Source organism: Taudactylus pleione, unplaced genomic scaffold (genome assembly GCF_031769625.1).
Source record: "Taudactylus pleione unplaced genomic scaffold, aTauple2 ptg000774l, whole genome shotgun sequence".
In the NCBI taxonomy this organism is placed as follows: Eukaryota; Metazoa; Chordata; class Amphibia; order Anura; family Myobatrachidae; genus Taudactylus; species Taudactylus pleione.
The window spans coordinates 109,183-397,540 of NW_028285176.1; positions in this window are offsets into that span (position 1 = coordinate 109,183).

Consider the following 288,358-nt stretch of genomic DNA (forward strand, 5'->3'; position numbering starts at 1 on the left):
CAAAACAACCATGTTTGAAGGACTGCTGCATTATTTCGCATTCAGGCTTTAATATAATGGTACCTTTTATATATGTTTTTATAAGCAGTCTCCATAACTTTCTATGGGGACTGCATAAATGGCCTATTTACCTGATAGCTGGTAGCTAAAACCCATGACAAAGGTCCAGTGAAAAGTGTTGAAGACTGGAGAGTGGTACTGTGCAGACTTCATGATGCTCCTTCAGGGAGGCATCAAGTACTTGGCTGCCATTTGGTCTTCTGTGGCATGCACAACACCATCTTGTCACTGTGTTAGAACGCCACAGTGGAACACAGATGTGTTACACTTAGCTCAGTGAGACCTTGAGATATACTCCATTCCACATACTATTCACCACTTGTATCCTGCACTGCTACCAACATACAGTCACCGGCTGGTGGTCTCTATACTCCGCTCCAGGCTGAGTGTCTGTTACATGCATAACTGTGAGTACGGCTGTACATCCATATTACTGCTAAATAATCCAACCCACTGTTTAAGTACTGTGCTGCTTTCTGACTTAGGAGATCCGCTGGTATGTACTACATTATAACTCATATATAACACATATTTCAACAAAATGGAGCTTTTCAGCTGCACATTAGCGTCCAATAGCATTAGCAACCGAGAAGTGAAGCCTTTTACCGCTGCTCCAGGACAGCTTCCTTTGGATGTGCTGATCCAGAAAGCACAGATTGTCAAATAGCTCCATCCCCTATGCGGCTGAATGTGCAAGGCCTGAGACACCAACTTTTAGCGCCTGTGCATGCTGTAATACAGATTGGTGCATCCTTATTGGCCACCATTAGTCGCACCATTGAAAAACACAAGGCCTATGGCAGGTGCAGTTCATCCATCTGACCATGACCTCCTATGCCAGCAGCTGTGCATTTGTGAACACAGCCATTGCATTGACACACCCATGACACTCCCATAATACACCCCTGAGCAATGGCATAACTATAATGGGTGCAGTGTGTGCGGGGCACACGGGCCCCAGGGTCCAGGGGGGCCCCGCACCGCACACACTGCACCCATATTATTTTAGACTTACCTGTCCGTTGTCCCACGTCGGTGTCAGTGCTGCTCAGAACACCGAAAATGGCCGCCGCGCCCATTTTTTCCGGCGTTCTGCGCATGCGCAGTAGACTCCGGGCACACTCTAGAGTCTACTAAGGTTCCGGTGGCTGGCTAGCCATGTCAGTCAGCTGATGGCCACCGGGGAGAGAGGAGGGGGCCACGCACGGGGAGTGCAGACGCCCCTGCCCCTGAGCATACTATTTTTAGGGATAAATTTACTAAAGTGAGAGTTTTTAGAATTGGAGATGTTGCTCATAGCAACCAATCAGATTCTACTCTCACTTTAGTAAATATACCCCATATAGTGTGTCAAATATTCTTGAAGAATTATGGTTGCAGCAAAGGCTGTACTTGAAATACTATCACAGGTACAGTAGTTAGTTACTGCTACTGTCTTGTGTGGTTGGGTTGGCAAATAAATGCATATTTATCACTGTTCTCCAAGTATGGAGAAGATAGTATTGCTGCGCTGGTGTGTTTTAAAGCAGCTGAAATAAATATAATACTAAGTAGTTCAAGTGGGATTGAGCTCAATATGGAAGGATGTGAGCAGTCCGCTTGGTAGCGGTCTGCGATGTGCGGCAACAGCTATTCCTAATCTTAGCCTACTCGGGGCTGTGGTAACCTCCTCCTATTGCGGTGGCTGCCGGCGGTCTGTGGAAGCGTGTCTCGGATGAGTCGCCTCATGATGACGTCAGACGCCCGCCGATAGACGGTGCTCATGTCCCGCTAGCTCCAGCTAGTGCCCTCACGTCTGGCCCTGCTTCAGTCCAACGCATTTCACACCGCATGGGGTGCGTTGTCAAGGATGTCTGTTTGGCTTGTTTTAGCTCTTTAAATAGGGTAAAAATACTTTATTGAAAAAAACGGAAGTGCATTTCCGGAAATCGTCAGGAAAAAGCAGCAAGCACATGTTCCTGATATCTGAATTAAAATATATATACTTCAAAAGCGAAATTAAAAAAATAAGGCAAATTAAAAATAATTAAATATAGAAATTAAATCTAAAAAAATATATAAAAAAATATAAAAAGTGGATAAGATGATAAAAATATGATATATATATATATATATATATATATATATATATATATAAAAATAAATAAAATAAGGTGAATAAATATAATGTGTAAAAGAATAATGAAAGGATATAAGACTGGAAAGGATGTTCGTATTGGTATTTATAAACATGCTATGAGTTCTATATCAATATGTAGTCCTAGAGGTTCTAGGGTTTGCAGTTCTTAGATCCATTTTGTCTTTTTTCTTTTTAATGTGGATACTAAATCTTCCCCTCTCCAGTGAGGGGTTGATTTCTGGATGCCCATAAAAATTAGTCCTTTAGGGTTTTTGTTGTGTTTTTCTAGAAAGTGGGCTGACAGGCTGTGTGTTTTTAGGCCTTTTTTGATGTTGTATAAATGTTCGGCCACTCGTGTTTTTAACTTTCTTTTTGTCTGGCCCACATATATACATGGGCATTTCAATAAGTAAATAGCTCCTTCTGTAACACAGGATATGTGTTCCCTTATTGTATAGCTTTTGCCTGTTTGTTGGGATTGGAACGTTTGTAATGGTTTTTTGGTATGCTGCTTAGTGCCATGTGAACTGCCTTAGTTTGCTCCATGCCTGCTTTTTGCGGTTGCCAGCATGGATGCAGCTATGACAGTCTGCATCACCTGACAACTCCATACCCAATGGTAGCTGCTGCTGGTCAGGTGATGCTGTACACCAATGATCTGCTACTGCTGGGGATAAAGCCAGACTCCGGATCACAGGAAGTTGTCGCTATGAGTGCTTCTTTGCTGCTACCTCGTTCCAGGTTCTCCTGTGTCTTTTGTGGATTATTGCTGACATCCTTTGCAACAGTGTACTGGCCATCTTACCTGTGTGCCGGACGATTACCATCTTTCCCCGCAGCAGTGCAATTGTTACCTAGCCTGTGTGCAAGTTACCAGCTCCCTGTGCAACAGTGTACTGACCATCTTAGCTGTGTGCCGGACGATTGCCATCTCTCACTGCAGCAGTGCGATTGTTACCAAGCCTGTGTGCAATTTACTTACTCCCTCTCTGTAGCAGTGTACGGAACATCTTACCTGTGTGCAAGGTTTTCACCTCCTCGACGCAAGGGAACGTCCAAGAACCCTCCGGATTGCTATTTGGATCTGTCTCCAGCAATTGGCCTCAAAGGGTCCTCTTCTCCCTTCTGGCTGACACTTCTATTTAGAAGTGCGTTCTCCAGGGCCATTGTATATTCGACTCCATTTTCCACGGAGTCAGACACCTGTGCAAAGGATAGCGACCTGCCAGCTGGGTGCAGCAAAACCCATATCCCGATTGGTAGGGTCACTGGTGAACACCTCTTGGCTGGTTAGACTCTGCACCTTTGCACTGGTCTCGTCAATGTTTGACGTCCGTGGATGAGGAAGTCTTATATACAGGCCCCACGCCTATGATTCCTTCCACAACCCGGGACTCCCACTTTCACCCCCTCCACAGGGGAATCTCCCACCAAGACTGTGACAGTTTGCACAGGCCCAATGGAAGCAGCTGGGTCTCAGGCGGCGAGTGTGCTGCAGGACTTAACCACTCGCATGGACAATCAGGAGGTGGCCCAACACCAAATAGGCCGGTACCTGCAAGAGCTCTCGGAGCAGCTGATGAGTATTCAGGCATCCCTGGAAACCCTTCTTCCTTCTTCAGTGGTGGTAACTCCACCTAACCCTCCAGTTCCACCCATGGACTCCGGTGGTCTGAGGTCACGTCTTCAGCTAGCCACACCAGAACGCTTTGATGGAAACCCTTGACGGTGACGCGGGTTCATCAATCAGTGTGAAATACACTTAGAATGCTTGCCACAAAATTTTCTGACTCCTACATCTAAGGTAGCCTATATAATTTCATTGCTGTCAGGGACAGCCTTGGACTGGGTATCCCCTCTCTGGGAATGGGCAGACCCTATTGTTTTAAATTATGACTCATTAATTACCTCTTTTAAAAGGATCTTCGATGAGCCCGGTCGCACGGCCTCTGCTTCCGCAGATCTATTACGAGTCCGCCAAGGGACACGTACAGTTGGACAATACGTAGTCCAATTTTAGACTATTTCCTTGGAATTGAGGTGGAACGAGGAGGCACTGAAGGTGGCCTTCCTCCATGGTCTTTCTGAAATGATGAAAGATGAACTTGCCTCCCGTGATCTACCGGATTTCTTTGCGGAAGTAATATCTCTCTGTATCAAAATTGATCTAAGTCACCGGGAGTGTACCACTAGCAAAGGCCGGTGGGACCGCGCCCAAAGTTCTCCGTCTCAAACAGTGTACTCTACCCCTTCTCCTGGGACCAGTAGGGAAGAGTCTATGCAGGTCAATCGGTCACGTCTCTCCGTGGCAGAGCAGACTAGATAATTTCAGAATAAACTTTGCTTATACTGTGCTGCTTCGAACCATATCCTAAAGAACTGTCCTCTCCTTATAGGAAATGCAAGACCCTAACTGGTCTGGGTGCGTCCAGTTAGGGGTTTTGATTGAACCCACCCATACTTTAGATAGTTTTTTGCCCGTTACGCTTTCCTATAAAGAGAAGACTAAAGACCTAAAGGCCCTGGTGAATTCCGGAGCAGCAGGGAATTTCATTTCCAAAGCCTTGGCAGTATGCTTAGGAATTCCAGTAACACCCCTCGCGTCCAAATTGGATCCCGCAGGAGTAGACGGCAGCATAATCTTTGGTAACACAGTTTCCTACTCTACCCATGTTGTATCCCTGCAAGTGGGCTGCCTACATAAAGAAACATTGGAGTTCTTCGTCCTCTCCAGAAGTTCCTACGAAATGGTATTAGGCTTACCCTGGCTCAGGAAGCACAATCCCACTCTGGATTGGTTCACAATGCAAGTACTGACTTGGGGGCCAAAATGTAGCCATCCATGTCTCACCCATGTAATACCAGTACATACCCACTCTATCCATACTCCGCCTTCTCTAGCATCTCAACGTTCTAAAGAACATTTGGACTCCCACCTACCAGTAGTCTATCACGAGTTTGCAGATGTCTTTGACGAACAATTGGCAGACAAGCTACCACCCCATAGCCCATGGGATTGCAATATTGATTTACTACCGGGGAAGATGCCTCCCAGGTGTCGAGTTTATCCACTGTCTGTGCCTGAGTCTACCTCCATGGCCGAATATATCAAAGAGAACTTGGCAAAGGGGTTCATTATACCTTCCTCTTCGCCTGCTGGGGCGGGGTTTTTTTTTGTGGAGAAAAAAGACGGGGGGCTTCGACCTTGCATCGACTATAGGGGCCTCAACGCAATCACGGTGAAGAACCGGTACCCGTTACCCATTATTTCTGGACTGTTTGACATGGTACAAGGAGCCTGAGTCTTTTCCAAACTAGACCTACGTGGAGCATACAATTTGATCCGTATCAAATCCGGTGATGAATGGAAAACCGCGTTTAATACATGTGATGGACATTTTGAGTATCTCGTAATGCCATTTGGACTATGTAATGCTCCTGCAATTTTCCAAAGATATATCAATGAAATTTTCAGGGATGTGCCCTACAAATTTGCGGTAGTATATCTCGATGATATACTAATATTTTCCGAGAACCTGCAGTATCATCGACGTCATGTCAAGGAAGTTTTGACCCGTCTTCGAGAAAATTGCCTGTGTGGGAAGCTGTCTAAATGCCTCTTTGAGCAGGCATCTGTGCCATTCCTTGGACATATCATTTCAGGCAATTCTTTGTAAATAGACCCACAGAAATTGGAAGCCATTCGAGGTTGGCCCCTGCCAACTACTTTAAAGGCCATACAACATTTCTTAGGGTTTACAAACTATTACAGAAGGTTCATTCTGAATTTCTCCTCTGTTGTAGCTCCCATTACAGCTCTCATGAAGAAGGGTTCCAATCCGTCACGTTGGTCACCTGCGGCCATTGCAGCCTTTGAAAGATTAAAGTCTGCTTTTTGTAATGCTCCGTTCCTCCATCAACCTCATCTAGGGAAACCTTTTACTCTGGAGGTGGATGCATCTTCAGTGGAAGTGGGAGCGGTGCTCTCTCAGTTGGGGGATGATGGGAAGTCCCATCCTTGTGGATACTTTTCTAGGAAAATCTCTCCGGCTGAGAAAACTTACACTATTGGAGACCGAGAATTACTAGCCATGCGTTTGGCTCTAGAGGAATGGAGACATCTATTGGAGGGTGCAAAATTCCCATTTACCATCTTTATGGATCATAAAAATTTACTCTACCTCCAGACAGCACATTGCTTGAATGTCAGACAGGCACGCTGGTCTCTCTTTTTCGCATGCTTTAATTTCAAGTTGCAATTTCGACCTGGAACAAAAAGGCTGATGCTCTGTCCCGGTCTTGTTTAGTTCCTTTTGAAGAAGATCTGCCACAAGTTAAAACGGTGTTAAATCCTCTGGTCTTGGTCCCCACTTAACTATTGACTTCCCCACCAGGGAAAATTTTTGTGGATCTTCCTTTAAGGAAGAAATTATTGACTTGGGCTCATGCTTCCCTCTTTGCTGGACATGCTGGCATTCACAAGACACTAGTTTTTACAGCATTCCTATTGGTGGCCTTCTATGCGTGAGGATGTCTACAACTTTGTCATGGCATGTGCTAAGTGTGCGCAACATAAGTCTAGTCATAGGAAAATCATTGGCCCTCTTCGTCCATTATCTGTGCTAGATGTTCCTTGGACTCACATTTCTATGGATTTTATTTCTGAGCTACCATCATCTAAAGGTTGTAACACAATTTGGGTTGTGGTTGATCGCTTCTTGAAGATGGCCCATTTTATTCCGTTGACCGGACTTCCTTCAGCTCCACAACTAGCTACGGTCTTTATCCAACAGATCTTTAGACTCCATGGGTTACTGAAGGAGATAGTGTCCGATCATGGAGTATAGTTTATAGCTAGCTTCTGGAGAGCCCTTTGTACTTCCTGTGGGATCAAACTAAATTTTCTTCAGCCTGCCATCCGCAGGCTAATGGCCAGACGGAGAGGGTAAATCAGGAACTGGAAACTTTTATCAGGCTCCTCGCAGGATGATTGGGTTGACCTCTTGCCCTGGGCAGAGTTTGCTTATAACTTTCGGTATCACTCCTCTTCAAACTCTACACCATTCTTCACAGTATATGGCAGGCACCCTCGAGTGCTGGACTTCCCAGACCTTTCCATCATTGAGGTTCCAGCTGTTAATGAAATGATTAAGTCATTTTCAGAACAGTGGAAGGATGTCCATTGTTCCTTAAAACGAACCTCTCCGAATTATAAGAAGTTTGCCGATAGGAAATGTCTAACTGTTCCCCTTTTGAAAGTGGGGGACAGGTTATGGCTTTCCTCAAAAAATATACACTTAATGGTGCATACACACGGTCAGATTTTTCCTTCAGATATGAACGATAATGATTTAAAAATCATTCAGTCGTTCATATCTGAAGGAAAATCGTTCATATCTGACATGCCTGAACGATGGACGATCAGCGATGCGCGTTCCCGTTTGTCAGATAACGATATCTGACATCTGATGGGTTTGCAGTCAAACTTGGACGATTCCATTCATTTTAATGCAGTCAAAAATCGTTCAATCGTTCAAAATCGTTCAAATCGTTCAGTCGTTCAGTCGTTCATCTGACAAATCTGACAAGTCTGACAAATCTGACCGTGTGTATGCTCCATTAGAGTTCCAAGTATGAAACTGGCTCCCCGTTTCATCGGACCTTATCGCATCCTTAAGGTAATCAACCCTGTGGCTTACAAGCTAGAACCTCCTCCTCAACTCAGGATTTCCAATACCTTTCACGTATCCTTGTTATGCCCTTTGGTACTTAACCAGTTCCAGCAGTCTCGCCCTATAACTCCTCAGGTTCAAAGTCATCGGGGAGTTCAGATGGAGGTGGAAAGGATCCACGATTCTCTGCTTCAGGGCAATAATCTTCAGTACCTCATTGACTGGAGAGGGTACGGACCTGAAGAGCAAGCTTGGATTAAAGCAACTGACGTACATGCTCCTTTTCTGGTACGAGCCTTCCATAAGAAGTTTCCTGAGAAGCCTTGTGGGCATCCGGAGTCCACCCTGAAAGGGGGGTATTGTCAGGTTGCGGCCTAGGATCGGCCTTTGCTCACCTCTGTGCCGGCTTCCCCTGATATCCCATGTGGTCAGACGTCAGGTCCGGTGGAGAGTAACGCACAGAGTATTCTGCTTAGTGCCATGTGAACTGCCTTAGTTTGCTCCATGCCTGGTTTTTACGGTTGCCAGCATGGATGCAGCTATGACAGTCTGTATCACCTGACGACTCCATACCCAATGGTAGCTGCTGCTGGTCAGGTGATGCTGTACACCAATGATCTGCTACTGCTGGGGATAAAGCCAGACTCCAGATCACAGGAAGTTGCCTGTGCAACTTTGTCGCTATGAGTGCTTCTTTGCTGCTACCTCGTTCCAGGTTCTCCTGTGTCTTTTGTGGATTATTGCTGACATCCTTTGCAACAGTGTACTGACCATCTTACCTGTGTGCCGGACGATTACCATCTCTCCCTGCAGCAGTGCAATTGTTACCTAGCCTGTGTGCAAGTTACCAGCTCCCTGTGCAACAGTGTACTGACCATCTTACCTGTGTGCCGGACAATTGCCATCTCTCACTGCAGCAGTGCGATTGTTACCTAGCCTGTGTGCAATTTACTTACTCCCTCTCAGCAGCAGTGCATGGAACATCTTACCTGTGTGCAAGGTTTTCACCTCCTCGACGCAAGGGAACGTCCAAGAACCCTCCGGATTGCTATTTGGATCTGTCTCCAGCAATTGGCCTCAAAGGGTCCTCTTCTCCCTTCTGGCTGACACTTCTATTTAGAAGTGCGTTCTCCAGGGCCATTGTATATTCGACTCCATTTTCCACGGAGTCAGACACCTGTGCAAAGGATAGCGACCTGCCAGCTGGGTGCAGCAAAACCCATATCCCGATTGGTAGGGTCACTGGTGAACACCTCTTGGCTGGTTAGACTCTGCACCTTTGCACTGGTCTCGTCAATGTTTGACGTCCGTGGATGAGGAAGTCTTATATACAGGCCCCACGCCTATGATTCCTTCCACAACCCGGGACTCCCACTTTCACCCCCTCCACAGGGGAATCTCCCACCAAGACTGTGACAGTTTGCACAGGCCCAATGGAAGCAGCTGGGTCTCAGGCGGCGAGTGTGCTGCAGGACTTAACCACTCGCATGGACAATCAGGAGGTGGCCCAACACCAAATAGGCCGGTACCTGCAAGAGCTCTCGGAGCAGCTGATGAGTATTCAGGCATCCCTGGAAACCCTTCTTCCTTCTTCAGTGGTGGTAACTCCACCTAACCCTCCAGTTCCACCCATGGACTCCGGTGGTCTGAGGTCACGTCTTCAGCTAGCCACACCAGAACGCTTTGATGGAAACCCTTGACGGTGACGCGGGTTCATCAATCAGTGTGAAATACACTTAGAATGCTTGCCACAAAATTTTCTGACTCCTACATCTAAGGTAGCCTATATAATTTCATTGCTGTCAGGGACAGCCTTGGACTGGGTATCCCCTCTCTGGGAATGGGCAGACCCTATTGTTTTAAATTATGACTCATTAATTACCTCTTTTAAAAGGATCTTCGATGAGCCCGGTCGCACGGCCTCTGCTTCCGCAGATCTATTACGAGTCCGCCAAGGGACACGTACAGTTGGACAATACGTAGTCCAATTTTAGACTATTTCCTTGGAATTGAGGTGGAACGAGGAGGCACTGAAGGTGGCCTTCCTCCATGGTCTTTCTGAAATGATGAAAGATGAACTTGCCTCCCGTGATCTACCGGATTTCTTTGCGGAAGTAATATCTCTCTGTATCAAAATTGATCTAAGTCACCGGGAGTGTACCACTAGCAAAGGCCGGTGGGACCGCGCCCAAAGTTCTCCGTCTCAAACAGTGTACTCTACCCCTTCTCCTGGGACCAGTAGGGAAGAGTCTATGCAGGTCAATCGGTCACGTCTCTCCGTGGCAGAGCAGACTAGATAATTTCAGAATAAACTTTGCTTATACTGTGCTGCTTCGAACCATATCCTAAAGAACTGTCCTCTCCTTATAGGAAATGCAAGACCCTAACTGGTCTGGGTGCGTCCAGTTAGGGGTTTTGATTGAACCCACCCATACTTTAGATAGTTTTTTGCCCGTTACGCTTTCCTATAAAGAGAAGACTAAAGACCTAAAGGCCCTGGTGAATTCCGGAGCAGCAGGGAATTTCATTTCCAAAGCCTTGGCAGTATGCTTAGGAATTCCAGTAACACCCCTCGCGTCCAAATTGGATCCCGCAGGAGTAGACGGCAGCATAATCTTTGGTAACACAGTTTCCTACTCTACCCATGTTGTATCCCTGCAAGTGGGCTGCCTACATAAAGAAACATTGGAGTTCTTTGTCCTCTCCAGAAGTTCCTACGAAATGGTATTAGGCTTACCCTGGCTCAGGAAGCACAATCCCACTCTGGATTGGTTCACAATGCAAGTACTGACTTGGGGGCCAAAATGTAGCCATCCATGTCTCACCCATGTAATACCAGTACATACCCACTCTATCCATACTCCGCCTTCTCTAGCATCTCAACGTTCTAAAGAACATTTGGACTCCCACCTACCAGTAGTCTATCACGAGTTTGCAGATGTCTTTGACGAACAATTGGCAGACAAGCTACCACCCCATAGCCCATGGGATTGCAATATTGATTTACTACCGGGGAAGATGCCTCCCAGGTGTCGAGTTTATCCACTGTCTGTGCCTGAGTCTACCTCCATGGCCGAATATATCAAAGAGAACTTGGCAAAGGGGTTCATTATACCTTCCTCTTCGCCTGCTGGGGCGGGGTTTTTTTTTGTGGAGAAAAAAGACGGGGGGCTTCGACCTTGCATCGACTATAGGGGCCTCAACGCAATCACGGTGAAGAACCGGTACCCGTTACCCATTATTTCTGGACTGTTTGACATGGTACAAGGAGCCTGAGTCTTTTCCAAACTAGACCTACGTGGAGCATACAATTTGATCCGTATCAAATCCGGTGATGAATGGAAAACCGCGTTTAATACATGTGATGGACATTTTGAGTATCTCGTAATGCCATTTGGACTATGTAATGCTCCTGCAATTTTCCAAAGATATATCAATGAAATTTTCAGGGATGTGCCCTACAAATTTGCGGTAGTATATCTCGATGATATACTAATATTTTCCGAGAACCTGCAGTATCATCGACGTCATGTCAAGGAAGTTTTGACCCGTCTTCGAGAAAATTGCCTGTGTGGGAAGCTGTCTAAATGCCTCTTTGAGCAGGCATCTGTGCCATTCCTTGGACATATCATTTCAGGCAATTCTTTGTAAATAGACCCACAGAAATTGGAAGCCATTCGAGGTTGGCCCCTGCCAACTACTTTAAAGGCCATACAACATTTCTTAGGGTTTACAAACTATTACAGAAGGTTCATTCTGAATTTCTCCTCTGTTGTAGCTCCCATTACAGCTCTCATGAAGAAGGGTTCCAATCCGTCACGTTGGTCACCTGCGGCCATTGCAGCCTTTGAAAGATTAAAGTCTGCTTTTTGTAATGCTCCGTTCCTCCATCAACCTCATCTAGGGAAACCTTTTACTCTGGAGGTGGATGCATCTTCAGTGGAAGTGGGAGCGGTGCTCTCTCAGTTGGGGGATGATGGGAAGTCCCATCCTTGTGGATACTTTTCTAGGAAAATCTCTCCGGCTGAGAAAACTTACACTATTGGAGACCGAGAATTACTAGCCATGCGTTTGGCTCTAGAGGAATGGAGACATCTATTGGAGGGTGCAAAATTCCCATTTACCATCTTTATGGATCATAAAAATTTACTCTACCTCCAGACAGCACATTGCTTGAATGTCAGACAGGCACGCTGGTCTCTCTTTTTCGCATGCTTTAATTTCAAGTTGCAATTTCGACCTGGAACAAAAAGGCTGATGCTCTGTCCCGGTCTTGTTTAGTTCCTTTTGAAGAAGATCTGCCACAAGTTAAAACGGTGTTAAATCCTCTGGTCTTGGTCCCCACTTAACTATTGACTTCCCCACCAGGGAAAATTTTTGTGGATCTTCCTTTAAGGAAGAAATTATTGACTTGGGCTCATGCTTCCCTCTTTGCTGGACATGCTGGCATTCACAAGACACTAGTTTTTACAGCATTCCTATTGGTGGCCTTCTATGCGTGAGGATGTCTACAACTTTGTCATGGCATGTGCTAAGTGTGCGCAACATAAGTCTAGTCATAGGAAAATCATTGGCCCTCTTCGTCCATTATCTGTGCTAGATGTTCCTTGGACTCACATTTCTATGGATTTTATTTCTGAGCTACCATCATCTAAAGGTTGTAACACAATTTGGGTTGTGGTTGATCGCTTCTTGAAGATGGCCCATTTTATTCCGTTGACCGGACTTCCTTCAGCTCCACAACTAGCTACGGTCTTTATCCAACAGATCTTTAGACTCCATGGGTTACTGAAGGAGATAGTGTCCGATCATGGAGTATAGTTTATAGCTAGCTTCTGGAGAGCCCTTTGTACTTCCTGTGGGATCAAACTAAATTTTCTTCAGCCTGCCATCCGCAGGCTAATGGCCAGACGGAGAGGGTAAATCAGGAACTGGAAACTTTTATCAGGCTCCTCGCAGGATGATTGGGTTGACCTCTTGCCCTGGGCAGAGTTTGCTTATAACTTTCGGTATCACTCCTCTTCAAACTCTACACCATTCTTCACAGTATATGGCAGGCACCCTCGAGTGCTGGACTTCCCAGACCTTTCCATCATTGAGGTTCCAGCTGTTAATGAAATGATTAAGTCATTTTCAGAACAGTGGAAGGATGTCCATTGTTCCTTAAAACGAACCTCTCCGAATTATAAGAAGTTTGCCGATAGGAAATGTCTAACTGTTCCCCTTTTGAAAGTGGGGGACAGGTTATGGCTTTCCTCAAAAAATATACACTTAATGGTGCATACACACGGTCAGATTTTTCCTTCAGATATGAACGATAATGATTTAAAAATCATTCAGTCGTTCATATCTGAAGGAAAATCGTTCATATCTGACATGCCTGAACGATGGACGATCAGCGATGCGCGTTCCCGTTTGTCAGATAACGATATCTGACATCTGATGGGTTTGCAGTCAAACTTGGACGATTCCATTCATTTTAATGCAGTCAAAAATCGTTCAATCGTTCAAAATCGTTCAAATCGTTCAGTCGTTCAGTCGTTCATCTGACAAATCTGACAAGTCTGACAAATCTGACCGTGTGTATGCTCCATTAGAGTTCCAAGTATGAAACTGGCTCCCCGTTTCATCGGACCTTATCGCATCCTTAAGGTAATCAACCCTGTGGCTTACAAGCTAGAACCTCCTCCTCAACTCAGGATTTCCAATACCTTTCACGTATCCTTGTTATGCCCTTTGGTACTTAACCAGTTCCAGCAGTCTCGCCCTATAACTCCTCAGGTTCAAAGTCATCGGGGAGTTCAGATGGAGGTGGAAAGGATCCACGATTCTCTGCTTCAGGGCAATAATCTTCAGTACCTCATTGACTGGAGAGGGTACGGACCTGAAGAGCAAGCTTGGATTAAAGCAACTGACGTACATGCTCCTTTTCTGGTACGAGCCTTCCATAAGAAGTTTCCTGAGAAGCCTTGTGGGCATCCGGAGTCCACCCTGAAAGGGGGGTATTGTCAGGTTGCGGCCTAGGATCGGCCTTTGCTCACCTCTGTGCCGGCTTCCCCTGATATCCCATGTGGTCAGACGTCAGGTCCGGTGGAGAGTAACGCACAGAGTATTCTGCTTAGTGCCATGTGAACTGCCTTAGTTTGCTCCATGCCTGGTTTTTACGGTTGCCAGCATGGATGCAGCTATGACAGTCTGTATCACCTGACGACTCCATACCCAATGGTAGCTGCTGCTGGTCAGGTGATGCTGTACACCAATGATCTGCTACTGCTGGGGATAAAGCCAGACTCCAGATCACAGGAAGTTGCCTGTGCAACTTTGTCGCTATGAGTGCTTCTTTGCTGCTACCTCGTTCCAGGTTCTCCTGTGTCTTTTGTGGATTATTGCTGACATCCTTTGCAACAGTGTACTGACCATCTTACCTGTGTGCCGGACGATTACCATCTCTCCCTGCAGCAGTGCAATTGTTACCTAGCCTGTGTGCAAGTTACCAGCTCCCTGTGCAACAGTGTACTGACCATCTTACCTGTGTGCCGGACAATTGCCATCTCTCACTGCAGCAGTGCGATTGTTACCTAGCCTGTGTGCAATTTACTTACTCCCTCTCAGCAGCAGTGCATGGAACATCTTACCTGTGTGCTAGGTTTTCACCTCCTCGATGCAAGGGAGCGTTCCAAGAACCCTCCGGATTGCTATTTGGATCTGTCTCCAGCAATTGGCCTCAAAGGGTCCTCCTCTCCCTTCTGGCTGACACTTCTATTTAGAAGTGCATTCTCCAGGTCCATTGTATATTCGACTCCATTTTCCACGGAGTCAGACACCAGTGCAAAGGACTGCCAGCTGGGTGCAGCAAAACCCATATCCTGATTGGTAGGGGTCACTGGTGAACACCTCCCGGCTGGTTAGACTCCGCACCTTTGCACTGGTCTCGTCAGCATTTGATGTCCATGGATGAGGATGAGGAAGTCTTATATACAGGCCCCATGCCTACAATTCCTTCCACAACCTGGGACTCCCGCTTTCACCCCCTCTACAGGGGAATCTCCCGAGACTGTGACAGAATTTTTGCTTCATTTCTTCCCTTTGTTTGTGGAAGGTATGATCCTCCATGCAGTTCCTTCTGACCCTACAGAACTGCCCTCCTGGGATATTATTGAGCCATTGTTTGTGGTGGTTACTGTCATATGCCAGCATTGTATTTCCATTGACTTCCTTGATAGGTGTTCTTGATTGTAGACTGTTGTTTTTGACAATGTTCTTTCAACATTTCTTTACAGGTGAACTACAGGTCCCAGTGGGCCCTTAATGCCCCGCATGCTGGTACTTGTGGTTCTCCAAGTACCAGCATGTGGGGGAGGCTTGCTGGGATCTGCAGTTCTACTGGAAAGACAATGTTTTATTACTTCTATTTTTACGCATCACTCACACAATTAACCTACCACCCACCGCCCAGGGGTGGTGGGTATTGCCCCCAGCTATCAGCCTAGGCTGGAGTGCCCTGGGGGGGAGACACCTTTTTTTGAAGGGGTATCCAACTCCCCAGGAATCCCTGGCCTGGGCTGACTAGCAGTCAGGGTTGATGCTGTGGCTTGGGGGCCCGGTGATAGGGCTCCCCTGGCTGTGGAATCAGTCCCCCATTAGAAAGAGTATAGGGCTGGTTCTGTGATTTACAGGGAGACCCTACGCAAATTTTTCCCTGTAAATCCAGAACCAGCCCTGCTTCCCATAGCCCAGTGCTGGTTTTACTGAGTATAGGGAGACCCTACATCAGTTTTTCCCTGTACTTAGTCAACCAGACCTGGGTTTCAGCAGTCAGGGGCTGGTTCTGTTTGGGGGGGGGGACCTCACATTTTTTTTTTCAATTTTAACTATTTAGTCATTTTTCCAGGCATATACATGCAGGCATCTCACTGATTTCTGCATGTATCTGTGTGAGAACAAACTGCTCATGCTGAAAGTGAAAGCATGAAGCAGTTCTAACATGTTGGGGATTTGCAGTTCGTTTTGAAGTGTGATTTGCCATTCGATTTGGACATAAACATGCCAAATTGAACAGCAAATCACTGTTCTAAACTGACTCAAATCAAATTTGTTTTGCAAATTGCAAAACAAATCGAATAATAGTAAATGCAGTGAAAAAACAGTTTTCACTGCATCCGATTTGAGGTGAGTTGAGAAGAGCTAAATCAACCTTTAGTAAATTTACCCCCAAATCACTCTATACTGTCATCGAACATACAGCATGATGCGAAGCCACACTTCATTACCTATCCTCCCAGATGGACATACAAATGCCCAAATCAATTTCATCATGGAGAACATAGACTTCATCCTCCATCACAACTACATCTGGTACGATGGAAAATTGTTCCTACAAGAACGAGGGACAGCCATGGGAACTTCCTTTTCACCAAGCTACCTCTTCGTGGCTTGGTGGGAGGAAGAAAAATTTGGCCCAACAACCAATACTCAGAGAGGATTCTAAGTTGGAATCGCTACATTGATGACCTTTTCTTCATTTGGAATTGCCCAATTACGTAACCAGAAGAATTATTAGGATACATGAATAACAGCTCAATTTAGAATTCAACTCTACATACAGCTCAGAATGGTAATCTTCTAAGATTTAGAAATATATGTCAAAAACAACAGTCTACAATCAAGAACACATATCAAGGAAGTCAATGGAAATACAATGCTGGCATATAACAGTAACCACCACAAACAATGGCTCAATAATATCCTGGTAAGAAAGTTCCATAAGGTCAGAAGGAACTGCAAGGAGGATCATACTTTCCACAAACAAAGGGAAGAAATGAAGCAAAAATTTTCAAAAGGGATACAAAGAACCTTTCTTATAAAAACAAATTGAAAAGACATTAAATATGGAGAGAGCTGAACTAATCCATTACAAAATAAAAGAAGAAACAAAGACCCAATATAATGGACACTATAAGAAAACTGAAAAAATTCTAGACACACATTGGCATATATTACTTCTTGACAAGGATTTAAAGAACACATCCCACCGAAACCTATGATCATCTACAAAAAAGCAAAAAATCTGAAACAACACCTAACAAAAAGCTTCTTACCAATAACATTGCAGACATCAAAAGAACAAACAAAAGGTTTCCACTACTGCTATAACTGCCTCAGGTGCAAAAATCAAGAAACCAAAAAACCGACACAAACGTTCCAATCCCATCAAACAGGCAAAAGCTATACAATAAGGGAACACATATCCTGTGATACAATACGAGCTATTTACTTATTGAAATGCCCATGTATATACGTGGGCCAGACAAAAAGAAAGTTAAAAACACGAGTGGCCGAACATTTATACAACATCAAAAAAGGGCTAAAAACACACAGCCTGTCAGCCCACTTTCTAGAAAAACACAACAAAAACCCTAAATGACTAATTTTTATGTGCATCCAGAAATCAAACCCTCACTGGAGAGGGGAAGATTTAGTATCCACATTAAAAAGAAAAAAGACAAAATGGATCTAAGAACTGCAAACCCTACTACCTCTAGGACTAAACATTGATATAGAACTCAAAGCATTTTTATAAATACCAATACCAACATCCTTTAGAGTCTTATATCCTTTCTTTTATTCTTTTACACATATTTTATTTATTGACCATATTTTATTTATTTTAATATATACAGTATATATCTTATATTTTTATCATCTTATCCACTTTTTTATTTTTTTTTAATATTTTTTTATATTTGATTTCTATATTTAATTATTTTTTATTTCCCTTATTTTATTAATTTCACTTTTGAAGTATATATATTTGAATTCAGATATCAGGAGCATGTACTTGCCACTTTTTCCTGACGATTTCCGGAAATGCACTATCGTTTTTTTCAATAAAGTTTTTACCCTATTTAAAGAGCTAAAACAAGCCAAACAGACATCCTTGACAATGCACCCCATTTGGTGTGAAATACGTTGGTTTGAAGTGGGACCATACATGAGGGCACTAGCTGGAGCTAGTGGGACATGAGCACCATCTATCATCGGGCGTCTGACATCATCGGGAGGCGACTCATCTGAGACACGCTTCCACAGACCCCTGGCAGGATTATTATGTATCTTGAAATTGATTCCCTAATATATCAGGAATGCATATAAAAAAGACAAGTTTTCACTTTCCATCTGATGGTATTTATTCACTTTTTAACATGTAATACATTTTGTCAAACTAATTTTATATAAGAATGCATCTAAGGTCATTACAGTATGTCGACTCTTGTCAGGATGAATAATTTATTTATGACTGTATTAGCTGAAAGAAAAAAACAATAACCTTGAAATGAACTTAGGGTGTGAAATGAACGGGAAACTGACGAGTTCCTCTTTACCTTGGAATAAGTTCCATGTCGTGAAAGAATGCCAGAGCTTCTAATAAATAACTTGCAACATGTCTCAACTTCACTTTTTAAAAACCCTGTGAACAATGGAGGGAGCTGACACATGGCATTACCCATAGGAGTAATGAACGTGTGCATATTTGTTTTATGATAATTTACAGTAAAATCAGGTAATTGATGACCGCACATAAATGCAGTATCAGGAGGGTTACTTTGCTGCTTTGTGGTGCTAAGCAATTATTTACATGTTGATGGGCGGACCTGGCCTGACAAGGTTGGTTTCCTGCACTCGACATAAATTATAGAGTAGGATATTACAAAGACATTGAAGAGGTGGAGATGGGCCTGGCACATACTGGAAGGCATTTCCATTCAGATGGAACCAGTTGAGCCTTTTGTAGGCACACACATAAGATTATTACAATACCTTGGTGCTGACAGTAAACGGTACTTAGCCACTGCTTTATTCCCAGTAAGAATACTTTTACATACTATAGACATACTGTACGTTATAGTTTCAAACTGTTATGAGAATAGAATCAGAAGAGGAACCACTATTGCACTGGGGCACACCGCTATGAAGGGGCCCGCAGCCGGCTGCATTATCAGCTGGCCAGCCAGGTACTAATATGAGTCAGATTGACTCATTATAGTATGCCGGCTGGCTGCCGCGACGTGGACCCTAATGAAGAGGTTGGAGGAGATGGTCTTGCTGTTAGAAAATGAGGAAGGGGCCCCTCACATCTCCACATCTCACCCCCAGCGCCTCTTCTTGCAGTTGCCGCTGTGGATCTGAGGTCACACATTCTTGTGACGATCCCCGATGTGAAAAATAGTGAGAACAGGAAAAACCCTGTCTGCCTTCCAGTCAGCCCGCCCAGAACAGCCGAGCCAGTCCTGTGACGAGACTGCTCTTAGTAAATTATATATTTATATTTTTGTATGTGGACATACAGTATATATATAGATATAGAATATATCTATATAAATATATCTATAAAATATATCAATATATATATATATATATATATATATATATATATATGCAAGTAAAAGAACTGGCACTCCAGGTCGAAAAAGTAAAATACAATGTATCTCTGTATATAGATATATTGAAATACTGTATATATATATATATCTATCTAAATGTATATACAGTAGATGTATTTGTATTTCTATATATCTATGTTTCTCTTTCTGGGGCATATTTATCACAACCCGCATCTCAGATGCGGATGAGATGTGATAAATAAAGATAAAGTGACCAAATATTTATACAACATCAATAAAAGGGCTGAAAACATACAGTCTGTCAGACCATTTTCTAGAAAAACACAACAAAAACCCTAAAGGACTCATTTTTATGGGCATCCAGAAATCAAACGCTCACTGGAGAGGGGAAGATTTAGTACCCACAATGAAAAGAAAAGAGACAAAATGGATCTAAGAAGTGCAAACCCTAGAACCTCTAGGACTACACATTGATATTGAAATCAAAGCATTTTTATAAATACCAATACGAAAATCCTTTCCAGTCTTATATCCTTTCTTTTATTCTTTTACACATATTTTATTTATTTTAATATTTATATCTTATATTTCTATCATCTTATCCACTTTAAAAATTGTTTTAATATATTTTGTTATATTTAATTTCTATATTTAATTATTTTTAATTTCCCTTATTTTATTAATTTCACTTTTGAAGCATATATATTTTAGTTCAGATATCAGGAACATGTGCTTGCCACTTTTTCCTGACGATTTCTGGAAATGCTAGTGTTTTTGGGAGTGGCTTTGGTACTGGAGATGTCCTGTCTCCAAAAAAGGTTAATGTAGAAAAAGATATACTAGCGCTCACCTATATCTATGCAATAGAAAAGATATGTTAATATAGTAGTAAAAAAAATGAAGAACTGTGAGAAATATGATGTTATATTTAAAATGTATTTATTCACAGGTAGGCACAATGCTCCAGTGTGCTGTTAATATAGGAATCCCTGGCTGGGAGGTAAGGAGTGGCAGCGTGAGGCTGTGCACAAGTCTCTCTGCTGCTCCTATGTCACATGTGCGGCAAGGTCAGGTGTCGACGCGTTTCGGCCAATCAGGCCTTCCTCAAGAATCGGCTGAAACGCTGCCACTCCTTACCTCCCACCCAGGACCCAACACCCGGCTAATACACACTGCTGGGGAAACAAGACACAGAAGCATGAAGGTAGAGCTAACGGTCCGGCCGGACACACTGCGGTTCACAGAGACAGCACCGCATCGCTCGCTTACTCCAGCATCAAGGAACTAGAGAGCACACACAGGAACCGGAAGACGCCCACCGGTAAGCTCCATACGCGGGACGCTGCGGCAGCCTGCTGTATCTTAATAACACTGTCACTAGGGCATTTGCAGATGACAATATAGGGAGACGTATGTTCACACATACATACGGAAAGGCACCTTCCCACCAAGGTTTTCCTCACCTTCCCAACCACAGCTACAGGTGTGCATACGCACCGGTCTTTATATAAGACAGAGGGTAATGTATATATTTACGGGAAGGTAACCCCTTCAAAGGGCACACCTACCACCCAAATCTTCACTGACTGATTCCATGGATTCATTTATTGACTGATTATTTTTGAATGATCTTATTGGATACATTTAAAGACACGTAGTTGCTGCACCATAGGTGCCTTAGAGGAGACCTAGTAATTTTAAACTACAGATAGAGGCACCCTAAAGGAACCTCTAACATTTTAGCAACCAGCTCCCCTATTTAAAGAGCTAAAACAAGCTATGAAAATAGAATCAGAGGAGGAACCACCATTGCACTGGGGCACACCGCTATGAAGGGGCCCGCAGCCGGCTGCATTATCAGCTGGCCAGCCAGGTACTAATAATGAGTAAAATTGACTAATTGTAGTATGATGGCTGGCAACCGCTACGTGGACCCTAATGAAGAGGTTGGAGGAGATGGTCTGGCCATTAGAACATGAGGAAGGGGCCCCTCACATCTCCACATCTCACCCCCAGTGCCTCTTCTTGCAGTTGCTGCTGTGGATCTGAGGTCACACAATCTTGTGACCATCCCCGGTGTGAAAAATAGTGAGAAGAGGAAAAACCCTGTCTGCCTGCCAGCCAGCCCGCCCAGAACAGCCGAGCCAGTCCTGTGACCAGCCTGCTCTTAGTAACTTATATATTTATATTTTTGAGTGTGGACATATATATATAGAAATGTAATATATCTATATAAATATATCTATAAAATATATCAATATATCTATATGCAAGTAAAAGAACTGGCACTCCAGGGCCAAAAAGTAAAATACAATGTATCTATGTATATAGATATATCTAAATACTCTAGTCTATATAGATATATCTAAATGTATATACAGTAGATGTATTTGTATTTCTATATATCTATGTTTCTCTTTCTGCGGCATATTTATCATAATCCGCATCTCAGATGCGGATGGGATGTGATAAATTTGCCCAAATTCGCAATGTGATATTTGAATACATAGCAAAGATGTATCAAATACCACATGCAGGGACAGAGCTTGTGAGAAAGATCTGTGCCTGCAGATCCAGTCTCCACACTTCTCAAAGTATTCTGAAAAAATACCCTGAGACATACGCCCCTGTTTGATAACCCCCTAACCCATCCCACCCAGCTAGGCTTACACTAATCTCCGTTCAGTTGATCCGGTTAGCTTCTTAGTAATCCGGTTATCTGATCTCTGGGCTCCTGCTCTGTGACCTGTTTATCTAATATGTGCTGTAAACTGAGATGCCGGTTTACAGCACACATCAGATGACCGGGGTCATAGAGTAGGAGCCCAGAGACCAGCTGATCGGATCACAAAGGAGCTCACTGGATCACCGTTCACCAGTCCCTGGAGCAGGTAAGTGTTTTTTTTTCTATTTTAAACAGGTTTTTTTTGCACTGTGATCAGCTTATGGTCCATTTAGACACACAAGGCTGATCACAGATGCCAGCTCCCAACTCTGCTCTGCCTGACACAGCAGAACAGGTGGCGGTGGAAACAGGGGAAAGCACCAATAATGCCATCTCCAGGTGGCGTTATTATCACAAGTTTTTCCCCGTTATTTTTTTACAATTCAACTTTAGTAAATCTGAGCAGATCACATTTCCCATTACAATTATGTTACTTAAGAAATGTGATAATTACAAGCTTATCCTGCACTCGGTTTTACCCATATTGTACATGGTGCTAGCTACGTGGCAGTATTAATGTCATATATGTCTACAACACACAAAGACTTTTGCTATTGGGGCTAACAATAATATACTGCAAATCTGTGTGTATCTAACAAATAAAAGCATGGGGATTATATTCATAATTTGATCAAAACATACAGGATATGCTTGCAGCCCATCGTAAAGGAACCCCAAATCTCTGCAAGTCCTACACTAGCAAATATGCCCAATACACCATTACATTGCAGTTACATGCACTCACCTCTCAGATACAGACAGTACCATCTATACAAGGGTTGGCTTGAGAGCCACACCCGACTAGGCCTTTTATAGCCATGAGTGGAAGCAACCATGATAACACTAGGCAAAATGTTGGTACAAAATAGAATATAAATATGCCAGTGATCGGTTTTACCTATATTGTACATGGTACCAGATGCATGGCAGTATTAATGCCATATATATATATATATATATATATATACACAAAACAAAAAGACTTTGGCTTTAATGGTCAAGCCAGCCGGCCCTTTACTTATGACACAGGCGCACGCTTGGCACTACTTTGTTGATGCACGTGCGGCTACTGCGCACACAATTCACAATCACAGAAAATATATATTTTTTTGGTTTGGACTGGAGTGTACTTTGGGGGTTACAGCACCCTTTAACGGTCAAGCCAGCCGGCCCTTTACTTATGACACAGGCGCACGCTTGGCACTACTTTGTTGATGCACATGCGGCTACTGCGCACACAATTCACAAACACAGAAAATAATTTTTTTTTGGGTTTGGACTGGAGTGTACTTTGGGGGTTACAGCACCCTTTAATGGTCAAGCCAGCCGGCCCTTTACTTATGACACAGGCGCACGCTTGGCACTACTTTGTTGATGCACGTGCGGCTACTGCGCACACAATTCACAAACACAGAAAATAATTTTTTTTTTGGTTTGGACTGGAGTGTACTTTGGGGGTTACAGCACCCTTTAATGGTCAAGCCAGCCGGCCCTTTACTTATGACACAGGCGCACGCTTGGCACTACTTTGTTGATGCATGTGCGGCTACTGCGCACACAATTCACAAACACAGAAAATAATTTTTTTTTTGGTTTGGCCTGGAGTGTACTTTGGGGGTTACAGCACCCTTTAACGGTCAAGCCAGCCGGCCCTTTACTTATGACACAGGCGCACGCTTGGCACTACTTTGTTGATGCACGTGCGGCTACTGCGCACACAATTCACAAACACAGAAAATATATTATTTTTTTAGCACTTGGGGGGAGCACCCCTGATGGACAGAGCACCCCCTGGACAACACTACAGCACCCCTTTAGGACTGGGACACTGCACAGGACTTTGGAGTGGACACAGCCCCTATGGAGAACTGACTGCACAACACAGTCCAGCCAGCCCCTATGGACTTTGAAGTAGTGGACACAGCCCCTATTAACAACAGCAGCACAGCACAACACAGCCAGCCCCTATGGACTTTGAAGTAGTGGACAACAGCAGCACTACACTACACTACACTACACAGCCCAGCCAGCCCTAACTCCCACCCTCCCTCTTCACTGTCCACAGCCGAGTGAGAAAATGGCACCGACGCGGGTACCTTTTATAGGATCCAAAACCCGCGAGACTCGGAAAGTGGGATGATGACGTTTTGCCTCGATTTCAGATCCGAGTCAGGCGGGAAAAGTCGAGCCTGACTCGGATCGGACTCGGATCGGGGGCTCGGGTGGGTTCGGATTTCAGAAATCCGAACCCGCTCACCCCTAAAATATACCATCAGTATATAATGATAATATATATATATATATACATACACACACATATATGTACATATATATATATATATACACGTACATACAGATATATATATAAATATATATATATATATATACACAGTATATACATATGTACATAAATATATATACATATGCCCCCAGTCAGTGCCCAGTGGATGCCCGCTCCTCTCCCAGCTTGTACCTAATACCTAGAGTGAGAAGGGACCCTCGCCTTGGCTCCCACCTTCTTCCTTGATGTAGCTAATGCTGCTGTTGAAAATGCCGCCTGGTCCGGTCGCCGATTCTGGGCGCTGAGCAGCTATTATGGGTTATGGAGGCAGAGCCGTAAGTTGTCACTCACGTCTCTGCTCTGCAAAGGCCCATGGGACAAGTGGCCGTGGCTGGGCATGCCGTTAGACAGCCATCTTGTCTCCTCCTGTAGCCAGAATGAGCTTCTATGCAGAAGCTAATTTTGACCTGGCATGGACAGTCACCTGACCACTGCGCTGCCCGATCAGCAGTGGTGAGGGAGGGGCCAGTGACACACGATACGGGGGCAGCTGCAGGCGGGGGAGGGGGGCAGTGGCAGAGCCCTGGAATGCCCCCTAGACATTCCAGTTGCCCTAGGCATTAGCTTATAATGCCTATGCCTATGGCCAGCTCTGGGTGTATAGGCAATAGCAGATGCTGTATGCTCTTGCTTTTAAGGTAGTTTGAAATATCTTTGTTCACGTATTCTAAAAGATCCATTATCAGATCTTACTACTTTTACAGACCTGGTTGGATTGTCCCACGTTAACACAGGTCGAGTTCCATTTTTTAAGGTTTGTCCATGAAAAATCTTTTTCATAGTTTTGATCAAATGCAGTCATTCTGTATAAAAATGCAGTTCTTACAACTTTCTCTTACTACCATGGCTATTGAATATTTAGCCCTAATTCCGCTGAGGCTTTACTCACCATGTAGTATGGTTTGCCTTTTTGGCATGCTTTGGGCTGGTCACCTCTGAGTGTGTAGGTGGCAGTAAACTGTATGGAGAAGAACAACTTTAGTGCCCTCACCCAGACTGCAGAACCCAGCAGGAAACACCCAACCTCTCTGCACACACAAATTTATCCCTGAGATACCCCTCCCCCATCACCTGCTACAAAAAAAGATGTGGGGCTGGGGCTGCTATGCACCCCCAGCAGGTGGCTCCCCTAGACAGGTGCCTCACGTGCCTAGTAGGTGTTAATGTGCTAGGACAGAGCTTGCGAGAAAGCCATGTCCTGGTGAAGATTTAAACTGAAAACTTACGCTGTTACTCTACTTCCAGGTAAGGACATGGTGAGCTCAGTGGTATCACAAGGGGGATGCGAGGGTTGCATGCTGCACTGGGTGCAAGGGGCAGCAGGCTGTCTGGGGACACAGAAGGGGCAGCAGGCTGTCTGGGGACACAGAAGGGGGAGCAGGCTCTCTTGGGACACAGAAAGGGCAGCAGGCTGTCTTGCTGTCTTGGGACACAGAAGGGGGCAGGCTGGCTCTCTGGAAACACAGAAGGGGCAGGCTGGCTCTTTGGTGACACAGAAGGAGGCAGAATGGCTCTCTGGAAGTAGAGGGTGCTGGCTGGCTGGGGACACAGAAGGGGGTGATGGCTGGTCCAGTCCGTCAGATCGTCCTGCTCTCTTCTCTACTCAGAATGCAGGATGTGATGTCATAATTTCTGCAGTCTGGGAGGAGCACTGCAGTGTGAGTAGAGTACTGGACTGCTGGACTGGTAAGGGGGAGAGAGCTGCACACCTTGGTCCTGATTTATTCATTTTTTTTGGTTGAGGGGGGTGTCACCATGAGTTACAGCACTGGGTGACACCAACCCTAGTGGCGCCCCTGGACGAGCCTAATGCGCATGTGTGGCTGGTCATTATTTAGCAGCTCCCATATGAACTCCGATATCTGCCGCTGTCACTCCTTCATACATCTTGGACAGTGGCGGATCCTACCTAGGGGCTGCGAGGCTACAGCCCCCCCCCCCAGTAAAATCCACCACTTAAGTGAGCCAGTGCAGTCCGTGACTGCACTGACTTCACGGTGACTGGAGGTGGCTTTTCATTGGAAGCGCCACCTGCCAGGTCACGCTGAAGACAGGCAGGTGTCTCCTCCCCTGGGGCTGCCAGTCCAGGCTGCGATCAGCAGAGAGCGGCTTCCAGTGGAAGCTGCTGCTCTGCCTTTCGGGCAGCCCTACTGGGCTTCTCGGGGCTGCAAACAATGCAGCCCCAAGAGGCTGGTGTTAAGCATGTGCATGCGCGGCACCACCACCGCAGATTCATTGAGCAGGCGCCAGGACCCAAGCCATCAGCAGCGGCAGCACCCCTCAAGTTAGAGGGCAGGAGCCACTACTGATCTTGGTGATGCTATATTTTTGCAGGTATCCCCTGAAAACAGTTTTCCTGAAAAATCATTTAGATAAATAGACCCCCTAGTGTAATGTGTAACAAAATGAACAAAGAACAATAACAGTGTTATAGCATAGTTGTTTACTTTTATACCTAAACTACTGCTAGGTATGACACAGGTAATACTGTATTTAGCAGAGGCAGAAAGAGGTAGTGTAGAGAACCGATGATTGCAAACGGGTTGATATATTAATGTTATATTTAGCTAATTTACATGTATGTGGTCACTGACCTTTTATCTGCAGATAATCAGGTCTACTGTACCTAAGCGGTAGGATATTTTAATAAAACTGCAGCACTTATCTAAATTGCAATTACTGTACACAGTAGTCAGTAGGAGTGATTCATCGTACTGTCACTTGGTAATGAGGTAATTTAAACTATAATTCCTGGGGCCATGAAATGGAGCAGGGGCCTGAATGGTCATATTAATTCAGTATCAAGGTCACAAATCACTGTTTGTACAGCTCCTTTGGCATCTCATTACTTGTTCTATCACACATCACTAGGCTTTCTAAAAATGGAACAGAATACACATGTAGGCTTGAACATTTGCATTTGACAACAAACTACTTCTGTCCACATGTTTTGGAATGATGTGATAACAATTAGGTTTCGATCTCCTTGGGGGACGTAATGTTTTTTTTTCTTTTCCTGTCTGTCTATCTTAGCATCCTCTATTCAACTATCACATTACTTTTACAGATTCTCAATTACTATTTTTTTTAACGTTCATGGTTTTGATCACACTCACCTCTCTTTATATGTCGCCTTTTACATGTCCATTTATTGGCTTTGGTTACATTTTGTATTTTCTTTTAGTGAATTAGTGAATGTTGTGAATGAGATGGGCAAACATTTTTGAAAAATATATTTGAAATTAAATTTAGCACCAGTGAATCCCTGATGTGGGAACAGAGAGGGAATTGGTACGATTTACCGCCAGACCCATGCCTGGCGGTTCACATGCAGGATGAAAATCCTGATCATCACCAGGTAAGTATTCACTAACCTATTCTACCCCTTAACCCTTACCCTCCCTTAGGGGTGCCTAACCCTAACCTTCCCCATCCAGTGCCTATCCCTAATCCGCCCTCTAAGTGCCTAAACCTAACCCCCCCTTCCCCATGCCTAACCCTAACCTCCCCCTGGGGGTGCCTAATATATATAGGTCAGGCATATCAGCAGGGCCGACGAGAGCAGTGTCGGGCCCATGTGACAGGAGGTGTGGCCACGCCCCCTTAGAAAAAAGCTGAACCAATTTTTTTTTCAGCACGATGGGGAGGGGGACGCTGTGTGCCCCTCAGCCCGATGCACAGCCAATGCGGGGCGTGATCAGTGTGATCGCTCCCCCCATAGGCATAGGAGACTGCTCCAGCTGCTAATTTAGCAGCCATGAACAGTCTCCCAGTGCAGCCCAGCACACAGCAGCATGTGCTGAGCTGCTGTGACGTAAGAGGGAGAGGGAGCGGTGCTGGACCCGGACATGCACACTTTAACAAACCAATCGTTTCAGCGCCAGGGTCTGCCACACAACTGTGGCTGAAATGATTGGTTAGTTTGGGCCCCCACAAAACAAGCTGGCAATTAATCTGTCCCTGCACAAACTGGCTCTACGGAGGCAAGATGTCCTCATCCCCCTCATCCACCGAATCCTCACCCTCTTCAGTGTTGTGTACATCCTCATCTTGAGCACAGAAAAAAAGGGATTTGCCCCCCAGCTCTCTGTAGCAAAATCAAAAATACTTAAATCCTACATGATAATAGAGATTCAGAGGTATTAGTTACATACATTTGCAAATATATGAATAATCACCAGGCCAATCATCAAGGCTCCTCTATACTGGCGTCCCTAACATTAAGGGGTTCACGTCCGAGAAGCAAGGCACCCCAAAAAATTCTAGCCAAGGACCATCCCCAGGGCATCACAGGAAAAGGGGAAAAAAGGTGATAGTGAAGTGTAAAGAATAGATGTGTAAGGATAAATCAATAAGTGTTAATGAAATGTAAAAGAATTAAAATGACATCAATAATATACAAACAATAAGAGAAGTGATAAAAATATTCTATGTGAATTAAGTGGTGATGCCATGAGAAAGGTCCACAACCCCGGGGGCCCCACTCCCAAACGCTCACCCCGAAATAATTATTGCTACATAATAGTAGCACCCACTCTGGGTCATATAATTACAAATTGGTGTACTGCATGATAACAGCACATGTATGAGCTGAGAGCTAACTTACCTTGGAGGTACCCCAAAAAACCTCCACATGGTACTATAAGTATCAGCACCTCCTCCTAATGCTGACTCCCTTCATGCCTCTCCAAACTGCAAACAAAAAATATGGTAGTTGCTCAAGTCAGCTTAATGACATACCACAGGTGCTTGTAATTTTTGAGTGCACTTTGGGGGTTACACCACCCTTTAAGAGATGACCCAGCCGGCCCTTTACTTATGGGACAAAGGCGCACACTTGGCGCTGCTCCTTTGTTGATGCACGTGCAACCACAGTGCACACAATTCACAAACACAGAAAATAATTTTTTATTTTGTTTGGAGTGCACTTTGGGGGTTACAGCACCCTTTAACGATCAAGCTAGCCGGCCCTTGATTTATGACACAGGCGCATGCTTGGCACTACTTTGTTGATGCATGTGTGGCTACAGCGCACACAATTCACAAACACAGAAAAAATTATTTTTTTATTTGATTGGAGTGCACTTTGGGGGTTACATCACCCTTTAACAGACGAGCCAGATGGCCCTTTACTTATGACACAGGCTCACACTTGGTGCTTTTTTGTTGATGCATGTGCGGCTACTGCGCACATAGGGACTGATTCAGACCCACTCGCGAGCGCTGAGCGCTCATAAGCGGGTCGATGTTCGCCCAGTGTGCATGTGCATGACGGAGACGGCTCCGTCGTGCACATGCGCGAGACCCGTCTCGCTACAAAGGGGGCGTGCTGTTGATGGTGAGTGACAGCACGCCCCCTTTGGTGGGCGTGCCGGGGGTGTGGCTTCCCAAACGGAGGCGTTCCCATGTGAGCGCCTCCGTCTGGGGCTGGCCCCACTGACATCATGAGTGATGTCAGTGGGAGTGCTCTCTGCTCTGACAGAGCCGGAAGCACTCCAGGGCTTGCGGCAGACGAGACCCTACCACAAGGGTCTCGTCGCAGCCCCATGGTCGCGATGGTCTTGACCATCGCGACCATCTTTTTGGCCGCTCGCTATAGCTGTGGGTGGTCACCTACAGCTATGCGAGCGGCCAGGAGGCCGCTCTAAAAAAAGAGGGAGGGCACTGATTCAGAGTGAGCACTCTGAAAGAGCGTCCGGCTCTGAATCAGGCCCATAATTCACAAACACACAAAAAAAAATTTAAACTTTTTTTTGGAGTGCACTTTTAAATCTGTGCCTCCACTGAAGCCATTAATTTAATAACTGTCCACCAGGGGTGGCTTGATTGTACCCCTGATTGGATTGAAAGTACTCTCTAGGTAAGGGTTTAGGGTAAGTAAAGGGCAATCACACACTTTTAAAATGTAAAGTAAAAGGGGTAAAATTACTAAAGTGAGAGTTTTTAGAAATGGAGATGTTGCCCATAGCAACCAATCAGATTCTAGCTATTATCTTCTAGAAGGTGCTAGTTAAATGTTAAGTAGAATCTGATTGGTTGCTATGGGCAACATCTCCATTTCTAAAAACTCTCACTTTAGCAAATATACCCCTAAGAATGGTAATTTTATTATACTGGATTTCTACCACATCACAAGATCATGTAGGTGCAAGTTTATTATGTCAACATAGCCATTACATATACATATTTGCAATAAACCAATTTGTTGCAAGCAATAAACAGATACTATATGACAGTGATTCCCAACCTCGGTCCTCAAGGCACACTAACAGTCCTGGTTTTAGTGATATCCATGATTGTGCACAGATGGTTAACTCAAAATAACAGAGGTACTAATTAAGTCACTTGTGCTCTAGTATGGCTATCCCTAAAACCTGGACTGTTAGTGTGCCTTGAGGACCGTAGTTGGGAACACCTGCTGTATGATAATTGTCCCTAGTAATATTATTCCTCATCCCATGACACTACTCCCCCAATTAAGATTAGTCCTTAAATCCACTTATATTAAAACCCAATTCCAGTTACCAGTAATAAAGTTTGGGTTTTCCTCATTCTAAACCCTTCCTGTCTCTTCCCACCACCTTAATATAACTTGTCTCTATATAACATACTACTCATCATCATCACACCTGCACCACAAATTATCTGCTTTAACAGTTATTACCTTAGTCACTAAAGTTACTGGTAGCCATAAACCAATAATATTATAAACTAGGCCTATTGTACATTCTGTTAACCTTACAATGAACCAATTAGAGGTTGGTGCACATAGGTACTGCTGCAAATTCGGCTTTGGTTACCTTTCTACTATAGTCATTAGGGGAATTTGTTACCATTATTAATTAATTTTTAGCAGAGGTATACAAAAGTCACAAAATATATATGTAGACCCTTGAACCTTTAGTTATTTAAGATAGTTGAAAGGCTGGTTGCAGATTTGTGTTAGATAAGCAGATAAATGAGTGTGTAACTTAATGCATTCAGTCAATTGGTATATAATATTCACTGTACATTATCCTCTACATTGCAAGTCACTAATTCCATAATTGACTTGACTAATAGCCCCTATATAAACTATCCAAGTAGTCACGTTCACTACAGCAGCGTGGCTCCCATTAAGAATGTATTCTGATGGATATTTACTGTATAATGAACTATTCTCATGCTAATAAGTGTTTACATATTTTGTCCTATATACAGAGGTGTCACCAGGTCTGGTGACACCTGGTGCGCAATCTGACGATCCCTGTGTCCCAAAGGCATGCCTGTGCCCAAAAGGGGCGTGGCCTAAAATAAAGGCATAGCCTCACAGGGCATCCCAATGACTTCACTTCGGGGGCATCCCAGCATCGCCGGGCTGCCCCCGGAGACTGGGCTGTCTCCACTGTCAGCTCCTCTTCTATGATAGGAGCCAGGTGCTGCAGTGTGAGAATGTCACACTGCAGCTCCCGGCTCCTGTCACTGTAGAGGAGCCGGTATTTTGGTGTCACCCCTCCGAGGTACTGCCCGAACCCCCCAGACCCCTCTTATGACGCCACTGCCTATATAGTAAGGAGTTATATTAATGAAGTGCAGTGCGAGTTGTGCTGTTGTGCTGTTCTGCATTGCTGTCGGAGTTACAGACCTCTATCCATCTCATTCACTTCAGTACTGGGTCTCTAGATCCACCCCACTCTATGACACCATCCGACTAGCAGTGTCACTATGGTGTCACCTCAGGTTTTCGATCTGTGTCCTCCGCGGCATTCAATATCAGTTTCTCCAGTAAACACTGTGCCAAAGCTGACCCTCTGGACTTTGCAGCGCAGGTCCTTTCTATCATCTCCAGAGCAATCTAACTCTACCCTCTTTAGTGACAGCTAGCAGGGCAATTGGCACTGCTTACGACTGAGGAATTGCTAATTTCCAACAATGGTCCAAGAACTACGTACCAGTTACATGACCAGCATTGCTTCATCTTCAGATTATGCCATTTTATATACATTTTTTAATCTCAGTACAGCTTTACATAAGAGGGCTGATTGAAAAGTACTGAGAATAATTTTTTTATTCAGAATCAGATGACTCCACAGGATCTGAACATTTTTCTAATGTCCTTCACATTCAATACATTTTTAGCAACGTTTCCACAACGAATCAAAGACGTGCAGTAGTATGTTTTGTGACATCACTTTTAGGGGTCTATTTACTAAGCAGTGTTAGGAGACAGAGTGAAAATTATAAGAAAGTGATAAGGTGCCAGCCAATCAGCTCCCAACTGTCATTTTTCAAACACAGCCTGTGAGATGACATTTGGGAGCTGATTGGCTGGCATCTTATCACTTTCTTATCAGTTTTCACTCTGTCTCCTAACACTGCTTTGTAAATAGACCCCTTAGTGTTGCAGCTGTGGCATTTTACACTTCATCATCTGTTGAGAACTTTCTTCCGTGCAGTTGTTTTTTCAGGGTTGGGAATGGACAGAAATCACAGGGCGCTAAGTCCGTGCTATATGAATGTTGTTCCAGTGCTGTCCCATTAATTTCAGTCAGTGCTGCCAATGCAACAGCAGCAACATATGGTCGGGCATTGTCTTGGAGCAAAAAACACTGTTTCCTTAGAAAATGTGGCCTTTTACTCCTCATGGCTCCACGCAAATGGGTTTTCAGGACGTTTGCATATTAGTCACCATTAATTGTCTTACTACGGGGAACCCAGTGCTGTAGGATCATACAATGCACATCAAAGAACAGTAGAAGCATGACTCTACATGCCGAAGGAATCACACAGAATTTTTTGGACGGAGTTGGATTCCGGCTCATAATGACGAATTCACGATTTGTCACACGTCACAATCAATGTTTGGAAATCGGGTATCCTCTTCAACATTCGAGCGGTGTTCTTGCACAATTAAACTCACTGCTCTTCTGTGACATTTCTGGGTACCCAACTGGCACACACGCGATGCATTTTCAGTTCCTTTGTCACAATATGCTGTCCCATTGGAACTTGGAATGAGACGCCAAGTGAAGCAGAAAGTTCACGTAAAGTTAAGCTTCTGTCATTTTGCAATATCTCCGCAGCTTTGGCAATGTTGACATCTGTAACCGCGTTGGATGGACTCCCAGAATGCGCTTTGTCAGTCACTCGCATATTACCCTCTTTGAAGTGCTTCCACCACCTAAATACTGCAGCACGGCTACTTTTTTGCTTGTCGTAACATTTCATGAGATTCATTTTCGCTTTTTCCAAGTTTAACACAAAATTCAATCACACATTTCTGATGTAATCTCACAGACACGTCTTCCTCATCCACCATGACGAAACGTATGAAGATGTTCCTCTCGCTGTGAACAAACAAAGAAGTCTATGGCAGTCCAACCGCAGGTTCAGACGCATCGATGTATGAGCTTCACAATAACCAGCATAGCATTACCACGTCTACCTATGGGACAGAGAAACGGAGGCAGTCTCATTACTTTTCAATCAGCCCTCGTAATTATAACATTAAAACATAATATACAACATTATATATTATAACATAAAACCTATATTGAAAGGCATAGAGAGCCTCATTAGCACATGAATATCAATTATGGGGGGCATCCACTAGACGATTTTATCCCTGTCCAACCTCTTAACGATTTTCCCTTGAAGTTTCCCTTGAAATTTGATCTTCCACTCTGAACAATTTGCAAAAGATATGCAAAAGATTTGCAAACGATTTGCAAAAGATCTAACGATAAACTATGTTGTTTCAGTCTGTGATTGAGAGCTTTCAGCTATAGTGGGCAGATAGTGGTTCATCGTTTGATCGTTCAGCTTGAACGATGTGTAAACGATGTGTAAACGATTTGTAAGCAATCAAGTGAAATTGACCTGCATGTTCAGTCGATGGAGGAGACGATCAAACGACCAGCGGGAGCGCGCATCGTACATCGTTAGAAACAATTACTGCACGATTTGCAAACAATGTTCAAACGATGTTTGAACGATTATCGAACGATTTTATCATTATCGTTCAACTTTATCGTCTAGTGGATACCCCCCTTAAGTAAACATACATGAGACATTGGGTTTAGAGATTAAATTAATTAGTCTTTTATAGTTTGAGTGAAGGTACAGTAGTTGTGCAGTATATTTGGGTCAGGTCCTATCTAGTATTGGGTTAGTTGTATGTATATTGTTATTTATTTCACAGTTTTACTATAATTCCGAACCCATATTAGGTGCATTTATTATTTTTTTTCTAATAACTGTCCTGGTATGATTAATTATTGGTTAATGGAATCAGACTCACCAAGCATACACCTATAGGCTTTAGAGTATCCCTAATAGTACAGTGGTTAAGTTGACAATGCTGTAACTATTGTGCATTTTGGAATAAATCATGAGGCTTTCCCCACTTCATCTACACATATTTGAAAATCATTTTCTAGGTAGATCCCAAAGCTCACGGCCTCAATTTTCAAAATGATGGCTGTTTTGTTAAAAATAGTGCAACAATAGGAATGTTTATTTTCTGTTTTATTTCAAAATTTTGCCTTGTGCTATAATGACAGCTTTCAATTAAGGCTATAAAAAGCTTATTTGGGTGTGGCTCTCAGCCAGTCCCTGTATAGATGTGCCCCTCTGTATTTAGGAGGTGAGTACATTTAACTGCAATGTAATGGTGTGCTGGGCATATATGCTAGTGTAGGGACCTGCAGAGAAAGAGAGGTCCCTTGATGCTGGGCTGCAGGCTTAAATGCTTTGATCAAATCATGACAAAATCCCCTTGGTTTTATTTGCTGCACACACATAGATTTGCAGTATATTATTGTTAGCGCCGATAGTAAACGTTTTTCTGTTTAATAAGAATGTTACGACAAATAATAAACTGAATTGATTGAAAAACACTTTTTTGTAAAAAACATAATTTTTAAACACCTAAATATAACAAGTTATATACAAATTACTTAATGTTATCTTTTATAAGAGCTGTTAGAATGCAACAAATTAAACAGTTAATATTTAGTGCCATCAGGATCGTCATCATCACTATCAAGGCAGTAATGTCTAAATCCCCTTCACGGAGAGGACCCTGACGTCATCAGCCAGGAATATAACCTTGTGGCGAGCGCAGCGTGGCGAGCGCAGCGAACCCGCGAGGGGACAACTGATAGTTAGGTGGGGACAACTATCTTCTTTAGGTGGCCTTAATGGGCATGGAACTGCACTTCTGCCCTCACTCACGTCACTTCCAGGTCCCTAACATGAAGGGGAAATAAGCTCTACCCTATCAAGACCGGTGCTCAGATCTTTCAATTTCATTTTCACAGTCACTACATTTACAAAGCATTGTGCATTTTAGCAATGCCTTTTTACACTTACAATGGCTGGTACTCAGGGGCATATCTATAATGGGTGCAGAGTGTGTGGGGCCCACACCACCAGGGCCGGTGCTACCATTAGGCAACTTTAGGCAGCTGCCTAAGGGCGCCGGCTCCTGAGGGGCGCCATTCAGGTATCTGAGGTCGCCTGCCCAAAACTTCAAGAAGTTTCTGAAAGAGACATCCTTTTGCTACTTAGTACTGACAGCAGAGGCGGATTACAGTATATAGACAGTTGTTGCCTCCGTACTTTTCCCCTGCTCTTCTATTCATGTATAGCATGCCTAGTTGGTTCAGCATTGCAGGATGGTAGCTAGCATTGTCCTTCCTCTTCCCCTCGTTGAAAGCACACAGGTGACCTGAGGTATTTATATACATTTTTGGTATATTCAGCCCAAACTACAGTCAGGCACTTTCTGGGGCAGCTCACATATAATGTTGAATAGTATTATAACTAGGGGTGTGCACCGGCCACTTTTCGTGTTTGTGTTTTGGTTTTGGATCTGGATCTTTCTTCGTGTTTTGGATCTGGATTGGTTTTGCCAAAACCACCCTTCCGTGTTTTGGGTTCTGGGTTTTGGATCTGTATTTTTTTAAAAAAAAGCATAAAAACAGCTAAAATCACAGAATTTGTTGGTTTCTCTGCTCCTATGCTATTATTAACCTCAATAACCTTAATTTCCACTCATTTCCAGTCTATTCTGAACACCTCACACCTCACAATAGTGTTTTTATGTCCAAAAGGTTGCACCGAGGTAGCTGGATGACTATGCTAAGCGACACGAGTGGGCAGCACAAACACGTGACCCATCTAGGAGTGACACTGCAGTGGCAGACAGGATGGCAGTTAGAAAAACTAGGCCCCAAACTGTACATAATGCAAAGAAAAAAAAGAAGTGCAAGATGGAATTGTCCTTGGGCCCTCCCACCCACCCTTATGTTGTATAAACAGGACATGCACACTTTAACAAATCAATCATTTCAGCGCCAGGGTCTGCCACACAACTGTGGCTGAAATGATTGGTTCGTTTGGGCCCCCACAAAACAAGCTGGCAATTAATGTGTCCCTGCACAAACTGGCTCTACGGAGGCAAGATGTCATCCTCATCCTCCTCATCCACCGATTCCTCACCCTCTTCAGTGTGTACATCCTCATCCTCACAAAGTATTAACTCGTCCCCACTTGAATCCACCACCACAGGTCCCTCTGTACCTTCTGGAGGCTGGTCTCCCTGGAAGAGCTGATAATTCATTTTGATGAACATCATCTTCTCCACATTCTGTGGAAGCAACCTCCTACGCCTTTCGCTGACAAGGTTCCCGGCTGCACTAAACACTCTTTCGGAGTACACACTGGAGGGGGGGCAACTCAGGTAAAATAGAGCCAGCTTGTACAGGGGCCTCCAAATTGCCTCTTTTTCCTGCCAGTACAGGTATGGACTGTCAGACATGCCTACTTGGATGCTGTCTCCGATGTAATCCTCCACCATTCTGTCAATGGTGACAGTATCATATGCAGTGACAGTAGACATATCAGAAATTGTTGCCAGCTCCTTCAGTCCGGACCAGATGTCCAAACTTGGTCCTGCCTGCCCTGCATCACTGCCAGCGGGTTGCTTAGGATACCTAAGTTTTTTCCTGGCAGCCCCAGTTGCGGGAGAAAATGAAGAAGGAGCCGTTGACGTGTCACGTTCCGCTTCAGCTGACAGTGTGTTCACCAGCAGGTCTTTGCACCTCTGCAGGCTTGTGTCGGCCGGAAAGAGAGACACCACATAGGCTTTAAACCTAGGATCAAGCACGGTGGCCAAAATGTAGTGGTCTGATTTCAACAGATTGACCACCCTGGAATCCTGGCAAAGCGAATGAAGGGCTTCATCCACAAGTCCCACATGCCGAGCAGAATCGCTCCGTCTTAGCTCCTCCTTCACTTTCTCCAGCTGCTTCTGCAAAAGCCTGATGAGGGGAATGACCTGACTCAAGCTGGCTGTGTCTGAACTGACTTCACGTGTGGCAAGTTCGAAGGGCTGGAGAACCTTGCACAACACGGAAATCATTCTCCACTGCGCTTGAGTCAGGTGCATACCCCCTCCTTTGCCTATGTCATAGGTGGATGTATAGGCTTGTATGGCCTTTTGCTGCTCCTCCATCCTCTGAAGCATATAGAGGGTTGAGTTCCACCACGTCACAACCTCTTGCTTCAGGTGATGGCGGGGCAGGTTCAAGAGTGTTTGCTGGCGCTCCAGTCTTCGGCACGCAGTCGCTGAATGGCGAAAGTGGCCAGAAATTTTTCGGGCCACCCAAAGCGTCTCCTGCACGCCCCTGTCGCTTTTCAGAAAATTCTGCACCACCAAGTTTATTGTGTGAGCAAAACATGGGACGTGCTGGAATTTGCCCAGATGTAATGCCCGCACAATATTGGTGGCTTTGTCAGATATCACAAATCCCCAGGAGAGTCTAAGTGGGGTAAGCCACTGGGCGATGATTTCCCTCAGTTTCTCTAAGAGGTTGTCAGCGGTGTGCCTCTTACTGAAACCGGTGATACACAGCGTAGCCTGCCTTGTAACGAGCTGGCGTTTCTGAGATGCTGCTACTGGTGACGCTGCTGCTGTTGCTGCGTAAGGTGATACATCTACCCAGTGGGCTGTCACAGTCATATAGTCCTTAGTCTGCCCTGTTCCACTTGTCCACATGTCCGTGGTTAAGTGGACATTGTGTACAACGGCATTTTTCAGGACACTGAGGACACTTTTTCTAACGTTTCTGTACAGTCTCGGTATCGCCTGCCTAGTGAAGTGGAATCTAGACGGGATTTGGAACCGGGGACACACTACCTCCATCAATTGTCTAAATCCCACTGCACTAATGGCGGATAGCGGACGCATGTCTAACACCAACATAGCAGTCAAGGCCTCAGTTATACGTTTTGATTCAGGATGACTGCTGTCGTACTTCATCCTCCTCGCTAAGGACTGTTGGAGGGTCAATTGTTTAGTAAAAGTAGTGGTGTTCCTACTTCCTCTCTGGGATGATGAACGACTCCCAGCAGCAGCAACAGCAGCAGCGGCAGCAGTAGGCGTAGCAATGCAGGATCCTCCAGAGGAATCCCGGATAGGAGAGTCAGTCATGCCAGTGACATGGCCTGCAGGACTACTTCCGATCCAGACTAAGGAGGAAATTGACGAGGAGGGAGTTGACGGTGTGGTTTGCAGGCGCTTGGATACAACAGGACAACGGGATTTAGGTGTCCCTGGACTGCTTACGGTCTTAGCCAAAGTTTCTGAACTTGACAGTAACTTTTTATGAACGCGCTGCAGGTGCCGTATAAGGGAGGATGTTCCTAGGTGGTTGACGTCCCTACCCCTACTTATTTCACCTTTACATATGGTACATATGGCAAGACAGTTGTTGTCCGGATTTGGATAGAAATATTGCCAGACCAAAGAGGTGGAATGTTTGGTCTTCTGCCCAGGCATGACCGTGATGGGCTTTTTCATCCCACGGACAACAACTGTCTCCCACGGAGCCTGATTTAAACAAACCACATCACCATCAGAATCCTCCTCGCCAACTTCCTCCTCAGCGCCAGCTACACCAGTATCCTCATCCTGTTGTACTTCAACAGTGACATCTTCAATTTGCATATCAGCAAGTGGACTGTGGGTGCTCCTTTCAGCACTTGCAGGGGGCGTGCAAATGGTGGAAAGAGCCACCTCTTCCCGTCCAGTGCTGGGAAGGTCAGGCATTGCAACCACCACCACACTTGGACTCTCCTTGGGGATTTGTGATATCTTCTTAGAAAGCACAGTTCTTCGCTGTGCTTTTGCCAGCTTAACTCTTTTGATTTTTTTAGTGGGAGGAGGGCTTCCATCGTCATGTGAAGCTGAACCACTAGTCATGAACATACTAGGGATCGACCTTAGCCGTTCCTTGCCACTCCGTGTCGTAAATGGCATATTGGCAAGTTTACGTTTCTCTTCAGCTGATTTAAATGTCTTTTTCAAGGTCATTTTCCTGAACTTTGCCATTTGGGATTGTATATGCCCTCTACTATGACATTGGGCATCGGCCTTGGCAGACGACGTTGATGGCATGTTATCGTCTATGTCATGACTAGTGGCAGCAGCTTCAGCACTAGGAGGAAGTGGTTCTTGATCTTTCTCTATTTTATTTTTAAGTTTGGTCCTCCATTTATGTTATATCGATTTGATATATACGTGCGGCTAAACACAGAAAATAATTTTTTTTTTGGTTTGGACTGGAGTGTACTTTCGGGGGTTACAGCACCCTTAACGGTCAAGCCAGCCGGCCCTTTACTTATGACACAGGCGCACGCTTGGCACTACTTTGTTGAGGCACGTGCGGCTACTGCGCACACAATTCACAAACACAGAAAATAATTTTTTTTTTGGTTTGGACTGGAGTGTACTTTCGGGGTTACAGCACCCTTTAACGGTCAAGCCAGCCGGCCCTTTACTTATGACACAGGCGCACGCTTGGCACTACTTTGTTGATGCACGTGCGGCTACTGCGCACAGAATTCACAAACACAGAAAATAATTTTTTTTTTGGTTTGGACTGGAGTGTACTTTCAGGGGTTACAGCACCCTTAACGGTCAAGCCAGCTGGCCCTTTACTTATGACACAGGCGCACGCTTGGCACTACTTTGTTGATGCACGTGCGGCTACTGCGCACACAATTCACAAACACATAAAATAATTTTTTTTTTGGTTTGGACTGGAGTGTACTTTCGGGGGTTACAGCACCCTTTAACGGTCAAGCAGGCCGGCCCGTTACTTATGACACAGGCGCACGCTTGGCACTACTTTGTTGATGCACGTGCGGCTACTGCGCACACAATTCACAAACACAGAAAATAATTTTTTTTTTGGTTTGGACTGGAGTGTACTTTCGGGGGGTTACAGCACCCTTAACGGTCAAGCCAGCCGGCCGTTTACTTATGACACAGGCGCACGCTTGGCACTACTTTGTTGATGCACGTGCGGCTACTGCGCACACAATTCACAAACACAGAAAATAATTTTTTTTTGGTTTGGACTGGAGTGTACTTTCGGGGGTTACAGCACCCTTTAACGGTCAAGCCAGCCGGCCCTTTACTTATGACACAGGCGCACGCTTGGCACTACTTTGTTGATGCACGTGCGGCTACTGCGCACACAATTCACAAACACAGAAAATAATTTTTTTTTGGTTTGGACTGGAGTGTACTTTGGGGGTTACAGCACCCTTTAACGGTCAAGCCAGCCGGCCCTTTACTTATGACACAGGCGCACGCTTGGCACTACTTTGTTGATGCACGTGCGGCTACTGCGCACACAATTCACAAACAGAGAAAATAATTTTTTTTTGGTTTGGACTGGAGTGTACTTTCGGGGGTTACAGCACCCTTTAACGGTCAAGCCAGCCGGCCCTTTACTTATGACACAGGCGCACGCTTGGCACTACTTTGTTGATGCACGTGCGGCTACTGCGCACACAATTCACAAACACAGAAAATAATTTTTTTTTGGTTTGGACTGGAGTGTACTTTCAGGGGTTACAGCACCCTTTAACGGTCAAGCCAGCCGGCCCTTTACTTATGACACAGGCGCACGCTTGGCACTACTTTGTTGATGCACGTGCGGCTACTGCGCACACAATTCACAAACTCAGAAAATAATTTTTTTTTTGGTTTGGACTGGAGTGTACTTTCGGGGGTTACAGCACCCTTTAACGGTCAAGCCAGTGGGCCCTTTACTTATGACACAGGCGCACGCTTGGCACTACTTTGTTGATGCACGTGCGGCTACTGCGCACACAATTCACAAACACAGAAAATAATTTTTTTTTTGGTTTGGACTGGAGTGTACTTTCGGGGGTTACAGCACCCTTAACGGTCAAGCCAGCCGGCCCTTTACTTATGACACAGGCGCACGCTTGGCACTACTTTGTTGATGCACGTGCGGCTACTGCGCACACAATTCACAAACAGAAAATAATTTTTTTTTTGGTTTGGACTGGAGAGTACTTTCGGGGGTTACAGCACCCTTAACGGTCAAGCCAGCAGGCCCTTTACTTATGACACAGGCGCACGCTTGGCACTACTTTGTTGATGCACGTGCGGCTACTGCGCACACAATTCACAAACACAGAAAATAATTTTTTTTTTGGTTTGGACTGGAGTGTACTTTCGGGGGTTACAGCACCCTTTAACGGTCAAGCCAGCCGGCCCTTTACTTATGACACAGGCGCACGCTTGGCACTACTTTGTTGATGCACGTGCGGCTACTGCGCACACATTTCACAAACACAGAAAATAATTTTTTTTTTGGTTTGGACTGGAGTGTACTTTCGGGGGTTACAGCACCCTTAACGGTCAAGCCAGTCGGCCCTTTACTTATGACACAGGCGCACGCTTGGCACTACTTTGTTGATGCAAGTGCGTCTACTGCGCACACAATTCACAAACACAGAAAATAATTTTTTTTTGGTTTGGACTGGAGTGTACTTTCGGGGGTTACAGCACCCTTAACGGTCAAGCCAGCCGGCCCTTTACTTATGACACAGGCGCACGCTTGGCACTAATTTGTTGATGCACGTGCGGCTACTGCGCACACAATTCACAAACACAGAAAATAATTTTTTTTTTGGTTTGGACTGGAGTGTACTTTCGGGGGTTACAGCACCCTTTATCGGTCAAGCCAGCCGGCACTTTACTTATGACACAGGCATACGCTTGGCACTACTTTGTTGATGCATGTGCGGCTACTGCGCACACAATTCACAAACACAGAAAATAATTTTTTTTTGGGTTTGGACTGGAGTGTTCTTTCGGGGGTTACAGCACCCTTAACGGTCAAGCCAGCCGGCCCTTTACTTATGACACAGGCGCACGCTTGGCACTACTTTGTTGATGCACGTGCGGCTACTGCGCACACAATTCACAAACACAGAAAATAATTTTTTTTTTGGTTTGGACTGGAGTGTACTTTCGGGGGTTACAGCACCCTTAACGGTCAAGCCAGCCGGCCCTTTACTTATGACACAGGCGCACGCTTGGCACTACTTTGTTGATGCACGTGCGGCTACTGCGCACACAATTCACAAACACAGAAAATAATTTTTTTTTTGGTTTGGACTGGAGTGTACTTTCGGGGGTTACAGCACCCTTAACGGTCAAGCCAGCTGGCCCTTTACTTATGACACAGGCGCACGCTTGGCACTACTTTGTTGATGCACGTGCGGCTACTGCGCACACAATTCACAAACACAGAAAATAATTTTTTTTTTGGTTTGGACTGGAGTGTACTTTGGGGGTTACAGCACCCTTTAACGGTCAAGCCAGCCGGCCCTTTACTTATGACACAGGCGCACGCTTGGCACTACTTTGTTGATGCACGTGCGGCTACTGCGCACACAATTCACAAACAGAGAAAATAATTTTTTTTTGGTTTGGACTGGAGTGTACTTTCGGGGGTTACAGCACCCTTTAACGGTCAAGCCAGCCGGGCCTTTACTTATGACACAGGCGGACGCTTGGCACTACTTTGTTGATGCACGTGCGGCTACTGTGCACACAATTCACAAACACAGAAAATAATTTTTTTTTTGGTTTGGACTGGAGTGTACTTTCGGGGGTTACAGCACCCATAACGGTCAAGCCAGCCGGCCCTTTACTTATGACACAGGCGCACGCTTGGCACTACTTTGTTGATGCACGTGCGGCTACTGCGCACACAATTCACAAACACAGAAAATAATTTTTTTTTTGGTTTGGACTGGAGTGTACTTTCGGGGGTTACAGCACCCTTAACGGTCAAGCCAGCCGGCCCTTTACTTATGACACAGGCGCACGCTTGGCACTACTTTGTTGATGCACGTGCGGCTACTGCGCACACAATTCACAAACACAGAAAATAATTTTTTTTTTGGTTTGGACTGGAGTGTACTTTCGGGGGTTACAGCACCCTTTAACGGTCAAGCCAGCCGGCCCTTTACTTATGACACAGGCGCACGCTTGGCACTACTTTGTTGATGCACGTGCGGCTACTGCGCACACAATTCACAAACACAGAAAATAATTTTTTTTTGGGTTTGGACTGGAGTGTACTTTCGGGGGTTACAGCACCCTTAACGGTCAAGCCAGCCGGCCCTTTACTTATGACACAGGCGCACGCTTGGCACTACTTTGTTGATGCACGTGCGGCTACTGCGCACACAATTCACAAACACAGAAAATAATTTTTTTTTGGTAGGACTGGAGTGTACTTTGGGGGTTACAGCACCCTTTAACGGTCAAGCCAGCCGGCCCTTTACTTATGACACAGGCGCACGCTTGGCACTACTTTGTTGATGCACGTGCGGCTACTGCGCACACAATTCACAAACACAGAAAATAATTTTTTTTTTGGTTTGGACTGGAGTGTACTTTCGGGGGTTACAGCACCCTTAACGGTCAAGCCAGCCGGCCCTTTACTTATGACACAGGCGCACGCTTGGCACTACTTTGTTGATGCACGTGCGGCTACTGCGCACACAATTCACAAGCACAGAAAATAATTTTTTTTTTGGTTTGGACTGGAGTGTACTTTCGGGGGTTACAGCACCCTTAACGGTCAAGCCAGCAGGCCCTTTACTTATGACACAGGCGCACGCTTGGCACTACTTTGTTGATGCACGTGCGGCTACTGCGCACACAATTCACAAACACAGAAAAAATTTTTTTTTTGGTTTGGACTGGAGTGTACTTTGGGGGTTACAGCACCCTTTAACGGTCAAGCCAGCCGGCCCTTTACTTATGACACAGGCGCACGCTTGGCACTACTTTGTTGATGCACGTGCGGCTACTGCGCACACAATTCACAAACAGAGAAAATATTTTTTTTTTGGTTTGGACTGGAGTGTACTTTCGGGGGTTACAGCACCCTTTAACGGTCAAGCCAGCCGGCCCTTTACTTATGACACAGGCGCACGCTTGGCACTACTTTGTTGATGCACGTGCTGCTACTGCGCACACAATTCACAAACACAGAAAATAATTTTTTTTTGGTTTGGACTGGAGTGTACTTTCAGGGGTTACAGCACCCTTTAATGGTCAAGCCAGCCGGCCCTTTACTTATGACACAGGCGCACGCTTGGCACTACTTTGTTGATGCACGTGCGGCTACTGCGCACACAATTCACAAACTCAGAAAATAATTTTTTTTTTGGTTTGGACTGGAGTGTACTTTGGGGGTTACAGCACCCTTTAACGGTCAAGCCAGTGGGCCCTTTACTTATGACACAGGCGCACGCTTGGCACTACTTTGTTGATGCACGTGCGGCTACTGCGCACACAATTCACAAACACAGAAAATAATTTTTTTTTTGGTTTGGACTGGAGTGTACTTTCGGGGGTTACAGCACCCTTAACGGTCAAGCCAGCCGGCCCTTTACTTATGACACAGGCGCACGCTTGGCACTACTTTGTTGATGCACGTGCGGCTACTGCGCACACAATTCACAAACACAGAAAATAATTTTTTTTTTGGTTTGGACTGGAGAGTACTTTCGGGGGTTACAGCACCCTTAATGGTCAAGCCAGCAGGCCCTTTACTTATGACACAGGCGCACGCTTGGCACTACTTTGTTGATGCACGTGCGGCTACTGCGCACACAATTCACAAACACAGAAAATAATTTTTTTTTTGGTTTGGACTGGAGTGTACTTTCGGGGGTTACAGCACCCTTTAACGGTCAAGCCAGCCGGCCCTTTACTTATGACACAGGCGCACGCTTGGCACTACTTTGTTGATGCACGTGCGGCTACTGCGCACACAATTCACAAACACAGAAAATAATTTTTTTTTTGGTTTGGACTGGAGTGTACTTTCGGGGGTTACAGCACCCTTAACGGTCAAGCCAGTCGGCCCTTTACTTATGACACAGGCGCACGCTTGGCACTACTTTGTTGATGCAAGTGCGTCTACTGCGCACACAATTCACAAACACAGAAAATAATTTTTTTTTTGGTTTGGACTGGAGTGTACTTTGGGGGTTACAGCACCCTTTAACGGTCAAGCCAGCCGGGCCTTTACTTATGACACAGGCGCACGCTTGGCACTACTTTGTTGATGCACGTGCGGCTACTGTGCACACAATTCACAAACACAGAAAATAATTTTTTTTTTGGTTTGGACTGGAGTGTACTTTCGGGGGTTACAGCACCCATAACGGTCAAGCCAGCCGGCCCTTTACTTATGACACAGGCGCACGCTTGGCACTACTTTGTTGATGCACGTGCGGCTACTGCGCACACAATTCACAAACACAGAAAATAATTTTTTTTTTGGTTTGGACTGGAGTGTACTTTCGGGGGTTACAGCACCCTTAACGGTCAAGCCAGCCGGCCCTTTACTTATGACACAGGCGCACGCTTGGCACTACTTTGTTGATGCACGTGCGGCTACTGCGCACACAATTCACAAACACAGAAAATAATTTTTTTTTTGGTTTGGACTGGAGTGTACTTTCGGGGGTTACAGCACCCTTAACGGTCAAGCCAGCTGGCCCTTTACTTATGACACAGGCGCACGCTTGGCACTACTTTGTTGATGCACGTGCGGCTACTGCGCACACAATTCACAAACACAGAAAATAATTTTTTTTTTGGTTTGGACTGGAGTGTACTTTGGGGGTTACAGCACCCTTTAATGGTCAAGCCAGCCGGCCCTTTACTTATGACACAGGCGCACGCTTGGCACTACTTTGTTGATGCACGTGCGGCTACTGCGCACACAATTCACAAACAGAGAAAATAATTTTTTTTTGGTTTGGACTGGAGTGTACTTTCGGGGGTTACAGCACCCTTTAACGGTCAAGCCAGCCGGGCCTTTACTTATGACACAGGCGCATGCTTGGCACTACTTTGTTGATGCACGTGCGGCTACTGTGCACACAATTCACAAACACAGAAAATAATTTTTTTTTTGGTTTGGACTGGAGTGTACTTTTGGGGGTTACAGCACCCATAACGGTCAAGCCAGCCGGCCCTTTACTTATGACACAGGCGCACTCTTGGCACTACTTTGTTGATGCACGTGCGGCTACTGCGCACACAATTCACAAACACAGAAAATAATTTTTTTTTTGGTTTGGACTGCAGTGTACTTTCGGGGGTTACAGCACCCTTAACGGTCAAGCCAGCCGGCCCTTTACTTATGACACAGGCGCACGCTTGGCACTACTTTGTTGATGCACGTGCGGCTACTGCGCACACAATTCACAAACACAGAAAATAAATTTTTTTTTGGTTTGGACTGGAGTGTACTTTCGGGGGTTACAGCACCCTTTAACGGTCAAGCCAGCCGGCCCTTTACTTATGACACAGGCGCACGCTTGGCACTACTTTGTTGATGCACGTGCGGCTACTGCGCACACAATTCACAAACACAGAAAATAATTTTTTTTTTGGTTTGGACTGGAGTGTACTTTCGGGGGTTACAGCACCCTTAACGGTCAAGCCAGCCGGCCCTTTACTTATGACACAGGCACACGCTTGGCACTACTTTGTTGATGCACGTGCGGCTACTGCGCACACAATTCACAAACACAGAAAATAATTTTTTTTTGGTTGGACTGGAGTGTACTTTGGGGGTTACAGCACCCTTTAACGGTCAAGCCAGCCGGCCCTTTACTTATGACACAGGCGCACGCTTGGCACTACTTTGTTGATGCACGTGCGGCTACTGCGCACACAATTCACAAACACAGAAAATAATTTTTTTTTTGGTTTGGACTGGAGTGTACTTTCGGGGGTTACAGCACCCTTAACGGTCAAGCCAGCCGGCCCTTTACTTATGACACAGGCGCACGCTTGGCACTACTTTGTTGATGCACGTGCGGCTACTGCGCACACAATTCACAAGCACAGAAAATAATTTTTTTTTTGGTTTGGACTGGAGTGTACTTTCGGGGGTTACAGCACCCTTAACGGTCAAGCCAGCAGGCCCTTTACTTATGACACAGGCGCACGCTTGGCACTACTTTGTTGATGCACGTGCGGCTACTGCGCACACAATTCACAAACACAGAAAAAAATTTTTTTTTGGTTTGGACTGGAGTGTACTTTGGGGGTTACAGCACCCTTTAACGGTCAAGCCAGCCGGCCCTTTACTTATGACACAGGCGCACGCTTGGCACTACTTTGTTGATGCACGTGCGGCTACTGCGCACACAATTCACAAACAGAGAAAATATTTTTTTTTTGGTTTGGACTGGAGTGTACTTTCGGGGGTTACAGCACCCTTTAACGGTCAAGCCAGCCGGCCCTTTACTTATGACACAGGCGCACGCTTGGCACTACTTTGTTGATGCACGTGCGGCTACTGCGCACACAATTCACAAACACAGAAAATAATTTTTTTTTGGTTTGGACTGGAGTGTACTTTCAGGGGTTACAGCACCCTTTAACGGTCAAGCCAGCCGGCCCTTTACTTATGACACAGGCGCACGCTTGGCACTACTTTGTTGATGCACGTGCGGCTACTGCGCACACAATTCACAAACACAGAAAATAATTTTTTTTTGGTTTGGACTGGAGTGTACTTTCAGGGGTTACAGCACCCTTTAACGGTCAAGCCAGCCGGCCCTTTACTTATGACACAGGCGCACGCTTGGCACTACTTTGTTGATGCACGTGCGGCTACTGCGCACACAATTCACAAACTCAGAAAATAATTTTTTTTTTGGTTTGGACTGGAGTGTACTTTGGGGGTTACAGCACCCTTTAACGGTCAAGCCAGTGGGCCCTTTACTTATGACACAGGCGCACGCTTGGCACTACTTTGTTGATGCACGTGCGGCTACTGCGCACACAATTCACAAACACAGAAAATAATTTTTTTTTTGGTTTGGACTGGAGTGTACTTTCGGGGGTTACAGCACCCTTAACGGTCAAGCCAGCCGGCCCTTTACTTATGACACAGGCGCACGCTTGGCACTACTTTGTTGATGCACGTGCGGCTACTGCGCACACAATTCACAAACACAGAAAATAATTTTTTTTTTGGTTTGGACTGGAGAGTACTTTCGGGGGTTACAGCACCCTTAATGGTCAAGCCAGCAGGCCCTTTACTTATGACACAGGCGCACGCTTGGCATTACTTTGTTGATGCACGTGCGGCTACTGCGCACACATTTCACAAACACAGAAAATAATTTTTTTTTTGGTTTGGACTGGAGTGTACTTTCGGGGGTTACAGCACCCTTAACGGTCAAGCCAGTCGGCCCTTTACTTATGACACAGGCGCACGCTTGGCACTACTTTGTTGATGCAAGTGCGTCTACTGCGCACACAATTCACAAACACAGAAAATAATTTTTTTTTGGTTTGGACTGGAGTGTACTTTCGGGGGTTACAGCACCCTTAACGGTCAAGCCAGCTGGGCCTTTACTTATGACACAGGCGCACGCTTGGCACTACTTTGTTGATGCACGTGCGGCTACTGCGCACACAATTCACAAACACAGAAAATAATTTTTTTTTTGGTTTGGACTGGAGTGTACTTTGGGGGTTACAGCACCCTTTAACGGTCAAGCCAGCCGGCCCTTTACTTATGACACAGGCGCACGCTTGGCACTACTTTGTTGATGCACGTGCGGCTACTGCGCACACAATTCACAAACACAGAAAATAATTTTTTTTTGGTTTGGACTGGAGTGTACTTTCGGGGGTTACAGCACCCTTTAACGGTCAAGCCAGCCGGGCCTTTACTTATGACACAGGCGCACGCTTGGCACTACTTTGTTGATGCACGTGCGGCTACTGTGCACACAATTCACAAACACAGAAAATAATTTTTTTTTTGGTTTGGACTGGAGTGTACTTTCGGGGGTTACAGCACCCATAACGGTCAAGCCAGCCGGCCCTTTACTTATGACACAGGCGCACGCTTGGCACTACTTTGTTGATGCACGTGCGGCTACTGCGCACACAATTCACAAACACAGAAAATAATTTTTTTTTTGGTTTGGACTGGAGTGTACTTTCGGGGGTTACAGCACCCTTAACGGTCAAGCCAGCCGGCCCTTTACTTATGACACAGGCGCACGCTTGGCACTACTTTGTTGATGCACGTGCGGCTACTGCGCACACAATTCACAAACACAGAAAATAATTTTTTTTTTGGTTTGGACTGGAGTGTACTTTCAGGGGTTACAGCACCCTTTAACGGTCAAGCCAGCCGGCCCTTTACTTATGACACAGGCGCACGCTTGGCACTACTTTGTTGATGCACGTGCGGCTACTGCGCACACAATTCACAAACACAGAAAATAATTTTTTTTTTGGTTTGGACTGGAGTGTACTTTCGGGGGGTTACAGCACCCTTAACGGTCAAGCCAGCCGGCCCTTTACTTATGACACAGGCGCACGCTTGGCACTACTTTGTTGATGCACGTGCGGCTACTGCGCACACAATTCACAAACACAGAAAATAATTTTTTTTTGGTTTGGACTGGAGTGTACTTTTGGGGGTTACAGCACCCTTAATGGTCAAGCCAGCCGGCCCTTTACTTATGACACAGGCGCACGCTTGGCACTACTTTGTTGATGCACGTGCTGCTACTGCGCACACAATTCACAAACAGAAAATAATTTTTTTTTTGGTTTGGACTGGAGAGTACTTTCGGGGGTTACAGCACCCTTAACGGTCAAGCCAGCAGGCCCTTTACTTATGACACAGGCGCACGCTTGGCACTACTTTGTTGATGCACGTGCGGCTACTGCGCACACAATTCACAAACACAGAAAATAATTTTTTTTTTGGTTTGGACTGGAGTGTACTTTCGGGGGTTACAGCACCCTTTAACGGTCAAGCCAGCCGGCCCTTTACTTATGACACAGGCGCACGCTTGGCACTACTTTGTTGATGCACGTGCGGCTACTGCGCACACATTTCACAAACACAGAAAATAATTTTTTTTTTGGTTTGGACTGGAGTGTACTTTCGGGGGTTACAGCACCCTTAACGGTCAAGCCAGTCGGCCCTTTACTTATGACACAGGCGCACGCTTGGCACTACTTTGTTGATGCAAGTGCGTCTACTGCGCACACAATTCACAAACACAGAAAATAATTTTTTTTTGGTTTGGACTGGAGTGTACTTTCGGGGGTTACAGCACCCTTAACGGTCAAGCCAGCCGGCCCTTTACTTATGACACAGGCGCACGCTTGGCACTAATTTGTTGATGCACGTGCGGCTACTGCGCACACAATTCACAAACACAGAAAATAATTTTTTTTTTGGTTTGGACTGGAGTGTACTTTCGGGGGTTACAGCACCCTTTATCGGTCAAGCCAGCCGGCACTTTACTTATGACACAGGCGTACGCTTGGCACTACTTTGTTGATGCATGTGCGGCTACTGCGCACACAATTCACAAACACAGAAAATAATTTTTTTTTGGGTTTGGACTGGAGTGTTCTTTCGGGGGTTACAGCACCCTTAACGGTCAAGCCAGCCGGCCCTTTACTTATGACACAGGCGCACGCTTGGCACTACTTTGTTGATGCACGTGCGGCTACTGCGCACACAATTCACAAACACAGAAAATAATTTTTTTTTTGGTTTGGACTGGAGTGTACTTTCGGGGGTTACAGCACCCTTAACGGTCAAGCCAGCCGGCCCTTTACTTATGACACAGGCGCACGCTTGGCACTACTTTGTTGATGCACGTGCGGCTACTGCGCACACAATTCACAAACACAGAAAATAATTTTTTTTTTGGTTTGGACTGGAGTGTACTTTCGGGGGTTACAGCACCCTTAACGGTCAAGCCAGCTGGCCCTTTACTTATGACACAGGCGCACGCTTGGCACTACTTTGTTGATGCACGTGCGGCTACTGCGCACACAATTCACAAACACAGAAAATAATTTTTTTTTTGGTTTGGACTGGAGTGTACTTTGGGGGTTACAGCACCCTTTAACGGTCAAGCCAGCCGGCCCTTTACTTATGACACAGGCGCACGCTTGGCACTACTTTGTTGATGCACGTGCGGCTACTGCGCACACAATTCACAAACAGAGAAAATAAATTTTTTTTTGGTTTGGACTGGAGTGTACTTTCGGGGGTTACAGCACCCTTTAACGGTCAAGCCAGCCGGGCCTTTACTTATGACACAGGCGGACGCTTGGCACTACTTTGTTGATGCACGTGCGGCTACTGTGCACACAATTCACAAACACAGAAAATAATTTTTTTTTGGTTTGGACTGGAGTGTACTTTCGGGGGTTACAGCACCCTTAACGGTCAAGCCAGCTGGGCCTTTACTTATGACACAGGCGCACGCTTGGCACTACTTTGTTGATGCACGTGCGGCTACTGCGCACACAATTCACAAACACAGAAAATAATTTTTTTTTTGGTTTGGACTGGAGTGTACTTTGGGGGTTACAGCACCCTTTAACGGTCAAGCCAGCCGGCCCTTTACTTATGACACAGGCGCACGCTTGGCACTACTTTGTTGATGCACGTGCGGCTACTGCGCACACAATTCACAAACACAGAAAATAATTTTTTTTTGGTTTGGACTGGAGTGTACTTTCGGGGGTTACAGCACCCTTTAACGGTCAAGCCAGCCGGGCCTTTACTTATGACACAGGCGCACGCTTGGCACTACTTTGTTGATGCACGTGCGGCTACTGTGCACACAATTCACAAACACAGAAAATAATTTTTTTTTTGGTTTGGACTGGAGTGTACTTTCGGGGGTTACAGCACCCATAACGGTCAAGCCAGCCGGCCCTTTACTTATGACACAGGCGCACGCTTGGCACTACTTTGTTGATGCACGTGCGGCTACTGCGCACACAATTCACAAACACAGAAAATAATTTTTTTTTTGGTTTGGACTGGAGTGTACTTTCGGGGGTTACAGCACCCTTAACGGTCAAGCCAGCCGGCCCTTTACTTATGACACAGGCGCACGCTTGGCACTACTTTGTTGATGCACGTGCGGCTACTGCGCACACAATTCACAAACACAGAAAATAATTTTTTTTTTGGTTTGGACTGGAGTGTACTTTCAGGGGTTACAGCACCCTTTAACGGTCAAGCCAGCCGGCCCTTTACTTATGACACAGGCGCACGCTTGGCACTACTTTGTTGATGCACGTGCGGCTACTGCGCACACAATTCACAAACACAGAAAATAATTTTTTTTTTGGTTTGGACTGGAGTGTACTTTCGGGGGTTACAGCACCCTTAACGGTCAAGCCAGCCGGCCCTTTACTTATGACACAGGCGCACGCTTGGCACTACTTTGTTGATGCACGTGCGGCTACTGCGCACACAATTCACAAACACAGAAAATAATTTTTTTTTGGTTTGGACTGGAGTGTACTTTTGGGGGTTACAGCACCCTTAATGGTCAAGCCAGCCGGCCCTTTACTTATGACACAGGCGCACGCTTGGCACTACTTTGTTGATGCACGTGCTGCTACTGCGCACACAATTCACAAACAGAAAATAATTTTTTTTTTGGTTTGGACTGGAGAGTACTTTCGGGGGTTACAGCACCCTTAACGGTCAAGCCAGCAGGCCCTTTACTTATGACACAGGCGCACGCTTGGCACTACTTTGTTGATGCACGTGCGGCTACTGCGCACACAATTCACAAACACAGAAAATAATTTTTTTTTTGGTTTGGACTGGAGTGTACTTTCGGGGGTTACAGCACCCTTTAACGGTCAAGCCAGCCGGCCCTTTACTTATGACACAGGCGCACGCTTGGCACTACTTTGTTGATGCACGTGCGGCTACTGCGCACACATTTCACAAACACAGAAAATAATTTTTTTTTTGGTTTGGACTGGAGTGTACTTTCGGGGGTTACAGCACCCTTAACGGTCAAGCCAGTCGGCCCTTTACTTATGACACAGGCGCACGCTTGGCACTACTTTGTTGATGCAAGTGCGTCTACTGCGCACACAATTCACAAACACAGAAAATAATTTTTTTTTGGTTTGGACTGGAGTGTACTTTCGGGGGTTACAGCACCCTTAACGGTCAAGCCAGCCGGCCCTTTACTTATGACACAGGCGCACGCTTGGCACTAATTTGTTGATGCACGTGCGGCTACTGCGCACACAATTCACAAACACAGAAAATAATTTTTTTTTTGGTTTGGACTGGAGTGTACTTTCGGGGGTTACAGCACCCTTTATCGGTCAAGCCAGCCGGCACTTTACTTATGACACAGGCGTACGCTTGGCACTACTTTGTTGATGCATGTGCGGCTACTGCGCACACAATTCACAAACACAGAAAATAATTTTTTTTTGGGTTTGGACTGGAGTGTTCTTTCGGGGGTTACAGCACCCTTAACGGTCAAGCCAGCCGGCCCTTTACTTATGACACAGGCGCACGCTTGGCACTACTTTGTTGATGCACGTGCGGCTACTGCGCACACAATTCACAAACACAGAAAATAATTTTTTTTTTGGTTTGGACTGGAGTGTACTTTCGGGGGTTACAGCACCCTTAACGGTCAAGCCAGCCGGCCCTTTACTTATGACACAGGCGCACGCTTGGCACTACTTTGTTGATGCACGTGCGGCTACTGCGCACACAATTCACAAACACAGAAAATAATTTTTTTTTTGGTTTGGACTGGAGTGTACTTTCGGGGGTTACAGCACCCTTAACGGTCAAGCCAGCTGGCCCTTTACTTATGACACAGGCGCACGCTTGGCACTACTTTGTTGATGCACGTGCGGCTACTGCGCACACAATTCACAAACACAGAAAATAATTTTTTTTTTGGTTTGGACTGGAGTGTACTTTGGGGGTTACAGCACCCTTTAACGGTCAAGCCAGCCGGCCCTTTACTTATGACACAGGCGCACGCTTGGCACTACTTTGTTGATGCACGTGCGGCTACTGCGCACACAATTCACAAACAGAGAAAATAATTTTTTTTTGGTTTGGACTGGAGTGTACTTTCGGGGGTTACAGCACCCTTTAACGGTCAAGCCAGCCGGGCCTTTACTTATGACACAGGCGGACGCTTGGCACTACTTTGTTGATGCACGTGCGGCTACTGTGCACACAATTCACAAACACAGAAAATAATTTTTTTTTTGGTTTGGACTGGAGTGTACTTTCGGGGGTTACAGCACCCATAACGGTCAAGCCAGCCGGCCCTTTACTTATGACACAGGCGCACGCTTGGCACTACTTTGTTGATGCACGTGCGGCTACTGCGCACACAATTCACAAACACAGAAAATAATTTTTTTTTTGGTTTGGACTGGAGTGTACTTTCGGGGGTTACAGCACCCTTAACGGTCAAGCCAGCCGGCCCTTTACTTATGACACAGGCGCACGCTTGGCACTACTTTGTTGATGCACGTGCGGCTACTGCGCACACAATTCACAAACACAGAAAATAAATTTTTTTTTGGTTTGGACTGGAGTGTACTTTCGGGGGTTACAGCACCCTTTAACGGTCAAGCCAGCCGGCCCTTTACTTATGACACAGGCGCACGCTTGGCACTACTTTGTTGATGCACGTGCGGCTACTGCGCACACAATTCACAAACACAGAAAATAATTTTTTTTTTGGTTTGGACTGGAGTGTACTTTCGGGGGTTACAGCACCCTTAACGGTCAAGCCAGCCGGCCCTTTACTTATGACACAGGCGCACGCTTGGCACTACTTTGTTGATGCACGTGCGGCTACTGCGCACACAATTCACAAACACAGAAAATAATTTTTTTTTGGTAGGACTGGAGTGTACTTTGGGGGTTACAGCACCCTTTAACGGTCAAGCCAGCCGGCCCTTTACTTATGACACAGGCGCACGCTTGGCACTACTTTGTTGATGCACGTGCGGCTACTGCGCACACAATTCACAAACACAGAAAATAATTTTTTTTTTGGTTTGGACTGGAGTGTACTTTCGGGGGTTACAGCACCCTTAACGGTCAAGCCAGCCGGCCCTTTACTTATGACACAGGCGCACGCTTGGCACTACTTTGTTGATGCACGTGCGGCTACTGCGCACACAATTCACAAGCACAGAAAATAATTTTTTTTTTGGTTTGGACTGGAGTGTACTTTCGGGGGTTACAGCACCCTTAACGGTCAAGCCAGCAGGCCCTTTACTTATGACACAGGCGCACGCTTGGCACTACTTTGTTGATGCACGTGCGGCTACTGCGCACACAATTCACAAACACAGAAAAAAATTTTTTTTTGGTTTGGACTGGAGTGTACTTTGGGGGTTACAGCACCCTTTAACGGTCAAGCCAGCCGGCCCTTTACTTATGACACAGGCGCACGCTTGGCACTACTTTGTTGATGCACGTGCGGCTACTGCGCACACAATTCACAAACAGAGAAAATATTTTTTTTTTGGTTTGGACTGGAGTGTACTTTCGGGGGTTACAGCACCCTTTAACGGTCAAGCCAGCCGGCCCTTTACTTATGACACAGGCGCACGCTTGGCACTACTTTGTTGATGCACGTGCGGCTACTGCGCACACAATTCACAAACACAGAAAATATTTTTTTTTTGGTTTGGACTGGAGTGTACTTTCAGGGGTTACAGCACCCTTTAACGGTCAAGCCAGCCGGCCCTTTACTTATGACACAGGCGCACGCTTGGCACTACTTTGTTGATGCACGTGCGGCTACTGCGCACACAATTCACAAACTCAGAAAATAATTTTTTTTTTGGTTTGGACTGGAGTGTACTTTGGGGGTTACAGCACCCTTTAACGGTCAAGCCAGTGGGCCCTTTACTTATGACACAGGCGCACGCTTGGCACTACTTTGTTGATGCACGTGCGGCTACTGCGCACACAATTCACAAACACAGAAAATAATTTTTTTTTTGGTTTGGACTGGAGTGTACTTTCGGGGGTTACAGCACCCTTAACGGTCAAGCCAGCCGGCCCTTTACTTATGACACAGGCGCACGCTTGGCACTACTTTGTTGATGCACGTGCGGCTACTGCGCACACAATTCACAAACACAGAAAATAATTTTTTTTTTGGTTTGGACTGGAGAGTACTTTCGGGGGTTACAGCACCCTTAATGGTCAAGCCAGCAGGCCCTTTACTTATGACACAGGCGCACGCTTGGCACTACTTTGTTGATGCACGTGCGGCTACTGCGCACACAATTCACAAACACAGAAAATAATTTTTTTTTTGGTTTGGACTGGAGTGTACTTTCGGGGGTTACAGCACCCTTTAACGGTCAAGCCAGCCGGCCCTTTACTTATGACACAGGCGCACGCTTGGCACTACTTTGTTGATGCACGTGCGGCTACTGCGCACACATTTCACAAACACAGAAAATAATTATTTTTTTGGTTTGGACTGGAGTGTACTTTCGGGGGTTACAGCACCCTTAACGGTCAAGCCAGTCGGCCCTTTACTTATGACACAGGCGCACGCTTGGCACTACTTTGTTGATGCAAGTGCGTCTACTGCGCACACAATTCACAAACACAGAAAATAATTTTTTTTTGGTTTGGACTGGAGTGTACTTTCGGGGGTTACAGCACCCTTAACGGTCAAGCCAGCTGGGCCTTTACTTATGACACAGGCGCACGCTTGGCACTACTTTGTTGATGCACGTGCGGCTACTGCGCACACAATTCACAAACACAGAAAATAATTTTTTTTTTGGTTTGGACTGGAGTGTACTTTGGGGGTTACAGCACCCTTTAACGGTCAAGCCAGCCGGCCCTTTACTTATGACACAGGCGCACGCTTGGCACTACTTTGTTGATGCACGTGCGGCTACTGCGCACACAATTCACAAACAGAGAAAATAATTTTTTTTTGGTTTGGACTGGAGTGTACTTTCGGGGGTTACAGCACCCTTTAACGGTCAAGCCAGCCGGGCCTTTACTTATGACACAGGCGCACGCTTGGCACTACTTTGTTGATGCACGTGCGGCTACTGTGCACACAATTCACAAACACAGAAAATAATTTTTTTTTTGGTTTGGACTGGAGTGTACTTTCGGGGGTTACAGCACCCATAACGGTCAAGCCAGCCGGCCCTTTACTTATGACACAGGCGCACGCTTGGCACTACTTTGTTGATGCACGTGCGGCTACTGCGCACACAATTCACAAACACAGAAAATAATTTTTTTTTTGGTTTGGACTGGAGTGTACTTTCGGGGGTTACAGCACCCTTAACGGTCAAGCCAGCCGGCCCTTTACTTATGACACAGGCGCACGCTTGGCACTACTTTGTTGATGCACGTGCGGCTACTGCGCACACAATTCACAAACACAGAAAATAATTTTTTTTTTGGTTTGGACTGGAGTGTACTTTCGGGGGTTACAGCACCCTTAACGGTCAAGCCAGCTGGCCCTTTACTTATGACACAGGCGCACGCTTGGCACTACTTTGTTGATGCACGTGCGGCTACTGCGCACACAATTCACAAACACAGAAAATAATTTTTTTTTTGGTTTGGACTGGAGTGTACTTTGGGGGTTACAGCACCCTTTAACGGTCAAGCCAGCCGGCCCTTTACTTATGACACAGGCGCACGCTTGGCACTACTTTGTTGATGCACGTGCGGCTACTGCGCACACAATTCACAAACAGAGAAAATAATTTTTTTTTGGTTTGGACTGGAATGTACTTTCGGGGGTTACAGCACCCTTTAACGGTCAAGCCAGCCGGGCCTTTACTTATGACACAGGCGCACGCTTGGCACTACTTTGTTGATGCACGTGCGGCTACTGTGCACACAATTCACAAACACAGAAAATAATTTTTTTTTTGGTTTGGACTGGAGTGTACTTTTGGGGGTTACAGCACCCATAACGGTCAAGCCAGCCGGCCCTTTACTTATGACACAGGCGCACGCTTGGCACTACTTTGTTGATGCACGTGCGGCTACTGCGCACACAATTCACAAACACAGAAAATAATTTTTTTTTTGGTTTGGACTGCAGTGTACTTTCGGGGGTTACAGCACCCTTAACGGTCAAGCCAGCCGGCCCTTTACTTATGACACAGGCGCACGCTTGGCACTACTTTGTTGATGCACGTGCGGCTACTGCGCACACAATTCACAAACACAGAAAATAATTTTTTTTTTGGTTTGGACTGGAGTGTACTTTCGGGGGTTACAGCACCCTTAACGGTCAAGCCAGCCGGCCCTTTACTTATGACACAGGCACACGCTTGGCACTACTTTGTTGATGCACGTGCGGCTACTGCGCACACAATTCACAAACACAGAAAATAATTTTTTTTTGGTTGGACTGGAGTGTACTTTGGGGGTTACAGCACCCTTTAACGGTCAAGCCAGCCGGCCCTTTACTTATGACACAGGCGCACGCTTGGCACTACTTTGTTGATGCACGTGCGGCTACTGCGCACACAATTCACAAACACAGAAAATAATTTTTTTTTTGGTTTGGACTGGAGTGTACTTTCGGGGGTTACAGCACCCTTAACGGTCAAGCCAGCCGGCCCTTTACTTATGACACAGGCGCACGCTTGGCACTACTTTGTTGATGCACGTGCGGCTACTGCGCACACAATTCACAAGCACAGAAAATAATTTTTTTTTTGGTTTGGACTGGAGTGTACTTTCGGGGGTTACAGCACCCTTAACGGTCAAGCCAGCAGGCCCTTTACTTATGACACAGGCGCACGCTTGGCACTACTTTGTTGATGCACGTGCGGCTACTGCGCACACAATTCACAAACACAGAAAATAATTTTTTTTTTGGTTTGGACTGGAGTGTACTTTCGGGGGTTACAGCACCCTTAACGGTCAAGCCAGCAGGCCCTTTACTTATGACACAGGCGCACGCTTGGCACTACTTTGTTGATGCACGTGCGGCTACTGCGCACACAATTCACAAACACAGAAAAAAATTTTTTTTTGGTTTGGACTGGAGTGTACTTTGGGGGTTACAGCACCCTTTAACGGTCAAGCCAGCCGGCCCTTTACTTATGACACAGGCGCACGCTTGGCACTACTTTGTTGATGCACGTGCGGCTACTGCGCACACAATTCACAAACAGAGAAAATATTTTTTTTTTGGTTTGGACTGGAGTGTACTTTCGGGGGTTACAGCACCCTTTAACGGTCAAGCCAGCCGGCCCTTTACTTATGACACAGGCGCACGCTTGGCACTACTTTGTTGATGCACGTGCGGCTACTGCGCACACAATTCACAAACACAGAAAATATTTTTTTTTTGGTTTGGACTGGAGTGTACTTTCAGGGGTTACAGCACCCTTTAACGGTCAAGCCAGCCGGCCCTTTACTTATGACACAGGCGCACGCTTGGCACTACTTTGTTGATGCACGTGCGGCTACTGCGCACACAATTCACAAACTCAGAAAATAATTTTTTTTTTGGTTTGGACTGGAGTGTACTTTGGGGGTTACAGCACCCTTTAACGGTCAAGCCAGTGGGCCCTTTACTTATGACACAGGCGCACGCTTGGCACTACTTTGTTGATGCACGTGCGGCTACTGCGCACACAATTCACAAACACAGAAAATAATTTTTTTTTTGGTTTGGACTGGAGTGTACTTTCGGGGGTTACAGCACCCTTAACGGTCAAGCCAGCCGGCCCTTTACTTATGACACAGGCGCACGCTTGGCACTACTTTGTTGATGCACGTGCGGCTACTGCGCACACAATTCACAAACACAGAAAATAATTTTTTTTTTGGTTTGGACTGGAGAGTACTTTCGGGGGTTACAGCACCCTTAATGGTCAAGCCAGCAGGCCCTTTACTTATGACACAGGCGCACGCTTGGCACTACTTTGTTGATGCACGTGCGGCTACTGCGCACACAATTCACAAACACAGAAAATAATTTTTTTTTTGGTTTGGACTGGAGTGTACTTTCGGGGGTTACAGCACCCTTTAACGGTCAAGCCAGCCGGCCCTTTACTTATGACACAGGCGCACGCTTGGCACTACTTTGTTGATGCACGTGCGGCTACTGCGCACACATTTCACAAACACAGAAAATAATTTTTTTTTTGGTTTGGACTGGAGTGTACTTTCGGGGGTTACAGCACCCTTAACGGTCAAGCCAGTCGGCCCTTTACTTATGACACAGGCGCACGCTTGGCACTACTTTGTTGATGCAAGTGCGTCTACTGCGCACACAATTCACAAACACAGAAAATAATTTTTTTTTGGTTTGGACTGGAGTGTACTTTCGGGGGTTACAGCACCCTTAACGGTCAAGCCAGCTGGGCCTTTACTTATGACACAGGCGCACGCTTGGCACTACTTTGTTGATGCACGTGCGGCTACTGCGCACACAATTCACAAACACAGAAAATAATTTTTTTTTTGGTTTGGACTGGAGTGTACTTTGGGGGTTACAGCACCCTTTAACGGTCAAGCCAGCCGGCCCTTTACTTATGACACAGGCGCACGCTTGGCACTACTTTGTTGATGCACGTGCGGCTACTGCGCACACAATTCACAAACAGAGAAAATAATTTTTTTTGGTTTGGACTGGAGTGTACTTTCGGGGGTTACAGCACCCTTTAACGGTCAAGCCAGCCGGGCCTTTACTTATGACACAGGCGCACGCTTGGCACTACTTTGTTGATGCACGTGCGGCTACTGTGCACACAATTCACAAACACAGAAAATAATTTTTTTTTTGGTTTGGACTGGAGTGTACTTTCGGGGGTTACAGCACCCATAACGGTCAAGCCAGCCGGCCCTTTACTTATGACACAGGCGCACGCTTGGCACTACTTTGTTGATGCACGTGCGGCTACTGCGCACACAATTCACAAACACAGAAAATAATTTTTTTTTTGGTTTGGACTGGAGTGTACTTTCGGGGGTTACAGCACCCTTAACGGTCAAGCCAGCCGGCCCTTTACTTATGACACAGGCGCACGCTTGGCACTACTTTGTTGATGCACGTGCGGCTACTGCGCACACAATTCACAAACACAGAAAATAATTTTTTTTTTGGTTTGGACTGGAGTGTACTTTCGGGGGTTACAGCACCCTTAACGGTCAAGCCAGCTGGCCCTTTACTTATGACACAGGCGCACGCTTGGCACTACTTTGTTGATGCACGTGCGGCTACTGCGCACACAATTCACAAACACAGAAAATAATTTTTTTTTTGGTTTGGACTGGAGTGTACTTTGGGGGTTACAGCACCCTTTAACGGTCAAGCCAGCCGGCCCTTTACTTATGACACAGGCGCACGCTTGGCACTACTTTGTTGATGCACGTGCGGCTACTGCGCACACAATTCACAAACAGAGAAAATAATTTTTTTTTGGTTTGGACTGGAGTGTACTTTCGGGGGTTACAGCACCCTTTAACGGTCAAGCCAGCCGGGCCTTTACTTATGACACAGGCGCACGCTTGGCACTACTTTGTTGATGCACGTGCGGCTACTGTGCACACAATTCACAAACACAGAAAATAATTTTTTTTTTGGTTTGGACTGGAGTGTACTTTTGGGGGTTACAGCACCCATAACGGTCAAGCCAGCCGGCCCTTTACTTATGACACAGGCGCACGCTTGGCACTACTTTGTTGATGCACGTGCGGCTACTGCGCACACAATTCACAAACACAGAAAATAATTTTTTTTTTGGTTTGGACTGCAGTGTACTTTCGGGGGTTACAGCACCCTTAACGGTCAAGCCAGCCGGCCCTTTACTTATGACACAGGCGCACGCTTGGCACTACTTTGTTGATGCACGTGCGGCTACTGCGCACACAATTCACAAACACAGAAAATAATTTTTTTTTTGGTTTGGACTGGAGTGTACTTTCGGGGGTTACAGCACCCTTAACGGTCAAGCCAGCCGGCCCTTTACTTATGACACAGGCACACGCTTGGCACTACTTTGTTGATGCACGTGCGGCTACTGCGCACACAATTCACAAACACAGAAAATAATTTTTTTTTGGTTGGACTGGAGTGTACTTTGGGGGTTACAGCACCCTTTAACGGTCAAGCCAGCCGGCCCTTTACTTATGACACAGGCGCACGCTTGGCACTACTTTGTTGATGCACGTGCGGCTACTGCGCACACAATTCACAAACACAGAAAATAATTTTTTTTTGGTTTGGACTGGAGTGTACTTTCGGGGGTTACAGCACCCTTAACGGTCAAGCCAGCCGGCCCTTTACTTATGACACAGGCGCACGCTTGGCACTACTTTGTTGATGCACGTGCGGCTACTGCGCACACAATTCACAAGCACAGAAAATAATTTTTTTTTTGGTTTGGACTGGAGTGTACTTTCGGGGGTTACAGCACCCTTAACGGTCAAGCCAGCAGGCCCTTTACTTATGACACAGGCGCACGCTTGGCACTACTTTGTTGATGCACGTGCGGCTACTGCGCACACAATTCACAAACACAGAAAAAAATTTTTTTTGGTTTGGACTGGAGTGTACTTTGGGGGTTACAGCACCCTTTAACGGTCAAGCCAGCCGGCCCTTTACTTATGACACAGGCGCACGCTTGGCACTACTTTGTTGATGCACGTGCGGCTACTGCGCACACAATTCACAAACAGAGAAAATATTTTTTTTTTGGTTTGGACTGGAGTGTACTTTCGGGGGTTACAGCACCCTTTAACGGTCAAGCCAGCCGGCCCTTTACTTATGACACAGGCGCACGCTTGGCACTACTTTGTTGATGCACGTGCGGCTACTGCGCACACAATTCACAAACACAGAAAATAATTTTTTTTTGGTTTGGACTGGAGTGTACTTTCAGGGGTTACAGCACCCTTTAACGGTCAAGCCAGCCGGCCCTTTACTTATGACACAGGCGCACGCTTGGCACTACTTTGTTGATGCACGTGCGGCTACTGCGCACACAATTCACAAACTCAGAAAATAATTTTTTTTTTGGTTTGGACTGGAGTGTACTTTGGGGGTTACAGCACCCTTTAACGGTCAAGCCAGTGGGCCTTTTACTTATGACACAGGCGCACGCTTGGCACTACTTTGTTGATGCACGTGCGGCTACTGCGCACACAATTCACAAACACAGAAAATAATTTTTTTTTTGGTTTGGACTGGAGTGTACTTTCGGGGGTTACAGCACCCTTAACGGTCAAGCCAGCCGGCCCTTTACTTATGACACAGGCGCACGCTTGGCACTACTTTGTTGATGCACGTGCGGCTACTGCGCACACAATTCACAAACACAGAAAATAATTTTTTTTTTGGTTTGGACTGGAGAGTACTTTCGGGGGTTACAGCACCCTTAATGGTCAAGCCAGCAGGCCCTTTACTTATGACACAGGCGCACGCTTGGCACTACTTTGTTGATGCACGTGCGGCTACTGCGCACACAATTCACAAACACAGAAAATAATTTTTTTTTTGGTTTGGACTGGAGTGTACTTTCGGGGGTTACAGCACCCTTTAACGGTCAAGCCAGCCGGCCCTTTACTTATGACACAGGCGCACGCTTGGCACTACTTTGTTGATGCACGTGCGGCTACTGCGCACACATTTCACAAACACAGAAAATAATTTTTTTTTTGGTTTGGACTGGAGTGTACTTTCGGGGGTTACAGCACCCTTAACGGTCAAGCCAGTCGGCCCTTTACTTATGACACAGGCGCACGCTTGGCACTACTTTGTTGTTGCAAGTGCGTCTACTGCGCACACAATTCACAAACACAGAAAATAATTTTTTTTTGGTTTGGACTGGAGTGTACTTTCGGGGGTTACAGCACCCTTAACGGTCAAGCCAGCTGGGCCTTTACTTATGACACAGGCGCACGCTTGGCACTACTTTGTTGATGCACGTGCGGCTACTGCGCACACAATTCACAAACACAGAAAATAATTTTTTTTTTGGTTTGGACTGGAGTGTACTTTGGGGGTTACAGCACCCTTTAACGGTCAAGCCAGCCGGCCCTTTACTTATGACACAGGCGCACGCTTGGCACTACTTTGTTGATGCACGTGCGGCTACTGCGCACACAATTCACAAACAGAGAAAATAATTTTTTTTTGGTTTGGACTGGAGTGTACTTTCGGGGGTTACAGCACCCTTTAACGGTCAAGCCAGCCGGGCCTTTACTTATGACACAGGCGCACGCTTGGCACTACTTTGTTGATGCACGTGCGGCTACTGTGCACACAATTCACAAACACAGAAAATAATTTTTCTTTTGGTTTGGACTGGAGTGTACTTTCGGGGGTTACAGCACCCATAACGGTCAAGCCAGCCGGCCCTTTACTTATGACACAGGCGCACGCTTGGCACTACTTTGTTGATGCACGTGCGGCTACTGCGCACACAATTCACAAACACAGAAAATAATTTTTTTTTTGGTTTGGACTGGAGTGTACTTTCGGGGGTTACAGCACCCTTAACGGTCAAGCCAGCCGGCCCTTTACTTATGACACAGGCGCACGCTTGGCACTACTTTGTTGATGCACGTGCGGCTACTGCGCACACAATTCACAAACACAGAAAATAATTTTTTTTTTGGTTTGGACTGGAGTGTACTTTCAGGGGTTACAGCACCCTTTAACGGTCAAGCCAGCCGGCCCTTTACTTATGACACAGGCGCACGCTTGGCACTACTTTGTTGATGCACGTGCGGCTACTGCGCACACAATTCACAAACACAGAAAATAATTTTTTTTTTGGTTTGGACTGGAGTGTACTTTCGGGGGTTACAGCACCCTTAACGGTCAAGCCAGCCGGCCCTTTACTTATGACACAGGCGCACGCTTGGCACTACTTTGTTGATGCACGTGCGGCTACTGCGCACACAATTCACAAACACAGAAAATAATTTTTTTTTGGTTTGGACTGGAGTGTACTTTTGGGGGTTACAGCACCCTTAATGGTCAAGCCAGCCGGCCCTTTACTTATGACACAGGCGCACGCTTGGCACTACTTTGTTGATGCACGTGCGGCTACTGCGCACACAATTCACAAGCACAGAAAATAATTTTTTTTTTGGTTTGGACTGGAGTGTACTTTCGGGGGTTACAGCACCCTTAATGGTCAAGCCAGCCGGCCCTTTACTTATGACACAGGCGCACGCTTGGCACTACTTTGTTGATGCACGTGCGGCTACTGCGCACACAATTCACAAACACAGAAAATAATTTTTTTTTTGGTTGGACTGGAGTGTACTTTGGGGGTTACAGCACCCTTTAACGGTCAAGCCAGCCGGCCCTTTACTTATGACACAGGCGCACGCTTGGCACTACTTTGTTGATGCACGTGCGGCTACTGCGCACACAATTCACAAACACAGAAAATAATTTTTTTTTTGGTTTGGACTGGAGTGTACTTTCGGGGGTTACAGCACCCTTAACGGTCAAGCCAGCCGGCCCTTTACTTATGACACAGGCGCACGCTTGGCACTACTTTGTTGATGCACGTGCTGCTACTGCGCACACAATTCACAAACACAGAAAATAATTTTTTTTTTGGTTTGGACTGGAGTGTACTTTCGGGGGTTACAGCACCCTTAACGGTCAAGCCAGCAGGCCCTTTACTTATGACACAGGCGCACGCTTGGCACTACTTTGTTGATGCACGTGCGGCTACTGCGCACACAATTCACAAACACAGAAAATATTTTTTTTTTGGTTTGGACTGGAGTGTACTTTCGGGGGTTACAGCACCCTTAACGGTCAAGCCAGCCGGCCCTTTACTTATGACACAGGCGCACGCTTGGCACTAATTTGTTGATGCACGTGCGGCTACTGCGCACACAATTCACAGACACAGAAAATAATTTTTTTTTGGGTTTGGACTGGAGTGTACTTTCGGGGGTTACAGCACCCTTTATCGGTCAAGCCAGCCGGTACTTTACTTATGACACAGGCGCACGCTTGGCACTACTTTGTTGATGCACGTGCGGCTACTGCGCACACAATTCACAAACACAGAAAATAATTTTTTTTTGGGTTTGGACTGGAGTGTTCTTTCGGGGGTTACAGCACCCTTAACGGTCAAGCCAGCCGGCCCTTTACTTATGACACAGGCGCACGCTTGGCACTACTTTGTTGATGCACGTGCGGCTACTGCGCACACAATTCACAAACACAGAAAATAATTTTTTTTTTTGGTTTGGACTGGAGTGTACTTCGGGGGTTACAGCACCCTTAACGGTCAAGCCAGCCGGCCCTTTACTTATGACACAGGGCGTACGCTTGGCACTACTTTGTTGATTGCACGTGCGGCTACTGCGCACCACACAATTCACAAACACAGAAAATAATTTTTTTTTTGGTTTGGACTGGAGTGTACTTTCGGGGTTACAGCACCCTTAACGGTCAAGCCAGCTGGCCCCTTTACTTATGACACAGGCGCACGCTTGGCACTACTTTGTTGATGCACGTGCGGCTACTGCGCACCACAATTCACAAACACAGAAAATAATTTTTTTTTTGGTTTGGACTGGAGTGTACTTTGGGGGTTACAGCACACCCTTTAACGTCAAGCCCAGCCGGCCCTTTACTTGTGACACAGGCGCACGCTTGGCACTACTTTGTTGATGACACGTGCGGCTACTGCGCACCACAATTCACAAACACAGAAAATAATTTTCTTTTTTGGTTTGGACTGGAGTGTACTTTCGGGGGTTACAGCCACCCTTAACGGTCAAGCCAGCCTGCCCTTTACGTTATGACACAGGCGCACGCTTGGCACTACTTTGTTGATGCACGGTGCGGCTACTGCGCGAACACAATTCACAAAACACAGAAATAATTTTTTTTTGGTTTGGACTGGAGTGTACTTTTGGGGGTTACAGCACCCTGTAATGGTCAAGCAGCCGGACCCTTTTACTTATGACACAGGCGCACCGCTTGGCACTACTTTTGTTGATTGCACGTGCGGCTACTGCGCACACAATTCACAAGCACAGAAAATAATTTTTTTTTTGGTTTGGACACTGGAGTGTACTTTCGGGGGTTACAGCACCCTTAATGGTCAGAGCCAGCCGGCCCTTTACTTATGACACAGGCGCACGCTTGGCACTACTTTGTTGATGCACGTGCGGCTACTGCGCACACAATTCACAAACACAGAAAATAATTTTTTTTTTTGGTTGGACTGGAGTGTACTTTGGGGGTCTACAGCACCCTTTAACGGTCAAGCCAGCCGGCCCTTTACTTATGACACAGGCGCACGCTTGGCACTACTTTGTTGATGCACGTGCGGCTACTGCGCACACAATTCACAAAACACAGAAAATAATTTTTTTTTTGGTTTGGACTGGAGTGTACTTTCGGGGGTTACAGCACCCTTAACGTCAAGCCAGCCGGCCCTTTACTTATGACACAGGCGCACGCTTGGCACTACTTTGTTGATGCACGTGCGGCTACTGCGCACTACAATTCACAAACACAGAAAATAATTTTTTTTTTGGTTTGACTGGAGTGTACTTTCGGGGGTTACAGCACCCTTAATGGTCAAGCCAGCAGGCCCTTTACTTATGACACAGGCGCACGCTTGGCACTACTTTGTTGATGCACGTGCGGCTACCTGCGCACACCAATTCACAAACACAGAAAATATTTTTTTTTTTGGTTTGGACTGGAGTGTACTTTCGGGGGTTACAGCACCCTTAACGGTCAAGCCAGCCGGCCCTTTACTTATGACACAGGCGCACGCTTGGCACTAATTTGTTGATGCACGTGCGCTACTGCGCACACAATTCACAGACACAGAAAATAATTTTTTTTTGGTTTGGACTGGAGTGTACTTTCGGGGTTACAGCACCCTTTATCGGTCAAGCCAGCCGGTACTTTACTTATGACACAGGCGCACGCTTGGCACTACTTTGTTGATGCAACGTGCGGCTACTGCGCACACAATTCACAAACACAGAAAAATAATTTTTTTTTTGGGTTTGGACTGGAGTGTTCTTTCGGGGGTTACAGCACCCTTAACGGTCAAGCCAGCCGGCCCTTTACTTATGACACAGGCGCACGCTTGGCACTACTTTGTTGATGCACGTGCGGCTACTGCGCACGACAATTCACAAACACAGAAAATAATTTTTTTTTTGGTTTGGACTGGAGTGTACTTTCGGGGGTTACAGCACCCTTAACGGTCAAGCCAGCCGGCCCTTTACTTATGACACAGGCGTACGCTTGGCACTACTTTGTTGATGCACGTGCGGCTACTGCGCACACAATTCACAAACACAGAAAATAATTTTTTTTTGGTTTGGACTGGAGTGTACTTTCGGGGGGTTACAGCACCCTTAACGGTCAAGCCAGCTGGCCCTTTACTTATGACACAGGCGCACGCTTGGCACTACTTTGTTGATGCACGTGCGGCTACTGCGCACTACAATTCACAAACACAGAAAATAATTTTTTTTTTGGTTTGGACTGGAGTGTACTTTGGGGGTTACAGCACCCTTTAACGGTCAAGCCAGCCGGCCCTTTACCTTGTGACACAGGCGCACGCTTGGCACTACTTTGTTGATGCACGTGCGGCTACTGCGCACTTACAATTCACAAACACAGAAAATAATTTTTTTTTTGGTTTGGACTGGAGTGTACTTTCGGGGGTTACAGCACCCTTAACGGTCAAGCCAGCCTGCCCTTTACTTATGACACAGGCGCACGCTTGGCACTACTTTGTTGATGCACGTGCGGCTACTGCGCACACAATTCACAAACACAGAAAAATAATTTTTTTTTTGGTTTGGACTGGAGTGTTACTTTTGGGGGTTACAGCACCCTTAATGGTCAAGCCAGCCGGCCCTTTACTTATGACACAGGCGCACGCTTGCGCACTACTTTGTTGATGCACGTGCGGCTACTGCGCACACAATTCACAAGCACAGAAAATAATTTTTTTTTTGGTTTGGACTGGAGTGTACTTTCGGGGGTTACAGCACCCTTAATGGTCAAGCCAGCCGGCCCTTTACTTATGACACAGGCGCACGCTTGGCACTACTTTGTTGATGCACGTGCGGCTACTGCGCACACAATTCACAAACACAGAAAATAATTTTTTTTTTGGTTGGACTGGAGTGTACTTTTGGGGGTTACAGCACCCTTTAACGGTCAAGCCAGCCGGCCCTTTACTTATGACACAGGCGCACGCTTGGCACTACTTTGTTGATGCACGTGCGGCTACTGCGCACACAATTCACAAACACAGAAAATAATTTTTTTTTTGGTTTGGACTGGAGTGTACTTTCGGGGGTTACAGCACCCTTAACGGTCAAGCCAGCCGGCCCTTTACTTATGACACAGGCGCACGCTTGGCACTACTTTGTTGATGCACGTGCGGCTACTCTGCGCACACAATTCACAAACACAGAAAATAATTTTTTTTTTGGTTTGGACTGGAGTGTACTTTCGGGGGTTACAGCACCCTTAATGTCAAGCCAGCAGGCCCTTTACTTATGACACAGGCGCACGCTTGGCACTACTTTGTTGATGCACGTGCGGCTACTGCGCACACAATTCACAAACACAGAAAAAAATTTTTTTTTTGGTTTGGACTGGAGTGTACTTTCGGGGGTTACAGCACCCTTTAACGGTCAAGCCAGCCGGCCCTTTACTTATGACACAGGCGCACGCTTGGCACTACTTTGTTGATGCACGTGCGGCTACTGCGCACACATTTCACAAACACAGAAAATAATTTTTTTTTTGGTTTGGACTGGAGTGTACTTTCGGGGGTTACAGTACCCTTAACGGTCAAGCCAGTCGGCCCTTTACTTATGACACAGGCGCACGCTTGGCACTACTTTGTTGATGCACGTGCGGCTACTGCGCACACAATTCACAAACACAGAAAATAATTTTTTTTTTGGTTTGGACTGGAGAGTACTTTCGGGGGTTACAGCACCCTTAACGGTCAAGCCAGCAGGCCCTTTACTTATGACACAGGCGCACGCTTGGCACTACTTTGTTGATGCACGTGCGGCTACTGCGCACACAATTCACAAACACAGAAAATAATTTTTTTTTTGGTTTGGACTGGAGTGTACTTTCGGGGGTTACAGCACCCTTTAACGGTCAAGCCAGCCGGCCCTTTACTTATGACACAGGCGCACGCTTGGCACTACTTTGTTGATGCACGTGCGGCTACTGCGCACACATTTCACAAACACAGAAAATAATTTTTTTTTTGGTTTGGACTGGAGTGTACTTTCGGGGGTTACAGCACCCTTAACGGTCAAGCCAGTCGGCCCTTTACTTATGACACAGGCGCACGCTTGGCACTACTTTGTTGATGCAAGTGCGGCTACTGCGCCCACAATTCACAAACACAGAAAATAATTTTTTTTTGGTTTGGACTGGAGTGTACTTTCGGGGGTTACAGCACCCTTAACGGTCAAGCCAGCCGGCCCTTTACTTATGACACAGGCGCACGCTTGGCACTAATTTGTTGATGCACGTGCGGCTACTGCGCACACAATTCACAAACACAGAAAATAATTTTTTTTTTGGTTTGGACTGGAGTGTACTTTCGGGGGTTACAGCACCCTTTATCGGTCAAGCCAGCCGGCACTTTACTTATGACACAGGCGCACGCTTGGCACTACTTTGTTGATGCACGTGCGGCTACTGCGCACACAATTCACAAACACAGAAAATAATTTTTTTTTGGGTTTGGACTGGAGTGTTCTTTCGGGGGTTACAGCACCCTTAACGGTCAAGCCAGCCGGCCCTTTACTTATGACACAGGCGCACGCTTGGCACTACTTTGTTGATGCACGTGCGGCTACTGCGCACACAATTCACAAACACAGAAAATAATTTTTTTTTTGGTTTGGACTGGAGTGTACTTTCGGGGGTTACAGCACCCTTAACGGTCAAGCCAGCCGGCCCTTTACTTATGACACAGGCGCACGCTTGGCACTACTTTGTTGATGCACGTGCAGCTACTGCGCACACAATTCACAAACACAGAAAATAAATTTTTTTTTGGTTTGGACTGGAGTGTACTTTCGGGGGTTACAGCACCCTTAACGGTCAAGCCAGCTGGCCCTTTACTTATGACACAGGCGCACGCTTGGCACTACTTTGTTGATGCACGTGCGGCTACTGTGCACACAATTCACAAACACAGAAAATAATTTTTTTTTTGGTTTGGACTGGAGTGTACTTTCGGGGGTTACAGCACCCATAACGGTCAAGCCAGCCGGCCCTTTACTTATGACACAGGCGCACGCTTGGCACTACTTTGTTGATGCACGTGCGGCTACTGCGCACACAATTCACAAACACAGAAAATAATTTTTTTTTTGGTTTGGACTGGAGTGTACTTTCGGGGGTTACAGCACCCTTAACGGTCAAGCCAGCCGGCCCTTTACTTATGACACAGGCGCACGCTTGGCACTACTTTGTTGATGCACGTGCGGCTACTGCGCACACAATTCACAAACACAGAAAATAATATTTTTTTTGGTTTGGACTGGAGTGTACTTTCGGGGGTTACAGCACCCTTTAACGGTCAAGCCAGCCGGCCCTTTACTTATGACACAGGCGCACGCTTGGCACTACTTTGTTGATGCACGTGCGGCTACTGCGCACACAATTCACAAACACAGAAAATAATTTTTTTTTTGGTTTGGACTGGAGTGTACTTTCGGGGGTTACAGCACCCTTAACGGTCAAGCCAGCCGGCCCTTTACTTATGACACAGGCGCACGCTTGGCACTACTTTGTTGATGCACGTGCGGCTACTGCGCACACAATTCACAAACACAGAAAATAATTTTTTTTTTGGTTTGGACTGGAGTGTACTTTTGGGGGTTACAGCACCCTTAATGGTCAAGCCAGCCGGCCCTTTACTTATGACACAGGCGCACGCTTGGCACTACTTTGTTGATGCACGTGCGGCTACTGCGCACACAATTCACAAGCACAGAAAATAATTTTTTTTTTGGTTTGGACTGGAGTGTACTTTCGGGGGTTACAGCACCCTTAATGGTCAAGCCAGCCGGCCCTTTACTTATGACACAGGCGCACGCTTGGCACTACTTTGTTGATGCACGTGCGGCTACTGCGCACACAATTCACAAACACAGAAAATAATTTTTTTTTTGGTTGGACTGGAGTGTACTTTGGGGGTTACAGCACCCTTTAACGGTCAAGCCAGCCGGCCCTTTACTTATGACACAGGCGCACGCTTGGCACTACTTTGTTGATGCACGTGCGGCTACTGCGCACACAATTCACAAACACAGAAAATAATTTTTTTTTTGGTTTGGACTGGAGTGTACTTTCGGGGGTTACAGCACCCTTAACGGTCAAGCCAGCCGGCCCTTTACTTATGACACAGGCGCACGCTTGGCACTACTTTGTTGATGCACGTGCGGCTACTGCGCACACAATTCACAAACACAGAAAATAATTTTTTTTTTGGTTTGGACTGGAGTGTACTTTCGGGGGTTACAGCACCCTTAACGGTCAAGCCAGCAGGCCCTTTACTTATGACACAGGCGCACGCTTGGCACTACTTTGTTGATGCACGTGCGGCTACTGCGCACACAATTCACAAACACAGAAAAACATTTTTTTTTTGGTTTGGACTGGAGTGTACTTTCGGGGGTTACAGCACCCTTTAACGGTCAAGCCAGCCGGCCCTTTACTTATGACACAGGCGCACGCTTGGCACTACTTTGTTGATGCACGTGCGGCTACTGCGCACACATTTCACAAACACAGAAAATAATTTTTTTTTTGGTTTGGACTGGAGTGTACTTTCGGGGGTTACAGCACCCTTAACGGTCAAGCCAGTCGGCCCTTTACTTATGACACAGGCGCACGCTTGGCACTACTTTGTTGATGCAAGTGCGGCTACTGCGCACACAATTCACAAACACAGAAAATAATTTTTTTTTGGTTTGGACTGGAGTGTACTTTCGGGGGTTACAGCACCCTTAACGGTCAAGCCAGCCGGCCTTTTACTTATGACACAGGCGCACGCTTGGCACTAATTTGTTGATGCACGTGCGGCTACTGCGCACACAATTCACAAACACAGAAAATAATTTTTTTTTTGGTTTGGACTGGAGTGTACTTTCGGGGGTTACAGCACCCTTTATCGGTCAAGCCAGCCGGCCCTTTACTTATGACACAGGCGCACGCTTGGCACTACTTTGTTGATGCACGTGCGGCTACTGCGCACACAATTCACAAACACAGAAAATAATTTTTTTTTTGGTTTGGACTGGAGTGTACTTTCGGGGGTTACAGCACCCTTAACGGTCAAGCCAGCCGGCCCTTTACTTATGACACAGGCGCACGCTTGGCACTACTTTGTTGATGCACGTGCGGCTACTGCGCACACAATTCACAAACACAGAAAATAATTTTTTTTTTGGTTTGGACTGGAGTGTACTTTCGGGGGTTACAGCACCCTTAACGGTCAAGCCAGCTGGCCCTTTACTTATGACACAGGCGCACGCTTGGCACTACTTTGTTGATGCACGTGCGGCTCCTGCGCACACAATTCACAAACACAGAAAATAATTTTTTTTTTGGTTTGGACTGGAGTGTACTTTGGGGGTTACAGCACCCTTTAACGGTCAAGCCAGCCGGCCCTTTACTTATGACACAGGCGCACGCTTGGCACTACTTTGTTGATGCACGTGCGGCTACTGCGCACACAATTCACAAACAGAGAAAATAATTTTTTTTTGGTTTGGACTGGAGTGTACTTTCGGGGGTTACAGCACCCTTTAACGGTCAAGCCAGCCGGCCCTTTACTTATGACACAGGCGCACGCTTGGCACTACTTTGTTGATGCACGTGCGGCTACTGCGCACACAATTCACAAACACAGAAAATAATTTTTTTTTTGGTTTGGACTGGAGTGTACTTTCGGGGGTTACAGCACCCATAACGGTCAAGCCAGCCGGCCCTTTACTTATGACACAGGCGCACGCTTGGCACTACTTTGTTGATGCACGTGCGGCTACTGCGCACACAATTCACAAACACAGAAAATAATTTTTTTTTTGGTTTGGACTGGAGTGTGCTTTCGGGGGTTACAGCACCCTTAACGGTCAAGCCAGCCGGCCCTTTACTTATGACACAGGCGCACGCTTGGCACTACTTTGTTGATGCACGTGCGGCTACTGCGCACACAATTCACAAACACAGAAAATAATTTTTTTTTTGGTTTGGACTGGAGTGTACTTTCGGGGGTTACAGCACCCTTTAACGGTCAAGCCAGCCGGCCCTTTACTTATGACACAGGCGCACGCTTGGCACTACTTTGTTGATGCACGTGCGGCTACTGCGCACACAATTCACAAACACAGAAAATAATTTTTTTTTGGTTTGGACTGGAGTGTACTTTCAGGGGTTACAGCACCCTTTAACGGTCAAGCCAGCCGGCCCTTTACTTATGACACAGGCGCACGCTTGGCACTACTTTGTTGATGCACGTGCGGCTACTGCGCACACAATTCACAAACACAGAAAATAATTTTTTTTTTGGTTTGGACTGGAGTGTACTTTCGGGGTTACAGCACCCTTTAACGGTCAAGCCAGCCGGCCCTTTACTTATGACACAGGCGCACGCTTGGCACTACTTTGTTGATGCACGTGCGGCTACTGCGCACACAATTCACAAACACAGAAAATAATTTTTTTTTTGGTTTGGACTGGAGTGTACTTTCGGGGGTTACAGCACCCTTAACGGTCAAGCCAGCCGGCCCTTTACTTATGACACAGGCGCACGCTTGGCACTACTTTGTTGATGCACGTGCGGCTACTGCGCACACAATTCACAAATACAGAAAATAATTTTTTTTTTGGTTTGGACTGGAGTGTACTTTCGGGGGTTACAGCACCCTTAACGGTCAAGCCAGCCGGCCCTTTACTTATGACACAGGCGCACGCTTGGCACTACTTTGTTGATGCACGTGCGGCTACTGCGCACACAATTCACAAACACAGAAAATAATTTTTTTTTTGGTTTGGACTGGAGTGTACTTTCGGGGGTTACAGCACCCTTTAACGGTCAAGCCAGCCGGCCCTTTACTTATGACACAAGCGCACGCTTGGCACTACTTTGTTGATGCACGTGCGGCTACTGCGCACGCAATTCACAAACATAGAAAATAATTTTTTTTTGGTTTGGACTGGAGTGTACTTTCGGGGGTTACAGCACCCTTAACGGTCAAGCCAGCCGGCCCTTTACTTATGACACAGGCGCACGCTTGGCACTACTTTGTTGATGCACGTGCGGCTACTGCGCACACAATTCACAAACACAGAAAATAATTTTTTTTTGGTTTGGACTGGAGTGTACTTTCGGGGGTTACAGCACCCTTAACGGTCAAGCCAGCCGGCCCTTTACTTATGACACAGGCGCACGCTTGGCACTAATTTGTTGATGCACGTGCGGCTACTGCGCACACAATTCACAAACACAGAAAATAATTTTTTTTTTGGTTTGGACTGGAGTGTACTTTGGGGGTTACAGCACCCTTTAACGGTCAAGCCAGCCGGCCCTTTACTTATGACACAGGCGCACGCTTGGCACTACTTTGTTGATGCACGTGCGGCTACTGCGCACACAATTCACAAACACAGAAAATTATTTTTTTTTGGTTTGGACTGGAGTGTACTTTCGGGGGTTACAGCACCCTTTAACGGTCAAGCCAGCCGGCCCTTTACTTATGACACAGGCGCACGCTTGGCACTACTTTGTTGATGCACGTGCGGCTACTGCGCACACAATTCACAAACACAGAAAATAATTTTTTTTTTGGTTTGGACTGGAGTGTACTTTGGGGGTTACAGCACCCTTTAATGGTCAAGCCAGCCGGCCCTTTACTTATGACACAGGCGCACGCTTGGCACTACTTTGTTGATGCACGTGCGGCTACTGCGCACACAATTCACAAACACAGAAAATAATTTTTTTTTTGGTTTGGACTGGAGTGTACTTTCGGGGGTTACAGCACCCTTAACGGTCAAGCCAGCCGGCCCTTTACTTATGACACAGGCGCACGCTTGGCACTACTTTGTTGATGCACGTGCGGCTACTGCGCACACAATTCACAAACACAGAAAATAATTTTTTTTTTGGTTTGGACTGGAGTGTACTTTCGGGGGTTACAGCACCCTTTAACGGTCAAGCCAGCCGGCCCTTTACTTATGACACAGGCGCACTCTTGGCACTACTTTGTTGATGCACGTGCGGCTACTGCGCACACAATTCACAAACACAGAAAATAATTTTTTTTTGGTTTGGACTGGAGTGTACTTTCGGGGGTTACAGCACCCTTTAATGGTCAAGCCAGCCGGCCCTTTACTTATGACACAGGCGCTCGCTTGGCACTACTTTGTTGATGCACGTGCGGCTACTGCGCACACAATTCACAAACACAGAAAATAATTTTTTTTTGGTTTGGACTGGAGTGTACTTTCGGGGGTTACAGCACCCTTTAACGGTCAAGCCAGCCGGCCCTTTACGTATGACACAGGCGCACGCTTGGCACTACTTTGTTGATGCACGTGCGGCTACTGCGCACACAATTCACAAACACAGAAAATTATTTTTTTTTTGGTTTGGACTGGAGTGTACTTTGGGGGTTACAGCACCCTTTAACGGTCAAGCCAGCCGGCCCTTTACTTATGACACAGGCGCACGCTTGGCACTACTTTGTTGATGCACTTGCGGCTACTGCGCACACAATTCACAAACACAGAAAATAATTTTTTTTTTGGTTTGGACTGGAGTGTACTTTCGGGGGTTACAGCACCCTTAACGGTCAAGCCAGCCGGCCCTTTACTTATGACACAGGCGCAAGCTTGGCACTACTTTGTTGATGCACGTGCGGCTACTGCGCACACAATTCACAAACACAGAAAATAATTTTTTTTTGGTTTGGATTGGAGTGTACTTTCGGGGGTTACAGCACCCTTTAACGGTCAAGCCAGCCGGCCCTTTACTTATGACACAGGCGCACGCTTGGCACTACTTTGTTGATGCACGTGCGGCTACTGCGCACACAATTCACAAACACAGAAAATATATTATTTTTTTAGCACTTGGGGGGAGCACCCCTGATGGACAGAGCACCCCCTGGACAACACAACAGCACCCCTTTAGGACTGGGACACTGCACAGGACTTTGGAGTGGACACAGCCCCTATGGAGAACTGACTGCACAACACAGTCCAGCCAGCCCCTATGGACTTTGAAGTAGTGGACACAGCCCCTATTAACAACAGCAGCACAGCACAACACAGCCAGCCCCTATGGACTTTGAAGTAGTGGACAACAGCAGCACTACACTACACTACACTACACAGCCCTAACTCCCACCCTCCCTCTTCACTGTCCACAGCCGAGTGAGAAAATGGCGCCGACGCGGGTACCTTATATAGGATCCAAAACCCGCGAGACTCGGAAGGCGGGATGATGACGTTTTGCCTCGATTTCAGATCCGAGTCAGGCGGGAAAAGTCGAGCCTGACTCGGATCTGCCTCGGATCAGGGGGGCTCGGGGGGGTTCGGATTTCAGAAATCCGAACCCGCTCACCCCTAATTATAACAGAAGTTGCATTGAACATTGGATAGAGCATAACTTCATGAGCCATCTAATATTCAGTAGGAACCATGGTGCTGATGCGGTGTTGAATGTACACCTGGTTATCTAGCATATGTTATAAGAATTTACACTGTGTATGTGTGATACCCCATAAGGACCCCCAAATTCTGGGACTTTTTTATGCTGCCCTGTGTTGGGGAATGTTCTGGAAGTGCAGTAAGCAGAGACTCTAGGACCCAGGAGACCAGGTAGTGTGTGCTTCAGTGCAGAGCTGAAAGAGAAACTAGTTGATAGAGGCTGGCAGCAGCAGGAAAATGGCAGTGTGAGAGAGCTGCAGGAACGTGGTCTGTAGCTATCAGCAGCTGAGTGAGGAGGCTTTGAGCTGGGACACCTTGCAAAGGGACAGACCGGGGAGCTGCACTGCAAGTACCTGGGGTAAGCCAGGAGAGAGGCACAGTGAGCCCCAGCCTGTGATAGACAGCCCAGACAGCTCCAGCCCAGACATCTGTGATAAGAAGTGCAACATTTCTGTGGTGAGATCTGAACACCAGCACTCTGCTTTGTTCCAAGGCAGCACTCAGTGATGATATAACATTGGTCCCCTATAGTAGATGGAGAAACTGCCCCATTACCAGTCTGTGTAGTTGACATTTCATAAGTTAACCACTTGCCTGGCACCGTCGTATCAGATACGACCGCACCAGGCTGGGCTTTCCCTGACATGGTCGTATCTGATACGACCAGTCAGAAATGCCCACTAGGCGGCTGTGGGAAGCTAATCTTCCCGCAGCCGCCTACATCAGAGGGACCTTCTGGTCCCTCTGCAAGAATGGCTGCCTCTCCAGCGTGTCCCGATCACTGCTGGCCACAGTGATCGGGCACCGCCGGCAGCCCCCCTCCCATAGAAGCAGCAGTGCTGCTGCTGTAACCCAATCACTGTGGCCAGCAGTGATCGGGCAGCCATCTCCACCCCCTTCAGTAAAAAGCAGTAGCGGTGGCTCTGGTAGCCGCCGCTGCTGCTATCTATCCGGGCCACCAGCGGGACACCCTCCCGCTGCGGCTCCGGAACTACAGTGATCACATAGTGATCACTGTGTAGGAGCGCAGCAGCAGTGGCTCTGGTAGCCGCCGCCGCCGCTCTGTTTCCGGGCTGCCAGCGGGAGACGCTCCCGCTGCGGCTCCAGCACTTACAGTGATCACTGTGTAGGAGCACAGCAGCAGCGGCTCTGGTAGCCGCCGCCGCTGCTCTGTTTCTGGGCCGCCAGCAGGAGACTCTCCTGCTGCGGCTCCGGCACTACAGTGATCACCTAGTGATCACTGTGTAGGAGCGCAGCAGCAGCGGCTCTGGTAGGCGCCGCCGCTGCTCTGTATCCGGGCCGCCAGCGGGAGACGCTCTCGCTGCGGCTCCGGCACTTACAGTGATCACCTAGTGATCACTGTGTAGGAGCACAGCAGCAGCGGCTCTGGTAGCCGCCGCCGCTGCTCTGATTCTGGGCCGCCAGCGGGAGACTCTCCCGCTGCGGCTCCGGCACTACAGTGATCACCTAGTGATCACTGTGTAGGAGCGCAGCAGCAGTGGCTCTGGTAGCCGCCGCCGCTGCTCTGTATCCAGGCCGCCAGCGGGAGACGCTCCCGCTGCGGCTTCGGCACTTACAGTGATCACTGTGTAGAAGCGCAGCAGCTGCGGCTCTGGTAGCCGCGGCTGCTGCCCACTCTCTTCCGGCCTCAGCTCCGCCTCCCCGTCCCCATGTGCCTGATCACTGCTGGCCACAGTGATCGGGCAATAAATAAATGAACAATCATAAAATATATATATATATATATATATAATGTATAAATATACATATATATGTATATATGTGTATATATATATATATATATATATATATATATATGTATGTATGTATATATACGTATGTATATATATGTGTATATATATACGTATGTATATATGTATGTATATATATATATATATATATACACACGTATGTATGTATGTGTGTATATATATATACGTATGTGTGTATATATGTATATATATATATACACGTATGTATATATATATTGTGACACAGTCAGATTAGGGGGTCCCTCTCCTGGGTAGGGGACTCCTTCCTTACACACACAGCAGCCAGGAAACAGTACCTAATAGTACAAATATCCCCTCAAAATATGGCGCTTCACCATATAAATAAGGTAACACACAAAAAAATCCTTACATCAATTATTTTGCAGTTATTTTCCGTTCCTTTAATAGGATAGTCTTTTCTATAGACAATTATACTGTCTCAAGCATATGTAGAGATGGAATCCACTTGTCCAAGGGTATAATCTTCAGTCACTCAAAATAAACAAAAATACATAGTGTGATATTGTCACTCAAAGAAATACACAAATTTTATTAGGATTTCAAACTCACATTTAAAAAAATTATAACGAGCATATCACCACACAGTGGTATTAATCGGTGAAAGAATAGCTATATCTCATCCAAATAATGTTACCGTCCCGATGGTGCCAGGTAAGAGGTCAAAAAGTCCCGGAAACTTGTTTCATCCACAAGGTAGCAATTTAGGATGATTCCAGCCAATTCACCACAAAGTACACATTAGTTGTATCACCGCAGCGTAAAGCTTTTCGGACCTATAGTCCTTCATCAGAAGCCTGGTGACATAATAAACAAATAACCATATATACTGGTTCTAATTAGATGATCCTCCCATCTGTTTTGGCGCCATTCACGGCAGGAAACAGTACGCCAGACTGGATTCGAGTACAAGCTGGTCGGCGCCAGTCTTTATTGTGCAAAACAGAAACAACAAAAGAAACCATAAACATAAATCCTAGCCCTGTCGGGGCACTAACTTCACAGGTGGTTCCCTCACTACCAGAACCTGGCAGGGCCTAATGCCCTCACCAGCAACAAAGGCACAGCACAACACTCACAGTTAGGTTTTCAAGTGTCTCTGAGCAAACTCCCTGCCTGCTCTCCCAGGTGAGACACTCAGCCCTAAACACACTAGGCTTATATTGGCCACTCTCAGGTGGAAATCCTAACAAGCCTGTTACCAGGCTGCGAGAACCAAAACCTGGAGTGGCCGTGGGTGGAGCCCTCCCTCTCCTCTCACCCACAATCCCCAGGTCCCAAACTGGCTTTTCAAAAAGCCGAGACTCAAGCCTGCTACACTGCAGACTTTCTCCTGGGGATTTAAAACACATAAGACAGGAATCTGGGACAAATGTACCTGCCACAGACCACTTTACCAGTGATCCTATCACAATATATATATATATATGTAAATATATGTGTATATATATATATAAATATGTATGTGTAAATATATATGTATATGTGTGTATATATATATATATATATATATATATATATATATATATATGTTCGATCGATAGAGATATATATAAGTCCAATGTCCAGCACTCACATCAAACATCAATACAGCAATGGGGTGCACATCAGCTGTTCCTCCTGGGTCCAGGGCTCTTCAGCAAATATATAATAAATGGAGATGGCACTCACCAGTATAATGCAGCTTATTTATTCCAAAAAAAAGTCATTAGTAGACTTACATACAGGTAGCGACGTTTCGGTCCCCAAGTGGACCTTTTTCAAGCAATCAAGCCTCTACTTGCATAATGGCAAACTGGTATGACCCCCCTTGCATTATGCAAGTGACCTTTTTTTGGAATAAATAAGCAGCAGTATACTGGTGAGTGCCATCTCCATTTATTTTATATATATATATATATATATATATATATATATCGATGGATATCGCAGAGCCTCTGATTAGGGATGGCAACTGGCCATCGATGGTTTGCAAACCATCGATGGTCTGACTGCAAACAAATGGTTTGCCATTGCTGGTGGCCATCAATGTTGCACCATCGATGGCAAACCTCAATCGATGTTTAGGAAACATCGGCAGTTGTGGTGTACACAGATCTCCTCGACCAATCGCAAAACAATTGATGGCTTCTAACGATGGTTGAACCATCGATGGTACAGCAGTCAATGGCCATCACTACAGTATAATATAAAAATTGCTATTTTTATGGTATACTGTGTTTTAAAAAAATATTTTTTTCAAATAAAATAGTGATGGATAAGTTTAAAATTATGTTCGTGACCTAATTCAATCATAAAAGAAACCGACAATTTTGGAGCGGTTTTTGGAAAAAGAATTCGTCAGTTAAGTGGTTAAATTGCTAACATGGTATCACTGGAACATTCTCTCAAGTAAGGAGGATTACAGTGTGCTTACATCCCAGTGTATGACAATTCCTTCAGTCTCCTTATACCGCATGTGCACCGACGACAGCCTGCACAGGACGAATAGCAAAATTGTGCTCTATATTGATAATTTGCAAATAATGCTATATACTGAAACACTACTTGTTTGTGAGACATACTGTCATGCATAGAGAGTTTGCTAGATGAGTTTAAGGTACTTATTTATCAGTTAGTAAACGAAAAGCAAATATTGTAATATATTACTGTGATGACTATAGTAAGCATTAATGAGTGTTTGAAGACAATTCTAGTTACTATGTAATGATTACTGAATGATTCGCGCATGTTCAAACGTATTCACTACCAGTGTGACAAAGTGCTCCTGCACAATAAAACTAACGTCACTTTCAAAGTGTGTAATTACTGTGCTGGGTTCTGGGGGGACACCTGTCTCTCTGCTGTGATAGGAGGAGCCTAAAAGAGGAACTGCACTGATCCACGCCCAAGCAGGTTCCAGAAGAAAAGCAGGTACGATCCACTCAGTGACATCCCACCAAATTGGGGGTGTTACATATGCTCAGAAATTAGCATTGCTAAAAGGTGTCTGTGCACAGTTCACGTGCACTTCGGACAGTTATGACTAAAGAGGTGGGAGTGTGTGTGTGTGAGGGGAGGGGGGGTTGTGGCGCTAGGCTTAAGCACCGGCCCTGCACACCGCACACGCTGCACTCATTTAGTCTTTATACTTACCTGTTCATTGTCTCCAGTCTCTGCATCGCCGGGCCTACGCTGAGCAGCAGATAGCACTAGGAAAATGGCGGCGGACATTTTCTCAGTGTCTCGCGCATGCGCTGTACTAATGTCCTCAGGAAAATGGACCCACGCATGTGCAGTAGATTCTGGCACTAGGGCACCGCATTATAACACATTTTAACCCTTCACTGTTGTTTATTATACCTGTACTTCACTTTTTTATTTTCATTCTTTATATGCAGCTGTGGCTGCTCTTAACTATCTCTTTTACACTGCACTTTTATTACTATGGCAGTGCCCTGGGGTGGCTTAGCTGGGCTGGTTTGGGGGTGTACTGAACCCTAGTATGTTAGGGACCTACCCTAAAGAGGTTACCTGGATATGGTGGGTAGGCCCATAACCTTGGCCATGATTATGCTAAAAACCTCTATTGATTGCAAAATTTAATTGCATTTATTTATTATCAGTAATTTTGAGTTGTGCAACTGAGATTTGTCTGTTACTAGGCCAGAATCTACAGCACCCACCGGTTGCCGTGGCACAGCTAGAGAGAGGAGGGGGCCAGCACTGAGGGCATGATTCAGCAAGGATTGCAACAGCTAATACGCACGCAATTGGCAGATTGTTGCATACTATTCATGCATATGCATCGCAGTGCACGTGTGCGCGAACCGGCCACTGCAATCGGAACTGCGATCGCAGTGACTATGCAGACCCATCGCATAGTGATTGACAGTAAGGGTCTTTTGTGGGTGGTGATTTGGGCTGGTCGTCAAAATGCAGGCGTGCCAGTGCATTTGAACTCCGTTTCAGGGGCGTACATTAATTATCCAATGCCTTACGCAGCCTGAGTGCCTGATTTACTATCGATCGCAACTGCAATTGCAATAACGATTATGCATGCAGTCTCACTGTGATAGTATGCTAATCCATTGCGATTGCTATGCCACCGCAGCACAACATAAGGACGCCCACTTTACCTTACACACATCCGAGTGTAAGCGTGCGGTGAAGTTAGCAATTTCTGAGTAAGGCCAGAGCTTGTGCAAGTGTGCGTGAGGCTGTGATGGTACTCAATTGTACTGATGGTTTTGCAGTCTTTGCTAAACATTACGGATTTGTGGGCTCCCAGGTTGATTTTTCATTTTTTTCAACCCAAAGTCCTGGATCAGGTAAGAAAGCTTGTTTTGGGCCTAATTCAGAGCCGCTCGCAAGCGCACAGCGCTTGCAATCGGCTGATGGTTCCCTACTGCGCACATGCCTCGCTGAGCGACTGAGCTTCAGTCGCTGTGGGTCTCGCTACAAGACGTAGTGGCTGTCGATGGTGAGTGACAGCTCGTCCCGTTTTGTAGGTGGGTAGGGGGAGTGGCTACACAAACGCAGGGGTTCCCTTAGGAATGCCTGGCGTTTGTGGGAGGACCTACTGACATCACTAGTGATGTCAGTAGTGGACTTCCTGCTCTATTAGAGCGGGGAGTCCACTCGGGCTTGCGGCAGCTGAGACCCTACCCCAGGGTCTCGTCGCAAACCCGATGGTAGCGATAATCGCGACGATCTCCAGCCCGCTCGCACAAGCTATGGGAGGACACCCACAGCTTTGTGAGTGGCCTGGAGACCAAAAAATAAATTAAAAAAAAGCCCACAGACCCTGCGAGCTGCCTGCGGCAGCAAGCGGGTCTGAATCAGGGCCATTGTCCCCAGCAGTATACAGCTTGATAGATACTCCTCAGAACTAATGCTAATTTGGTTGGTGGCAGTCTGTTGATGGAATGTCCTATTTTAGTATAAACTTTTTTCCTAAATGTATTAATTGTGCAGTGAGATGACAACTTATCATACAAGACAACACATTTTACTTCCATAAAAACCTCAAAATAAGTAGTCTGCTGAGACTGGCCAATTTTTTTGCCATAACCAGCAAATGAGGAAGTTGTGTCACTTCCAGTGACACCAAGGAAAAATGGATGAGTCTCTGCTTTTTCTATTCCAAGCTTTCTAAACAGGAGAAGAATTGGATTGTATTAAGAATTATTTCCAGTTCCAAATGTGATCCAGATGAAATCTGTGTCCACTGCACTAACAATAATTAGAGATGAGCAGGTCCGGTTCCACCCGAACTTCAGGGATCCAGGGCAATCCGAAGCGCCCCTCGGATCTCTCCTCCAGCCCCGGATCCCTAATCGAGGCAAAACCTTGCGATCCTCTGTCGGATCTCGAGGTTTTGCCTCGAGCGGCCATTTTTAAAACCTTCAATGGGCAAAGTGCTGATTGGCTGACAGAGCCGTCTGTCACGGCTCTCAGCCAATCAGCGTTAAGCCTATTGAATACAGGGAAAAAAGAAGATGGCGCTGGTTCCCGAGGCCGGCACACCCCGCAGCTGACACATATAAGCTGTCGACACCCCCACTGCTGACACCGCCGTCAGTCCGGCTGCTTACACCACTTGCTCCCCCATGCTGCCGACACCGCTGGCACCCTGCATTGAGAACACCCCTGCACTGCCGACACAATCAGCAAACCTGCACTGAGGACACCGCTGGCAGCCCCGCTCTGCCGACACCGCCGGTACCCTGCACTGAGGATACTAGCAGCACTCCCACACTGCCATTCCATTTACTGAGGACACCGTCAGCAACCCCTGCACTGCTGACACAGCCAGCAAACCTACACTGAAGACACAACTGGCACCCCCGGTACCCTGCACTGAGGACACTGCCGGCACCGCAGCACTGCCATTCCATGTACTGAGGACACTGGTGGCACCCCCACACTGCTGCCACTGTCGGTACCCTTCACTGAGGACACTGCCAGTACTGCAATCCCATGTACTGAGGACAGTCAGCAACCCCTGCACTGCCGACACAGCCAGCAAACCTGCACTGAAGACACCGCTGGCACTGCTGACATCGCCAGTACCCTTCACTGAGGACGCTGCCAGCACCGCAGCACTGTCATTCCATGTACTAAGGACACAGTCAGCAACCCCCACACTGCTGACACAGCCTGCAAACCTGCACTAAAGACACCGCTGACACTGCCGACATCGACGGTACCCTTCACTGAGGACACTGCCAGCACTGCAGCACTGCCATTCCATGTACTGAGTACACTGTCAGCAACCCCGCTCTGCCAACACTGCTGTCACAGTAAGTGCACTATTGGTGTATCCAGACCACACTGTATAACACACTGTATCCGTGTTGGAAATTGGAAGCTGAACTGCCACATGTTAGTGCCACCCACTGTGTCGCTTAGCTTAGTGAGTCAGCTAGCTGGATGCAACCTTTTGGCTTTAACTAGATGAAAAAATAATATTGTGAGGTGGTCAAAATTGATTGGAAATGACTGGAAATAGATGTTATTGAGGTTAATAATACTGTAGGAACAAAAACAGGCCCATTTTATGTGATTGTAGCTGTTTTTATGATATTTTAAGAAAAAATCCAGATCCAAAACAAAAGCTGAAAAACAAAACACCAAAGAAAAAAAAGCCAGAACCAGATTCAGATTCAAAACCAGGGGAGATCCAGATCCAAAACCAAAATACGAGGGTCGGCGCACATCTCTAATAATAATGTACTTGTGTCCAGCTTGATTTGCCTCTATTTACATGGTGTAGAATTCTTGTATCTGCTTCCTCCTGACTGCATGAGTGGAGATCATCATGCGTAAAGCTAGGCATGTTTCATCAGATCATTTCTCCTTTTGTGGTTGTTACTTTTTTACCCTGTTGAGTTGCAGGTTTCCTTTCAAGTATATCAAACAATTCCCTTTTGTTTTCCTCATTGCACAAAAAATTCCTCCAGTTTCTTGGAGCTGGTGTTTTACTAGAAACAATTAGCCTTATGCCAGCACCTCTGAACATTCTGATCTCTAAATTCAAACTGTCAGATCTATAGACAATGTTAACTCAGCCAACATCCTCCCATTCAAGAAACACTTTGTTGACAAATTTATCTGCATAGGCATCAAATGTCTTGGCAACTGCAGGAGGTGTCATGTGTATATGATGCTGAAGGCTTGTCACTGAGATAGATACATTTCTGAAACATGAGTAGGGTATTTAAAATTCAAATAAATCTCTATTCTTTTTAAAGATGGCAGCCATTTTGCAATATGGCTGCCAAAATGTTTGGGCCCTACCACAAAATGTATTCAACTATGTATATTGATGTATCCCTGAAGTTTAAATGTTTCTTCCAAAAGTGCACAATTGCTAATGCGCAAACTATACCACTAAAGGCTGAACCCTGGTTTATCCATTTCTGCAGGGTTGGCCAAAGTGTTGATCATGATCGACCGGTTGACCATGGACACTCGACTGGTAGATTGCTGTGGATGTCCAGCAGCTGCCAATAAGAATCAGGCTGATTCTAATTTTGTAGCCGTGCCGAAGCCACTGATATTTGAAGTCCGGGAATAATTTAAGATGCGGTTGACTCTGTTGGCCGTCATGTGTGACAACAATAGCCAATAAGAATCAAGCTGATTCTTATTGGCTGAAGCAGTTACATGTAACAGCCTCTATTATGCTGGTGACATAGATGGATTAAGGGGCAGCATGGAGGTATATGCCCCAGAACTCCCTTCTCCAAGGGTCCTCCAGCCAGACCCAGGAACTTATTGCCACCTGCAGTCACAATATACAGTGCAGGCGTTTCCTGAGCAGCTTTTCAAGAAAATGTAATGGCCATTGTGGGGCACACGTATGGACAGGAGGTGGCATTTGAGGGGAAGACTAGTGGGCAAAGAGCAGGGCCAGCTCTAGGGGTGTTCGACCAGTGCATTTGCACAGGGGTGCCACACGTAGAGGGCGCACCCCTCCCCAGCATCCCAGGTGGTCAAATCAGGAGGCTGGGGGGCCCCGCCGCCGCAGCTGTGCGGCGGTGCCGGACCCCAAGGGCCGGATTGAAGGGGGGCGACAGGGGTGGTTGTCCCGGGGCCCCCACACGCAGAGGGGCCCCTACCCACCACTAGAGCACGCATTGCTGACAGAGAAATTTCCTGAGTGCTACTGCTATCATTGCCAAAGTGGGGGGCGGAGCCAAAATGGCAAGCCCTGCCCCCATATGACCCGCGAATCATGGCATTACAGTGCGAGGGGGTGGAGCCTAATGAAAGGAACAGCAGCTGCATAAAATGTAAGTGTATGTGTACTGTTTTATTGATTATACAGTATATGTGTATGTATGGTTTATGTGTATGTATGTGTATGTATCTGTTTATGTGTATGTTTGTATGTATGTGTTTGTGTGTATACAGTATATGTGTATGTATGTGTTTGTGTGTATGTGTGTGTATGTATGTGTTTTTCTGTATATATGTGTATGTATGTGTATATATGTGTATGTGTTATTGTATATACAGTATGTGTTTACTGTATGTCAGTGTGTATATATGTGTCTGTATGTGTTCATGTGTATATATGTGTTAGTGTGAATGTATGTGTTTATATATGTGTGTATACTGTATATGTGTGTGTGTTATTGTGTATGTTATATATGATATATACATTTGCTACATATATATTATATATATGTGTGGTGCATGTTTAACAGACACGTGTATATATAAATACAGCGCAGCTGCATAGAGCGCAGACCGGGTCCCGAGTCCCCTCCTTAGCATCACGTGAAATATGTCCGTGACGCTGATCACTGATGTCGGGTTTCAGGAGCCGCTCTGCGCTCTATGCAGCAGCGCTGATTGTGCTGCTGAATTCACAACACAGAGCCAGAAGGTAAGTAATCAGGAGGGGTAGGCTTTGTGTGGAGGGGGAGGGGGGTAGGCTCCGTGAGGCTTGGTGGGGGCTTAGTTGCCCCAGGGCCCCCACAAGCCTTAATCCGGCCCTGCGGACCCCAGGAGCGCGCATGCGCACAGCATCCATTCACTGACGGGAGAGGGCTGGGGGAAGCCCAGCCAGTGATGGAGGGCTGGGCTTTACCCCCAGCCTGACGCTATTTGTAGGCGTGCCATGCGGGCACGCCACCAAATAACGTCATGTGGGGAGCATGGCCTATGGTAATTAGGCCACACACCCCAATTTCGGTTGCGCACGATGTAAGGGTGCCTTGTTAAGGACCAGCATAAGGTGCTCTGACCCCTGGAGCTGGCCCTGACAAAGAGGCATATACAGTAAGTGAAAGGTTGGTATGCAGGGGTGGCATGTGAATGAAGAGCAGGTGTAGAGTATCTGGGAGTGTTTAGTAAATTACATAGCTACACAACACTCTTTAGTTATGTTTCAATGTATATGTTTTGTGAGTTTATGTTTCCTTGGCTCAGAACCCTAAATAGCATCCTTATCAATCGACCCAATATTGGCGGAGCAGTCCCCATATCCCTTGCCATGAGACCACTCCCTCTTTTTGGGCACACCATACCGGCAAACTCAAATGTCCCTACTTGGTAATTCATAAAATATTTTTGGCCTTTAGAGTGGATCACCAAGTCCAAAAGTCCGGCCATCCCTCCCTTAGTGTTTAACATTGTAAACCTAGCACATGTGCACTTAAAGTAGAGACTAGGACAGAAGTTTCCAAACACGGTCCTCAAAGCTCCCCAACAGTTCAGGTTTTAGAGATAACCATGGTTGAGCACAGGTGGTTAAATCAAATTGACTGAAGTACTAATTAAGTCACCTGTAGTCAAGCATGGATATCCTTAAAACTTGGACTGTTAGGGTGCCTTGAGGACCAAGGGCCAAATGTAATAGGGTGAGAGGTTTGAAAATGTGACTTCTCATACTTTTTACTTCCATGTCCGAGAACATGTAAACTCGCATGTTTTCAGACTCAAAAAACTCTCACGATTTAAACTCTCATCCAGGTGTTTTCCCATTTTGAAGATAAAATTCATAATAGTGTGAGAGTTTACTGCTAAATTCTCACATTTTCTAAACTCTCACCCTATTACATTTGGCCCCAAGTTTGGGAACCTCTGAACTAGGGCGTAGATTTACTAAAGCTTCTAAAACAGACAAGTATAGACGTTGCCTATTGCAACCATTCAGATCCTGCCTATTATTTTCTAGAATGCAATAGAAAAATGATAGCGAGAATCTGCCATGGGCAACACATCCACTTTTCATAGAAATTTTAGCAAATCTACCCTAAGTGAGCAGTTACTTATTACACTATTTTACTCTCTTAGCAATGAAAGGGATTTCAGGAAATGTACTGTTACTAAGTACCCCATTCACCCGCTGCACCTCGCCCCATCACTGTATATGCCACTGTTATAGATGATTATGGTTGGTAGATGACCACGTCCCATCTGATAAGCCACAAGCTAATATTGTTTAGAATGGTTGGTCATTTTATGGTCACAAACTAACATTTGGGGCCAGTTTGGTCAAATACTTTCTGTTTAAAATGCTGCACGTATGGACAACCTAAATTTTGTGGCTTTTATATACATTCACTACTTAGTCAGTAGCTAACATTGTTTAGGTGTTACTTTTTACTTGAACTCTACAGATACTTCCAAAATAATTTATTGTTTAATAAAATCATTTATTTATACCTACAAGCATTAATTTTAAAATATATTTCTGACATAGGGCCATAGTTGCGATCCTTGCTGAATCAAACATAGGCTCCAATACCCAGAGCAACAGAGAATAGGAATTGTTACAAAGGGATCCTCAGAAGTGGGCCTTTGGATTAAGTTCCGGGCATCCAGCTTTACAAACCATGGATGCATTCTTTGATGCGCCGGAGTGGCCTCTGCAAAGTCTCACCTACATGCTCTGAAACAAGGACACAGAGCTGCGGATGAATATTGTTCTGAATTCAGACATTGGTCCGCCGACAGCGAGTGGAATGAGCCAACTCTTCGCAGTCAATTCTGCCGTGGTCTATTGGAACAAATCAAGGATTCTCTACTCCAGTATCCCATTCCTGCGACTTGCTATTAAGATTGACAAGCGCCTCAAAGAAAGAATGAAAAAAAGGAAGATGAAGAAGGTGGTACCATGCCCTGACTCTTCTACCACTCCCTTTTCTTCCACAAATGACCATTTTGAGCCAATGCAACTTGGGGCTTATAGATTGTCCCAAAAAGAAACATTTTGAAGATGCTCCCTAGATCTCTGCCTTTACTGTAGTGACAAGGGACATATAGCTCACTCTTGCCTCAATAAGTATGGAAAAGGCCAAACCTAATGGATGAGGAAGATATCAATTTAGTTTTACTGTCACTCTCTTCCAAAAAGTCTCTCCTAATCCCTGCCTAGATTCACTTCGAAAACTGAGTTACCAATATTACTGATTTTCTGGATAGTGCAGCCTGGAACTTCATGGACATTGCTCATGCCAAAAAGATGAACATAACTTTTTCGAAAATGAATCCAGCAATCTCAGTATGTGGCCTTGAATAATCCATTACACAATGTTAAAGTCAGGTATCAAACACCATCCATTCATTTATTAGTTGATCTTTTTGTTGATTAATTGTCCCATGATTCTCCTCATCCTGGGTTCCCCATGGCTCAAACACCATTATCCACTTATTGATTGTAATTTGAGTGAAATTGTTTGTTGGGGTCCAGGTTGTGCCAATACCTGTGTGTCCTTGCCTGTCCAAGTAATACAACAGGTTCCTGAAGGACTACCTCATCACTATCATGATTATTTGGATGTCTTCTCTAAGAGTAATGCAGATACACTGCCTCGGCATCGTGATTATGATTGTATCATAGATTTGATTCCCAGAGCCATACTGCCTAAGGGTAGATTATATGCTTTATCAGAACCACAGACTAAAGCCATGGATGGGTATATTCAGGAAAATCTCAGCAAAGGCTTCATTAGATCTTCCTAGTCTCCAGCTGGAGTAGTGTTTTTCTTCCTGTCTAAGAAATACAGGAGCTTGAGACCCTGTATCGATTGTAATGGGTTAAACAAGATCACTATAAAAACAACTGAAAGACGCTACCATCTTCTCAAAGATCGATTTACGTAGTGCTTACAATCCTATTGGAATTAGGGAGGGGGACGAATGGAGAGTGTACTTCAACACCCAATCAGTGCATTATGAGTACCTTGTCATGCCATTTGGTCTTTCAAATGCTCTGGCAGTTTCCTAATTAACAATGTACTCAGAGAATTCTTTTGGGTGTTCGTTGTCGTATACTATGATGATATCTACTGTCAATCCTCAGATCTTTAAAACTGTCATGTCCAATATTTCCTCCAGAAACTCTGTGAACATCACTTATTTGTTAGAAATATGCAAATTCAAAGTAAATGAAGTTTCTTTTCTGGGCTAATATCTGATATATGTAATATCTCTGCAATACATTTTTATGGATCCCAGCAAGCTCTAAGCTGTCCTCAGTTAGGTTTTACCCACCAATTTAAAAGCCATTCAAATGTTCCTTGTGTTCGCAAATTATTATAGGTTGTTCATTCGTTCTCTCTCTGTCTTTGCAGCACCTATTAACGCCTTAACCAAAAAAGGAGTTGAAACCACAAATTGAACTCCTCAAGAGTTGGAATCCTTTGATGCTCTGAAGCAAGTCTTTGTCTCAGCCTCAGTACTTCCTCATCCTAACCCAGAGCTCTCTCTTATTGTGGAAGTAGACACCTCGGAAGTGGGATTTGGAACAGTCCTTTCCCAACAACATGCTGTGAATAATTAGTTGCACCCTAGTGCTTTCCTTTCTAGGAAGTTCTCTTGTGCTGAGTCTAATTACGATGTTGGGTCTTGGGAGCTCCTTGCAATTTTATTGCACAAGTTTGAAGGTCCTTATGTCTATTATCAACCTCAGTCTGTCCTCTGCATACCACCCACAGTTTAATGGACAGACTGAGAGGGTAAATCAGATCCCTGGAGCAATGTATTTGCTGTTACAAATTCAAATTCCATAACAATTAGGCTGAACACCTGCCTTTGGCTGAGTTTACTTACAATAATGGCTGCCATTCTACCACCAATATATCACCTTTGTTTTGTAATTTTGGGTATCACGCCAGAGCAAATTCATTCTCCTTCCTTGGACCCAGTAACCTGCCTGAGGTACACAGCACTGCCTCTCGACTCAGGTCTGTTTAGAAGAAAGTACATTCTGCTCTAATTAAGCCTTCATCCCATTCTAAACTTTTTGCAGACCATTACCGTAATGCCTGTTCCTTCAAGGTGGGAGATAGGGTGTGACTGTATACCCAAAACATAAGGCTTCCAAAAAATTGGTCCATTTCAGATCATTAAACAAGAGAATTCTGTTGCCTTCCAGTTAAAACTTCCAAGGTCTTTAAGAATTCCTAATACCTTCCATTGTTCTCTCTTCAGACAAATTGTGATTGATGGTCACCAAGAAAACAGGGTAGAAAACATTTTGGATTCTAAAAAAGTTCAAGGCCAAATATGTCTTAGGTTCCTGAGAGGCATTTACATGCAGACAGTCTAAAAAAGGCCCTTTTCAAAAAATTTCTGGATAAACTTTAATCTAGGGGTTCCTTAACCCCTTCTCAATGGGGGTACTGTGATGAGCCGCCATGCTAATCACGATGCCTCACACTGCCCGCAGTGTCCTGTCTGTTACTAGGTGACTGGGATGCTGTATGATGTGGTGCCATATTGCAATCTGGTCCAAGCCATTGCCTCTGGCCAGGACATTGTGCAGGTTGCCTAGCAGCCTGGACACTTCTCTATGCAGCCCATGCCTCCTGCTTTCAGCTGCATCTTGTCATAATCATTAGGGGGCCTGTCCTAAGCACCCATTCTTATGGGCTCCTTTGGAGGGTAAATCACACTCAGGGCTTTGCTGTGTTGCCAGTTATAGCATCCATAGCAGTCATAGATAATACCAACTACCTGAACCCTCCTGCTTGTCATTAAAATCCTGGCTCTTATTCTTCAGTTCCTGCTACAAGTACACCTCCAGGTAGTTACTGTCATCCTGATCTTCCTGTACTTTGCCCAAAGCTCCAGACAGCCCTCTGTTCAGCTTGCATACCTTCCAGCTGATTCCTGAATCATTTCCCTGTCTGTTTGTAACCTGATTTCAGCTCTTGCTGCTGACTGTATGCAGGCTTCATCTGATTCTGGTTTATTACAGCCTGATTTCCACTCCAGCTTTCTCCCTGATGCCACCTACTGTTCACATAAAAGCTCCTACTATCTGTGAGAACATAAATCTCTTTGGGAAATGCGGTTGCTATAGGTGAAGACCTCAGTGGCAAACGCAGGATTTCTAGAGGGGGGTTTCCAAATGCTTGATTTTAGAGCGAGTGTGGCCAGTCCATGAAGAGGGCAGAATTAGCACATATCCAGTTTAAAATGCATCATACAATGTGTATTGTGTGTCATAATTCCAGCATATACAGGATCACAGTATACCATTAGATGCGGCAGTAGTGCCATCCTGCCTGAGTTGAATGTTTTTATTTCAGATGTGGGTACCATTCCAGAGCATGGGAGTAAGTCCGGGGGTCTGGGAGCAGCAGAAGAACCTAGCACTTCCCTGGACATATATGTACATATTGGGCTCTATAGCAGTGCATCCCTAACAGTGCATGTTTTCCAGATCTCCTGGTTGGTGCACAGGTTATTTATTACTGGCTGCTACATGTTAAAAGATCCACAGATGGTGCTAATTATTTCATTTGTGATACTGAGAAGAACATGTAGCACTAGTAAAATTCTATTATATTATTATTTCTAATGTGGTCATGGTATGTGCTGGGAAGGGGGTTTCCAGGCAGACGTTAACCCCCCCGTGTTTGCCTATGGACCTCTTTAGCCTGATTCTAGGAGTTTATATGGACTGTTGGGTGTGCATAACTTTTGGAATACTGCTACCATCATATTAAAAAGAGAGACACATTATCATCATTACTTTTATTGCAGAAGGAATTAGTGTAATTCATTGTCCTTGTATTATTACAATTACAAATTCATAACCAGGGTTTAAACCCTTTGATCCCAAGATATTTGCATTTTATGTTGACTTTCTAACATAATGACATTAGTGAGTTTATGGTTTGTGCCATATGGTGTGTTTAGGTCCAAATGTGAATACTACCCCCAAGTTCAAGTGATTAGTGAAATATTTAATATGGCATTGCTACCAGTCTCGTGATTACATGCTGAACCCTTGCTATAACTGTCAATGCAAAATATCACTACCAACCATGTACTGTATCTGCTGATTCTTGCTCTGTCATTACTGAGTATCGTGTAATTGTGTTAATGTTTATTTTAGACAAGTTCTTTCTTTATAAGTTATTAACTGATTTACTTGCCTTCCAAATGGTCTGCTCATTTATTAAACATGCCAGGTGTTTTTTCCCTATTTACCTGGAATGTGTGAGTTGGATTGGGACTTCATGACTCAACCCCGAAGCGAGAACATAACTTAGGTGGAGGCACTGCATTTGTGAAGTGGTGAAACGTGCCTAACTGTGTAATTATTCCAATCCCCCTCCAGCTACACTGAGATCTAGGCCAGTGACTACAGTACATAGTGCAATAGAATTCATATTTTCTGTTTCTTTATATTTTATATGGAATATGCATCTCATATTTATTAATAGCAGCGTCAACACACTATTTCTCTTTTGTGTATGACACTTTTTTTACCCAGTCAGAGCTGTGGGATGGGCAAACTCTGAGGTGACCCGGGTCTCATTACTAGTATATCAATATAGGCTAGTAGTAAGCTTTAGCATTTATTAAATGTTTTATCTGATGGAAATGATGTGTGTGCAGATGTTGATATTGCAGAGTTACATAGGCACACACTAGTGGATGACTTAAACTATGAACAACCCATTTACTTAATTAAATGTGTTGATTTACTGATAGATAGCAGATATAGCAGTACTCACTGTTACATGCACACTGGTAATGGAGTGGAGTGGGGTTCAATACAGCTCACCAGCTGATGAGTGTATGCTGCAAATGGGTAGTGGTGCAGGAAGCTGAAACAGTGTAATATGCAGCTATTAACTGGGTCTCTCATATAGCAGCTAAGTAGGAGACTTCTCTCTCCCACCATGTCACTCTGCACAGTAAAAACAAGATGGCCCCTGCACATGCTTAGTAGTGATCTCAGTGGCCATCTTGGAACAGGGCATATAACCTTCCTGGAGGGACAGGTAGACTGGAGTCTGCACAGAAGCACACTCCTTTTTCAACATTATGCTTTTTCATCTTAATCTAATGCTTACTGCTAGCATACGTCACCTTTTCTAACATATTTATTTTTTAAACATACATCTCCTATAGATTTTACCTCTACTTTTATTAACCAAGTAACTGTTTAATTTGATGTCTCACTAGTGTCGAGGAGAGTGCTCTGCGTGACCATTGACCCAATGCGCTACTGCACATTCATGTTCCTACTGTGCATCTTCCTCTCCATCCTCCGGACTGTAAGGACTTGCCCCTGAGTGTGTCCTTTGAGAGATGGTGCCAGAGACATAGTGGTGTCCACATATATGTACAACTGTACACTATACACCACTGTGTCGCCATCACTAGCCACACTATGGAGCTCATTCAGAGTCGGTCGTGAGCGCTGAGCGTTCACGACCGACTCGATGTTGCCCCATAGCGCATGCGCATGACGGAGCCGGCTCTGTCGTGCGCATGTGCTAGACCCGGCTAACGATGGGTGATCCGTCGTTAGGGGTCTCGTCGTAGACGGGGCGAGCTGTCGATGTTGAGTGACAGCTCGCCCTGTTTTCTGGGCGGGCCGGGGGCATGCCTGGCCAAACGGAGGCGTTCCAGTAGGAACGCTTGCCGTTTGGGGGCGGTCCCACTGACATCATCAGTGACCATCGCGACCATCACCCTTGTCGGTCGTTAGAGCTGTGGGTGTTAACCCACAGCCTAACGACCGTCATGGAGGCGGCCGTTCAGGATGCAAGCGGCCGCCCTGTTTCAGAACGACTGCTTGCATCCTACGACCGCCTCTGAATGAGGCCCTATATATTTCTCTACCAACACTGCATACTATTGATCTGCAGGCACATGATACAGAAACTGCATGTCATCTGCATTAACCTGTTCTTGCCTGGATCTGTTCAGACTGTATGTTCCTGTATTGGGCTGCATTAACTCTGTGTTGTCTTACACCCAGCGTTCTACCTGGTCAATAGCACAATCCCTGGTTAAGCTATACATCATGTAAACTGACCTCCATCCAGGGCCAGATTAAGGTTTGTGGGGGCCCCAGGGCAACTAAATTGTGGGGCCCCTACCAATAAAATTTCCACAGCCCCCCGCAGCCACAACTATGCCTCTTACCTAGGGAGAGAGAGGGAAAGAGGGAGATAGAGGAATAGAGGGAGAGAGGAGGAGGGGGGGGGAGAGGGAAAAAAAGAGAGAGAGAGAGAGAGAGAGAGAGAGAGAGAGGAGAAAGACTAAGAGAAGGAGAGAGAGACAGGGTGAAAGAGAGAAAGTGACAGATGATGAAACAGATAGGTAGAGAGAAAGAGGGTGAGAGGGACAGCGAGAGAGGGAGGGGGAGAGAGGGAAAGAGAGGGGGGAGGGAGAGAGAAGGAGGAAAATAGGGAGGGAGACAAAGAGGAGGAGTGAGAGAGACAGAGGAAGGGAGAAAGAGGGAAAGAAGGAGGGAGACAAAGAGGAAGACCGCGAGCACACACACTGCCTGTTTCTGACATGGGGCAGGGGCGGGCATGTCACGTTATTAGACCCCCCACACCCGTGAATAGGCATTAACAGTGAGGGTGGGGCGGATGTAACCCCCCTTTAACCTCTAAAAGGGATACTGGGTTACTAACTCGTTTGTTACTCCTAATGTACCCACCCTTAACCTCTCTCTAAGTGGTGTACCTTTCCTCTATAATTAATCCAGTGCCTCCACCCAAGTATAAGTAAATAGATAGTAGGCCTACTTGGGAAAACCCACCAAAATATATTGTAATGTGATGATAGTTGAAACCGAAAATGTTCTCATGTAAATAAACACTCCAAGTTATTAATTTGTAAACATCTTATTCTTAATTATTTTAAGAACAGTATTTAAATTATAACCTTTACATTGCTATAATTTACAATGAATACATTCGAATGAGTTTGCACCAATAACATACTATTAATTTGCATTACATCAACCTCTTTTTCTCCTTTTGCACTTAAAACTATAATGTGTGATCCCTTCTCATGTACAACAATATAACTACCGGTGTGAGCCACTGAGCCTCACATATATTTTCTACAGCTTATAAGATTGTTATACATAGATAATATACGGTACTTTAACTTTCAGTTGGTATATATATATAAATCGGCTGTTAAGCAGTGCTCTCTGTGAGAGCACTAGGGTTGTCTTTTACCCTCCTTGGTATGCACAAATTAGAAGTCTGTGGGCACTATTTACTACAATCCGCATATTGAATGCAGATTGTAGTGTGATATTACTGAGTGAATTTGCATTGCGAATTCAGGCAATATCACAGGGATTTACTACAAATCCCTTACAGGGACAGAGCTTGCGATAAAGCTCTGTCCCTGCAAATCCCCTTCAGAGCCTTATCACTGTATTCTCGCAAAAAATACTGTGATTAAGTGCCCGCACATGCGCCGACTGGTCGCCGCTGCTACCCCCCCCCCGGTGCTAAGCCCCGCCCCTGGTGCTAAGCCCCGCCCCCGAGATCATGGACCCCCCGCGACCCCCCTCACCCTTAATTACACTTACCTGCATGCTGCGGGCCTCCGGTGATGTTCTCCATTCCTCCGGTCAGGTGATCTCCCATACTGTAATGGGGCCTGATCACCTGATGACCGGGCAGCAGTGCACTATGGGAGACCAGCTGACCGGAGGGGAGTCATCACCGGATGCCCGATCACCGGTCCCTGGAGTCAGGTAAGTAATTTTTTTTTTTTTTACTATTTTTTTTTTCTTTCTTTTTTTTACAGTAATCAGCTTGCGGTCTGTTTAGACCACACAGCTGATTACTGGGACCGACTCCCGGCTCTGCTCTCCCCGTTAGAGCAGAGTAGGAGGCCGGTAACTGGGGGAGACCCTGGATAACGCCACCTCCAGGTGGCGTTATTATCACAGGGTTTTCCCAGATATTTTTTCACATTTTATTTTTAGTAACTCTGGTCGGATCACATTTCCCATTACAATTATGGGAAATGCGATCTGCTTTACTAAAAATAAGTGATACTTAGGGGTTGGAGTAGAATTTTACGAATTCTACTCCAATTGCCCTGTAATAACTATAGATGATACTAAAATAATGTGAAAAGGGTGTGAAAACACCCTTTTTCACTTTATTTTAGTCAAAATAATGTTAATAAATAGAGCCCTGTGTCCACTGCAGCCAACTATTATTGTCTTTTTTTTACAGTCAGTTAGTGACCAGCAGTAGTAGCAATAAGTGGTTACTTAGAATATAGTTTCCAATGAGAACAAAGCATAACACTAGATACCACATAGTTACCTCCTGAATTCACATTTGCATTATATCATCCAAGTTTAGTTTATACAGATGACAGTCAAACTAATGCCTTCCAAAGGATAAATATGACCCCAGATGAGGCAAGTGACTGCTGTAACGTCTGTGTACACCCTTATTCTCTGTGCCCTAGTCTTCCTTTCCCTTCAACAGGAATTTAGGCTTTCTTTCTGCTCCTATGCAGATGGTAACAGTAAAGTCTACTTCACCCCCAGCACTTTCCTTATAAGGCAGCTACCCACCTTCTCTTGAGGGCCGGTCAGCTAGATACTTGGTGAGTGCAGTGTATATATTTACTCACTGTTATCAGGGTGCTGCTGCCACTGTTAACTTGTCAATCAGTTACCTTCCCATCTGCAGAGAAACCCCTGGCCTCTTTCTGTTAACTGCAGCCCACCTCTGTATTACTGCTGCTGGGCTGTCCTGCAGGGAAATACCGCTGACCACCGGATACAGCTCCACCTCCCCAACTGTAGATGCATCCCTCCGCCTGGGATACAGCCTCTAAGCTGCGGGGATGTGCTGTGGCTTCGCCCACTTACAGCCTCTGCTCACCACCGGGCCCTCTGCACTGCTCCACTGTCGGGACCACCGCTGCTGCTGTGTCTCTCTCTCCTCCGGCTCTGTCATAGCCTGCCACCAAGCAGGCAGCCCTCCTGTCACTGGACAGTAAGCGGAACTTCCGGAGCTGCCTCCCCGCTGATGTGGTGGCTGACGCCGGGACTTCCTGTGCAGCTCCTAGCCACTTCCACTCACACTGCCAGGTCCACCTCCCGCGACGCCGCCTCTCTGGCATCATCAGGTAGACAGGGTGGGTGCCGCTGTCCCATCTTCTTCCCCAGCTCCGGCTGGGTTCCCTCTCCCTTCAACCAGCAGCATATAGCCGCTCACTGGCTGCCCGGGTCACAGGAAGGCAGGCACTGGAGGGAGGGATCAGCAGACTGCCTCTCAGCTGCTGCTAACAGCTGTTATATATCCTCCCTCTCACCAGATCCTCTATTCCTGACAGGAACCAATTCACTCCAACCTATATTATTCCGCCCCTTTTCCTCCAGTGCATCCAACACACTGTAGCACATCCTCACCACAGAGATAATAAAAAGTACCAGATAAATTGATATGTTAATACATTAAATACATATATCATGAATTGTGACTATATATATATATATATATTACCTCAAGAATTGTACATTTATAAATATTACATAGATTTATAAGTACAGTTCTTATTTTAACCCTTAACCAGGGTTACACGGTGCTTAGAGATAATCAGTCATTGCCCAGCCACCCACTGTAGTGTAGAGGCAGAGAAAAGCTGTCTCCTTCTTGAAAGACTTCAATCAAAAGTCCACCTGGTGAGTGACAGACTGTGATGCTGCCAGGAGCCAGAACAGGGAGGGTCCAGAGTGGCCCAGTTCAGGAAAATGTTTGCTGAGTGTGGGGGCCCTGAAATGTGTGGTGGCCCCTGGGTAACTGCCCCGTCCACCCTCCCTATAATCCGGCCCTGTCTCCAACACACTGCTGACACCTATCAACATAGGTTCTGCCAATATTTAGTAAAATAAGGAGACCCAGGGCCATAACTACTGTAGGGCGGTGTGACAGGGCACTGTGTTACGGTTGCTCCCCATTAGCCGTGTGTATTCTGAACCTGCCTTAATGGTGGCACCAGGCTGTGGAGGAAGAGGACACTGAAGTACCCCATCCCCACCCACCCCTTTTGGGTGATGTCATCTGTGATCAGTAGTAAAGGCTTTTGCTTCCTGTTGTGTTAAAGCAGAAGTGTCCATCTGTAGTAATAATTCTATCTAATGACTGTACTGTGAATGCAGTTACCTGGTGCAGAGTGCCAAGGGCACCAAAATGTCTCAATACAGCTTGGGGGAATCCTTACCCCTCCTAGGCTACATACCGTACATATTGTAATTTGTGCAGATTCATCTGTGTATTAAGCATTTACTGTTTTGGCATTATATGAACTGTTACAAGCAAGCATAAAATATGTGAACGCAGGTGAGTGTGTGTGCATTTGCGATAATGCAGTTAGAAATAGTTAACATGTTTTTTTTTTAGATTTGTATACAAAAGTCTTATAAGTGCAATATAATATAATTTATACATATCATTCCTGTATTTTAAAATGCATGCTCCCCTAATGCTGGTCATGCCCACTCTGGCAGTGTGGCTTAGATACCCCCTCTAGAAATCTAGCGTTTGCATGACAGCTTTCAAACTTGAAACTGTCTATCTATCTATCTATCTATCTATCTATCTATCTGTGTCTCAACACCTGCTGTCACTCACTGCCAACTGTCTGTCTGCATGCTGAGTGACTAGCTCCTCTATGATCTACCACCTCCACACACTTCATTGTTTTAATCAGGGGCAGGCGCTGGCAGGCTGTGAGTGTGACGCTGCGCATTCACTCACCGAGTCTCTGAGTCCTGGTCTCCTCATCTCATCGGATAACATCTCCTCTGTCTGGGGTCACGACACCGGCATCCGCCCAGTGCTCCAGAATCCTCATGCTCACACTGGTCCTGTGACCTACTGTACCAGTTACTACCGCGCTGCGCTGCTAGTGCTAGAGAGCCCAGCCACGTCATCCACCGCCGCCACCTACCGGATTCAGAGACTGCACTGGCAGGAATGGCGTGTGACATCACACCCAGCCTGCCCAGCCCAGCACTGCTCAATATTGGTGAGTCTGGAAGTTTGGTATAGGGCGGCCGCGGCACTCTGGGTGTGTCCTAAACCAAGCGGGGTGACCAGCCGGAATTCTTAGAAACAGCCAGAGTGACAGGGCCGGCCAGGCTGCTGTCAGACAGGGAAAATGGAGGCGGAAAATCGGTAGGTGGCACCCTTGTGCGGCCGCTCAGGTGGAACATGCCTACAGCCGGCTCTGTGTCTATTTCTGTATGTCTCTCTCTATTTGAAATAAAGATAGATTGTACTGCAGTTTCAGTTTTGATGCAAACCATGCCTTTATAATGATGTTAGTATACAAGGATGATAACAGTATTTGACATTATGGAGTTAAATGTTGCTTAGTATGAACTTAGGCAAACACTGTACTGTGTGGGTAATAAGATAAATTACTACTCAGGGGGTATAATAATGCTACCACAGGCTGTGATTACATTGATGGATTATAGTTAGGGACAGAGAAAAAACTGTACATACACATTCTCAGCGGCTGACAGATATTGCTTGTGGCTTCTGGGGAATATTATAAGCCAATGGGATGGAGTGTTACAGCTTTCTCTGTCTTCACAGCTCATATACTCAGTGGATGAGGCATGGATAATGTTTGAGGTTCCCTGCTGTTTCACATATTACTTTATACTTAGCAATCAAATCAGACATCACTGTAATGAAAAGAATGAATACTGTAGAAACAAATGCAGACATTCTCCTTGTCTCGTAATTAAAAACTTTTATTTAAAGTTCTGTAACTCTGTATACACCCAAGGGCCATAGCCATAATCACCTAAAACCTAATTTTTACAAACTTTTCATGTTAAATTGTAATATACTGTATAAGTAACAGACCCATTCATTATTCATGTAACACAGGTGATATGACCGATATCTCCTGGCTACAATTATCCCCCAATAGTTTCCACAGGCACCATACTTTAGCATGGGGATGTATAAATAGTCTCATGTATCAAGTTCCAGAAAAAGCATTTTTTGGGAATTTGTGTTACTCTACGCCATCCTGAGAAGGCGTACAGTCCCTCGAATGTGTTCACAATGCATTTACATGGCAGCTTATGCAGGAGAGGGATCTTTTCAGATCTCTCCCCACTGGGTCCCCTCACTGCCTCTGGCTTACCCCTTCACTTCTGTCTCTCCTCTCCTCCAGGCTCCATGGCACCTGTAGCTTCTAGTGTCCTCATTGTCCTCAATGCATCCAGATCATCCCACCTTGTAATTACTTGTAAGTGATTTCTTAATCCCTGCACTGTCCCTCCAACCCATTGCCACAATCCACAGATCCCATTACCACTACCCCCAACACTCAGACTGCTCTATCCCTACGACCATCTCAGCACTACATCACAGGAAGGGTTTAAAACCCCCACACACATGATTCTCCTTGCTCCTGATGCCGGACAAACTGGCTAGGTGATAGGCCAGGGGTGGTGGTTAGCATTAGGGTGCCAGGACCTGGAAGGTCCACAGATATTGTGACTGCTGACTGTTAAATACAAGGAGTTCTAGGACATTTATATTTATTTGCTTATATTCTGTTATGTGCCTGTTTGTATCCAGACCTATGCTCACGTATGCTAAGGTGCAGTATCTGCTACCATTAAAAGACACTGCTTTACCAAGTATCTGTCTGTCTGGAGTCCTCATTTCTATACCAGGTGTTACACCATATAACTCTTATAAACACAGACACATCTACATCAACTACAATATTGATAACACTATCCATAAACTATTACTGCAGTACCTATCACCTGCTCTACACCAAAGTTACACTACTCAGCATAACAACTGACAACACATCTCTCCTTATGATTCCCGCTCATCATCAGTACGCCAATATATCCCATACACTGCACACCAATTGTCCCACACACGTACACAATTCTGACTTCATCAAGCCTGTTTTCACCCGATCCAGCACACTTGACATTCGACACTGCACACACCAACACACAGTAGTGTAACAGGATGGCAGTGCTCTCCAGTCAGCAGTTCAGCAGTGATAGTAGCTGCAGGGTTCCTGTTCCAGGCACTCTGTTAGCCAAAAGCAAGGGCCGCAGGGCAGCGATGGTGCTGCCCCAGGGCCCTCCGTCCAGTGTGACGGCACTGTTCGCACATCCCTAGTTACAGCCTTGTCAACACATACCTTCAGCTGCACCATTTTAAACATCCCGGTCATTGCATAGCTGTAGCTCATCCACTAAGTTCCAGCACCTGAAAAGCTATCTCGGAAGGGATAATTAGGTAAATTAAGAATAATGAATGGGGTGGTGTTTAAGTAAAACTCTGTTTATCATGAGTTCAATCCTAAATTTTCTCTAAAGAGAATTTTAACATGATGAATAACCATTACAGAGTAGACAGGCTTTAATTATTTTGTATATTGTATAATATAGTAATATTAATATGCACAAGTAATATAAGCCCAGTATATGCTGGGTCACCCCAGGCCTGCTTCAATGGTATCTGGATGGAAGATCGACAATGAATAGGTCAATAGTCAATAAGTCAACATTAGATGGTCTACAGGCAATAGGTCAACATGGTAAAAAGGTCATCAGGGACAAAAGGTCGACTGATAAATGGTTGACAGTGCAGAAGATTGACGGGGTTGAAAGGTCGACAAATTCAAATTGTTGACACACAAATAATTGACACAAAAATGGTTGACATGTTTTTAAAGGTTTTTAAACATTGTTAAGGTTAGCATTAGGGGTGAGGGTGAGGGTTACACTTCTGGAGGGGATGGTTAGGGTTAGGCACCAGGGGAGGGTTAGGGTTAGGCTAAGGTTAGGCACTAGGGGGAGGGTTAGGGTTAAATTGCATAAAAATAAAATGTGTCCACCATTTTTATGTTAAGCATTTGTGTGTCGAAGAAAAAGAACTTGACGACCTTTTAACTCTGTTGACCTTCTGCACTTTAGACCACTTGTCAGTCAGCCATTTTGTTGACCTTTTGACCATGTCTACCAATTGCCTGTTGACTATCTGGTGTTGACATATTGACTGGTGATCTAGACATTGTCAATCTTTTAGACCACATCCACTCCAATACATTTACCATGTGGCAGGTGAGGATCTGCAGGGTTTACCTCTCCTGTCTGTCCCATTCTCACACCTGCAGTGCGCAACCCTGCTCCCACAGCACATGATGGATGCAGGACAAGTAACCATCAATTATCTTCCAACATCCCAATTTCAGTGTGAGAGTCCTATTATCAGAGATGGTAGTGACATCAATTGATAGTGTAAACTGTCACAATAATGCGCATGCTGAATTTGCTGGGAGCAGTAGTTCTTCGCATAAGTCGATACACCAGAGTATAATATAAATGGCCAGATTGTGAGTGATTTTGAGTAAACGTATAATGCAGTAGTTGGTGCTGATGGTGGGTAGTACACACGTGGTACAGCTTACTCAGGTCTTAGATTTATTATATATCAGGTAGTACAACAGGAAGCATCTGACACAGGGAATTACACAGGTGTAACAGCAGTAGATGTAATACACTGTTTGCTGCAGCCAGGAGCTTATGGTATGGCTGGGCATTATAATATGCCAAGCGTTATCATGATTCTGACATCGGAGGATAGTAGCATTGATGGTCTAATGTACAATGGTGGCAGTATAGTGACTGCACTGTAGGGCTCTTTGGTGGTGAGAGTTTCCTGGTCCAACATTTCACTGGAAACATAAACTGCAATCATCATATCACTGATAAAGTGGTCTTCAGCAACGTGTGTTGATGGCCCTCTCTGCTCTAAACAGATCTAAATCACATTTAGTCCCAGAAACAAATGAGCAACTTCCGGGTGTTCTTTCACTTCTGCCCCTTACAGTAGGATACCCAACACTTAATACAGTCATGCTTTTCAGACATTTGTCTTAGAAACCGTGATAAATAGTAGACTTCCATTCCTGCCAATCACAGGTTGATTTTGGATCATGAAGCCTCTGAGGTATACAGTGCCATAGAGAGCTGCTATCAGGGGAGACTGAACTGTGCAGACACTCAGAGGTATGTGCTTTACTATATATATTTTTTTTCACCTAGTTACAGTACTTAGTGGGAACCGGACCCACATTGATATATTTTAGCACATACTGTACCTCATGCCAGAGTGGAACACAGACCCCCGTTTATTACTTTGTATTGACTTTTTTGATTTTCAATCTGACTCATTTAAATTTTTTGATCGGTCTTTGTTGTTGTTTTATGTATTTATAACAAAAGAGGACAAAGACTCCTTAATGGATGTGCGAATAAAATTTATTTTTTAATCTACTGGTGACGTTGAGAATTCCACTAAAGCAAAAACAAAAATACCCTGATGTGTATGAATCCACAAGATGTTGTGTGAGTACGGGTACATTACTTTCATTGTGGAGATATAACGATTAAAACTGAAAAACACTACCGGGGATATGGAAAGAAACCCTTATAAGTTTGATCACATATGACTTACACGTAGGTCACGTAAGTTAGGAAGTTTACCCTCTTGACATATAGCGGTAAAACTACTTTATCCAGAATTGATCGCTAAGAGATACCTTTATATGGGGACAACAACACTGAATTATGTGAGTTGTGGTGACCCCTAATCCATATGTCACATTTAAGATCATAAGAAATCGCTGCTATAAGGAAACTACACATTGTTATATTATAATTTTTTTTTGCATGGTACGATGAACTGTACATATACAAGGACCTGTAAGACGAAGGAGGATCACCTACACAGGATAAGTATCTATCTGTTTGTTGTCCATGCCTGTGGAGTAAGAACAGCACTCCTATTCCCCTTCTTTCACCATTTTCTTACATCTGTATGTAGTGAACATGTCCAGCATACTACTCAATAAATCTATTAGGATGTTTTCCCTTGGTGCTCCTCATAGATATCCTGTTCCCCAAGTGGTTGTTAATTTTGTAATTTTACTTTTGGCAGACACACTTTCAGCTGCAGGCATATCCAGTGACACAGCTCCCTGTGGCTGTATGACATCCCTGTTAGGATTAACTAAAGTAGTCTGATAAAATACAACATCCCATGACAATATAAGTCTCTTGTTGTTAAAATCCCATAGATGGTTTTGAAATCAAGCTTATGACTTCTCTCCTTTGGTACATGAGCATAAGCTCTACTTCCTAACACACATAGATGGCTTTTTTCCATTCCATGCTTCCAATGGTGTGATCTCCTTGACTACTACTGTAGGTGATCAGTTCTTAAGGTAAACAGCTTTTCTTACTGCTTGGGCCCAAAACTTCTTATCAAGATTGAAATCATACAGCATAGCTCTGGTTCTCTCAACTATTGTTCTGGTGGCTCACTCACTGATGCTGTTTTGTCCTAGAGTATGAGCAATAATTAGCTGATACTGGATGCCATTTTCATTCAATTACTGCACTTGGCTTGTTCCTTATTCTCATACTGTCCACTGTTATTAGAACTTAGAACTTTCAGCTTCTAACCTCTTTGATTTTCAACAACATTATTGTACACTTTGATGTTACTTCATTTTAGTTTATTAAGAAATAAACAAGTGTCATCCTTATAGCATTGTCCATAAGTGTCATGAAATAATGCCTGCAACTCATGGATTCAACCTCCATTGGTCCACACACACATCAGTATGTACTAGCTCCAAAGGCACTTGTGCTCTGCATGTGAATTTAGGAAAGATGCAATGTGTCTGATTACCATTCACACAGCTCTAGCTTACTGCTCTTTCAGTATTATCCTTTGGCATTCCAGTCAACAAACCACTCTGAAGCTTCTGTCCTCCATCATAGTCTAAATGCCCCAACCTCTTGTGCCACAGTTCCATTGATTGGGTGGATTCCTCAGTAACCATTGCATGACACTCCATAGTGTCAAGGGTGTATAGTTGTTAGTATTTGGTAGCTGCAGCAATAAAAGTCTTGTTTTGGTTGTACATAATGCTTTGACCCTTTGCAGACTGGACTCTGTATCCTCTCCACCAGAGCTGTAACTAGACTTTTTGGTGCCCTGTGCCAGAAAGAGCATTGGTGTCCCCCCTATTTTTTAAATAGGGAGATAACACACCATAAAAGGGCCATAGCCTCATGGGGAAGGGCCAAGGAAGAGATAGGGAAGGCCAGGAGATGCTGGGGATAAAATAAGTGGAAGCTACAAGTGAGAACGATAATAAACAGAAATTTGACAGGCCCAAACAGTGCCCCCTGTCCTTCGGTGCTCTGTGCCATGGTACAGGTCGCACTACCCTAGTTACAGCCCTGCTCTCCACGCATGAACATTCACAGCAATGAAGTTGGTTCCTAGGTTAGATACAAACATATCTTTCATGTCAGTGACAACTGCCTTGCCTCTCATTCTTGGGCATAGTGCAATTGTCCCGACATGAGCAGTATATATGACTTTGCCTCCTATGCCTTAGATTCTTGTTGACTCACATGGTCTTAATGACTTGAACCAATTTCCATTACAACTAAAATGCTGTGTGTGACTCCTGAGTCGATGTGACAGCAGTCTCTTTGGTGACTATCTGCTACATTGAAGGCTGACTCATTCCCATTGTCACACTTACAGTAAGTGATGATGCGCCACGTGATACATTCAATCTGTAATCTGAGGCTTTTTGTCCCAACTTGTAACATTTAAAACATCTGATCTTAAACTTTTTGTGTTTTGAACTCTTAGACAAAAGAACAGAATTCTCAGTATTTGTTTCAATGGGTATGCGTTCTTGGAACTGCAATAAATTAGCAGATACAGTCTCTGTGGTTAACTTCATAATACTAGTCTCAAATGCCACTACCAAGATGCAGTATTACTGCATAAGGTTTTGTAGCATTGCCATAGCAAGCTCTTCATCATCAGTAGCAATGCCAACTGAAATTAACTGTTGAGAGATGGATAACATTCTGTCTATGTATTCATTCATCTACATGCACTAAGGACCTCATTCAGAGTCTCTCGCTAGATGCGATCGCTCTCCCCCAGCATATGCAAATTTCTCAAAGTGACACCACGGGAAGCGATCGCTCATTAAGGCATAAGCACACCCACCATGTCTTAGTGAGCGGCCAGCGTACCCCCAATCGCACAGGCAGAGCCGCCCACCAGCACACGTCATCTCCAGGAAGTGTATTAAAACATTGGTACATCGAGGACAATCGGAAGCGATCGCAGCGCTTGTGGTTGCCTTACCCTACCGCAAGCACTGCGATGACTTCAGTGTAAAAAACAGGCATGTGACGTGTACTATGACGTTGCATGTTAATTACGCAAGCCTCTAAAACGGCATTGAAACACTCAGGCACGCCTGCGTTCACACCTCCACTCCACCGTTATTAGTGTCCTGCCCCTGTTACCACCCACAAACAGCCTCTCCTGTCACTCATTTCACTGGGCTGTCTTTGCTAGGCGAGCGAGCGGCCTGCGATCACACAGAGCAGTTTGCGCATGCGCAGAATGAAGCATGCGCATGTGCGTACGCAAACCATTGGGTTGCTTGCGAGTGCACAGCGATAGCGAAGACTCTGAATGAGGTCCTAAGTTTCCTTGCAAAAACTGTAGTTTGCACCTCAGAGTAATTCTCCTCATTAACCTTTTATCTTTATACACCATTTGAAGTGTTATCCACATATTATTTTGGCGGATTATTAAATAAACATCTTTCTTTGTAAACATGTATCTTTTCAGTGGGTTAGTGAATAAACGTGATTGTAACGCTAGGCCAATTGCTCCTATAGCTCTGTCTACTTCTTCAGTACTCGTAGATATGGTATATGGTGTACCATGCTCCTGAGCCTAGATGTTGAGTGTATGGGGTTAAGCTATTGCATCCTCAGACACATATGGTCCTTTCCTGACCACTACATGAAGTGTAATATAATGTAAAAATGTGTCTGTATTGGCGCAAAATAGTTAAACCTGATGTGTTGAATGAAATCACATGTCAGCTACTAGGGAATAAAATGAGGTTTGTTTCAAAAAGTGTCAAAACAATAAGAAAATTAATAAAAATAGGACAAGAGCAAAATGAATCAGTTTACATATAATAAATACAATTACAACATGCTACACAGAATACATCTAAGTGGAATTGCACAGGTGAGGATTGCCCAGTTCCTACATAGAGCTGCAATTGTGATTTGATAATAAAAATGTGCATATGAACCATTAGTCCTGCTTAGTCTATTGATATTTCCTGTATTTTTTATAGACTGTTGGAAACCTAGTGTCTCTTAGTGGAAAAGTCTTATGAATACTGTGAATACTGGTGTAATATGGAGAGATTAGCGTTCCTAAAATTGAGGATGCAGGTGCGCGCACAACCTAACTCTATTGGGCGCTGGTGTCTCCTCTAAATTCCTTGCTCTCAGATGTGGATAGGGGTCTGGTGCATTGTCAGAGGATGAGGTCACTATCCTGTCTGGAGTTTGATTTCTGGTAGTTTCGTCTTGCGTGGGTCATGTGAGAAAGGGGGTGCCGTGGTTGGTCTGGACACTCCCTGCTACTCCCTATCAGAGGGCTCTGGGTCAGAAGTGTTGACCTTTTGTGTCTGAACCTAGTCCACCACCAGCAGAGCTCTTGCTGGTGTGGTAGGTTGCAGAGATCTGCCGGCAGTGCATGGGACAATGAACCAGTACTACCCATAATTTCTCCAGCTTCAACGGCACCTGCATGGCAAACTACTATGTAGTGTAGTTTTCAGCACCTGTCAGCTACTAAAAACTAAATTCTGCTCCTTGCACTGTACATTTCTTTAATGCAGATTGAATAAGGGTCTGTTCATACTCACTCAGAAATTAATTTTCCATGTTGTCCGCTACATTGTTGATTTTGGCATCTGGGTATACCTACACCAGGGGTGTCTGGACTTTTGGCATGGCGATGGCCCTGGAACAGATCCCACTCTGCGGTAGCCTGGTTATTAGAGAGATCTTTAATCTGGGATTGATCGTAACTTCTGGCACATGGTTACCGGGCCCATAACCTGTTAGCAGAGCAGTATGATAACAGCAGATAGTAGTAGTAGAGTAAAGCTGTCCCAGATATATGTACCAGAATGTGCTTAGTGCAGTCATTCTTAGATTTATTGTAATCTGGTAGAACAGCAAGTAGCAAATGACACAGCAATATCTCAGGCAGAGCCGTAACTAGACATTTTGGTGCCCTGTGCCAGAAAGAGCATTGCCACCCTCCTCATTTTTCAAAGGGACATAATGCACCCAAAAAAGGGCCATAGCTTCATGGGGAATGGCCAGGGAAGATATAGGAGAGGCCAGGAGATGCTGGGGATAAAAGAAGAGGAAGCTACAAGCAAGAATGATAATAAACAGAACTTTGACAGGCCCAAACAGCGCCCCCTGACCTGTGGTGCCCTGTGCGATGGCACCGGCCGCACTACCCTAGCTATGGCCCTGATCTCAGGTGTAACACTGGTAGGCAATCTGTGTGGAATATAGCATCCTAGATCTTAGGGTAATGCTGGACATTGCAGTGTGCCAGGCATGAGCTGGGTGAATTCACTGGTGGTTGGTAGCCCTAGTATCCTACCATATATTGATGGCGGTACAGAGTACTTGCGGCTATGTTTTTGTGGTGAAATAGCTCTGGCTGTAGGGAAAGTCTCAGAGTATGTACTGACCTCATGGATGCAATTAAGTAAAGGTATGCATATACGCCGTGCATGCACAATGCACGTCAGAGGTCAGACCCCTTCTGACTGAGCTCCAATGAGTCTCTTAGTGACTGCCATCTCAGCTCCTCCTGCAAGATCCTGGAAGGAGGCAGCAAAGGAGCGCACTCCCTCCAAAAGGTGTTGAATGCCATTCCTCTTTAGAGATGTACAGTAATACATGGCCTTATTCACATCATCAGGGTTGGGGATTTCACCGGGATTGCTAGTGACTTTCCACAATTTGTCCCTCTTTAAATGCACTTAAATGTCGAATTTTCATGTACTGTAATTCTCTGAACCCTTTAGCTTGACGAAACCCATACTAGCATTCATTCTCTACATTTTCACCCTCAGGAGGAATAAAGAGCTTTCTGTACTCCTTTTATTCTGTGTTGCCGCAGCTGTGTTCCTGGGTCCATAATCTATTAGCAGAAACTATGTTTATAGGTGTCTGCGGTGTGTGATGGAGGTCAGTCCATGTGATGAATAGCTTATCCAGGGATTGGTTTATTAACCAGGTAGAATCAGGGGTGTATCTAGGGTCCGAGCACCCCTGGCAAAGGAAGGAACTAGCGCCACCTCATATTGTAAATATGGACAGTGCGGTCTAAAAAATGGGCGTTCAATAGTTCCCCAAGTTCAAATTACATTACACAGTAGTGTCTCTTACTTACCTTATGTCGCATACTAGTGTCCCTTATTCATATTACACCACACAGTAGTGTCTCTACACATTACACCACATAGTAATGTCTCTTATTCACATTACAACACACAGTAGTACCCCTTATACACGTTACTCTACACAGTAGTACCCCTTATACACACTATTCTACACACAGTGTATGTACCCGATAATAGGCAGTTTATATGGCATCACAGATTAGTACATACCACCTAGAGAGGGGAATAAATCCCCCCAGGAGTAAACAGTAGTCATTGAGGAGGAGGGGTATAATATATACATGGGGAGGAAAAAAAGGCTTCAGGCAGAAATAGCAATCAGTGAGGAGGTAGGAGGTGGGGGTGTATAACTACTTTGTGAGAAATAAAGCCCCTCAGGAGGGAACAGCAGTCGATGGAGGAGAAGGGGAGGGGGTATAGCACCTACATAGGGATGAAGGAAAAAAGGCTTCAGACAGAAACAGCAATCAGTAAGGAGGTAGGAGGTGGGTGTGTATAACTACATTGTTAGAAATAAAGCCCCTCAGGAGGGAGCAGCAGTCGATGGAGAAGGAGGGGGGGGGTGTAGCACATACATAGGGATGAACCCCCCCACTGGAGGAAGCAGTAGTCAAAGAGAAGGGGGGAGATAGGGGGTATAGTACATACATGGGGAGGAATGGGGAGCAGTGGTCTGTTGGTCTGTGGGGGAAGGATAAGGTAGCAGTCAGTGAGGGGGGTATAATACATATAGAGGGAACAATAGAGCAATACAGCCTGGCAATGAGATAGATGCACTGCCGCAGACACCAGCAGACACCCAGCCCTGCTATCCCATCACATCATGGCCCAGGGCCCGTACCTGGAAGCTGCCTTCTTTCTCAGCGGCCCCAGCTGTATCCTCCTGCAGTCTCCAGTCTACCTGTACGATGAGCGGAGTTGGAGGCACGCTTAGCCATCCCCCTGTGAGCTGGGCATCAGATAACAGCGAGCTGCGGTGCCCGGAGGCTTCTGCAAGCTGCGGTGCCCTTCAATGAGCAGGCTGCTCTAGTACCAAGCTGAGCACCGGGTTCAGACTACAGCTCCCATGATGCCCCAGTACATTGATAGGAGATAGGAAATCTGAAAGTAGTTCTGTTTGAACTACTATGTGATTCTATCCCTTGGCCGTGGGTGGCACCGCCGAGTGGCACACCTTCCTCAGCCGGCGCCCCTGGCAAGTGCCATCCTGGCCAAGGGGTAGATACGCCCCTGGGTAGAATGCTGGGTGTTAGACAACACAGGGTTAAGGAAGCACAATGCAGGAACATACAAAATAAACAGATCCAGCAAGGAGCAGGCTAAGGCAGGTAGCGTGCAGTATCTGTATCATGAACCTGCCTATTCATGCAGTGTTGGCAGTGGAATATATAGCGTGGATAGCGGTGGTGACAAAGTGGTGTATTGCATACTGCTGCATATATATGTGTGCAACTGTTCTGTCTCTGGCATAGTCTCTTCCAGGGGACACTCAGCAGATTCAAGGAGACAGAGCAGAGCACTTTCCTCAACAATAGTTACTCCACTGGAGGGAGGTGCTTCTTACTAAGCAGAGCTAGTGACAGCTCTGGAGACAGACTGTGGGGTCTATGTACTAAGCCTTGGAGAGAGAGATAAAGTGGATGGAGATAAAGCACCAACCAATCTTCTCCAAATTGTTATTTTTTTCAAACACAGCCTGTAAAGTGACAGTTAGGAGCTTATTGGTTGGTACATTATCTCCATCCACTTTATATCTCCCTAAGGCTTAGTACATAGACCCCTACGTGTATTGGTTGAGTAATACACAGGGTAGAAATGCAACAGTGAATCATTGCCTGCAGAATCCAAGTTTTGATACTGTCCTAAAGGGAGGTAGCTGAAATCCCTGCTGTCAGGATGATGGCGCTCAGAATGCTGGTGCCAAGAGCTAACACCAGTCAGAATCCTGGCACTGGTATCCTGACTGCTGGCATCCCGACAGTAAGTAGTGGGGTTAGAGGGAGGGTTAGAGGTTATGGTTAGGCATTGGGGGAGGGTTAGGGTTAGGCACTAGGGAGAGAGGGTTAGGCACTAGGGAGGGAGGGTTAGGATTAGGCTCTAGAGGGAAGGGCTAGGTTTAGGCACTAGGGGGAGGTTAGGTTTAGGCACTAGAGGGGAGGGCTAGGTTTAGGTACTAGAGGGGAGGGCTAGGTTTAGGTACTAGACAGGAGGTCTAGGTTTAGGGTGCAGGGACTTACCAACAGGTATCGGTATCCTAACCATGTCGGGATGCAGGCATCTGGATACTGACTGCTGGGATCCCGAGCACTGGCATCCTGTAACCAACCCATCCTAAAGATGCCGGAGAAGCTTCAGTAGCAGTCTGTAGTTGGATGGATTTGTAATAGCTTTTAAACAGAGCTGGAGTGGAATGCCAGACTATCTGTGAAAATGTATTTTATATCCAAGGTTCATATTGGACAACTGGGAGTTTGGTGTTTAGTTATATACTACAAATATTGATAACAGTTGCCTCTGAAAGCAGATGTCTCTATGCCTGAAATAAAAGTTGGACATTCAGAGGTCCAACTTGTTTAGGAAGGAGTTAAAACTAAGAAGACGTAAATGCATCATCCATTAATAGACTTCTAATAGGAAAACTATAAATTATTGCATATACTGGTCACATTGTTGCTGCTACCCAAGTACTGGAACAAATTAGCCTCAGCCCATGTGTTACGTTGGATTTTTATTTCCCAATCCTACTGAGCTTCCTGCTAGAACACACAGAAACAGACCTCTTTTGTGCAGCAGAGAAAACTTCCGTGTTATCTTTGTGCTTTGTCTACGCACCTTTCTCCCAACAAAGAAGAAAAAGGATGCAGACATGTATCAAAATTGTTTTCTTTCGCTTAAATACAAATAGCCTAAAGGCCCCCATACATCAGAGATTAATTGCAGCAATCGTGCAATTTGCAATCGATTGTGTATAAAAATCTTTCCTTTTTTCAATTGATTGCAGAATTGCCACAATCGATTGAAAAAGGGAAAGATTTTTATACACAATTGATTGCAAATTGCAGAATTGCTGATGTATGGTGGCCTTTACTCACTATTCCTTACACCAGAGGTTCCCAAACGCGGTCATCAAGGCTCCCCAACAGTTCAGGTTTTAGAGATATCCATGGTTGAGCACAGGTGGTTAAATCAAATTGACTGAGATACTAATTAAGTCACCTGTGCTTAACCATGGATATCTGAACCAGGCCCATAGTACCAACCAATCAGCTTCCAACTGCATATAGCCTGTAAAGAAGCTGATTGGTTGGTACTTTATCTCTCTTCACTTGATTTCTCTCCAAAGTTTGATAAATCTCCACCTTAGTGAATAAGGATTTTTTTCTGTCTTTTGGAACACTCTGAATAAAATATAACACATTATATTTAAAAAAGACCAATGTCTTTTCCCACACTGATCACTTCATTCATTCTTATTGACTTGTTTAGCAGTGGTCAGCATAGTGAATGCAGCAAAAACACATATGGCCGGATTTAGAATTAGACAAGACTGCTTGTCACTTTGCTGCACTGCACATTTGTAAGAAATATGCAGCTGTATTTACAGTTGAACAGACAGGTATATTAATTTAATTTAAAAAAAAAGTTTTTACTTTTGAAATCTGCCACTATGAATATAGGTGAGTTTGATGATGTTTACAGTTAAAGGGTTAAAAACTCTTATTACTGTAACTTCTATTTAAAAAATAATTAAATAAAAGTAAAGGGTTATTGTCTGGCTAATTCTAATTTATTCTATTATAATGCATTATATAAATGATACCTACCCCCTAATCACTGCCACCACTATATTTATTGTTCTTCTGACTGCTCTACAACGACGTAGTTTTCTTAGAATGAAAAAAAAATACTTCAATAAATAAAATTATTAATATATTTACATTTATGATACATTTATTGAGATAATATCATTAGAAAGTGGAAGCGTTTAGGAAGCACAGGAACTCAGCCACAAAGCAGAAGACAACGTAAACTCACAGAGCAGGGTCAATGACTGCTAAGGCGCATGGTGCATAAAAGTTGCCAACGCTCTGCTGATTCCATAGCTGACGAGTTCCAAACTTCCACTGATATTAATGTAAGCACAAAATCTGTGTGGCAGGAGCTTATGGAATGGGTTTCCATGGCCGAGCAGCTGCATGCAAGCCTCATCACCAAATCCAATCCCAAGCGTCAGATAGAGTGGTGTAAAGCACACCGACACTGGACTGTGGAGCAGTGAAAATGTGTTCTGTGGAGTGACGAATCACGCTTCTCTCTTTGGCAGTCAGATGGGCGAGTCTGGGTTTGGTGGATGCCGAGAGAACTTTAGCTGCCTGACTGCATTGTGCCAACTGTGAAGTTTGGTGGAGGAAGGATAATGATATGGGGCTGTTTTTCAGGGTTTGGGCTAGGCCCCTTATTTCCAGTGAAGGGCAATCTTAATGCTTCAGCATATCAAGACATTTTGGACAATGCCATGCTTTCATTTTTGTGGCAACAGTTTGGGGGAAGGCCCTTTCCCATTCCAACATGACTGTGCCCCAGTGCACAAAGCAAGACATGGTCTGATGAGTTTGATGGTTTGATGCGTTTGTGTGGAAGAACTTGACTGGCCCGCACAGAGCCCTGACCTCAACCCCACTGAGCACCTTTGGGATGAACTGGAACGGAGATTGCGATCCAGGCCTTCTCATCTAACATCAGTACCTGACCTCATAAATGTTCTACAGAATGAATGGGCACAAATTCCCACAGAAACACTCCAAAATCTTGTAGAAAGCCTTCAAAGAAAAGCGGAAGCTGTTATAGCTGCAAAATGGGGACCAACGCCATATTAAAGTATATGTGTTTGAATACAATGTCATTACAGTCCCTGTTGGTGTAATGGTCAGGCGTCCAAATACTTTTGTCTATATAGTGTGTGTGCATATATGTAGCTGTGTCCTAACCCCTCACCCTTACCCTAACCCCCCATCCATGCAGCCTTTTCCTCCCCCTCCCCCTGCAGCCTAACCCTTATCCTCCCCTTAGTGCCTATCCCTAACCCCTAAACCTAACCCTCCCGCTAACCCTAATACTTACTTTTGGTATGCCGGCTGTTGAGATTCTGGTGTCGGGATTCCAATTGCTGTCAGAAATTGTTTCCCAGTTAATAAATCTTCCTGGATCTCAAGAATACTTATTCAGTGGATGGAGAAAGTAATGTCCATATCACTCTACTCTATTTAAAGTACTATATCTAAAGTGATAACCCTTTTCATATGAATATTTCTCAATGCTAGGAGAAAATGCAAACCAATGCTGGGTACACACGAAAGATTTATATACAGACAGCCTGTCCCGCTGACCGAGCAGCCGATTTGATAATCTATACACACTTACCAATCGGCAGCTCAAAATATCTGGGCAGACATCACAAGTGGGCGGGAATTTTCATTTGCCCACCTAGGTGTGATGTCACTGTTGGCAGCTCCTGTGACCACCTAATGTTCAGGTCTGCGTGTCGCCTGCATACACATCAGATATGCCTGTAAATGACATTGTTCACAGACATATCTTCTGGGCACACACACACGCACTATGCAATGTAGGCTGAACGGACGATATATTGCATAGTGTGTACCCAGTTTAAGTTATTAAGGTGCTACGCGTACTGCAATGTAGACAGTTTATGTACAATGAAGGTAGTTAAGGACAAATTACTTCTCACCAGCGCTCCAAAACTGTGACATTGCCAGACATATGCGCAAATTAAGAAGGTGCTAGAGGGACATATTCACTATTTTATGCATATTCCACCTCCCTAGAAGACAGTTGTTGTCAGCGCCGTCAGTAGCACTGCAAATCTGTGTGTGTTTAACAAATAAAACATTATATTTTTGTTTATATATTGATCAGAACATTTATTTAAACTCACTGTCTCCAGGTGTTAAATCTAAACTGGATGCCCATAGTTTGGGTGGTGTAGGTATTTTAGAAATCCAGAGTTTTCTTTAGACAGTCTAAGACTATATATGGCATAATGGAACCAGCCTTCAGTCATGTGTTTCTTACACATAGTTTTTACTATTGAAGCAGGTGTTGTAAAATGTATCTGCCTATAACCTGTTATGCTCAGTCTCTTCCCAATAGCCAGTATTCTCAGCCCAAATTAGCCCAGCTTTTAAGTGTTCCCAATGATCAAATACTGGCAATTGCTGGTCACTGAATGCTTGTCCTTCTCCCAGGCCTATATTTTTGTCTTGGTCTTGTATACAGAGCCGGCCCTAAGCATATGCAAACTAAGCAAATGCCTAGGGGCATCCAAGCCCCCCTAGGGTCAGCGGAGGTTTGGGGCAGGCACAGCTGGGGCACTTGCTGCCTCCAGATTCTGAGGTGAAGTGAGACCATGCCCCTTCCATAGGGCCACACCCCTTTTCTGGATCCCACGGGAGGGTGCACCACCCAAAATCTTGCCTAGGGCACTAATTTGGCTAGGGCTGGCTTTGCTTGTATATGCTGAATTCCTTGTAAGTCATCTATTCTATGTGTGATACATAATCCTGGTACCATCAGAGTACTTGAGGGGAGACACATGGAGAAATAAAGCTGCTATAGATACAAAAGTCATGCTGTGACTGAGAACTCTTTTTTCTGGAAGTCAGTTGGGTGACAGAACCTTCCCCATCTTTTGGTTGATCCTGCATCTGTCTTATCTGTTTTTCTTGTGTTTTGTTAGGTGTCAATTTCACTTCTTGGTACTTGCGTATTATTTTGATTTAATTCCCAGATAAGTGTTTGCCAACTTGGAGATGCGAGCAGACCCACATATTATAGTTTAGGTTCTAAATCTTCATTGTGTTTTGATTTTGGTTTTGGGAAAACCTCCCTCAAGTGTTTTGGTTTTGGATTTAATAAGTTAATAATTAACTTCCCCAACCAGCAAATCATAGGCATCAGGCCAATAGAAATTGCTAATTAATTCATTCATTCACTAATAGTATAATAACAAACTTTTCCAACCAGCAAATAACAGGCCCAAATTTATAAAATTAAACCAAATCAAATCATAAGCCAAATCAAAGAGAGTCTTATTACCATAAGGCACCTATTAATATCTCCATAAATATGGTTTAGCTGAGATAACCCACTGACTTCTTTATTTGTGTTAATATAATTTTGATTTGGGTCAACCCCCCCAGTAAAGTACAGTTATACTAATATATGCTGTTTGCCAAACACACACAATCTTGGCAAAGCCCATAATGAAAAGTGGTGCATGATCTAATTGTCCTTGGGCCCTCCCACCCAAACATATTTTGCATATTAAACAGGACATGCACAGTTTAAGAAACCAAGCACTTCAGCAACAGGGACTGACATTTTTATGGCTGAAGTGCTTTGTTACTTGGGCCCCAACAAAAGAAACATATTGGTGGCTTATGTAAATCAAGCTACCAATGGGCTTAAGGCTAAGTTTGTTAATCATCCTCACAGTTGGAAGATGTCATCATCCTTATCATCACCCTCATAACTGTTGTTAATATCATCATTAAACGATATTAGCTCATCCCAACTGGAATCCACCATTACAGAAGCCTCTGTACTTTGTTGTAATTGGTGGAAAAGGTCTTCCTTATAGAATCTGTTGCTCATTTTGATGAACATCAGTTTTTTTTTGGTACTTGCCTCCTAAACCAATCATTAACAAGGTTCACCAGCTATGCTAAAAACTCATTACGAGTACACACTAGAGAGTGGGCAACTTAAATACACCATAGCTAGTTTATACAAGGGATTTCAAATTGCCTTTTCTTCCCCTCAGTTTTCTAAGGAAGTGTGTAAGATGCTAATTTGTACATTATCATTAAAGTAATCCTTCACGTTTCAATTGATGCTTACTAATGTATATCAGATTGAGTCATGGTAGAGGTGTCAATATATGTGGGCTATTCTTTTAATCTTGATCATATTTCATAATGTTTCAACCTAGTGCGCTGAGTTGATTGATCATCATCACCAATGGGTCTTTTGGAAAAGATCAGTTTTTTTCTGGCAGCAGCATTTGCAAGAGAAATGTAAGTCTGAGTTGTTGTGTCATGTGCAACTTGAGCTGACAACTTGCTCTTTGCATCTCTTAAGATCGGTGTCTGTTGGAAATGCATATGACTTAAACCATGGTTGCCAAAATGTAGTGATCCATTTGCAAGATGCTGCAAACCTTTGGTACTGAAGACGATACACCCAGCCAGTGGGCTGTCACAGTCATGCACTCTTTGGTTTGACCAGTACTGCTTTTTGACATATGTGTGTTTAAGTAGCTTGTTGGTACAATGCATTTTCTAGGCAAACAATAACTTTTTGCTTAGCATTCTGGTGCAGGTGAGGAATTGCTCTTCTGGTAAAATAGAATTGAGATGTAATTTGGTAGCATGAAAACATGACCTCAGTTAATCAACTAAAACCAGAAGCTTGATGGTGGATATTGGCTGCAGATCTAATGTTAACTTAGCCGTCATGGCTTTGGCAATCAGCTGCATCCTGTATAGGGAAGGAGTCAGTTTGCCTCTGCAAATTGGATGCAGGACTACCTCTGATCATTAATGAGGTTGATGATGATGGTGTTGGTACTGGAGATTGCATTTGCTGGGATCTATCCATGCTGCTGGTAGCTGATGCTGGACTGCTTGGTACTACTGTATTTTATATTATTTTCCACATTTTAATAAACAATTTGAATGAACTCACTGCAAATAACGTAACAGGAAGGAGTTTCCTAATGTTTCTATCTCTACTTACTTTGGCACAACCAATGGCACAGATGCCTTGAGAAATTTTGTCAGGATTTGGTTGTCTTCTATATGGAAGAGATTAATTTTTTGGTCTTTTGCCCAACTATGACAATGCACTTGTTCTTCTCACTGTTGCTTAAAACTGCTGCCACTGGTAGCTAAGTTTGACACAAACATCATCATCCTACTGAATTTTATTAACTTGTTATTGTCCAACACATTCATCATCATCCTTATTAATGTCAGATACACAATTATCCCCCTTTTGTACTTCCAAAGAAGCAACCTTATTTTTTTTGTTTAAAACATCATCATCATTACTTTTACTACTAATCGTCCTCACATTTACAGAGGGTCCAGAAATGGCGGAAGGCGGCTTCTCTATGATTACAGTGTCAGAATTAGAAATATCAGACTCACACATAGCACATGTGGACACCCTTAAACTCTTCTCAAGAATCAGTAAAGTTTGTGAATACAATTCAGCTTCAGTCTTCTGTTTGTGCACTGATTTGCTTGTTTTAGAGGTGACTCATCTAGATTTAGAGTGAGAAGGTGGTGCTTGCTAGGTTACAGAAGATGTCTGACTGTGTTTGGCCTTAGGCAAGAAAGAGCAGTAGCAGGACCACCACTCACAAATAAATGTCTGAACCTTTCCTTGACACTACGTGTGGTGCATGGCATGTTTGGATTGTATGTTTTTGGCAATAACTTTTCCCCTAACAGGTAGAAGTGATGTTTTCTTACAGAATGTCAAACATAGTTTAGATTGTTTCTTAAACCGTCTTGCTGCTTAACCTTCATTAAAACTTAGATGTTGAAGTGCCATGACTACCAGCACTGGTACTGGGATGCTCCTGTTCTTCTACAGACTGATTCATGATTGATTTACACCATGTCAGAAGAAAAACTAGAGTAGTTGAACTTAACTGCCACCACAACAAATGAATGTACAATGACATAGGGACATTAAGGAATATTACCTTTACCATGCAGTTTTATTAAAAGACTGGAGAATTTTTTTACACCAAATTTTTTTTATTTTTGGCAGTTTTATTATTTTGGGGGGCAGCTGATGGGGCATGACTGCATCTTGTAAGTAGAGTAATACATAGTGTCTCTCAAAAACAGACACTCTTTGAATATAGGATTTCAGTTGAATTCTAAAAGACTGAGATATTTTATGAAACCAGTAAAAAAAAGTAGTATTGCACTTTTATTAGTTTGCGGTGCAGCTGACGGGGACACAACCAAACCAAACCGCTTCCACTCAAAAACACACACACTTGAAATATGATTTTAATTATAAAAGACTTTTTTTGACACCAGAAACAAAATACTTTTTTTGCACTTTTGTTATTTTTGGGTGCATTTGACAGAGACCACAACCAGTAAGTGCAGTAGTATACACTGCCTCTCAAAAACACACATCTCTCCATGAAATATGATTTAAATTGAAATTATAAAAGATTTGAGAATATTTTTACAAGAAAAGATAATTTATTTGGGGTACTGCTCACTCAGGCACAGTATTTTTTGGACAGATAAGTCTAAATTCACATAGTCTCTGACCTCATACACATGTGACAATATATACAGCAGTATAGATCGTTATTCTTGTAAAAATTGTAGCTCACTTCAAGTTCACTTCCAACAAACATACACAACAAACAGTTTGCACTGGATTACATGTGCTACTAATGGCTGACAAATAATCACACAGTGACAAAGTTACCTGTAGTCTTTTACCCCCTTGCCACAATCTACATCTACCTACAACTCTCACTAAAGGCATCTATTAAAATGCAACTTCAGTGACACCCTCTCAATACACTCTCTTGTGTGAAAGGGCACTTGATCATGAGAGAGTGAGACCCAAAATTCCTGTAAAGTGACATTTTGTGTAATCTTGTCCTTACTGTTGTTCTTTATAACAAAACTAGCTGAAGTACCCAGTCTGGGTTTAAATTTTCAAGTTATTGCATTTTATTATGTGATGTTGTCGAAATCCATCCAGTGGAAGGCCCAGAACAGGCTCCCTGGGTCTGTCTGGTGCACTCCGCCGTGAGGTCTGACCAGGACTCCAACCACTCCATTAGGCATCCCAGACCAATTGCCACACCTCTGGGAAGTTTTCATCCAAATCCATCTAGTGGAAGTCCCAGAACAGGCCCAGGTCAAAGTTCTGCCGAGCGTACACCAACGGGAGGTTCAACCAGGACCTCAACCCCCTAGTATGTCTTCTCAAATCCAATGCTACCACTCTGTGAAGTTTTCATGCAAATCATCCAATGGAAGGCTCAGAACAGGATCCCTAGGACTCAACAGGCTATTTTTAAAAAACTTATGTAATCCATTCTCAAGCTGCATATTTTTACTACTGCTTGCAATCACTTAGATCAGCTGTTTTTAAAAAACATATGTAATCCATTCCCATCTAGCACACCACATATTGGGCCTGATTCAGACCCACTCGCGAGCGGCTGTCCACTCGCAAGTGGGTCGATGTTCTGGACTGAGCATGCGCACGACGGAGGGAGCTCCGTTGTGCGCATGCGCCAGACGCGACGAGCGAAGGAAAGTCCTTCGCTCGTTGTGTCCGATCAAAGGGGGCGTGCTGTCAATGTTGATTGACAGCACGCCCCCTTTGGTGGGCATGCCGGGGGCATGCCTCCCTGACGGGGGCGTTCCCATGGGAACGCCTCCCGTCAAAAGCCGGCCCACTGACATCACTAGTGATGTCAGTAGGAGTGATTTTGGCTCTGATAGAGCCAAAATCACTCCGGAGCTTGCGGTTGAAAACCTCAACCGCAGGCTCCGGCTCGCAATTTCGATGGTCGCGATGGTCACGACCATCGCGGCCATCACAATGCACGCTCGTATAGCCTGTGGGTGGTGACCCACAGCTATACGAGCATCCAGGAGGATGCTCCATTTTCATGGAGCCCGGCCCTCATTCAGAGTGTGCGCTCTGCTCAGAGCGTACGGCTCTGAATGAGGGCCATTGTTACTTACATTTCTGCCTCATTCATTTTTTTGGAATATTTAGATGTAATGACTTGATTGTAATTGGTATTACCTGGGTGGGGGATGTTGTTCAGTGGAGCCTAGTTTATTGTAGGATAGTGCTTGTGTTTATTCAAACCCGGTCCTAAATTTCTCCTTTGATTAGTGGAGCATTTGTGCTCAGCTGTAACATGTCTCAGTCAGACTTACTTTAAATTTAGAATCAGTGTTAAGGCAGCCGTGGATGACAATGGCAGCCGTGTATTATAAACACTAAGAGCCGTATTCAATTTGAGGCGAAATGTCGGCCTATTTCAATCATCCCTGTATTCAATTACATTTACTTTTCGCCGGTGCGAAAAATCAATGTAAAAGAACAGGGATAAGTTTTCACCCACCTTTTGCTAGCGAAAAAAAGTGCAGAATTGGGGTTTAGGGGTACAGGCTTAAAAAAAATAGCCTGCACCCCTGGGAATGTCCCGTAAAAAAGCTATGTGTAAAAAAAATTTAATAAAAAAATCGGGACACCCCAAAAATTACTTTGAAATTTGCGGTGAAAAAAAAAAAATACTGAACACACTTATAAAAAAGCCAAATTAAATCCAGAGGGGTTCCCTTATATGCGGCAGGTGTTTTCTTCATTGCCGGAGTATTTTTGAAGAATTTTTCAAAATCATTTTAGGGACTTTAAAATATGCTTGCACCCATTTTCATGTACCCCAAATTTGATGAAACAAGTTATTTAAAAAAAAAACAAAAAAAAAACCTATGTACCTTCACCACTTCTTCAATAGCCGCATTTATGCACCTTCGCAGGCTATTACAATCCTGACTTCCTTCAGCAGGCTAAAAAGGGGGTACCCATAGTGAACCCCCAGGTCTGGACATCTTTAGGGGGGCACCAGGGACATTTCCCGAAAACTTCCAAATTTTTTGTGATACTTACCTTTCCGCTGGCTCCCTTTTTTGCTGCTTCCTAATTGAATATGGGTATAAAGGGGGCACACGCCCGATACTTTATCCCCGGAAAACCTGCGATGTGGAGTGAAAGTTCAGCATGGACTTTTTGCTCCCAAATTGAATACCCCCTATGTGTATTAGAACACGAAGTGTAATTTATGTAACAGTTAAAAAACAGTTGAACAAACATTGAACAACATCTAACACCAGGTAATTACAATATCATTACTTAACAGTAGTTTGTGTTCTGTATATTTTTGAATGTTTAGAAAAAAAAAAGTATCAAAAACTTTTCTTAATAATCTCACTCCATGTAATCATCTCTAAAGGTGCATAGACACACAACGAGTTTTTGAACGATTATCGATAACGATGCGCATTCACGTCTGTAGTTTGTAGTTCAGTCAGACTGACCAACTGAACGATTTTCATTAAGGGAATATGCAAAAATCGTTTGTAGTTCAAAAAAATCGTTCATCACACTTTAAAAAATTTGACAGATAATCTGACAGAAAATCATTCATAAAATCGTTGGTAACAAAATCATTGTTTGTGTATGCAGCTTAAGACTACTACAATCTTTACTCTCCCTGCAGCTCATCCTTCTGTACATATTGCTGCCTCATTAATCTACTCTCCTCATACAAACACACATGAGCTTATAATTTATCTATACACACTGACAATAACATCCACAACCTGTTGCCATAAAAAATCTTTTAGACAAATCCCATTATATTTATGTCTCTCTCCTGCTGCTTCTATTAGATGGAAACATACCACAAAATCCAGGCCCAACCCACATTCTACACCCACAACGAACTATAAATCCAGCTAACCTCATAAACACTGCATGCCTCCCTTCACCCTCCAAGTCACTAAAATGTGCCTTATGGAATGCACGCTCTGTCTGCAATAAGCCAACATCCATCCATGATCTCTTTATTTCAACTAACCTCAATCTTCTGGCAATAACAGAAACATGGTTTACACAATCAGACACTGTCTCCCCTGCTGCACTTTCACATGGTAACCTACACTTCTCACACACCTCCAGGCCTGGTAATTGTAATGGAGGTGGGGTAGGAATATTACTCTCCCAATCTTTCACATACACAGGTCTCCCACAGGTACCTTTACTCACATTTATATAATTTGAAGTACATTCTATCAGGACTTTCACCCCAACAATTTCTGGAACATTTTTCTGCCTGGCTCCCTCACTTCCTATCCTCAGACATCTCCACCATCATTATGGGTGATTTCAATATCCCCATTGACAGTCAACAATCTCCTCCTGCCTCCAGACTACTCTCTGTAACCTCTTCTCTTGGCCTCTCCCAATGGACTGACTCCTCTACTCATCAGGAGGGCCACTGTCTTGATCTTGTATTTACCAGACTATGCTCAGTTTCTGATTTCACTAATGCTCCTTTCCCTCTCTCAGATCACAACCTTATCACCTGCACACTCTCCTCCATTACATCAACCTCAATGTCATTTAAATCAACCAAACCTCCTAAAACCTGCAGAAATATTAATGCTATTAACTTTTGACAACTATCTTCCTCTCTACAACAACGACTCTCACCAATTTCTGCATTCACTTCTCCTGAGACTGCTGCATTACACCTAAACCAGATTCTAGAAAAAGCCCTTGATGAAGTGGCTCCAGCTACCCATCACACAGCACGTAGACTTAGACATCAAGCGTGGCATTCTACCTTAACAAGGCATCTACAAAAACTCGTAAAGTAGAACGTCAGTGGCAAAAGTCTTGCACTCCAAGTGACTTCCTCACATATAAGACTATCTACAACTCTTATTGTACTGCTCTGGATACTGCCAAACAAACATATTTCCAATCTCATCTCTGCTCAAGCCTCTAACCCCAAGTGACTTTTTAATACATTTAAACTGCTTCTTACCCATCCCTCACCCAACCCACCTGCTACTATCGCATGATCTTGCTTCCTATTTTAAATAAGATTGATATGATCTGAAATGAAATGGTATGCTCTTCCTCAGCTAGTGACCTGCTCAATTCCCTACCTGAACTCTCTGGCACATTCTCTTCATTTGACCTCACAAGCGAAGATTAAGTACAGTATTTACACCCTTCTCATCCTCCTACTCTATTACCTCTCCTCTAGATCCTATACCCTCACAAATCAGTAAATCTCTATCTCCTGTGCTCATTCCAACCCTAACTAAAATCTGCAATCTGTCTCTCTCTACTGGCATCTTTCCATCACTGTTCAAGCATGCAATGATTACTCCCATTCTGAAAAAACAATATTCTGACCCTAACAATCTCTCAAATTAACGTCCTATCTCCCAGCTCCCATTTGAGAGACTTGTCTACACCCACACTTTCTAAACTCACACAACTTATTGGACCCACTTCAGTCCAGCTTTCATTCCCAACACTCCACAGAGATAGCGCTGACTAATGTAGTAAGTGATCTGGTCACTGCCAAGGCTATAGGCCATTACTCACTCCTAATTCTTCTAGATCTCTCTGCTGCTTTTGACACTGTTGACCACTCTCTTCTCATACAAACACTACAATCCCTAGGTCTTAAGTACACAGCTCTTTCTTGGTTCTCTTCCTACCTATCTGATCGGTCTTTTACTGCTCATTTTTCTGACTCTGCCTCCTCTTCACTACCTCTATCAACTTGAGTACCACAAGGCTCTGTCTTAGGTCCTCTGCTTTTCTCAATCTATACCACCTCTTTTGGCAAACTAATCCAGTCTTTTGGATTTTGCTTTTCTCAATCTATACCACCTCTTTTGGCAAACTAATCCAGTCTTTTGGATTTCAGTACCATCTATATGCGGATGATACTCAAATCTACCTATCCTCCCCAGATTTATCACCATTTGTATTGGTCCGTGTCACTGAATATCTTTCTGCCATTTCATCTTGGATGTCATCTCGCCACCTGAAACTTAATATTTCTAAAACATAATCAATTATATTTCCACCGGCCAATAACAGTTACCAACCTGATCTCTCGATCACGGTTGATAACTCGACAATATACCTTGCTCCACAAGCTCGCTGCCTTGGTGTCATCCTTGACTCTGAACTGTCCTTTGTTCCCCGCATTCAATCTGTCTTAAAATCATGTTACATATATCTAAAAGCATATCAAAATTTTACCATATCTCACACATGACACTGCAAAAACTCTAATCCATGCACTCATTATTTTCCGCATTGACTATTGCAATAGTCTCCTCACTGGTGTTCCCAAAAACAGGCTGTCTCCATTACAGTCCATTATGAATGCAGCTACAAGGCTTATTTTCCTTGCCAAATGTTTATCGTCTGCTGCCCCGCTCTGTCAGTCCCTCCATTGGTTGCCGATCTTCTACCGTATTCAATACAATATACTTTTACTTATACATAAGGCCATTTACCATACCACATCAAGATAAATCTCTTCACTCATCTCAAAATATCTCCCAACCCGACCTCTCCGCTCAGCACAAGATCTATGTCTCTCATCCACACGCACTACTTGCTCCCATTCACGGTTACAGGACTTTCTTCGGGCCGCACCCATTCTATTGAATGCCTTACCACGCACAATAAGACTTACATCTAGTCTCCAATCCTTCAAGCGTTCCCTGAATACTCACCTTTTCAGACAAACTTATCAGATTCCAGAACCGCCCACATAACCTTCATAGCTTCCATGTCTAATAACATCCCCTTTCACAATCCACACATAACCTCACACATTGTCTTTCTTTCACATAATCCTAACATTTTGCCGACATTCCTGTGTGACTGGATCATGCAGCCGACCAAGAAACTCTGCAGTCTGGCTGGACCAAATTGCAATATATAGCACCTATCCTTGTGTATCAATGCCTTTTTCCCTATAGATTGTAAGCTTGCGAGCAGGGCCTTCCTACCTATATATCTGTCTGTTATTACCCAGTTTTGTTCTATTAATGTTCCAATTGTAAAGTGCAACTGAATATGCTGCGCTTTATAAGAAACTGTTAATAAATTAAAAAATAAATAAACAGGCTCCCTGGGTCATAGCTCTGCCCGGTGCACTCCTCTATGAGGTAAAATCAGCACCCCAACCACTCCATTAGGCATTTCAGACCAATTACCAACCCTCTGTGAAGTTTTCGTTAAAATACATCCAGTGAAAGGCCCAGAACAGGCTCCCCAGGTCAAAGTTCTGCCCAGTGTACATCAACGGGAGGTCCAAGGACCACCTTGCATACTGTAGGTTTCATCCCAATTGGTGCCGTGGTGTCCTAATATATAATCAAACAATAAATAAATAGTGCAATTAATTTTATATACAGTATAATTTTAAATACAGTATACAATAGAAAAGATTCTATGCTTCTTCCACGGTGGCAATTAATTAAATTCCCTTACTTGATGCAATATTAGAGCTTATCAAAGTGTCTCCAACTTCTATTTTCTCATGGTAAAGTACAACATAGTGCAATTCTGTTCACACAAAACATGTTTAATTTACAGTTTTACACTTACATCAAAAATAAAATATAAATGCAGGTAATAAACTTTAAAATGAGTTGATTCACCTACCTGATTCAGGAATATAGTGGGCACATAACAGTCATCATGTTGAAAAAGGTACAGTCTAACAATGTTATCCACCAATCTACCTCACCAGTCCACTCCACTTTGCTCCTTGATGTATTTCAATCTCACAATCTTTCTCAAAAGACAAGAAGATTACACATTTTTTTTCTTAAACGACAGGGTGTTATATTAATTTAGTAAAGGTAATGCACTGTGTATAGTTTTTTGTTTCGAGAGTTTTCCATGTTATACACTGAGTCAAGATTTATTAAAAGTAGTATGCACAGTGCTGAAAAAAGTAGATACAATCTTCAATATACAATACCATATTTATATGATATTTTGTGGCAAATTCAGGATTTCTAGAGGGGCAGGGGCAGAACTATGGGAGACAATGGAGGCGCACAACATATTCATCCCACTTAGGGCTGTAACTATATACCCGGAGTGTACCATCATGGCCCTTCACGACACCTGAGAAGCCGCCATACACTAGTGGAGAGCTCCGTGTCAGACCATCAGCTGCTGCCTTCTATAGCCTGTCTTCATGCGAATTGCTATATTACAGTGTCAGCGGCTGTGAGGGGGGGGCACTAACTTATAACTTGCCTCCGGGCATCTAGGATGAATTTACGCCACTGTAGAGGGGGGGAGGTTTCCAAATGCCTGATTTTACGAGTGTGGCCAATCCATGAAGAGGGCAAAATTAGCACTTATCCAGCTTTAATATACATCATACAAATGTATTGTGTGTCATTTTTCCAGCATATACAGGACCAGCGATCACAGTAAGCCATTAGATGCAGCAGTAGGGCCATCCTGCCTGAGCTGAATGTTTTTGTTTCAGATGTGGGCTCCATTCCAGAGTATGGGAGCAAGTCCGGGAATCTGGGGGAGGAGCAGAAGAACCTAGCACTGCCCTGGAGATATATGTACATATTGGTCTCGTTATGCACTGGATAGTGTATTATTATATGGTATTAATAATTAACCCTATTCATGGTCCATAGCAGTGCACCCCTAACAGTGCATGTTTTCCAGATCTCTTATATCCCTTTTACACTGCTGCATAACACAGGTTATTTCTGGATGTACACGGGTCGCAGCTCAATGTAAAAGGGTCACTGAAAAATAACCCGGGTCAAGTGACCCGGCAATCCAACCCAGGTAGCTACAAGGGTCGGATCCAGGATGGACCTGGGTATTGGTGCAGTGTAAAAGGCACAACCCAGGTTATCCGACCTGGGTCTTGCCTAAAATGAGTGGAATTGGTGGTTGTGGAGCAGTCACCTCCCACTTTTTATGACCTCACAAGATTAGCAGGGCAGACCCAGGTTCAGTGTGAATGGGGCTGACCTGAGAATAACCCAGATCAATGGTGCTGTGGAAACAGTGTCTGACCTGGGTTGGAACCATGGGCCCGATTCAGACCCGCTTGCTAGATGCGCTCACATGCAGCCATCAGCTGCCAAAGTATGCAAATCCTGCAATTGCACGACAAGGCATTACCGCGCCCACTATGTCTTGGCTGCGTCTTCATTTTGCACGCCTCTGAAATGGCATTAAGATGCTGAGATATGCCTGTGTTCACACCACCACTCCCCTGTTTCCATAGAGCAACCCCTGTCACCACCCACAAACGGCTCATGCTGTCACTCAAGCTAGCGAGGCATCTATGCACAAGGGGTGATCGCTTTGTGATTGCATGAACTGGTTTGCGCACGCGCAGTTCGCTGCATACGCATGCGCACATTGCAAACATTGGCAGGCTACATGGGAACGCAGCTTAGCGAATGGGTCTGAATCAGGCCCCATTTCTGAGAACCCAGGTCGGACCCGTGTTTTTGGTGGACAAGAGGTGTTAGTTGATGCACAGGTGTATTTATTACAGGCTGACACATGTTAAAAGATCCACAGGTGGTGCTAATTATTTCATTTGTGCAGGGCTTAAAGTGGTCCTGGAGAGGTGGCGGAACTCATCTCCTCACCGTCTACTCCCCCCCCCCCGCCATGCTAGTCTGCCATGCCAAAACAAGTGTAAAAACTGTTCTTTAAACACACACTATTGTGTATGGGAAACAAAAGTGAATGGCAGGGCGCCTGGAGGCTGCCTAGGCCCCTGAATCTCTTGGGGCTATGACAGTATGAAATACGTTTTAGTAGGGGTGTGCACCGGCCACTTTTCGTGTTTTGGTTTTGGATCTGGATCTTTCTTCGTGTTTTGGATCTGGATTGGTTTTGCCAAAACCACCCTTCCGTGTTTTGGGTTCTGGGTTTTGTGTTTTGGATCTGTATTTTTTTTAAAAAAAAGCATAAAAACAGCTAAAATCACAGAATTTGTAGGTTTTTCTGCTCCTATGCTATTATTAACCTCAATAACCTTAATTTCCACTCATTTCCAGTCTATTCTGAACACCTCACACCTCACAATAGTGTTTTTATGTCCAAAAGGTTGCACCGAGGTAGATGGATGACTATGCTAAGCGACACGAGTGGGCGGCACAAACACGTGACCCATCTAGGTGTGATACTGCAGTGGCAGACAGGATGGCAGTTTGAAAAACTAGGCCCCAAACTGTACATAATGCAAAGAAAAAAAAGAGGTGCAAGATGGAATTGTCCTTGGGCCCTCCCACCCACCCTTATGTTGTATAAACAGGACATGCACACTTTAACAAATCAATCATTTCAGCGCCAGGGTCTGCCACACAACTGTGGCTGAAATGATTGGTTCGTTTGGGCCCCCACAAAACAAGCTGGCAATTAATCTGTCCCTGCACAAACTGGCTCTACGGAGGCAAGATGTCATCCTCATCCTCCTCATCCACCGATTCCTCACCCTCTTCAGTGTGTACATCCTCATCCTCACAAAGTATTAACTCGTCCCCACTTGAATCCACCACCACAGGTCCCTCTGTACGTTCTGGAGGCTGGTCTCCCTGGAAGAGCTGATAATTCATTTTGATGAACATCATCTTCTCCACATTCTGTGGAAGCAACCTCCTACGCCTTTCGCTGACAAGGTTCACGGCTGCACTAAACACTCTTTCGGAGTATACACTGGAGGGGGGGCAACTCAGGTAAAATAGAGCCAGTTTGTACAGGGGCCTCTAAATTGCCTCTTTTTCCTGCCAGTACAGGTATGGACTGTCTGACATGCCTACTTGGATGCTGTCACCGATGTAATCCTCCACCATTCTGTCAATGGTGACAGTATCATATGCAGTGACAGTAGACATGTCAGAAATTGTTGCCAGGTCCTTCAGTCCGGACCAGATGTCAAAACTTGGTCCTGCCTGCCCTGCATCACCGCCAGCAGGTTGCTTAGGATACCTAAGTTTTTTCCTGGCAGCCCCAGTTGCAGGAGAAAATGAAGAAGGAGCTGTTGACGTGCCACGTTCCGCTTCAGCTGACAGTGTGTTCACCAGCAGGTCTTTGCACCTCTGCAGGCTTGTGTCGGCCAGAAAGAGAGACACCACATAGGCTTTAAACCTAGGATCGAGCACGGTGGCCAAAATGTAGTGGTCTGATTTCATCAGATTGACCACCCTGGAATCCTGGCAAAGCGAATGAAGGGCTTCATCCACAAGTCCCACATGCCGAGCGGAATCGCTCCATCTTAGCTCCTCCTTCACTTTCTCCAGCTGCTTCTGCAAAAGCCTGATGAGGGGAATGACCTGACTCAAGCTGGCAGTGTCTGAACTGACTTCACGTGTGGCAAGTTCGAAGGGCTGGAGAACCTTGCACAACACGGAAATCATTCTCCACTGCGCTTGAGTCAGGTGCATACCCCCTCCTTTGCCTATGTCATAGGTGGATGTATAGGCTTGAATGGCCTTTTGCTGCTCCTCCATCCTCTGAAGCATATAGAGGGTTGAGTTCCACCGCGTCACAACCTCTTGCTTCAGGTGATGGCGGGGCAGGTTCAAGAGTGTTTGCTGGCGCTCCAGTCTTCGGCACGCAGTCGCTGAATGGCAAAAGTGGCCAGAAATTTTTCGGGCCACCCAAAGCGTCTCCTGCACGCCCCTGTCGCTTTTCAGAAAATTCTGCACCACCAAGTTTATTGTGTGAGCAAAACATGGGACGTGCTGGAATTTGCCCAGATGTAATGCCCGCACAATATTGGTGGCGTTGTCAGATATCACAAATCCCCAGGAAAGTCTAAGTGGGGTAAGCCACTGGGCGATGATTTCCCTCAGTTTCTCTAAGAGGTTGTCGGCGGTGTGCCTCTTACTGAAACCAGTGATACACAGCGTAGCCTGCCTTGGAACAAGCTGGCGTTTCAGAGATGCTGCGACTGGTGACGCTGCTGCTGTTCCTGCGTAAGGTGATACATCTACCCAATGGGCTGTCACAGTCATATAGTCCTTAGTCTGCCCTGTTCCACTTGTCCACATGTCCGTGGTTAAGTGGACATTGGGTACAACGGCATTTTTCAGGACACTGAGGACACTTTTTCTGACGTTTCTGTACAGTCTCGGTATCGCCTGCCTAGTGAAGTGGAATCTAGACGGGATTTGGAACCGGGGACACACTACCTCCATCAATTGTCTAAATCCCACTGCACTAATGGTGGATACCGGACGCACATCTAACACCAACATAGCAGTCAAGGCCTCAGTTATACGTTTTGCTTCAGAATGACTGCTGTCGTACTTCATCCTCCTCGCTAAGGACTGTTGGAGGGTCAGTTGTTTAGTAAAAGTAGTGGTGTTCCTACTTCCTCTCTTGGATGATGAACGACTCCCAGCAGCAGCAACAGCAGCAGTGGCAGCAGGAGGCGTAGCAATGCAGGATCCTCCAGAGGAATCCCGGATAGGAGAGTCACTCATGCCAGTGACATGGCCTGCAGGACTACTTCCGATCCTGACTAAGGAGGAAATTGACGAGGAGGGAGTTGACGGTGTGGTTTGCAGGCGCTTGGATACAACAGGACAACGGGATTTAGGTGTCCCTGGACTGCTTATGGTCTTAGCCAAAGTTTCTGAACTTGACAGTAACTTATTATGAACGCGCTGCAGGTGCCGTATGAGGGAGGATGTTCCTAGGTGGTTAACGTCCCTACCCCTACTTATATCACCTCTACATAAGGTACATATGGCAAGACAGTTGTTGTCCGGATTTGTATAGAAATATTGCCAGACCAAAGAGGTGTAATGTTTGGTCTTCTGCCCAGGCATGACCGTGATGGGCTTTTTCATCCCACGGACAACAACTGTCTCCCCCGGAGCCTGATTTAAACAAACCACATCACCATCAGAATCCTCCTCGCCAACTTCCTCCTCAGCGTCAGCTACACCAGTATCCTCATCCTGTTGTACTTCAACAGTGACATCTTCAATTTGCATATCAGCAAGTGGACTGTGGGTGCTCCTTTCAGCACTTGCAGGGGGCGTGCAAATGGTGGAAAGAGCCACCTCTTCCCGTCCAGTGCTGGGAAGGTCAGGCATCGCAACCACCACCACACTTGGACTCTCCTTGGGGATTTGTGATATCTTCTTAGAAAGCACAGTTCTTCGCTGTGCTTTTGCCAGCTTAACTCTTTTGATTTTTTTAGTGGGAGGAGGGCTTCCATCGTCATGTGAAGCTGAACCACTAGTCATGAACATACTAGGGATCGACCTTAGCCGTTCCTTGCCACTCCGTGTCGTAAATGGCATATTGGCAAGTTTACGTTTCTCTTCAGCTGATTTAAATGTTTTTTTCAAGGTCATTTTCCTGAACTTTGTCATTTGGGATTGTATGTGCCCTCTATTATGACATTGGGCATCGGCCTTGGCAGACGACGTTGATGGCATGTTATCGTCTATGTCATGACTAGTGGCAGCAGCTTCAGCACTAGGAGGAAGTGGTTCTTGATCTTTCTCTATTTTATTTTTATCGGAGAAAGTTTGCTCCTCCATTTATGTTATATCGATTTGATATATATACGTGCGGCTAAACACAGAAAATATTTTTTTATTTTTGCTGGAGAGTAGTGCACTTTGTGGGTTACACCAGCCTTTAAGAAATGAGCCAGCCGGCTCTTTACTTATGGGACACAGGCGCACGCTTGGCGCTGCTCCTTTGTTGATGCACGTGCGGCTACTGCACACACAATTCACAAACACAGAAAATATATATTTTTTTGGTTTGGACTGGAGTGTACTTTGGGGGTTACAGCACCCTTTAACGGTCAAGCCAGCCGGCCCTTTACTTATGACACAGGCGCACGCTTGGCACTACTTTGTTGATGCACATGTGGCTACTGCGCACACAATTCACAAACACAGAAAATATATATTTTTTTGGTTTGGACTGGTGTACTTTGGGGGTTACAGCACCCTTTAACGGTCAAGCCAGCTGGCCCTTTACTTATGACACAGGCGCACGCTTGGCACTACTTTGTTGATGCACGTGCGGCTACTGCGGACACAATTCACAAACACAGAAAATATATATTTTTTTGGTTTGGACTGGAGTGTACTTTGGGGGCTACAGCACCCTTTAACGGTCAAGCCAGCTGGCCCATTACTTATGACACAGGCGCACGCTTGGCACTACTTTGTTGATGCACGTGCGGCTACTGCGCACACAATTCACAAACACAGAAAATAATTTTTTTTTTGGTTTGGACTGGAGTGTACTTTGGGGGTTACAGCACGCTTTAATGGTCAAGCCAGCCTGCCCTTTACTTATGACACAGGCACACGCTTGGCACTACTTTGTTGATGCACGTGCGGCTACTGCGCACACAATTCACAAGCACAGAAAAATTTTTTTTTTTTGGTTTGGACTGGAGTGTACTTTGGGGGTTACAGCACCCTTTAACGGTCAAGCCAGCCGTCCCTTTACTTATGACACAGGCGCACGCTTGGCACTACTTTGTTGATGCACGTGCGGCTACTGCGCACACAATTCACATACACAGAAAATATATATTTTTTTGGTTTGGACTGGAGTGTACTTTGGGGGTTACAGCACCCTTTAACGGTCAAGCCAGCCGGCCCTTTACTTATGACACAGGTGCACGCTTGGCACTACTTTGTTGATGCACGTGCGGCTACTGCACACACAATTCACAAACACAGAAAATATATATTTTTTTGGTTTGGACTGGAGTGTACTTTGGGGGTTACAGCACTCTTTAACAGTCAAGCCAGCTGGCCCTTTACTTATGACACAGGCGCACGCTTGGCACTACTTTGTTGATGCACGTGCGGCTACTGCGCACACAATTCGCAAACACAGAAAATATTTTTTTTTGGTTTGGACTGGAGTGTACTTTGGGGGTTACAGCACCCTTTAACGGTCAAGCCAGCTGGCCCTTTACTTATGACACAGGCGCACGCTTGGCACTACTTTGTTGATGCACGTGCGGCTACTGCGCACACAATTCACAAACACAGAAAATAATTTTTTTTTTGGTTTGGACTGGAGTGTACTTTGGGGGTTACAGCACCCTTTAATGGTCAAGCCAGCCGGCCCTTTACTTATGACACAGGCTCACGCTTGGCACTACTTTGTTGATGCACGTGCGGCTACTGCGCACACAATTCACAAGCACAGAAAAAAAATTTTTTTTTGGTTTGGACTGGAGTGTACTTTGGGGGTTACAGCACCCTTTAACGGTCAAGCCAGCCGGCCCTTTACTTATGACACAGGCGCACGCTTGGCACTACTTTGTTGATGCACGTGCGGCTACTGCGCACACAATTCACAAACACAGAAAATATATATTTTTTTGGTTTGGACTGGAGTGTACTTTGGGGGTTACAGCACCCTTTAACGGTCAAGCCAGCCGGCCCTTTACTTATGACACAGGCGCACGCTTGGCACTACTTTGTTGATGCACATGTGGCTACTGCGCACACAATTCACAAACACAGAAAATATATATTTTTTTGGTTTGGACTGGAGTGTACTTTGGGGGTTACAGCACCCTTTAACGGTCAAGCCAGCCGGCCCTTTACTTATGACACAGGCGCACGCTTGGCACTACTTTGTTGATGCACGTGCGGCTACTGCGGACACAATTCACAAACACAGAAAATATATATTTTTTTGGTTTGGACTGGAGTGTACTTTGGGGGTTACAGCACCCTTTAACGGTCAAGCCAGCTGGCCCTTTACTTATGACACAGGCGCACGCTTGGCACTACTTTGTTGATGCACGTGCGGCTACTGCGCACACAATTCGCAAACACAGAAAATATTTTTTTTTGGTTTGGACTGGAGTGTACTTTGGGGGTTACAGCACCCTTTAACGGTCAAGCCAGCCGGCCCTTTACTTATGACACAGGCGCACGCTTGGCACTACTTTGTTGATGCACGTGCGGCTACTGCGCACACACTTCACAAACACAGAAAATAATTTTTTTTTTGGTTTGGACTGGAGTGTACTTTGGGGGTTACAGCACCCTTTAATGGTCAAGCCAGCCGGCCCTTTACTTATGACACAGGCGCACGCTTGGCACTACTTTGTTGATGCACATGCGGCTACTGCGCACACAATTCACAAGCACAGAAAAAAAATTTTTTTTTGGTTTGGACTGGAGTGTACTTTGGGGGTTACAGCACCCTTTAACGGTCAAGCCAGCCGTCCCTTTACTTATGACACAGGCGCACGCTTGGCACTACTTTGTTGATGCACGTGCGGCTACTGCGCACACAATTCACAAACACAGAAAATATATATTTTTTTGGTTTGGACTGGAGTGTACTTTGGGGGTTACAGCACCCTTTAACGGTCAAGCCAGCCGGCCCTTTACTTATGACACAGGCGCACGCTTGGCACTACTTTGTTGATGCGAGTGCGGCTACTGCGCACACAATTCACAAACACAGAAAATATATTTTTTTTTGGTTTGGACTGGAGTGTACTTTGGGGGTTACAGCACCCTTTAACGGTCAAGCCAGCTGGCCCTTTACTTATGACACAGGCGCACGCTTGGCACTACTTTGTTGATGCACGTGCGGCTACTGCGCACACAATTCGCAAACACAGAAAATATTTTTTTTTGGTTTGGACTGGAGTGTACTTTGGGGGTTACAGCACCCTTTAACGGTCAAGCCAGCCGGCCCTTTACTTATGACACAGGCGCACGCTTGGCACTACTTTGTTGATGCACGTGCGGCTACTGCGCACACAATTCACAAACACAGAAAATAATTTTTTTTTGGTTTGGACTGGAGTGTACTTTGGGGGTTACAGCACCCTTTAATGGTCAAGCCAGCCGGCCCTTTACTTATGACACAGGCGCACGCTTGGCACTACTTTGTTGATGCATGTGCGGCTACTGCGCACACAATTCACAAGCACAGAAAAAAAATTTTTTTTTGGTTTGGACTGGAGTGTACTTTGGGGGTTACAGCACCCTTTAACGGTCAAGCCAGCCGTCCCTTTACTTATGACACAGGCGCACGCTTGGCACTACTTTGTTGATGCACGTGCGGCTACTGCGCACACAATTCACAAACACAGAAAATATATATTTTTTTGGTTTGGACTGGAGTGTACTTTGGGGGTTACAGCACCCTTTAACGGTCAAGCCAGCCGGCCCTTTACTTATGACACAGGCGCACGCTTGGCACTACTTTGTTGATGCACGTGCGGCTACTGCGCACACAATTCACAAACACAGAAAATATATATTTTTTTGGTTTGGACTGGAGTGTACTTTGGGGGTTACAGCACCCTTTAACGGTCAAGCCAGCCGGCCCTTTACTTGTGACACAGGCGCACGCTTGGCACTACTTTGTTGATGCACGTGTGGCTACTGCGCACACAATTCACAAACACAGAAAATATATATTTTTTTGGTTTGGACTGGAGTGTATTTTGGGGGTTACAGCACCCTTTAACGGTCAAGCCAGCCGGCCCTTTACTTATGACACAGGCGCACGCTTGGCACTACTTTGTTGATGCACGTGCCGCTACTGCGCACACAATTCACAAACACAGAAAATAATTTTTTTTTTGGTTTGGACTGGAGTGTACTTTGGGGGTTACAGCACCCTTTAGCGGTCAAGCCAGCCTGCCCTTTACTTATGACACAGGCGCACGCTTGGCACTACTTTGTTGATGCACGTGCGGCTACTGCGCACACAATTCACAAACACAGAAACATTTTTTTTTTTTGCTTTGGACTGGAGTGTACTTTGGGGGTTACAGCACCCTTTAACGGTCAAGCCAGCTGGCCCTTTACTTATGACACAGGCGCACGCTTGGCACTACTTTGTTGATGCACGTGCGGCTACTGCGCACACAATTCACAAACACAGAAAATATCTATTTTTTTGGTTTGGACTGGAGTGTACTTTGGGGGTTACAGCACCCTTTAATGGTCAATCCAGCCGGCCCTTTACTTATGACACAGGCGCACGCTTGGCACTACTTTGTTGATGCACGTGCGGCTACTGCGCACACAATTCGCAAACACAGAAAATATATATTTTTTTGGTTGGGACTGGAGTGTACTTTGGGGGTTACAGCACCCTTTAACGGTCAAGCCAGCCGGCCCTTTACTTATGACACAGGCGCACGCTTGGCACTACTTTGTTGATCCACGTGCCGCTACTGCGCACACAATTCACAAACACAGAAAATAATTTTTTTTTTGGTTTGGACTGGAGTGTACTTTGGGGGTTACAGCACCCTTTAACGGTCAAGCCAGCTGGCCCTTTACTTATGACACAGGCGCACGCTTGGCACTACTTTGTTGATGCACGTGCGGCTACTGCGCACACAATTCACAAACACAGAAAAAAAATTTTTTTTTGGTTTGGACTGGAGTGTACTTTGGGGGTTACAGCACCCTTTAACGGTCAAGCCAGCCGTCCCTTTACTTATGACACAGGCGCACGCTTGGCACTAATTTGTTGATGCACGTGCGGCTACTGCGCACACAATTCACAAACACAGAAAATATATTTTTTTTTGGTTTGGACTGGAGTGTACTTTGGGGGTTACAGCACCCTTTGACGGTCAAGCCAGCCGGCCCTTTACTTATGACACAGGCGCACGCTTGGCACTACTTTGTTGATGCACGTGCGGCTACTGCGCACACAATTCACAAACACAGAAAATATATATTTTTTTGGTTTGGACTGGAGTGTACTTTGGGGGTTACAGCACCCTTTAACGGTCAAGCCAGCCGGCCCTTTACTTATGACACAGGCGCACGCTTGGCACTACTTTGTTGATGCACGTGCGGCTACTGCGCACACAATTCACAAACACAGAAAATATATATTTTTTTGGTTTGGACTGGAGTGTACTTTGGGGTTTACAGCACCCTTTAATGGTCAAGCCAGCCGGCCCTTTACTTATGACACAGGCGCACGCTTGGCACTACTTTGTTGATGCACGTGCGGCTATTGCGCACACAATTCACAAACACAGAAAATATTTTTATTTTTGGTTTGGACTGGAGTGTACTTTGGGGGTTACAGCACCCTTTAACGGTCAAGCCAGCCGGCCCTTTACTTATGACACAGGCGCACGCTTGGCACTACTTTGTTGATGCACGTGCGGCTACTGCGCACACAATTCACAAACACAGAAAATATATATTTTTTTTGGTTTGGACTGGAGTGTACTTTGGGGGTTACAGCACCCTTTAACGGTCAAGACAGCCGGCCCTTTACTTATGACACCGGCGCACGCTTGGCACTACTTTGTTGATGCACGTGCGGCTACTGCGCACACAATTCACAAACACAGAAAATATTTTTTTTTTGGTTTGGACTGGAGTGTACTTTGGGGGTTACAGCACCCTTTAACGGTCAAGCCAGCCGGCCCTTTACTTATGACACAGGCGCACGCTTGGCACTACTTTGTTGATGCACGTGCGGCTACTGCGCACACAATTCACAAACACAGAAAATATATTTTTTTTTGGTTTGGACTGGAGTGTACTTTGGGGGTTACAGCACCCTTTGACGGTCAAGCCAGCCGGCCCTTTACTTATGACACAGGCGCACGCTTGGCACTACTTTGTTGATGCACGTGCGGCTACTGCGCACACAATTCACAAACACAGAAAATATATATTTTTTTGGTTTGGACTGGAGTGTACTTTGGGGGTTACAGCACCCTTTAACGGTCAAGCCAGCCGGCCCTTTACTTATGACACAGGCGCACGCTTGGCACTACTTTGTTGATGCACGTGCGGCTACTGCGCACACAATTCACAAACACAGAAAATATATATTTTTTTGGTTTGGACTGGAGTGTACTTTGGGGGTTACAGCACCCTTTAACGGTCAAGCCAGCCGGCCCTTTACTTATGACACAGGCGCACGCTTGGCACTACTTTGTTGATGCACGTGCGGCTACTGCGCACACAATTCACAAACACAGGAAATAATTTTTTTTTTGGTTTGGACTGTAGTGTACTTTGGGGGTTACAGCACCCTTTAACGGTCAAGCCAGCCAGCCCTTTACTTATGACACAGGCGCACGCTTGGCACTACTTTGTTGATGCACGTGCGGCTACTGCGCACACAATTCACAAACACAGAAAATATATATTTTTTTGGTTTGGACTGGAGTGTACTTTGGGGGTTACAGCACCCTTTAACGGTCAAGCCAGCCGGCCCTTTACTTATGACACAGGCGCACGCTTGGCACTACTTTGTTGATGCACGTGCGGCTACTGCGCACACAATTCACAAACACAGGAAATAATTTTTTTTTTGGTTTGGACTGTAGTGTACTTTGGGGGTTACAGCACCCTTTAACGGTCAAGCCAGCCAGCCCTTTACTTATGACACAGGCGCACGCTTGGCACTACTTTGTTGATGCACGTGCGGCTACTGCGCACACAATTCACAAACACACAAAAAATATAATTTTTTTAGCACTTGGGGGGAGCACCCCTGATGGACAGAGCACCCCCTGGACAACACTACAGCACCCCTTTAGGACTGGGACACTGCACAGGACTTTGGAGTGGACACAGCCCCTATGGAGAACTGACTGCACAACACAGTCCAGCCAGCCCCTATGGACTTTGAAGTAGTGGACACAGCCCCTATTAACAACAGCAGCACAGCACAACACAGCCAGCCCCTATGGACTTTGAAGTAGTGGACAACAGCAGCACAGCACAGCACAGCACAGCATAACACTACTCTGCACTACACTACACTACACAGCCCAGCAAGCCCTAACTCCCACCCTCCCTCTTCACTGTCCACAGCCGAGTGAGAAAATGGCACCGACGCGGGTACCTTATATAGGTTCCAAAACCCGCGAGACTCGGAAGGCGGGATGATGACGTTTTGCCTCGATTTCAGATCCGAGTCAGGCGGGAAAAGTCGAGCCTGACTCGGATCGGCCTCAGATCGGGGGGGCTCGGGGGGGTTCGGATTTCAGAAATCCGAACCCGCTCACCCCTACATTTTAGATGCTTTTTTTTAGCACTTCTGCCATGAGCTGAGACTACAATGTTAGATCACTTAAAAAGAAAAAAAGTTCTATATCATCAGTGTTATTTTTCTGCTATGCCTCTGAGTTTGTTTGATGGGGTCTCCACAAACTAGTCTGTCACTTGGATGCCTAATGTTTTTTTTGCAACCCCTATGTATTGCCTTTACTTGATTCTTTCCTTACCTATATGCTGTTTTCTCTGAAATAAGAGACCTCTGAAGAAACTGAGCCTCCCTAGGCAGACAGTGAGTGGTTCTCTGTCTGTGGGACTTCTGTGCAGGGACTTGGTGAAGGTGGAACTAGTTCCACCTACCATTAGAGGTGATGGAACTCAGTTCCACCCCATTCCTTCCAACTTTAACCCCTGCATTTGTGATACTTAGAAGAAAATGCTGCATTAGTAAAATTCTAATATTACTATTTCTATTGTGGTCATGGTGTGGGCAGGGGAGGGGGGTTTCAAGGCAACCGGAACCCCCCCCCTCTACATTTGCCTATGATCTTAATATGTGATGGGACAAACATTCTCAGAACACATTCAGTTTCATTACTGTACATAGGACCTCATTCAGAGCCGGACACGATTTGCACTCGCTCGTTCAGAAAAAAGGGGTGGCTATTCAAATGAACCGTTCGCTCTTTGCAGTCTGTTCACGCCTCTAGGTCTAAACGAGCGTACAAAACATGCGGTTGTTTTTTGGAAAACTACGCCCCCCCTGGCCGCTCGCATCCTACATCATGTCCGCTATTTATTAGATTAATCGAGTACATCGACCAGCGTATGAACTGCTCGCTATTCTTGTGGTTGGTTTTTCCTACCGCAATCTTGCGAGCAGTTCTGACTATAACATAACCCAGTGACGTGGTCAATGACGCTGCTGTATTAATTATGCACACCCATAAAACGCCCGTTTTGACCTTTAAGCACGCCTGCGTTCGGATCTCCACTCCCCGTTTTCAAGCACCTTCCCCTATTACCACCCACATACACCTCCTCCTGTCACTCAAAATAGCAGGCATTCGCTATTTAGCGAACAAACGATTTTCGGCCGCAATGACTGGTTCGCGCATGTGTATTACGATCCATACGCCTGCGCAGTTGTGCAAACATCGCTCGGAATGAACGAGCGGCTGCTTACGAGCGGCTCTGAATCAGGCCCATAGTGTGCCAAATCCTTCCACATGTCCCTACACATGATATGAATCTATTGTACACTATTGGTGTGGGTAAGCCAAAATGGGAACAGAGTGTTTTTCTTTAAGATATTATCTGTACACAATCAATCCACTTATGTGTCAGTCAGTTTACAATGCAGAATATTTAAATGAAGTCATCTACAAAATATCATTAATAATGTAGGTTCCACGTTGTAGTGGAGGCATGCATGGTCTTCTACATGCACCTCTCTCTGGGGCCTCATTATGCCTCTCTACACTTCCCTGTCACATATGCAGACTCCTTCTTCCAATTATCATATGTAATATGTGAGAGAGCTTGGGGCACACATAAAAATGAGACCATTCTTATTTATTTTGTTGAGACAAAAATAACATATATTTGTAATGCAAGTCAGTATTTGAGAAGTGATAAAATAAATATAGGCCATCTGTGATCAATTAGGAGGATATGTACATTATTACTTAGAACGTAATTTACAATAATGAAGTATAAATATGTTTGTCTATGTAGCTAGTCCCTTTTCTAGTTTGTTGTTTTGTTTGTAAGATAATGAGTGTATGATCTGAACATTCTGATCAGAACATCTTGGTGCTTTTCACATGAATGTTACTCCATGGGACATATATGTTAGCCCCACACGTATTGTAAAATTAATGTTTGAAATATTTGCATAAGTTGACAACACAGTAATCTTATTGATTTAATTTTTACATTTGCGCCTCTCACTATTTAATGACTGCACTTGTAATTAGTAATTACCTATTAACCTTGGAGAGACAGACACACACACACGTGCGTCCCTAGGGGGTACGGGCTGCACCGGATGACACCATTTGAGGGGGTGACACCAAAATAGCAGAGCTACTCTGCTCTTTTGGTGTCACCGCATCAGATGGGGTCACCGAGTGAAGCTGCAGCAATGATAGATGATGAGTGCATGCGTGCGTCATCTATATTGTGCCGAGAGAGTCTGATGGCTACTTAGCAACTTCCGTAGAGGTGGGCAAGCCCCCTGCATGGCACTTGGTCACGCTCCCTAAACGGCACACATTTATAAGATTAAATAGGAGGGCTGCACCTTAGACTGGACCACAACAAAACACAGACTGTGGACTTGATTCAGACCCGCTCGCTAAGGCGCGATCGCTCGCTGCCGGGCAATTTTTGCTCATTGCGCATGCGTACAATTTGCAGTGCGCATACGCAAGTCCACTTCAGCGATGGGGAATCGTCCAATCATAGTACACAGACTTGCCGCTACTTTGAGTGACAGGATGTGCCATTTGTGGGTGGTAACAGGGGAAGGTGCTTGTGAACGGGGGAGTGGTGTTGCGAACGCAGGCGTGTCTGGCCGTCAAAACTGAGTTTTGACAGCATGCATAATTTAAAGGCGGCATCATTGTACACGTCAGTTCGCATCTATTACAATGGAAGTACTCGCAGTGCTTGCGGTAGCCCAGCGTCTACCACAAGCACTGTGTGTGCAGCCGATGGTTTCTTCCTCTGCCGATGTATGCAGTCAATTAATAGAGTAGCAGGTGTTACTCATTGCATTGTATAATAGGAAAGTGGATGCGTAAATTAGCATTTTTTTTTTAACTCGTTTTGTTTGTTATTTGGATATTAAGAAAGATACCAATCCCAAAAAACTTTAACTTTGCAAACAACAGTCCCTATATTTTTAAAGTTCACAAATACATGTTTTTTTGGTTTTTGTTGTCTTTAAAGTGAAATTGTTAATTTTGTTGTGGAACTGCACATCCCAGCATGCCATTCCACAGTAAATATATGCCTTTTTAGCAATACTGTGGCAGGCCAGGCCCGGATTTGTTGTACCATAGTAAATATTGTGTTTTTTTTCTGTTGGAAGAAGGTACAAAAAACATTTTTTCATTGAAAATGAGATATTTTTTTTTTGTTTCTTTTTTGGATTTTTTAAAGTTCAAAATCCCTAAATGTTATCATTAACATTTTTTATAAATGCATTACTGAAAATCAGATTTTAATAAATAAAAACACAAACAATTTAAATCATTAAAAATACATGATTTTCTAGATAAATTTGGTTTAGGATTACCATCAGAAAATTAAGTTGTGGACACACTTGCAGATGTGGGTGAGGAACGTGTGCCTGTGCCGCCACCAGATGTGCCTCCTCCACCTCCTACAAACACATCACCTCAAAATGTGGCAGGCCCATCACATGGAAAGATACAATATCAAGATATTCCTTGTGGGCCTTCCAGGGGCATTAACCAGATTACATTTTTGGACATACATTTGGAAAGTTCTGGGTGAAATAATTTCAAGATCATCAATCAGATTTTTCTTCTTTGCAGTCCACTCCGGAAAGCTGATTTTACGGATCTGGGTGGACCGTCGTGGACCCTGCTGTGTACTTGGTCCAGCCACAGCAGGGCACTGGTCCACCTCACCTTCTATTGGACCAGTCAGATGTTCTTTGATCACCCTGATATCTTGGTTTATGGACCTTAGAAAGGAGTTTTGCTCAAACATGCTGGCCTGGACAGCCTCCATGGCTGCTGTTTGCTTAACACTGCCACCCTAAGCCCATCCAGGACTTGGGTAAGGGTGGCAGTGGAGGATGGGGGAGGTACAATTGATGGAGGTTGTGCCGTCACCCCATCCATCTGCAGACTTTCAACCATGTCAGTTCCTAAAAAATTGTAGAAAAAACAATTATTATTATAAAGTAATTAAAAAATAGACAGATACAGAGACAGGTGTATGCAAATAATTACCAGACTCAGCATGTGGGTCATCTTATGGAGGCTCCTGATGGTCTATTTTTGCCTCCACCACTAACCTCCAATCTAAGGCCCCCAAAATGAGATTTTGCCTTTGGGTCAAAGCCAAGGTGTTAGGGAGGGGACCCCTGGTCCATTCAAGTGTTTTCTCTGCAAAAAAAGCTTTATCTGGCAAAGGGATAAACACAAATTATTCATGGCTATGGTGGGTGGGTCTTCTATCAAACTGTTTAGATTTAATAACAAATACTTCATAAATTAATTTGCTTTTACTTTAAATTTCAGTCGAAAGAGGAGCCACTTCGGGATGTTCTCAGGAGAGAGGTGGCCACAATTGCCACAGCTGTCCACCTTATATTGGAGGCCATTACCCGCATCCAAAATGCCCTCTAAATTAAATGTTTTTAAAAAAACAAAAGTTAAAATTAAAAAAAAAATGTGTTGTGTTTTTTTAGAAAGCTCAAATATTCTATAAGTAAAATCTTAATAAAATCGAACTATCTCATTCAATGGTTGCATATATATGTAAATTTTAATGTGTATATATATTCAAATATATGTATAGATATATATACAGGGATTTTGATATAGCTATCTTTAAAAATCTGGGTTTGTGTATATATATATATATATATATATATATATGTATATATATATATATATATATATATCTTTAAATACTTTGAAATCTAAATATATATATATATATTATATATATATTAGGGGTGAGCGGGTTTGGATTTCTGAAATCTGAACCCCCCTGAGCCCCCTTGATCCGAGGCCGATCCGAGTCAGGCTCGACTTTTCCCGCCTGACTCGGATCTGAAATCGAGGCAAAACTTCATCATCCCGTCTTCCGGGTCTCGCAGGTTTTGGATCCTATATAAGGTACCCGCGTCGGCGCCATTTTCTCACTCGGCTGTGGACAGTGAAGAGCAGGGCCGTTTCTAGGGGCAGGTGACCCGTGCAATCGCAAGGGGCGCGCTGCCTCCTACCCCTGCTGCAGAAACAGCCTGTTAACTGCCGGGCGCCCGCTGAGATTCAGTTACCAGCGGGCGCCCGGCAGAGCAGCCGGAGACGGAGATGGAGACGGAGGCTCCTGCTTCCGCCTTCTGGCTCCGGCTCCCACAATGTGCACTATGGGAGGACGTCATGACGTCTTTCCCATAGTGCAGAGAGAGGAGCAGCCGAGCGGAGCGGACGCCAGAGCGGGGCTGAAGGTAAGTATTACTGGTTTTTTTTGTGTGCAGGCAGCCTGGACAATACTTGGGGGGAGGCACTACCACTGGGGGCACCCGGGCACTACTACTGGGGGCACTTCTGCTGGGGGAGCCACCACTACTGGGGGCACCTGGGCACAGCTACTAGGGACATTACTCTGGGGGCACTTCTACTGGGGGAGACACCACTACTGGGGGCACCCGGGCACTACTACTAGGGTAATTACAAGGGGGGCACTTCTACTGGGGAGACACTACTACTGGGGGCAACCGGGCACTACTACTAGGGACATTATAAGGGGGGCACTTCTACTGGTGGAGGCACTACCACTGGGGGCACCCGGGCACTACTACCGGGGACATTACTCTGGGGGCACTTCTGCTTGGGGAGACACCACTACTGGGGGCACCCGGGCACTACTACTGGGGACATTACTCGGGGGGCACTTCTACTGGGGTTATTGCTTAGGAGGCACCACTACTAGGTGCATTACTCAGGGGCCAGGGGCATTTCTACTGGGGGCACTACTACTTGGGGCTTTTCTACTTGGGGCACTACTACAAAGGGAGCATTACTATTGGGGGCACTAATACAGGGACATTAATACTGGGGAATTTATAAAGGGGACACTACTACAGGGGGCATTACTATTGGGGGCAATACAACTGGGGACACTACTACTGGGGAACTACAACAGGGACCATTACTATTGGGGGCATTACTGATGGGGGCATGACTACAGGGGACATGACTACAGGGGGCACTACTAATGGGGGCTGTGCATAAGTTACACTACCACTGTGGGCACTGCATAAGGGGCATAAATACTGGGGACACTGCATATGGGGACAACTACAGGGGGCACTGCATAATGGGCACTTTTGCTTGAGAGCCAGTGGGGGGGAGCCTAAGACCTGTCGGGATGGAATTGCAAGGGAGGGGGCTGGAATGAAGTGTGTATTATGTGAATCATGTTTTTTCAATGTGTTTTATGTGGTTCTGGATTTAATAATGTATTTGAGGTGGATGTGGTTTTAAAACGTAGTTTATGTGCCTCTGGCTTTTCCAATATATTTTATGTGGAAGTGGTTTGTTGCAGTGTATTTTATGTGGATCTGGCTGGGCTTGCTCCCAACGCGACTAAAACCGGGTGTGATGCAAGGTCATACTTCTGCAAATGTCACACCAAAGGCATGCACACAGAAATGCGGCGTGGGCTTGTGACAGCTAGGCCACACCCCATTTTTTGACCGCGCGCCGGAGGCGTGCGCATGCTGTCTGTCTTTTGTTTAGCTACATATATTTTTCAGCGCTTTGCCTCTGACAGGTTAGACACCCCTGTACTCAGTAGTCACGGTGGCTGTCATTCTCTGGTCTTTCTAGATCACGCTCCCTTACTGTGATACCACACCCCCTCACGATGACGCCACGCCCACTCCACAATATTACTGCTTCGAGGGGGGGGCACATTTTGACTGCTCGCACTGGGAGCCTCAGACCCTAGAAACTGCCCTGGTGAAGAGGGAGGGTGGGAGTTAGGGCTGGCTGGGCTGTGTAGTGTAGTGTAGTGCAGTGTAGTGTTGTGCTGTGCTGTGCTGCACTGTGCTGCTGTTGTCCATAGGGGCTGTGTCCACTCCTTCAAAGTCCATAGGGCTGGCTGGACTGTGTTGTGCAGTCAGTTGTCCATAGGGGCTGTGTCCACTCCAAAGTCCTGTGCAGTGTCCCAGTCCTAAAGGGGTGCTGTAGTGTTGTCCAGGGGGTGCTCTGTCCATCAGGGGTGCTCCCCCCAAGCGCAAAAAAAATAATATTTTTTCTGTGTTTGTGTGCACTGTGGCTGCACGTGCATCAACAAAGGAGCAGCGCCAAGCGTGCGCATGTGTCCCATAAGTAAAAGCCGGCTGGCTTGTCCGTTAAAGGGTGCTGTAACCCCCAAAGGGGACTCCAAACAAAATAAAAAAAAATATTTTTTTGTGTTTGTGAATTGTGTGCGCAGTAGCCGCACATGCATCAACAAAGTAGTGCCAAGCGTGCACCTGTGTCCCATAAATAAAGGGCCGGCTGGATTGACCGCGAAAGGGTGCTGTAACCCCCAAAGGGCACTCCAAACAAAATAAATTTTTTCTTCTGTGTTTGTGAATTGTGTGCACTGTGGCTGCACGTGCATCAACAAAGGAGCAGCGCCAAGTGTGCGCCTGTGTCCCATAAGTAAAAGGCCGGCTGGCTTGTCCATTAAAGGGTGCTGTAACCCCCAGAGGGCAATCCAAACAAAATAAAAAAAAATATTTTTTGTGTTTGTGAATTGTGTGCGCAGTCGCCGCATGTGCATCAACAAAGTAGTGCCAAGCGTGCGCCTGTGTCCCATAAATAAAGGGCCGGCTTGATTGACCACTAAAGGGTGCTGTAACCCCTAAAGGGCACTCCAAACAAAATAAAAATGTTTTCTGTGTTTGTGAATTGTGTTCACTGTGGCTGCACATGCATCAGCAAAGGAGCAGCGCCAAGCGTGCGCCTGTGTCCCATAAATAAAGGGCCAGCTGGATTGACCACTAAAGGGTGCTGTAACCCCCAAAGGGCACTCCAAACAAAATAATTTTTTTTCTGTGTTTGTGAATTGTGTGCACTGTGGCTGCACGTGCATCAACAAAGGAGCAGCGCCAAGCGTGCGCCTGTGTCCCATAAGTAAGAGCCGGCTGGCTTGCCCATTAAAGGGTGCTGTAACCCCCAAATGGGACTCTAAACAAAATAAAAAAAAATCTTTTTTTGTGTTTGTGAATTGTGTGCGCAGTAGCCGCACATGCATCAAAAAAGTAGTGCCAAGCGTGCACCTGTGTCCCATAAATAAAGGGCCGGCTGGATTGACCGCAAAAGGGTGCTGTAACCCCCAAAGGGCACTCCAAACAAAATAATTTTTTTTTTCTGTGTTTGTGAATTGTGTGCACTGTGGCTGCACGTGCATCAACAAAGGAGCAGCGCCAAGCGTGCGCCTGTGTCCCATAAGTAAAAGGCCAGCTGGCTTGTCCATTAAAGGGTGCTGTAACCCCCAGAGGGCAATCCAAACAAAATAAAAAAAAATATTTTTTGTGTTTGTGAATTGTGTGCGCAGTCGCCGCACGTGCATCAACAAAGTAGTGCCAAGCATGCGCCTGTGTCCCATAAATAAAGGACCAACTGGATTGACCACTAAAGGGTGCTGTAACCCCTACAGGGCACTCCAAACAAAATAAAAAATTTTTCTGTGTTTGTGAATTGTGTTCACTGTGGCTGCACGTGCATCAACAAAGGAGCAGCGCTAAGCATGCGCCTGTGTCCCATAAATAAAGGGCCAGCTGGATTGACCGCTAAAGGGTGCTGTAACCCCCAAAGGGCACTCCAAACAAAATAATTTTTTTTTCTGTGTTTGTGAATTGTGTGCACTGTGGCTGCACGTGCATCAACAAAGGAGCAGCGCCAAGCGTGCACCTGTGTCCCATAAGTAAAAGGCCAACTGGCTTGTCCAATAAAGGGTGCTGGAACCCCCAAAGGGCACTCCAAACAAAATAATTTTTTTTTTTGTGTTTGTGAATTGTGTGCGCAGTAGCCGCACGTGCATCAACAAAGCAGCGCCAAGCGTGCGCCTGTGTCCCATAAATAAAGGGCCGGCTGGATTGACCACTAAAGGGTGCTGTAACCCCCAAAGGGCCCTCCAAACAAAATAAAAATATATATTTTTTTGTGTTTGTGAATTGTGTGCGCAGTAGCCGCACATGCATCAACAAAGTAGTGCACGTCGTCTGCCAAGGCCGATGCCCAATGTCATAGTAGAGGGCATATAAAATCCCAAATGACAAAGTTCTGGAAAATGACCTTGAAAAAAACATTTAAATCATCTGAAAAGAAACGTAAACTTGCCAATATGCCATTTACGACACGGAGTGGCAAGGAATGGCTAAGGTCTTTCGCTATGTTCATGACTAGTGGTTCAGCTTCACCTGACGATGGAAGCCCTCCTCCCACTAAAAAAATCAAACGAGTTAAGCTGGCAAAAGCACAGCGAAGAACTGTACGTTCTAAGAAGATATCACAAATCCCCAAGGAGAGTCCAAGTGTGGTGGTGGTTGCGATGCCTGACCTTCCTAGCACTGGACGGGAGGAGGTGGCTCTTTCCACCATTTGCACGCCCCCTGCAAGTGCTGAAAGGAGCACCCACAGTCCACTTGCTGATATGCAAATTGAAGATGTCACTGTTGAAGTACAACAGGATGAGGATACTGGTGTAGCTGGCGCTGAGGAGGAAGTTGTCGAGGAGGATTCTGATGGTTTGTTGAAATCAGGCTCCGGGGGAGACAGTTGTCCGTGGGATGAAAAAGCCCATCACGGTCATGCCTGGGCAGAAGACCAAACATTCCACCTCTTTGGTCTGGCAATATTTCTATCTAAATCCGGACAACAACTGTCTTGCCATATGTACCATATGTAAAGGTGAAATAAGTAGAGGTAGGGACGTTTACCACCTAGGAACATCCTCCCTTATACGGCACCTGCAGCGCGTTCATAAAAAGTTACTGTCAAGTTCAGAAACTTTTGCTAAGATCGTAAGCAGTCCAGGGACACCTAAATCCCTTTGTCCTGTTTTATCCAAGCGCCTGCAAACCACACCGTCAACTCCCTCCTTGTCAATTTCCTCCTTAGTCATGATCGGAAGTAGTCCTGCAGGCCATGTCACTGGCATGAGTGACTCTCCTATCCGGGATTCCTCCGGAGGATCCTGCATTGCTACGCCTCCTGCTGCCGCTGCTGCTGTTGCTGCTGCTGGGAGTCGTTCATCATCCCAGAGAAGAAGTAGGAACACCATTACTTTTACTAAACAATTGACCCTCCAACAGTCGTTAGCGAGGAGGATGAAGTACGACAGCAGTCATCCTGAAGCAAAACATATAACTGAGGCCTTGACTGCTATGTTGGTGTTAGGCGTGCATCCGGTATCCGCCATTAGTGCAGTGGGATTTAGACAATTGATGTAGGTAGTGTGTCCCCATTCCAAATCCTGTCTAGATTCCACTTCACTAGGCAGGCGATACCGAGACTGTACAGAAACGTCAGAAAAAGTGTCCTCAGTGTCCTGAAAAATGCCGTTGTACCCAATGTCCACTTAACCACGGACATGTGGACAAGTGAAACAGGGCAGACTATGGACTATATGACTGTTACAGCCCACTGGGTAGATGTATCACCTTATGCAGCAACAGCAGCAGTGTCACCAGTAGCAGCATCTCAGAAATGCCAGCTCATTCCAAGGCAGGCTACGCTGTGTATCACCGGTTTCAGTTAGAGGCACACCGCCGACAACCTCTTAGAAATCATCGCCCAGTGGCTTACCCCACTTAGACTCTCCTGGGAATTTGTGATATCTGACAACGCCACCAATATTGTGCGGGCATTACATCTGGGCAAATTCCAGCACGACACTTGTTTTGCTCACACAATAAACTTGGTGGTGCAGAATTTTCTGAAAAGCGACAGGGGCGTGCAGGAGACGCTTTGGGTGGCCCGAAAAATTTTGGCCACTTTCGCCATTCAACGACTGCGTGCTGAAGACTGGAGCGCCAGCAAACACTCTTGAACCTGCCCCACCATCACCTGAAGCAAGAGGTTGTGACACGGTGGAACTCAACCCTCTATATGCTTCAGAGGATGGAGGAGCAGCAAAAGGCCATTCAAGCCTATACATCCACCTATGACATAGGCAAAGGAGGGGGTATGCACCTGACTCAATTGCAGTGGAGAATGATTTCTGTGTTGTGCAAGGTTCTCCAGCCCTTCGAACTTGCCACACGTGAAGTCAGTTCAGACACTGCCAGCTTGAGTCAGGTCATTCCCCTCATCAAGCTTTTGCAGAAGCAGCTGGAGAAAGTGAAGGAGGAGCTAAGATGGAGCGATTCCGCTCAGCATGTGGGACTTGTGGATGAAGCCCTTCATTTGCTTTGCCAGGATTCCAGGGTGGTCAATCTGTTGAAATCAGACCACTACATTTTGGCCACCGTGCTCGATCCTAGGTTTAAAGCCTATGTGGTGTCTCTCTTTCCGGCTGACACAAGCCTGCAGAGGTGCAAAGACCTGCTGGTGAAAACACTGTCAGCTGAAGAGGAACATGACATGTCAACAGCTTCTTCTTCATTTTCTCCCGCAACTGGGGCTGCCAGGAAAAAACTTAGGTATTCTAAGCAACCCGCTGGTGGTGATGCAGGGCAGGCAGGACCAAGTTTGGACATCTGGTCCAGACTGAAGGACCTGGCAACAATTTCTGACATGTCTACTGTCACTGCATATGATACTGTCACCATTGACAGAATGGTGGAGGGTTACATCGGTGACAGCATCCAAGTAGGCATGTCAGACAGTCCGTACCTGTACTGGCAGGGAAAAGAGGCAATTTGGAGGCCCCTGTACAAACTTTTTCTATTTTACCTGAGTTGCCCCTCCTCCAGGGTGTACTCCGAAAGAGTGTTTAGTGCAGCCAGGAACCTTGTCAGCGAAAGGCATAGGAGGTTGCTTCCACAAAATGTGGAGAAGATGATGTTCATAATAATGAATTATCAACTCTTCCAGGGAGACCAGCCTCCAGAACGCACAGAGAGACCTGTAGTGGTGGATTCCAGTGGGGACGAGTTAATACTCTGTGAGGATGAGGATGTACACAACACTGAAGAGGGTGAGGAATCGGTGGATGAGGAGGATGAAGACGACATCTTGCCTCCGTAGAGCCAGTTTGTGCAGGGACAGATTAATTGCCAGCTTGTTTTGTGGGGGCCCAAACGAACCAATCATTTCAGCCACAGTCATGTGGCAGACCCTGATGCTGAAATGATTGGTTTGTTAAAGTGTGCATGTCCTGTTTATACAACATAAGGGTGGGTGGGAGGGCCCAAGGACAATTCCATCTTGCACCTCTTTTTTTTCTTTGCATTTGCATTATGTACAGTTTGGGGCCTAGTTTTTCAAACTGCCATCCTGTCTGCCGCTGCAGTGCCACTCCTAGATGGGCAACGTGTTTGTGCCGCCCACTCGTATCGCTTAGCATAGTCATCCAGCTACCTCGGTGCAACCTTTTGGACATAAAAACACTATTGTGAGGTGTGAGGTGTTCAGAATAGACTGGAAATTAGTGGAAATTAAGGTTATTGAGGTTAATAATAGCATAGGAGCAGAAAAACCCACAAATTCTGTGATTTTAGCTGTTTTTATGCTTTTTTAAAAAAAATACAGATCCAAAACACAAAACCCAGAACCCAAAACACGGAAGGGTGGTTTTGGCAAAACCAATCCAGATCCAAAACATGAAGAAAGATCCAGATCCAAAACCAAAACACAAAACACGAAAAGTTGCCGATGCACACCCCTAATATATATATATATATATATATATATATAATTTATATATATATATATATATATATATATATATATATATATATATATATAAAATCCAAATGAGAAACAGCACATCCAGCATGTTAGATAATAGTGAGGTGCTCCATTAAAGGCCAGCTGAGTGGACCAAAATATAAAAACATGCACATAGATAGGCACTCTCAGTACTGAAAAAGTGAAAACATTATTTATTGAAGCTCACATATTCTTCAAGCGATAATCAGGTCGACGTTTCGATCCTCCTGGACCTTTGTCAAGACATAAAGAATCCAAACTGCACAAACACCACCAAAGTGTTTGTGCAGTTTGGATTCTTTATGTCTTGACAAAGGTCCAGGAAACCGAAACGTCGACCTGATTATCGCTTGAAGAATATCTGAGCTTCAATAAATAATGTTTTCACTTTTTCAGTACTGAGAGTGCCTATCTGTGTGCATGTTTTTATATATATATATTAGGGGTGTGCACCGGCCACTTTTCGTGTTTTGTGTTTTGGTTTTGGATCTGGATCTTTCTTCGTGTTTTGGATCTGGATTGGTTTTGCCAAAACCACCCTTCCGTGTTTTGGGTTCTGGGTTTTGTGTTTTGGATCTGTATTTTTTTTTTAAAAAGCATAAAAACAGCTAAAATCACAGAATTTGTTGGTTTCTCTGCTCCTATGCTATTATTAACCTCAATAACCTTAATTTCCACTCATTTCCAGTCTATTCTGAACACCTCACACCTCACAATAGTGTTTTCATGTCCAAAAGGTTGCACCGAGGTAGCTGGATGACTATGCTAAGCGACACGAGTGGGCGGCACAAACACGTGACCCATCTAGGAGTGACACTGCAGTGGCAGACAGGATGGCAGTTAGAAAAACTAGGCCCCAAACTGTACATAATGCAAAGAAAAAAAAGAAGTGCAAGATGGAATTGTCCTTGGGCCCTCCCACCCACCCTTATGTTGTATAAACAGGACATGCACACTTTAACAAATCAATCATTTCAGCGCCAGGGTCTGCCACACAACTGTGGCTGAAATGATTGGTTCGTTTGGGCCCCCACAAAACAAGCTGGAAATTAATGTGTCCCTGCACAAACTGGCTCTACGGAGGCAAGATGTCATCCTCATCCTCCTCATCCACCGATTCCTCACCCTCTTCAGTGTGTACATCCTCATCCTCACAAAGTATTAACTCGTCCCCACTTGAATCCACCACCACAGGTCCCTCTGTACCTTCTGGAGGCTGGTCTCCCTGGAAGAGCTGATAATTCATTTTGATGAACATCATCTTCTCCACATTCTGTGGAAGCAACCTCCTACGCCTTTCGCTGACAAGGTTCCCGGCTGCACTAAACACTCTTTCGGAGTACACACTGGAGGGGGGGCAACTCAGGTAAAATAGAGCCAGCTTGTACAGGGGCCTCCAAATTGCCTCTTTTTCCTGCCAGTACAGGTATGGACTGTCTGACATGCCTACTTGGATGCTGTCACCGATGTAATCCTCCACCATTCTGTCAATGGTGACAGTATCATATGCAGTGACAGTAGACATGTCAGAAATTGTTGCCAGGTCCTTCAGTCCAGACCAGATGTCCAAACTTGGTCCTGCCTGCCCTGCATCACCGCCAGCGGGTTGCTTAGGATACCTAAGTTTTTTCCTGGCAGCCCCAGTTGCGGGAGAAAATGAAGAAGGAGCCGTTGACGTGTCACGTTCCGCTTCAGCTGACAGTGTGTTCACCAGCAGGTCTTTGCACCTCTGCAGGCTTGTGTCGGCCGGAAAGAGAGACACCACATAGGCTTTAAACCTAGGATCAAGCACGGTGGCCAAAATGTAGTGGTCTGATTTCAACAGATTGACAACCCTGGAATCCTGGCAAAGCGAATGAAGGGCTTCATCCACAAGTCCCACATGCCGAGCGGAATCGCTCCGTCTTAGCTCCTCCTTCACTTTCTCCAGCTGCTTCTGCAAAAGCCTGATGAGGGGAATGACCTGACTCAAGCTGGCTGTGTCTGAACTGACTTCACGTGTGGCAAGTTCGAAGGGCTGGAGAACCTTGCACAACACGGAAATCATTCTCCACTGCGCTTGAGTCAGGTGCATACCCCCTCCTTTGCCTATGTCATAGGTGGATGTATAGGCTTGTATGGCCTTTTGCTGCTCCTCCATCCTCTGAAGCATATAGAGGGTTGAGTTCCACCGCGTCACAACCTCTTGCTTCAGGTGATGGCGGGGCAGGTTCAAGAGTGTTTGCTGGCGCTCCAGTCTTCGGCACGCAGTCGCTGAATGGCGAAAGTGGCCAGAAATTTTTCGGGCCACCCAAAGCGTCTCCTGCACGCCCCTGTCGCTTTTCAGAAAATTCTGCACCACCAAGTTTATTGTGTGAGCAAAACATGGGACGTGCTGGAATTTGCCCAGATGTAATGCCCGCACAATATTGGTGGCGTTGTCAGATATCACAAATCCCCTGGAGAGTCTAAGTGGGGTAAGCCACTGGGCGATGATTTCCCTCAGTTTCTCTAAGAGGTTGTCGGCGGTGTGCCTCTTACTGAAACCGGTGATACACAGCGTAGCCTGCCTTGTAACGAGCTGGCGTTTCTGAGATGCTGCTACTGGTGACGCTGCTGCTGTTGCTGCGTAAGGTGATACATCTACCCAGTGGGCTGTCACAGTCATATAGTCCTTAGTCTGCCCTGTTCCACTTGTCCACATGTCCGTGGTTAAGTGGACATTGTGTACAACGGCATTTTTCAGGACACTGAGGACACTTTTTCTGACGTTTCTGTACAGTCTCGGTATCGCCTGCCTAGTGAAGTGGAATCTAGACGGGATTTGGAACCGGGGACACACTACCTCCATCAATTGTCTAAATCCCACTGCACTAATGGCGGATACCGGACGCACGTCTAACACCAACATAGCAGTCAAGGCCTCAGTTATACGTTTTGCTTCAGGATGACTGCTGTCGTACTTCATCCTCCTCGCTAAGGACTGTTGGAGGGTCAATTGTTTAGTAAAAGTAGTGGTGTTCCTACTTCCTCTCTGGGATGATGAACGACTCCCAGCAGCAGCAACAGCAGCAGCGGCAGCAGTAGGCGTAGCAATGCAGGATCCTCCAGAGGAATCCCGGATAGGAGAGTCAGTCATGCCAGTGACATGGCCTGCAGGACTACTTCCGATCCTGACTAAGGAGGAAATTGACGAGGAGGGAGTTGATGGTGTGGTTTGCAGGCGCTTGGATACAACAGGACAACGGGATTTAGGTGTCCCTGGACTGCTTACGGTCTTAGCCAAAGTTTCTGAACTTGACAGTAACTTTTTATGAACGCGCTGCAGGTGCCGTATAAGGGAGGATGTTCCTAGGTGGTTGACGTCCCTACCCCTACTTATTTCACCTTTACATATGGTACATATGGCAAGACAGTTGTTGTCCGGATTTGGATAGAAATATTGCCAGACCAAAGAGGTGGAATGTTTGGTCTTCTGCCCAGGCATGACCGTGATGGGCTTTTTCATCCCACGGACAACAACTGTCTCCCCCGGAGCCTGATTTAAACAAACCACATCACCATCAGAATCCTCCTCGCCAACTTCCTCCTCAGCGCCAGCTACACCAGTATCCTCATCCTGTTGTACTTCAACAGTGACATCTTCAATTTGCATATCAGCAAGTGGACTGTGGGTGCTCCTTTCAGCACTTGCAGGGGGCGTGCAAATGGTGGAAAGAGCCACCTCTTCCCGTCCAGTGCTGGGAAGGTCAGGCATCGCAACCACCACCACACTTGGACTCTCCTTGGGGATTTGTGATATCTTCTTAGAAAGCACAGTTCTTCGCTGTGCTTTTGCCAGCTTAACTCTTTTGATTTTTTTAGTGGGAGGAGGGCTTCCATCGTCATGTGAAGCTGAACCACTAGTCATGAACATACTAGGGATCGACCTTAGCCGTTCCTTGCCACTCCGTGTCGTAAATGGCATATTGGCAAGTTTACGTTTCTCTTCAGCTGATTTAAATGTCTTTTTCAAGGTCATTTTCCTGAACTTTGCCATTTGGGATAGTATGTGCCCTCTACTATGACATTGGGCATCGGCCTTGGCAGACGACGTTGATGGCATGTTATCGTCTATGTCATGACTAGTGGCAGCAGCTTCAGCACTAGGAGGAAGTGGTTCTTGATCTTTCTCTATTTTATTTTTATCGGAGAAAGTTTGGTCCTCCATTTATGTTATATCGATTTGATATATACGTGCGGCTAAACACAGAAAATAATTTTTTTTTTGGTTTGGACTGGAGTGTACTTTGTGGGTTACAGCACCCTTTAACGGTCAAGCCAGCCGGCCCTTTACTTATGACACAGGCGCACTCTTGGCACTACTTTGTTGATGCACGTGCGGCTACTGCGCACACAATTCACAAACACAGAAAATAATTTTTTTTTGGTTTGGACTGGAGTGTACTTTCGGGGGTTACAGCACCCTTAACGGTCAAGCCAGCCGGCCCTTTACTTATGACACAGGCGCACGCTTGGCACTACTTTGTTGATGCACGTGCGGCTACTGCGCACACAATTCACAAACACAGAAAATAATTTTTTTTTGGTTTGGACTGGAGTGTACTTTCGGGGGTTACAGCACCCTTTAACGGTCAAGCCAGCCGGCCCTTTACTTATGACACAGGCGCACGCTTGGCACTACTTTGTTGATGCACGTGCGGCTACTGCGCACACAATTCACAAACACAGAAAATAATTTTTTTTTGGTTTGGACTGGAGTGTACTTTCGGGGGTTACAGCACCCTTTAACGGTCAAGCCAGCCGGCCCTTTACTTATGACACGGGCGCACGCTTGGCACTACTTTGTTGATGCACGTGCGGCTACTGCGCACACAATTCACAAACACAGAAAATAATTTTTTTTTTGGTTTGGACTGGAGTGTACTTAGGGGGTTACAGCACCCTTTAACGGTCAAGCCAGCCGGCCCTTTACTTATGACACAGGCGCACGCTTGGCACTACTTTGTTGATGCACGTGCGGCTACTGCGCACACAATTCACAAACACAGAAAATAATTTTTTTTGGGTTTGGACTGGAGTGTACTTTCGGGGGTTACAGCACCCTTTAACGGTCAAGCCAGCCGGCCCTTTACTTATGACACAGGCGCACGCTTGGCACTACTTTGTTGATGCACGTGCGGCTACTGCGCACACAATTCACAAACACAGAAAATAATTTTTTTTTGGTTTGGACTGGAGTGTACTTTCGGGGGTTACAGCACCCTTTAACGGTCAAGCCAGCCGGCCCTTTACTTATGACACAGGCGCACGCTTGGCACTACTTTGTTGATGCACGTGCGGCTACTGCGCACACAATTCACAAACACAGAAAATAATTTTTTTTTGGTTTGGACTGGAGTGTACTTTCGGGGGTTACAGCACCCTTTAACGGTCAAGCCAGCCGGCCCTTTACTTATGACACAGGCGCACGCTTGGCACTACTTTGTTGATGCACGTGCGGCTACTGCGCACACAATTCACAAACACAGAAAATAATTTTTTTTTTGGTTTGGACTGGAGTGTACTTTGGGGGTTACAGCACCCTTTAATGGTCAAGCCAGCCGGCCCTTTACTTATGACACAGGCGCACGCTTGGCACTACTTTGTTGATGCACGTGCGGCTACTGCGCACACAATTCACAAACACAGAAAATAATTTTTTTTTTGGTTTGGACTGGAGTGTACTTTCGGGGGTTACAGCACCCTTAACGGTCAAGCCAGCCGGCCCTTTACTTATGACACAGGCGCACGCTTGGCACTACTTTGTTGATGCACGTGCGGCTACTGCGCACACAATTCACAAACACAGAAAATAATTTTTTTTTGGTTTGGACTGGAGTGTACTTTCGGGGGTTACAGCACCCTTTAACGGTCCAGCCAGCCGGCCCTTTATTTATGACACAGGCGCACGCTTGGCACTACTTTGTTGATGCACGTGCGGCTACTGCGCACACAATTCACAAACACAGAAAATAATTTTTTTTTTGGTTTGGACTGGAGTGTACTTTCGGGGGTTACAGCACCCTTAACGGTCAAGCCAGCCGGCCCTTTACTTATGACACAGGTGCACGCTTGGCACTACTTTGTTGATGCACGTGCGGCTACTGCGCACACAATTCACAAACACAGAAAATAATTTTTTTTTTGGTTTGGACTGGAGTGTACTTTCGGGGGTTACAGCACCCTTAACGGTCAAGCCAGCCGGCCCTTTACTTATGACACAGGCGCACGCTTGGCACTACTTTGTTGATGCACGTGCGGCTACTGCGCACACAATTCACAAACACAGAAAATAATTTTTTTTTTGGTTTGGACTGGAGTGTACTTTCGGGGGTTACAGCACCCTTAACAGTCAAGCCAGCCGGCCCTTTACTTATGACACAGGCGCACGCTTGGCACTACTTTGTTGATGCACGTGCGGCTACTGCGCACACAATTCACAAACACAGAAAATAATTTTTTTTTGGTTTGGACTGGAGTGTACTTTCGGGGGTTACAGCACCCTTTAACGGTCAAGCCAGCCGGCCCTTTACTTATGACACAGGCGCACGCTTGGCACTACTTTGTTGATGCACGTGCGGCTACTGCGCACACAATTCACAAACACAGAAAATATATTATTTTTTTAGCACTTGGGGGGAGCACCCCTGATGGACAGAGCACCCCCTGGACAACACTACAGCACTCCTTTAGGACTGGGACACTGCACAGGACTTTGGAGTGGACACAGCCCCTATGGAGAACTGACTGCACAACACAGTCCAGCCAGCCCCTATGGACTTTGAAGTAGTGGACACAGCCCCTATTAACAACAGCAGCACAACACAGCCAGCCCCTATGGACTTTGAAGTAGTGGACAACAGCAGCACTACACTACACTACACTACACAGCCCTAACTCCCACCCTCCCTCTTCACTGTCCACAGCCGAGTGAGAAAATGGCGCCGACGCGGGTACCTTATATAGGATCCAAAACCCGCGAGACTCGGAAGGCGGGATGATGACGTTTTGCCTCGATTTCAGATCCGAGTCAGGCGGGAAAAGTCGAGCCTGACTCGGATCGGACTCGGATCGGGGGGGCTCGGGGGGGTTCGGATTTCAGAAATCCGAACCCGCTCACCCCTAATATATATATATATATAAAGAATTTGAGAAATACAGCACTCACATCCGTTAATAAAGTCATTCAGCAGGGTGCTCCACTAGGGAGAAATGCTAAACAGGTGCTCCAATAAATATCCAAGGAGGCTAAAAAAATAGCCAAATGAGGGCACTCACCGCACTAAAGAATAATGATTCAATCGGATTTATTCAAATAATGATATTCCACCATCAATATAGTCGACGTTTTGACCCCTAAGGGTCATTATCAAGACACATCAGCACTGACAAATATCCAGCATGTTGACAAAAGGCATGATATATATATATATATATATATATATTATATATATATATGTGGATATTAGATAGTTATACATCTAGATATATGTTTATGTATATATCTATATTTATATATTGTGATAGGATCACTGGTAAAGTGGTCAGTGATAGATACGTTTGCCCTAGGTTTCTGACCTATGTGTTTTAAAACCCCCAGGAGAAAGTTTGCAGTGAAGCAAGCTTGAGTTTTGGCTTTTTGAAAAGCCGGTTTGGGTCCTGTGGGTGTGGGTGTGAGGAGAGGGTGGGCTCCACCCACGGCCACTCCAGGCTTTGGGCATTTCAGCCTGGTGACAAGCTCATTAGGGCTTCCAGTTGAGAGTGGCTAAGATATGCTTGGTTTGTTTGGGGCTGAGTGTCTCACCTGGGAGAGCAAGCAGGGAGTTTCTCAGAGACACTTGGAAACCTAGCAGTGAGGACTGTGATGTGCTTTTGTTGCTGGTGAGGGTATTAGGACCTGCCAGGTTCTTTTAGTGAGGGAAATCAGTTGTAAAGTTAGAGCCCAGACAGGGCTAGGGTTTATGTTTATGTTTTCTTTATGTAATTTCTGATATTGTACAATAAAGACTGGTGCCGACCAGCTTGTACTCGCATCCAGACTGGTGTGCTGTTTCCCGGCTGCTGTGTGTGTAAGGAAGGAGTCCATTTACCCCAGGAGAGGGACCCCTAACTCGACTGAACGTCACATGTGGTGTAGAATGCGGGCACACACTGAAAAGTGCAGCAAGGAAAAATTTGTCCTTTAAAATTTAAAGGGACAGACACATGATTGTTGAATCCCTGGAGGTGGTGTCATCCAATGCTCTGAGAGGCAAGGTTCAGCTTCCAACCAGTGCCTGGAGGTAAAATGGAGGACAATGTAAAAGCCCTGCTTCAGGCTACGGCAGCTCAGCAAGAAGCTACTAGGGATCAGCAGGAATCCACCAGGGTGCAACTGTTGGCCTTGGAGACCACCCAGAGGCAACAACAGGTCGGCATCGAGTAAACCCACCATGCCTTAGCGGAAAACAGCCAGGCCATAAAAGTGGTGGTACAGCACCTGGTCGCCCAGCCCTGGAGATGCTAATACTGGTCCTCCCACCACCACTCACTCCATACGAGCCAGTCACTTCCTCCAAAAGATGACTTCGGGCAATGATGTGGAGGCATATCTCACCGCATTTGAACGAATGGCTGAAAGGGAGAGTTGGCCCAAGGAGCAGTGGGCAAGTCTGGTGGCACCTTTTTTGTCTGGGGAGCCACAAAAGGCATTACGACTTATGCCTGGCTGATGCAAAGGACTATAAAAAACTAAAACAGGAGATCCTAACTCGCTTGGGAGTCACCACCTTTGTTCATGCCCAATGGGTCCACCGCTGGGAGTTCCAAATGGACAGACCGCCACGCTCACAGATGCACGACCTCGTCCATCTATCCACCAAGTGGCTACAGCCTGAGATGCTGACAGGACCACAAATCGTTGAACAAGTTGTAATGGATTGGTATCTGCGATCCCTACCGGCATCCTTGCGCAAGTGGATGAGCCATGCAGACCCAAAGTCCGCGGACCAGTTGGTCGAGCTGGTGGAGAGGTACATGGCGGCTGAGGAGCTGATGAGTATGCCCCACCGAGCCCCGATGGTGCATCAGCGAACTCCCACAGATGCTGGTAAGACTGTTCCAGGGGGGAAGGGTGCTGGGCGGTGGAATGTACCTAAGACTGAGGGTGTCGAACCTGGAGACAGGCCTGCCAGGCCGGGAAGGTTTTTACCCCGTAAGCAACTAGACATTAATATGACTCGGTGTTTCCGATGTGGTGGCTTCGGCCACATTGCCGCTAATTGTTCACTTACCTATGAGCCTATGCAATGTGATACTGCTCATGTCCACCGCAGGGTGTCTTTCTTTGCACAGCCAGCCTGTACTGCTGATCGGCAGGCTGAGACAGATAAGCACATGTGTGAACTCAGTGTAGAAGGCAACCGAGGTGAGGCACTGTTAGATTCTGGTAGCCTGGTGACACTTATGAAAGCTGAGCTGGTGGACACCTTGAAGCATAAAGGGAAAACTGTTGGAGTGACCTGCATACATGGAGGTATTATGTTACTGCTGAAGTGAATGTCAAAACTTCATGTGGTTCTGCGGTAGTCTCCATGGGTTTGGTGCGTGGTCTAATGTATAATGCCATATTGGGGAGAGACTTTGCTCACTTCTGGAAGTTGTGGGAAAGCCGGTTTGTTCCAGAAGTGAACAACCCTGACCAATTTGAGAAGGTTATTGATGCAGTGGAAAGGGAAGATTCTTCTGAATCTGTGAAGTTCCCTTTCTCTAGCATGGTTGGTGAACCTGAGAGTGGTGGTGGCTCACCAGACGGTGTGCCTCCCACTGAGGTGGGAAGTGTTGTTGAGCCAGTTGATTGTCTGCCTGATTTAGAGGTCAGAAGGGAGGTCTTTGCCATGGAGCAGTTAAATGACCCAACTCTGGTAAGAGCCAGGGAGAATGTCAAGGTGATTAATGGTAAACCCATAGACCCCGATAGTCCTTTGTCCTATCCTCACATGGCAGTATGTCAGGATTTGTTATATCAGGTGTCTAAAAAGGGGGAACAACTAATAGTGCCCAAAGCTTACAGAAGAACAGTGTTGGATCTGGCCCATGGTCATATAACGGCAGGCCATCTAGGGGTAGAAAAAACCATGCAGCAAATTATGCAGAGGTTTTTCTTGCCCGGGCTCTGTAAAGAGGTATCTGACTTTTGCGCATCCTGCCCTGAATATCAGTATCATGCTCCCAGACCACATTTCAAAAGTCCTCTAGTCCCACTACCAATTATAGAGGTACCATTTGAAAGAATAGCTATGGACTTGGTGGGGCCCTTGTTGAAGTCTTCCCGGGGACATCAATATATTCTAGTAATTCTGGACTACGCTACCAGATACCCAGAAGCGATACCACTACGCAATACATCTACCAAATCCATTGCTAGAGAGCTGGTCCATGTTTTTAGCAGGTTGGGAATACCTAAAGAGATGCTAACTGACCAGGGTACCCCGTTCATGTCAAAAGTTATGAAGGAGTTGTGCCGCCTGTTTAAGATTAACCAGTTAAGGACCTCGGTTTATCTTGTCGAGAGGTTTAACAAGACCTTAAAACATATGTTAAGGAAAGTAGTCAACAAAGATGGCAAAGATTGGGATTATTTGTTGCCTTATCTGCTGTTGGCCATAAGAGAGGTTCCCCAATCTTCCACCAGGTTTTCACCTTTCGACTTGTTATATGGGAGACATCCAAGAGGGTTACTAGACATTGCCAAGGAGACGTGGGAGGGGCAGTCCAGTCCTTATAAAACAGTTATTGAACATGTTTCCCAGATGCAAGAGAGAATTGCAGCTGTAGTTCCGATAGTTAAGGAACACTTGGAACAGGCCCAACTAGCACAGCAGAGGGTATATAACTGCAATGCACAGTTAAGAAACTTTGCTCCTGGGGACAGAGTGTTGGTGTTGGTTCCCACGGTAGAAAGTAAGCTGTTGGCTAAGTGGCAAGGGCCCTTTGAGATCTTAGAAAAAGTAGAACAGGTCAACTATAAAGTTTACCAGCCGGGGAAAAGAAAACCCGAAACAAATATATCATGTGAACCTGATAAAACCCTGGAGGGATAGAGCAGCACTGTCAGCTGTCCAAGCCCCTCCAGTAAAAACCGGTTCCCTGGTACCCGAAGTGACCATGGCAAAAACCCTGTCAGCCAGTCAGCAGCAGGAGGTCAAGGAATTTTTGATCCGAAATAGGGTACTGTTTTCTGACCTGCCAGGAAAAACCACGGTCATCAAACATGACATAGCCACTGACCCGGGGGTTAAGGTTAACCTAAAGCCCTATAGGTTGCCTGAAGTCCAAAGGGAATCTGTGTCAAAGGAAATTAAAAAATTTTTAGAATTGGGGGTAATTGAAGAATCATACAGTGAGTGGTCCAGTCCCATTGTGTTGATTCCAAAGCCCGATGGGAGTATGCGTTTTTGTAATGACTTCCGTAAACTGAACAGTGTTTCAAAATTTGATGCCTACATGATACCGAGGGTAGATGAGCTAATTGAATGGCTGGGGACAGCAAGATATTTAACCACTCTGGACCTAACCAAGGGGTATTGGCAAGTGCCATTAACCGAAAACGCCAAAGAAAAAACAGCTTTTTCTGCACCGGAAGGGCTGTTTCATTATAAGATGTTACCCTTTGGGCTACATGGGGCGCCTGCTACCTTCCAAAGAATGATGGATAGGAGACCCCATAGACGATATGCTGTGGCTTATCTGGATGATGTCATCATACATACTCCTGATTGGCAGTCTCACTTACCCAGAGTACAAGCAGTGTTAGAATCCATCTTTAAGGCAGCTCTGACAGCCAACCCAAAAAAGTGTTGTCTCAGGATGGAGGAAGTAAAATATCTGGGGTACACTATTGGCAGAGGTTTGATAAAGCCACAGCTCAATAAGATTGAGGCAATACAGAACTGGCCACGACCCCTCAATAAGAAGCAGGTGAGAGCCTTCTTAGGGATCACGGGATACTATAGGAGGTTCATACCCGGTTTTGCCACCATTGCGGTCCCACTTACTGACCTTACCAAGGGCAAACAAAAAATCATGGTGGAATGGGGTCCAGAAGCGGAGAAAGCTTTCCAAAATTTAAAAATAGCTTTATGTACCCAACCTGTTCTGGTGACCCCTGATTTTGATAAAGAATTTGTGGCACAAACCGATGCGTCCGGTGTAGGCATCGTAGCCGTCCTGTCCCAAAGCAGAGAGGGTGAGGAACACCCTATCTTTTACCTGAGCAGGAAATTGAACGTACATGAGAGAAACTATGCCACAGTGGAAAAGGAAGGTTTGGCCATAAAATGGGCATTAGAGACTCTCAGGTACTATTTGGTGGGAAGAAAGTTCAAATTGATTACTGACCATGCCCCTCTGAATGAATGTCCGAAAACAAGGACAGTAACACAAGAATAACAAGATGGTTCTTGGCGCTACAAACCTTTAAGTTTTCGGTAGAACACAGGCTAGGAAGCCAGCTGGCCAATGCAGATGCGTTGTCACGCTTTTATTGCTTGGGGGCTTCAGTTGTTCCGCCCCACAAGTCGAAACAAAGGGGGGGGATATGTGATAGGATCACTGGTAAAGTGGTCAGTGATAGATACGTTTGCCCTAGGTTTCTGACCTACCGTATGTATTTTAAAACCCCCAGGAGTAAGATTGCAGTGAAGCAAGCTTGAGTTTCGGCTTTTTGAAAAGCCGGTTTGAGACCTGGGGGTGTGGGTGTGAGTAGAGGGTGGGCTCCACCCACTTCCACTCCAGGTTTTGGGCCTTTCAGCCTGGTAACAGGCTCATTAGGGCCTCCAGCTGAGAGAGAGCAAGATATGCTTGGTTTGTTTGGGGCTGAGTGCCTCACCTGGGAGAGCAGGCAGGGAGTTTGCTCAGAGACAATTGGCAACCCAGCAGTGAGGACTGTGATGTGCTTCTGTTGCTGGTGAGGGTATTAGGCCCTGCCAGGTTCTTTTAGTGAGGGAAATCACTTGTAAAGTTAGATCCCAGACAGGGCTAGGATTTATGTTTATGTTTTCTTTATGTAATTTGTGATATTGTACAATAAAGACTGGCGCCGACCAGCACTCGCATCCAGACTGGTGTGCTGCTTCCCGGCTGCTGTGTGTGTAAGGAAGGAGTCCATCTACCCCAGGAGAGGGACCCCTAACCCGACTGAACGTCACAATATATATATATATATATATATATATATATATATATATATATATGTGTGTGTGTATATTCATCTTCACCTTCCCTTGTTAGGGAAAAAAGGCACTCTCCAGACTTTTTTTCAGACTTCATACATTTTAATCATTTAGTCACAACTTACAGTATGTGCCAATAAGTACTTACGCCAATGTTTTGAACCATTCTGAATCTTTATCAGGGCCTTAGCAACTACATCACAGCTTACTTGGCTTCACAAATCACTCTCAAGGGCACAGTGCACAATATATATATATATATATATATATATATAAAATATGTATATATGTATATTGAGAGTGAGAATATATAATTAAACAAACAAAGTTGGGGGAAGTCCAATTTGCTAACTCCAGCCTATGTAAATTAAAAATAAAAAAAATAAAAAAGGTGCGGATTTACACTGATTGCAATCGCATCAGAAGCAATTAAAGGGTCCATCGAAAGCGCAGATGAGAAAACATGACTTTGCCAAGTAATCGCGATGGCGCGTAGGGTGATGGCTGCATCCGTCAGACTACTACGAGTGTAGTCATCGCTCGTTCTGTTACATTGTCCGGTAAGTGTGTTTTCATTGTGTTGAGTGTTTACCCACTTGCATTGTGCATTGCGAGCAATCGCTTGTTTTGCATTTTCCCGCTCGCAGCAGCTGCGAACAATCGCGCCTTAGCGAGCGGGTCTGAATCAGGTCCTATGTACCAAATCATTAGAATATCACTGTTGCTGAGATATTTTGCACTAAATAGACTGCAATTAATCTCTGCTGGCCAGAAAACCAGGTAACTTTAATGGAAGGCTGCCTAACCCTTATGGTTCATAGTGCCTGATTCAGACCCGGATGCTATCCGCAGTGCGCTCGCTATTGCCGTTGGTTGCTAATCTGTGCATGCATATGCATCGCAGTGCGCGTGCGCAAACTACACAGTGCGATCACAGATCCCTCACTGGCCCAGCAAAACCAGCCCATCAGAGTGAGTGAACGGGAGAGGCTGTTTGTGGGTGGTAACAGGGGAAGTCCAGTAAAAACGGGGGAGTGGAGGTGCAAACGCAGGCGTGCCTGAGTGTTTCAACACCGTTTTAGAGGCATGCATAATTAACAGGCAGTGTCATAGTACACGTCACCAGCCATTTTTTTACTCTGTTTTCCTCGCAATGCTGGGGGTAGAGAAAAGCTACCACAAGCACTGCGTTCACATCCGATAGTGATCGATGTACCAATGTTTTCATAAACTTCCAGGAGATGACGTGGGGCAGTGGGCGTCTCTGCATATGCTAAGGGGAGTCTGCATACACAAAGTGAACGCTCGTACAGGTACGATGGGCATGCTTATTCCTTATGCCTTGGCGAGTGACCGCTCCCCGCCGCGCCACTTTAAAATATTTGCATACACATCGAGCGAGCGTATGTTCATAGTGACCGGGTCCAAATCAGTCCCATAATGCCAAGGTTGCTGGTTGTTGCTATGTTTCCTGCTTATTGGTTGTTATTGTTCATAATTCTAATCTGGTTTACTTGCAGGGGAGGTGCAGCTTGGTGGGAAAGCATTGCTCCTCAGCAGTCATGTATGTCAATAAGTAGTTGAGAGGCACCTCCCCTTTCATGAATCGAGTTGTCTCTGACCTAGAGGGGGAACATGGACAGCTTCCTAGAATTTGGGCTCAGTAGTACTATGGGCCTGATTCATAGTCGTACGCTAATGAAAACGCATTTGAACATTTTACTGCTTAGCAATTGCTAAAATAATGCATCAGCCAGCAGAATTTTTTATTGAGACACCCACTGGAGCCCTCGTAGCTGCCCGCGTACAGAAACGCAGCACTGGATGCAGATCCTCAAAACTTTGACTCCTCGAGTGAGTCTATGGTTACTCAGAATGGACATGGTAATTGAGATGCTGTAACTTTGATCTCTGCATGTGTGATCGCAGCTGCTCCACCTCCGACACACCTCCAACATGCACAAGTTTTTGGCTAGAACTCCATGTAACCACATGTAACCAACCACAAAATGGTCACTTCCTGTCAATCAATTGCAAGTGAATCCTCACAGCGAGTGCAGTTCATTTGCAGCGGGTGCACAATGCGGCTGTGACACATGCGCAAACCACCGATAGTCGCTCAACTGCATTAACAACAGAATAGCGTTCAACTCTGAATCAGGCCCTATGCCTTTTAAGGAGGGTGGGGCTTTTGCAAATCAGTTTGCATTGGGGACATACGTCTGCTCCAATTTATTTAGTGGTGTTTATGGCTATAGTTGCAATGCTTTCTTGGCCAGGCATCATTTAATTAATCAATAAAGCTGTAACCTTTGAATGCCACTCACTGTTTGGAGTCAATCCTATTAGGTGGGAAGAGGGCAAGTTACAATTGTAACAGTGTACCAACTCCAGCAATGGCATCGCAATTTATCCACCTTGCGGCCTGATCTTGCACTGGACTTACATAATTTAGTATGCAGCCCTATGAAGATGCAATAATGGAGGTATTTTAAGTGCGGCATATAACCAGACTTACTCGTGTCACGAGTGGACTCGCGGAAAATAGGATCGAGCCCTATATGTCTTATATTAGATTTTAGTGAGAGCTAAGTTTGTCATATTATGGTTGGGTACTGTTACATTCTCGAACCCATCCACTGGTAGGCAGCTTTACTGTTCGCTAACATTTAACATGGTAGACGGGCAAGCATTTTTGGCAAACATGCTGTAAACCTCATTTATACTTCATGTTAATTGTAGAGCTTATCATAATTGTTTTGACAGTATTCAGTATTCTTTGTGCAATAGTATGCACCTCTATTTTATTTTCCTGCATTGCACTACAAATCTCAGCATGGTAGCACCTCTTATTATATTTAAAATTAGGGTGTGCAGACCAACCCCCCCTTTCCTCTGTATTTGTGTATATAAAGTACACCGAAAGGTACAGACTCCTTCTGCCTGGTACTACCACCCATCACATCTGTCATTAGGTGATTTTAATCAGATCATGTTCCTGCTTAAATAATAGAATGGGCACTATTAAGGTACGTCCTAGATAAATTACACAATATTATATGTTAAATAAATAATAAGAAACCACAGCTAATTCAACAACAAAAAACTTTACTTTAACTTCAACTTAAATACAAACATACTTTGGACTTTTATCTTGTTGTTATGTTACATTTTTGTATTTTTCATTTTTTGTCCTTTTGTTATAGCTATTATGTACATGGAAAAGAATAGCGAGTTTGTCAAAGAGTTCTTGGAAGTGTACAAACATAATGGATGTTTGTGGCGGGTACACTCAAAGGAATATTTAAATAAAGTCAAAAGGGCCACAGCTAATGAGTCTCTGGTATCCATCAGCAAACCATTCTACAGTGCAGGTGATGCAGACTGGGTCAAGAAGATGATCCAAAAATTTAGGACCATCTTCCTGAAGAAACACAAAACAAAGGAATCCAGGAGATCGGGAGCGGGAACAGACGAAGTGTATGTGCCAACTCTTTGGTACTGCAGTTTGCAGACCTTCGCCCTGAATCAGGTGACACAGAGGGCATTGTTGAACTCCTGGGATCGAGGATACTGAGAAGATGAGGATGATGAAGTTGAATTCTGTAGCAGAAATGAAATGGTAATTGAAAACACCACACACACACACCATGCAGATACAAAAGCAAAAGTTTGTGTGACAAAATGTAAAATTTTTGGACTATTTTGCATAGTCCTCTTGCTATGACCCCCACACCATTGAAGTATGTCAGGTATTCCTCCCGAGTCTGCTTTGACATGCAGAGGGTGTTTGCACAACACCTGCTGCCAGTGCTGTTCATCTATCTGCTTCTTCTGCATGCTCCAGCTGATCTGGCATAGCTGTGTAAGTCACTATCCATTGATTTTGGCTTCTATGGCGTAGAAAGTTGTGCAATACACCGTACGCCATTATGACCCAGTCAATCTTGGCAGCATGCAGATTTATGGCTGAATGGAATATGCGGAATCTACTATTAAAAATTCAAAAAGCACTCTCCAGAATCTTTCATTACATTTTCATGCCACGCAAAAGCCTAATTAGCCACAAAAACATATTGTAGTCCATGCTTGGTTTCTTCTGCAGATGGTATATTGAGTGTTTTGGCCGAGATGTAGGTATGAGACCGGCGGCCGCCGGTCTCAATTCCCACAACGGACTTCCCAACGCTGGAATGCTGAGGACGCCAGCCCGAACGAAGGTAAGTACGGGGCGCCCTTAGCATTAGCCGTGGGGGGAAGGTTAGGATTAGGGAGTCTAGCGGGGTTAGGTTTGGGGGGGTAATTAGGGTTTGGCTATTTCAATCCCATTTCGTTTTTGTCATCAGTGTATAGTAGAATGTTGTCTGTTGAAAGGAGCCACTGTTTACAACAATGCCATTCTTCCCGATGTCCACAAAAATAAATTCATAGTTACCATTGACCACAGCCATCAGTACAATGCTAAAGAAGCCTTTATAATTGTAGTAAGAAGATTCGCTGTTGGCAGATGATGTTATGCACACGTGGTTCCATCAATGGCTCCGCAGGAAAGGAAAAACTTTATTTTACAGAGAGGTTATTTAATTACATACTGCCTCATAGAATGGTGGTACTTCAATAGAATTTTTGTCATATCATTTCTAAGTGTTTATTATATCCTATGTCTTCTTATATATTTTTACATATTTTTTCAAATTGACTGTGTATGTGGGAATACTTTTCTCCTTTGCCCATATCAAATGCTTTTCTGAGAACAGAGCGCCTGATTCAGAGCCGGACACTCTGACCAGAGCGCTCGCTCTGAATCAGGGCCCTCCTACATGAAAATGGAGTGGCCATCGCGACCATCGGGCTTGCGACGGAGACCCTGCGGTAGGGTCTCGCTGCCGCAAGCCCTGAAGTGATTTTGGCTCTATCAGAGCCAAAATCACTCCCACTGACATCACTAGTGATGTCAGTGGGGCCGGCTTCAGACGGTAGGCGTTCCCATGGGAACGCCTCCGTCTGGCAGCCACACCCCCGGCACGCCCACCAAAGGGGGCATGCTGTCAATCAATATCAACAGCACGCCCCCTTTGGTACGAGACCCGGAGCGACAGAGAGCCCATCACTATCCGGGTCTCGCGCATGTGCACGACGGAGCTCCCTCCGTCGTGCGCATGTGCAGTGGGGCAACATCGACCAGCTTGCAAGCGTCCTTCACTCGCGAGCGGGTCTGAATGACCCCCAGGGCACGTGTTTACAGAAAAGTTAATTGGATTGTGATAGTATTTACTTCATGTGTGTCTTTTTGCTATCTGTGTGATGTCTATAGACACTAGTATATGTTTTAATTTAAATATTACTGTAGCGGTTAATTTGTGTTTCTCCTGCCGATGTTCCTATTCTTTTCTCGTGTTGATATCTGTGAAAAGCAATTTAAATTTTTGTGCATAGTTAGGACCATTTTTGTATACATTAATATCATCTCACCCAGCCGGGATTCTTTTTGACTATATATCTCACACTAAAATCCCATTTTGTGGGATACCTACCAATATTTATAAATTACATAGGTATCGTTATCTGGTATATACCGAATAGATATTACAATAGTAAATCACTCATATATCAGATATATTTCTTCTGAGTGAGAAGTCTCTATATGTGGTTATTGTCTAAAAACACACATTGTGGTATATTTTTAATAATAAATCATTAAAAGTTACTTTTTAATTAAATTTTTATACACTTGTAAGCAGTACCCCTGCAAAGGATCTTTCCTTTTTAGTTTTTTTGATACTTCTCTGTGTCAAAAAATACTATAATAAGTATTTCGCTATACTTTTGCTTGACCTAGGGTAGCACCACCAACCGTACGGATCTCACAGCTACAATACAGCTTTCTGGATGTATGCTGTACATGTACATGTATGCTTTTTTCTTTTTTTCAATTGTCCTGTGCAGGGTAAAACAAAACTTTCAAAGCCCACAGTGCATCAGCCTAGTGCTGATGCTCTGTCTCACCACATGGCTAAAACTGCTGGGCATGTGCGAGAGCTCTAGAAAAGGTTGCAGTGCTACAAGGTATGTGTGTCAATAAATATACACAAATGAACATGAAAAAAGACACTTTAATAAATATAAAATAAATAAATAACTAAATAAACATTTGACACTAAAGACAATGAGCAATAAAAACAATGAGCAATAAGCCTCCTACAACAGATTAATTTAATTGAACAGTGCCTGTTCCTAAATATGCTTCCGGATATTAGATACAAGATATTTTCAGTCTCAATTTGAGAAAAACATATTGTGTCCAATGAATATATAGTTACCAAGTCCTTACACCAATAAAGGGATGGTCCTATTGGCATACAGTTCCATATGCTGCACTCGGAGCCCTCAGATGTCCATGGTGTGGATAGATGATTAAGTCCAAAAAGGGTGTACACAGATGTCTCCAAGAAGAGATCCAATTCTTTTTTAATACCGGAAAGCTGGTCCAGGCTTGATTTAGTGTCCAGCATAAATTACAAGGTCACGTGTTGGATAGAGGCAAAGCCACTGATGCGTTTCGCTGTATATATGTAGCAGCTTATTCAAAGGTGCATTGCAAGATCTCTCATGCACAGCCCAGAGCCCAGCAGCCACCTCAGCCAGGGAAGAAATCAATAGCTGCAACAGTCTGAACGGCATGGTGCCCCCGTCATTGCACACACTTCAACACATGTACATGGGGGAGAAGCGGTATTAGCACACATAACGTGCCCTGATACCACTAAACCCCCATATTGCCGCTTTATACATCTACTCCAAAGTACCAACCAATCAGCTCCTGTCATTTTTCAAACAGTCTGTAAAGTGATATTTAGGAGCTGATTGGTTGGTACTTCATCTCCGTCCACTTTATCTCTCTCCAAGTACATAGACCCCACAGACTGCTATCTTGCTGAATTTCAAATGTTAGTGCTTTTAAAGCAATCTCAGAATTCTATATTGATTAGTTCAATGTGCATGGTTCCATTTTTCCTACTTGGTGCACAGGTGTATTCATTACTCACTGACACATTTTAAAAGATCTACTGGTGGAGCTAATTATTTCACATATGATTCTGTAAGGAGACCTGGAAAACATGCACTGTTAGTGCTCCCTGAGGTATGAGTTTGGGAAATACTGCATTAGTCTGATAACATAAATGTCACCTGTTATGAGGATACAATTATGCTGTTACTAAAAGTATATAAATTTGAGCAGAAAATCATAACAATTGCTCCACATTTGGCAGCAAATATTTTACAGGGATCTGTAAATAAGAATTGTCCCGATACAGTGCTGTACAACAGTTCATGCATTAAATGAGTAAACTTTATCAGTAGCTGCACATATGCAGGATTCCACAGGTAATTACTTTATGCTTATAACTTAAATTTTTTAATAAGTACTGTATATCCATATGAGACTTAACGAGGAAACGTATTATTCTCTACAATTCATGCAGTGATATCAATGCTGCTGTTCAGACATATAATAACAAAATTACTGTCATAATTAATAAATCCAAAGTGCATAGAGTTGAAATACACAGGCTGTATTAGCAAGATTACCTGCCAATAATCATTTTTAGTACAATATTGCTTAATTCACTAATACTGCCACTATTAGTCTCAAATTATAATTAGAAACCAGTGAGATTAGTATTATCACTTATAGTGCAATTTTTATATCACAGCGTCAGTTAAGGGTTTGATATTCATTTATAGTGCGAGTCACAATTTAATTGCAGTAAATATCCAATATTCAACATGAGTTTCTTTCACACATTTATTTATATTACCATAATTTTTATTTCTAATTTAAGATCAAATAGTACACAGGTTCTCAAACTCGGTCCTCAGACCCCAAGCAGTGCATGTTTTCCAGGACTCCTCACAGAATCACAAGTGAAATAATTAGCTCCACCTCTGGATCTCTTAAAATGTGTCAGTGAGTAATGAATATACCTGTGCACCTGCTGGGTTACCTGGAAAATGTGACCTGTGTGGGGTCCTGAGGACCAAGTTTGAGAACCACTGGAATAGTATATCCCACCATTGTTATTAAATGCCTCCCAGCTTCAGCAATAGTTTTAGATGTCATTCAAATATTGCCTACATCTGTTCATAATTTTGCTCCTAGTTAGTTAAAATCACTCACTCTTAGGGCTCTATTTGTTATCATTATTTTTACTAAAATAAAGTGAAAAAGGGTGTTTTCACACCCTTTTCACATTATTTTAGTATCACCTAAAGTTACTACAGGGCAATTGGAGTAGAATTCGTAACTTCTACTCCAACCCCTAAGTATCACTTATATTTAGAAATCAGATCACATTTCCCATAATTGTAATGGGAAAAGCGATCTGTGTGCAAGTTACTAAAAATAAATTGTGAACAAAATACCTGGGGAAAGCGCTGTGATAATAACGCCACCTGGAGGTGGCGTTATCCAGGATCTCCCCCGGTTATCGGACTCCTGCTCCGCTCTAAAATGCAGAGCCCGAAGCCGGTCCCAGTGATCAGCTTTGTGGTCTAAACAGTCCACACGCTGATACACTGCAAAAAAAAAAAAAATAGTCATAAAAAAAATTAACTCACCTGAGTCTAGGGACCGGAGTTTGGTCTCCGGTGAGGTCATCCCTCCGGTCAGCTAGTCTCCCATACTGCACTGCGGCCCAGTCATCAGGTAACCAGGTCCCAGTGCAGTATAGGATGTCAACTGACGATATGGAGGACATCACCGGAGCCCGGATCATGCAGGTAAGTGCAATTAAGGGAGGAGGGTCGCGGGTTGGTTCTGCGATCATGGGTGGCAGGGCTTAGCACCGGGGGGCAGGGCTTAGCGCCGGGGGGGTTAGCAGCTGGGCCGGTCGGAACATGCGTGGGCACTTGTCACAGTATTTTTTGCTAAAATACCGTGATAAGTGTGCAGAGGGGATTCGCAGGAACAGAGCTTTATCGCAAGCTCTGAACCTGCAAGGGATTTTTAGTAAAACCCTGTAATATTGTCTGAATTCGCAATGCGAATTCAGTCGGTAATATCACACTACAATCTGCATTCCCAATGCGGATTGTAGTAAATAGAGCCCATAGTGTGCCATCCTTTCTCACTACTAATTAGAGATCAGCACAAATATTATTGCCTACCCTCCAACATGACCCGTTCCATCAGGTACAAAATGCTCTGTTCCTGAACTTTCTTAATGTATGATTGCAGCCACCTGTGGTTAACTAGGTAATTGATGAGACAGGTGTTTCAACAGAGGTGGCTGCAATCATAAATTAAGAATGAAGTCCAGGAGCAGAGCATTTTGTACCTAATGAAAGGGGTCATGTTGGAGGGTCTGTTTTTGTTCATCCACAGTGCCGCTACTGATCCCAGTATTGAATAAAGCTCATTAGTATATCTCAAAACAGTTAAATGTCTCTCACAGTTATGGTTTTTATTTAAAGATCGGCCTGGGCTGTGACCTGAAAAAGCAAAGCGGCAGCGTGTGACATCATAGGTCATGCAGACGCACTGTCCGCATTGCAGTAGTAGTGAGTAGTGATTAAATCTGACTGTATCTTCTGATGGCTGAGGCGGCCTACAGCTCAGCAGCTGATGTCAGACTAAGGGGTCTATTTACTAAGCTGTGTTAGGAGATAAAGTGAAAGGAGGTAAGGTACCAGCCAATCAGCTCCTATCTGCCATGTCACAGGCTGTGTTTGAAAAATGGCAGTTAGGAGCTTATTGACTGGTACCCTATGACCGTTCACTTTGGGCTCTATTTACTACAATCCGCATATTGAATGCAGTTGTAGTGTGATATTAACGACTGAATTCACATTGCGAATTCAGGCAATACCACAGGGATTTACTACAAATCCTTTGCAGGGACAGAGCTTGCGATAAAGCTCTGTCCCTGCGAATCCCCTTCGGAGCCTTATCGCGGTATTTTTGCAAAAAATACCGTGATTAAGTGCCCGCGCATGCGCCGACCGGTCTCCGCTGCTACTCCCCCGGCGCTAAGCCCCGCCCCCTGGCACCAAGCCCCACCCCCGCAATCGCGGACCCCCCACGACCCCCCCTCTCCCTTAATTACACTTACCTGCATGCTCCTGGCCTCCGATGATGGTCTCCATTCCTCCAGTCAGGTGATCTCCCATACTGCACTGGGACCCGATCACCTGATGACCGGGCAGCAGTACACTGTGGGAGACCAGCTGACCAGAGGGGAGTCATCTCCGGAGGCTCGATCACCGATCCCTGGAGTCAGGTAGGTAATTTTTTATTTTACTATTTTTTTCTTTCTTATTTTTACAGTAATCAGCTTGCGGTCTGTTTAGACCACACAGCTGATTATTGGGACCGACTCCTGGCTCTGCTCTCCCCGTTAGAGCAGGGCAGAATTCCAGTAACCGGGGGAGACCCTGGATAACGCCACCTCCAGGTGGCGTTATTATCACAGGGCTTTCCCCGATATTCTTTCACATTTTATTTTTAGTAACTCTGGTCGGATCACATTTCCCATTACAGTTATGGGAAATGCGATCTGCTTACTAAAAATAAGTGATACTTAGGGGTTGGAGTAGAATTTTACAAATTCTACTCCAATTGCCCTGTAATAACTATAGGTGATACTAAAATAATGTGAAAAGGGTGTGAAAACACCCCTTTTCACTTTATTTTAGTCAAAATAATGTTAATAAATAGAGCCCTTTATCTCCTAACACAGCTTAGTAAATAGACCTCTGAGTCACACTCAGCGCCTGAATCAGAGATGTACACAATGTTGATTTTTTTTACTATTGCACTTGCGTCAAAGTTGCATTGTTTTTTTTTTTTAAATAATTGCTAAATGCTATTCTTCATTATCTTCTCAAAGCCGCATTTATGCACCTGCCCCAGCTATTTAAAAACCCAACTTCCCTTCAGCAGGCAAAAACGGGGGTACCCATAGTTATACCCCATGTCTGGAAATCTTTAGTGGGGTGATAGGATGTTTTCCCGAAAAATTCCCATTTTTTTTCCGCTGCTCCCAGTTTCGCCGGATCCCGTTTTCGTGTCCTTTGAAATTGAATACGGGGATAATCGGGCACGCGCGCAATAGTTTTCCGCCTGGAAAACAGGCGAAGGAGGCGAAAAGTCCAGCAGGCTAAAAGTCTGGACTTTTCGCCTCAAATTGAATACAGGCCTTTGTCTAACACATTTCAGGCACTGTGCACAATGCATAAACATTCTCCACAATTCTTATTTTCCATTATGCCTGTAACATTAATAATAGAGAATATCTACAAAAAAATATATTTAATCAAATAAATGAATCCAAATTAGATTTAATTAAAAATGTGACCCTTGTTACCTTTAGAAAGCTGCAAGTCTTTGAACAGACAAGATATCATCTATTAATACATGCCACACTATGGGGCAGATTCAATTAGCCGCAGGGTAGTCCCCGCGACGAATTGTCGGCCAAAATCCCCGCAGTGCGGGGAAAAGCTATTCAATTAAATAGCCTTTTCCCCGCATCGTAAAATCGTGACTCATGCGCGTAAACACATTGATTCCGCGAAAACTGCGGAATCAATGTGTTTTTTACCCACGCATTAGGCCAAATAACGTGGATTTTACCTCGCACCACTAAGTGCTGCGAGGTATAGTCCAACTGCGAGGAATCCCCGGCAATTGCATTGGACCAGCGCGGCAATAAGCCGTGGGGACAGCCCCTCGGCTTTTTGAATCTGCCCCTTTGTTGACTTCTGGTCCGTATTGCAGTAACTAGCCTTCCCAGTGCCCACCACACCCCCTGACCGGATGATGTCATGCTGAGGGGGCATTTTCAGGATGCTTCGGGAGTCTGTACAGGCTGTAGTGTGCATGCCTGGAGCATCCAAAGGACGCTCCAGGAGGCACTGCAGCAATGATCCTGACTGCAGGATGCCATTATACTCACCCTACTAGCCAGAAGCAAGGAGTGTGGGGCAGCGATGGTGCCACCCATAGACCCTGCACTCTGTATGGCATCACTGCTCACACTTACCTAGTTATGGCCCTGCTGGTTCGTGCATACGGTTTGTTAGTGGTTACAATGACCTATGCACTAGCATTAGCCTTGCCATCTGAGTGTCAAATTCAAACCTAGCGAGGTGAGAATAAAACATTTGCAGGGACTCCAAACACTAAACAGGGAACATGAAACATTGCCTATAATGGGCATGATTGAGCTAGGCGCTGCAGCACACTTGTGTGCACCTTTTGGTGGAATTGCTTCTGCAAATTTATGCAAATACCTACCACTACAATCCCTTCCCTAGTGCATGTGCAAGGACTGAGACTCCCGCTTGACACATAATTAGTTGCACCATTGAAACTTGCACCAGCCCTATGGCAGGTGCAGATTATCCATCTGAGTATGGCCCCTATGGGAATGATTCTGTGTCAATCGGCCTGATTCAGATTTGGGAATAGAGTAAGATAGTGTAAGGCAGTGGTAGCCAACCCTGGTCCTCAAGACTACCAACGGTGCATGTTTTGCAGGTCTCCTCACAGAATCACAAGTGATATAATTAGCTCCACCTGTGGATCTTTTCAAATGTGATAGTTAGTAATGACTATACCTGTGCACCTGCTAGGTGGTCTGGAAAACGTGAACTGTTGGTAGCTCATGAGGACTGAGGTTGGCTACCCCTGGTGTAAGGTAACTGTGCACCTGTGCAAACCATGCTGCACTGCAAGGGGTGCAAATAAATACATTGTTATTTGCATGCAGGGTAACTACTGGCTGCTTTTGCATGTAGCCCACAAATGCCTGACAGCTTTATTTTTCAAATATATTTTTATATTTCACTGCAATATAGATCTCAGTATAGACACACCCATCCCAAATGTAAATCACTCTGCACATTTTACATCTGCCCCACCTGCAGTGTAGCATGGTTTTACCCAGGTGCTCAGTTTGCTTTAGTCCCAAATCTGAATCAGGCCCAATGTACGTAGCCACTAACAGTGAAACACACGCGACACTCCCATAACATGCCTATAAGACAGAACATCTCCCTGCGTCTGCTTAGCCACCTCCCTATCACCGCCCAGGAATGCCCAATACATTGGAGTCCCTGTGACTCGCGTGCACCTCAATCACACCTCAGACTCTGTGCCTATGAGATCTGGACACATGTACAGAGCAATTTAGGGGTCTAGTTACTAAGCAGTGTTAAGAGACAGAGTGAAAAGTGATAAGGTGCCAGCCAATCAGCTCCCAACTGTCATTTTTCAAACACAGCCTGTGAGATGACAGTTTGGAGCTGATTGGCTGGCACCTTACCACTTTTCTCTCTGTCTCCTAACTAGGGGTGAGCGGGTTCGGATTTCTGAAATCCGAACCCCCCGAGCCCCCCCGATCCGAGTCAGATCAGAGTCAGGCTCGACTTTTCCCGCCTGACTCGGATCTGAAATCGAGGCAAAACGTCATCATCCCGCCTTCCGGGTCTCGCGGGTTTTGGATCCTATATAAGGTACCCGCGTCGGCGCCATTTTCTCACTCGGCTGTGGACAGTGAAGAGGGAGGGTGGGAGTTAGGGCTGGCTGGGCTGTGTAGTGTAGTGTAGTGTAGTGCAGAGTAGTGTTGTGCTGTGCTGTGCTGCGCTGTGCTGCTGTTGTCCACTACTTCAAAGTCCATAGGGGCTGGCTGTGTTGTGCTGTGCTGCTGTTGTCAATAGGGGCTGTGTCCACTACTTCAAAGTCCATAGGGGCTGGCTGGACTGTGTTGCGCAGTCAGTTCTCCATAGGGGCTGTGTCCACTCCAAAGTCCTGTGCAGTGTCCCAGTCCTAAAGGGGTGCTGTAGTGTTGTCCAGGGGGTGCTCTGTCCATCAGGGGTGCTCCCCCCAAGTGCTAAAAAAATAATATTTTTTCTGTGTTTGTGAATTGTGTGCGCAGTAGCCGCACGTGCATCAACAAAGTAGTGCCAAGCGTGCGCCTGTGTCATAAGTAAAGGGCCGGCTGGCTTGACCGTTAAAGGGTGCTGTAACCCCCAAAGAACACTCCAGTCCAAACCAAAAAAATAAATTATTTTCTGTGTTTGTGAATTGTGTGCGCAGTAGCCGCACGTGCATCAACAAAGTAGTGCCAAGCGTGCGCCTGTGTCATAAGTAAAGGGCCGGCTGGCTTGACCGTTAAAGGGTGCTGTAACCCCCAAAGTACACTCCAAACAAAACAAAAAAATATTTTCTATGTTTGTGAATTGTGTGCGCAGTAGCCGCACGTGCATCAACAAAGTAGTGCCAAGCGTGCGCCTGTGTCATAAGTAAAGGGCCGGCTGGCTTGACCGTTAAAGGGTGCTGTAACCCCCAAAGTACACTCCAAACCAATTAACAAAATATATTTTCTGTGTTTGTGAATTGTGTGCGCAGTAGCCGCACGTGCATCAACAAAGTAGTGCCAAACGTGCGCCTGTGTCATAAGTAAAGGGCCAGCTGGCTTGACTGTTAAAGGGTGCTGTAACCCCCAAAGTACACTCCAAACCAAAAAAATATATATTTTCTGTGTTTGTGAATTGTGTGCGCAGTAGCCGCACGTGCATCAACAAAGTAGTGCCAAGTGTGCGCCTGTGTCATAAGTAAAGGGCCGGCTGGCTTGACCATTAAAGGGTACTGTAACCCCCAAAGTACACTCCAAACCAAATAAAAAAATATTTTCTGTGCTTGTGATTGTGTGCGCAGTAGCCGCTCGTGCATCAACAAAGTAGTGCCAAGCGTTCGCCTGTGTCATAAGTAAAGGGCCAGCTGGCTTGACCGTTAAAGGGTGCTGTAACCCCCAAAGTACACTCCAAACCAAATAAAAAAATATTTTCTGTGTTTGTGAATTGTGTGCGCAGTAGCCGCACGTGCATCAACAAAGTAGTGCCAAGCGTGCGCCTGTGTCATAAGTAAAGGGCCAGCTGGCTTGACTGTTAAAGGGTGCTGTAACCCCCAAAGTACACTCCAAACCAAAAAAATATATATTTTCTGTGTTTGTGAATTGTGTGCGCAGTAGCCGCACGTGCATCAACAAAGTAGTGCCAAGTGTGCGCCTGTGTCATAAGTAAAGGGCCGGCTGGCTTGACCATTAAAGGGTGCTGTAACCCCCAAAGTACACTCCAAACCAAATAAAAAAATATTTTCTGTGCTTGTGATTGTGTGCGCAGTAGCCGCACGTGCATCAACAAAGTAGTGCCAAGCGTTCGCCTGTGTCATAAGTAAAGGGCCGGCTGGCTTGACCGTTAAAGGGTGCTGTAACCCCCAAAGTACACTCCAAACCAAATAAAAAAATATTTTCTGTGTTTGTGAATTGTGTGCGCAGTAGCCGCACGTGCATCAACAAAGTAGTGCCAAGCGTGCGCCTGTGTCATAAGTAAAGGGCCAGCTGGCTTGACTGTTAAAGGGTGCTGTAACCCCCAAAGTACACTCCAAACCAAAAAAATATATATTTTCTGTGTTTGTGAATTGTGTGCGCAGTAGCCGCACGTGCATCAACAAAGTAGTGCCAAGTGTGCGCCTGTGTCATAAGTAAAGGGCCGGCTGGCTTGACCATTAAAGGGTGCTGTAACCCCCAAAGTACACTCCAAACCAAATAAAAAAATATTTTCTGTGCTTGTGATTGTGTGCGCAGTAGCCGCACGTGCATCAACAAAGTAGTGCCAAGCGTTCGCCTGTGTCATAAGTAAAGGGCCGGCTGGCTTGACCGTTAAAGGGTGCTGTAACCCCCAAAGTACACTCCAAACCAAATAAAAAAATATTTTCTGTGTTTGTGAATTGTGTGCGCAGTAGCCGCACGTGCATCAACAAAGTAGTGCCAAGCGTGCGCCTGTGCCATAAGTAAAGGGCCGGCTGGCTTGACCGCTAAAGGGTGCTGTAACCCCCAAAGGGCACTCCAAACAAAATAAAAAAATATTTTCTGTGTTTGTGAATTGTGTGGGCTGTATCTGCACGTGCATCAACAAAGGAGCAGCGCCAAGCGTGCGCCTGCGTCCCATAAGTAAAGGGCCGGCTGGCTCATTTCTTAAAGGGTGTTGTAACCCACAATGTGCACTACTCTCCAGCAAAAATAAAAAAATATTTTCTGTGTTTGTGTGCGCCTTAGCCGCACGTATATATCAAATCAATATAACATAAATGGAGGACCAAAATTTCTCCGATAAAAATAAAATAGGGAAAGATCAAGAACCACTTCCTCCTAGTGCTGAAGCTGCTGCCGCTAGTCATGACATAGACGATAACATGCCATCAACGTCGTCTGTCAAGGCCGATGCCCAATGTCATAGTAGAGGGCACATACAATCCCAAATTACAAAGTTCAGGAAAATGACCTTAAAAAAACATTTAAATCATCTGAAGAGAAACATAAACTTGCCAATATGCCAGTTATGACACGGAGTGGCAAGGAACAGCTAAGGTCTTTCCCTATGTTCATGACTAGTGGTTCAGCTTCACATGACGATGGAAGCCCTCCTCCCGCTATAAAAATCAAACGAGTTAAGCTGGCAAAAGCACAGCGAAGAACTGTGCGTTCTAAGAAGATATCACAAATCCCCAAGGAGAGTCCAAGTGTGGTGGCTGTTGTGATGCCTGACCTTCCCAGCACTGGACGGGAAGAGGTGGCTCTTTCCACCATTTGCACGCCCCCTGCAAGTGCTGAAAGGAGCACCCACAGTCCACTTGCTGATATGCAAATTGAAGATGTCACTGTTGAAGTACAACAGGATGAGGATACTGGTGTAGCTGGCACTGAGGAGGATTCTGATGGTGATGTGGTTTGTTTAAATCAGGCTCCGGGGGAGACAGTTGTTGTCCGTGGGATGAAAAAGCCCATCACGGTCATGCCTGGGCAGAAGACCAAACATTCCACCTCTTTGGTCTGGCAATATTTCTATCCAAATCCGGACAACAACTGTCTTGCCATATGTACCATATGTAAAGGTGAAATAAGTAGGGGTAGGGACGTTAACCACCTAGGAACATCCTCCCTTATACTGCACCTGCAGTGCGTTCATAAAAAGTTACTGTCAAGTTCAGAAACTTTGGCTAAGGCCGTAAGCAGTCCAGGGACACCTAAATCCCTTTTTCCTGTTTTATCCAAGGAATCGGTGGATGAGGACGACATCTTGCCTCCTTAGAGCCAGTTTGTGCAGGGACAGATTAATTGCCAGCTTGTTTTGTGGGGGCCCAAACGAACCAATCATTTCAGCCACAGTCATGTGGCAGACCCTGGCGCTGAAATTATTGGTTTGTTAAAGTGTGCATGTCCTATTTATACAACCATAAGGGTGGGTGGGAGGTCCCAAAGACAATTCCATCTTGCACCTCTTTTTTTTCTTTGCAGTATGTACTGTTTGGGGCCTAGTTTTTCAAACTGCCATCCTGTCTGCCACTGCAGTGTCACTCCTAGATGGGCCACGTGCTTGTGCCGCCCACTCGTGTCGCTTAGCATAGTCATCCAGCTACCTTGGTGCAACCTTTTGGCCATAAAAACAATATTGTGAGGTGTGAGGTGTTCAGAATAGACTGGAAATGAGTGGAAATGAAGGTTATTGAGGCTAATAATTGAATAGGAGCATAAAAACCCATGAATTCTGTGATTTAAGCTGTTTTTATGCTTTTTAAAAAAAAATACAGATCCAAAACACAAAACCCAGAACCCAAAACACGGAAGGGTGGTTTTGGCAAAACCAATCCAGATCCAAAACACGAAGAAAGATCCAGATCCAAAACCAAAACACAAAACACGAAAAGTGGCCGGTGCACACCCCTACTCCTAACACTGCTTAGTAACTAGACCCCTTAGACACATGCGCAGAAGAAAAACAAACACCCCACTGTCCTACATCACCGCTGCATCCAACGCAGTATCAGGCCCAATGACTTTAAAGGCATCAGTTTCTGGAGAAAGGACAGCTGCACACAGTTATGTCTTGCATATCAGAACTGTGTCTAGCAGATAAATATATAAATTCAAAACTGTCCTACATATTCATCATAACGCTTTAAAGATGCTCAGTATTTCTTCTTTTACATAGTCCAGGACATTGCTATAGCCAGTTACATAACAACTAGACAATGTGCTTCTGATAACAGTATACAGATACAATTGGCCTGTTATATAAAACGTAAGCAGTTAGTTAGCAGAGATGTACTATATCCTGAGTGGGAGTATCAGTTATAGCACTTTGTGTCACACAACTCTCACCCTCTGATAAATGTCCAAGATCACCTCTCTCTGACCTCGGATTACATCATCATTTCCACATGCCACATGCTCAGTGATAGCTACTTTGCCAAATGTTTATTTGAAGTTGTTCTAAATCTGAATTAGGAACTGTTCTAATTTATAAATAGGGTTTCAAATTAATATTCTCTCTTAATAGTGGAGTAATGTACATACCCACACTAAGTCGTTCCTTAGTCAGAGTATTAACACTGCAGTTTGGAAGATCTAACTGTACAGCATCCATCTGACACAACTGAGAACATTATGTTAACCCCTCTGATCATACAGTATTTGGCATGCCCCCCTCATTAATGACTTTTAATTTTCTACAAAACAGACTAGTTTACTCTCCTTCTTACAGGTGCATGTTGACATTTAAAATGGTCAACAGCCTGATGCTGACCTCATGCGCTGCATGTGGTCCTGTGATAGGGTACAGGCATTTGGTTAACTTCAGTACTATATTGTAAATTAAATTATCCTCAACTTGTTTTCTCCATTAGCAGTGCATGGGCCCTCTGGAACCTCCAACCCCTCACTTTCTTTTTCTAGACACCCTCTTTGTATTCATATTCTGCTGGCAAAAGTTGCTGCAGAAGCCAAAGATCCCATATTATTCCAATGAATATAGTTGGGAGTTCCTTCCTTGTCTATAATGCTACCTCAGTTATCTTTACTAAATGGATTAGACAGAGTTTTTTTATTAGTAGTTGAAAGCAGGGCAGATTAGTATTTTTCTATTTAGATACCCTATATAAATGCTTTTTACCGGGACGTAAAGTATCCATTAGAAAAACTGTTGGTCTCACCTCCTGGTATAACTTGGGGACGCTTGCACAGGGGATCCCTCCTTTGTAATGCCGTGCGGTGGATGCTGTTGTTAGGATTGTATTTCTGATGACTAATCAGGTTCCTGCATCATCACTCACATGACTGTGCCATGTGTTTTCTTTAAGTTCTTCTTAGTATCACATGTTGTAATTTTTCTTCCTGTTTTCCTTTAGTTTTCCCTTCATTGAGAAACTGAATCCAATGTTTCTTTCTGGGTTGTTGTTTATGGGTCATGTGGATACCAATGAATGCAATTTGTTTATGATGAGCTCCTGTTTGAACCTTTCAATAAATAGTAACAATATGGAAAAATGTGTGGCTTTATGACAGACTCAAGAAAGTTGGCAGGGGCATACTCACAGACTTTCTGCCTGACCTCTTCGAGTGGGGGAAGCAAGGATATCTAACTCGTCACAGCAGGGGGGCATGGCTTCGCCAATGGTGGGCGGAGCGGAGGGGCATGGGGTTCGATTGCATCATCATGACCCCGCCCCCCAATTCAGTGCTGATATTACAGGCACTGTAAAATGGGGGATGGGGCTACAAGAACACGATTCTGCGCAAATCACATCATTGCCCCCCTGGACTGCCCACTTTTGCTCAGTAATTGGGTGGCCATAGTTGCATACAGCTAGACTGGGGGTGCATGAAGATAAGATTTGCCTACTCTTTTGGGCATTAAGGAGCACCACACGATTTTCAGGTACCTCCTGGCTGTTTCGGGAGAATAGGCAAGTATGAGCAGAAGTAATCCTGGTGGAATTATTTCTAAACAATGCTATCAAAACAACCTTTTCATACATATATTTGTAAGCTATAGTATTTTCAAGTGAAACCCAACCTTTCCCCAGAACATAATGATGCTGATGGCAATTTTCTCAGCAGTTATTAAAATAGCACCAAATAACTTAATATGAAAATGCTGAAGGGAATTTGGAAAACAGGAAAGTATTAGTCCTATTTTAAGTGAAATGGAAAACAAATTATTAAAATAATTACTTTTTGAGGAAGTGTGATGTAAAAGGATACAGCATTGCATTTGTTTTTAAAATTGATGTTATAGTGCTGCGTGAAAATGCCCTAAAGTAGATAATAGAAATGTACTATTTTAAGCATGCTAATGGGGTTTAAGGCTACAATGCTGTGATTATGCAATGTTCTGCAGATTAATGGAAAGATTAATATGTCTGCTTGTTCACAGTGCAGTGCCCTTGATTTGTAAGTACTTTCTATTCACTGACTGATTCACTCTGACTAGAATGGTCTTATCTGTTATATCTTTCATCGGCAGTCCATAACTATTGTCTTCTATTTTATTCTTTTTGTCTTTTTACTGTAGAATTGTTTTTAATTCTCTCTGGCACAAATTATGTTTTGCCTTAGAAGGATTTCTGGCATCAAAATAGAAGAGGCTTGGGTACACAGAACATTAGTCTCGCCAAATTTATCACAGCTCACTCAAAGGATATGAAATCCAATGAAAACAACATTTTATCCATAGACTGCATGCTGTATGCAGTCCCTCGAAATGGTAATATATGAAGTACTGTATTTAATTTTAAATAAACAGAGTCATCCCGAAGTAGTAGATATTATCTATCTCATATTTGCCTACTTTACTGGAGACTCACAAATTTTGGGGACTTCTGTTTGAAAATCCGGTAGAGTAGCCCAGCGTCCTGGATGCAGCCTCTCTTTAAATGCTACCTCAAAGCTGATTCAAAGGTGATTGGTTGCTACAGGTAGGGTGTATATATGTATACATATATATATATATATATACACACACGTGTGTGTGTATTATAAGGGCACAGTCGTGCCCTTATATTAAGGCTGCATCTAAAAAAACTGATTTCTCCATAGAGAATTCCGAAGGGGGGGGCAAGGTATTTAAGGGGCTACACCTCAAAAGCTGTAGGAGGTCCCGAGTTGAAATTTGGTATGGACAGGTAGAACTGTCGCACGGTGCTACATGCCAAATTTCAGGGCAAAAACTTAAAAAATTAGGACATGGGAGTAATCGAAAGGTCCAACTGTCAGTTTTTTCTGACATTCTCAATTAGGAACCCTTTTCTGCTATAGTCTATGGGGGATTTTTGGGAAAGCATAACTCAGGGTTGGGGTGGAATTTAGACTTGGGGCTTGTTTTATTAGGTAGCTATTGTGCCAGGGCACGTGCTTTTGTGGTTCAGGTAAATTAGAAAGTTGCAGTTATTAAACTATTACCTCAAGAATGCGCCATTATAAAGATAGGACTTTTCAACTTGTTGCGCAGCCTCAGTAGGAGCCTACAGCAGGTGTAGTCATAGTGGCTTCACTTGGGTGCAGCTAGATGGCTGTCGTTTGTGGGCAATAGCAGGTGCTGGATAGCGGGCAATGGTAGCAGCGGCGGGGACACGGATGCGGCAGTGGAGACATCAACGGAGGTGGGACATCAGTGGCGGCAGGGACATCAGTGGCAGGGGTGTCGGAGGTGGGTCAGGGGTGGCAGTGGAGGGTCCGGCGGTGGTGAGGGCGTTGGCGGCGGGCCTGTATTCGAAAGGACCCAGTCCCCACCAGCCATTCTGCCAAAAACAGCCTCAGCGCCATTTTTGAAATTCAAAGATGTCCACCATGAGCCAATCACGGCTTGCTGTGGCCATCTTTGAATTTCAAAAATAGCGCTAAAGCGCCGTTTTTGAAATGGGCGCCACTGCTGTACTCAGCAGAATGGCTGGCGGGGACTGGATCCTCTCATATCCAGGCCCGCCGCCAACACCTGAACAGGCACCGGTCCCACAGCTGCTGGGTGCCACCGATGATGACGTTGCAGTGGCCATCTTTGATTTTCAAAGATGGCCACCGTGAGTCAATCACGACTCATGACATCATTGGAGGTGGCAGCACCTGAAGAGGATCACAGAAGCCCTGGGGAGGTGGCAGCCACCCACTAGGCGATGATGCCGAAGCCCAGGCAGGTTGGTGCCCACCAGGCGAAGATGCCGAAGCCCTGAAGGGTTGGTGCCAGCCAGGCAAAGACGCCATAAGTCCTAGTGGGCAGCAGCCATGAAAAAGAGTTGACACATGCTGTTGCCAACTAGGTGAAGACGTCAAAGTCCTGGCAGATTGGAGCCCGCCAGGTGAAGACGACGAAGCCCTGGCGGGTTGGTGCACACCAGGCGAAGACGCCGGAAGTCCTAGTGGGAGGTAGCCATGAATAAGAGCTGACACAGGCTGCCACCCACTAGGTGAAGATGTCGAAGCCCTAGTGGGTTGGTGCCCACCAGGTGAGGACACTGAAGCCCTGGCGGGTTGGCGCCCGCCAGACGAAGACACCAGAAGTCCTAGTGGGAGGCAGCCATGAAAAAGAGCTAACACAGGCTGCCACCCACTAGGCAAAGACACCGAAGCCATGGCAGGTTGGCATTTGCCAGGCGAAAGCTTCTGAAGTCCTAGTGTGAGGCAGCCACAAAAAAGAGCTGACACAGGCTGCCGCCCACTAGGTGAAGACATCGAAGCCCTGGCTGGTTGGCGCCCATCAGGCAATGACGCCGAAGCCCTAGTGGGTTGGTGCCCACCAGGCGAATATGCCAAAGCCCTAGTGGGTTGGTGCCCACCAGGCAAAGATGCCATAAGTCCTAGTGGGCAGCAGCCATGAAAAAGAGCTGACACAGGCTGTCACCCACTAGGTGAAGATGTCGAAGCCCTGGCGGGTTGGTACCTGCCAGGCGAATACGCCAAAGCCCTGGCTGTTGGCATCTGCCAGGCAAAGATGCCGAAGCCCTGGTGGGTTGGTGCCCGGCAGGCAAAGTCACTGAAGCCCTGGTGGGTTGGCGCCCACCAGGCAAAGAGGCCTAAGCCCTGGGGTGGTGGCGCAACATAAAAGAGCTTAGAGGCCGCCGTCCCCCAGGTGAAGACCTGTAAAATTAAATATTACATTATTAAAGTGTGTTGTGTTATTTTAATATATGTTTTCCAGGTGGACTATAGGTGGCAGTGAGCCCTAATGCCCAGCATGCTGGTACTTATGGTTTTCCAAGTAAAAGCATGCAGGGAGGCGTGCTGGGATCTATAGTTCATCTGCAGAAAAAAATATTCTTTAAAATGCACCACATAACACAATCAACCTGGCACCCACCGCCCAGGGGTACTGGGGATAGCCCAGGGCTATCAGCCTAGGCCTGGGGTGTCCTGAGGAGGGGGACCCCTTTATTGGGGGGTCCCCAGATCCTCAGGGATCCCTGGCCTGGACTGACTAGTGGTCAGGGCTGATGCTGCAGCTGGGGGGCCCGGTGAAAGGGCTCCCCTGGCTGTGGCATCAGCCCCCCATTAGAAAAAGTCTGGTGCTGGTCCTGGAGAATACAGGGGGACCCTACAAATTTTTTCCCCTGTATTTCCAGAACCGGGACCAGACCAGAGCCCATTGCTAGTTGCACACCTTACGGGGGACCCTTATGTCATTTGTCCCCTGTATTTAAGCACAACCAGGACTGGCTGCCTGTGTTTAAAAAAAAAAAAACTAAAAATATGCGTGGCCCCACCCCCCAAAAATCAACCAGCACCGGGCTTTGGAGCCCCAGTACTGGTTGTGCTAAATACAGGGGACACATGACGTATGGGTCCCCCCGTATTAAGCACAACCAGCACCAGGCTTTTCAGAACCTGTCCTGGTTGCCAATATACGGGGGACAAATGACGTAGGTGTCCCCCGTATTTAGAGCAACCAGCACAGGGCTCTGAGCCTGGTTCTGGAAATACAGGGGGAAAAAATGCATAAGGCCCTCCTGTATTTCCCAGAACCAGCACCGGACTCCTTCTAGCGGGGGTGTGATGCAACAGCCAGGGGAGCCCTTTCATCGGGCCCCCCAGCTGCAGCATCACCCCTGACCACTATTCAGCCCAGGCCAGGGATCCCTGGGGAGTTGGGGACCCCCCCAATAAAGGGGTCCCCCTCCTCAGGGCACTCCAGGCCCAGGCTGATAGCCCTGGGCTATCCCCAGCACCCCCAGGCGGTGGGTGCTGGGTTGATTATGTAAAGTGTGGTGCATTTGAAAATATAAATATTGGTTTTTGCTGTGAAACTACAGTTCCCAGCAAGCCTCCCCCCGCATGCCTGTACTTGGAGAACCACAAGTACCAGCATGTGGGGCATTACGGGTGTGCTGCTAGCTGTAGTTCCACAACAAAAGCAATATTAAAAAAACACACTACACATACCATAGAAAAGTATAATTTTCTTAAAACATACATGCATACACACATGTACTCACACGTACACACACTATCTCACATACCTATTATCCCTGAAGCCAATTGTCCTCTTCTCCAGTAGGTAATCCAAAGGTGTAACTGTAATAAAAATTCCATACTCACCTCCCTCCTCCTATGCGTAGATCTTCGTTCCAAAGTAGGCAAATCCTGGGTCTTGGCAAAATAAAAAAATTACCCGAGTCCATGGACATTAGTAAGGACACTACTGCCTGAATGACAGCTCCACTGCAGGATTTCAGTCCAGAGGCGAGCCTTCCGCCACTCAGCCAATGAGCGGTTCTCACCATTGAATTCAATGGTGAGAACCGAGTGTGCCCTTTTCCAAAATGGAGCCTCAGCGCCATTTTGGAAATTCAAAGATGGCCGCCACGAGCCAATCACGGCTCGCGATGTCATCGCCCTACCCCCTCGGCTGGCTTAAATGCTGCCAGTACGAGTTGCAGTGCACTCAGTCGGCGGCGGGAAGGCAGCAGAGAAGAGCTGCCGAAGACAGCCACGGAAGCCCTGGTTGGGCGATGGCCAGAAAAAAGATTTTATAGGCCTTCGCCCCCCAGGTGAAGGTGCAGCTAAATAAAATATTTTAAAAAATGGTGTCTGTCTGTTTTATTTTAATATTTCTTTTGCAGGGGTACTATAAGTACCAGCAGGCCCTTGGTGCCCTGCCGGCTGATACTTGTGGTTCTCCAAGTGCCAGTATGCGGGGGATGCCTGCTGGGACCTGTAGTATTACTGCAAAAGACAATATTTATATATACATATGCACCACACAACACAAATCAATCCAGCACCCACCGCCCAGGGGTGCTAGGGATAGCCCTGGCCTATCAGCCTGGGGTGCTCTGAGGAGGGAGACCCTTTTATTGGGGGGTCCCCAACTCCCCAGGGATCCCTGGCCTGGGCTGACTAGCGGACAGGGGTGATGCTGCGGCTGGGGAGCCCAGTGAAAGGGCTCCCCTGGCTGTGGCATCACCCCCCTGCTAGAAGGAGTCCATTACTGGTTATTGGAGAAATACAGGGGGGCCCTGTGCATTTTTTTTCCCCCTGTATTTCCAGAACCATGACCGGCTCAGAGCCCTGTGCTGGTTGTGTTAAATATGGGGGAACCCTGCATTATTTGTTCCCTATATTTTGGCAACCAGGACAGGTTCTGAAAAGCCTGGTGCTGGTTGTGCTTAATACGGGGGACCCCTACGTCGTTTGTCCTCTGTATTTAGCACAACCAGTACTCGGAAGTCCTGTGCTGGTTGTCCTCTAGGGGGCAGGGCTACACCATTTTTTTTACACATTCAATTTTTAATCAGATGCGTAGATGGATCTCACTGCTGCATTCGTGCATCTGTGACTTATTGATTTGATTTTCTCAGGTGCATACGCACTACCAATGAGCCCTCTGTCGCCCACAGATGCCCCCTTTGCACTGCACCACTCCCACTGCTCTGCACCACCACTACTGCCGCTACCCCACACACCTACAGCCATCTCACACTCTGCACCTCCCAAAACAACCTCCTGTGTGCTGTCCCCTGTTTCACTTGCGTTAGTGTACCATTTTGTTGCCCTTCTCCCATATAAGGCCTTGGAGAAGATACTGGAGTTACCTATGAACCCATGGGAAACTCGTGTTCCTGTGTGGTGTTCTTCACTTTGCAGTTCTTACTTAAGTGTCCCACTTGGTGACAGTTAAAACATAATTTTGAACGGGGTGGATGAAAAGATTGTTGTGGGATTTGAGCAAGAGGGAAAGATGGTGGGTATGGGTAAGTATGTGAAGGATAAGGATATTGTGGGGGATATGAGTATGGGACCTGTGGTTGTGTAAGATATGTGGGGTAAGGATTTGTTTGCTGTGGTGTGGGATTGGGGAGGATGTGTAATTGTTCAGGTGCAGGTGCGTGTGTGGGTGCAGGTGTGTCGGTTGGCTGTGATGTTATTGTCATTCCTTCCAGAGCTTGGATACTGACAGCCATTAGTTTTTCGCTCTGGATCTCTCTCTTCTTTGTGATATTTTTATTATGTTCTATGGCAGACTCTATGAGGTTATCTATTGTGAGTCCCCTCCAGCCAGGTTGTGAGGTCTGAACCCGAATCTTTAAATTGTCTTTCAGACCATCCATGAGTACCATGATTATCATTCCCCTGTGGTGAGTGCTATCTTTAATTTTGTCTATCCCGGTACAGGGTGATATTCTGCAGAGCCCGATCGCAATAATCCTCTGCAGTCTCACTCTCTTTCTGCTTAATGGTGAAAACTCTGTTCCAGTTAACTACTACTGGAAAATATATACCCAATTGAGTTACAATGTGGGAAATGTTACCTTGGTTCACTTGGTCTGTTAAGGGAACGTCACCAACCAATACACAATCCGTGATAAATTTTGTCACGTCGGTATTGCATGGCAGACAGGCCCTTAACACCACATGCCAATCTTTATTAGTTGGCTCATGAGAACTACCCAAATTTCTCAAAAATCTTTGACATTTGGCTAATTCCTTTTTTGGATCAGGGAAATCATTTATGATGGAATTTAGTTCTGCTCTTGTCCATGGACAATGCATTACTACTTCCCTCGTGGGCACTACATCGTTTGCGTCTGCATTTCCATTCGGAACTGTTATCGTCCGAATGGGATGCAAACCGGCAGCGTTGCTACCTCTGACCTAGTTACCTGGCTGGGGGTTTAATCTGCTGCTGCTACGTATGGTATTAACAACTTCCTCTACAGGTGCAGAGTGTGTTAACACTTCCCTTGCTGTTACCGATGGAGATGGCGGCACCACCCGTGATTGTGGTGATGCAGCATCTATCATCTGCACAGCATGGGAAATGGCAGACATTACAATAGGCTCATCATCCATATCATAAACATTTTCTTTATGGTTGCTTAAGAGAGGGTACAAATTACTTGTTACATTTTTATGGGTATTTTTGGTAACTGTACTTGCACCTCCATCCACATAAGGTGAGGGAGGTGAGCGTGAACTGCTGGCAATACTCTCCAGGATGCTACCTTGCCGCACGTGCATGCCATTTTGCGGCTCGCCCGTATTGCAATTCAGTGTCGCAGATGTATTTTCTGGCAATGTGCTCACGACGCTATTTTGCGTCATTTGCACATTGTTAAGCCACGCATCCCCTTCATGCTGCCACAGTTTTAAACATTCAAAATATTTAACCTTTTTCTCTTGGGAGCGCATCAAACTGATGTGATCCCGGACATTGTCTAACACATTTTTATCAAAACTACCAATTCTATGAAACGGTCTAACACTCTTCCTCGTCCTATTAAACCATAAATCACAATACCTTATTGCATAAGTACTGTACATGGTATGCATGCTACGACGGGCCGATTCAATCGGCGCCTCCATTAGCAGCACATCATTGCCTAACATCTCTACTGTTTGCATGGCTCCCATTTTGGGACAACTCCTATGCTTTTCAATAAAGATTTAAACTAGTGAAAGACAATCAAGATACTTTCACTTACCTGTGGATAATTTAAGTCGGCGGCGCCCACACACCTGGATAAGATTTAGTAAGGCAACTTCCACACCTGGATAAGATTTGAAAAAGGCAACTTCCACACCCGGATAAGATTTAGTAAGGCAACTTCCACACCTATGAGCGTTTATATGTCGGCTACTCTCACGCACCTCCCTACAACAAAGACAACATGTACACCTGCTACTGTGTATAGAATGGTAAAGCTGCTTACCGAGCATCTAGGCTAACCCTTGCACCTAGCCCTTAAGGATCATACGATACCCTTAACTTTGTTCAACAAATATTCACTGTTACACACTTTTTTCCTGCGCAGAAAAATACACGTTAACCCAGATATTGGTAATAGAAAAAAAAATTGTAAACTTCAATGGCTTTGTTTAAACATCATGGCAGCACAACCGGAAGTACATATACGCTATTGTGGGACCAGTCACATACAAAAAATAATGCGACTACCACACAACCGTATAATGACTTTTTAACTGCGTATGCAAAAGTGCATCTTTTCTGTGTGCAAAACTGCGACTCAGCCGCATACTCAATACTACGGCACCCCTTTAAATGCTAGGTTCTATCAACAAAGGAAAACAAACTTTTTCCTTTCTTGTCCCTGGATTCTAGTCAGCTTCCTTCCAAAGCAGTTGCAGGAAAATCCTGCATGTGGCCACTCCACCCTTTGCTGAGACATCGATAGCCATATGTGCCATGTGAGTAGGTAAGTGACTTCACTCGATGAGCCCCAATTTGTTGATATTAAAATGAACCTCTATATACCCCTGCCTGTACCTTCTAAAACCCTTCCTATAAACCTCTAAGGATGACGCTAATTTGCGTACGCAGTCATACAATAAATAGAGACTCCAGACTCAGAACATGTGGTTCCGAAGCACAAAGTATTATTCAAGTAAAAGTACAGTCAGTTACACGCTATGATCTGTGTACAATAAGCGCAAATAAATCATACCGTCATAAGCATGACTAAACTTAAAAATACAATGAGAGACACAGAGAGAGAGACAGAGAGAGACACAGAGAGACACACAGAGAGAGAGAGACACAGAGAGAGAGAGATACACAGACACAGAGAGAGAGAGACACAGAGACACACAGAGAGAGAGAGACACACAGAGACACAGAGAGAGAGAGAGAGACACAGAGAGAGAGACACAGAGACACAGAGAGAGACACAGAGAGAGAGACACAGAGAGACACAGAGAAACACAGAGAGAGACACAGAGAGACACAGAGAGAGAGAGACACAAAGACACAGAGAGAGAGAGACACAGAGACACACAGAGAGAGAGAGACACAGAGATAGAGACACAGAGACACAGAGAGAGACACAGAGAGAGAGAGAGACACAGAGAGACACAGAGAAACACAGAGAGAGACACAGAGTGACACAGAGAGAGAGAGACACAGAGACACAGAGAGAGAGACACACAGAGACACACAGAGAGAGACACAGAGAGAGACACAGAGAGACACAGAGAGAGAGGCACAGAGAGAGAAAAACAGAGACACACAGAGAGACACAGAGAGAGAGAGACACAGAGAGACACAGAGAGAGAGAGACACCGAGAGAGATACAGAGAGACACCGAGAGAGACACAGAGAGACACAGAGAGAGACACAGTTTAGGTGCAAAAGGAAATTATACAGACCTCAAGTACAGTATACATATGCAGGCGCTTCCGGACCTGGAGATAGGCATCAGCAAGAGACCCCTAGTCATACAGCGTTCAGCATGAAGACTGAGAACCAGCATTCATTCACTCATATTTATACCCCCCCAGAATAAACAGGACAATAGGGAAGTTTGTTGCTGATGTCATTGGTTCACAGAGGAGAAGCATATGTTACAGCACATTTAACAGGCTGGTTCAAATAGACTTTCCCTGCCTCTAACAGCTGGGGATCTTTCTAGTCACGCCCTCTGTGACATCCTAACAGTTCATGAAATAAAACATTTTGTTGCTTGTAGGTTCTGCGATCCATAACTTGAGTTTGCATGATGCGATCTCTCCACCGATAACTCCGGAATGCTGTAAAAAGCATACGCATCAGAACAAAACCAAACACAACTTGCTTATCATGTATAATACCTTAGTTATCAAATACCTTTATTTATCATCATTTAAACTAACTGAACCAACCTAAATCATACATTTTAGAGCTTATTGAACCTTATGTGTGAATATGTAATGTGTGGGTATTCGGGGTTTGATATAAAGACGTATTAATGTGTGTCTGAAGATGGGTGCACTTGACTCTAACATCTTAGCAGTGTGACATGCTGGGCCAGATAGTTCTACATGTCCTCTGTCAGCAGGCCCCCACGTTTCCTGTGTTCAAAGGAAAAAAACTCTTTTGTTCTCCTAGACTCTTGTGTGAAATGCAAATGTATTACCACCTCAAGCTGTGAAGTTTGGGGCCATCCTGTCTAGGATTCAGACAAATCCAATTGTGTAGATCAATGCCTGGATTATATTACAAATGCCACAACTATACTTTATTTGCATCCAGGGATTCCCAATTTGTATGTAAAAATACCAATTGTCTATTTCTATTTACTTTTACTCAGAAAGCTTGTTTTTCCAGTTGCCCTTGGTAGATTAACATTGCCATCTGTTCTTAGCTCCTGAGTTGTAACTTGAATTGACGCTGGCCACAAAATGGCGTCTTGCGATCTCATTTCCAAAATGGAGTCTTGCGGCCATTCGCAAGATGGCGTCGCCGCGATTAAATTTTAAACCGAACTTGTCTCAGCCAATTATTCTGCTTCGACAGAAGGATGTTGGAAGCCAGTGAGATTGTTTTGGCGATCAAATGGGAAGATTGTGGGCACTGAGTGGGATGTGGGACCCACATAACTGCTCAAACCTCAGTTTCATAGACTGCATGTGTGTATTCCAATTAGCACACAATTCTGTGAATTAGCAGCTCCACCATTTTGTGAGTGACAGCAATCTCTTTCTGTGAGAGTGCTGAATCTGCACTTAACCACAGGGTGTGATGGCATACCATATCTGTATTGCACAAGGAACACATCCATTAAGGCGTCAGTCTTAATGATCGTAATTTCATTGCTTTTTGAAGTTTGAGTGGCAGAAAATCAATAGAATTTTCAAGTCATGTCTAAGCAGCCTTAATGGGACATGTGAAACCGCAAGGTTTTTTGCCTATGGAATTTCAGTGCTTTTTTAAAAATGTATTATCTATCAGGGTTTGGAGGAGAAAGCTGGGCCACCTGCAGGGGAGAAGGGCAACAAATGGTACACTAGTGCAGGTGGAGGAGGGGCTGACACACAGGAAGTGGTTTGGGTATGCAGAGTGAAAGACAGCTGTGGGGGTGGGCTACAGGTGTGTGGAGCATGGGCAGCAGCGGGGCAGTGCACAGTGGCATCAGCGGGCGACAGAAGGCACTCCGGCACTGGGCATGCATCTGAGAAAATAAAATCAATTTAGACACAGATGCATGGACGTATCAGTGAGATCCATTTATGCATCTATGTTAAAAATTGAATATGTGTAAAATTAAAAAAGGACGTGCCCCCCCACCCACCCAAAGCAGAAATGGCCCCAGGCTTTTCACTGCCAGCTCCCCAGGTCCCCCAGCCAAAGAATTGCCCCTGACTGCTAGTAAGCCCAGGTGGGGGATCCCTGGGGAGCTAGGGACCTCCCCAAAAGAGGGGTCCCCCTCTCCAGGGGATCCCAGGCCTAGGCTGATAGCCCAGGGATATCCCCGCCACCCCTGGGCTGTGGGTGCCGGGTTGATTGTGTAAGTGTGGTGTTATATATATTTCTTTGCAGGTGAACCACAGGTCCCAGCAAGCCTTCCCTACAAGCTGGTACTTGGAGAACCACATGCAGTGCATTAGGGCCCACTGACACCTGTAGTCCACCTTTAAAGAAAATATTAAAATAAACACAATACACTTTAATATTCTAATATATTATTTTACTGCCTCTTCATCTGAGGGGCAGCGGCCATTTAGCACTTTTGCATGGCCGCCACCACCCCAGGGCTTAGGAGTCTTTGCTTGGTGGACATCAACCTGCCAAGGCTACAGCATCTTTGCTTGGGGGATGTCGGCCTTTAAGATCTTTTGCATAGTCGCCGCCACCCCAGGGCTTCAGAGTCTTTGCCTGGTGGGTGACAACCCAGCATCTTCGTTAGTTGGGCACCAACCCGCCAAGGCTTCCGGTGCCTTCATCTGGGGGTGGCAGCCAATTAGCTCTTTTGCATGGCTGTCACCACCCCAGGGCTTCTGGTGTCCTCTTCACTTAGTAGGCGACAGGCTGTAAGCTCTTTTGCATGGCTGCTGCCCACTAAGACTTCGGCATCTAATGTCTTCAGGAGCTCTTCACTGCTCCCTCCTGACAGTTGTACTGCCATGTCACCTCCTCGTGCTGGCTTATATAAGCCAGCCAAGGGGGCGGGGCGATGACATCGAGAGCCGTGATTGGCCTATGGTGGTCATCTTTGAAATTCAAAAATGGCGTTGAAGCGCCATTTTGTAAATGGGCTCTACTGCTGGACTCTGCAGAATAGCTGGCAGGGACTGGATCCTCTCAGATCCAGGCCTGCAGCCAATGACCGCACCACCACCAGTTCACCTGCGTGCGCTCGCACCACCGCCTGCACCTCCGCCGCTGCCATCTGGCTAACTCTCTACCACCACTACTACCCGCTACCATTGCCGGGTCCCGTTGCTGCTAACGCCTGCAAAGGACAGCCATCTTGGTGCACCCAGGTGAAGCCACAGTGAGTAAATACCCCTGCTGGAGGCACTTACTGAGGCTCCGCAACAAGTTGAAGCTCCTTATCTGTATAATGGTGCATTTGTGAGGTAGTTTAAAAACTAACTTTTTAATTTACCTGAACCCCAAAAGCACCTACCCTGGAACAATAGCTACAAATTAAAACAAATCCCAAGTCTAAATTCGTCCTGTACCCTGGCTTATGCCTTCCCAAAAACCTGCAACAGAGAACAGCAGAAAAGTAGTCCTAACTGAGAGTGTCAGAAAAAACTGACAGCTGGAACTTTAGATTACTCCCAAAACCTAATTTTTATTTTTTTGGCCCTGAAATTTGGCAGGCAGCACCGAACGACAGTTCTACCCACTCATGCCAAATTTCAGCTTGGTACCTCCAACAAAGATAAAACAATCTAGCGCTCACCTTGTTGTATATGATGTGTTATGGTTATAGTATATATTTTGCGCAAACAAAATACGATGATGTGACTATCTTACGCACAACGTGCGAGGCATGTATAATTTTCCACTGATTAAGAATTTAATACGATATTGCTAAAATAGTTCAATGAACAGAATTGATGATTTTTTATTCTATTATATTTTTTAAATATAATCTTTAAATTAGTTTTTTAACTCTTATGAATACAACAGGACAGATGTACCAACATAGACAACATGGGAAAGGCAAATGATAAGAAGAACGGGGAAAGAGGTGGGGTGGAAAAGTGTGGGGAGAAGGGGAAAAGTATAAATTAAATATAAAAATAAAAATGTGTGTGAGAGTACAATAAAATTAAAAATGTTTTACTTAAAAAATGGTAAAATTTAGTAAAAATTTTTTAAAAATGTAATAAACTCCTAGAAGAACAGTTCTAGCAATCCGCTTGTTACAAAATTGCCAGTGTGGATATACAACAATGTAGCAAACGTGTCTTGATGTAAAAAAGGTTTCAAAGTTACCCACACAGTGGGTTCCTATCCACATAGGTACATACAGTATTTGTTTGAAGAATTAAGTATTTTGGGAGAACCAGTTTCACCCACTTGTGTTGTAACTGAACTGTCAGCCCTGCAGTTGCTGACAGTTACCCCAGATGCCGGTTTGGTGAGGAAGTAATTAACAGGCTAGCGCTGGTTCATGCTGAGATAACAGGCAGTATGTGAGGCGATCCCTGTAGTTGGGTAGTTGGGGCTAGGAGGGGTATCTGATGGCGTGCTGGAATGGAGTGCTGGAGTGCTCAGGCAGCGGGTGCGCCGCTGACTCTTAGCCCACCGTCATTTCCCCAGCGCCGATAGTCTTCCCTGCTGTAGCACACAAACTATCTTACCTTCAGTCGCGGCTGGGACTTGGATGTTGGTCGTCCTTCACAGTCCACCTTCCGTCTGAGTGTGGGTTGAGTGATACCGGTATTGTCTAATGTGTTTCTGCCATCCTCGGCGGCCTTTTTCAAAGATATATGGTAGTTTAATGGTGTCCTCGAGATATACCCTGCAAAGTCCTGGCCCTTTGTTCTTATTGGTTGAAAATCCTTTGGATTTGCTAGGTCCCAGTTTGGGTGGAGCGATGTCAATAAAAAACAGGTGATCAGAACGTGATGGAAATGTGGGGAAAGTTACAGAAGGGGAAGGTGACATAGAACACATTTCTAGTTAGAAATGTTGTTATACTATAAGTGACATGCCTGCTGAATATGTTGCTGAGTTGGATTTATGAAAAAATATATATATGTACAGTATAAGGTTTGAGTTGTTCATGTGTACTGTATGTGTATAAAAAAGAAGAAATTTGGCTATAATATGTTATCTATTTATTATTATCTTTTTATAAAAGATACTGGAAGTAACAATTCTTATATGAAGTCAACCAAAATGTGCACACCTTATAATTGCATTATATGTATTGTCTGAAAGATTCTGTTGGCAAATGAGTGTTGTTAATCTCTCATTGAGAGTACAATATATCATGCTAAGTTTTATGGCTGTAGTCACATGGAACGCATTACAGTTTCATCTTGAGTTTAGATGAATTGGTTTGTAGTCACTGGTTGTGCTTGTATTCAATAAGTTTTTGCTTGGCCTGAATATATTAAATATTGTTAGTTAATTTATTATGCATAAAAAAATAATCATTTACCTGAAGCAGTTATCAATATATCATTTTACAGTATGGTTTGGATTTCTAGGTCCAAATTCATACCTGTTGGGGCTAGGGTCTTTAGATTGATTATGCACTTGATTTCTTCTTTACTAAGTGTTTTTTCATAATTGCTCCCTCTCCAGTTGCTCTTTACCAGTTTTATTATTAAAAAGGATAATTGCATGGGATCACTTTTGTGAGAAATTTCAAAATGGTGTGAAACACTATGTTCATCAAATCCTTTCAGTATATTTCTCGATGTTCGTGTATCCTTTGTTTCAAAGGTATTGTTGTTTTTCCTACGTATTGTTTCATACATGGGCATGTTAGTAAGTATATTACTCCACTGGTGTCACGGGTGATTTGGTCTTCTATTTTATACTTGTCCTTTGTTATGTTGGATTCAAATGAAGTCACAGGTTTAGTGGTTCTGTATGTGGAAGTTGTACAATTCTTGCATCTTCCACAATAAAAAAAGCATTTGTTCTTGTTTCCCATCAAAGAGGCTTCAGTTTGTTGTACTAATGGTATATGATTGGAGACTAATTTTTTCTTTAGATCTGGTGCTTTCCTAAAGATAACCCTGGGAGCTTCTGGTAGACAGCTTTTTAAGGTTTCATCTTTAGTTAGGGTTGTCCTGTGTTTCTAAGGGTGTGTTTTATTAGATTTGCAGCAGAGTTGTATTCTGTGATGAAGCAAAGATTTAATTTTTGGTCAGGTAGATCTTCCTTTTTTTGTTGTATACTAATAGTTGGTTTCTGTCTTTTTCCATCACTTCTTTAAATTTTTTATCCACTTTAATTTTGTTGTAGTTTTTTTTGTAGCAGTTGGTTCATTTCCTTTATTTGATAATCTTCTATCTGCGTGCAGTTTCTCCTAATCCGGATAAATTGTCCCTTTCGGATATTTTCCAACCACTGGGGACAATGTTCACTTGTGGATAATATAAAGCTATTTACGTCAACATTTTTTCTAAATGTTCTTGTTTCAAGTTGTTGATTGTTGAAATAAATTTCCAAATCCAGAAAACACACCTTATCTTTACTCTTTTCTGCAGTGAATTTTAAATTTGGATGGTTAGAGTTGAGGTATCCTAGAAACTCCTTAAGAGATTTCTCTGAGCCCTCCCCTGATGAACAGTATGTCGTCTATGAATCTTTTCCGGAGTACCAAAGTTCGCCCCGGCTGTGTTGTTATTCCATATGCATTACTCTTCCCAAACACTCATGAAGAAGTTTGCATAGCTGGGGATGAACTTGGTACCCATTGCTGTTCCTTGTAATTGCAGAAAATAAGCCCCACCAAACCAAAAATAGTTATGGTGGAGGATGTAATGGATTCCCTTTAAGATAAAAGACATTTGCTTATCATATTTCCTGAGTGACTACTATCTTTTGACAGAGTGCCACCAACTTGTGTCTGTATACTATGGCTCCGTTGTGGAGTTTGCACGGAGGGCACCTGAGTTATCTGCTTGCATGGGAGTGCCACCTCAACAAAGTATATATATATATATATATATATATATATATATATATATTGTGATAGGATCACTGGTAAAGTGGTCAGTGGTAGATACATTTGCCCTAGGTTTTTGACCTATGTGTTCTAAAAAAGCCCCCATGAGAAAGTCTGCACTGAAGCAGATTTGAGTTTCGGCTTTTGGAAAAGCCGGTTTGGATGTGGGGGTGTGGATGTGAGGAGATTGTGGGCTCCATCCACAGGCCACTCCGGGTTTTGGCCTGTTAACAGACTCATTAAGGTCTGCACCTGGAACTGGCTGATATAGGCGGTGTGTGATTGTAAGCAAGTGTCTCATACCTGGGAGAGCAAGCAGACTGACTGGTTCAGAGACACTTGCTGAAAACTACCTGTAAGTCTTGTGCATACGCTTGTGTTGATGGTGGAGGCAGTAGGCCCCACTATTTCTTTAGAGAGGGAACCTCTTGTCTAGTTAGCGTCTAGACAGGGCTAGGATTTACTTTTATATTTTGTTTTCCTTTTTTGTTGCACAATAAAGACTGGTACCGACCAGCTAGTATGAGACCCCAGACTGGTGTATTATTTTCCCAGCTGCCGTGTGTCTGAAGAGGAAGTCCATCTACCCCAGGAGAGGGACTCCTAATCTGGTCCTGTTACAATTGGTTGAGAATGCGGGCAAGCACACACTGAAAAGTGCAGCAAGGAAAAATTTGTCCTTTAAAATTTAAAGGGGCAGACATGTGATTGTTGAATCCCTGGAGGTGGCATCAGCCAATGCTTAGAGAGACAAGGTTCAGCTTCCAACCAGCACCTGGAGGTAAAAAGGAGGATGTAGTAAAAGCCCTGCTTCAGGCTACAGCAGCTCAGCAGGAAACAAACAAAATCCATCAGGAATCCACCAGGGTGCAGCTATTGGCCTTGGAGACAGCACAAAGGCAACAACAAGTCACCCTTGAGGAAACCCGCCAGGCCTTAGCGGAAAACCCACCAGGCCTTAGCATCAAATAGATGGTACAACACCTAGTAGCCTGGCCTGGTGATGCTAATACTGGTCTTCCCACCACCATTCACTCCATATGAGCCAGTCACTTCCTCCAAAAGATGACTTCCGGTGATGATGTGGAGGCATATCTCGCATCATTTGAGAGAATGGCCGAAAGGGAGAGTTGGCCCAAGGAGCAATGGGTAAGTCTGGTGGCACCTTTTCTGTTTGGGGAACCACAAAAGGCCTATTACGATTTGTGCCTGGCCGATGCTAAGGACTATGTGAAACTGAAACGGGAGACCCTAACTCACTTGGGGGTCACCACCTTTGTTCGTGCCCAATGAGTCCACTGTTGGGAGTTCCAAATCGACAGATCTCCACACTCGCAGATGCACGACCTTATCCATCTATCCACCAAGTGGCTACATCCCGAGACACTGACAGTACTACAAATCGTCGAACGAGTCATAATGGACCGGTATCTGCGATCCCTACCTGAATCCTTGCGCAAGTGGGTGAGCCATACCGACCCTGTCCACCGACCAGTTAGATGAACTGGTGGAGAGGTATGTAGTGGCTGTGGACCTGATGAGTCTGCCCCACCGAGCCCCGATGGCGTACCTGAGAACTCCCAACAACAACGGTAAAACTGTTCCTGGGAGAAGGATGCTGGGTGGTGGAACATGCCTAAGACTAAGGGTGGGGAACCTGTAGACAGGCTTGCTAGGCCAAGAAGGTTCCTGCCCCACAAAAGACTAGAAATTAATGTGACTCAATGTTTCCGATGTGGTGGTTTCGGCCATATAGCAGCTAATTGTTCACTTACCTCTGAGCCCATGCAATGTGGTACTGCTTTTGTCAAGTGCAGGGGGTCTTTCTTTGCACAGCCAGCCTGTTCTGCTGACCGGCAGGCTGAGACAGATAAACACATGTGTGTACTCACTGTGGAAGGCAACCGAGTAGAGGCTCTGTTAGACTCTGGTAGTCTGGTTACACTTTGAAAACTGAGCTGGTGTACCCTTTGAAGCATAATGGAAAAACTGTTGGTGTGACATGCATACATGGGGATACTCTGTATTATATTACTGCTGAAGTGAATATCGAGATGCCATGTGGTTCTGTGGTAGTCTCTGTGGGTTTGGTACCGGGCTTAATGTATGATGTGTATTGGGAAGAGACTTTGTTCACTTCTGGAAGTTGCGAGAAAGCCGGTTTTGCACAGAGGTGAATCACCCTGCCTTGTCTGAAAGGGTTACTGATGTAGTGACAGAGACGTTCCCATTTTCTAGTATGATTGGCGAACTAGAGAATGCAGAGCATGATGGTGGCTCACCAAGTGTTGTTGAGCCCATTGATCGTCTGCCTGATTTAGAGGTCAGAAGAGAGGTCTTTGCAGTAGAGCAGTTAAATGACCCTACACTGGTGAAAGCCAGGGAGAATGTCAAGGTGGTTAATGGTAAACCAGTAGATCCCGATAGTCCCTTGACGTATCCTCACATGGTAGTGAGTCAAGATCTGTTGTATTAGATGACTAAGAAAGGGGAGGAGATTGTGGAACAATTGATAGTTCCCAAAGCTTACAGGAGAACAGTGTTAGATCTGGCTCATGGCCATATAACAGCAGGTCACCTAGGGGTAGAGAAAACCACTGAGCAAATAGTGCAGAGTTTTTTTTGGCCCAGTGTCCATAAAGATGTATCTGACTTTTGTGCCTCCTGCCCTGAATGCCAGTATCATGCTCCCAGAGCACATTTCAAAAGTCCTCTAGTCCCACTTCCAATTATAGAGGTACCATTTGAAAGAATTGCTATGGACTTGGTTGGACCCATGTTGAAGTCTGCCCGGGGACATCAATATATTCTGGTAATTCTGGACTACGCTACCAGATACCCGGAAGCGATACCACTACGCAATACGTCAACCAAGTCCATTGCTAGAGCTGGTCCATGTTTTTAGCAGGTTGGGAATACCTAAAGAGATACTAACTGACTAGGGTACCCCGTTCATGACAAAAGTTATGAAGGAGTTGTGTCGCCTGTTTAAGAGTAACCAGTTAAGGACCTCGGTTTATCACCCCCAAACCGATGGTTTGGTCGAAAGGTTTAACAAGACCTTAAAACATATGTTAAGGAAAGTAGTCGACAAAGATGGTAAAGATTGGAATTATTTGTTGCCTTATCTGCTGTTGGCCATAAGAGAGGTTCCCCAATCCTCCACCGGGTTTTCACCTTTCAACTTGTTATATGGGAGATATCCAAGAGGGTTACTAGACATTGCCAAGGAGACGTGGGAAGGGCAGTCCAGTCCTTATAAAACAGTGATTGAACATGTTTCCTAGATGCAAGAGAGCATTGCGGCTGTAGTGCCGATAGTTAAGGAGCACTTGGAACAGGCCCAACTAGCACAGTAGAGGGAATATAATCACAATGCACAGTTAAGAAACTTTGCTCCTGGGGACAGAGTGTTGGTGTTGATTCCCACAGTAGAAAGTAAGCTGTTGGCTAAGTGGCAAGGGCCCTTTGAGATCTTAGAAAAAGTGAGACAGGTCAACTATAAAGTTTGCCAGCCGGGGAAATGAAAACCCGAACAGATATATCATGTGAACCTGATAAAACCCTGGAAGGATAGAGCGGCACTGTCAGCCGTCCAAGCCCCTCCAGTAAAACCCGGTTCCCTGGTACCCAAAGTGACTGTGGCAAAAACCCTGTCAGCCAGTCAACAGCAGGAGGTCAAGGAATTTTGGATCTGAAATAGGGTACTGTTTTCTGACCTGCCAGGAAAAATCATGGTCATCAAACATGACATAGTCACTGACCCGGGGGTTAAGGTTAACCTAAAGCTGTATAGGTTGCCTGAAGCCCAAAGGGAATCTGTGTCAAAGGAAATGAAATTTTTTTTAGAATTGGGGGTAATTGAAGAATCGCATAGTGAGTGGTCCAGTCCCATTGTGTTGATTCCAAAGCCCGATGGGAGTGTGCGCTTTTGTAATGACTTCCGAAAGCTGAACAGTGTTTCAAAATTTGATGCCTACCTAATGCCAAGGGTGGATGAACTAATTGAAAGGCTGGGGACAGCAAGGTATTTGACCACTCTGGACCTAACCAAAGGGTATCGGCAAGTGCCATTTTACCCAAAAATGCCAAAGAAAAAACAGCTGTTTCTGCGCCAGAAGGGTTGTTTCATTATAAGATGTTAACCTTTGGGCTACATGGGGCACCTGCTACCTTCCAAAGAATGATGGATAGGATTCTAAGACCCCATAGACGATATGCTCTGGCATATCTGGATGATGTGGTCATACATAGTCCTGATTGGCAGTCTCACTTACCCAGAGTACAAGCAGTGTTAGACTCCATTCTTAAGGCAGGTCTGATGGCCAATCCGAAAAAGTGTTGTCTTGGGATGGAGGAAGTAAAATATCTGAGGTACACCATTGGCAGAGGTTTGATAAAACCACAGCTTAATAAGATTGAGGCAATACAGAACTGGCCATGACCCCTCAATAAGAAACAGGTGAGAGCCTTCTTAGGGATCACTGGATACTTTAGGAGGTTCATACCCAGTTTTGCCACCATAGCGGTCCCACTTACTGACCTTACCAAGGGCAAACAAAAAACCATGGTGGAATGGGGTCCAGAAGCAGAGAAAGCTTTCCAAGCATTAAAAATAGCCTTGTGTAGCCAACCTGTTCTGGTAACCCCTGATTTTGACAAAGAGTTTGTCGTACAAACCGATGCATCCAGTGTAGGCATCGGAGCCATACTGTCCCAAAGCAGAGAGGGTGAGGAACACCCTATTTTTTACCTGAGCAGGAAATTGAATACCCATGAGAGAAAATATGCCACAGTGAAAAAGGAAGCTTTGGCCATAAAATGGGCGTTAGAAACTCTCAGGAACTATTTGGTGGGAAGAAAGTTCAAACTGATTACTGACCATGCCCCTCTGAAATGGATGTCCGAAAACAAGGACAGTAATGCAAGAATAACGCTACAAACCTTGGTGCTACAAACCTTTAAGTTTTCAGTATAGCACAGGCCAGGAAGCCAGCTGGCCAATGCAGATGAGTTGTCATGCGTTCATTGCTTGGGGGCTTCAGTTGCTCTGCCCCACAGGTCTCAAACAAAGGGGGGGTATGTGATAGGATCACTGGTAAAGTGGTCAGTGGTAGATGCATAAGCCCTAGGTTTTTGACCTATGTGTTCTAAAAAAGCCCCCAGGAGAAAGTCTGCACTGAAGCAGATTTGAGTTTCGGATTTTGTAAAAGCCGGTATGGGACCTGGGGGTGTGGATGTGAGGAGAGGATGGGCTCCATCCACAGGCCACTCTGGGTTTTGGCCTTTTTGGCATGTTAGCAGGCTCGTTAAGGTCTGCACCTGGAACTGGCTGATATAGGTTGTGTGTGATTGTAAGCTAGTGTCTCATACATGGGAGAGCAAGCAAACTGGCTGGCTCAGAGACACTTGCTGAAAAACTACTTGTAAGTCTTGTGAATATGCTTGTGTTGATGGTGGAGGCAGTAGGCCCCACTATTTCTTCAGAGGGAACCTCTTGTCTAGTTAGTGCCCGGACAGGGCTAGGATTTACTTTTTTGTTTAGTTTTCCTTTTTTGTTGCACAATAAAGACTGGTACCGACCAGCTAGTACGAGACCCCAGACTGGTGTACTATTTTCCCAGCTGCCGTGTATGTGAAGAGGGAGTCCATCTGCCCCAGGAGAGGGACTCCTAATCTGGTCCTGTTACAATATATATATATATATATATATGTGTATATATATATATATATATATTTATACAGTGTATATATATATATATATATATAATTATATTTATTTTATATATATATATTATCTATCTTGACAAAGATCCGTTGAGTATCAAAACGTTGATGGGCTGACTGTCTTTTAATGCTAAAATAAAGATTAATTTTTTCTATTTCATGTCTGGTGAGTGCACCCCTTATTCTGGATACTGTATGAACCCCTTGGCAACAAGGAATTGGTGTGGCACCCCAGCCAATAATGGAGACAATGGAGTGAGTGTGGACCTTTGAGATTTTCTATAGATAGATATACTGTATATATATGGAATGAGGGTTAAAAAGACATGTGCCTGATAGTGTATTATTGTTAATAACAGTGTAGATAGGTGCTCAAGATGAATTTCCAAAAGTAGCTGGACAGGACTACAAATAGCTGTGTACCAGATATCGCTGTATATTAAGCCTGTAGTAAGTGCTTCTGAAGAGTCTCCTAGTATCCCTTTTTCCTCAGTAATTCTTGGGAGTGTGTGTAGTAGTAATACACAGGCTTTGGAATAGATGCAAATGATCTCTTATCAGTGATTTTTAACACAGGTTTTTAATTAGATACAATGACAAACGGAGACAATTTTACCATACAAAATGGTAAACTAAGGAAATATGCTTATCTTTTAAAGATGGTCATATTCAAAAGTGCTTGTGGTGTTGGCAGTGCAGGAGTGCCAGCAGTGTTCTCATTGTGGGGGTGCCAGCAGTGTCGGCAGTGCAGGAGTTCCGGCAGTGTTCTCAGTGCAGGGTTGCTGGCTGTGTGGGCACTGCGGGTGGCGGTGTCCTCGATGTGGTGGGGGACGCCATCTTGCGTCCATTTGCCCAATTGAAGTTTATGGGGATGTGCTGATTGGCTGAAAGCTGTGACAGATGGCTCTCTCAGCCAATCAGCAGTCAGCCCATTGATTTGGACTTTGAAATTGGCATGTGAGCCAAAACCGTAAGATCTGACAGTGGGATCTCAAGGTTTTGGTTCGGGTAGAGATCTGAAGCAGACAGGGAGATCCGTCCTGAGATTCTGTAAGTTTGAGCGTGTTCGGATTCCAAACCACTAATCTTTAAAACACTGGGATCCACATACATTTCTACTTAATACATCAACCCAACAATCACAAAAGTCAGCATACATTCTTTTTCAGCTTAATTTCGGTCTCAGTGAGTTGTTATTGGTGGTTTAGAAGCATAACATGGTCCATTCCGAAAAAGAACACTTCTTATTGCAGCATGTCACAGCAGAAAGGCATGTTTATTCAGGGCTATTTTCAAAGCTTTCTTGCTGGGACAGCAGTTCCGATAAGAGGCAGCCCTAACAAAGTTGTTAAGAGTAAAGTGTTAGCTATTGCTACAATATCACTTTACTGCCTTTTTTTACACTGCGTGGCAGCAGCACCGTAACTGGGCTTAATAGCACCAGTAAGTGCAGTGCTGATTGGAACATCCTGAGGATGCCATAAACAGCAGCATAGACTGCAGGGTGCCTGCCAGGAGCATCTAAAGAACCATTCCAGCAACCCTGCTAGCCAGAAGCAAGGGCCATGGGGGTGGTGACTGTGCCACCGAAAGAGCCTTGTGCTCTTTGTGGCAGCACCAGAATTGCACACCCCTAGTGACAGTTTCATTTAGCAAAAACCTATGGAGAAGGATGCATGTTATAGGAGAGACTGCTAAATTGTTACCATAGGCACAATGTAGCTAATGCCACTAAGGGCATTCAGCTAACAGGGCCAAGCTAGGAAAAGCTACTGTAGGTAAATAGAGGCCAGACCTCAGTCCCATTGAGTGCTTATTAACCTTTTGGAGAGGATAACTCTATCTACAGTATGTGTTATACTATTGTTAAATAGCCCAGAAACTTATACCATACTTGCCGACTTTTAGCTCTCTCTGTCCGGGAGGGAGCTGTCGGGCTTCCACGGTGGGGGGGGGCAGGTCGCGGCAAAAGGGCACATGACGCAGCAATGACAAATCATTTGGGACGGGGCTTGGGGTGTGACAGCACGATTGCGACATCGTGGGCCTGCCCCCTCTTCACAATGCCGAGATTAACGGCATTGTGAAGCAGAGGGCGGGGCCATGTTGACGCGATTCAGTTCAGGTTTATATTGTAACTGCAAGGTGGGGGGAGGGGCAGACGGTTCGCTAGGGGCCGGGAAGCTTGCCTGATTTTCGTGAGGCTCCCAGCCGAATCAGGAGGGTAGGCAAGCATGACTTATACTCATGATGAAACTGCAATTTCCATATGATTTAATAAAATGGGTATGATAAATGTTTTATAACTGTTGGAACTTAGGCCCTGATTCAGACCCGTTCGCTAGGATGCATTCGCTCGTAGCTGGCCTATTCTCGCATTGTGCGCATGCATACACATCGCAGTGCGTGTGCGCGAACCAGTGCGAGAGATCGGGAAGTGTTCACTGCTGCGCATAAACAGCCCAGCAGAGTGAGTGACAGGAGAAGCCATTTGTGAGTGGTGACAGGGGCTGGCAATTTAAAACGGGGAGTGGAGGTGCGAACGCAGGTGTGCCTGAGTGTCTTAACGCCGTTTCAGAGGCGAGCATAATTGACAGGCAGCATCATAGTACATGTCACATGGTTGTATTTCACACTGAAATGTTCGCAGTTCTTGCGGTATGGTCAGCCACAAGCGCTGCGATTGCATCTGATGGTATCCGATGGTGCCCGATGTACCGATGGTTGCATACACTTCCTGGACATGATGTGCGCAAGTGGGCGTCTTAAGACAGGCTGGTGGGCGTCTGCATACACAAAGCGATTGCATGCCAAGACATAGAGGGCATGCTAATTCCTTGCCTTGCTGTTGCCTACCTTGCTGTGGGTTAGCCGGATTTGTATACGCTGGATGCGTGCAAACTCTTCTAGCGAGCGGGTCTGAATCGAGCCCTTAGTTCAACTTTCAAGTCTGTACAGCTGAGAGTTTGCCTGGAATGTAAGCTTTCCAAGGCAAATGTATTGCAAGAACAAAGAAGAAGTGGTTCTGAAGAGAAGGAAATCTCAAGATGGCTCTGACAGTATGAGGTATATTTACTAAATTGAGAGGTTTTAGAAGTGGAGATGTTGCTCATAGCAACCAATCAGATTTTACTTATCATTTAACTAGCACCTTCCAGAACAGTGTTTCCCAACCTCAGTCCTCAAGGCACACTAACAGTCCTGGTTTTAGTGATATCCATGATTGAGTACAGATAGTTAAAGCAAAATAACTGAGATGCTCAAGTATGGCTATCCTTAAAACCTGGACTGTTGTTGTGCCTTGAGGACCGTGGTTGGGAACCCCAGTTCTAGAAGATAATAGCTAGAATCTAAGTGGTTGCTATTGGCAACATCTCCACTTATAAAAACTCTCAATTTAGTAAATGCATCCCATATGACTTGCCCAGACTGTGCAGTGCCTCAGTATAAATAACATTTACAGTGTGATTAGCAGAGGTAAGATGAACAATGGAACAAATTGAACATTCTCTCTTGACTGAAGTAACACATGAAGAAAGAAAAGATTTTTTTCAGCATAGTAAAGAGACCCCACTAGTACGTTATATGTTTATAAGTATACTTTATACATATGGATTGAATGTTCACTAACTTATCATTTACACCTACTCCTTTCCTTCCTACCTTTTGTAGATTATACTTTCATGCTAATCCATACTCCCACTCTTTAATTACGCTGTTAGTCATCTCGGATTTGAAACCTCATGACCCCTGGACAGCACTAACATCAGGGACAGTTAAAAGAAAGCAAGGCTTATGTGACGTACAAGACACTGAGATACAGACAATCAATGTAAGGTAATGAGGTAGAGAGAATAGCATGGAGCATAGTGCACAGTAGACAAATGGAAGAACAGAGGTGGAAATGAAATGCATAATACCTCATGGATAAATGCATAACTCATTATTAAAGAAATAAAAGCCTAAGAAATTATATAAAGGCATTTACAATGAAAAGGATACACAGATGGAATAGAACAAGGGGGAGTGCGTGGAGATTGAACACTGAGAGAACTGACAACTGGATTATTTGCAGCATGTGTCTGAGAAGAAAAGGCTGCTTTGTGAAAATACTGTTCTTGGGTTGCTCATATTCTATTTAACTGTATTTAACAAATGTGTTACAAAACAGGGGGAGATCATTCTATTGCCAGACCCCATTGAAGTTTTTATTGGGGGGGAGAGAGGAGGGGAAGTGGTGTCCATTACCTCTGGAATCCACTCCTGTGCCCCTCTGTGATTACCAGGCTCCTCTTACTGTTTAGCCCAATATCTGCCACAATCCCTCCAGTGGGTTTTATTTTACTCCTGGCTATAGAAATTTTTTAGAATATAAAAAATTGAAAAAAAAAAGAAAAGATAACCACATTAGGGAGCATGCCAGTCTGTCAGAAGATTTGTTTGACCCTTTTGGCCTTAATAATGGCTTAGTAAATTGCCTCCTAGATAAAGATGGATCCAAGTAATGCATATTTTCACAAATGAAAGCACAGAAAAATATCATGAAGAGAGGCATATTATTAGAACACTCCTCATCCAGTCACGCTGCTTGATAATGTCTATATAATGTTATCTCTTACCTGACAGCTAGTTGGGCTGCAGTCCCATTAAGCAGGGATGATGAATTCCTCTAAATGTGTGCAGCACTTGCATCTGACAGTGTGGCTCAGTATTAGTGTTCTAATCAGAAAATCTATTTTATATATATATATATATATATATTAGGGGTGAGCGGGTTCGGATTTCAGAAATCCGAACCCCCCCAAGCCCCCCCGATCCGAGGCTGATCCGAGTCAGGCTCGACTTTTCCCGCCTGACTCGGATCTGAAATCGAGGCAAAACGTCATCATCCCGCCTTCTGGGTCTCGCGGGTTTTGGATCCTATATAAGGTATCCGCATCTGCGCCATTTTCTCCACGGGTGTGGAAGTGAAGAGGGAGGGTTGGAGTTAGGGCTGGCTGGGCTGTGTAGTGCAGAGTAGTGTAGTGCAGAGTAGTGTTGCACTGTGCTGTGCTGCGCTGTGCTGCTGTTGTCCATAGGGGCTGTGTCCACTACTAAGTCCTGTGCAGTGTCCCAGTCCTAAAGGGGTGCTGTAGTGTTGTCCAGGGGGTGCTCTGTCCATCAGGGGTGCTCCCCCCAAGTGCTAAAAAAAATATTTTTTTTCTGTGTTTGTGAATTGTGTGCGCAGTAGCCGCACGTGCATCAACAAAGTAGTGCCAAGCGTGCGCCTGTGTCATAAGTAAAGGGCCAGCTGGCTTGACCGTTAAAGGGTGCTGTAACCCCCAAAGTACACTCCAAACAAAATAAAAAAATATTTTCTGTGTTTGTGAATTGTGTGCGCAGTAGCCGCACGTGCATCAACAAAGGAGCAGCGCCAAGCGTGCGCCTGTGTCATAAGTAAAGGGCCGGCTGGCTTGACCGTTAAAGGGTGCTCTAACCCCCAAAGTACACTCCAATCAAAATAAAAAATATTTTCTGTGTTTGTGAATTGTGTGCGCAGTAGCCGCACGTGCATCAACAAAGGAGTAGCGCCAAGCGTGTGCCTGTGTCATAAGTAAAGGGCCTGCTGGCTTGACCATTAAAGGGTGCTCTAACCCCCAAAGTACACTCCAAACCAAATAAAAAAATATTTTCTGTGTTTGTGAATTGTGTGCACTGTAGCCGCACGTGCATCAACAAAGGAGCAGTGCCAAGCGTGCGCCTGTGTCCCATAAGTAAAGAGCCGGCTGGCTCATTTCTTAAAGGGTGGCGTAACCCACAAAGTGCACTACTCTCCAGCAAAAATAAAAAAAAAATTTCTGTGTTTGTGTGCGCCTTAGCCGCACGTATATATCAAATCGATATAACATAAATGGAGGACCAAACTTTCTCCGATAAAAATAAAATAGAGAAAGATCAAGAACCACTTCCTCCTAGTGCTGAAGCTGCTGCCACTAGTCATGACATAGACGATAACATGCCATCAACGTCGTCTGCCAAGGCCGATGCCCAATGTCATAATAGAGGGCACATACAATCCCAAATGACAAAGTTCAGGAAAATGACCTTAAAAAAAACATTTAAATCATCTGAAGAGAAACGTAAACTTGCCAATATGCCATTTATGATACGGAGTGGCAAGGAATGGCTAAGGTCTTTCCCTATGACTAGTGTGTGTCATACTAGTATGACTAGTATGTTCATGACTAGTGGTTCAGCTTCACATGACGATGGAAGCCCTCCTCCCGCTAAAAAAATCAAACGAGTTAAGCTGGCAAAAGCACAGCAAAGAACTATGCGTTCTAAGAAGATATCACAAATACCCAAGGAGAGTCCAAGTGTGGTGGCGGTTGCGATGCCTGACCTTTCCAGCACTGGACGGGAAGAGGCGGCTCTTTCCACCATTTGCACACCCCCTGCAACTGCTGAAAGGAGCACCCACAGTCCACTTGCTGATATACAAATTGAAGATGTCACTGTTGAAGTACAACAGGATGAGGATACTGGTGTAGCTGGCGCTGAGGAGGAAGTTGGCGAGGAGGATTCTGATGGTGATGTGGTTTGTTTAAATCAGGCTCCGGGGGAGACAGTTGTTGTCCGTGGGATGAAAAAGCCCATCACGGTCATGCCTGGGCAGAAGACCAAACATTCCACCTCTTTGGTCTGGCAATATTTCTATCCAAATCCGGACAACAACTGTCTTGCCATATGTACCATATGTAAAGGTGGAAAAAGTAGGGGTAGGGACGTTAACCACCTAGGAACATCCTCCCTTATACGGCACCTGCAGTGCGTTCATAATAAGTTACTGTCAAGTTCAGAAACTTTGGCTAAGACCGTAAGCAGTCCAGGGACACCTAAATCCCATTGTCCTGTTGTATCCAAGCACCTGCAAACCACACCGTCAACTCCCTCCTCATCAATTTCCTCCTTAGTCAGGATCGGAAGTAGTCCTGCAGGCCATGTCACTGGCATGACTGACTCTCCTATCCGGGATTCCTCCGGAGGATCCTGCATTGCTACGCCTACTGCTGCCACTGCTACTGTTGCTGCTGCTGGGAGTCATTCATCATCCCAGAGAGGAAGTAGGAACACCACTACTTTTACTAAACAATTGACCCTCCAACAGTCCTTAGCGTGGAGGATGAAGTACGACAGCAGTCATCCTGAAGCAAAACGTATAACTGAGGCCTTGACTGCTATGTTGGTGTTAGACGTGCATCTGGTATCCACCAGTAGTGCAGTGGGATTTAGACAATTGATGAAGGTAGTGTGTCCCCGGTTCCAAATCCCGTCTAGATTCCACTTCACTAGGCAGGCGATACCGAGACTGTACAGAAACATCAGAAAAAGTGTCCTCAGTGTCCTGAAAAATGCGGTTGTACCCAATGTCCACTTAACCACGGACATGTGGACAAGTGGAACAGGGCAGACTAAGCACTATATGACTGTGACAGCCCACTGGGTAGATGTATCACCTTATGCAGCAACAGCAGCAGCGTCACCAGTAGCAGCATCTCAGAAACGCCAGCTCGTTCCAAGGCAGGCTACGCTGTGCATCACCGGTTTCAGTAAGAGGCACACCGCCGACAACCTCTTAGAGAAACTGAGGGAAATCATCGCCCAGTGGCTTACCCCACTTAGACTCTCCTGGGGATTTGTGATATCTGACAACGCCACCAATATTGTGCGGACATCACATCTGGGCAAATTCCAGCACGTCCCATGTTTTGCTCACACAATAAACTTGGTGGTGCAGAATTTTCTGAAAAGCGACAGGGGCGTGCAGGAGATGCTTTGGGTGGCCCGAAAAATTTCTGGCCACTTTCGCCATTCAGCGACTGCGTGCCGAAGACTGGAACACCAGCAAACACTCTTGAATCTGCCCTGCCATCACCTGAAGCAAGAGGTTGTGAGGCGGTGGAACTCAACCCTCTATATGCTTCAGAGGATGGAGGAGCAGCAAAAGGCCATTCAAGCCTATACATCCACCTATGACATAGGCAAAGGAGGGGGTATGCACCTGACTCAAGCGCAGTGGAGAATGATTTCCGTGTTGTGCTAGGTTCTCCAGCCCTTCGAACTTGCCACGCGTGAAGTCAGTTCAGACACTGCCAGCTTGAGTCAGGTCATTCCCCTCATCAGGCTTTTGCAGAAGCAGCTGGAGAAAGTGAAGGAGGAGCTAAGATGGAGCGATTCCGCTCAGCATGTGGTACTTGTGGATGAAGCCCTTCATTCGCTTTGCCAGGATTCCAGGGTGGTCAATCTGTTGAAATCAGACCACTACATTTTGGCCACCGTGCTCGATCCTAGGTTTAAAGCCTATGTGGTGTCTCTCTTTCCGGCCGACACAAGCCTGCAGAGGTGCAAAGACCTGCTGGTGAACACACTGTCAGCTGAGGCGGAACGTGACACGTCAACAGCTCCTTCTTCATTTTCTCCCGCAACTGGGGCTGCCAGGAAAAAACTTAGCTATCCTAAGCAACCCGCTGGCGGTAATGCAGGGCAGGCAGGACCAAGTTTGGACATCTGGTCCGGACTGAAGGACCTGGCAACAATTTCTGACATGTCTACTGTCACTACATATGATACTGTCACCATTGACAGAATGGTGGAGGATTACATCGGTGACAGCATCCAAGTAGGCATGTCAGACAGTCCATACCTGTACTGGCAGGAAAAAGAGGCAATTTGGAGGCCCCTGTACAAACTGGCTCTATTTTACCTGAGTTGCCCCCCTTCCAGTGTTTACTCCGAAAGAGTGTTTAGTGCAGCCGGGAACCTTGTCAGCGAAAGGCGTGGGAGGTTGCTTCCACAAAATGTGGAGAAGATGATGTTCATAAAAATGAATTATCAACTCTTCCAGGGAGACCAGCCTCCAGAACGAACAGAGGGACCTGTGGTGGTGGATTCCAATGGGGACGAGTTAATACTCTGTGAGGATGAGGATGTACACAACACTGAAGAGGGTGAGGAATCGGTGGATGAGGAGGATGAGGACGACATCTTGCCTCCGTAGAGCCAGTTTGTGCAGGGACAGATTAATTGCCAGCTTGTTTTGTGGGGGCCCAAACGAACCAATCATTTCAATTCCATCTTGCACCTCTTTTTTTTCTTTGCATTATGTACAGTTTGGGGCCTAGTTTTTCAAACTGCCATCCTGTCTGCCACTGCAGTATCACTCCTAGATGGGTCAAGTGTTTGTGCCGCCCACTCGTGTCACTTAGCATAGTCATCCAGCTACCTCAGTGCAACCTTTTGGACATAAAAACACTATTGTGTGGTGTTCAGTGTTCAGAATAGACTGGAAATTAGTGGAAATTAAGGTTATTGAGGTTAATAATAGAATAGGAGCAGAAAAACCAACACATTCTGTGATTTTAGCTGTTTTTATGCTTTTAAAAAAAAAATACAGATCCAAAACACAAAACCCAGAACCCAAAACACGGAAGGGTGGTTTTGGCAAAACCTAACCAGATCCAAAACCAAAACACAAAACACGAAAAGTGATAGCAAAGACTTAGCTGGATCAGAGACTATGGGGGAGATGTATTAAGCCTTGGAGAAAGATGCAGTGTGCAGAAATAAAGTACCAACCAATCAGCTTCTGTAATTTTTTGAAGCATAGCCTGTAATAGGTTGGTACTTTCTCTCCCCTTTATATCTCTCCAAGGCTTGATACGACTCCCACCATGAATGTTTGAGTTATTCCTAGGCAGAGAGTGCTTTCCTGTTTTTGTTATTTCCCTAGTTGGCGACTTTGGTAGTTTGATAACAGGATCTTAGCTTATTTATGCAGAACTTTTGTGTTGCATGGCATCTATTTTTTTTTATAATCAATTGCTACTGCTGCAGTTGATCACATATACAGTCAGGTGCATAAATATTGGAACATTGACAGAATTTTCATATTTTGGCCTCTATTCACCACCACAATGGCTTTGAAATGAAACAAACAAGATGTGCTTTAACTGCAGACTTTCAGATTTAATTTGAGGATAATTACATCCAAATCAGGTGAACGGTGTAGGAATTACAACAGTTTCTATATGTGCCTCCCACTTTTTAAGGGGCCAAAAGTAATGGGACAAACTAAACAATCCTAAATCTAACTTTCACTTTTTAATACTCTGTTGCAAATCCTGAAGTCTGGAACACATAGACATCACCAGATGCTGGGTTTCATCCCTGGTGATGCTCTGACAGGCCTCTACTGCAAATGTCTTCAGTTCCTGCTTGTTCTTGGGGCATTTTCCCTTCAGTTTTGTATTCATCAAGTGAAATGCATGCTCAATCGGATTCAGGTCAGGGGATTGACTTGGCCATTGCATAACATTACACTTTTAGCCTTAAAAAACTCTTTGGTTGCTTTTGCAGTATGCTTCGGGTCATTGTCCATCTGCACTGTGAAGCGCCGTCCAATGAGTTCTGAAGCATTTGACTGAATATGAGCATATAATATTGCCCGAAACACTTCAGAATTCATTCTGCTGCTTTTGTCAACAGTCACATCATCAATAAATACAAGGGAACCAGTTCCATTGGCAGCCATACATGCCCACGCCATGACACTACCACCACCATGCTTGACTGATGAGGTGGTATGTTTTGGATCATGAGCAGTTCCTTTCCTTCTCCATACTTTTCTCTTCCCATCACTCTGGTACAAGTTGATCTTTGTCTCATCTGTCCATAGGATGTTGTTCCAGAACTGTAATGGCTTTTTAGATGTTGTTTGCAAACTCTAATCTGGTGTTCCTGTTTTTGAGGCTCACCAATGGTTTACATCTTGTGGTGTACCCTCTATATTCACTCTTGTGAAGTCTTCTCTTGATTGTTGACTTTGACACATATACACCTACCTCCTGGAGAGTGTTCTTGATTTGGCCAACTGTTGTGAAGGGGTTTTTCTTCACCAGGGAAATAATTCTTCTGTCATCCACCACAGTTGTTTTCCGTGGTCTTTCGGGTTTTTTGGTGTTGCTGAGCTCTCCGGTGCTTTCTTTCTTCTTAAGAATGTTCCAAAAAGTTGATTTGGCCACACCTAATGTTTTTGCTATCTCTCTGATGGGTTTGTTTTGATTTATCAGCCTAATGATGGCTTGCTTCACTGATAGTGACAGCTCTTTGGATCTCATATTGAGAGTCGACAGCAACTGATTCCAAATGCAGATGTCACACCTAGAATCAACTCCAGACCTTTTACCTGCTTAATTGATAATGAAATAACAAGAGAATAGCCCACAACTGTCCATGAAATAGCTTTTGAGTTGATAGTCCCATTACTTTTGGCCCCTTAAAAAGTGGGAGGCACATATAGAAACCATTGTAATTCCTACACCGTTCACCTGATTTGGATGTAATTACCCTCAAATTAAATCTGAAAGTCTGCAGTTAAAGCACATCTTGTTTGTTTCATTTCAAAGCCATTGTGGTGGTGAATAGAGGCCAAAATATGAAAATTCTGTCAATGTCCCAATATTTATGCACCTGACTGTATACTACAAGATCATCATGGTCCTTCTGCTTATCTGGCCTATTACATTCTGAAAGTAGAACTAAAGGGGGCATGCCATTTTCAAGTGAAAACATCTTTTACATTTTCCTCTCTATGGGCCATATTCATCTTGATAAAAATTTAAGTAGTCATACTTTAGTTTTGAAGTCACTGAGAGTTCATTGTTAAATTCAGACCTATTCTTTGTTCCTCCATTACTAAAGTATCACTACCAAAAAGCTGGCTTTCCCCTTCAGCTGCGCAGTCCACTTACTGAATGCATATGCTATCATATACTGAGCTGTGAGTGTCCCTGCTCTCTGTGCTCCCTGTCAGCACTCTCTCCCCAACATCCAGCGCTCTCCACCTGCACATTATCTCCCCAGTGAACTGTGAGTGTCCCTGTTCTCCCTGTCATTACTCTCTCCCCAAAGTCCAGTGCTCCACACCCGCACATTCTCTCCCAGGGGTGGATTGGGCCACTGGGACAGCGAGACAGTTCCTGCTGGGTCGGTCCCATTCTTCCCTCTGCTGGGCTGTGTCTACCACTATCAGAGCTCAGCTCCTACTGGGCAGCATGCACAAGTTTATTCTGGATTGTTTCCCATGGTCACAGCAGCAGCTCCTCCCATGGTCCTTTGCAGCGGGCTATGTGCAGCGTGTGCAGTGTCATGACATTATGCTGCACTGCTGAGAAGAGAGGAGCCACAGTCACCGATGAAGAAGAGCAGCCAAAGAGGCAGAGAGAACAAGTAAGTGTGAGCTAGTGACACAGGGGGGCCGGAGAGACTCAAGAGGCACTAACTTAGAGAGACAAAGGGAGGGACAAGGAGGCCTGGAGACAGAGGTGCTGGGGTGGCCTAGAGAGACACAGAGGAGCCTAGAGAGATACTGGGGGCACAAGCAGTTAGAGATAAAGAAACAGGGGGTCCTGGAGAGAGACACAGGGGGGCCTGGAGAGAGACACAGTGGGTCCTGAAGAGAGACACATGGGGCTTGGAGAGAGACATACGGGGCCTGAAGAGACAATGTTGAGCCTGGATAGAGACACAAATGGGGCTAGAGAAACACAGGAGGGGCAGGAGATAGAGAAACACATGGTGCCTAAAGATGGAGATATATGTGGCCGGGCTGGAGAAAGAGACACTGGAGGGGGGGCAGGTGAGTCGCAAGGGGCCTATAGAGACACAGGGGGCCTGGAGATGAAGAGACACATGGGTGGCCTAGAGATGAAGGGGACCTGGAGAGATGCAGGGGGGTCTGGCGAGATGCAGGGGGTATGGAGAGACACAAGGGGCCTGGGGGTGGAGAGACATGAGACCTGTGGAATGCAGGGAGGCATGTAGAAGAAACTGGGATGTCTAGTAGGATGGAGAGGCACAAGGGAGTCTGGAGCTGAAAAGCCAAAAGGTCCTGGAGAGATGCAAGGGGGCATGGAATGAAGAGAAATGGGGACCTGGAGAGACACAGGGTGCCTGGAGAGAGACAAGAGGGCCAAGGGATAGTGAAAAACAAGGGGTCCTGGAGAGATTCAAGGAGGCTTTGAGAGAGATGCAGGATGCCCAGGGAGATGCAGGGGGGAATGGAAATGACGAGACATAAGAGCCTGGAGATGAAGAGATGCAGGGGGGCTTGGAGATGGAAAAATGCAGGGGAACCTGCAGAGATGCAGGAGGGTCTGGAGAGAATTACAAGGGGGCCTATAGATGCACAGAGATGCCTAGAGATGCAGGGGGCATGGAGATGAAGAGACATGGGGGCCTGGAGATGAAGAGACAAAGGGTTAATGGAGAAAAATATGGCACCTAAAGAGGCACAAGGGGGCATGGACCTGGAGAGACACAAAGGGGCTGGAGAATCACAGGCTGACTGTAGCAAGTGACTGAGAGACACAGGGAACATATGGCTAAAGAAGCACGGGTGGAGGGAGATAGTGCTGGAGAGGCACAGTGTTAAATAGTGCTAGATATGCTCTGGGGGAGCGGTAAGGCTGGGGGACAGTATTATTCATTGAGACACCAATTCAAAACAACAACAAAATAGAAAATATTATTGATACAAATGGTACAAACTAGCAGATAGTTTAAAAAAAGTAAATTGTTTGATCAGGGAAATTCCCATTTTGCCCTGCACAAAAAACTTCTGTTACTATGTATTATCTGGTTAAACCTCAGAAATTGGTTATATGTATACATCAACAGTCATCTACTAGACAATGCAATCTCCTACATGAATAGTGAATACCAGCTGAAGACGCTGTCTACCCTGTGAGGCTCACATTCTTCAGAGTTTCCCAATTGCAGAGAGGCCACCACATAGGTAAGAAAAGACTTTCCAGCCATATGGCCTGTACCTAGTGTGGAGGGATGGGGGGGGCCCTAAAAAAGAGTGTATCATCCCACAAGATTTATGTTGCTGATCCTGCTCCCCACAGTGGCTTGCCGCAGCCTCTCCAGAACCTACGAGGAGGGAGTATCCTACCCTCCACAGACCTTGCCCACTCAACAGGCACACACACATGAACATATATATAAACAGTCATGGGTTGTCAGTATGTGCTGGAACTTTTCACATAATCACCATCCAGGTATCCCTCAATGGGCCCAGTGTTAGTCAGCATTAAGTCAGACCTCTGAAAGTGCTGCAGGGTCTCTAGATCAGGGGTTACTAACCATGGTCCTCAAGGTACACTAACAGTTCAGGTTTTAAGGATAGTCATACTTGAGCACAGGTGTGTTAATTAGTACCTTAGTTATTTTGATTTAACCATCTGTACTCAAGAGTGGATATCACTGAAATCTGGACTATTAGTGTGTCCTGAGGCCCGAAGTTGGGAAGCACTACTCTAGATAGTTTGTTCTGGCCCTCTTCTCAGATAATTTTCTCACATTTGCACTCATCATATTCCAATATCTAAATCAATTATTTTTTTATGCGGTGCTCACCAAATTATACCTTGTTTTTTTTTTCCAGAAAACTTTGTATATTCAGAATATACTATTGGACGTTTTATTCAGTCTAACATTCAATAAGTTTTCAACCCAAATGGCCAAAAAGTGTTTTTTTTATTTAAATTTCAATTACAGGAACCAAAAGCTTATAAACACACATACATCACAGTCCTTGTTTTGTCAATAATCCACCTGTCCAAAAAAAGTAAAGATCAGGCTTCTATGTGTACTGTAGGTTTTGACAAAAATATCTTTCCTTGAAATGTAAATCCTATTTTCATAAATTTTCACTGTCCATCTAAATTCTTACTATGTGTAGAAAGAGTATGGTAGCCCAAAAAGGCCTACCATTATAAAAATTATACAACCTCCTGCATTAAATGTTAATTTTTTTTATTTTACACATTCTTATGTGAGTGACCGGGAATGACCTGGCTTTACACGCTAGTACTTTAAAGAGTGTACAGTACTGTGCATTTGGACTAGGGAATTTAATTTTATAGATTTCTGAAGACCAGTGGACTACTGCATGAACTGAATAGGAGCCTATCCAATAAGTTTGGTGAGTAATAGAGAGATGCGCAGACCCTTATATTTGATTTTGGTTTTAAGTCATCATTATATATTTTTTTGTTAAAAACACATGTTTTGGTAATGGATTTTTTTTAAACAGCTACAAATCATGTAATTTGGGTCTTTTTTTGTTTGTACAGTATAAACCTCAATAACATTACTTTCCAGTAAATTCCAGTCAGTTTTGACCACTTCACAGCTTACAATATTAGGGCCTGATTCAGACCCACTCGCGAGCGGCTGTCCGCTCGCAAGTGGGTCGATGTTATGGACTGAGCATGCGCACGACGGAGGGAGCTCCGTCGTGCGCATGCGCCAGACGCGACGAGCGAAGGAAAGTCCTTCGCTCGTTGTGTCCGATCAAAGGGGGCGTGCTGTCAATGTTGATTGACAGCACGCCCCCTTTGGTGGGCGTGCCGGGGGCGTGCCTCCCTGTCAGAAGCCGGCCCACTGACATCACTAGTGATGTCAGTGGGAGTGATTTTGGCTCTGATAGAGCCAAAATCATTCCGGGGCTTGCGGTTGAAAACCTCAACCGCAGGCTCCGGCTCGCAATTTCGATGGTCGCGATGGTCTCGACCATCGCGACCATCACAATGCACGCTCGTATAGCCTGTGGGTGGTGACCCACAGCTATACGAGCGTCCAGGAGGACGCTCCATGAAAATGGAGGCCGGCCCTCATTCAGAGCGTGCGCTCTGCTCAGAGCGTACGGCTCTGAATGAGGGCCTTAGTCACCAATAATGGCCAAAGCCTAGCTGACAAAACTGAGCAGCAGACCAAACACATGGCAGTTTAAAAGAATATAGCACATCTATGAAACATTGTTGCACAGCAGTGGTAGACAGGATGGCAGTTTAAAAAACTATTCAACCCCATAGAAAGAATGTTTTCATTAATCAAGAACTAGATCAGTGGCACAAGGGCAGTACAGGGAAATGGAGGTGGAGTATATATGCAGTGGAAGAGAATTGCAGGTGAAGAATTACTATTCTAATAAGATGGAATAGAGACTATGGGCTTCATTCAGAGGTGGCCGTACGGTCTATGACCGCACGGCCGCCTCGATGTTTATCCAGTGCGCATGCGCACGAGGGAGCCAGCTCCTTTGTGCGCATGTGTGAGACCTGCTACGACTGACAGTGCCGGTCGTAGCGGGTCTCTTTCCAAAGGGGGCGAGCTGTCGATGTTGATAGCTCGCCTCATTTGGAAGGCGGGCCGGGGGGGTGACAGCCCAAATGGAGGTGTTCCCATGGGAACACCTGCATTTGGGGGAGGCCCCACTGACATCACTAGTGATGTCAGTGGAGAACTTCTGTCTCTGACAGAGCCAGAAGCTCTCCAGGGCTTACGACAAGTGAGACCCTACCCTAGGGTCTCGTTGTAAGCCCCGATGGTCACGATGGTCTATGACCATCGTGACCATCACCCTAGCGGTCGTTAGAGCTGTGGGTGTAAACCCACAGCTTAACGACTGAAACAGAGAAGGCCGGTCAGGATGCAAGCGGCCGCCCAGTTTCTGAGCGACCGCTTGCATCCTCCGACCGCCTCTGAATGAGGGCCTAAATTTAGTAACAGAGATACAGTACCTCAGTTAACTGTCTAAAACCACATGCATTGATGGCAGATTTTGAATGCAAATTTAATGCTACCATAGCCATCATACCTTCAGTGATTTGCTGTGCAACTAGATGGCAGCTTTCATACTTGCTTCCTCTTGCAAAGGATTGTTTCACAGTCAATTGTTAATTGAAACTACTCTTCTTGGTTCCCTTCTGGGGTGAAGATTGACCCCCAGGTGCAGCAGCAGCCCTAGCATGCAAGGATTATTCTGGTGAATCCTGGATAGGGGAGGAGTTACTTTGCTTTCACAAAATGAATTCAATATGACTACATCTGACCATTAAAGAGGAGATTGATGATGAAGGTGTTGGTGGTAGAAATTGCATGTGCTGAGATCTATCCATGCTACTGGCAGCTGATGCTGGACTGCTTGCTTTTATTTTTTACAATTTTTTGGAGATTTTACATCATTTGAACTTGCTGCAAATGACGTAACAGGAAGGAGGTTCCTAGATGGTTAATGTTCCTACCGCTCCATACTTTAGCTTTAGAAACAGTACAAATGGCTTGACAATAGTTGTCAGGCTTTGGGTAAATATAATTTCACATGAAAGAAGTTGCTTTTTTGGTCTTATCCCCAGGCTGCCACTGGTGGCTGACTTACTTTTACACACAACATCCTCATTAGAGTTAGCTGCACAAATACACCCCTCATACTGTTGTACTTCCACAGTATCATCCTAAATTTCTGTCACCATGTTTACTTTTACTTCTGCTCATCCCTACATTTGCAGAGGGTGCAGAAATGGTGGAAGTAGGCTTCTCTAGGAGTACAGTGTCAAATGTCAGACTCATACATATCACTCATGGACAGACATTCCTCAGGGATTTGTGAAGTTGGTGAACAGTTTGTTCTTCAGTCTTAGAATTTTTTTGGTGAACTGATTTGCCTGTTTGAAAGATGACACATGTAGACTTAAAGTGAGAAGGTGCTGCATGTGAGGTTTCAGAAGATGGACTGTGTTTAGCCTCGGCTTCTGAAATAGGCTTTCTAGTGCATGAAACATCAATAGCAGGACTACCACTTACAAAGGATGGCCATGGGGACTAGGTTTTCCCCGAGCTTTGCCAACCTATATGGGGGACTTTGAGTCTCACCATGTGTGGGGAGGTGAGTTCAGGGGGAGCCTGGTCTTCTATGACTGTTACATAGATGATCTTTTTATTATTTGGGATGGGGATCTTGTTTGTGCACTATCTTTTGTCTCTTCACTGAATTCTAATCACTTTAATTTGTCCTTCACCTATACCTATTGTAGGAACCATGTCAATTTCTTGGATTTGACCCTACAAATAATTGATAACAAAATAATTACTGCAAATTATTGCAAAGAAGTAAATTCTAATAATTACTTACATTTTGAAAGTTGTCATTACCTCCCCTGGAAAACCAATATACCGAAAGGCCAGTTGATGTGCATTAGACGCAATTGTTCCCAACTTACCGAATTTTTAGAACAGGCACAAAATTTGTGCAGGAGTTTTCAAGAGAGGGGATATTCCCCACAACTGTTGGACAAAGCACTTAAGGATGTAACTAGCATGAATAGGGTAGATTTATTACAACCCAAAGAAAGGGGGATTCATGTTTTAGATAGAAAAAGGAATTTTGCTTTTGTTTCTACATATAATGAACTTTCATGGAGAAATAATCAGATCATTAAGAAAAATTATCACATGTTGAAATATGATTCTGTGCTTAAACAAATACTACCCGAAAAACCTACCATTGTACATAGAAAAAATAGATCACTAAAGAATATTTTGGCACCCAGTGTTTTAAAATCTGAGATAAAAAAGCCCCCAGAACATGAAGCTGGCTGGTTACCAACAAAACCGGCGGGTTTTCATAAATGTATGTCTAAATGTATCACTTGCCAACATACTAATAGAAAGACTACTAACATTGAAGGGGTAGATAGAAGTTTCACCATTAAACAATTTATTAATTGTAATACCAAGTATGTGGTGTATCTACTTACATGTGGATGTGAGGATATAGAATATGTGGGTAGAACAATAAAAAGCCTCCAAGAAGGATTCTTAGAACACAGGAGGAATATCCCGAAAAAGAATCTTTTACACAGTGTATCGAGACATTTTGTAGAAAAACATGGGGGAGACGTTACTTCTTTAAGAGTAACGGGACTCGAAGCAATTCCACCTATGCTAAGAAAAGGGGACCAATTTAGGACACTGCAAACAAGAGGTCTTCTGGATTTTCAACATGAATAGTCTGTTCCCTGATGGCTTAAATGAACAAATTGAATTAAATACGTTTTTTTGAAGTACATGAATAGAATCCCCTTTTCCTCTTGGGTTAAGTCTACCTATAAATATCCACTTCTATAGATACTATCAATTGTATTAATTTATATATATATTCTTTTACATGTAATTTTTTATTGGTTGTTCTTACCTCTTGTTGGATCATATATAATCCGTCCTCTTGTACATTAGGGAAAATGGGTTATATAGGGTCCATCAAAGTTTATTATTTTATCATATTTGAACTGATAATAACTTCACCCTTATATATATTTTTCCATTATTAGTTATGTATCTTTATAATATATGTGGTACATGTAGAATACATATATTTACCTTTCCTATCCCTTTGCCTATAATTGTTACAGTCTATTATGTTTTTAGAATGTGAGTTAAACATATATGCTCTTGTAATAAAGGATTAATAATCTTATACTTATATATAAAAATAGATTAATGTGGAGGATTTTTGGATTAGGATGTCTGGATACTTGTGATCATCTCTTTTAAAAGTCCAACTGTATAAAAAGAGAAATGTGCCTATATAGTCTTATAATAAGGGGTTAACAGTAACCTGTGGTTAAAGGGACTACTCGAATGTGAAAAGCCTGCTATGGAATAGAGCAGACTTGAGACATCGTTTTTGTAAAATAAATTTATTTATAACAAATTCAAAACAACTCTTCAGTGAATGTTTAGATTATAATATTGCCATTATGGATCTTTGAACTGTAACTTAATATGCTATTTGAATATTGTTCAGTGTAGCTATATATATATTAAGTTAATGACATAAACTCTGTCTCCTTTTGAAATCTCTTAATATTTTTAAATGTTTGCACTCAGACCAATGATCTTAATTGAATAACAGCTGCTCTTGATAAAGCCAATTAAGAATGCTATTTAATACATGGACTAACTAATACTAACTAATACTAACTAATACTAACTAATATTTACCTTGAAAAAAATGTAATTAAGACATTGAAATGCGTAGGTGATGCTATTGCCTCACTGCGCTCCTGTGGACACACTTACTCCTGCCCATTATCTGCAGTTGGAGGACTTTATGAATACCTGTCAGCCATCTGGGCTAGTAGTGTGACCCTGATCCTTCACCATCTTCCAAACTCAGACTGTGATACTGGGTGAGCTTCACTCAGCAACTCTATTATTCACTGCACAGTGCTATACTCATACAAGACAGAGTTCCATCTGTGCAGCTGTGCTCACTTACCAGGAATCAGCTGGAGCTGTAACAAACTCAGAGCACATCATTGCCACAGCTGATACACGCGGTATCAGGGACATTCCTATGGCAGCCACCGGCAAGAGACTCTCCCTGCTGGTCGGGTTGAGCATATTTGCAATTGGGCTGGAATGATTGCCCTTTCTACCAGCCCTCATTACAAGTTCCTCACAACTACAGGACAGGAGCCTGCAGGTAACCTTACCATTGCCAGGATTTATTCTATTACGGTACAGGCATGTATGCCTCTCACTGACTCAGTGACTTTGCTACAAGACTTTTTAGACTTTCCTGGAGGAAAGAAAGTAACAGTATTGAGCCACATATAGGGAATAAGCAGTGATGCTATATGTCCTATCTATCAATTTATCTTTATAAGAATATTATTGATTTTATTTGTGCTTGTTTATCTTTGTGATATTATTGATATTCTTTGTTTCATTATTTTAGAATAAATAAATGTTTTACACCTTGATCTGAGTGCAATAAGTGATACCTCCATATTCTGTGGCTGTGCATTCTATATACTTGTTGTTTTTTTACAGTTTTTTTGAGATTTTATGTCATTTGCACGAACTTGCTGCAAATGACGTAACAGGGAGGAGGTTCCTAGATGGTTAATATTCCTACCTCTCCATACTTTAGCTTTAGAAACAGTACAAATGGCTTGACAATAGTTGTCAGGCTATGGATAAATATAATGAAAGAAGTGGCTTTTTTGGTCTTATCCCCAGGCTGCCACTGGTGGCTGACTTACTTTTACACACAACATCCTCATCATCAACATCCTCATTAGAGTCAGCTGCACAAATACACCCCTCATACTGTTGTACTTCCACAGTATCATCCTCAATTTCTATGTCACCATCTTTACTTTTACTTCTGCTCATCCTTACATTTGCAGAGGGTGCAGAAATGGTGGAAGGAGGATTTTCTAGGAGTACAGTGTCAGAAATGACAGACTCATACATATCACTCATGGACAGACATTCGTCAGGGATTTGTGAAGTTGGTGAACAAACAGTTTGTATTTTTTTGGTGAACTGATTTACCTGTTTGAAAGATGACACATGTAGACTTAAAGTGAGAAGGTTCTGCGTGTGAGGTTTCAGAAGATGCCAGACTGTGTTTAGCCTCGGCTTCTGCAATAGGCTTTCTAGTGCATGAAACATCAATAGCAGGACTACCACTTACAAAGGAAGGCCATCGCCTTTCCTTGCTACTGCAAGTGGTGTAGGGAATGTTGGCAATTTAAATTTTTTTGACAGTAAATTTTCCTTTCTTTATTGAGTGATTTTTTTTACATTTTGACATATTGTTTAGATTTCAGGTGCCCTTTCTTAAACTTTATTTCCCTTGGACAACCTTTAGTAGATGTTGAAGTGCTATCATGACTGCTGTCAGCAGCCACAGAACTAGTACTGGGTTGCTGCTTCTGCTCTTCTATTGACTGAACTTTAGCTTGTATCTCTAATATGCCTCTATCACTGAGTGCTTAGGAGAAAATAATTAATCATGTCACATTATCAACTGCTGGGTGATATCCATACTTTACAAAAAAAGTAATTGTAATTTATGGTGGCTGACATCTATTTATGCGCATAGTGCCTAAATCACAGCTTATTTGCGCTTGACTATAGCAAGGAACTTCATTGATCTCTGCCATCCTAGAGGTTTCACAAGTAATTTTACTTGGTTAAAAATCCCTGCATGAGCCCCAAAAGCAAATTAAATCTGTCTTTTTTATTTGTGGTTCCAATATTTCAAACATTCACCCCTTTTCTATAATTTAACCTCCTCTTATTGTCCAGTAGTAACTGCCACCATCTTTTTCTATAAACCCAAACTCTTTGGTGGAAATGTAGAATTTTGCACTGTACTGTACCTTCTTCATTATGTGCTTCATGAATGAGTGTAAACCTGTTCTTCTGGCAAAAGTGAAGCACATCATAAGTCAGCAAACTACCAACATTATAGAAATATAGAGCGATATCTTAATGAGGAGGATTTTGGCATTAAATGACTAATAATAAAAAAACAACTCCAATAAAATAGATTTGTAGATATTGGGCCAGATTCATTATGGATCGCTATTGTGATCGCAGCTGCGATTATGCACGCAGTTCTACTGTGAAAATATGCTAATGTTTGCAACTGATTAGACAGCACAGAGACAACCACTACCGCTTTCTCACATGCGTAAGACTTTGCAATCCTGCATATACATCAGTAACATCAAGAAACATTGGACCCATACGCAGAATTACAGCAGGTCTGACCTGTCTCAGAAATTGCTAACCTCATCACGCGCAGTGAGTACTCAAGTTGCGAATGCTGTAGCAGTGGCTAATTTATGCACACCCAGGAAACATCTTTAAAATGGACAGGCACACCTGTGTTTCTCCAACCACTCACCCGCCACCACCCCACCACCACCATCATGCTCCGCATTCTCTAGTTTGCCAATCATACTAGAAAAAGGGAACATCTCTGACTCAAACGAGTCAGGGCGATTTACCTCTGTGCAAAATCGGCTATCCCACAACTTCCAGAAGTGAGCAAAGTGTCTCCCCAATATTGCATCATACATTAAGCCATGTACCAAACCCACAGAGACTATCGCGGAACCACATGATGTCTCAATGTTCACTTCTGCAGTAATATAATTGTGAGTCTCCCCATGTACGCAGGTCACACCAACAGTTTTCCCCTTATGCTTCAAGGGGTTCACCAGCTCCGCTTTCACAAGTGTCACCAATCTAACATGTGCTTATCAGTCTCAGCCCGCCGGTCGGCAGTACAGGCTGGCTGTGCAAAGAAAGACCCCCTGCGGTACCACATTGCAAAGGTTCAGAGGTAAGTGGACAATTAGCTACAATATGGCCAAAGCCACCACATCGGAAACACTGAATCACATTATAATCAAGTATTTTATGGGGAAGGAACCTTCCTGGCCTGGCTGGCCTGTCTCCAGGTTCCTCACCCTCAGTCTTAGGTACATTCCATCACCCAGCACCCTTCTCCCCTGGAACAGTCTTACCAGTTCTGATGGGAGTTTGCCGTTGTGCCATCGGGGCCCGGTGGGGCAGATTCAACAGCTCCTCAGCCACCACATACCTCTCCAACAGTTTGACTAGCTGGTCTGCGGACTTAGGGTCTGCATGGCTCACCCACTTGCGCAGAGACTCAGGTAGCGATCACAGATACCGGTCCATCATGACTCTTTCCACAATCTGTGGTCCTGTCAGTGTCTCGGGCTACAGCCATTTTGTGATTAGATGGACAAGGTCATGCATCTGTGAGTGTGGAGGTTTTTCCATTTGGTACTCCCAGCAGTGGACTCGGGCCCAAACAAATGAGGTGACTCAAAAGTGGGTTAGGATCTCCCGTTTTAACTTTGCATAGTCATTGGCATCATCCAGGCATAAATCATAGTAGGCCATTTGTGGTTCTCCAGACAGGAAGGGTGCCACAAGACTTGTCCACTTTTCCTTGGGCCAACTCTGCCTTTCTGCGGTTCTCTCAAAGGCCGTAAGATATGCCTCCATGTCATCACTCGGGGTTATCGTCTGCAAAAAATGGTTGGTAGCTCCAGTCCGGGCTACCAACTATTGTACTACCTCTTTTAAGGCCTGGTGGGTTTCCTCAATGGCAACTTGTTGTTGCCTCTGGGCTGTCTCCAAGGCCAACAGTTGCACATTGGTGGATTCCTGCTGAGCTCTGGTAGCTTCCTGCTGCAGTTTGTTCGTTTCCTGCTGAGCTGTCATAGCTTGGAGCAAGGCTTTAACAATGCCCTCCATTTTGTCCTGGGGTGTACCTTGGAAGCAGAATCTGGCTTCCCTAAGCATCTGCAGATGCCACCTCTATGGACTTCAAAGGACACAACTTTATATCCACACTGATGAATTGGTGTCTGTCCCTTTAAATTTTAAACAAAAAATTTTCCTTGCTGCAATTTCAGTGTGTGCCCACATTCTCCACCACTTTTGACACAGTCGGGATAGGGGTCCCCTTACTGGGGTAGGCGGACTCCCTCTTTACACACACCGCAGCAAAACATAAACAAAATCCTAACCCGTCTGGGTTCTAACTAGACAGTAAGTTCCCTCACTATCAGAACACAAAACAAAATCCCCATCCACCTTCTGGTTTACAGCCAAGAGTGTCTCAGAGCAAATTAACATGTGGCCTACTCTCCCAGGTATGAGACACTCAGCTACAACTGAACACAGCTTAAATCCAGGTGTAAGCCCTAATGAGCCTGCTACCATGCTGAAAGGCCCAAAACCTGGTGTGGCCTGTGGATGGAGCCCTCCCTCTCCTCACATCCACACCCCCAGGACCCAAACTGGCTATTCCAAAAGCCAATATTCTGGTCTGTTTACAAAACATACTTCTACTGGGGATTTTTTGAATATATAGGCCACTAAGGTGGGTAGTGTTGTTGAGCCAGTTGATTGCCTGCCTGATTTAGAGGTCAGAAGAGAGGTCTTTGCCATGGAGCAGTTAAATGACCCTACTCTGGTAAAAACCATGGAGAATGTCAAGGTGATCAATGGTAGACCCATAGACCCCGATAGTCCTTTGTCATATCCTCACATGGCAGTATGTCAGGATTTGTTATATCAGGTGACTAAGAAGGGGGAAGATATTGTGGAACAATTAATAGTTCCAAAAGCATACAGAAGAACGGTGTTAGACCTGGCCCATGGTCATATAATGGCAGGCCACCTAGGGGTAGAGAAAACCACTGAATGAATTGTGTAGAGGTTTTTTTGGCCAGGGGTCCATAAAGAGGAGTCTGACTATTGTACATCCTGCCCTGAATGTCAGTATCATGCTCCAAGGCCACATTTCAAAAGTCCCCTGGTTCTATTACCAATTATTGAGGTTCCGTTTGAAAGAATAGCTATGGATTTAGTTGGGCCATTAATGAAATCTGCCCTGGGCGATCAATATATTCTGGTGATAATGGATTATGCTACCCGGTACCCGGAAGCAATACCATTATGCGATACATCAACCAAGACCATCGCTAGAGAATTAGTCCATGTATTTAGCAGGTTGGGTATACCGAAGGAGATCCTGACTAACCAAGGTACCCCATTTATGTAAAAAATCATGAAGGAGTTATGCCACTTGTTTAAAATTGACCAGTTAAGAACCTCTGTGTACCATCCCCAGACCAATGGGTTAGTGGAGACGTTTAATAAAACTTTAAAACACATGCTAAGGAAAGTAGTGGACAAAGATGGTAGAGATTGGGATTACTTGTTACCTTATTTGCTGTTGGTCATAAGAGAGTTTCCCCAATCCTCCACAGGGTTTTCCCCTATTGATTTATTGTACAGGAGACATCCAGGGGGATTACGTGACATTGCCAAAGAGACATGGGAGGGGCAGTCCAGTACGCACAAAACAGTTATTGAGCATGTTTCTCAAATGCAAGAAAGAGTTGCTGCTGTGGTGCCGATAGTAAGACAGCACTTGGAACAGGCCCAACAGCACAGCAGAGGGTATACAACCGCAATGCTCGCTTACGCAACTTTGCTCCTGGGGACAGAGTGTTGGTGTTGGTTCCCACAGTAGAAAGTAAACTTTTGGCTAAATGGCAAGGACCCTTTTAAATCTTAGAAAAAGTGGGGCAGGTCAATTATAAAGTTTACCAGCCGGGGAAAAGAAAGCCAGAACAGATATACCATGTAAACCTTAGAAAAACCCTGGAAGGATAGAGCAGCACTGTCAGCCATCCGAGCCCCTCCAGTAAACCCTGGGCCCATGGTACCCGAAGTGGCAGTGGCAAAAACCCTGTCAGCCAGTCAACAGCAGGAAGATAAGGAATTTCTGATCAGAAATAGGTTGCTTTTTCCGACCTACCAGGGAAAACCACGGTCATTAAACATGACATAATCACTAACCCAGTGGTTAAGGTTAACCTAAAGCCCTATAGGTTACCAGAAGCCCAAAGAGAATCAGTGTTGATTAAAATTAAAAATATGTTAGAGTTGGGTGTAATTGAAAAATCACATAGTGAGTGGTCAAGTCCCATTGTGCTTATTCCAAAACCCAACGGGAGTGTGCAATTCTGCAATGACTTCCAGAAATTGAACAGTGTGTCAAAGTTTGATACCTACCCTATGCCTAGGGTGGACAAACTAATTGAAAGGCTGAGGACAGCTAGATATTTAACTACTCTTGACTTAACCAAAGGGTATTGGCAAGTGCCATTAACTGAGAACACCAAAGAAAAGACAGTTTTTTCTGCACCAGAGGGGTTGTTTCAATACAAGATGTTGCCCTTTGGGCTACATGGGCACCTGCTACCATTCAAAGAATGATGGATAGGATTCTAAGGCCCCATAGACAGTATGCTGCTGCTTATCTGGATGATGTGGTCATTCATAGTCCTGATTGGCAGTCTCACTTGCCCAGAGTACAAGGAGTGTTGGACTCCATCTATAATCTATAAGGCAGGTTTGACAGCCAACCCAAAAAAGTGTTGTCTGGGGATGGAAGAAGTAAAGTATCTTGGGTACACCATTGGCAGAGGTTTGATAAAGCCAAAGCTCAATAAGATCGAGGCAAAACAAAACTGGCCACGACCCCTGAATAAGAAGCAGGTGAGAGCCTTCTTAGGGATCACTGGGTATTATAGGAGGTTTATACCCAATTTGGGCACCATTGCAGTCCCACCGACTGACCTTACCAGTGGGACTTCGTCAGCGCATACAGCTTTATCATCCTATCTGCCTCCGGGTAGATTGCTTCTGCAGAATGCAGCTGCCGAAGTATTACCCCGCACTCAGTCTCACTGCTTGAGGTATACATGATCTGGGCTCAGCCAGAATTCACTGCTGCAGTCAACTTATGAAGTCCAGGGACAGACCTCGTCTCCCAGCCTGAGAGACTTACCTACCCTCTGGCAGAAACCACCTATTGACCATGCAGCATCTTGGGACTTCCACTTATTCGCTCCATTCGGTGACAACATCTGAGATTCTACAGGTGTTTACCTTCTTTAGGACATAAGATCACCATTATCTGTATACAGAAATTGCCAGGGGTTAACCCCATTTTTTTGGTTGAATGTTTCTGTTCCTGAATTATTGGGACACTATCTGGGTTTCCATTCACCGAATTGCTACATCATTTGCTACATAGAGATTGTTACCATCAATTTGGAACTCTGAACTGAACATATGCCAGCCCTTTACTCTAAAAAGTATATACCCTTCAGTGTTTATATGAACAGGTTGTGATTTTTATGTTTTTTTACGTGGGGATTTTTTTCCTCTTTTTACCTGTGTTATACAAATTTATATGCAATTTTACATATATTTATTTGATTCATTTATTTATATAAAATAAAATATATTGTTTCTCCTATTTTTGCATGACTTAAGCGCTACATATTATTTATGTGATCTATATTTCTACACTCACCAGGACACTACCTGGTTTTTTGTAGCTGCTGAGCCATCCTCAGATAGGACATTTAGAATACTCATATAGCACTACCTGTATATATTTTTCTATAATCTTTTGATTGGAGCGGTCCTGTCCCAAAGCAAAGAGGGTGAAGAACACCCAATTTTCTTCTTAAGCCGGAAATTAAATGTACATGAAAGAAACTATGCTATGGTCGAGAAAGAAGCATTGGCCATAAAGTGGGCATTAGAGACTTTCAGGTACTACTTGGTGGGAAGAAAGTTCAGATTGATCACTGACCATGCCCCTCTGAAGTGGATGTCAGAAAACAAGGACAATAATGCGAGAATAACGAGATGGTTCTTGGCATTACAAACCTTTAAATTTATGGTAGAACATAGGCCAGGAAGCCAGCTGGCCAATGCAGATGCTTTGTCACATGTCCATTGTTTGGGGGCTGCAGTTATTCCACCCCACAGGTCAAAAACAAAAGGGGGGGGATATGTGATAGATGCACTGGTAAAGTGGTCAATGGCAGGTACGTTTGTCCTAGGTTTTTGGCCTATGTGTTCTAAAAACACCCAGGAGAAGTCTGTTTTGTAAACACACCAGAGTATCGGCTTTTGGAAAGGCCAGTTTTGCTCCTGGGGGTGTGGATGTGAGGAGAGGGAGGCCTCCATCCACAGGCCACTCCAGGTTTTGGGCCTTTCATCCTGGTAGCAGGCTTATTAGGGCTTACACCTGGAACTGGCTGATTTAAGCTGTGTTCAGTTGTAGTTGAGTGTCTCATACCTGGGAGAGCAGGCCGCAGGTTACTTTGCTCTGAGACACTCTTTGCTGTAAACCAGAAGGTACTGTGGACTGGGATTTTGTTTAGTGTTTTGATAGTGAGGGAACTTACTGTCTAGTTAGAACCCAGATGGGTTAAGATTTTGTTTATGTTTTGTTTTATTTATGTACCTGGCACAATAAAGGCTGGCTCCGACCAGCTTGTACGAGAACCCCAGAATTGTGTCCTGTTCCTCCGGCTGTGGTGTGTTCAAAGAGGGAGTCCGTCTACCCCAGGAGGGGGACCCCTATCCCGACTGTGTCGCAATAAATAAATATATATATATAGGCATATACAGGAATAGGATGGCACTCCGGCTTGCTATATCCAAATAAAGCAGACACTTCAACTGCGTGATCACTTGTCAACGTTTCAGAGTGTTGCTCTTTTATCAAGACACATAAAAAAACAAGAACAGGGTACATACCTTTATAGACAAAACACCCATCGTGCAAACCTCCATCGGCGCGGCTCCCTGTAGACCCGATGATGTCATCAGCCCACGACACCAGCTGGCAGCGGCTCCATAGGTCCCAGGGAAGCCTGCCGATCACGTGACCCATCACCATGGTTACTAAAAACAAACAATTGAATTACTAGACGCTCGACTAGTGGCACAAAATTATCTCTATCTATTAAACCAATAGTACATTCTATCTATATTTTTAATTACAGCAATCTGGAAGCTCCTATATTGGCAACTCGTATGGTGATATAGATTTTATAGTCAGATACTAGACAGTTAAATTATATCAGTTACGCAATCACGAACCGGTCTCAATCTATACTAGATGATTACAACTCCATCCATAATAATTAGCAATGGACACCATTCTAACCTATATACACCATATACAAAATACACAGACAGACAATAAAAACGAACTCAAACATGAAAACTAGAGCAATATATGCGATAGACTACTATTGCTAATGTGCAACCACATCAGGTGATGAAATTACCTTACTGTACACATTATTACTCACAGCACCCTATGATATTAGGTATAGAAATCAAAACTACTCGATATCATATTTATACAAAACAAGAAAAAGAAAGTTGTTCATTCAATCCATGGGGTTGGACCGTGTTTAATGTGTAGATCCATCTTGTCTCTCACTGTAATAATAGACGTCCACGATCTCCACCTTGCTGTGGTACTTGGATTTGATCAATCATCTTATATTTAATTGTTGATAATCCATGCTTGTAGTCCCGAAAATGTTGAGCTACTGGCTGATCAGAATCCTTCCCATCTATAGCTGCTCTAATTGCTGATCTATGTAATGCTATTCGTTCCTTAAATTGGCGTGTTGTTTTGCCCACATAAAAAAGTCCACATGGACATCTGATAAAGTAAACCACAAATTTACTGGAACACGTTAAAGGAAATTTAATTTTCAATCTCTTGCCCATATGTGGATGTGCAAACGTGTCCCCTGTTTCAAGGGAACTGCAGGTAATGCTGCCCAAGCACTTGTAGTTTCCGGGTTTCCAAGTCAAAAAGTGGGGATAATGAGGTTCTCTAAATCATGAAATATCGTTATGCACCACCCAGTCTTTGATGTTCTTTCCACGTCTATATGCCGGCATTATGGATGAATTTTTCAGAGCAATGGATCATTTGCCACCATCGGCCAATGTTGTTTCGCATCTCTCATCAACATCTGATTTGATGGTGAATAATCTAAAGTCCAGATAATCTTATTGTTATTGTTTGCCTTTTTGGTTGATCTCAAACAGTCTACACGCGATAAGGCTAACACCCTTTCTTTAGCTTTTTTCAGCAGGCATGGTGAGTATCCCCTAGCTAAGAAATAGAGCAGCATGATATCTATTTGTTGCCTGGCATCAATAGGGTCACTGCATATACGAAACACTCTCAAAAATTGAGAGAACGGTAGACCACGTTTAAGCGCCGGAGGGTGTGCACTATCAGATAGTAACAAAGTATTCCTATCCATTTCCTTTTTATAGACTGATGTCTGTAATTGATTCCTCTCATTGAGAGAGACAGCCACGTCCAAGAAATGGATCTTATCCTTGTTGAACTGATAAGTAAACTTGATGGCTGGATCCATCAAATTGATATTATCCATCATGTTGATGAAATCATTCTCCCCACCTGACCACAAGAAAAAAATATCGTCTATATAGCGGCCGTAACCCACTATATAGTGAGAAATGGTAGGATCATGGAAAAACAAATCTCTCTCCACCTCCACCATAAATAAATTGGCGAAGGATGGAGCTGCACATGACCCCATTGCACACCCAGTTTTTTGAATAAAGAATTTCTTATCAAACACAAAATAATTCCGTGTGAGTGTCAATTCTAACAATGCCAATACAAAGTCGATGTCCGGACCTGTATAATGTGAGTTGTTGGTCAATATTCTACGAATAGCATTAAGCCCACTCTCATGTGGGATGCTGGTGTAGAGACTAATAACATCTACTGTGCAAAGTGCATAGCTCCCGACTAGAGGTGTAACATCTTGCAGTCTAAGAATAAAAGATGTAGTATCCTTGAGTACTGTGGGTTGGTTTTGAACCACTGGCTGCAAGAGAACGTCCAGGTATTGCGAAACCGAATAGTACAGTGAATTTCTTGCCGATATGATTGGGCGACCTGGCGGAACCATAGGATCTTTGTGTAATTTTGGAATTGAATATAATACCGGAACAATCAGAAATTCGCAAATCAACATCTCAGCCAGTTTCTTTGGAATAATAGAATTACTTACAGCGTTGGAAAGAATGTTGTCCAATTCTTTTTTAAATACTGGAGTAGGGTCCTGTTGTAAGGCTTCGTATACAGCCTGGTCTGACAACTGGCGATCTGCACCCCTTCTGGTGGTAACCCCTAAAGGGGGTCTCCGTAAGGAGGAGGCAGCTGATTCCCCTGCACATTCTGTGTCACTCGATGTTACTCCACCACTTGAGGATTCCGTTTCCAAAGGGAATTTTTTATTAGGTCTGAAAATAGGACGTCTATTGGTACTGGAACCCCTGTTGTTCACCCAGCTGTATACCTTAAACTCTGGGTAATCTCTGTTCACTGTAGTTAATTTGGATTGTTTGAATTTCACTAATTCCGCCCGATATAAGCAAAGAGGCCATACCCACAGAGCAGGGCAGTGGGCGAGGTCGGGGAAAGTGAACCTACAAAAGGAAGATGTAGTATACAACTTATCAAAAAGAACATTGACTCTGGCTGAAAGGAGTGTACTCAACAAAGGCTTATCATTTGTGCCCAATAATATCCCAGATAAATTTCACAATAAAATAGATCTACATAAATTGAATCGCAGAGTGCGGCTCAAGGAGCACTTTGGGGTTCAGAATACCTCTGCGGAAAGTACACCATCCTTTTATAAATGTTCGACTTTCGACCTGCCTTTTAACAACATGGCCCTCAAATATTTTTCAAATTGCATGAATGAATCCATTGATAAAATGGACTGTACGGGGAGCCCAACTTTTCCAAATTTGACATCAGAAGAGAAAATGGCATTGCGGAATCTGAGCCAGTATACAGACATCATTATACGCCCCGCTGACAAAGGCGGTGGTATAGTGGTTCAGGATATTGAGGCATATCATTATGAAATCAATCACCAGTTGTCAGACCAGGCTGTATACGAAGCCTTACAATTGGACCTTACTCCAGTATTTAAAAAAGAATTGGACAACATTCTTTCCAACGCTGTAAGTAATTCTATTATGCCAAAGAAACTGGCTGAGATGTTGATTTGTGAATTTCCAATTGTTCCGGTATAATAAACAATTCTAAAATTACACAAAGATCCTGTGGTACCGCCAGGTCGCCCAATCATATCGGCAAGAAATTCACTGTACTATTCGGTTTCGCAATACCTGGACATTCTCTTGCAGCCAGTGGTTCAAAACCAACCCACAGTACTCAAGGATACTACATCTTTTATTCTTAGACTGCAAGATGTTACACCTCTAGTCGGGAGCTATGCATTTTGCACAGTAGATGTTATTAGTCTCTACACCAGCATCCCACATGAGAGGGGGCTTAATGCTATTCGTAGAATATTGACCAACAACTCACATTATATGGGTCCGGACATCGACTTTGTATTGGCATTGTTAGAATTGACACTCACACGGAATTATTTTGTGTTTGATAAGAAATTCTTTATTCAAAAAACTGGGTGTGCGATGGGGTCATGTGCAGCTCCATCCTTCGCCAATTCATTTATGGTGGAGGTGGAGAGAGATTTGTTTTTCCATGATCCTACCTTTTCTCACTATATAGCGGGTTACGGCCGCTATATAGACGATATTTTTTTCCTGTGGTCAGGTGGGGAGAATGATTTCATCAACATGATGGATAATATCAATTTGATGGATCCAGCCATCAAGTTTACTTATCAGTTCAACAAGGATAAGATCCATTTCTTGGATGTGGCTGTCTCTCTCAATGAGAGGAATCAATTACAGACATCAGTCTATAAAAAGGAAACGGATAGGAATACTTTGTTACTATCTGATAGTGTACACCCTCCGGCGCTTAAACGTGGTCTACCGTTCTCTAAATTTTTGAGAGTGTTTCGTATATGCAGTGACCCTATTGATGCCAGGCAACAAATAGATATCATGCTGCTCTATTTCTTAGCTAGGGGATACTCACCACGCCTGCTGAAAAAAGCTAAAGAAAGGGTGTTAGCCTTATCGCATGTAGACTGTTTGAGATCAACCAAAAAGGCAAACAATAACAATAAGATTATCTGGACTTTAGATCATTCACCATCAAATCAGATGTTGATGAGAGATGCGAAACAACGTTGGCCGATAGTGGCAAATGATCCATTGCTCCCTGCGCTGAAAAATTCATCCATAATGCCGGCATATAGACGTGGAAAGAACATCAAAGACTGGGTGGTGCTTAACGATATTTCACGATTTAGAGAACCCCATTCTCCCCACTTTTTGACTCGGAAACCCGGAAACTACAAGTGCTTGGGCTGCATTACCTGCAGTTCCCTTGAAACAGGGGACACATTTGCACATCCTCATACGGGCAAGAGATTGAAAATTAAATTTCCTTTAATGTATTCCAGTAAATTTGTGGTTTACTTTATCAGATGTCCATGTGGACTTTTTTATGTGGGCAAAACAACACGCCAATTTAAGGAATGAATAGCATTACATAGATCAGCAATTAGAGCAGCTATAGATGGGAAGGGTTCTGATCAGCCAGTAGCTCGACATTTTCGGGACTACAAGCATGGATTATCAACAATTAAATATAAGATGATTGATCAAATCCAAGTACCACAGCAAGGTGGAGATCGTGGACGTCTATTATTACAGCGAGAGACAAGATGGATCTACACATTAAACACGGTCCAACCCCATGGATTGACTGAACAACTTTCTTTTTCTTGTTTTGTATAAATATGATATCGAGTAGTTTTGATTTCTATACCTAATATCATAGGGTGCTGTGAGTAATAATGTGTACAGTAAGGTAATTTCATCACCTGATGTGGTTGCACATTAGCAATAGTAGTCTATCACATATATTGCTCTAGTTTTCATGTTCGAGTTCATTTTTGTTGTCTGTCTGTGTTTTTTGTATATGGTGTATATTGGTTAGAATGGTGTCCATTGCTAATTATTATGGATGGAGTTGTAATCATCTAGTATAGATTGAGACCGGTTCGTGATTGCGTAACTGATATAGATTTTATAGTCAGATACTAGACAGTTAAATTATATCAACATACGAGTTGCCAATATAGGAGCTTCCAGATTGCAGTAATTAAAAATATGGATAGAATGTACTATTGGTTTAATAGATAGAGATAATTTTGTGCCACTAGTTGAGCATCTAGTAATTCAATTGTTTGTTTTTAGTAACCATGGTGATGGGTCACGTGATCGGCAGGCTTCCCTGGGACCTATGGAGACGCTGCCAGCTGGTGTCATGGGCTGATGACGTCATCGGGTCTACAGGGAGCCGCGCCGATGGAGGTTTGCATGATGGGTGTTTTGTCTATAAAGGTATGTACCCTGTTCTTGTTTTTTTATGTGTCTTGATAAAAGAGCAACGCTCTGAAACGTTGACAAGTGATCACGCAGTTGAAGTGTCTGCTTTATTTGGATATAACAAGCCGGAGTGCCGTCCTATTCCTGTATATGCCTTTATTGTGACTGGGGAAGGGCACCTGGCAACGCTGTGGAATTCGTCTGTGGAGTGCCAAACATATGCAATTTATATATATATATATATATATATATGTTGTAGGAAGGCACTCCAATTCAATATGGCAATGTCTGTGGTGCACAGCAGAGTTATCTATTATACACTTGATAGGCAGAGTCATAGTCACTCACACAGTGACAGACTCACTGTCAGTGGTGCGCTTGGGCTCTTCCTTTACACAATGCGCAACCCAGTCTCACAGCCTCAAACATCATGCCGGGTGCTCGCAATCATTTGCTTTCCTGTGATCCCTCCCAGTTTCTGCCCACCGCTGCCCAGAGCCTAGAACTGGTGCCTGCCTGCTGGTGAGAACAGAGACGTCATCATCTCGAGAGAGCATCAGCGCCGCTGCAGCATCAGCTCTGCAGCAGCGTGGCTGCAGCCTCCTGCAAATAAGTGACACTGTCTGTGTGACACATTGACACACAGACAGTGCAGTGACGGAGACCTCCCGCCACTTTCACCCCCCTCCCCAAACTGCAGCCCGCTGCCACCAGTGGTAGTTTAGTAAAGGTGAATAATAAAAAAAACCTCGAAAAACAAACAAGCAGTGGTTTTCTGCAGGCAGCCCGGGCCCCCTGCCATGCCCAGGTAATCTGTACCTGTCCAACCCCTCTTGGTGCCCCTGGTCATTTACTGTAAATGCCATTAGTGAAATTTGTACTGTAGTGAATTGGAGTGGCTTGTTAGCATATTGGGCATTATTCAGGCCATGTCGCAAGTGCTGAGCGCTTGCAACTGGGTCAATGTTTGCCCACTGGGCATGCGCACGTCGGAGCCGGCTCCGATGTGCACATGCACGAGACCCGGCTAGCGACGGGCACTCCGTCGCTATGGGTCTCGCACCAAAGGGTGCGAGCTGTCAATGGTGATTGACAGCTCACCCCATTGGGAGCCGGGCAGAGGGGGTGGCCGGCCAAACGGAGGCATTCCCGATGGAATGCTTACTGTTTGGGGGCGGCCCCACTGACATCAGCAATGATGTCAGTGGGGAGCTTCCTGCTTGATCAGAGCAGGAAGCTCCCTGGGGCTTGCCGAGACCCAACCTTAGGGTCTTGTCGCAAGCCCCGATGGTCGCAATGGTCTTGACCATTGCGATCATCACCCTGGTCGGACGCTAAGTTGTGGGTGGTAACCCACAACTTAGCTAGCGACCAGGAGGCCACACTAAAAAAAAGAAGTGGCCTCCCTCATTCAGAGAGACCGCCTCTGAATGAGGGCCATTATCTCTAGGAAGTTTGGCTTACAATTCTGCCTAGTTCTTCATGTAATTATTTCACTAAGCCTGTCTTTAAAGGCAAAGATTAATAAGAGGATAGGGCCTGATAACGCTAATGTTCCCGTAGATCCAATTTTCATAGTTTATGGATTCACAATAATATGCTAATGCAACAGCAACTGGGACTTGTACTGAGACATCCACCTGAGCCATCGCAGCTGTCCGCAACATTAGACGCAGATCAGGCAACAATCGACTCTTCGAATATGTCCATGGTCACTCACAATGGCCGCCGCAACTGAGACGCCAGAGCCATGGTAACTGCATATGGGATCGCCGGCGCAGGATGTGACACCCCCCCAAAATGGTTGAGACATGCCTGCGTTTTCAACCGACACTCCCCGTTGCCACACCAAAACGCTCCATGCCTGTCAATCACACTGCAATTAAAGACCTGCATCATGCGACTACAGTAATGTCCCTTGACACGTGCAGTGGCAAAAAAATCACTCCATTTACAAAAACATCAAGCATACTGTATAACTCTGAATGAGGCCCATAGACAACAAAAGGGTTATCTATAGTTCCTGGTAAATTATTTTCTATTATTTATTCTGCATGTTTAATGGAAAACAAATGATGTGCATGACCAGAAGGTTTGGCCATATCATATTGGCTTAGAACTGCTGTAGTTGCAACGATCGGCTCCCCCTCCCTTTATTGTGTATATCACTTTGCTCTTATTGGGAAGTGGACATATGAAAAGCCTGTATGAAAAGGAGCCAAGAACTCATAGTTCCCATGCTTCTGACAGGCAGACGTGTGAGCATGTAAGGTACACAGGACTCAGATGGTGCTGGGATCTGGCAATGTTCCTAGTGATATCCTAGACATGAGTAAAATGTGATTCATTGGAAAAAGACACATAGTGAATGTAGATGGCTGCTTGCTCCAACCCTTGGATATGGAAAGAGCTTAGCAGAGTGATAGTGTGCTAGATCCAAGTGTGTAGTTAAAAAAACCAATTATTCAGGTTACACAAATAATCTATGAACATAGTGCCTGATTCAGAATTGTACGCTATGCCAATGTTTTTGCAGTTGAGCGATAATCATCAATCTACGGTCAGGTCGCACGGCCCATGCATCAAGGTTCTACCACTGGCAGTGTGATTGACAGTCAGGGAATGTTTGAGGGAGGTAATGGGGAGTGGCAGCAAATAACAAAGGTATGTTGCAACTGTTTCAGGGGCGTCACAAGCTGCGACTGTGATGCCGTATGCAAGGAATTTGGCTCCAGCGTCACAATTCCCTCATCCATTCCGCGGGACCACACACTCAGGACTGCAACAATTGAATGACCTGCAACTGATTTGTCATCTTTGGACGCAGATGCTGCATCTTTTACGCAGATGCTTGGATTTGAAAAGCCGCAGGTGGGTGTCTCAATACATCTCCTGTCGGCTGCGACATTTGCATTATTTTGCATAGCAGCTGTGCACAACTTTGCAGCTGCGATGTCATTAGCGTACAATTGTGGATCAGGCCTATAGATTGTAACTGTATAGTAGAGCACAGCTTATTTCACAATCAAGAAGATAAACACTGTTGTTCAGTTTATTTTAAATAAAAGACATTTCTGATACTTCAATAAATAATCAAGTGGGATGTCAATGTATACGATAAGACTTTGAAAATGGTAAGGTAAGCATATTTAACAAAGAATATGTATAGCCACATTACATCGCAGAGCAGTGATAACAGAAGAAAAACAGTAAAAAAACATATTATTAGTCGAGTAGAGCATTTTTATTGGGGACAAATTTTCAAATATGTATTTATTTTTGCATTTTTTTGCCTACTTTTAACAATAATACAGTATATATATATATATATATATATATATATATATCACAATTTGTTATAAAGTAGGCCCCCAAATCAGTGAAATAAGAATGTGGGTGAACACTGTAATTGATTAATTATATTCATACAGATCCTTGCAATTAATGGAGCCATGTACATACAAGTACACCTAGATTCAAAATATAACATAACAACTCAACTTTTTGTTTTTATTTTTAAATGAAACAATTGTGCTCTTGTTTTATATTTGTTCTAAATGCGAGTGTCCATTGTACCTACTATTAAAAAATCTTCTTTATTTATGCAGCATTATTACCAGAGACAAAGGAGGCGAGTGCCTCTTGGTGCCAACCCTGAAGGGGGCACTATGACCTCTACCATTGCCCCTGTTTCCGCTGAATGGGCCATTTTGCCTCCAGGCACCTGGTATGGACTTATGGTCCTAAAAACCTGCAATTATCCACAAGCCTGCTGATGAGTAATACAGGTATCCAGAGCATTCAATTACTTTGTATGGATGTCCAATCAGCTGGCTATTTGTCTGCGAGGCATAGACTGATACATTTTGTGAGGGCCTGACATTTTCCCAGTCTGCACATACTGTAGGTTTGTCAGGATTAGGCTAGAGCCATGGCCCTCTCTATTACTTTGAGGACTGGGCTATTGCTTCATCTACCCTTGTTCTATCAAATGTCCAGCACTGAGCATTAGGCAAAGCTCAACTTCATTATGATGTATTTTCTTTGCAAGAGTGTTTGATAATTAATCATAACTTCTTTTTTAGAGTATTCAATTATTATGCTTTATATTTTCTGGAAATATATATGTTGGTTTTGCCATGGTATAGATTGAGAGGTGACATTTTAATCCAGAAAATTTGATAAGGAATATACTGTAAAACACACTATAAAGGGTGGAGCGCAGACCCTTTAGGTAGACCGGAAGTTAGATCCAAAACAGATGAAGATAATTGTTCTAAGGTGATACTTTTGGGCATAGCTATTACGTATCTGATTTTAGAGCCAATAGTTATAATTTCTTTTGCCCACTTATTTCTTATGTGATCACTTTACATTCTGCTTTGGGTCATCAGGCAACACATGTGTGGGTGGCCATTGGTAGAGAGGGATCCTAAGAATCCTTCTTCTGGTAAATTGTGTTATCTGCAGCCAATATGCAACAATGGGGCAAAGATCCAGAATGCTTTGCATTCCAGAGCTTGGTAGATCTCACAAATAGCAGTCCCCTTAGAAACCTATATGGGGGCTGTTTATGCAATCAAAAATGGGAAAAAACGCAGCACATATCTCCAATTTTTGCTGCAGGTCCCCCCTAGATATAGGGGATATTTGAAATATGTGGATATCATCCAAAAATGTATGTTTTCGGGGGATAGCTCTCAAATTTCTAAAGGAGCAATTAGTAATATATAACAAGAGTTAGTGTGAACAAGCCAGGGATTTGGCAAAATGCACATCACAACATGGGTGGTCTTGGTCTGTGCATAGAGTAGACCACTTAGTAGCTTTAGGGCCATTTTTAATTATGTGCCTTAAGTGCCGATTTCGCTATAAATTATTGCACCAGCGACAATATCATTATCGCACCCGCGATTTTATGGTAAATTTTTACAAACAGTTTAAAAACACACCTGCTGCAGCCTTGTGCAATATTTAAAACACCTGTCGCATCCATATAGCCCCCCCCCCCGAAATACCAGACCCAATAAGTTAAACCCATTTTCAACAATGTTTTTTTTTCGCCCAAAACTTGACCGGTCTTTTTTGGCCAAATGACACAATTTACAAAAAACTTTTGGGGTAATTTATTATTAGAGTGGGTGTCCAAAGGGTTCTGAAAGAAATCCCCACATTTTTAGGCAAAAATAAAGATTTTGCTTTTTCTTTCACCTGGTCTGAGATGGTGAAAACTTTTCGTCTGTTTTACACTATCCGATTATAGCTGGTGCGATAACTTATAGCATAATCGCTGGTGCGATAATTTACCTCAAAATTGCGGGTACGATAATAACCACGAAATGGTCACTTATCACACCTAACTGAATATGGCCCATAGTATTGAATATCACGTCTGCTATTTCCCTACATATTGCTCTTAAGTTTTGTTACAGTACTTGCAATTGCAACATGTGAACCTTGCACATGTGAATATATTCTTACATTGTGGATTACTTATTATTATTTTCTCATCTGAGGCATAAATGTACTGTATTATATCAAACATATATTTGTGAATATCTGTACAGATGCTTTCATTGTGGGCACAAAAGGGTTAATTAATCATTATTTACTGACACCAAGGGGTAAATTTACTAACAATCGAACTTGGGGCCTGATTCAGACCCACTCGCGAGCGGCTGTCCGCTCGCAAGTGGGTCGATGTTATGGACTGAGCATGTGCACGACGGAGGGAGCTCCGTCATGCGCATGCGCCAGACGCGACGAGCGAAGGAAAGTCCTTCGCTTGTTGTGTCCGATCAAAGGGGGCGTGCTGTCAATGTTGATTGACAGCACACCCCCTTTGGTGGGTGTGCCGGGGGCGTGCCTCCCTGACGGGGGCGTTCCCACGGGAACGCCTCCCGTCAGAAGCCAGCCCACTGACATCACTAGTGATGTCAGTGGGAGTGATTTTGGCTCTGATAGAGCCAAAATCACTCCGGAGCTTGCGGTTGAAAACCTCAACCGCAGGCTCCGGCTCGCAAATTCGATGGTCGCGATGGTCTCGACCATCGCAACCATCACAATGTACGCTCGTATAGCCTGTGGGTGGTGACCCACAGCTATAGGAGCGTCCAGGAGGACGCTCCATGAAAATGGAGCCCGGCCCTCATTCAGAGCGTGCGCTCTGCTCAGAGCGTACGGCTCTGAATGAGGGCCTTGGTCGAGATGTCAATCTCGGATAATTTAAGGGTTGATTTTCATCTCACAAATTTACTAAAGGTAAAGTCGGGTGAGATAGAGAGAGATAGGGGGAGATAGCTAACTCAAATCAACTCACCATCGGGCAAATCGCAAGAACTTTTCACCCTAAATATACATCTCTCAAATTTACCAAGAATCGGGATGACAAGCTCGGGTGAGATGACAGCAAACTCTCTGCCCAAATCACTTTTCTAACTCTCCACCTCCTTAGCTGCGAGTTAACCTGAAACATACACAAAACATTGTGATTTGTGTATATTTCTGTTTCTGCTGTTAATTAGTTAAAAAAGGGTTAAATTATTTTTTAAAAATTGACGTTGGGTCTTCCCCCCCCAAAAGCCTAATCAGCCCCGTACTTGTCAGCCTGTCCTGGTACCTAAAATTGCAAGGAACAAAACGAGTAGGGTTCCATAGTAATTTAGGTACAAGCACCTGGCTGCAGGGCCAGTCCTGGTTTTAAATATAGGGGGAAAAATATTGCGTAGGGGTCCCCCTATATTTAAAACCAGCACCGGACCCAAAACGACCGGGGTGTAATGCCACAGCCTGGAGACCCTATTACCGGGTCTCCAGGGCCAAAGCATTATCAACCCAAGCTGCTCAGGCCAAGCCACACGTGGGTTCCAGCCAATGAGAGGTCGCTATATGTGAAGCGGCCTCTGATTGGCTGGCGGGACGTGGGAAACCCTGTGACGTCCCGACTGCTGGCATTTGCGTAGTATTGGTATGTGTGACAAGACACATACCAATACTAGTCCATTTGGTTTTGGGTAAGCATGTAATTGTTTTGCAAAGACCCCTGAGGATGCTATGGAGACCAGCGAGAGGATCAGGTGAGTATAGGATCTTTGTTGCAAGTACTCCCATTGGAATCTATGGGGACAAGGGACGGAAACATCTGGTAGAAGGTAAGTATGTGTGATTGAGGTATGTATGTAATAATTTTTTATTAAATATGGTATGTGTGTACTGCCGTTATTTAACTATTTATTTTACATTGGAGGTACGGGTGCTGGCCGCCTGCTGGCACTTGTAGTTCCACAAGTGCCAAAGGGCAGGCATGCTGGCACCTGTAGTTTCACTGTAAAATACAATAGTTTATTTCAATTTAACACTGTATTACCCCGTACCCACAGCCCACTGGTGCGGGGAAGAGCCCGGGCTTCAGACCAAGCCTGGAGTTTCGGGAGGGGGGGACCCCTTTTTTAGGGGGTCCCCACCTCCCCTGAGATCCACGGCATGGCCTGAGTGGCTTCAGATGATAATGCTTTGGCTCTGGAGACCTGGTATTAGGGTCTCCTGGCTTTGGCATTACTCCCCGGTCATTTTGGGACTGGTGCTGGTTTAAAATATAAGGGGACCCCTAAGTGATATTTTTACCCTTATATTTAAAACTAGGACTGGCCCTGCATCTTGGTGCTGGTACCTAAATTATGGTGACACCCTACTCGTTTTGGTCCCCATAATTTTAAGTACCAGGACAGGCTCACAATCCGGGACTGGTTATGCTTTTGGGGGGGACCTCACATCATTTAAGCCATTTTTTACAGGACTAACACACAAGCAGTTTACACATATCTCATTGATATATGCAGGTTGCTAGCTCGGGAGAGTTAGGCAGAGAGAAAACTCTGCAATCTCGGGTGAGTAATCTCCTGCAAAATGAGATACTCAGGAGAGATATTTCATTCTGCTTCACCATCGGCCAACTGGATATGCCTCAAATCGCCTGTTGGTAAATTTGAGAGATAAAAAGTGATAAAATTACCAGAGTTTTGGCAAGTTCCAGCGAGTTTAATCTCTTTGAAATCGGGAACATTTCGAATCTTTGTAAATATACCCCTATGTAATATTTATTGTATCTATTAACTCTTTCTGGTGGACTCTCATTGAAATCCTTGTTTTACTAACCCCTGTGCTGGGCAATCCCATCAGGGTTTAGAACATGGTTTCCTTCCAAAGCAGATCCTTCTACTCTATTTTATTGTTATTTGGGTCGGAAACATCCCTGCTCTTACTTCCCTGTTTACTGCATTCAGCACATAGGGGAGCAGTAGAAACATGGTGTAAATCCATATGACTCCAATACTGTCACCTCTTTTTGTCCAAAAAAGTGTAATTACGCAATTATCAGATATTACCCATTAATAAGAATATGCTGGCTATCTACTTATATAACATCCCTGTTAGAGATGTATTTAGTTGATTTATCTTCCTTTTGGTTCCCTAATTGTTTCACTTAAACCATTCACTGGATGTCATAATATACACTATGCATTAAACCTTCAACCTGTAACCTCTATTAGAATATTCTCTATATTTGGATGATCATACAAGTGTTTGATATTGCACATGGCCATATTAAGGACCATATGGGTCTGGGGCTGAAAATGTTCAAGGGCCTATACTGAGAAGGGGAGGAGCTGTGATCAGTGCTGAGTGGGTGTGGCCAGAGCCACGTGGGTGTGTACACCCCCTACACTATCAGCCAAACTATCTCCCTAAATACAGAAAAAATGCATTATATTGTGAGAAAACTTGAAAAATAGTTGTAATACTAATAATTTATTGCTGATTGAGGCCAGCTAGGCAGCTGGTCATCATCATGCTGATGATGGACCTATTTTATGTGAGGCCTGGAGTTGTAGCTACCTCTGCCCCCTTGTTAATCTGACCCTGATATTGCAACTATTTTTCTTTGTTGCCATTGCCTGCAGTTATGGATGTAACAATTGTTTTTTGTGTTCTATGGAGATTACATACATACTGTATTTGCATTTTGAAGTTGTTTTATTCTAGGACAATATGGCCCTCATTCAGAGGCGGTCACAAGAAGCGATCGCTCTCTCTGAATGAGGGTGGCCGCTTCATTTTTGAAGTGTGGCCTCCTGGCCGTTAGTTAAGCTGTGGGTTACCACCCACAGTTTAATGACCGACCGGGTTGATGGTCTCGATGGTGATCACCATCGCAACCATCAGGGCTTGTGACGAGACCCTAAGGTTGGGTCTCTGCAACCACAATCCCCAGGGAGCTTTCTGCTCTGATGGAGCAGGAAGCTCCCCACTGACATCACTGATGATGTCAGTGCGGCCGCCCACAAAACGGTAGGCGTTCATTAAGGAACGCCTCCATTTTGGAAACCACCCCCCCGGCCCACCTACCAAACGGGGCGAGCTGTCGATCAACATCGACAGCTGCCCCTTTGGTAGCGAGCTCCAGAGCGACAGAGTTTCTCTGTCGTTCCGGGGCTTGCGCAGTGCATCTGCTGTGCATGCACAGGACTAACCATCAAGTCGGTTGTGAGCGTATTGGCACTTGCGACTTACACTGAATGAGGTCCTATGTTTCAACTGCGATGTGTACCTTATTTATAGAGGCACAGAGAGTCTAAATGTACTGCTGTCTAATAGACATATGCTATCTGCACATATAACACTATCATTTTTCTGAAATAGGTTACAGGGATACAGAATCAATATTACAAGCTTTGCAACCTTTAACACTTGTTGATATAGAGAGGCCAATATGTGATCACCTTCTCTCTTCTGATTTCTACTTACCCTCAGAATATATACACATGCGGCATTTAATAAACCAGGTGATTTGAAGCAATCAGTATAATCAACCCATGTATGAGATAATAGTAACAATTTATGAATACAAGATTGCTAAGATATTTCACCTTCACTTTTACTCTGAAGAGTTACATACTTAGAAGGATAAACATATATTTCCTATACATCCTAGTTCTAAACTCAAAGATTTTAGAGCAGCTCCCTGTCCTCAAAATGTCTGAGTTCCAACTGGTAATACAGGATTAAACTCTTATAACTTTATGTGTATAGGAAATTGATATAATTTTAACTTAATACTATAATATTATTATTATTATTATTATTATTATTATTATTATTATTATTGTTATTATTATCTATACATAGTACATAGAACTAATAAGTGAACAAGAAACAAGTAACTTACAGTACATTACAGTGCAGGACAAAGACATGATTTATATAAATTGCTGCAATAGCGATTAAAGCACTCACAATAAGCAGCCGGGAGTTGGCAGTCACGTGTTAGGTGCCCTTGTGGGGAGTAAAGAGTAGAAGAAAAAGTAAAGAGAAGCACATGAGGGAAGAGGTCCCTGCTCATGAGAGCTTACATTCTAAATGGGAAGGGCAGACAGACAGGTATGACACAGAAGGAGAAGATAGGGAGGAAAGAGCATGAGCTGGGTTAGGATGAGTGCTGGAAGGCCTTGATGAACTAGTGGGTCTTGTGAGCCCGTTTGAAGGTTTGTAGAGAGGTGGAGACTCTGATAGGGAGAGGGAGAGCATTCCAAAGGTAGGGAGCAGCACAGGCAAAATCTTGTATGGGGGAGTGGGAGGCAGGAATCAGTTGGCAAGAGAGGCGGCATGCATTTGTTGAGCGAAGTGGACAGGCGGGAGTGTGAGGGGAGAGAAGGTCAGAAATGTATGCGGGAGAGGATTTGGTGAGGGCTTTGTAGGCAAGTGTAAGAACCTTGAATTGGCATCTGAAGGGGAAGGGGAGTCAGTGTAGGGCTTGAAGGAGAGGGGAAGCAGATGTAGAACATCTGGAGAGGAAGATGAGCCGAGGAGCAGCATTGAGAACCAATTGTAGTGGAGAGAGGTGATAGACTGGGAGGCCAGCTAGGAGAAGGTTACAATAGTCCAATCTGGAGATGACCAGTTTTAGTGGCATCCAGGGTGAGGAAGGATCTAATCCTGGAGATATTTTCTAGGTGGAAACGGCAGGACTGTGAGAGGTGCTGAATGTGTGGTTTAAAGGAGAAAGAGGAGTCTAGGATAACTCCAAGACAGTGCTAGAGGAGATAGTTGTGACATCAATAGATAATGAAATTGTGGGAGGTGATGTAGTGGAAGAGGGTGGGAAGATGATCAGTTCAGTTTTAGATATGTTAAGTTTAAGAAAGCGCTGGGACATCCATGAAGAGACAGCAGAGAGATAGTTGGAGATACGGGTAAGGAGCTCAGTTGTGGAAAGGTAAATTTGAGTATCATCAGCATAGAGATGACATTGGAGGTCAAAGGAGTTTATGAGTTCACCTAAAGAGGATGTATATAGGGAGAAAAGGAGAGGCCCAATAACAGAACCTTGGGGAACTCCTACTGTTAGTGGAAGTGGTGGAGAAGAGGAGTCATGAGAGGACACAGAGAAGGAACGATCAGAGAGGTAGGAGGAAAGCCAGGAGAGGGCAGTGCCACATAAACCGAGAGAGTAAAGGATTTGCAAGAGGGGAGGGTGGTCTACAGTGTCAAATGCAGCAGAGAGGTCAAGGAGAATGAGCAGAGAGTAGTGGCCCTTCGATTTGGCAGCAAGGAGGTCGTTGCTGACTTTCATGAGGGCAGTTTCAGTGGAGTGGAGAGAATGGAAGCCAGATTGAAATCAGTCAAGGAGGGAGTGGGAGGAAAGACAGGTGGTAAGGGGGTTGTAGACAATATGCTCAAGGAGTTTGGAAGCAAAAGGGAGAAGAGAGATGGGTCGATAGTTGGAAAGTAAGTTAGGATCAAGGGTAGGTTTTTTAAGAATGGGGGAGACAAGGGCATGTTTGAATGCAGAAGGGACAGTGCCAGATGATAGGGAGAGATTAAGGAGGGGAGCAAGATGGGAATAGGCAGGAGACAGGTAACAGAGGAGATGGGAAGGGATAGGGTCAAGAGGGGAGGTGGAAGGAGGGGAGGACCGGATGAGGGCCATGACGTCATCTCCAGAAAGAGGGGAGAAGGATGTCAGAGTTGGTGAGACAGAAGGGGAGGGGTGGTCAGGCAAAGCAGGGGAAGGAGTGCTGAGGGTCTGATGGGATATGATGTCCTCATGTATGGAATCAATTTTAGATGTAAAGTACATGGCAAAGTCAAGGGCAGAGAGCGAGGGGGGGAGGCAAGGAGGCAAGGAGGGGAAGGGCAGAGGATGGAGTTGAAAGTGGCAAAGAGATGCTGGGGGTTTGAGGACTGGGAGGAGATGAGGCTCTTGAAATGTTTGTTTGGAGAGAGACAGGACAGCACTGTAGGATGAGAGAATAAATTTGAAATGGAGGAAGTAAAGCCTTAGAGAGTGATTTTCTCCACTGCCGCTAGGCAATTCTTGAACACTTTTGCAGGTATCTGATGCATTTGAAATGCCAGGGTTGTTGTGTGGATCTGCGAGGGTGAGTAGTTATTGCCAGAGCAACAGAGTCAAGAGCAGAAATAAGGGAGGAATTGTACAGGGAAGTAGCTTGTTCAGGACAGGAGAGAGAAAGGATAGGGGAGAGAAGAGAGTCTATCAGGGAAGGAAAATCAACAGTGTCAATAGCCTCAATATTACACTTAGTAATGGTAGCCTTAGGAGGTAAAGGAGGGGAAGGAGAGAGGGATAGTTTAAAAGAGAGAAGGTGATGGTCAGAGAGGGGGAATGGGGAATTGGAATAATCAGAAATATCACAACGGTGAGTAAAGACCAGGTCAAGTCAGTGCCCACTCACATGGGAGGGTGATGAGGTCCATTGGGTGAGACCAAATGAAGAGGTGAGGGTAAGGAGTTTAGCTGCAGAGGATTCTGTGGGAATGTCGATAGGAATATTAAAATCACCTAGGATAAAGGAGGGAAGATCTGAGGAGAGAAAGTGAGGGAGCCAGGAAGTGAAGTTGTCAAGGAATTTGGAGGGAGAGCCAGGGGGATGGTAAATGACAGCTACTCTGAGGTTTACTGGTTGGAAGAGGCATATAGCATGAACCTCAAATGTGGGGAATGTAAGGGATGGTTCAGAGGGTATTAGCTGGTAGGAATAACTGGTGGATAGAAGGACCCCAACCAACACCACCACCATGGTGACACCCAGGCTGGGGGGTGTGGGAGAAGGCAAGGCCCCCAGAGGATAGAGCAGCAGGAGAAGTGGCGTCAGAGGTTGAGATCCAGGTTTCAGTAATGGCTAGGAGATTCAGGGAGTTGGAGATGAAAAGGTCATGGGTGGGGACCAGTTTATTACAGACTGACCTGGCATTCCAGAGGGCACAGGATAGAGACATAGAATTTGTGGGGGAGATGTGAATAAGATTATCCGGGTTGCTGTAATGTGGAGGTCAGTGGCAAATGCAGGATTTCCAGAGGGGGGTTTCCAAATGCTTAATTTTAGAGCGAGTGTGGCCTGTCAATGAAGAGAGCAGAATGAGTATTTAACCAGCTTTAATAAGCATCATACAAAGTATATTGTGTGTATTAATTCCAACATATACAGGACCAGCGATCACAATAAGCCATTAGGTGCGTCAGTAGGCCATCCTGCCTGAGCTGAATGTATTTATTTTAGATGTGGGCACCATTCAAGACTATTGTAGGAAGTCCGGGAGCCTGGAGGAGCAGCAGAAGAACCTAGCACTGCCCTGGACATATATGTACATATTGGGCTCTATAGTAGTGTATCTCTAACAGTGCATGTTTTCCAGATCTTCTAGTTAGTGCACAGATTATTTATTACTGACTGATACATGTTAAAAGATCCACAGGTGGTGCTAATTATTTCATGTTTGATACTGAAAAGAACATGCAGCACTAGTAACAATCTATTATATTACTATTTCTATTGTGGTCATGGTGTGGGCTGGGGAGGGGGGGTTTCCAGGCAGATGGAACCCCCCTGAGTTTGCCTATGGAGGTAAGATTAGTTTGAGGGATGGATATGGATAGAGTTTACTGATGGTGTGGTCACCTGAGCTAGAAAGGGAACCTGTAGGAGGTGGGCAGGGAGGGAGATGTGGATGGCAGTGGGGTGAAGTGACAGGGAGAGGAGTGTAGGAGGAGGGTTTGGTGGTGGGGAGTAATGGGAGAGGAGGGAAGAGTAGGCAGACAGAGGATGAGGGAGAAGGGGAGGAGGAGGTGGAAGAGATAAGGGGGAAAAGATAAAGCTGGAAGCAGGGGGCAGAACAGAGGATAAGGTAGAGACTGAGTGAAGGAGGGAGTTGATGAAAACCTTGTCATGGCATTTATAAGTAAACAAGAGGAATGACATTTGGAAATGTAAATGAAATGTGAATGCAAGAGATTTGTAGAAATGCAAGTAAAAGAACAGTGATGGTAAATATGTATGCAGATTAACAAATTTGTTATAGGGAGGATTAAAAGTGGGGATCTAATGTGTGCAGAATTTGAAAAATAACACAGATTGTAAGTAGATAGAGGATATGAGGCTTAGGCAAGAGAGCTAAGATAAAGGACAAGATGTAAACTGACATGGGAACAAGTACGATAAGCAATGAGATGTATGCAAGAATTAGAAAGCCAGAATTATTAATAGCACTAGAAGTGTTCTTGCTGTGACTGCACAGGGAGTCCAGTTGTGGCCTGAATCATTAGACCGTTGATTTTGTTGTTTGATGGAACTTAGAGTTTTCTCCTTCTGTTTATCTTCGGTATAACGCAGGTCTAACGCTTCAGTTTTGCACTTAAAAACACTGCACCACCCAGCCAAGGCTTCCCAGCCAAACTACTGACACTTATACAGAGATGCAGGCAAGTGTGGACACTAATTAATGAAAACCCTTAATTGGCCGACCAAAGAAAGCTAGCAATAAAAATGGCTTAAGTCAACAAGGAACACATACCAAACATCTAAGGCTAGAAATAAACCAAGCCTTCACTTCAGTCAATAGACTGAGAGAATCCTTATAACAATTTAACTATAACAAATCATAGGGCATAAGAAACAATAGCATAAGGATTCAGTAAAGAATAAGCTAGTTGCCTAAGTATAATTAATAAAGCAGGCACAGGAGGTGGAATATTCTGCAGTCAAATTCAGTTACCTATAAGTATAATAGCAGTTATATTTTAGCAAATATAATCTATTATTAAGAGTGCCCCACCCGAGAGTCTTCCTTTGCCTATAGTTGTGCTACATGTTGATTATACTTGACTATGGGAGCACCACCAACCTCAGAGGGATGTCTGACATATAATACATGGACATACACCCACATATTGTTTGTTCTCTTTTGCTTATGAATAAATAAAGCAAGGTATAATCTAGTGCAGAATCACCCCAGTTTTGGTGGTTAAGAGTTAATTAAATCATGTTTTAAACATATATGACTAAGATCTTCCCCACCTTCCTTACTGTTTAGTGTGTGTTTGTGGAGGGGGGGCAGGGTTGGACTGGCCCACCGGACTACAGGGGAAATCCCTGGTGGGCCCCACTGCCTGTGGGTCCACCACCCTCTTCTAGGTGTCAGGTTCCAAACCTTAAATTATAGATTGTTTCTTTATTAGATGGTCAGTTACCTAGTGGAGCAGGACCACTGACCAACATGGGTGCTTGGTTCCCTTCTATAGAAACTACAGCAAGATTTGCCTTATGGTTACCCAAGCCTCTGGTGGATGACCAAACTCCTTGAGCATGGGCCCCTACCACTGCATTCCACCGGTGGGATCTTAATTCCCCAGTCCAACCCTGGGTGGAGGATGGGGGGTATTCATTCTCAGTCGAGGTTCAGTGAATTAATATTCATATATGTGAAAGTATGTAATGGCTTTGTTTAAACAGCAGTTGCAATATGTTCACCTGGAAACTTTTGCCATAAAGATATTTAATGACAATACACAATTAGAAGGTCATGTGTGCTTTTTCTTCCTTGTTGCACAAAAGGTCAATAGGACAAGTTTCCACAGTGTAGAATATCCATTCATGGGAACTGTCTTCCAATCAGTGTCCTTGTTCCCTGCTGAATATTCTCCTAGCAGTTTCCACTGATGTCAGTAGCTGTGCTAGTATCTTGTTAATTGTTGTATTGGCACAATAACCATTATGTAGGATTGCAAACTGATGGTAGAGAAGCAGTAGGAATGTATATTGTAAAGTAAATGTAGAAGTATAGCTTGCCTGCAGAGTTAATATGCATTCATTCTAATTCACTCTGAAGAATACTGAAGAACTTTACATTTTAAAAGCAAATTACTATGCAACAAATGCTATCAGGTATAGAGTATAAGCATTAGACATTCCTGCTGTGGGCTATGGCAGGTGGCGGGCCAACAATGGGCTTAGCGACGCACCATAGGGTGCAGCTAAGCAGTTTCCCCTTTGCAGAGGGTAAAAAAACAAACATTGCTGCCTCTTCGCCATCGAAGGAGGAGAACCATCAGATCCCCGCCATCGGTTGCAAACGAGTGACGGTTGTTAACCATTGATATGAATAGCATAATCAAGTCATATCCACATTTTGTTTTAATCACTCACGTCTGAATCTCACAGAAGTGTGGTATGAAGCTACTGCGGATGGAGCTATAGAAATGTTTTTCTATATATATATATTATATATACACACACACAAAAGGGACTTTAAAATAAATGTATTTTATGGAAAATACAGTTTTGCCCAGTGACGTCATAGTTATTGAGAGGTTCCTGCTGAAAAATAGCACTGTTTACATATATATATATATTTTTATATATATATATATATATATATATAGATATATATACCATCAGGTGCATAAATATTGGGACATTGACAGAATTTGCATATTTTGGCCTCTATTCACCACCACAATGGCTTTGAAATGAAACAAACAAAATGTGCTTTAACTGCAGACTTTCAGATTTAATTTGAGGGTAATTACATCCAAATCAGGTGAACGGTGTAGGAATTACAACAGTTTCTATATGTGCCTCCCACTTTTTAAGGGGCCAAAAGTAATGGGACAAACTAAACAATCCTAAATCTAACTTTCACTTTTTAATACTTTGTTGCAAATCCTTTGCAGGCAATTACAGCCTGAAGTCTGGAACGCATAGACATCACCAGACGCTGGGTTTCATCCCTGGTGATGCTCTGCCAGGCCTCTACTGCAAATGTCTTCAGTTCATGCTTGTTCTTGGGGCATTTTCCCTTCAGTTTTGTCTTCATTAAGTGAAATGCATGCTGAATCGGATTCAGGTCAGGGGATTGACTTGGCCATGGTATAACATTCCACTTTTTAGCCTTAAAAAACTCTTTGGTTGCTTTTGCAGTATGCTTCGGATCATTGTCCATCTGAACTGTGAAGCGCCGTCCAATGAGTTATGAAGCATTTGACTGAATATGAGCATATAATATTGCCCGAAACACTAAAGAATTCAATCTGCTGCTTTTGTCAGCAGTCACATCATCAATAAATACAAGGGAACCAGTTCCATTGGCAGCTATACATACCCTCGCCATGACACTATCACCACCAAGCTTCACTGATGAGGTGGTATGTTTTGGATCATGAGCAGTTCCTTTCCGTCTCCATACTCTTCTCTTCCCATCACTCTGGTACAAGTTGATTTTTGTCTCATCTGTCCATAGGATGTTGTTCCAGAACTGTAATGGCTTTTTTAGATGTTGTTTGGCAAACTCTAATCTGGTCTTCCTGTTTTTGAGGCTCACCAATGGTTTATATCTTGTGGTGAACCCTCTATATTCACTCTTGTGAAGTCTTCTCTTGTTGACTTTGACACATACACACCTACCTCCTGGCGAGTGTTCTTGATTTTGCCAACTGTTGTGAAGGGCAAGGGAGGGGGCTGGAATGAATTGTGTATTATGTGAATCTTGTTTTTTCAATGTGTTTTATGTGGTTCTGGATTTAATGATGTATTTGAGGTGGATGTGGTTTTAAAACGTAGTTTATGTGCCTCTGGCTTTTCCAATATATTTTATGTGGCAGTGGTTTGTTGCAGTGTATTTTATGTGGATCTTGCTTTTATTTTCAATGTGCTGGGTTCGCTCCCAACGCGACTAAAAACGAGTGTGAGGCAAGGTCATACTTCTGCAAATGTCACACCAAAGGCATGCACACAGAAATGCGGCGTGGGCTTGTGACAGCTAGGCCACACCCCATTTTTTGAGCGCGCGCCTACGGCTCACGCATGCTGCCTGTCTTTTGTTTAACTACATATATTTTTCAGCGCTTTGCCCCTGACAGGTTAGCCAACCCAGTACTCAGTAGTCACAGTGGCTGTCATTCTGTGGTCCTTCGAGATCACACTCCCTTACTGTGATACCACACCCCCTTACGATGAGGACACGCCCACTCCACAATATTACTGCTTGGAGGGGGGGGCGCATTTTGACTGCTCGCACTGGGAGCCTCAAACCCTAGAAACTGCCCTGTGTATATGTATATATTTATATATTTACTGTACATATCACACAAATTTTGCACTGACCTTCAGCATTTGACTAGACCACTAGGACATTCAAATTACTAATTGTTTTTTATTCTGTCCTAGTTTCCTTGAAAACATTTGTCAAAGTGCTATACACTTACTAGTAAGCCACTTTTACTATTAAACTGACTTCATTTGCAAATGATCTTACCCATTGTCTCTATTTATTTAACTATTATTCATATAAATATGCTTATAGTATGTACACAAGTTATAATATATAAATATAACAATCAGTTAGTCCTGGGAAAAGCATACAGACAAACAAATGTTAATTTATTATTAAAATTCTATAAAATTGTAATCAAGATGAAAGGCTAGTGTACATTGGCCCTGATTCACAGTTGCTCACTGTTGGCGGGCGCTTGCTCAGCTTGTGTGAGTGGGCTGGAGACCGTCACGGGCTTGCGACAAGAACCTGGGGTAGGGTCTAGCTGCCGTAAGCCCGAGTGGACTTCCTGCTCTAATAGAGCAGAAAGTCCACTACTGACATCACTAGTGATGTCAGTAAACCCTCCCAACAAATGCCAGGCGTTTCTAAGGTACTGCCTGTGTGTGTCCGGCCACCCCCCCTACCAGCCCACAAAACGGGGCGAGCTGTCAATCAACATTGACAGCCTCCCTGACTTGTTGCGAGACCCGCAGTGACTGAACTTCAGTCACTCTGCAGGGCTTGCGCATGTGCACTCCGGATGTGGCGCATGCGCAGGGCATTACCATCAAGAGAGACACTTGCGAGCGGCTCTGAATTGGGCCCATAGGCCAGACATTTTTATCTGTGCTACACTAATCAATAAGGCTAGTAAAAGTGATGTTTACAGTGAGGCAAATGTACATATTGGTATGTAAAGGCAGAGTATATCAGTGAGTGAATTTATGTGTGGTGCAGGAATGGGGTACTGTAAAATATACAAAAAGCAAGAGAATTGTAATTACTCTCACTATGATCCATTTTGTGAAGATCATTATCGCAATGACTTATCAGCTTAATATAGTAGTTAACCAATACAGAGTACTCATTTTCCACTATCACATAAATCAGCACAGGCTGTTTTCAGTTTTCAGAAATATCACTCAAATGTGTAAAATATCATAATGTTTTTAATCAGTGGTTTTCAACCTCAACCCTCAAGTTTTCCCAACAGGCCATTTTTTTTGAGGATTTCTTTCTGTGGAAGCATGTAGGATAATTACTGACTGTGTGTGTGTGTGAATATAGAAACAGCTGTATACCTCAAGGTGGTTGTCTAAAAAACATTTATTTTTGTGTATGTATGTTTATATTCACATATTTATGTTACAGCATACTTGCCGACTTTAATATTTACATCTGCAGGAGTTGGTCGGAGATGAGATACTGGTAGGCAGAAGTGGGGGCGGGGCCATATTAGTGTCATTAAGCTCCGCCCCCTCACTGTAAAATGCTGTGAATCCCGCATATTTTACTAGGGGCAGGGCCAAATGACGCAGTCGAAATGCATCAATAGGCCATGCCCCTTACTAGTGAACCTGCCGATCCATGCGAAAATTCTCCCCATTCTGCCCACTTCAATAGGAAGTGGGCAGAATGTGGGAGAAGTGCCTATTTTCCAGGGGGTGCGGGGGGTTACCCGAAAAATCAAGAGCCTCCCACAGGTCTCGGGAGGGTAGGCATGTATGAATACAGTACTACTATTAAATGCTAATATATAGAACATGAACTCCTACTGAAAACATCACAATGTTTTACAGATAGGAATACATATACTAATTTTTTATTTTATTTATTCCTTTATTATAGAAAGAGGTTGACCCTGTAGAGAATAACTTACATTTCTTGCATATTTTCTTGTTAACACAACCCAGGGGCAAATTCTCATACATGTTTGAAGATGAATTAACATGCGGTTATTCTATATTTTAGAGGCTAAGCATGCAAGCCAAATGATGACTTTGTTTTCCATGACTGATCACTGTTTCCTAGTCTCAAATTAGAAGGAAACATTTCCTGTAGGTGGCATGTCAGTGCTGAACTTGTCACAAGTTGGAAAGCTGGATCATTTTCAAGAGACAGCAATGCTAAATATGCTCCTTTATAGGCAATGTGCTTGAGAGAGCGCGACAAAAAGAGTGTGTACACTGCCTGCATGATCTACAGTTCACTTTCAGGATTGGTAAATGATATCCCCAGAGAAGAAACTAACAACAGTTATGTGTATTATTTTGTCTATGTAAATGATTTATTATTTCAATATGTGCCTGTGATTATGCAAGACTGCTTATTTGTATAGCAATTATTACTTCATTTTTGACAGTTTTCACTATACAAGAATACACTATTTTAAGTTGAGAAATATCTTTCATTTTTCAATTATTATCCAATTTTCTGTGTCTCCTGCCCCCCCCCAGAAAAGAAGAAAGAATAATGGTTGAGTGTCCCTCCACTAACAAGCACAATATTCTCAATATGATAAACCCTGAAATTTGAACACTGCAAACCACTGTATTTACTATTTAGTGGTTTAGATGGTGATTGTCGGACCACCAGCTGTGTGCAGCAGTTTTGCCATTTCCAAATACTGGCCAGCTGGCATGCTTCACATCTCTATTGGTCACTGAAGCACAGAAGGGCCACTCACCTTGTATGGTAAGTACTCTTATCAATCATCAGATAAATAGATACTGTATATTGGGTGAAATGGCATGAAACATTACAGAAACCAGTGTCGGACAGGTATAAAGGTCCCACAGGGGAATGCAATGGCAGGGGCCCGCAAAATGGTCATGACTAGCCTTTTGTAGGTGTGGCCATCAAATGGAGTAGTGTGGTCATCCCATCCATGTGGACAAATAGTGGGAATAGTAATTTGTGGTGAGCGTACAAATTTCTACTACAGGTGGTCGGATAGTACAGTTGAGACATTTTAACAGCGCAGTCAGGGCATGGAACAGCCCTTCCACCCCCACTCCACGTCACATCTGGTACATCTATTGAACAACCACTAAATAATATCAATAATCTGTAACACTTTTAATATAATGTCAATAATCTGTGCCCCCTTTTATTATAGTATCAATAATCTGTGCTCTGTTTTATTAGATAAGCAATAATCCATGCCCCCTTTATAAAAATATCAATAATTGGTGACCCTTTTATTATTGTAGCAATAATTGGTGCCCCTTTTATTAGATTAACAATATACATAGTTTACGCACACCCACACAAACATGTACAGTGTATATGCTGTGTATATATATATATATATCTGCATAGTTTAACACATACACATATACATAGTATACACATACATATACATAGTATACACATACATACCATACACACACATACATATATATACACATAGTAGATACAACAGGGTCTCATTCAGACCCGGTCTCAAGCGCTGAGCACTCGCAACCGGGTCAATGTTAAGGCCCTGCGCACGGGCTGCGGCAGCACTGCATGTGTGCAAGCCCCGGAGCGAGAGAGAAACTCTCTCACTCCAGAGCTCACTATAAAAGGGCGGCTGTCGATGTTGATCGACAGCTCACCCCGTTTTGTAGGTGGGGTGGGGGGGCTGGCTACACAAACGGAAGCATTCCTGATGGAACGCTTGTCATTTTGTGGGCAGCCGCACTTACATCATCAGTGATGTCAGTCGGGAGCTTCCTGCTTGATCAGAGCAGGAAGCTCCCTGGGGCTTGCAGCTGCAGAGACCCAGCAAGCCCTGATGGTCGCAATGGTCTTGACCATCGCGACCATCAACCTGGTCAGTCACTAAAGCTGTGGGTGGTAACCCACAGCTTAGCTAGCGACCAGGAGGCCGCACTTAAAAATAGAAGTGGCCACCCTCATTCAGAACGAATGAGGGCCATAGTGTATATATAAATATACTGTATGTATATATATATATATATATATATATATAGAATAGGATGGGAGGGGGTTACAAGAAGAACAGGGAGGAGGTTACAAGAGGGTCTGTTACATTCGAGAGATAAGGATTCCAGGGATTGGGAAGCAGAGAAGAACATTTGTAGGGGTTGGGGGGAGAGTTACACTTATTAACTTTTTATTTAATGTACTTTGTTACCTGAAGCCATGCACATCATGGCAGGTGACTGGAGCAATGTGCTGCAAGGAGAGATGAAGCCTGCTACACAGCAGCCTCCAGCCAGAACCACACTCACTGTGACAATGTCAGAGTGCAGGGAAAAGGAAGGAAGCCACTGCTGCAGGAGTCCGTGGAAAGAGAGGAGAGGGGAGGGGGGGCGTGTCTTGGAGAGACAAACATACATCATTGGTGGCTGGTCCTGGGGGAGAGGCAGAAACTAACACCAGCTGGGACTCTGCACAAACAAGAAGAGTTTGTAAACAAACTAGTGAGCATCATGGTAATTGAGAAAGCAATCAGCAGCCAGGTCAGTCAACTCCACGGCCTGCTATAGCCCTGTTGGTGATGTGGGCTAGGCTCTGCTATCTCGCAAAAGAAGGCGTGACTATGATACACCAGGGCCTACTGGGGATCTCCCTGAATCCCCAGCGGCCCAGTCCGAGCCTGACAGAAACTGACTAAGGGCTTAATGTTTTCTCAGTTGAGTGATTATCGGTCATCTGCACATGCATCTGAGATGCTCAGTGCATGCATAGAGCTACATTACCATAGTCACTCAAAGAAAGTATTTATTCGCAGTGTGATTGACAGTCAGGAAACATTTGGGGGAGGTAACAGGGAGTGGCGACAAGGAAAGCAGGTATGTTGCCAACCGTTCGGTGTCCCACCTTACCCTGCATCTGTGATTCAGTACACAAGGAATATGGCTCCAGCCAGTGTCTCAATACCCACAGCCATTCTGTGGCACCATAGACTCAATTTCAGATGGCAACAATCGAATGATCTGCGACATTTTACGCAGAAACTTGGATTTTCAAAGCCACAGTTGGGCATCTCAAAAAATCTCCTGGAGGCTGCGATATTTGCATATGTTTGCATAGCAGCTGCATACAAATTTATCACTGTGACTGTATTAATTTACAACTCTGAATCTGGCCCTAATTGACTAACGGATTCTGAGAAATAGAAACCTGCAAATTTAACATTAGGGCAAAAGGTTTATTTGAGAAATGCTCCTATACCTTACAACAGGTATTTGCTGGAAGGGCATGCTGTCACTTGTAGTTCTGCAATAGTTGGAGAGCTGCTTTCAGAGTATATTCTATGAGCTTTTTGTTGTTGATGACTTTTAAAACAGCTGGTGGTAAGTAGAAAATGGAAATAATGATGTGGTCTACCCTATTCTTATCATCAAAATATGTACCAACTTACTGTAATGCTTCTGATAAGAGTTAATGTTTTCCAGTGTATTACTTGTAAAACTACAGTATGGAATGGAGGAAAGCTATGAGCAGTCCCAAAATGGAATCCTCCTGTTAGAAGGAACACATGTAGACCTTTGGCTGTTGACTGCTGAAGATTAAATTAAATTGAAAATGTTATCCCTGCACCTGTCAGGTCTGTTGCCCAGTAAAAAAAACAACTGTTGTCAGGTAATGCAACACATAAATTATAATATCTGCCTCTTATAAATAAACATAAAAACATGACTGGAGCTTTTGTTACCTATCCCAATCTTCTATCACTTCTGATTCTGATTATAAATGTACTTACGTGGAATTTATAAATTAAAAATTTATATCCGTATTAACATAAGCTCAGCATGGTAAAGCATCTCCCTGTGATAGCGCATCGAGTCCCTGCTGGTCTCCTGCTCCATGTCAGAGCTTCTCAATGGTCTAGAGCAGTGGTTTTCAAAATCAGTTCTCAAGGCACCCTGACAGTCCAGATTTGAAAGATATCCAGGATTTATTTAGTACCTCAGTCAGTTTGATTATACTATCTGTGTACACAAGCATGAATATCTTTAAAACCTGGACTGTTAGGGTATATTGAGGAACACGTTTGAGAACTGGTCTAGAGCAATGATCCTGCTGATGCCCCCACATATGAACTCAACAATCCAAGAAGCAGCTGCTATCTGCCAACAGAAGGGGGTGATGGGTACATTTGTTGTGACCTCAACTGCCTCTACATTGTATTGTCACAATCCAGACTTATGAGTGCTCACAGCTCTAAATAATCCCAAGATCTTCTGACAGAGGAATTTCCACACAGTGCCTACATGTTACTTGCCTGCTGTTTAGCAATTCTAGTGCAGGCCTGGCCAAACTGTGGCTTTCCAGCTATTGTGAAGCTACAAGTCCCAGCATGCTTTACTAGCTGATCGGGTATGTTGGCTTTTGTAGCTTCACAACAGCTGGAGAGCCAAAGGTTGACCAGGCCTGTATTAGGGTCATTCATTATCTATAGACACTTGTTCCACCCATGTTGTTATTATGGACATTAATTCAGTCAATTAAATTGAAATTGAACATATAGATTAGCACACATGTGAGCAGCCTAAATCTATTGAAGGATATCCGAACTAACCTCTCAGAACCGATATGACTGACGACAGATAACTATTTCTTACTGTCAAGTCTATGACATAATCTTTGGTTATATTATAAAAGATTAATTCATGTAATATGGGAACTCACTGTGGGACAGTAACAAAGGGTTTCACTTATCCATACTGAGAGTTTGCTGTGGCCTGAGCCTTGTTCACTAATGCTGGGTACACACTATATGATGTATCATGTAATCTTGGTACTTTTGACCAATCTGCATGACCATCTTATATTGTGTGCCCCCAATCCGATGTTTTCACCCGTCGTTCATTGCAATGATAATATTTTGCACGTCCAATTGGACTACTCCACGGATGACTTGGTGTTGTTACATGAAGCATGTAATGATATATTACATCCATGTACGAAGGATCATGTAGTGTGTGCGGCGATGTGATATATCATTACATAGCATCACCGCATTGCTGTAGTTATGGTGTGTACCCAGCTTAAGCCTCATGCTTGCTTGTGATATATTCAGCCAGAGTTTATGTGGTCTATTTACTAAGCAGTGTTAGGAGAAGTGAAAAGTGAAGAGTGAAAAGTGATAAGGTGCCAGCCAATCAGCTCCCAACTGTCATTTTTCAAACACAGCCTGTGAGATGGCAGTTAGGAGCTGATTGGCTGGCACCTTATCAATTTTCTTTCTTCACTTGTCACTTCTCCTAACACTGCTTAGTAAATAGACCCCTATATCTCTAGTGCAAGATACCATGTCCAGATAAGTGTTACAGTACATGTCCATAATGGTGGATTCAAAAGACAATAACTGGTCCTTCCAAGTGAAAATATTCATATACGAACATAATACTTAAACACTATTTATTAACATTCATATTTGATAATACCTCTATTTATACTTAGGGCAACTAGCTGCATTGAATGGTATGCAGTCGGGATGCCGATGGTCTAAATGTCGACCGTCGGCATCCCGACTGTCTAATCCCGGCAAGGGTCTAATGACAGGCATTGAAATCCCGATGCCTGTCATTTTACCTACGCCGGGAGCCCAACGCCCGGCATCCCGATCTAAGGTAAGCTGGCACCGGGCATGGATAGCCGCTGGGGGGAGGGTTAGGTTAGGCGCTCCCAGGGGGGACTTAGGGTTAGGCACCCCCCTGGGTTATGCTAGGGGAAGGGGGTTTTAGGCACCTCTGGGGGGAGGTTAGGGATAGGCACTCCCCCCGGGAGACTTAGGTTTAGGCTGTGGGGAAGGGGGGGTTAAGCACTTGGGGGGAGGTTAGGGTTAGGCATCCCTAAAGGAGGGTTAGGTTAGTCGGTACTTACATTAGCTGCTGTCGGGATCATCACTGGTGCTGGTCACCACATTTCTGTCTCTCTGATCAGGATCCAGTCAATACGCATGGGACCGGTGCTTACATTATCGGTGCCAGAATCCTGACACCTGTCAGAATCCCGGCGTCGGCATTCCAAAGGTAAGTAGCTCAGTTAGGGGGAGGTTAGCATCAGGGTTAAGCACTATGGGGGGAGGGCTAGGTTTATGGTGCTGGGAGGGGAGATCAGGTTTAGGCACAGGGAGGGAGGATTAGGATACCCACTGATAGGTGTTGGTATTCTAACCCTGTCATAATGCCAGCATCCAATATCCATCACCCCTGACCCATGTGCCCTGCTGCTCCTTACATAAGTTTTAGTTGAAAGAAGTTGAAAGACGAGATAGTCCTACAGTAATGTATAGTGTGGGATATAGAGGGGTCAGTGATGTAGTGTTGGGTATAGAGGGGTCAGTAGTGTAGAGGGGTTCATAATGTTTTGAAGGGTGTAGAGGGGTCAGTGCACTTGTACAGAATGGATCTTCTCTGCAGAAGCCGGGGGCAAGATGAAGCACTTCTACCTCCAGTCACATCACATGCAACTATGTAATTTAAGTGGTTAAGATTCAAAATGTAGGAAAAAACATGCAATCTAGGTCCACACCATGCCCACACTAGGTCCACACCATGCCCACACTAGACCCACACCATGTCCACACTAGGCATACACCATGCCCACACTAGGCCCACACCATGCCCACACTAGGCCCACACCATGCCTTGCAACATGTATCATTATGCTTAAACTGAGATATGTTTATATTTTGTATGGGGGATGGGCTCAGCTTGGTGTAGAAGCAGCCCTGCTTGTTTTGCAGGGATTAATAGTAGAAAAGTACAGTACATCATCCGCACCGGTATTTATTCTCATATATATCAACAAATTATATGTATACTACTTATCCCCTTATATGTCAAATCACTTCAATTGTTAAATATATTCAATTCAAGAGAAAGGGGGTGCTACCTTTCGACAATGATAAGTTACATATGAAATCAAAAAAGAAGAGAAAAGGATTGTCATTTTTTCGATGCACTTAAATTAAACATAACCTTTATTTTTCGTATACTAAAATGTATCATAATTGTTTTAAAACTGTGAAATATAAAAAGGAATAGAATTGTGTTCATAAAGAAGGAAATAGTGTAATAAAAAGATTAATTCCAGCCGTTGGAGCTTCACTTCTAACTTAGAGCCTGATTCAGAAATGGGAATAGAGAGAGAGATAGCACTTAACTGTGTACCTGGACAAACCATGTTGCAATGCAAGGGGTGTAAATACATAATTGTTTTTTGCATGTAGGGTAAATACTGGCTGCTTTTACATGTAGATCACAAATACTGCACAGCTTTATTATTACTCTACAATTTAGATGTCAGTTTGGAAACACTCCTCCCCACCTGCAGTGCAGCATGGTTTCACCAAGATGATCAGTTGAGAGAGATATCTCTCTCTATTCCCAACTCTGAATCAGGCCCTTAATTTGCTGTTTATGAATAATATACCATTCTTAATATTCCTTAGTAATGAATAAACATATGTACTTTGATCAAATGATCCTGTGTAGATGTTTAATTTCACAAATAATGATTATTCCGATTCAGATATTTATAATTCTTCATAGATACTAAGGGCCAAATGTAATAGGGTGAGAGTTTAGAAAATGTGAGAGAAAACTGTCACATATTTAAACACAGCCAATGTAATAAAGTCACAGAACAGGCAAACTTGCACGTTTTTCAGACTAAAAAAACTCTCAAGATTTAGGCCCGTATTCAATTTGATGCGTTAAGTCTGGATCCGCGTTAAGTTTCCGCCGATGACGTAATTATCGCCTGTTTTGGTTTTACCCCGTATTCAATTTGAAAGACTTTCTGCCTCAATGCAATGTAATAGGCGATAAAGTATCGTCTATGAATGGCAGGCGGAAAAAAATGCAGAATTGGGGTTTTGGGGTGCAACGTTGCGGGAACCCCCGTGCAGCCTTCAGGCAGTCCCTCAAAGGTAATCTGTGTAAAAAAAACACAAAAATTTAAGGACACCCCAAAAATGGACAAAAAAGGGAGCGAAAAAAAAATATTGGAGTACAAACTTAAAAATTAGCGAACTTGACTCTGGGGGGGGGGGGGGCAAGTATGCCCCAAGTGTTTTGTTGATTGCAGGTGTTTGCGGCAGGTGGATTTTTCATGATTTTTACAACATTACTTTTTTAACTTTAAATATGCTGACCCCATTTTCAAGTACCCCAAATTTGCTGGGATAAGTTGTTCTCTGCAAAAAATACTCCTAAATACTATTCTGCATCAGGTATAGTAAAACAATATAGAGCTGCTATTGAGCCCATTTAAAAATACCAAATACCTTCAGCAAGCCAAATCGGGGGTTACCATAGTGAACCCCCATCTCAGAGCATCATTTGAGGGGTGTCAGGCTGATTTCCCCAAAACTAACAGTACTTTCCGCTTGTTAAAGTATTGCCGGGTCCCGTTTACGTGTACTTTCAAATTGAATACGGGGTAAAGCGTGCACGCGCGCGATACTTTTCTGCCTTCAAAACAGACGAAGTCGGCGTTAAGTCCAGGCCACGTTAACTTAACGTGGCTCGGCTCAAATTGACTACGGCTCTTAAACTCTCATCCAGGTGTTTCCTGTATTGAAAATACAACTCGATCAATGTATTAGTGTGAGGGATTTACTGCTAATCTCTCACATTTTCTAAACTCTCACCCTATTACATTTGGCCCTATGTGTATAATAATCAACACAGTATCAAGTATATAAGAACATCATGTTACAGCAATGGATACTTTTGTGTCCTTCAATTGTATTATTTAAAAGGAACATAGTATCATATCATTCCCCAGGTAATCATTTTAGTCTGAAAACATTGCTGGATTGACTCATGATGTAATATGATCTTTATTAACAATATTGTGAAGCACTACATGTGGGACTTAGTGGAATATCCAAAAATGTGAGGTCCAGTGTATGTTTAGAATAAATACACATTCATCTACTGCAAATATATATGTATATATGTATTCGGCTATAGTTAAGTTTTTACCCACACAAGGTTTATATCACCTATTACAGCAGGGCAGTATAAGTAGCCATTTCCTATATTTTTTATATATACATGTGACCACAAATATATACTAATGGCAAAATTCCATATCGCAGGCAGATATCCTGTCACATTGGACCATGTTGGTATAATAAATGAAAGGATCACAATTTATATAGGATATTGGGTATTTTCTCTGTATAATGCAGTTACATTTGAAACCAACTATGCTACTATAAAAATCTCCTTGTGTACTGTATATGTAGGTATATCATCATTCCTACTGTGATTGAGGGAATAGATAGCATTAGTTAAACACAAAAGGTTTTATATAGTGGGCATTTTTAGTGTGTGCAATCACTGTTTACAGTAGCTTAAATAACTTATATCCAGCTATCTCCCCAAGCGTTATTCACATGTCAGTATTTTCATTAACTGACTGGAGCAATTTGTGTCCAGCTCTCTCCCCACACATTATTACTGTGTCAGGGAGATAGCAACAAACAGACTTTCAACCCGCAGAGAGCACAATGGAGGAAAGGCACAGCCCATATCTGACCACTGGTTACTGTTAGACACAGCTTTAATCATACGGGGATTCCTATATTGTGATCCCTCTCTGTGTACCGCTTTTCCCACATACAGTCTTGCTTGTCATTCATACATTATTCAACATAAATTTCTCATATTAGGTATCAGTATAAGTGAAGCTCTGTGCGGCCGGTACAAGCCGACGCACATTTCACTGAATTAGCTTTTTCAAGGCAAATTTTTTTGCAGTGTAATAGTGTTTTTTATATTTACTACTATATAGGGTATTTTGCAGGAGGTACACAGACTATATAATACACTATTCAGTATAGTCTGTGTTGTTGACTCTTTTTATAATTTTACAGTGACAGAGTAAAACAGGGTAAAACACCACCACTTGGTGCTCCAAGTCACACACCAGGCTTCACTTGTGCCCTGTCTCTGGCCCCTCCGGGATCCACTGACTTCCATCCTGTGGCTGTTCCTCCAGTAACTAGGACATTAGTGCATCCCAAAGGCAGTTATTGGGATGCTGGGATGGAAGGCTGGAAACCAGTATGATCCTGGAAAATCTGGGATGTATAGCATCCCCTAGGATATTATCCATTTTTAGACAATCCAAATGGTTTTGCTGTGAACAACTCTTTGTCACACATGCTCATTTGAGTGCTGTATGTAACACACTCATTTATATCACAGTACATTGGTAAAAAAGTCTTATACTGTAATAAAATCTTAAAAAACATCACATGGTATGGGGAACTTACATATACATTTGGGAAGATTACAAAAAATATGATAACAGTTTTGATTGGTATGTGAGGTACAGACTTTATATGTCCTCAGAACAGGACTGGAGGGTCCAGGCAGGGCTACCATCAGAAATTGTGGGGCCTGGGACTAACAAAATAGGCAGGGCCCCCCTCTGTGATTTTGCAACTCCAACCCCACGGTGTCTCCCCAGCCAGTGCCCCTTCTCTCTCTAGACAGCACCCCTTCTCTCTTTCTAGACAGCATCCCTTCCATAACTCCAGCCAGCCCATGCATCCAGCCCACATACACTTGCTTACCTTATCCTGTGACTTCTGGCTGCTCTTCTTTACACTGCAGCTGGTTCCTCTGTTTGTGTGGCATGTTCGATGTCATCATGTGCCTTGTCTCAATAAGAAAAAAAACTTTATTGTATCAGGCAGCTGCAATCTCTCCCTACATTTCTCTCTCAGTGATCCCCCTACATTCCCCTCTCTTAGTGATCCCCCCCAAATTGCCTCCTGTCTCAGTGACATTCCCATACATTCCCCTCTCTGTCTAAACCAGGGGTTTTCAACCATTGGCCCTCCAGTTGCTGTGGAACTACACATCCCAGCATGCCCTGCCACTGTTTTGATATAACAGCATGCTAAAACTGTTGCAGGGCATCCTGGGATCTGTAGTTCCACAGCAGCTGGAGGGGCAAAGGTTGAAGACCCATGGTCTAAACGATCCCCTCCACATTCTTCTCTCTCTCAACATTTCCACTCCACATTCCCCTCTCCCTCTATCAGTGATCCCCTCCACATTCCCCTCTCCCTCTCTCAGTGATCCCCTCCAGATTCCTCTCTCTCTCAGTGATCCCCTCCACATTCCCCTCTCCCTCTCTCAGTGATCCCCTCCACATTCCTCTCTCCCTCTCTCAGTGATCCCCTCCAGATGCCTCTCTCTCTCAGTGATCCCCTCCACATTCCCCTCTCCATCTTTCAGTGATGCCCACCACATGCCTCTCTCTCACAGCGATCCCCTCCACACATGCCTCTCTTTCACAGTGATCCCCTTCACATGCCTCTCTCACAGCGATCCCCTCCACATGTCTCTCTCTCACAATGACCCCCTCCACATACCTCTCTCTTACAGTGATACCCCTCCCCCCCACACATTCCCCTCTGCCTGTCAGTGACCCCCACGCAGGAAAAAAACACATTGGGCCCCAAAGAATAAAAATAAAACAAATGAAAAATAACTAAATAAAAACACCTTGACAGAAAAACAAAAACAAACACATTGGTCCCCACAGTACTTAAAAGATAAAACTACATAGACTTCACATGAAAAAAAATAAAAATAAACACACATTGGAACTGATAAGAAAATATAAACACAATGACCCCCACCAGAAAAATAAAAAGGCCTTACATCAAGATAAAAAAACTGTTACTTTAAATAACTGTGGCATCCATCGAGGTGTCCTCCAAGTGGCTTGGCAGCTAATGCATTCAGTCTCAGAGTTGAGTTTGGGGTGAGAGATACTTTGAAAAACAGGAACTTCAAGGAGGAGAGAAAACTGCCGTGCAGTGCAGGTACAGACAGGGGGGAGAGAGGCACTATAAGGAGGGGGTAGACAGCTGCCAGGCAGTGTAGGGACACACAGGGGGGAGAGAGGCACCATTTGGACAGGGACTATAAGGATGAGAGGAGACAGCTGCCGGGCAGTGCAGGGAGTCACTAGGAGGACCGGTACTATGAGGAGGAAAACAGATGCCGGGCAGTGCATGCAGTGACACATGAGGGTGAGGTACTAGGAGAACAGGGACTACTCAGAGGGGATGGGAGTGCAAGGAGACACTGTAGGCTCTCTCAGTAAAAATGGCTCCTTGGGCAAGAGGCTCCACCTCATGCCTCTGGGAGCTGGAGCATTGACAAGCCTTCTTTCCTCTGAACATCGGCGCCATCAGAGCGAGAAGGATTTGGAAATCAATGTCAGCAGTTTCAGACTTTTAGTATTTTATGTCCGGCTGATACTACACTGTAGACTGCTGTTCTGGTATGTGCTGGGGCACTTGTTGCATCGCTGGTAAGTCCATCCTTGGGCGGGCCCCTCTCTCTGGCCAGGACTCAAGACCTGGAAGTGTACCCCTGATGGCAGCCCTGGGTCCAGACTTCCAGTAATACTGTACGAAAAGGAAATGTCTAGTGTCTAAACCAAGAGCATATAACTCTTTAAAGGTAATTGATAAAGAAATCATTGCTAGACCACAGAAGACCTGAAGTCAATTTGAATGTAATTTGTCTGCATTTGCATAGAAACAATATATATATATATATATGTATTTGACTGTATACCGAGTTTTATAGCTGGCATCATCACATCAACATTATCAGGGCTGACTTAGCCTGGAAACACATGTATACATGCTATTCCCCAATTGCACATAGCCTACAGTAGTATCGACACGCCCTCACTGAACATAGCCTATGTGAGACTGCTCCATTACAGCCCTGTTATGGCTACTCAGTATCAAGCAGAGATGCCACTTAACGGCATACTACTGTTCTTCACCTATAGTTGCACATGCTTGGCTTCAGAGCATGTAAGATATGCACTAACATGTATACACTCCACTGCACCAGCCCATGAATAATTTAGGAACCCAACAAGGAGAAATAAAAGACTATTCAGTGGATAGAAAAACATGGATATATTCAGGGATTCTTACTCTCTTTGGCCAAAATACTCTGTCATGGCAAATTAATATAAAAATAGCTTCAAAGCTTTGCTTACAATTAAAAACTGACAATTGTTGATTGCATAATTGTTCACAAATTTTGCTAAGATGCGCCTTATGCTGGGCATACATGGTCAGATAAAATGTCTGTCAGACCGACAGACATTTTATCTCGCCGGCTGCCAGCTGCAGATGTCGCCGGCATACACTGAGATTTCTCTCACAGTGTATTCGGCAGACATCTGCACTCCGCCCCCGGGGGAGGAGAAATTTCCGTAGGAAGGAACACAGGAAATGTCTATCTGTCGGCCGTGGCTGGGCATACACTGCCCAATGTGGCCGACAGTTTACCGGGCAAATATCGCATTGGACGGGCATGCTGGACAATCCAGCATGCCCGACCGAGCAATATTTAACCCTCGTTCGCCCCCCCCACGCTACAATTATCGGGGCGATCCGCCGATATCAGGCGGATCGCCCCGATAATTGTAACGTGTATGGCCAGCATTAGTAATATCTGTTGTTATTGGTTTTCATTGTATAATATACTGTATTTGAGTGGTCAACTCAAATAAATCATTATCTGTGATGGGTCCCACAGTCATTTAGTACAAAACAGTAGCTCATCATGAAGAGGAAAGGATATTTTCAAAGCAAGTCCAAGTAAAGGTTACTAAAAACCATGAAAGGGAGGAAGGATATGAAAAGATTTCTAAGGCTTTTAGATACCACCTGGTTGAAGTCCAACATAATGGAATGGAGAGAGTATGGAACAGCAGTGAGTTTGTCTAGGAAAGGCCCCTCCTAAACTGATAATCCATGTGAGAACAACAATTGTTGGGTAGGCCACCAAGAGGCCTATGGCAACTCTGACAGTTATTATACACCCTTCCATGGTATAGATGGGAGAAACTGTCCATGGGACAACAGTAGCCTGGGCATATGATAATTTGTCATGGGTATACTGATACTCCTCTACTTCCGGGACTCCAAAAATTGTCAAAATAGAAGGCAAAATGGATGTAGCAAGAAATTTATTTTGCAGGAAAACCACTCACAACCTACAAGAGGCCCAGAACATGGGAAGAGATTAGTATACCAACATGGCAATGATTAAAGACATACAGTACAGCAAGGGTCACATGATTAAAGTAAAAAAATGGCCTCAAGTGTCTCAGTCAATGACCAGTCCTTAGTCTCTTGGATAATCTGTGCAATGATAAAAAAAAATGCTTTCTCTCTCTCTCTCTCTCTCTCTCTCTCTCTCTATATATATATATATACACTTCTTGAGACATTGGGCATAAGCATTGTTTGATTCTGTTTAACTTCATCTGCTTGTATTATGTAATGACTCATACTTTCTATTATACTTTACTTTTTATAGAATAATAAATTAGTACAGTTTTACTCAGAATTCATTTACAGCTAATCCTAACAGAAGGCTGCTTATGAAATGGGAAATGCACAGTTTCCCTACCTCTTGCTTTTTAGTTGTCTCTACTGTAAATTGCTTTGAACTAGGTTGAGGTAAGGACAATCCATTCATAAACATTTCCTTTATGGCTTCCTCAGGCAGAAATGCAGGGATGCTGCACTGCCCAGTGTTGTATCTAAAGAAGCAGTAACGTTTCATAATGAAAGCTATAGGAAGCCCAGCAAAATCTTAAGTTCTGTCTAACTCCAGCCAAAAACAAATAAAATATGTGGTTTATATAGCCACAAACTATGTTTAAGCAACCTACTAATGGTATATTGATTTTCTTGTGTAAGTTAAAAAAATCAAGATACAATAAATGTGCCAGACAATAATAAAGCAGTTTATTTCCAATTTTAGACAAAGTGGGGCAGAAATCATTGTGAGGTTTCCTTTCCTGTGAATGCGGATCACCGGCTAAGTTTAATTTCACTTTCCTGATTCATAGCCATTGCACAGACCAGGGTTTTCCTTATTCTTTCATCAAGGCTCACTAAAGCTAGCTACACACTGTCAAATTTTTTTAATTGGAATGAGAAATGGGGCAATTTTTCAGCAAATTACCAGCCCCAATATCAGTGTTACACATTATGCAAGTTTTTATTAGAAGCTACCGATTTTCCACCACACCTCATTTTGCATTCAGTATGTACCCCTACAAGGAGGATGACATAGTGACTAGAAAAAATAGGAAATACTGTATCATCAGATTATCGAAAATGCACAAACACTGCTGGATATCGGGAATTTGAGGCCAAGATTTTTGTTCTTGATCGATCGGATAATCAAAAGAATGCATTTGTTTTTTAATGCTAAAATGATCATTCATACAAACTATACAATAAATCAGGCAGATCACCTGATTATTGGCAAATCAACCCAATAATTGTACAGTATGTAGCTAGCTTAACTGTGCAGGTATTAAGGAAATCCATGTTGGTGCACAGATGGGATAATCAAACTGTCTGAGGTACTAGTTAAGTCACCTGTGCTTAAGCCTGGATATCCTTAAAAATTCTGGGAAAACACTGGCACAGATTTTTTTGAAATTATATAGTTATTTCAATCATGCCCCCTCAAAAATAGTCAGAGAATGCTGCAAGAATACAGTCTGTGTGGGACAGGATTATATAGTGTGATAACCACTGTGGTGCTCACTTGAAAGCATATTTTTTTTTACAAAAGTGCATATGTAAAATGTATAAAAAAAAGTACACTTTGGAGAGTTGGACAAATCTCAAGATGCAACAAGCTCTGCAATGGGTACCATATGCCAAGAGTGAACAGTTGAGACACAAAGTTTAGGTAAAAAAAAACAGTAATATATGCACCTTGCATTTGGCTTGAAAGTGCTAGAAGTAAATGCTAAAATGACAGTACAGAATGTAGTAATTTAATAAAGTATCATATACAAAATACTGTGTATATGTGTGCTGTGTGTTGGCGAAAGTTTTTCCCCAGAAGTACTACTGGGCATGCTTTCAGTGAAGTCACAATTCTGCAGAGCTCCTGTGTCCTGTTGTGCCTTGCTAAAATAGACAAATTTCTCATGAAGTCAGATGTTTAGTTGTGATGACTTAAGGTCTCCATCGCGGGTTGAGTATGAAATACCGGCAGTCGTGATGCCTGCTGTCAAAATGCCAACAGCGGCATTCTGATACTCGGTATCCTGATATGGATAAGGTAAGTATACTAACCATCCCCCCTACTCACACTAACCCTCCATTCTTGAACCCTATCCCTCCCCGCCCTGCACCCTAACCATCACCATTAGTGCCTAAACCTAACCCTCCCTCCTTGGTGCCTAAACCTAACCATCCAACCTTAGTGCATTACCCTAACACCCTCCCCAGTGGTGCCTAACCCTAAACCCCCCAGTGGTGCCTAACCCTAACCTCCCCCCCAAAGCCTAACCCTAACCCCCCTGTGGTGCCTAACTCTAACCCCCCATAGTGCTTAAAGCTAAGTCTCGCCCCCACACCTAACAGCTAAGATGCCCAGGTGTACCTTTGTTTGGGATGGTAGCTGTCAAGATTCCGGTGTCAGGATCTAGATTGGGATCCGGATTTCAATGCTTATCCTTAGTCCCGGGTCAGGATTTCAATAGCCAGCATCCCGTCCACTGGTATACTAACTATATCTCCTTCACATGATAGAACTTTGTTTTTTTTAGCACATCGTTGTCACGGCCAGGGTTTCTCTGCATGGTGGTCACCGGGTATTACCTGTGAAGTTGATATGGCTGGGGGTTTCTGGCAGTGGTGCTGGTGTTTGGTGAGTGGCATTGGCTGCACGTAGTTCTGTGCAGGCACATTGTCACTAGGCCTGATGAGGTCTGGTGGTGTTTCTGTTCCATTGGCATGGGCGCCGCCATCTTGCCTGCTGCCATGTGATTCCAGCTGTCCAATCCTGGTAGGTCATGTGCTCATTCCAGCCAGTCACAGCATGGCACTGAGTATTTTGGAAGGTCCAGAGCCATACTTCCTTTGCCAGTGCAACATGTTTCTCAGCTGTGGCTGAGAGAGCACCTGTGCCTTACCTGTCTCCTTGGCAGCGCTACTAACCTGAACTTTGCCTGCTCCAACCTGCTGGATTTACCCTGCACCCTCCATCTACTCTTTCACCTGCCTGAGTACCTGAACCTGCTGTTTCCCTGCACCTTGCCTCCATTCACTCCCAGCTAGACTTCATTACCTCTACCTGCATTCTGTCACAGATACCTGTATTCTGTTACAGCTCACCATACCTGTATACTGGACTGTTCCTGCCTTTCACTATCTGGACATTCTCCCATTAACCCCCACTACAGTTATCAAGTGCACTTTATTGCTATACCTGGACTTTTTCATTTGCCATTCCCATGTCTTCTAAGCCACTTATTAAAAACTCCACTTTTTCATTTAAGTCTGCTTCTGTGTCTGCTCCTATCACCACCCCTGGTCCACAACAAAATCAGAACCTCACAATCGTAGACACAAGTGTGAAATTCAAGACACAATGGCTCATGTTCTGCCCTGCTGGTCTTTCAGACAAGTCTATAAAGGTACAGGCATATACCTTTTAAATCTCGCTGGGTTTTAGGTGATGAACAAGGTATCTATGTGGTGGGGAAGAGTTTGATGAAATGTGCTTTCCTGCAAAAAAATCATTATGGACAGGCATGCATTTAATACTGCAGTGCAAAGCCCCATTGAAATTATTGAGACATATACCACCAGACTCAAATTACTGGCCATGAAGTGTGTTTATGGCACACACAAAAATGAGCTTATCAGGGACAGAATTGTTTGTGGTATTAGCAATGATCAAAAGACAAATGTATACACTATGCTTAGTCACAGCTTAAACATATGAATATATGGACTACACAAACTATTAAGAAGCAGGATTGTGTATGCAATGGTACAGTATATATACTTTTACTTTGAAAAAGACACAAACATACAAAAAGGGAATTGTGACAAACAATAAATTTGTATTTACAAAAAAAACACATTAAAAATAGTGTTGCTATTTAAAAAAAACTTTCTTTGTACTCAAACAGGTATCAAACTGCTATTTCAGGATAACACAGCTATAGGTAACATCAACATGTTTTATCTCTGATACCACAGACACTTTTGCAAGAGTCATGGTTACTCTGACATTACATTAGCCTGTATACTTGTGTATTTATGTGCTATAATATTTAGCATTTATATATATTAATGTTAAATATAAAAGCACATAAATATACATGTAAATAACGACAAATATAAAGCATGTATACATATGTCAATCAATTTGGAAAAGCTGGAGATGTACTTACCCCATCGGCCATCGCTGCAAGCAGGGATGGAGACTATACCCAAATGCATGTTTGAGCAACCACTGTCCCTGCACAAACTATTGCTGAATAGCAGCCAGAAATGATCATAATTGAAAAAAACTCGTGACGATGTTGCCCGATAATATTCTAGGCAACATTGTCACTATTGCTGAATAGACCCCAAAGGGTTAATCACAAGAGCCCATTTATATAACAATTTATGCAATGCTTTACAGAGAATATATGCCATTCATATTAGTCCCCGCCCCAATGATTCTTAAAGTCTAAAATTCATAACAACATAAGCATTTACACAAAATCCAAATCAAACATACATATTTTATAAATATCAATGTGTACCAGGAAGATATTATCATGCCTCTACGGGTCTAAAACCTGTGTCTAGCCTGAGAGTTAACAGTAATTAATAATAATATTAATTACCTGTCTTGGGTCTACTACTCTTGTGGTTCTATCTTCATTATATGCTTTGTAGTAAAGATGACCTTACAAAAGTCCAGAGATATAGTTTGCTTGGCTGTTGTCCTCACATTTTCAATCACGGAGAAGGCCCTCCTGAAAAATTTTAGAGGCATGATAATATGTTCCTGATATACATGCATATCTATTATTATTCTTATTATTACTATTAATGTTATTTATATTGTATAACTAATAAATCGTGTACAGAGAACACATATCATCCATGAGAGTCCATGCCCCATAAGAGCTTACATTCTAAAGTAAATAATACAAAAAAATTCTAACAAACACAAATTCAGTGTTGCATAGATATTGTCACAGACCAGCACAGTCCTGGATGTCACTGGTTCCAGTCCAGTTAACAAGTAAACCAGCTCCTGACAGTTTCCAGCTTCATTGGTTCCAGTCCGGTTACCTATTCCATCAGTTCCAGCCTGGACATCAGCATCATCGGTTCCAGTCCAGTAAAGTAGTACACTGGCTCCTGTCTGGTTTCCAACATCACTGGTCAACATCCATCGGTTCCAGCCCATTCTACAGTTCCAATTCAGTTAGAAAGTCCAGCTTCAGCCAAGTTACCAGTACCATGAATCCTTTGGGACATTGCTCTCAAATCAGTTCTAGTATAACATTTTGTCAGCCTCAGCCCAGTTCCTGAGATACACAATACCAGTCCCAGTCCAGTTACAGAGAGAACCATTACCGTTCCCAGCCCAGGTCCATAGATTCGTATTACCAGTCCTAGTCCGGTTCCATAGTTACACATTACCAGCCAAAGTCCGGTTCCATAGTTATGCACTACTGGTCCTGGCCCAGTTACAGAGATATCAGTTACCACTCCCAGCCCAGTTACAGAGATATGCATTACTGGTCTCATTCTGGTTCCAGAGATATACGTTGCTGGAGCTAGTCCAGTTCTTCATCTCTTAGACCTAGTCCTTAAGACTCTTGTCTCCTGTTCCTTCACTTCCTCCAGTGCCTACCTTCAACAATACCCTTGCAATTCACACTCAACTTCCTTGTCCAAGAATTTCATTAGACCGTCCAATATCCTGCCTACAGCTTGTATCCCAACTCCTACTCTAGACTGTAGTCGGGGAACACAAGCTAACCCAGAACTGACATATCTACTTTCACATGTCATGGTTGGAAGGGTAATTTCACATTATAACAAAGGAAACAAGTGCCATTATTATAAAAGCCCATTCCAACAAGTATTTATGAAATGCTTTACAGATGGAGTATATCGGTCATTCATATTATTCCCTGCACCATTGGAGATTATAGACTAATTTAATCAAGACAATAGCCTTACACACACACACATTTTGTGTTGCAGAAATAAAGCAAGGTTATTTTGCACTATCGGGATGCAATGTTTTTTACGTAAAATTTACGGAAACTATGATTTCTGTGTTCTTTATGTAAATCCCCTAGTCAGCAATAGGATAATGGAGAACAGAACACAATTATCTTCCTCATTAATTCCCTGCTCACAGTGTACTGCACTGTAGGGATCAGCCATTGATCTCTACAGTGCTTTAACGCTTTTTGCTATTCAGCAAAGCAAAAAGTGTTAAATCACTTGAAAAAATTGTCCTTTATGTAACGCCGTCTCAGAATGGCGTTATATGAAAAAAATACTTACATGTCCATAAAACTGCAGGGTCAGAGGGAAATGTTCCCTTAAGTCCCTGCAGCATCTTGTAAATCCGTCTAGTCATCATGCCTGATTTCCAGTGACGGCCGACAGGTAAGTCCAACTACAGCATGTTAAACCTGCCAAAATTGATTGACACGCGTATACAGACTTTATACTAGTCTGTATACCTGTATATTTATTTGCTCTTATATTTAGAATTAAATATAAATGTTAAATATAAAGCACATAAATATACATGTATACCGACTAATATATAGCCTGTATACACATGTCAATCAATTTGGACAGGCTGGAGATGTACTTACCCCGTTGGCGGTCACTGCAAGCAGGGACAGAGACTATTCCCACGTGCATGTTTGACCATGCACAGAAGAATAAACAGAAGGTATTATTTTCGGAATCCCGTAAACAATGTCTTCTATTTCATTACAGGGACAGCGTGTTAGCACAACCGCTCTCCCTGCACAAATTATTGCTAAATAGCAGCCATAAATTGTCATAATTGATAAAAACTCATGACAATGTTGCTCGATAATATTTTGGGCAACATTGTCACTATTGCTGAATAGACCCCAAAGGCTTAATCACAAGAGCCCATTCCTATAACAATGTATGCAACGCTCTACAGAAAAAATATGTCATTCATATTAGTCCCTGCCCTATTAGAGCTTACAGTCTGAAATTCATAACACATATGCATTTACACATAGTCCGATGCAAACATACATGTTTTATAAATATACATGTATACCAGGAAGATATTATCATGCCTCTACAGGTCTAGAACTTGTGTCTAGCCTGAGAGTTATCAGTAATTAATAATAATATTAATTACCTGTCTTGGGTCTACTACTCCTGCGGTTCTATCTTCATTCTATGCTTTATAGTAAAGATAACCTTACAAAAGTCCAGTGATGTAGTTTGCTTGGCTGTAGTCCTCACATTTTCAATCATGGTGAAGGCCCTCTTTAAAAATTTTAGAGGCATGATAATATGTTCCTGATATACATGCAAATCTATTATTATTCTTTTTATTATTGTTTATTTATATTGAATAACTAATAAATCATGTACAGAGAACACAAATCACCCATAAGAGTCCCAGCAACAGAAGAGCTTACATTTTAAAGTCACTAATACAAAAATATTCTAACAAACACAAATTCAGTGTTGCATAAATATTGTCACAGAGCAGCACAGTCCAATATGTCACTATTTCCAGTCCAGTTATCAATTCCACCAGCTCCAGACAGTCTCCAGCTTCATTGGTTCCTGTCCTGTTAACTATTTCATCAGATCCAGCCTGGACACCAGCGTCATTAGTTCCAGTCTAGTTAAGAAGTCCACTGGCACTCCTGTCCAGTTTCCAACATCACTGGTCAACATCCATTTGTTCCAAGTCCAACTAGAGCATATTAAACCTGCCAAAAATGATTGACATGCATATACAGACATTATACTAGCCTGTATACTTGTATATTTATACGCTATTGTATTTAGCATTTGTATGTTCAATTTAAAAGCACATAAACATACATGTATACCGACTAATATAAAGCCTGTATACACATGTCAATCAATTTGGACAGGCTGGTGATGTATTTACCCCATCGGCGGTCACTGCAAGCAGGGACGGAGACAATTCCCAAGCGCATGTTTGAGCATACACAGAAGAACAAATAGAAGGTATTGTTTTCAGAATCCCAAAAACAATGTCTTCAGTAACATCACAGGGACAGCGTGTTACCGCAACCGGTGTCCCTGCACTAAATATTGCTGAATAGCAGCCATAAATTATCATAATT